Here is a 288,358-nt window from a genome sequence, read left to right on the forward strand (position 1 = left end):
GGATTATCTTCATCCTCTGCAAACTCCTCCTCCAGCTTCCTCTTGTTCCTCCTCCTGTTTACTCTTGCTTGTATTTCTAGACTCTTTACAGCCCTGTCTGCAGCCCGAAGGCGTTCCTTGTCTAAAGCAAGCATCGCTCGTACCATGTTAGAACCTATCTTCATTCCCATATTTCTAAATACCTTGCACCTTACAATGTTGCCATCATTGAAAGTCGCAACAGCATCATACACACCAAAGTGAAGTGTTTCTCTTCCAACAAATACAGTCTTGGGGATTCTCGACCATATAACACTATTTACACTTTCATTGGGGTTTTGAGTTTTTACGTGAATACACTTTTTCAACAGTTCAGGTGCTGCTAAGTCTCTGAAAATTGCAACATTCATAGTTTTCACTCATTGAACCAAGCTTCTTCTGTGAAGTATTTTCTTTCCCACTTTGACTGCTATGGGCAGGTGTACTTGTGAGGTTAGGTTCACTCACTTGGTTATCGTCTTTATTGTTTACAGTAATAACACATACCTTTGGCTTTCCAACATTTCTCCTTTTCTTAAAAGACTTCAGAGGATTTCTAATAACTTTACTTTTACTCATTATTATACTTCAACAAAACAGAGACTCAAGAAACAGAATTAATTACGAATATTTCCTAGATAACGACAGAGTAAATAAACATGAAACAATCGACAATCACACCAGCGATATATGTTGAACAATCACAGGTTAGCCACAACACATACTTTATCTCACATCACTAAAATGTACCTGATGAACACGGACGTTAATAATAACACCATTTGACAGCAGTTTAACAGCGCCACAGTGGGTCACGCCCATGTAGAACACATTTCAAAAAAAAATTAAAAATAGTTGTAGTCTTCGGAATTGAATAAATTATACATCTATTAAAAGGTAATAGTCTGCAGATTCAGAAAACACAAAAAAGTAAAAATTGAACTTTTCATGATTTTGAGCCTTTCCGGAGCCCCTTAATAATATACTGTATATATAAATAATAGTTTGTTCATAAATAAATAACCCAGCATTTTGCGCATGTGTGCTCACGTTAAATGACAGCAAAAAGTTGTTAAATATTTGTTAAACAATTATGTAGATCTGTTTGACACAAGCGACTTTTGGCACATTTTTCAATGGTGGTATCAGCTAACACATGCAACTGACCACTTTTAAATTACAATGGTTTTTAATGTCAACTGTAATCAACATTTAAATAAGTTTACTGGCAAAAATAGTAAAATATTCATTAAATTACTACACAAGTATAATAAGATACGAGACATTCACGCTGCATTCAGTTGTAGAGAATACGATGTTCTGACAGGTATTTTTCACACCAAAAAGGAATAAAAAGGTAATAAATCAATAATTAAAGTAGATACAGATGTGCAGCTTCCAGGGATGATAGCTATAGTGCTAGGCTGTCATCCGATATTTTGTTTATTGAAATCGGACTGAGCGTTGAAAACTTGTTATTTTCAATGTTTGTTGTGAAAATATTCAGTCACAGTAAATTATTAACTTTTGTAGTTTATAAGATCATGAAAATATTATTGTTTCACTGGATGAACCTTAGTTTTCTGAGACTGCTGATGTATTCACATTGAGCTGACTAAAGTTATGGAATAGCGATATGCACATACACAGATGGCGATAGTATCGCGTACACAAAGTATGTAAGTAGGCTGTTTAGGGTTTTATGCTGGTAACGCCACGTACCGCTCTGTATGAAAATCACTGACTGTGCTGTGTGCAGTCTGTGGCTGGTTTGCATTGTTGGAATTTTTGCTATTGTAGTGTTGGGCAATTGGATGTGAACAGCGCGTAGCGTTGCGCAGTTGGAGGTGAGCCGCCAGCAGTGGTGGATGTGGGGAGAGAGATGCCAGAGTTTTGAGAGGTTACTATGGGCGGACGATCTGGACGTGTTTAAGACTGGATGTCATGAACTGATATATACATTATGACTTTTGAACACTATTAAGGTAAATACATTGTTTGTTCTCTGTCAAAATCTTTCATTTGCTAAATATGCCTATCAGTAGTTAGTGCCTTCAGTAGTTAGAATCTTTTATTTAGCTGGCAGTATTGGCGCTCGCTGTAGTGCAGTAGTTCGAGTAACGAAGATTTTTGTGAGGTAAGTGATTCATGAAAGGTATAGGTTATTGTAAGTCAGGGCCATTCTTTTATAGGGATTATTGAAAGTCAGATTGCGTTGCGCTAAAAATATTGTGTGTCAGTTTAGTGATGATCACAATAAGTAAAGAGAGAACTGTCTGAGTACGTTCAGTTTCGCTCAGCTGTTTGAAAATCAAATAACTTAAAAGGTTTATCAGCACAGTAATACACTAATTTTTCTGAGGGGATGTTTCAAGTATAAAAGGACAGTGCATTGGCGGAGCTGTCATTATTCTACTGCTCTCGCTCGGTAAGGTGAATGTTTAACGTCCCGTCGACAACGAGGTCATTAGAGACGGAGCGCAAGCTCGGATCAGGGGAGGATGGGGAAGGAAACCGGCCGTAAGGGCTTGAACCGTCGTCCTCCCGAATGCGGGTCCAGTGTGCTAACCACTGCGCCACCTCGCTCGGTGTTCTATCTGTCACCTACAACACTTCGCCGACAATCCGGACGACGAAAGGGAGGCAAGCTAAAGTGCGCGTCATTTACGACGGCGGCCGAGTTTAGGTTCGTTCTGCGCATTTGATGTCATAAAACACAGTAATCCAATGAACAGAGAACGACGTTGCCAGAGCTCGACTGCAGTGCAGAGCACGGAGGAGTGTCTCCAGTTTTAGAAACGTTCAGTCATAAATAAAGTAATTGAACAAAAGCAATGTCTTGGTAGCAGACTTTCTTTTATAGAAAGTTTGGAAAAAGCATTCTTTATACCAATTGCTTCATATTCTATTTATTAATTAAACCAAACAAGCAATAAGCCTCCTAATTCAGGCGATAGCAAGGAAACGTGTTTGTATCATTCTCACGAACTTTTTCGCAATAAAGAACAGCGGTAATTGTTTCTTTCCTATTGTACTTCGACGAAACGTGAGTAATTCATAGTCATACCAACAGTGTTTGTTGGTATTTTGCGTGCTATATTAAAGTCCTATGGAATGTATATTGAATGATGAGCTGCGTTAGCATAATGGTTATAGTGTTTGGCCACTAAGCAAAAGGTTCTGAATTCAAACCTTGTTCAGTGCTTAATATTTTCTTCACTTAAAAACAATATCGAAGTGTCTTACTTCATGAATTTTATTCGTTTGAATGTAATTTTTTGAAATTTCTAGTGGCAACTAAAATCGACCATACGGAAAGTATACGCTATGGACTTTTATCTCTGCAAACTCTTCAAAATTTCGTACAATGGTTTACTACATCTAATGCTGCACAATAACTGCGTTGAACATCGAAACAAAATTAAGTCATTTGTGTGGGGAAGGTATCAGTAAAGAAGATGTGTAAAAATAAAATTATTGGGCCAAATAGTTTCTGTGAAATCAAATGATAAAGTGTGTCAAAGCAGTCGAAACACCATGTGTCTGCACAGGCGAGCAGTGCAGTGATGACAAAATCGCGCACAGCGCAGAATGCGGGGAGCACGTCTCTGTAGCAGCGAAAGGGGTAATGCGGCCGTGGTGGCTTTACTTCATAAACTGCGCGCTCCCCCCTAAACGTAACATTGCGAACTATACTATGGCGCTGCTTCTCTTGGCGCGTGCAACTGGCAACGCAGAAATCTCCCGCGTCTGTGAGGGCATGCGCGAACCGCCAAGATAAAAGAATTGAACTATAGTTGCCGCGGTCAAGTTCCTGCTGAAAGCTGTCGGAACTATCGCGACGGCAAGAAACAGACGAAGAACAAAGCGCAGCACTGCTTAAAGTGCCAGAAGGTGGGGCATGTAGCGAGGACCTGCAGAGGAACAGTTGCTTGTTTGAAATGCGTGAAAGCGCGCGGTACACGTGACTGTGATACGTTGGGAAGCGTTGATCCACATGCGTCAAATGCGGCGGCGCTCACGCTGCAAACTCTCGCAGCTGCAGTTACATAAAGCGCTGGAAGAAATAAAAAAAGGCCGCCACACATGAAGAGGCTGTCCCACCCCAACAATTCAAGAGGTGGAAACGGGCCGTGCTATCACAAGAAGACTACGTGACACGCCACTCAAGTACTGCCACAGATGACGCAGTGGCCGCCCTCAAAGCCCCGATCGCGGCAGAGAGGGCCGCCATGTAGATGAAGCTCGTCGGTGTCCACAGGCAGCTGCAGCAGCTGCGGGAAAAGCTACGGGCCGCCAAGAAGGAGATGTCCTTTCCCGCCACTCCCTCCCCTATTGCGCGTAAGGTGGGGATGTACGCAGACGGACGCTGTGGTGGTGCCCATAGAATTAGAAACGCCTGCTCATTCTCCCGAAGGGGAGATCGACCAGCAGGAGACGCAAGAAGAAGACGAAGACGCGCCTACCTCGACAGCCCCACAGAAAGAGGCTGTGACAACGGATGACCCTTGCTTGCCACACCAAGACGAGCTTAGCGTACAGATGGTCCTCAAGAAGTTCGCTGAGTCGCTTCGCAACGGCACCCCACCTTCATGATCCCTATCCCTTCACCTCTCCTGACTTTCATAAACCTTCCCTGCTTCACAAGCCATTCGACTTCGGTGGCTCCTAAGGAATCCTTTACAGTCTTTTCACCAAAAAGGAACTGATGCTTATAAATTAACTTCCTGTTTTTACCCCTTGTGAGTTAACGAGCATTTCGCTCTCATTTAATTATATGGCCGAAAGAGTCAGCCTACTGGAATTGTGAAACGAACCCTGTCGTCGAGGACCGGATACCACAAAGGGCGCAGATTCACCACGAGATGGGGAAACTCACAGGCTTCTATTTTCTATTGAGGCCTAAGCGCCGGAGTGAGACAGACGAGAACCTACGCCATAGGAAACCCACTAGAAGGCTTCTGTGGCCTAGGAGACGCAGCAGTGTTAAATATGGCGGACCTAAGATTGGCCATAAAGGGAAACATTTATGGAAAGTATTAAATTCTGTAGTAATGTAAGGAATGAAGCCACAGTAATTTTAATGTACCATCCTTCATAAATTTTCATGGTGATCCCAATAAAACTTGAATATTGGTCATATCTATAATAGTTTAGGATTTACTGTTAAACTGAAATTCACAAGTTTTGTAACAAAGGCCTGAATGCTAAAATTTGAACGCTTTAGTCGATCTTAATTTCATATAGAAGCGCATCATTAAAATTACAAATTTTGTAAATATCAACACTGTAACTTCATTTGTTTAAAAGATATGGCAAATTTAAATTATCAGTATTTTCAGTTAGGTATCAGATCATCAGTTCCTCCACACAAAACACATTGAACGACACCTTATTGAATCATTAGGTAATAGAATTTTGTTGTAAAGTTTAGTGCATAATACTTACTTTTGTTCTTTATTTATTTATCAGAAAGCGCATAGGTACAAGGCTACTGGCCGTGACTTTCAAAGCTAAGAAGGAAATTGTATTGGTTTTATGTAAAAGAATTTAGCGTTTATTATGTAATATATATTTTTGTTACTTTTTTAGAACTTGAAAGTTGTCAATCTTTGATTATATAAATACATTAAAATGTAAAATAATGTCGAATGAGCTGTAGCCAATCAGATGGACGGCTTCAGAAAAGGGAACTGCCCTAGTCAGTTGAGCGACGATATTCGGCGCGCGGGAAACGCTGCCGGAGACGTGCAGAGGGACAGTTCGGCTGGAGACACCAAAGTTCGGTTGAGACGCAAAAGCGGTCAGTCGGTCTTTAGGCAGCTAGGAAGTGATACGACTTAGAAAATTTCGCGCTGTGTAGTATCGTGGGACTTACGTCTCTGAGCGATGTGCAGCCGCGCGCCTGGTGTGAACTCTAGCTTTTCGCGTAGATAACTTGTATTTCGCGAGGAGATTGTGAATGATCGAACTGTGTCAAATGGATATGCGTGTAACAGTAACTCTAAATACGACCACTTTCGCTATTAGTTTGCTTTCTGAAAAAAATTATTCTAACCAAATAGCAACTGTGTGGCCTACATCATTAATGGGTCGTTAATTTAGTTCCCGTTATTATTAGTACTGTTATCATATGTTATGTTTGTATTTCGCAAACTTGCCATCAGTCAGACAATTTAACCAAAGGGTCACAAGTGTCTAATTTAGGGCGTGTAATGCGACATGTGCGGTTCAACCCCTAGACGAGTTGGAGCCAAGACATTTCGTTGAAAGGGAACCGCATGTGAGCCCGAACATCTTTGGGATGTTAGCTCGCATTTGGGGGATCGTCCGGGATAGGAACTTGAAAAATGTTAGTTGAGGGATAAGAATCTTGCAAAGTGTTGGAACAGGACTGGATTTTGGAAAGTGTTAGTTGCGGAATATGAACTCTGGAAATTTTAGAATTGGATTTGAATTCTGCAGTGTTTCCAAAAATATTATCTGAATTTCGATAGGCAGGAAATCTCGCAAAAGTTAAATGTGAGATCGGTTCAGGACTGAATATTAGGTTTCTTTAATAGTTGTCAAATTATAGTTGTAATTCTCACGGTTAACGACATTCTGTGACGAAGGTCCCAAGTCTGTGGCAGTTTAAGCAGTTTGCGTGGGGCCTCTGAGCTACGAATCTTGCAACAGTTGTGGGCATCGAGTTTTAGCAGTGGATAGGAATGATAAAAAAAATAACGCGGAAGAAGAGGCGACATCGAAAGCACGTGGTTCCAGCCAGCAGTGGCATCTTCAATGTCGATTCATCGCGCAGCGGCGTTTGCAGTACCACAGCAGAGGCTACGAGATCTTCAGCGTCGGCTTCACCTGCAACATCGGCAGCAATACCATGGCGGAAGGATCCAGCACGATAAAGTTAAGTACCTGCGCTGATAGCGAAATTATGTACGATTCTGTAGTTCAATCGCCAATAATAGACGTCACTAATATTAAGCAGTCGGCCAGTATGTGTGGGTCCGGAAATGATAGCGAGTCGCTTAGCCCGAAGTCGGAGCGGGAGAGCGTGATCGGCGGCGATTTTAGTAGAGCAAATAGTCCGAAATCAGGAAAGGGAGATGAATTTGGAGGAGACATGATGTCGCAATTAATGCAAATGATAAGAGGATTGGGATCCAAAATTGATTCTGTTAAAATCGATATGGTTGACGTAAATTTAAAAACTGATACGGTTGGCCGGCCGTGGTGGCCGAGCGGTTCGAGGCGCTACAGTCTGGAACCGCGTGACCGCTACGGTCGCAGGTTCGAATCCTGCCTCGGGCATGGATGTGTGTGATGTCCTTAGGTTAGTTAGGTTTAAGTAGTTCTAAGTTCTAGGGGACTGATGACCTTAGAAGTTAAGTCCCATAGTGCTCAGAGCCATTTGAACCATTTGAACTGATACGGTTCAGTCCGAAGTAGGGTCGGTTGTGAAAGACGAAGTAGGAAGAATAGCTAGTGGAATCGAGGAATTGATAGACGGAAAATTAAAAATCATTCGGTATGAAATGGGCAAAGTATCTGATGAAGATGGGATGCTTGACACTACGGTAGATCAAGCGGAGAAAAATTTCAGTGATAAGGTGGAGAAGTTGCAGGCAGATCTGGGAGGCAACGTAAGAAATTGGCAAGATGCTCTAATGGCTGAGACGACAGAGTCTATTAGCAGCTTATCCGTTCGAATAGGTAAAGAGGACAAAAAAGTAGATAAAATAAAGGAACAAGTAGAATTTTGCATTGAAATTGAAAATAGTGAAGTTAACAAACAAATCAATGAAATAACAAGCGAACTGGATTCTCTAGCTGCACATCAAACCTCTATAGTGATCAATGTTCCTCGGATGAATTCGGGATCGGTCAAATGTTTTGCAGACGACGGGAAATATAACCAAGTAATTTTCTAGCAGCATCATGGATGGTTTTATAAAGGGAATGTCCGGCGAGACGAAGATAAAATTCGTGAAAAGACATTTTGAAGGTGAGCCGCAATCGTGGGCAAATATACACTGTGATACATTCACTACCTATGAAATATCTGAAAGCAGTTTCCTGAAGAAGTTCTGGAGCGAAGCGAAGCAAACGCGACTCCAAAATGAGTTTCTGTGTGCCAACATTTAAATACGGGAACGAATCGATGCGAGAATTTTGTAAACGTGAACTTGCGAGATTAATGCATGTGAAACGTGCATTGGGAAAGCTTACTGAAATTACGACGTTGAAAAGGCGTCTACCGGAAAATTTCCAGTGGGATACACAGTCCTAGCAACTCAATAGACTAATTTTTGGACTTTGTAGAAAAATTAGAGCAGGCGTTGAAATTTAAACCGCAAAGTAAGCAGACAAACAGTTTTCAGAGTGGAAATCATAACTACAGTCCGAGTAACTACTATGAAAGACATCCGGGAAGTTATCAACGGAACGCAAACGACAGTTTTGGTAAAGGAAACGGTAACAGGAACACATCCAATGATAAACTTCAAAGGGGTAATGGGAACGGATACTTTCGTGACAGGGATCGACACCAATAACGTAGATTTGAGGGACCGGCACCTGGCGAAATGAGCCAGCGTAATGGGAGATCGGGAAACTAAGTTTCGCCGCCTCTCAGGTCCGGAGTTGGCAAAATAAACCGGCGATGAATAGGATGCGAGTAAACGGGAATGTGATACGTGTTAATAAATCAGCAGAAAGGCGTCAGAATATTGAAATGAAATTAGTAAGAGATGAAAATCAAATAGTTAAATTTTCAAATCAGACCGTACGTAAAAGGCGTAATCCTAAGATAATGAAACATAACGATAAAGGCGATGATGACGATTTAGGGCTAAATGATTCGTTTTATGAATGTGAGACGAAAGAGTGTGTGAATGTTAATACAATGAAAAATTCTTTTTACCAAAAGGAAGCTGAGGTGGAGCTGTATTTGGAAGAGTTAGATGGCATAGAAAATTCTAAAGAGGTACTAACCAGCGGTAACGATTATAGTGATGAAGGTGATGTTGTTTCAGGTGATATTGCGATGGCGAAGGTTGTTAAGGGGTTAATAAGGGCGGCTAGCATTAGTCTCGTCAGATCTTGATGAATCTGTGTGTGTATCGGCGGATATCGGTGAATTATTTTTGGAGGAAGGTAGTAATGATATTTTATGTGCAGAAGTTACGAATCTTGAAGCTGCTGGTACTGATACTTCAGAGGAAGAAATCTTTGCGTATCTTTCTACTAGTGGAGGTGAGCCCGAAAATCTGGATGGATCTGTGTTTGAGAATGAATGTGGATCTGAATTTCATGTGCGATCTCTAATTAATGTGGCGCAGGAGCGTGTAGGAGAGGAAAAGGTATTATGTTCAGGTTTAATCAAAACGCAGCGGAATTTAATGGTACTGTTGATTCTGAAATTGCACAATGCTGTAGCTATAATTTATGTGATGTAACGGCAGGAGATGGTGAAACTACGAATGGTTCTTATATTGGTGATTTGTCGGCAGAGGTAGATGAGGTCTGATGAAACAAGTCCTATGACGTATCAGTGGCTGTTGAAAGTGCTGTTTGTGAAGGTGTTTGTAATGATGTGGAAGTAAGAAGTAATGCTTTATTTCATGCTAATGATGTTCTAGCTACTAATGTCGATAATTTTAAGGGAGAATACAGTGAGTTTGATTCTAATATAGAAAGTAATATTTTGACAGAATGGTGATTTTACTGTAACTGATTGGCGACGATGGTACGTAAGAACATTACGATCGTTATTGCCTCATTTGTGGAATCGAGAGAAGTTTAAGACAGCGAGAGGTCTAGAAGGGAGAAAAATAGAAGTGGGGCGAAAGAAGCATTTAATGAACTGTATTGGAACGGATACGAGACTGAGGGGCGGATCGAACAGGATATGTGTACTCCAGACATGGAAGAGAAGGGACGAGGCATAGAGAATGATTTATTGACGGAACAGTGTATAGAGCGGAAAGAAATGATTAATGTTCAACCTATCATTGAAATTAAAGTAAATGACGAGAAAGTAGACGTACTGCTCGGTTCTGGAAGTAATGTGTCGGCAGTGTCAGAAGGTTTCGTACACAGGGTAAAGAATGAGAAATTAATATTACTACATGTAAATAGAGTAAAAATTAAAACAGCGGTTGTCGGTTCAAGTAAGCCGATAGGGCAAGAAGTGCTCTTGGAATTCAAGTAAGAGGAGAATCATTTTAGTATAGGATACTTTGTAGTGAATGGACTTGTAAAAGATGTGGTGCTGGGAACTGATTTCTTATTTAAATACACTACGGCCATTAAAATTGCTACACCACGAAGATGATGTGCTAGAGACGCGAAATTTAACCGACAGAAAGAAGATGCTGTGATATGCAAATGATTAGCTTTTCAAAGCATTCATACAAGGTTGGCGCCGGTGGCGACACCTACAACGTGCTGACATGGGGGAAGTTTCCAACCCATTTTTCATACACAAACAGCACTTCACCGGCGTTGCCTGGTGAAACATTGTTGTGATGCCTCGTGTAAGGAGGAGAAATGCGGTACCATCACGTTTCCGACTTTGATAAAGGTCGGATTATAGCCTATCGCGATTGTGGTTTATCGTATCGCGACATTGCTGCTCGCGTTGGTCGAGATCCAATGGCTGTTAACAGAATATGGAAACGGTGGGTTCAGGGAGGTAATACGGAACGCCGTGCTAGATCCCAACGTCCTCGTATCACTAGCAGTCGAGATGACAGGTATCTTATCCGCATGGCTGTAACGGATTGTGCAGCCACGTCTTGATACCTGAGTCAACAGATAGGGACGTTTGCAAGACGACAACCATCTGCACGAACAGTTCGACGACGTTTGCAGCAACATGGACTGTCAGCTCGGAGACCGTGACTGCGGTTACCCCTGACGCTGCATCACAGATAGGAGCGCCCGCGATGGTGTACTCAATGACGAACCTGGGTGCACAAATGGCAAAACGTCATTTTTTCGGATGAATCCAGGTTCTGTTTACAGCATCGTGATGATCGCATCCGTGTTTGGCGACATCGCGGTGAACGCACATTGGAAGCGTGTATTCGTCATCGGTATACTGGCGTATCACCCGTCGTGATGGTATGGGGTGCCATTGGTTACACGTCTCGGTCACCTCTTGTTCGCATTGACGGCACTCTGAACAGTGAACGTTACATTTAAGATGTGTTACGACCCGTGGCTCTACCCTTCATTCGATCCCTGCGAAACCCTACGTTTCAGCAGGATAATGCACGACCGCATGTTGCAGGTCCTGTACGGGCCTTTCTGGATACAGAAAATGTTCGACTGCTGCCCTGGCCAGCCCTCACCAATTGAAAACGTCTGGTCAATGGTGGCCGAGTAACTGGCTCGTCACAATACGCCAGTCTCTACTCTTTATGAACTGTGGTATGGTGTTGAAGCTGCGTGGGCAGCTGTACCTGTACACGCCATCAAGCTCTGTTTGACTCAATGCCCAGGTGTATCAAGGCCGTTATTACGGCCAGAGGTGGTTGTTCTGGGTACTGATTTCTCGGGATCTATGCACACAAATTGCGTGAAAATGTAATAACATGTCAGTTATAGTATAATATATTTGTTCAATGAATACCCGTTTATCATCTGCATTTCTTCTTGGTGTAGCAATTTTAATGGCCAGTAGTATATAAAACTATGCTTCACTGCGTGGGAAGGTGCATGGATTTTGAAATTGAGGGTGAAAAAAGGAAAGTAAGATTTAAGAATCTTATGATGGGGGACAACCAGATTGCGCACACCATAATTACACATGGTTGGGATGAAGAGGACAATATGTGTGACTAGTTTGGAGGGGTAATTTGACATGTTTTATTTCAGGATTTATTGTAGCTTGTTTGTTGTTTGTCACGTGTCCTTTTTTTTTCACAAGGTCTGCACAATTATAAAGAGTCAGTTTAGATGCACATTTCGGTGCAAGGAGGTCGGAAAACTCACTTATTTGGTGAACGGTACCAAGTCAAAAATCAGTGCACAATATGCATATAAATTAGGTTTTGGGGGGTATATAATGGATTTATTTATGAGTATGTATTAGGCTTACGTTTTTGGGTGGTTTTATGTTTGTTGTAATTTCCAAATTATAAGTTATGGTCGCGCCAATTTGGGTGCATGGAGATCGGAGAAAATTGGGAAAATGAAAATTAATAATGCATACTTAGGACGACAAGTGTATGTTCATCTACTTATCTAGGAATATTTTGGGGGAATAATTTATTGTTGTATGAAGTAACGGTTTGTGTACGCAGCTTCACTGCACAGAATTAAACGAGGGGTGAGATTTGTTCATATTTGTTGTTACTTTTGAGTCTAATGAGACTTATTTAAATTAAAAGAAAATATTAATTTGCCGATGAAGTCAATTGGAAATCTGTCACGAGATACATGTCTCTATTGGGACTTGAATAACGTGTCAGAATCATTGAAGAATTTACGAGCATCCTGCAAACACTGTAAATGAATTGTTTACTGTGTAGTTTAGATCTGTTTGTGTCGATTCCACTGGGGGAAGCGTTCAGTACAGATCCTGGGTGGCTTCAGAAAGTGTTTGTGTTCTAGTATCTACAATCAATTCGAATTTCAACGGATTTGTTCCCGAAAAACGTTGGTGATGGAATGCAGAGCCATACCGAATTTCGGCGGGGTACAAATGAGTGACTTGCTAGTAGTGGTTTGCGGTGACACGCAGGTGTGTTGTCCGAGTATGATTTGTCTCCATTCAGAGAAATGAGAGTTCACTTGGTGGCCTGCTCCACATGGCTAAGCGAGAGCGCACCGTTATTTGTATATCGAAGTGTTGTACCGTATTTATGCCGTTCAGAGAGATGGAAGAATTGTGTACATGGTGGCCAGTTCTGCGGAATACCATATGATTGCACCGAAATGTTGAGTGTTGTAGCGTCATGAAATGGACATGTAATAAGGGGACATCGACACGTAAAAATTAATAAAGGAAAATACGAAATGCTGTACATTCAAAGCACATGATATCGTGGGTAATACATAAGGGCAAGGCAGTCGTGTTGATGAGCAGTGGTTTTACATATTGTACTACAATCTTTATATTTGCAGGTACCACTAGTAAAGAGAAATGTAACTTTAGTAACATAAACGGAAGAGTTAAAGATAGACAAACGTAATAGCAGCAGCTCCGGAGAATGGACGGCGACAAAGAAGGTATTACTGAGTAAAAACATGAAAGAAGGTACGTGACAGAGTGATTACAGAAGCTATCAGTAATTTTGTACTTAACTTGCTATGAAGTTTATGATTATCCACAGGAAGCAAGCTGAAGCATGAAATGAAGAAGGGGCCTGCCTAATCGTTCATTTGTGTACGTTTGTGCAGACACGCACTTTCTTGTTCACAGATATTCACGATGACATCCACGACGAAACAAAGAACCATGAGATCGGACGATCTTGTGATACCCAACTACAGTGAAGTACTTTGAATAGGGTTGTAGTTAGACTAGTATAAACATCCTACTGGCCAGTAGTTTAACAAGTAGTATTTGCAGTTATTGACATTGGGATCTGGTGATGATCATAATTCTACTGTTATGTGTATTTTTTCATAGGTATACAGGTACTGGCAGAATTACATAGGTCGAGGAATATGTTCTTTTATAGTTAACATTAACTTCGTACTTGAAATTTTGATCAGAATAATAAGAGTAAATAAGTGAGTGTCTTGGATGATTGTACAACTAGAACAACAGTAAATGTAATAATAAATGACCCCACTGATGGGTATATATATATATATATATATATATATATATATATATATATATATATATATATATATATATATATATATATAGGGTGAGTCACCTAACATTACCGCTGAATATATTTCGTAAACCACATCAAATACTGACGAATCGATTCCGCAGACCGAACGTGAGGAGAGGGGCTAGTGTAATTGGTTATACAAACCATAAAAAAATGCACGGAAGTATGTTTTTTAACACAAACCTACGTTTTTTTAAATGGAACCCCGTTAGTTTTGTTAGCACATCTGAACATATAAACAAATACGTAATCAGTGCCGTTTGTTGCGTTGTAAAATGTTAATTACATCAGGAGATATTGTAACCTAAAGTTGACGCTTGAGTACCACTCCTCCGCTGTTCGATCGTGTGTATCGGAGAGCACCGAACTACGTAGGGATCCAAAGGGAACGGTGATGGACCTTAGATACAGAAGAGACTGGAACAGCACATTACGTCCACATGCTAACTCCTTTTTATTGGTCTTTTTCACTGACGCACATGTACATTACAATTAGGGGTGAGGTATACGTACACACGTGGTTTCCGTTTTCAATTACGGAGTGGAATAGAGTGTGTCCCGACATGTCAGGCCAATAGATGTTCAATGTGGTGGCCATCATTCGCTGCACACAATTGCAATCTCTGGCGTAATGAATGTCGTACACGCTGCAGTACATCTGGTGTAATGTCGCCGCATGCTGCCACAATACGTTGTTTCATATCCTCTGGGGTTGTAGGCACATCACGGTACACATTCTCCTTTAACGTACCCCACAGAAAGAAGTCCAGAGGTGCAAGATCAGGAGAACGGGCTGGCCAATTCATGCGGCCTCCACGTCCTATGAAACGCCCGTCGAACATCCTGTCAAGGGTCAGCCTAGTGTTAATTGCGGAATGTGCAGGTGCACCATCATGCTGATAGCACATACGTCGACGCGTTTCCAGTGGGACATTTTCGAGCAACGTTGGCAGATCATTCTGTAGAAACGCGATGTATGTTGCAGCTGTTACAACACGCAACTAAACGTCGGAGGTTTCAAGTGTCAACTTTAGGTTACAATATCTCCGGATGTAATTAACATTTTACAGTGCAACAAACGGCACTGATTACGTATTTGTTTATATGTTCAGATGTGCTAACAAAACTAAAGTGGTTCCATTTTAAAAAAAAACGTAGGTTTGTGTTAAAGAACATACTTCCGTGCATTTTTGTATGGTTTGTAGTAAACCATTACACTAGCCCCTCTCCTCACGTTCGGTCTGTGGAATCGATTCGTCAGTATTTGATGTGGTTTACGAAATATATCCAGCGGTAACGTTAGGTGACTCACCCTGTATATACACTCCTGGAAATTGAAATAAGAACACCGTGAATTCATTGTCCCAGGAAGGGGAAACTTTATTGACACATTCCTGGGGTCAGATACATCACATGATCACACTGACAGAACCACAGGCAAATAGACACAGGCAGCAGAGCATGCACAATGTCGGCACTAGTACAGTGTATATCAACCTTTCGCAGCAATGCAGGCTGCTATTCTCCCATGGACACGATCGTAGAGATGCTGGATGTAGTCCTGTGGAACGGCTTGCCATGCCATTTCCACCTGGCGCCTCAGTTGGACCAGCGTTCGTGCTGGACGTGCAGACCGCGTGAGACGACGCTTCATCCAGTCCCAAACATGCTCAATGGGGGACAGATCCGGAGATCTTGCTGGCCAGGGTAGTTGACTTACACCTTCTAGAGCACGTTGGGTGGCACGGGGATACATGCGGACGTGCATTGTCCTGTTGGAACAGCAAGTTCCCTTGCCGGTCTAGGAATGGTAGAACGATGGGTTCGATGACGGTTTGGATGTACCGTGCACTATTCAGTGTCCCCTCGACGATCACCAGTGGTGTACGGCCAGTGTAGGAGATCGCTCCCCACACCATGATGCCGGATGTTGGCCCTGTGTGCCTCGGTCGTATGCAGTCCTGATTGTGGCGCTCACCTGCACGGCGCCAAACACGCATACGACCATCATTGGCACCAAGGCAGAAGCGACTCTCATCGCTGAAGACGACACGTCTCCATTCGTCCCTCCATTCACGCCTGTCGCGACACCACTGGAGGCGGGCTGCACGATGTTGGGGCGTGAGCGGAAGACGGCCTAACGGTGTGCGGGACCGTAGCCCAGCTTCATGGAGACGGTTGCGAATGGTCCTCGCCGATACCCCAGGAGCAACAGTGTCCCTAATTTGCTGGGAAGTGGCGGTGCGGTCCCCTACGGCACTGCGTAGGATCCTACGGTCTTGGCGTGCATCCGTGCGTCGCTGCGGTCCGGTCCCAGGTCGACGGGCACGTGCACCTTCCGCCGACCACTGGCGACAACATCGATGTACTGTGGAGACCTCACGCCCCACGTGTTGAGCAATTCGGCGGTACGTCCACCCGGCCTCCCGCATGCCCACTATACGCCCTCGCTCAAAGTCCGTCAACTGCACATACGGTTCACGTCCACGCTGTCGCGGCATGCTACCAGTGTTAAAGACTGCGATGGAGCTCCGTATGCCACGGCAAACTGGCTGACACTGACGGCGGCGGTGCACAAATGCTTCGCAGCTAGCGCCATTCGACGGCCAACACCGCGGTTCCTGGTGTGTCCGCTGTGCCGTGCGTGTGATCATTGCTTGTACAGCCCTCTCGCAGTGTCCGGAGCAAGTATGGTGGGTCTGACACACCGGTGTCAATGTGTTCTTTTTTCCATTTCCAGGAGTATATATATATATATATATATATATATATATATATATATATATATATATATATATATATATAAGAAACGTGTCAATGATTTTGTGTTATGTATTTAATAGTATTTGTGTAAATCGAGAACTAATGTATTAGTGGGTACAGGATTGAAAAAAAAACTTTTACGAGGACACACTGGAAGCAACAATGTGATGTGCAGATGGAACTGGAGGCTAACAGCACAGTTGCAGAGAAAAGCGGAAGCAAGGGATGCCCTCCGTAAGCACTATGGGACTTAACTTCTGAGGTCATCAGTGCCCTAGAACTTAGAACAACTTAAACCTAACTAACCTAAGGACATCACACACATCCATTCCCGAGGCAGGATTCGAACCTGCGGCCGTAGAGGTCGCGTGGTTCCAGACTGTAGCGCCTAGAACCGCTCGGCCACTCTGGCCGGCCCTCCGTAAGTCAAAGCCATGTCGCGGACGTGGGCAAACAGCAGGCCTATTGAAATGCAGCTACTTGACGACCTCGGGCGGCACAGGCTGTGACTGAGCAGGTAGTGTGGCAATCCGCGGCAGACCTGCTGGGTCGGGTCAAGATGAGTGTTTAAACGTCACTAATGACTTGTCTCCACTGTTGTACTACACAATGGAGACGAGATAAACAAACTGCACACATGATACAGTCAGTTAATCCTACAGTGCAACTGCTAATAGCTGCATGGAACTGTGAACTCTATTTACTTTTCCTTCTGCTGTTCTCTGCCAGACGGAGACTGAAGAGCATCATAATCTGTAGCACTCAGTCACCTGGCACTGACTTCTGAGGAATCTGAGTCACACACAATGACTCAAGTTCCATGTATAATGTCACCAAACAGATGACCTACCTGTCCACAATTACTGATATCCTTATCCAAAATACAATATTTACATCAAGAGAAAGAAGCAACATGAAGAAGAGAAGAGCAGGAATACAAACATAGTAAAAATAAGAAACATGAAGAACTGAAGACTATATACCATTACACTGCAGTTAGCTGACAGAAGAATTTTAGATGACCTATACAGGGTGTTACAAAAAGGTACGGCCAAACTTTCAGGAAACATGCCTCACACAGAAATAAAGAAAAGATGTTATGTGGGCATGTGTCCGGATACGCTTAATTTCCATGTTAGAGCTCATTTTAGTTTCGTCAGTATGTACTGTACTTCCTCGATTCACCGCCAGTTGGCCCAATTGAAGGAAGGTAATGTTGACTTCGGTGCTTGTGTTGACATGCGACTCATTGCTCATCAGTACGTAGCATCAACAGGTTAGTGTTCATCACGAACGTGGTTTTGCAGTCAGTGCAATGTTTACAAGTGCGGAGTTGGTAGATGCCCATTTGATGTATGGATTAGCAGGGGCTATATACAATTTAACTTGGTACTAATTACATGGCATTCATTTTGAGCGACACAGAGTTGTTGATCAAATGAATGAAAACTACAGACTACAAGAAGTGCACAGAGATTTTTACTCAGAGACACGTAGATGTTTGGAATTTGGTTACGAGGCACTGACTGACTGAAGCATTGCCCAGCAAAACTATTTAGAGATGAGCATAAGGATAAAACTCAGAACTGGTTATTATGTTTCCAATATTAACGTAAAACAGAGCAAAATTAGTAGAGATGAAATTATAATAAGCAAAGGAACAAGTCTGTTTAAATATGGGCTGGACAATGGAAAAATTAACAAAATTCTAGACCTATGTTGTGGAAAGACCTTCTACTTCCACAGGAATACCCCTAGCCTGAAACAGTTCTATGCCAAATAATTGGCAACCTAAGATGTTTTCTTGGTGAAAATAGGCATCTTTGTGATCAGAAAAATCTGGGCTACAAAGTTATGGGACTCAATTTTATACATAATGATTGGCTATGAATGAAACATTCTTCAACCTGTAAACTTTAATTATGAACAAATTCTGAAGTACGACATTTTTGGAAAAAGTAAGATGTTTATAGAAAAAGAGGAGAATGAGAGCCTTAAAATATACTATACCAACTGAGCCAGAAAAGTCTATTAACTCATTGCAAATTTCATATCCACATGTTTTTGAAGCTTCTTAAATTATGAATATTTCCTTATGAAAATTATTTCAAAGTAAATTAACTACAGTACTATTGTTAGTGATTGAGCCACTGTATCTTTAACAATTAATTATGTTGAAAGAAGGCCTGGATATGAATTTAACTATTTTGTTTAACTGCCTTGTATGTGTTCTCTATAAAATGTGATCAGTTATGGAAAAAGATATATTATTAACGAATAGGGTCAATTTTATTAATTTGAATGGCTATATATGTTATGTCAGTGACTTGATTTGCAAAATTTGTAGTAGTCCAGGAAAATGTAAAATATCATGGAACCACTTGTGATGACAATGACATGCAGAGGTTGACATAGATAGTAAAACTGAGACCAAGGAACATATGTGTGTAATATATTTTGTTTTGTGGTATTCTTAGACCCGTTCACTCTATTGTAGAGGACAAAGGGTTATTTTTAGGAAATATGGTGCGAAATTGTGATTTAGTGTGTTTCAGTGCGCGATGCGCCAACCTCACAGCAAACGGCGGGCGAAGGCCGGCCAACGCGTTATGCAGGTGACACAGTTTGTATGTGTGTACATGCGTGGCAGCCATCAGAGTGCAGCATTAGCAGAATTACGCAGGCGGGGTCCGCGTGTGGCGCGGTTGCGTTAGCCAACTAATCGAGAACCTTCTAATAAACACGCCGCCGTGTAACCGGCGGATTCAGCAGCTGCCTGAACTATTTAAGGGCATCAGAGGTGGGCGTCAGCATTCGGTTCGACCAATTGGGCGTTCGGTCACTGTCACCTCGTGACGCTGTCCCCGAGGACCGGCCGGCGGTGGGCGTTGCCCGCTGCTGCACCGGCGTCTCCCGGCGTTATCATGAGTGCAGCGTCTGCAGGAGGCAGGCGAGCTGGGCTGGGCCTCGTGCCGCTAACCTACCGCCTGCGCAGCCACTGACCGAGCACGGCATCGCATTCCCCGGGACTGCGTGCATCAGCTCGTCTCCACCACGACACAAGCAGTGGGGCTGAGCTACCGGAAAATGTATTGGGAGAACCAACGATAAAGAGGAAGATTGCTAAAAACAGCCACCTACTTCTACCCAGCAATGCCCTACAACCCCGACCACGTCACCCACTACGGTCATCCTGTTACACTATACTGTCTGTGTTAATGCAACCACTTGGATGAATTTTAGGCACACAAGGAACAAAGTAAAAAATAACATAAGAGTAGAAACTGGGAAAAGTCTAATAGAACAAACTTCTTTTACAAAATTTTTAGGTGAATGGCTAGACAATAACTTAAGACGGGAAAAACATCTTGAACTACTGAATAAAAAACTTAGTGAAAACTGTTATATATCAAGAAAACTTGAAGAAAACTGCCATTTTGAAACAGTACTATGTGCCTACTACTCTTACATACATATCAATCCATGATATGGTATTATATTTTGGGGGAATACAGGTTTTACAAAAAGTTATTTTAAGCTTCAAAAGAGAGCTATTCGTATTCTGAAGAGTGTTGCTTACAGAGATCCATGTAGAGGACTCTTTAAGGAGTTGAAAATTTTGACCCTCCCTAGTTTATTCATCTATGAATCAGTATGTTTTCTGAAGTCAGATCAAGAATTCTCTTGTCTAAACAGTGAAGTACACAACTGTCAAAGCAGAAACAGGCATGATTTCCATAGAAACATACATTCAAAAGCCCTGTACTAAAATAGTGTCATGTATCAACCCAAAATAATGTTCAGTGCCTTCCCAAAAGAAATAAAAAGCATTCAGAACTTACATATATTTTAAAAATAATTAAAGAGGCTACTATTAGGTAAAAGTTTCTATAATTTTGATTAATTTCTTTGATATCTAAACAGATACCGTAGTGTTCATCTTTTGATTTTTCTGTATAAACCTTAATTTTTTTCCACTTGCATGAAAAATAAGACAAAATATGTAAAATGTAACTAAGAAAATGTTATTTCCCGTAATTGTTAAAATATAAATCTTGCTCTCTCTCTCTCTCTTTCTATATGACAATTCGTATATCATGTATATGATAATTTGGATGATAATAAATGTGTATCAAACTGTATTACCATACATATAACATAAACTGGATTAATTTTGGGGTAACCATACATGCATATTATTCCCCCCCAACTCACTGCCATGGAAATACCCACGCACTTCATACATATGCATTGGGGATAACACACGTATGGATACAGATGACAACTTTAGGCTTATAATCATTGATGCAAATTTATGCAGACTCTTAATTAATGGCTTAATTAATTAGTGAAAAGTGTCATTTGGTTCCTAAAAGTTCAACAATAAAAGTGTAGTGGTAAAAGCTGGAATTTAACAAGTGTGAATACCAATGGTGAAAATAATTTTGGCTGTATTCAGACTTTGACTACAACTATTCCTAAAGTTAATTAGTGTCACAGAAACTGAAATACCTTACTCCAAGGGCAGAATGCCAGCCTTCCTAATGAGTAGCGTCAACATTCCCAACTCAGTTGATTAGCTCAGTTGAAATTCCGTATCTTGCACTGTAGTAAAATTTTCAGTTGTTAAGAATGTGTAATTAACATGGTTTTCAGCAAAGTTAACTACACTAATGGAATCAGTATGTTGAACATAAAAGCCTGAATAAGGAATTTAAGTGAGGCAAAGCCTGATTAAAGTTTCGGTAGAGTCAGGTACATATTACACATGTGTTTTGTAGATACTTGAATAAAAAGATAAAATGAATAAAAAAAATAATTATTATTTGGGATGCAATAAGGCCAGATGGCAGGTTCCAGCTTGCTCTGTTTCATGTTCAATGTTACTTTATTGCATACTGACCAGTTGTAAACCTCATTGAGACTATCATTTGCTTTCTTGGCAAGGAGTTCTGTTGTTTTCTCTGTGACTATAACGGCGATATCATCTGCAAAGAGAATTTTTCCCTTGTATCTAACACTACTAGGAAAGTCATTGATGCTTATCAGGATTAGTATTTGTCCTAATCTGCTACTCTGAGGAACTCATATACAGGGTGGTCCATTGATAGTGACCGGGCCAAATATCTCACGGAATAAGCATCAAACAAAAAAACTACAAAGAACGAAACTCGTCTAGCTTGAAAGGGAAAACCAGATGGCGCTATGGTTGGCCCACTAGATGGCGCTGCTATAGGTCAAACAGATATCAACTGCGTTTTTTTTTTTTAAATAGGAACCCCATTTTTTCATTACATATTCGTGTAGTACGTAAAGAAATATGAATGTATTAGTTGGACCAATTTTTTCCCTTTGTGATAGATGGCGCTGTAATAGTCACAAATGTGTAAGTACGTGGTATTTCGTCAGTGCGGACGGTATTTGCTTCGTGATACATTACCCGTGTTAAAATCGACCATTTACAAATTGCGGAAGAGGTCGATATCAGGTTGATGTATGGCTATTGTGATCAAAATGCCCAACGGGCGTGTGCTATGTATGCTGCTCGGTATCCTGAATGACATCATCCAAGTGTCAGGACCGTTCGCCAGATAGTTACATTATTTAAGGAAACAGGAAGTGTTCAGCCACACGTAAAATGTCAACCAGGACATGCAACAAATGATGATGCCCAAGTAGGTGTTTTTCCTGCTGTCGCGTATAATCCGCCCATCAGTAGCTGACAAATTGCGTGATAATTGGGAATCTCAAAAAAGTCGGTGTTGAGAATGCTACATCAACATCGATTGCACCCGTACCATATTTCTATGCACCAGGAACTGCGTGGCGATGACTTTGAACATTGTGTACAGGTTTGCCACTGGGCACAAGAGAAATTACGAGACGATGACAGATTTTTTGCACGCATTCTATTTCGCGACGAAGCGTCATTCACCAACAGTGGTAACGTAAACCGCCATAATATGCACTATTGGGCAACGGAAAATACACAATGGCTACGACAAGTGGAACATCAGCGACCTTGGCAGGTTAACGTATGGTGCGGCATTATGGGAGGAAGGATAATTGGCCCCCATTTTATCGATGGCAATCTAAATGGTGCAATGTATGCTGATTTCCTACATAATGTTCAACCGATGTTACTACGAGGGCAGTTCAATAAGTAATGCAACACATTTTTTTTCTCGGCCAATTTTGGTTGAAAAAACCGGAAATTTCTTGTGGAATATTTTCAAACATTCCCGCTTCGTCTCGTATAGTTTCATTGACTTCCGACAGGTGGCAGCCCTGTACGGAGCTGTTAAAATGGCGTCTGTAACGGATGTGCGTTGCAAAGAACGGGCAGTGATCGAGTTTCTTTTGGCGGAAAACCAGGGCATCTCAGATATTCATAGGCGCTTGCAGAATGTCTACGGTGATCTGGCAGTGGACAAAAGCACGGTGAGTCGTTGGGCAAAGCGTGTGTCATCATCGCCGCAAGGTCAAGCAAGACTGTCTGATCTCCCGCGTGCGGGCCGGCCGTGCACAGCTGTGACTCCTGCAATCGCGGAGCGTGCGAACACACTCGTTCGAGATGATCGACGGATCACCATCAAACAACTCAGTGCTCAACTTGACATCTCTGTTGGTAGTGCTGTCACAATTGTTCACCAGTTGGGATATTCAAAGGTTTGTTCCCGCTGGGTCCCTCGTTGTCTAACCGAACACCATAAAGAGCAAAGGAGAACCATCTGTGCGGAATTGCTTGCTTGTCATGTGGCTGAGGGTGACAATTTCTTGTCAAAGATTGTTACAGGCGATGAAACATGGGTTCATCACTTCGAACCTGAAACAATACGGTAATCAATGGAGTGGCGCCACACCCACTCCCCTACCAAGAAAAAGTTTAAAGCCATACCCTCAGCCGGTAAAGTCATGGTTACAGTCTTCTGGGACGCTGAAGGGGTTATTCTGTTCGATGTCCTTCCCCATGGTCAAACGATCAACTCTGAAGTGTATTGTGCTACTCTTCAGAAATTGAAGAAACGACTTCAGCGTGTTTGTAGGCACAAAAATCTGAACGAACTTCTCCTTCTTCATGACAAGACCTCACAGAAGTCTTCGCACCCGAGAGGAGCTCACAAAACTTCAGTGGACTGTTCTTCCTCATGCACCCTACAGCCCCGATCTCGCACCGTCGGATTTCCATATGTTTGGCCCAATGAAGGACGCAATCCGTGGGAGGCACTACGCAGATGATGAAGAAGTTATTGATGCAGTACGACGTTGGCTCCGACATCGACCAGTGGAATGGTACCGTGCAGGCATACAGGCCCTCATTTCAAGGTGGCGTAAGGCCGTAGCACTGAATGGAGATTACGTTGAAAAATAGTGTTGTGTAGCTAAAAGATTGGGGAATAACCTGGTGTATTTCAATGCTGAATAAAACAACCCCTGTTTCAGAAAAAAAATGTGTTGCATTACTTATTGAACTGCCCTCGTATAAGATGTTTCACTGCATGACAGAATGGCAATGTACTTCCAACATGATGGATGTCCGGCACATAGCTCGCATGCAGTTGAAGCTGTATTGAATAGCGTATTTCATGACAGGTAGATTGGTCATCGAAGCACCATACCATGGCCCGCAAGTTCACCGGATCTGACATCTCCGGATTTCTTTCTGTGGGGAAAGTTGAAGGATATTTGCTATCGTGATCCACCGACAACGCCTGACAACATGCGTCAGTGCATTGTCAGTGCATGTGCGAACATTACGGAAGGCGAACTACTCGCTGTTGAGAGGAATGTTGTTACACGTATTGCCAAACGCATTGAGGTTGACGGACATTATTTTGAGCATTTATTGCATTAATGTAGTATTTACAGGTAATCACGCAGTAACAGCATGCATTCTCAGAAATGATAAGTTCCCAAAGGTACATGTATCACATTGGGATAACCGAAATAAAGTGTTCAAACGTACCTACGTTCCGTAATTTAATTTAAAAAACCTACCTGTTACCAACTGTTCGTCTAAAATTAAGAGCCATATGTTTGTGACTATTACAGCGCCATCTATCACAAAACGAAAAAAGATTCATATTTCTTTACGTACTACATGAATATGTAATAAAAAATGGGGGTTCCTATTTTGAAAAAACACAGTTGATATCCGTTTGACCTATGGCAGCGTCATCTAGCGGGTCAACCATAGTGCCATCTGGTTTCCCCCTTCAAGCTAGACAAGTTTCGTTTTTTGTAGTTTTTTCGTTTGACGCTTATTTCGTGAGATATTTGGCCCAGTCACTATCAATGGACTACCCTGTATTAACAGAAAGTTTAGCCTTAACTGATACTTCTGTTATCTATACTCTTTCTTCCTTATTTATTTTGTTTATTTATTTATTTATGTATCATCCAAATACTCTTTCCAGATTGTAAGAAACAGAACAAATACAAGACAAAACAGTAACACAACACAGTAAAAATACAGTATTATTTCAGCAGATACATAAAGCTTAGCTTTATTCACAAAAGAGCTTGCACTATTTGCAGTAGCTGCACTGTCTTCTTTCAATTCTTTTGCATCTCAAATGTTGTAAAACTTCTGCTACTGAATAAAATCAAAATGACTACTGTATTGTAAATTAACTAGGTTTACCACTGTCCTGTATCACACGTACAAACAATGTACTAAAATGATTCTTGGACAAATAAACTAAAGCACTGAACTAATAACAATGCCTTTAGGATTTTACTAGAGAGTTTGAATGATAGTATGATTTTTACCTCTTGTGAAGGACTATTGTAAATTTGTATACCACTGTTTATTGTGGAAGTTTTGTAGGCTAAGGTCCTTACTGATTGGGCAGGAAGCTTTTCCAGTTGTCTTGTATAATGCACATGGGTATTAAAATCTTCACTTATGTCTTTTAAATTCTTTTTAACATACTCACAGATTTCTAGTATGTATATACAGGGGAGTGGGAAGATTGAGAACCTTTAAAAGAGGGGTTTGCAAGAATCCATTTGTCGAAGATGCTGCATTGCTCTTACAATTCTTTTCTGGGCCAGGAAAATGAGTGAACTAGGTGGTGTATTACACCACAATAAAATTCCATACAGTAGGATGCTATGGAATTAAACAATGTAGGCAGTTTGGACAGTGCTACTAAAACTTGCTTTAACAGAGAGTAATCACAGACTATAATATATTTCATTTGGTGTTCCATTTATCCAAATATATATGTGTATGCCATTTGAAGTTATTTTGAAGCCAGATGTCTAATAACTTTGTTTCCAGGGATCATGAAATTTTGTTGGAGTTTATCATCAGTGGTGTTGCATGCATCACATTTTAAGCAGACTTAGGGTGTTTCCTATAATAATTATGCTTGTGTCACCTACAAAAAAAAGTATTTGTTTGTGACTCAATGTTTGGATCTGAATCATTTATATGCTGGAGGAAGAGTTCAGGCCCAAAAATAGATCCCCAGGGGACTCCTTTTTTTTTTTTTTTTTTTTTTTTTTTTTTTTTTTTTTTAGAATTCCTGCATTTCAGAAACATGTCCTAGTGTTTTCCTTTAGTTCATGTTTTATTTGTATTTTCTGTTTCCTGTTTGTCAAGCACAATGTGAACTATTTTAGTGCATTGCCGCAATTACCATATACTTGGAGCTTGTTCAGCAGTACCTTGTGGTTCAGTACGTCAAATGCATTACATGAGTCTAAGAAAATGCCAGTGGCAGTTTGCTTTCTATCCATGTTGCGTATAAAATCATAGATGGAACTAGGAGGTGATTTATTTTCCCAGAATCCATGCCGAGTACCAGAGAAAATTTTGTTTTCCTCTAAAATTTTCATTAACTTATTATACATTATTTTTTCTATAATTTTACTAAATTCTGATACAATGAGAATTGGTCTATAGTCTTCTCTATTTACTTCATCTCATTTCTTATGAATAGGGACACTTTAGCAATTTTTAAACAGTCTGGAATTGTGCCTGTCAGGAAAGGTTAATTGACTATACCTGCAAGAGGCAGTGAGATGTTTGTAATACACTGATTTATGATGCAATCAGGAATACCCTCAATTCCTGGTGATATTTTCTTAAAACATGATGCAACACAGATGATTTCATCTGGAGTTGTTCCACAAACACAGATTGAAGAGGAACATTACTGCACTTTGTTTTTCTGTTTCTTCATAGTATCTGTTTTGTCTTTGCCACTGAATATTAATTATTTGTGATATCTGCATTGTAACACCTGAAGAGATTTGCAATGTCTTGAGGATCAGTTACACTCTTGTTCTCATGGTTCAGAGTGATATTTTCAATTCTAGGGGACACTTTAGTTGCTTCCTTCTTTATTACTTTCCATACCACTTGGCTTTTATTTTCTGTTTCTGTTATGAACTTATAATTGCCCACTTTTTTGCCTGGTGTATCACTCTATTGTAGATCTGAATTTATTTCTGAATGTAGCTGTTCAGAAGTGGGGTATGTTATTGTTTTTCCTGTATCTGTGTAATTCTCTGTTCCTTGCACTTGAGATTGTTATACCTGTTGCTATCCATGTCTTTGGTTTTGGAACTATACCTCTTGTTGCTTGTGTCTTGAGAGGCAATGCAATTTCGAAGTAATCACTGAAGTTGCTAGAAAATTTCTTACATTTTTTGTGGTGTCATCTATTTGTAATACTTCTTCCATCTTTTCTCATGATAATAGGGAATTCAATGTTTGTGAATTTTTGTAATGAATGATACAGTGGCTGTAGGATTTGTGGTTCTTCTTGGGAATGTTATAGTTTGTTTTAAGTTGAAAGTATATGTGAGTTTGAGCAGGAGCTCTTTTCTTTTGCTAGTTCCAATATAATCGCTGTTGAAGTCCCCACATAGCACTATTGATTTCTTTTCTAGATTGAGCCTGTCTAGTATGTATTCAAGCTTATTTAGGAATTACTCAAAATTTCCATTTGGGGAGTGATAAATACATGCTACAACTCTATTTGCATCACTGACTTCAGTGAGTGCCAGCTCAAAGTCCTTTTCTGTGTTGAGGTGCTGAAACTTATTAATAGACTTAGATTTCAGACTTTGTTTGATCAAAATTACAGTACCTCCATCATTATAACAATTTTTACATAAATATTTTGCTACTATATACTCTGGTATAGAGAAAGAGACAATTTGGTCAATATTTGCCCAGTGCTCTGTAATGCACAGAACACCATTATGGTAGAGTTCTATACTTAGTAATATTTCTACATCTAAAATTTTATTTGTTGTTGATTGAATATCTTGATGGGAAACAGAAATACCTTTGTTTCTGTGATTTATTTGTTTACCAGTGCTGATTTTTACGTTAACATCTGAATTCTCAAAGGGCATTTTTATTACACCATTATCATGCTTGGTAAGGATTTTTACAACAAAGATCATCTGTGTTGGAGCCTGGAGTCTTCCCCTGAACTGTTGGAGTCTGAATCTTTTCTTCCAGTGAGCTATGGACCACTTATGCATAAGAGGGAGATGATCGATTTTTTGGTGAATGGTGAAAACATAAAGGTGTATCTGTTTTCTTTGATAACATACATCGTATCTCCAGTTTCATGATGACAAATCTGCTAATTTCTTCCACCACAAGCTGCTTCTCTTGCCCATTTAAGTGTGGTCCGTGTGTAGTGTGGAATATACATCCTATACCACTGAAATCAATAGCTTCTTGTATTCATACTGTGTGCATATTTTCTAGAACAGTACATTTACAGCACTTAACTCTTCCTTTGCACATGACCATGGAGGCAGGTCACATCATTGTGGAATAGTTATTGACAGGACTTGGTATGATTCCTGTGTCCCCAACGCTTTTTTAATTTGTCAGTGGCTTTTGAAGTTTCATTTTTAAATACACGATTTTCTCTAGCAAACAACACAATACAATCATTATGAGTTGAATTACTGACTTCAGGAAAGTGTATGAATTTTCCTGCTTAAGACATGGGAGCACCAGGATTAACAAATGCTGTTGCTTTTCCAACTATTGCGTCATTGATCTGAATGGCATTCCCATGACCACGAATGTCAGCAAGGACAGTAAACTCTCCATTACTTTTTTTTTTATTCTGCCTATCTGCTAAGTATGATGGACACCAGTAATTAAGTACACTCATTATTCCTGTTGGCTGTAGACTAATTAGTAGAAGCTTATGGTCAACAGTATCAAAAGACTTAGAAAGATCTAAGAAGGTGCCTGTGACACATCCTTGTCAAGAGCATCAAGTACCAAATTTGTGACATCTGCTGTGGATGGCTTCCAACTTTGATGAGTTAGGAGTCAAGTCACAGGATGAGATTTATGTCACAAGCATGTAATTTCCTTCATAAAACTCACACACTCATCTGCTTGCAATTTCAGATTGTGTGCTTGTAGGAATTCCATGCCTTCTGGAATCATGTCAGTGTGTTCACTTGGGAGTGCTCGGAACTTTACTATGCTATGAAGGTATTAGAGCTTTCCTCCCTGTAATCCTACCAGTGCTGAGTTAATAATTTTCTGATATGTGCTAGGTACTATCTTCAACTTAATTAAGTCACATTAAGTTTATGAAATCTGTGAAATACAAGGAATGTATCTTGCACTCATACTGTATATTGAACACCATTTTCCCTAGTCTTCAAACTCAAATGATACCATGGACAAATATCCTGCTTTTTCTGAGTCAGTATTTCATCTATTCACAGCAATGAGGAAATTAGATTTATACTGTACTCATTTCTGCACTCATATTAAATTTCTTAGACACGAAGTGTATGAAATCTGTGAAATACAAGGAATGTATCTTGCACTCATATTGTATATTGAACACCATTTTCCCTAGTCTTCAAACTCAAATGATACCATGGACAAATATCCTGCTTTTTCTGAGTCAGTATTTCATCTATTCACAGCAATGAGGAAATTAGATTTATGCTGTACTCATTTCTGCACTCATATTAAATTTCTTAGACATTACAAAAAGAAAAAAGAAAAAAAATTATGGGCTAGGAGTTGCAACATCCTCATACAACAATTTTTTTCTCCTGCTACAATGCTTCTTCCTGAGTGTGTGATATTCTGTGGAGTTGAACACAAAGTTATTTTCTTGACTTCCAATAAGAGTTTTATATCATTCCTGATGCTGTTCATGCAGGGTGTTAAAAGAAGAAAAGTGTTCCCTATTTTGAGAGTGGTAGTACAGACCAAAACAAGCTAAAGCTAAAATGAATACAAAAGAGCTATGAGGACACATTCCTCTGTTATTGTCCATTGATATAGCATTCAGCAAACATCTGTTAATGTTGTTACTGTAAACCATATTCACAATTCCAGCTAAGTGCAGTGCTCATATCGATGCTAATGGAACCATTTTGTGTTATGGCAAGTTTGTAATATGATTGTAATTTGCAGTTTTATCTTTGAGACATCATAATGAATCAATCAATCAACCTCTTTTATTCATCCGTTAACAATATACATTGTATGGATGTAGTCAATTAGAATAGAGTTTCTTATCTTTAATTTGTTTCAAAAACTTGGATAATAAATACAAATATTTTATATCAGTATATATAAATAATATTACTTTTCTGTATTCAGATATTCTTCAATACTATAAAAACTATGTGTCAGTAAAAATTGTTTAAGATCTACCTTGAATTTATGAAATTCTTTAATTTTCTTTATTGTAGAAGGCAATGCACTAAAAAGTATTTTGGGCTGGTAGTTTACACATTTTTGGTAGAGTGCTCCTTTGTGGGTGTCTCTATGAAAATCATCCCTGTTCCTCGTTTCATGGTTATGAACCTGATTATTTAATGTTGAAAATTCCTTGTGAGTTTTCAGAAAACATACACATTCATAGATGTATAAGCTAGGAACAGTCATTATTTTAAATTCTTTAAATATTCCCCTGCATGACACTCTGCAGGTAACCCCTTTTGTTATTCTAATAGCCCTTTTTTGAAGTTTGAAAGCTTGTTTCGCCATACCTGTATTTCCCCAGAAGATCACACCATATCTAAGCAAACTGTTCATGTAAGCATAATAGGCACACAGCAATGATTCAGTGTTGCAACATTCCTGAAGCATTCTTAGCACGTAGCAGCATTTGCACAATTTCTTACTCAAAACTTCTAGATGCTTTTCCCATCTCAAGTGCTCATCCACCCATATACCAAGGAATTTTGTGTATGTAGCTTGTGCAATAACATAGTTCCCTAACTCAGCTTTTACTCTTCTTCTAGCTTTACTTTTAATATTACTGAAATTCATCAATACCATTTTATCCTTATTTATGATCAAAGCATTATTGCTAAACCATTTTCCTGTCTCATTTATTGTCCTAGAGACACTCTGCTGTAGATTATCCTCAGTGTATCCTTTTATAAAAATGCTAGTGTCATTATCAAACATCGCCATTTCTGCAAATGTCAGATGGTTTGGCAAATCATTTGTGTACACCAAGAACAAAGAAAGCTTATCATTCCACATAGGAAATGGCAGACATGTTATTCTGTTATGGTCCAGCAAATGGAAAAAACTGTCAAGCCCATATGTAATACAGTAGCGAGGTTACATTAGAAGCTCTGTTGTTTCACAGTAACAGAATGATGTGTTCCCATCCATTTATTAATTTTTTTACTGCTTTTTATAGGTCGTTTGTAATAGCAAAGAGTGTGCAGTAGAAGACATGTGTTTCACAGTATTGAAGATGAACAGTGCCCATAGCTGTTATGGTATGCATTTTAGAGCCCATGTTTACTGGACATTTTATCTTGTTTTGGTCCACACTAACACCTCTCAAAATATGGAATACTGTTTCTGTAACACCCTCTATATGCGATCTATGTTAACTTATTTCCTGGAATCTGGATTATGTCTTGGTACTCTAAGCACAGTATTGTACAGTGGACTGATCTAGTATATTTGACGTACTTGAACAGTTTCCATCAGTTAAAAAATTTATAATTTTGGCACTACAAACCTGATAGAACTTCCATTTATCTGATGCACATTTTGTGTGTTTTGCCAGTTTGTACCTCATGAATCTGTATTATCATGATTTACAAAATGATTTCTTGTCTTCATGGGACATAAAATGCTTGTAATACATCACATAGATATGTTCCAGTGTTTGTGGCAATTCTTAAGATTATTTTTCCCTTGGACGCAGTACTATATCTGACATCTCTCTCTCTCTCTCTCTCTCTCTCTCTCTCTCTCTCACACACACTCATAGAACCCCATACATTAAAATTCATAACATGATTCACAGACACTGAAATTGCAAATTGTTTGTTTTCTATAATTTTGATGTAAGTGTGCACTGATGAAGCATGAAGCTGTTCCAGTATTAACTATTTCATGATAAATCTAATTATTTTTGTATTTTTAATGTTCATTTGTGAAGGTGAGACTACTTAGATCAATATTATAATCATACTTACTGTTTTCCATAATTTTTCAAAAAGATAAAATGAATACAAGGCTGTAGTCCATTTTGCTTTCATTAAATATTAATTAATTATAATGCTTTGGTCAAGGACGTTGATTATATCAATCTTGGAAACATATCTTTTTACTGAAATTGTTAAATTGCTGTTATTTTTGCTACATTTTGGCATCATGGAGTTGGAAATTAGCATTTCTTGTTAAGAAGTGTGTTATATTGAGGGAACAGCAAAATGTGGAATAAATTAACTATGAAGAGAAAATATATTCCTGATTCATGGTGTTATTGATTTGATGCACAGAAAACCAAACACAGCCATCTCTTTGCAGCTTTTGCATGAAAGAATCATTAACTTTTGCCAAGAAAGACAAGAACCAACAGTAAATAATGATAAATAAGGTACATGCAAAATACATTTTACTGATTCTGTCACTCTCTACTTCTTGCTTTAAAGAGCTGAAGACTTCTTTTATCCAATACACATGCAGTTATTTTGCAAAATTTGGAAAAATTAACACTGCTGCAATTAGACCTCAGTATTTTTAATGATAATAAAGATATAGAGGGGCCAGAATGTACCAGCCCACATAAAAATACAGGGTGATTCAAAAAGAATACCACAACTTTAGGAATTTAAAACTCTGCAACGACAAAAGGCAGAGCTAAGCACTATCTGTCGGCGAATTAAGGGAGCTATAAAGTTTCATTTAGTTGTACATTTGTTTGCTTGAGGCGCTGTTGACTAGGCGTCAGCGTCAGTTGATGCTAAGATGGCGACCGCTCAACAGAAAGCTTTTTGTGTTATTGAGTACGGCAGAAGTGAATCGACGACAGTTGTTCAGCGTGCATTTCGAACGAAGTATGGTGTTAAACCTCCTGATAGGTGGTGTATTAAACGTTGGTATAAACAGGTTACAGAGAATGGGTGTTTGTGCAAAGGGAAAAGTTCTGGACGGCCGAGAACGAGTGATGAAAATGTAGCACGCATCCAGCAAGCATTTGTTCGCAGCCCAGGAAAATCGACTCCCAGAGCTAGCAGAGAGCTGCAAATTCCACAATCAACTGTATGGAGAGTCCTACGAAAAAGGTTAGTTATGAAACCTGAACGTCAACTACCCGAGGCGATGGATCGGCCACCAGGCAGCCCGTGACAGAGCACTTCATCACTGGCCTCCAAGAAGCCCTGATCTTACCCCTTGCGATTTTTTCTTATGGGGGTATGTTAAGGATATGGTGTTTCAGCCACCTCTCCCAGCCACCATTGATGATTTGAAACGAGAAATAACAGCAGCTATCCAAACTGTTACGCCTGATAAGCTACAGAGAGTGTGGAACGAGTTGGAGTATCGGGTTGATATTGCTCGAGTGTCTGGAGGGGGCCATATTGAACATCTCTGAAGTTGTTTTTGAGTGAAAAAAAACCTTTTTAAATACTCTTTGTAATGATGTATAACAGAAGGTTATATTATGTTTCTTTCATTAAATACACATTTTTAAAGTTGTGGTATTCTTTTTGAATCACCCTGTATAATATAGGACACCAATAACAGAGGCTGTGAGTTTCACGTCCAATTTATATCAACAGTATTTCCATTCCACTGTGTGTCCAATTTAACATGGTCCAGCAGTATCACAGAGCAGCAGTTTCAGGTGTGTCACCACTGCTGTAACTTCACTGGACCTGCAATAATGCATACTCACACAGACGCAAGGTGAACATGCCGTGATTTCAGATCCAACCCTTAATGACGGATTGTGTTGTGTCAATAGAGGCATCTGTATGACAGAGTATGCTGTGGTTTCAGTGGTTTCCCGTGGAATGGATTATGCAGTGCATTAGTGGCCTCCGGTGCTATGGGATATGCAGTGGTCACCTGAGTGATGGATTGTTTACAGTGTTTTTCAGTGCTCACTCCTGTTACAGACAGTGTAGAATGACTTGGTTGCCCCAGTGATGGGTGTTTGTGACACTGATTATTTCTGTGACTAGTTTCTCATACTAATAGTGCTTTCAGTAATTTTTTACTTAGTGAGCAGTTGCGTCTTTTATGTATCAGGACATATCTGTTATACTTCCCATGTAAATTATCCCAAAGTAGTGACACCCAGCTGGCACAGACTGGCACAGCTGGCCTTCAGTGTGCTTGTACATGATGATATCCTACACAAATGAGACACTTCCAGCCGATTAAGCCACTGCTGCTGGCACTGCTGCCTCATCATAAACCAGTAAGCTGCAGCCCATGGTTTCCTGCATTGCCATTTGACTACCACCTTTCTGTTCAACACATCCAGCCCTTTGGCTCAAGCAGGTTGAGGTCAGGATCCATCGCAGTGGCATAACATTGAAGTGTACGGAGTATGCTTATGTTGACAACCAGCTTCACCAGCACTATGCCACTGAGGTCACCAACATCTTCACTGCACCACCACCCACTGAGTGATACCAACACCTCAAGAAGGAACTCATGTGCTGCATCTGTTTGTTCCCAGCTGAGTGTACATCAGCTTGTTATTGGTCATGATAGATGATGGACCTCTGTAACACACTATGTGCCACCTCCACAGCACAGTTGACATCAGGACAGTTCCATATGGGCTGCTCCATGTCCTGAGGCTGAATTGGCTACATAGCCAGGCACATGCCATTCTAGCAACTGAGCAGACACATCTGCTGCAACAATTATCGGCCCTCACTGACACCATGATTGAAGTCCTCACTGCAGCCCCGTGTTCTGCCCCATCTGACATTGCCACTACCAGCCTAACCAATGCTGCCTCTGACACAACAGCTACACTGCCTTCCTGCACAATGGGTCACAAAACTTCAGCACTCACCATTGCCAGTCAGAAATTTCCTCTGCTTTTAGCCCAGATTGAAGCGTTCACAGCTAAAACACTTCATGCCTAGTGAGCTGCTGTTCCTACAGCGCCACATCCTCACCAGTGCACTTATGAGCATCATCATGCTGAAGAGAAACCCATTAAGTCTTGGCATCACAACCCAAACACCAGTGACATCCATCAGTGAGCACACACAGAGCCCAAGCTGCTTCAAAGTGCTTGTTCTGGCCAGTGTTTCCTTATAGACACTGGGTCTGACCTGTGTGTCTATCCATACATTCTGCTCTATAGGCATCAATCAACACCACCATTATTGTCTGCAGCTCGTGGTCTCGCGGTCGCGTTCTCGCTTCCCAAGCACGGGGTCCCAGGTTCGATTCCCGGCGGGGTCAGGGATTTTCACCTGCCTCGAGATGACTGGGTGTTTGTGTTGTCCTCATCATTTCATCATCATTCCTGAAAGTGGCGAAATTGGACTGAGAAAAGGCTGGGAATTTGTACGGGCACTGATAACCGCGCAGTCGAGCGCCCCACAAACCAAACATCATCACAACAACTCCATTTCGCCTGTTGGCTGCCAACAACCATTTGCGCCCCAGAATAATATTCTGGATGGATATGAAGAAATTGTTAAAGTTCTTCCCTGATAATGTCAGAGGCCAAGTATAGTGTGTCAATGACCAGGCAGAATACCAGCAAGTGAGAAATGCTAATTGACTAGCTGCAATAATGGAAGCAATTGCAACACTGTGGATGGCTGTGTGCTCAGGCTAGCAAACATAGTAAACTGACACCATGGCGACAGAGGGATGATGCCATAATGTTGACTGCACCAAAAGTCACAAGAAAGCTCAGATGCAACACAAGAGTAACCATTTACAACATCAGAGCCTCTGCAGGCCTCACTGATGATCCTTGGCTATCTGATCAATCTCCATGATTCTGTGGGAGCACAGTAATTGCTGCCTCCACCCCAAACTTGATTTGCACCTAAAGGTCGACTTCATCATCCCAAGATGGTCTCTTGCATAGAGGCCATGACTTAACCCTCCATGACTATGGCCACCTCATGCCGAGTAGCTGGCTGCTTTTCCTGGGTGCAGTATATGACATCAACAAGAGTGTCCTGCGAATCCAGTGAGAAGAGTTGCACGCCACCAAGCAGTGCTGGCTGTTTTTGCAGTGCTACAGGGTTAGTGACTGTCCCTGATATAGGAGCCTCTATATGAGCTGCTCTACTGCTGCACCATGCCCACATTAGCAAATACAGACTGTTTACCAGCCAGTATTTGCTGGTGAGCACTCTGTTGGCTTGCCTCTCCCACAGCAGTCTGGGGAAGACAACACAGTACTTGTTGTTAATAAATGTAGAAACTGACATTAACGTTTCCTCAATGCATTCAGGTGTTCAACAGATCATTACTACCACATTTCACATGGTGGTGTCCTGATGACTGTAGAGGCCAAGCCCCCAGCTATCTTTATTTGGTGTTACCAAATGGCTGCCAGTGGTAGAAACATCTGCACCTGGTGCCACACCCACACATTTACAGCATCAGTAGCTCATGTTGTCTGTCTGGCTCTTCCTGAAGTCTGACTGCTACATTTGCAGTTCACCACCATGTGGTGTGTTGAGTCTTTTGTTGACCTGTTTGTGTTTCTTTTGTTTATAGTCATGTTGGGGCCATCATGATTATCACATGAACATGAGAGTGTCATTTGTTAAATCACATAATGCTGCAGACATGTCTCAGTTCAGTGGAAATTGTAGGGAAGCTTACCTGCTGCCAGTGAGGTGTCCCTATTATAATTTTTCTGGAGATATGTTGCTGTTTATTCATGCTGCATCAGCCATATCATATGTAGCACCTGTAGAAGGTTTGGCTACTGGGCACAGCAATATGCAGAATGCCACTGGGCCATGATGCTGTGCAAGTATTCACATATTTTGTGTCTTTTTTGTGCATTATGAGTACAGTGTCCCTATTGTTTCTTGTGTAATGGCAGATGGATATTACACAAATGCCACAAACACATATGGCAAGTTTGCATAATACACTGAAACCCTTAAAAGGGCAGACAGCTGTATTCATCGGAACTACAGCTGAAAAGAGAAAGTTGAATGATGTAATACTAATGAAAGTATCAGCATTGAAAGCCATTAGTGGACAACCACAATCTGATTAAGGAGAGATGAAAGCCTTGTTAAATATACCTGTTCCTTCCATTGATCCTGCAGCAGCCTAACCTGAAAACTCCTTCCTTGGGGAAAATGACTCAGGATGTATCTGTTTTTATTAGTGATATGAAGGCTGCTGCTAATCTGGGAAATTGGTCTGATGAAACTTCCTTAAATACGGGTAGGTTATAGTTAGTGGATGACACAAAGAAGTACCAAGTTGCCTTCCATTAGGAAGTTGGTGCACTCAGCGACTGAGATATTATTTATAAATTATAGAGTGCAGCAATCAGTCTTCGTTTTTTTTTTTTTTTTTTTTTTTTAGGTTTTATTTGGTAACTCCAGATTTTGGCTAGTGCCTAGCCATTATCCATGCACTATTTCCTAGTCTCGATACATGTCAGTTCCACGTTGTTCGGGCGTCAGTCACAGGTCTTTGAATATATAAAAATTTATAAATTTATAAACGCAGAAGTATGTTATGTACCACGAGGACCTGAGTGAGGCACAAACATTTTGTGAGCTGCCTAATGAACTCATCCAACACTGTCATAAACAACAGAGTGCCAGATTTCTCAGGGAGAAACCCTGTGGATTGTTGTAGAAACCCAGCAATTTAGTGGACTCCTTCTCAGACAGGATTAGGAAGATTAACGCACAAACCTACGAATTAAGACAGACTGCAGAGACAGACGGACTCATCTTGCGAGGAGGAGAATGGGGCTTTGGATGTATTTGTGAGAGGTACTTCTGCTGACATGTCAGAATGAGCCATAGTGGAGAACCCAGATGATTTGTCTGCAGCTATTAGTATCGCCACACAGTTGGAAGAAATCGACATTGCTACTTGGAGACAGTGATTGTAGTGTTTTCTCCTCTGAGGTAAAGTGTTATAGGTATGGCTGTACAGTCTACATCAGAAAGCAGTGCTGCCAGAAGGAATCTTATGAGTGCAGAGAGGTAGGGTATAACGTGCATGACTGCCAGAGAAAAAAAATGGAATTAGTAACATCCAAGTAATGTTCATTAAACAGGAACGGAGATACCTCATCCACTCAACACTATTCCCAGCATAACAAAGGACTGAAGAAATGTATGCAAAGATGAAGGCTGCTTGCTAGGCACAGTAAATGGTAAGTAACATAAATTGTGGTGGACACAGGTGCTCATGTGTCAGTCATCAGTCTGGATCTCTTGGGAACAAAGAGATTGAGGTCTCCACAACATAAATCACGTTGACTAGGTGACAAGCTTGACATCGTTCGGGACAGCACTGTTCAAGCATAGGAATTAAGAGTTTTTGGACCATATAGAAGTGTTGCCATATGTGGCATGTAAGTAAATACTGGGTCAAGTGCCAAAAATCTGATTTGGAGATAATCAAAGAAATATGTGTAGTAGGTATACAAAAGCAGCATAAAAGTTGAGGTCACAGCAGAAACACAAAAACTATACAGGTTTCTAGTCATAAATGTCTTTTCATTCTACGATGGTATGTTTTAGAACAAAACCTGAAGAAAAAGTAGCATTCTCCATGCAATGGTTTTAACATAAGTAATGATACAAGTGCCATCTTTCATTCATTTCACAAGGTTCTCATTAAACTATTTATCATTTTAGCTAAATCCCTTCTCTTTTCTTCAGAAACCTAGGTTCACAGTGTAGTGTTTTCAGCTGCACCTGTTGAAGATCAGAAGGCTTCACGTTCCTCTTCAAGATGTAATGCTCCTTGAACTCTTGAATTGCATTGAGAGTTGACCAACCTTGCAGTAAGGCGGCACTGGGTAAGTGTATAACTGAGGGAAGTGTAAACTAGCTTAATATTTGCCACATATTGTTGCAGTTGCCCTACTAGTAGGTTGATAACTTCCAGCAAAGATGATAGTGACTTCAACAGCCACAAAAGCCATGCTGAAAATAAATTAGTGGAAGCAGCCAAAAAGCTGTCATCATTCTAAAACTTCCACCTCATACTATTCATCTTCTTTAGCCACTAGATCTTTGTGTTTTTCATTCCTTGAAGAGCACTTGAGATGCAGAAGAGATGGGGGAAAGAAGGAGACATGTTGCTTCTGGTGTGGAAGTTATAACATCTGTGGAGGTTGCTATTCGAAATCAAATCCTGATTGAGAAGGGATGTAAAGCAAAGACAAACCAGAAGAGAAAACCAACAGCCAGGGAGGAAAGTGCTGTCAGTGTTCCCTGTACCAGAAGCCCCATTCTAGACGTCTCTATTTACAGAGTGAGATCATTGAAGATGAAGAAGAAGACAGGAGAGATATATTGAACTCTGTTCTTCCACTTTATAAGTAGGGAACTTGGTGCTAGTCAGTTTTACAAAGAAGAAGGCCTACAAACATTACATTAGGAGGGTTATCCTGAAGAACAGAGAGGACTGTTCAGTGGTTAAATTTGCAAGAAAAGTAGTATCTAGGCTTACTTTCATGTGACCACAGGTGGAAGATATCTGTGAGGTATCAGATAGTGACATACAGATGGTTTTTCCAGAACCAAGTGTAGGGAAGAGAGGAGAATTGTTTGGCATGTCATTTTTGAAGTTCAACATGAACTGAAATCACGTCATATTGCTCTCTACTTCGCCAAATATTTCATAACTTGGATTTCAGTTTTTGTATTTATATCAAATAAACATATTCTGAAGCAGAGAAACATTCTGTATGCACTTGGCCCACCCATAATCTGCTTTTCAGTGAGTGGTTGCCTTTAATAATAAAGTATTTACATTCTACAAGAACTTTCTTAGAACAGAGATAAAAGAGCATCCTCCCATGAAAAACTTATGTTCTGTCTCCATACAGTAAATCTCTGATTTTAGTTAAACCCACAGAAACATCATCAACTTATTTTTGTTCTACCCACAGCAATTGTCACTCCACCTTATCAGTTTCTTGTTACAAGTAAGTTTCAGTTTAAAGGCTTTGTGCACAGAGGAAGCAATTTCATTCCCATCTGGGGCAACAACACAAACTACCCCCTTATAATCGCTATCTTAATGACCGAATCTTTCGATTATTTGTATAGTTATGTTTGTCTAGTTTATTAAGGGGTATTATAAGCTTTTTGTGCTGTGTATCATAAGCTTTAGGGTTTTTTATATAAATTGTGTCAAGAGATAGAACAAATGTTACTTATGTTGTAAATTGGGGTTTTGTTGTTCATTACATGTAGCCTCACCTTTCGAAAGAGGGAGGGGAAGTGATGAAGGTTCCATTTTCTGAAGTGGCATAACAACATGTGTGTCCTGGAGAAATGTCATAATCCTGATGATCCTGCATCTCACCAGAAGGAGAATAGCAGCTGCACTGCAGACCCAGCCCCTCAAGTCTGGAGTGCTTTTCTCTGTGCAACCAGACATCTTACTAACTAGCCATCGGTGGCCATTTAGACTGACCTTAAATGCATGGGGAAAGAGAATAAGGTGTATAGATCATTGGTTGCATTTTTGGACCTGCATCATAAAGCACAGAAAGAAAGAGTCTTGACAAACGTGAAAGGGGAATACCATGCGTTACAGCTCTGATACAAAAAACTATGAGAAAAGCTTGAACAAATGATTGACCTAACACTACAAACTGCAATACATAAAAAGAGGGGATGATTGGATGCAGGTGGTAAACTGTTGGGAACAGTATTTGGTACAACCTACAACCAGGACATCCAGAACTTGAACAATGGAGTAGGATGAATACAAGCAGCTGCAGATGCTAGCAGAACCATGATGGAATGGAATACCATCCAGCTGTCAAACTTAGAGCAGCATGTGCTCAAAAGCACCAAAATACTACAGAAATTATCCATCGAGTTAACACAATATACACAACACACTGTGCGAGCCGTAAGTAACAGCTTCAGAATGGTAGAGAACTAGATGCACTAGATGAAAGAATGCTGTAACTAGATTAATGTGAGCATTAACAGATTGTCTGAACAATGTGAGGATGGGAATTAGTACATTACAAGAAGCAGTATATCATGCCGTACACAGGTAACTGAGTTCTACATAGTTGCCTCCACTGCTATTCCTAGATGAATTACACAGATCACAAAAGGGGTTCACATCCAAGTTACAACACACAATGAAACCAATCAAGGGAAGTTTGACACTATTCTACCATGTATCAACCATTGAAATCAGTACAGATTGAGCAATGTTCATGTGTTAATTCGATTCCCAGTAGCAGGCATGATCACCCAATATCAATATTTTACAGTACACGCCTATCTGATGAACTGGAAAACTGTACAGAAAGGGGTACAGGTACAAACCCAAAAAGTACTGATAATTTTGGAGCAAAGGGAAACCTGATGTAATTTGAAGACTTACGGGGATGTCAGAGGGAAGTATTATGAACTGCCCAAGTAAAATGATACAGACTGCTACACAGGCTTGTGAGGTGCAGTTGTTCTTGGAAAAAGCCAAAGCAGCTGATGTCAATGAGAAGTGTTAGCCCTGTGCCCCCATTTCCAGAGAGGTGAATTCAGTTCTTTCACCAGAAATTGTAATCATAAATTGTTATGGAAACAGGAAACTAAAGGGCATGAGCAGAATAGGACTGTGGGACAGTGGAATAATAATAACCAGTAAAACTTGTGATATAGTGGGCAAGATGTTTCATCTTCCAGCTAAGGTCACTGCTACTAGGTACACTCAAGTGGTCCCAACCTATATTGTATTGGCCAGAGAAGCCCCTAGACATGTTGCCAAGCCAAAACCCACCCTCCCTGGATAATGCTCTGAACCCAGACATCCTACACTTGCTATATGAACTTGTAGTGACAAAAAAAGAACAGATCACAGCAGAGCAAATGCTCCAGCACATGTAGAAATATTGTGATAAACAATGGCACAACATTACAACTGTAAGTGATACATCTTCCAGAGCTGTAGTGGTTCTCACTGCGATTTGTATAATTCAGATTTGTGTTAAATGAAAGTAAACAGCAAGAGTTACTTACACACCAGATATTTGTTGATTGGTTTGTTAACAGAGTCAAGGATTTGCAACTATGTGTTTACTAGTAGATAAATTTGTAAATTTATGGAAAAATATACCAGGGAGATAATGATGGCCTCAATAAAGCTTGAATGCAAGTTAAGTGGACTTAACATAGAATGTCATGTTATAGGATTAAGAGCCATCACATGAGCAAGTGGTTCAGCTCCATGAGAACAAAACAGAAAAACTGTGCAGTGTATAATTATTGATGTCAAATATGTATGATGAGATTGTTTCAGAGATACTCCAAGCAGAAATATTTGAGGCGATTTTTCTAAAGAAAAGTGGGCTTGTTGCACCCCAGAATAATATTCCAGGCAGAAATAAAAAAAAAAAATTGTTAAAGTTCTTCCCTGGCAATGCCAGGGATTAAGCAGAATGTATTGACAACCAGGCAGAATGCCAGTAAGTGAGAAACCCTGATGGAATGGCTACAGACACAGAAGTGACTGGAACACCCTGGGTGAGATGAGTGCTTAAACCAGCTAACTGGCATCATGGCAACAAAGGGCTAATGTCATACGACTGCTCAGAGTGTCACCAAAAAACCCAGATGTAATGCAATTGTAACTGTTCATTTACTGACACAACAGAAAAGAACATCTGAAAGGAAAGGTTTGGACATTGTAAAGTGACCAAGAGTGCTGACAAGCTGAGAAAACTGGGGCACATTCAGTCATCTCCATTGAAGGACAATGTCATTGGCATATCCCAACAAGTACTTACAAGTGCTTATGTCTTGGCTTCTGCAGTCATTCAAAGTTATGATTCAGAGTTGCTGCAACCAGTGTCAAGACACAATCTGTGATGCTCCGTCAGAGGCCTACTGAGATGACTAAAATCTACACTGCCATCACCAATTAGATCTGACAAGAGCTGCTGCTTTTGCCAATCCTGACCACCACTGAGGGAAAGATTTTAGCATCTTGTAACACCAGGCCTCACTGATGGCCACTGGTGAGTTGACAATCACCATTATTCTCAGGGAGTGCAGTGCCCTACAACTTGCAGCTATGGGCAGATTCCAGCATTGCAGGCTTCTCTCACACAGAGAGGCCATCACAAAAGTTTCCATGACTATGGTAACCTGATGCAGAGCTTCTGATTGCCTTTCTGGGTCACAGTTTATGGTATCAATGGAAGTGCCCTAAGAATCACATCAAAAGAGCTGCAGGCCACTGAGCAGCACTGGCCCTTTTTGTGGTTTCACAGGGTTGGCACCTATCCCCGATGTAGCAGTCACTATGTGAGCTGCTCCACTGCTGCACTGACAAAGGGGCACACCTGCATCAGCAAATAACGGCTGGTGAGTGTGCTCCTGGCTCGTCTGTCTGCCAGTCAACTGGAGAAGACAATGCTGTACTTGTTGTTAATAAATGTATAAACTAACAGTAATGTTCCCTTAACACTTTCGAGCATTTGGCAGATCCTCACTATGACATTCCACATGATGCTATCCTCATTACTGTAGAGGCCAAGGCCCCAGCCCACCTATGACCATCTCCAATTGGACCTAGGACTACATTGCATCATCACATGGGAAAACACCATTGCTCATGTTACAGAATCAATTGCTGGGCTGATTTAGTAGCACATTTTTGGCTCCTCCCTGAGGTTACCATCTCTTGTGTCATCAACAAGGATTCCAGTCACTCAACTGTTGGGTTGTGTCATGTTACACAAAACTTTGTGCTGAAGCTCATCCATGCTGTTTACACAGGGTAGTACCAGAACCTTCTCAACTGTTTCCCACCTGGGCCACCACGAGAGGTACGGCACAGTCTATGATATTCGTGCCACAAGTGGCCCACTGGTTTTCAGTAGACACCTCATACTGGACCGACTTGCTGCTGCTGAAGCTTAATTTGAGGTTACGTTTCAGAATGACGCAATTTGCCATTTTGACAGCCCTGATCCTCTTCTCTCCACCTTGCAGCAAATAAGGATGCATTATGGCAACACTGTGGTCACTATCATGCTCTTAATGCATGCACCACCCTGGACAAATATCCTGTCTCAAACCTTCATGACTTCAACTGAGTCCTCCATGGTGCTTTAGTATTCGGTGTCCTGGACTACACAAAGACATTCACACAGATACCAGTCACCACAGAAGACATCCTGAAGATGGCCATCACCGTGCCCTTTCGCCTCATCAATTCACGATGCACAACATTTAGTCTCCAAAATGCTGCATAAACATGGCAGTGATTCATTTACATTATGCTAAGTGACCTGCCCTTTTATTTCGCCTATCTCAGTGACATATTGGTGTCTTCCTTTCACTGCTGCAGCACCATGGACATCTGACAGTAGTGTTTCTATAGCTGATCGATTTGGGGCTGTCAATAATTCCTCCAAATGCACCTTTTGTGCCTCCCAGGTGACATTCTTGGGCCACCAGATTTGTGCAGATGGCATCAGATCCTTCCAGAAAGTTTCAGGCTATTCAGGAAATTCAGCACCCACTAATTTTTCAAGAACTTTGCTGGTTGCTCAGAATGCTGAACTACTGTCAGCTCCTCAGCACAGCCACCATTCACCAGCCATTGACAAACGCTCTTGCTGGCCCTAATTTTAAGGGCAACAATACTGTTTCTTGAATGGAACAAATGGACGCTGCCTTTACTGCTGCTAAGGACAGCCTTGCTGAAGTTCCACTTCTACCTCACCCAGCACTCGATGCTAAGTTGGCACTGGTGGTCAACACAAGCTGGCATAGCTTAGGGGCAGCCTTGCAACATTTCAGTGGTTCCTGGAAACTGCTGACCTTCTTTTCAAAGAAGCTCACATCTACACAACGCCGAAGGAGTGCCTATGACAGGGAGCTGCTTGCCACGAATGAGATGAACCATTACTTACGACCATCATTGGAGGCCAGGAACTCACAAACACGTCATGTATGGCTTCCAGCAGACCAACAATCATTATTCACCATGCCATTTCTGCCAACAGGAATATATCTCTCAGTTCAGCACAGCTCAAGGAATGGACAATAATGTGGCAGATTGTCTATTAGGAGTCATCAGGACCGCTGGTTGCAACAAAAGTGGTCAATACAGAGCTGGGCTCTATCAACAAGACCCGAGCACTGGGCCTCAGACCAGTGCATATCTCTATTCCTGGCCCAGATACATAACTATTGTAACACCTCCACTGGCAAGCCAAGACCTTGCCTACCAGCCACTTGCCACCACAAAGCCTTTGACAGCACTGAACACCTGTGCCACCCTGACATTAAGGCCCTATCAGGCTTATTACCCACTGTGGCCTGGCAACCACTCAGATTGCTACAGCTGGAACGACTGCTGTGGTGCTTGTCAGAATAGTAAGGTTGGACAGCACGTACATCCTCCTATTGATAATTTCCCCAAGGCTACAGGGAGGTTTACCCATGCACATACTGATAGTGTCAGTCCCATCCCCATCTCTGATGGCCAGCAGTATCTTGTAACTGTCTTTAAGCATTTCACACTGGCAAGAGGCGACACCAATTTGTGACATCTGGACTGGAGCTGTGGCACAAGCATTTGTGAGTACATGGATTGCTTGTTTTATTTCCCTCTATACATCACTAAGGATCACAGAAGGCAATTTGAATCACCACTGTTCAACGAGCTTGCCCAACTCTATGGCCTTCATGGGCACTGCACCAGCACATACCACCCAGCCAACAATAGTAGGGGTGAGTGATGGCATCCCACTTTGAACGCTGTTCTACTTTGCCACAGCACATCATTGATTGGTGCACTCCCCATTGCATTGTCCTTCTCAGCCTCCGCACAAGTTTCAAGAAGGACCTCAATGCCTCAGAGGCTGAGCTGGTCTACGGTGGAGGATTTGTTGAGTCCTCTGCTACCACTAATGCTTCTGAAATTCCACCCTTCTTGGATGTGCTCCACTCCCATATTGCATGCATCTGTCCTCAACCCAGCTCTTCACCACTTTTTTTTCATTCATACAGACTTGGCCACTTTCGCGCACATAATGATGTGGATTGATGGGGTCAGGCCTGATTCTCAAAAGTCAGTAATCTAGTCCTCATAAGATTGTTAGGTGACATCACCATACCCTGGAGGTTGCCATCAATGAGAACATCCAGACGGTGTCAACGGACTGCTTAAACCCACCTTCACCTTCCCATCTGATCCCACCTGTACGCACTGCCCTCAAACAACCTCATCAACACCACGGCCACTACCACCACGACCATTACCACCATCACTTCCCAAGTCAACACAACCACTGATTCAAGACTGACAGTCCCACTCTGGGTTACAAGTGATCTTGCCAGTGTAATTCACCTCCATGCCCCACTACTCCTGGCATGGGGAGCTGCATAATGACAGCAACCAGTTATCGCACAGTTCTAGTGCAGGCCGTAAAAAGGCATTGGCAGCACAGTTAATCAAGCTGTGAGCTTACAGCATCAAACACAGCATAATGCCACTAGTACATGGTCATGCCAGACCACATAAAGATATAATACATTACCCCATTGATAGACGCTGAAAGTTTGTCGTCCAATCTATATCAAAGTATTTTCATCCCTCTGCACCCCAAATTTAAGGGGGTTCTGCAGGATTATGGAGAAGAGGTTTCAGACGTGTACCCATTGCTGCAACTTCACTAGACTTCCATATAATGTGTACTCACACAGACACAGAGAGAATGTGCCGGTCCATTATGTGTTCTGTGACAGTGTCATGATTTCAGTGTTCACCAGAGCGAAGGATTGTATAATGTCAATAGTGATCACTTGTCAGATGGAATATGCTGTGGTTTCAGTGATTCTCCAAGCAACAGATTGTGTAGGGCATTTGTACAATGGGAAATATCAGAGAGTGCATCGGTCAACTGAGCGACATATTGTTTTGGGGTTTTTTCAGTGGTTGCTACTGAGAGAGACCCTGTAAAGTGACTATGTGGTCACTCTTGCAACTGGTATTTCATGATATTGTGAACATTTCTGTGACAAGTTTCTTGTACCAACAGTACTATCAAGAAAAGTTAATTAGTGTGAAACTGTATCTTTTATGTGTCAGAACATTCCTGTTATGTTACCTGTATAAATTATCCCAAAAATTCACAATTTTTTGCTTTTTTCCATCATACACCACAGTTACATAAAATGACTGAATTCTTATCCATGACATATTTCACAACAGTTTTATTATTCACTGTGTAATTTCCCAATTATAGATGACAACCATATAGTTTGCTCACCTAGAAATATTTTATTTAAAGAATTGTCCATAATTTATGTTACTGCCCATAGACCATGCACATGTCGAAATTCAAGGATGTAATTTATTTATTTATTTTTTAAAGATTGGCCTCGTTCTCCAATTTTTAATAAACATTTTACTTTTTTCCAAAAACTCAATTTTCAAAGTTATTTGTATTCAAAATTATTGTGTTCCAGAATGTTCCAGTCTTAGAGTGAAATTATTTCCAATATTTGAAACAGGTACCATAGTTTTGTAGCACTGACTTTTCTGTTTATGAAAATGTATACTTTCATTTAAATAATATGTTAGTTTATTAATTATTCAAATTAGAATACTTTACTTTCTTGAACCTTTTTGGAGAATTTCAGGAATTCTAGTTATGCAGTTTTTCATTAAAAAAATTATTTCTGTGCCTACTGTACCTTTCAGTCCTTTCATTTTGCTGTCTTATGTTAATCACCAAAATGGAATAGACTAATTTTTGACCAATTTATAATTGTTTGTAAATACACATCTACAAGTAGGTGCAGCACACAAAACCATTAGTAAGTGAGGGCTTAATGGTGAACTCACACACCATCTACATTCCATATTGTAATTTATCAGAGCATTGGTATTCAGCTATTATAATGTAAATAACTAAGTCAGTCAGTGGGAGGCAAACATTCAGTCAGCTCAGATCCTATGTTATAAGTTCACTCAATATTGGTAATTAAAGTGTAAAATTAATATGTTGCCAGTTTGAAAATTCTGATAAACCACTCTTAGATGATTTGAAGTGCTGACATGTGATACATTAACTGTCAGAATTCCTGAATATGAGCTGACCTTCAAAATGTTATGAAATGATAAAATACACTCTTAGAAAAAAATGAAATAAAATAAGTGCACAATGAAGGAATTATCTGAATGGGACAGAAGTCGGTAGATGTGATGTACATATACAGACAGACAAACAAACAAACAAACAAACAAATGATTACAACTTCAGAAAAGCTCGTCTATCTATTCAAGATAATGAGCTTCATGAACTGAGCAAGTCAATAACACATTGATCCAACTCTGGCCCTTATGCAAGTTGTTATTCAGGTTGGCATTCATTGACTGAGAGTTGTTGGGTGTCGTCCTGTGGGATATTGTGCCTAATTCTGTCCAGTTGGTGCGTTAGATCATTAAAATCTGAAGCTGGTATCAGGGCCCTGTCCATAATGCTTCAGACATTCTCAATTAGGGAGACATGTGATGAACTTGCTGGGCAAGATAGGGTCTGGCAAGCATGAAGACAAGCAATGGAAACTCTTGCTGTGTGCAGGAGGGCATTACCTTGCTAAAATGCAAGTCCAGGATGGCTTGCCAAGAAGTGCGACAAAATGGAGTATAGAATATTGTCAAAGTACCACAGTGCTGTAAGCGTGCGATAGATGACGACCAAAGTGGCCCTGCTATGAAATGAAATGGCACCCTACACCATCACTTGTGACTGTCAAGCAGTATGGCAGATGACAGTCACCCACTACTGTTCGGGGAGTCTCCAGACATGTCTTTGCTAGTCATAAGGGCTCAGTTTGAAGGACGACTCACCACTGAAGGCAATTCTATGCCAGTCACTGAGATTACAGGCTGAACATGTGTCTGGAGATGACCCAGACAGTGGTGCGATACCGATCTGTCGCCCACTATACAGCTTGACAACCAGGATTGGTAGTCTGGGGTGCCATTTCTTTTCATAGAGGGACCCCTTTGGATGTCATCTACAGCACCCTCACAGCACAGTATTATGTCAATGGTATTCTATGCCCCATTCGGTTGCCCTTGATGGCAAGCCATCCTGGGCTTACATTTCAGCAAGATAATGCCTGCCCACATACAGCAAGATTTTCTTCTACTAGCCCTCATGCTTGCCAAACCCTACCTTGGCTAGCAAGTTCATTGGATCTCTCCCTAACTGAGAACATCTGAAGTATTATGGACAGAGCCCTCCAACCAGCTCGGGATTTTGATGATCTAACGTACCAACTGGACAGAATTTGACACAATATCCGTAAGTAGAACCTCAGACTCCTCTATCAATCAATGCCAACCCAAATAACTGCTTGCATAGGGGCCAGAGATGGACCAATGTGTAACTGACTTGCTGAATTTGTGAAGCTCTTTCTCTAGAATAAATCCTGAATTTTTTCTGAAACTGTAATCATTTGTTTATCTGTACATATACTTCACATCTACCTATTTCCACCCAATTCAGGTAATTCCTTCATGATGTGTTGCTTTTCGGTCTTAGAGTGCATGCCACGCATGAAACTCTTGCGAAAAAGGTGAGAGAGATTAGGTCTGAATATGTGAATGGAATAAGACAGAAAAATGATAATATTAGTATCATGAGCATTCCATCATACAATGACAAGGTAAGTAAGGCTTTACTCATAGAGATGTTTATCAAAATGACAGCAACAGTGTTGCTGCTCTTTGCGAGTATTGATGCATTGAAGGAATACGGAGAGGTTCTTTTTCTGCACCAGGGTTGAAGGCCATGATTCAGAAGTTTCAATTACCTCGTGATTTGGGAGTTAATCCTGGGAGAGGCTGACAGCCAACTGCACCACAAATTGTTGAAGAAGTAACTGTTGCCAAGTCTGGGAATGATGGACACAATGTGAGCTCTTCAACCAATGCACAAGCTGTGTCACAACAGCTGAACATTTCATGGGCCACCATTCAAAAAGTGCTGAGAACAATTGTGAAAAGATATTCAGTCTGTCATGGATGCAAACGATCATCACACTGAGCAACATTTGTAATCTGGAATGTAAACATGGTACACAATTACCAAATGTTATTCTCCCATGTGAAAATTAAAATGTGTTTCTTTCAATAGTTTTTTTTTTAATTTTTCTTCCATGGTGTTATAAAGGTTTCATTGTCATCTGATCACTCATTTTTCACAGGGGTTCTCTCAAGGACTTTTGGTACAATGAGAATCTATTTGCATTTTCTGCCATGTATTCCATGGCTATGTAAAAGAAACACTAAATTTATACTGTGTACACAGCCATATGAGATTATGACAATGTTATATCTATAGCTGTTATGGACATTTTTTCTATTTGCAAAAATTCATACACTCAGTTTTCAAAAGATGATGGATACATGGTTGGAATATGAGCTATTTACCTGCCCTAAACTTTATTTCAAATCAGGTTAAATTGCCCTTATGAGACTTATTGTCTCCCTCTATATGCCACAAAACATCTGATGAACACTTCTGCACAGTGTTTGCTGTATTATTCAGTTGTAATAATAATAATAATAATAATAATAATAATAATAATAATAATGCTTGAATAAGTTATAAATAGAATTATGGCATCATTCCACTGTGTGTGTGTTAAAATTGTATTGTACTAAGCAGTATCATAGTTACGAGTCTTGAATAATGGCTGTCAAGGTTAGGCATATTCTGTATACCTGACATCAAGCATTATCTTACAGCTAACAAGCATTCAGTAGTTTTATGAGCATTCTGCTGTGAATATCAGTGAGCATTAAAAGTGGTCATAGAGAATTATTCAGTGAATTTTTATTCCATTTGTTGTGAATTGTCATAGTTGAAGGTGCAGGTAGTAACAAATTGTACATATGCAAGTAAGAGAGAATTTTCAGCATACAAGCATTGTTCAGGCACAAAACCCACTATACAAGTATCTTAACTGTCGCTTGGAACTGGCAACACTGCTATCCTGTGACCACAGTCATTCATGACTATGTTTGTTGTTGTATTCAGTCCAAAGTCTGGTTGAGGCAGCTCTGCATGCTATTTTATTCTGTGCAAGCCTCATCATCTCCGAATAATTACTGCAACATACATCTTTCTGAATCCACTTAGTATATTCATCTCGTCGTCTTCCTCTGCAATTTTTATCCCCCACATTTCCCTCCAATACTAATTGATGATCCCTTGATTTCTCAGAATTTGTCCTATCAACCAGTCCCTCCGTTTGGTCAGGTTATGTCACAAATTTCTTGTCTCCCAAATTCTGTACAGTACCTCGTCATCAGCTACATGATCTACCTACCTAATCATCGCCATTCCTCTGCAGCACCAAATTTCAAAAGCTTCTATTCTTTTCCTGTCTAAACTAGTTATCGTTCATGTTTCACTTCCATACATGGCTACACTCTAAACAAATGCCCTCAGGAAAGACTTCCTAACACGCAAGTCTATATTCAGTGTTAACAAATTTCTCTTCTGCAGAAACACTCTCCTTGCCATTGTCATTCTACATTTTATACCCTCTCCACTTCGACCATCATGTCACTTTGCAAAACTCGTCTACTACTTTGTTTTGTTTTCCAATCTAATTCCCTCAGCATCACCTGATTTAATTCGACTACATTCCATTATCCTCATTTTGCTTTTGTTGATGTTCATCGTATGTCCTCCTTTCAAGACACTGTCCACTCCATTCAACTGCTCTTCTAAGTCTGTTGCCATCTGATGGAATTATAATGTCGCCAGCAAACCTCAAAGTTTTTATTTCTTTTCCCTGGACTTTAATTCCTACTCCTTTTTTGTTTTGTTTCCTTTACTGCTTTCTAACTGTAAAGACTGAATGAGGACAGGCTACAACAACCCTGTCTCACCCCCTTCCCAACCACTGCTTCCCTCTCATACCCCCAAACCCTTATAACTGCTGTATGGTTTCTGTACAAGTTGTAAATAGCCTTTCGCTTCACGATTTTACCCCTGTTACCTTCAGAATTTCAAACAGAGTATTCCAGTCAACATTGTCAAAAGCTGTATTTAAGTCTACAAACACTATAAACGTAGTTCTGGCTTTCCTTAACCTCTCTCCTAAGATAAGTTATAGGGTCAGTATTGCCTTGCATGTTCCTACATTTCTCCAGAATCCAAACTTATCTTCCCTGAGGTCTGCTTCCATCAGTTTCTCCATTCTTCTGAAGATAAGCTGTATTAATATTTTGCAACCATGACTTATTAAGCTGATAGTCCAGTAATTTTCACACTTGTCTGCAAATGATTTCTTTGGAATGCAAATTATAATACTCTTATAGAAGGCAGACGGTATTTTGCCTTTCTCATAGACAAGATAGAAGAGTTTTATCATGACTAGCTCTCCCAAGACTATCAGCAGTTCTGATGGAATGTCATCCACTCACGGGGCCTTGCTTCAAGTTTGGCCTTTCAGTGCTCTGTCAAATTATTCTTGCAGCATCGTATCTCCCATCTCAGCTTCCTCTTGCATTTCTATAAAATTGCCTTTAAGTTCATCTCCCTCAAACAGACTCTCCGTACACTCCTTCCACCTTTCCCTTCTTTGTTTAGGGCTAGTTTTCCATTAGAGTTCATGATGTTCATACATTTCTCCAAAAGCCTCTTTAATTTTCATGTAGGTGATATCTATGTCCCCCAGTGAAGTAGGATTCTAAATCGTTACATTTGTCCTCTATCCATTCCCAGTTAGCCATTTTGCAATTCCTATCAATCTCATTTTTTTAGACATTTGTATTCCCTTTTGCCTGCTTCATTTTTGTATTTTGTCCTTTAATTGATTGAATTCAATGGCTCCTGTTACCCAAGGATTTCAACTAGGCCTTGTCTTTTTACCTGTAAGATCCTTTGCTGCCTTTCCTATTTCATCTCTTAAAGCTACCAATTCATCTTCCACTGTATTTCTTTCCCCTGTTCTAGTCAACTGTTGCCTAACGCTCCCCCTGAAACTCTCAACAACCTCTGGTTCTTTCAACTTATCCAGGTCCCATTTCCTTAATTTCCTACATTTCTTCAGTTTTAATCTACAGTTCACATCTGACCTCTGGGAAATGCTTTACAGTTTAAATTCTGGTTCCAAAATCATTGTCTTATTGTTATATAATCAATCCGAAACCCTCTGGTGTCTCCAGGTCTCTTCCACGTATATGATCATCTTTTACAAATCTTAAACCATGTGTTATTGATTATATTATGCTCCATGCAAAACTCTACCAGGTGGCTTCCTCTTTCATTCCTTTCCCCCAGTCCATATTCACCTACACTATTTATCTTCCTTTTTTTCCTCCTATCGAACTCCATTTCCCCATCACTATTAAATTTTCGTTTCCCTTGATTATCTGGATAATTTCTTATATTGCATCATACATTTCTTTAGTCTCTTCTCCATCTGTGATGCTAGTTGGCATATAAACTGGATGTGCGATTCGTGTCTACATTGGCTACGATGATGCGTTCATTATGTTGTCCATAGTAGCTTACCTGCATTCCTAAACTCACTCCTGCATTACCTGTTTTTGACTTTATACTTATAGCCCTGTATTCACCTCTCCAGAAGTCCCGTTCCTCCTGCCACCACACTTCCCTAATTCCCATTATATCCAACTTCAACCTATCCATTTCCCTTTTTAAATTTTCTAATCTACCTCCATGATTAAGGGATCTAACATTCCATACGCCAAACCAAATCTGATGACGATACCCTCCTGAGTAGTCCCCATCCAGACATCCAAAAGGGGGGATTGTTTTATCTCCAATACATTTTACTAAAGAGGATGCCATCATCATTTAACCATGCAGTAGAGCTGCATCCTCTCAGGAAAAATTATGGCTTGTTTCCCCCTTGCTATGGGCTATAGGAGTGCTTAATAAGGTACACTTTTAAAATACAGCCGGGTGTAACTATGTCATTCTACAAATTTATCAACGCTGATGCCCACCCAGAAGAAACTGTAAGCAGGAAATATTTCATGCTAAGTGGTATTGGCTAGGTACAGAACAATAACTTACTATTCTTTAAAGCATGCCTTAGTCATTTGAAAGCTAATTGCCCCTTTCATGACAATGTCGGACAAATTTCTGATTCACGCTGCTAAATAAGATTAATACAAGTAAGTCTTTTTCCTCACTGTTGTAATTTACTAATATGACCCATACATAAACAGTAGTACATGAGTAGTCCACCATTTTCACCTACCGCCCACTTTTGTATTAGGGTTCACAGTAAAATTTTCTAACCACCCTCTGGTTCCTCAGTAATGGTGATTTATAATATAGAAAAGTATGTTTAAAAATTTGCAAAGCAGTTACTGCAAAATAAAGCATATAATAATAATTACTTACCAAATACTTTACATCAAAATTTTATGAAAATCTAAAGAAAATGTTTTTAAGCCCCATATTTCCTACTGGCTGCAACGAAAGCTGGAACACCCATTAGTAAGCGGTAGGGACCAGGTTGACAAGTAACACACAGTACACTAGCTTATGAGTCATGGAGTGATCCTGACCTGAATTGAATCTGCATGTCAGATTAACAACCATGAGTGGATACACTGCCCAGACTGAGTGTGGTTTCTAGGTGGTGGCCCATTTGTTTAGGCAAATGCTAGACTGGTCCCCAAGCTGCACATCAGAGAATATGGTTGTTGTTGTGGTCTTCAGTCCTGAGACTGGTTTGATGCAGCTCTCCATGTTACTCTGTCCTGTGCAAGCTTCTTCATCTCCCAGTACCTACTGCAATCTACATCCTTCTGAATCTGCTTAGTGTATTCATCTCTTGGTCTCCCTCTACGATTTTTACCCTCCACGCTGCCCTCCAATGCTAAATTTGTGATCCCTTGATGCCTCAGGACATGTCCTACCAACCGATCCCTTCTTCTAGTCAAGTTGTGCCACAAACTTCTCTTCTCCCCAATCCTATTCAGTACCTCCTCATTAGTTACCTGGTCTACCCACCTTATCTTCAGCATTCTTCTGTAGCACCACATTTCGAAAGCTTCTATTCTCTTCTTGTCCATACTAGTTATCGTCCATGTTTCACTTCCATACATGGCTACACTCCATACAGTGGTAAACAGTCAATATATAACACACAAAACAAAGTTTAACTGATTTACATACTGACGGTACACTTCCCTCCATCAGGTTACCTTGATGACTGTGGTACCAAGAAGGGCATCTAGTCATAAAGTTAAACAATAAAATAAAATTTGCTACATCTTGAAAAAGCAGACCTCATACTAGGAGGTATAAACACCACGGAAAAGAAGAGAGAAGTGTCACATAGGTGACAAACTGTTATTGGAATATAGTTTGTTAAAAGTAGGGTACTTTCGTTTCACTTCACATCTACAGACATAGTTCTTTATGTGGGACCCAACTGTCATTTTAAGGTTATGCACATTTTTCAGTGTTGACACAAAAAAAATGTAATTTCAACACTTAATTAGTTACTAATATTAATAAACTGCCATCCTCAGGGTTATGACATTTCTACACGGCAAGTGTGGAAGTACCAAATTTTGCAAAACTGAAGCTAATGTACTGTAACATAAAAAACTGCACATTTTTCATTATCATTTACACAATATTTTCCTGTTCCAAACTATATGCAGTGAATCAATGGAAATAGGAACAACTGTACTATGTACGAGCAACCACCTGGAGTGACCTAAAGTGGAATAATAACAAAACTATTTGTAGGAGCAGCAGATTTCTGACAGATTCATTGGGAGAACTTTCAAGATATGTAATTTATTCACAAAATAAAAGCAGTTTGACTATTCTTTTGAGTATTGCTCATCAGTCTGGGACCCTTGCACAGATAGGAATAATAAGACAGAGAAAATCAAACTAATAACAGCATATTTTAACACACAGCAAGTGCAAGGGCATTATTAAGATGTTCAACAAACTCCAGTTGCAGACACTACAAGAGGGTTGTTGTACTTCATAGAGAGATTTCCTGCTGAATTCTGAGAGCATACAATCCAGTATGTCAGGCAACATATTGCTTCTATCCACATATATCTCGCAAACAGAGCACGGTGACAAAATCAGATAAATTCTAACGCACCTAAAGGTTTAGTGACAGTGGTGGTTCTAATGTCTTGTTAATGAATGGAACAGTGGAAGTGGGGGAAAAAATAGTGGTAGCATGATTGTCCTCTGCCACATACCACAAGGTGGCTTGTGGAGTGTCAGAAACTGCAGCTGACAGCATTTGGTTGAACTGTAAATTTTGATGTAATGCCTAACAGAAGTTTGTGGGAATGGATTACATTTACCACTTAAATAAACCAATTTGTAAACATTTTGCTAATCCTCTTGCTTCTTGTACTCTAGGAATGAGTTTAGTATGATTCTGGTGACATACTTTTTGGCAAACAGTAGCTATTCAAATCTTTAGAATTTAATATCTACTGCCATTAAAATCTATGCATCATGATCTGACAACACAGTACTGATTTTTTCAAAATACACTTGCAAGCCAATTAAACATAAATGAAAAGTCTGATGGACAGAAAAAATGTGAAAGTCAAGAAAATTTCCAGTAAAATAGTGACTGGACTTTCTGGACTATGGAATTAAATATTCACAAATATAAGGCAATACACCTAAACAAAAATTATACACCATTGAATTTCTTCATTGGAAAACTGAAAAATATGACGATCTTATCTCCAGATTACCCATTATGCCTAAAACCTGGGTTTAGGATCTAGGAAGTGTATTACTTGTGAGATGAAACCACAAAAAATTAAAGTATCAACAACCAGTTTACAAAATACAGCTATCAAAGAGGCAAAAAGACAGTTGAAAAGTATTGAAATAAAACTGGTACATTGTGTAATTATGAATGTGATACATCATAGACAGAAATAAATCAATTACACACAACACTGACAACATTTATTTGTGCAATCATTACAGTGACAATGTCATCTGTTTTTCATACAGGTACATACAAAGACACAGAAGTAGTACACTTTCATTTTGAGAAGTGAAACTATTTGAAATTATAATGCAAGCTGTACCTTATGGTGATCTATACACAAAAACAAATACTTTGGAGTAACAATTTATAGAATCTCACACAATTTATTACTGTACATACATATATACATTAAAAAACAAGCAACAAAATCCTATCAGTGCACGTCCCGGGGTCTACATTATTCTACATTGCTTAGGTTTATACCCACATCATTATCATAACAACAACATTTCGATAAAAACATTTCTACAACACTTATCAATGGAATACATATTTTATGTGTATTCATTGAAACACTTCTTTAAGACTTATTATTATCATCGTTGTGCCCTTAGTAATTTAGGCCAAGCCCTACAACAAAGGCAATAAATGACTACTCATTATTTGTCTGCAACTTCAGGTCAAATTGTCGGACAATTAGAGGACAAATTAAGAAACCAGGATTTAAAAAATTGAAATCACTGTGCTGACCACTGGATGCTTCATGTGATATGTTAGCATATATATGATGGCAGGTAGAAAACATTCACAATTCTGTAACCCAAAGCACTTAATTAAAAACAAAATGAGAAATACAATGCTAGAAATAATACTCCCAGATTTTAGGACGGTGTATACCTACATAATGACTATGAAAATTGATTTCAGTTTCATGCACTGCAAACAAATGTTTTTTTACACATCAAATACAGTTAAGAAAGTTAAATGTGCAATAAAGATCTATTGTTTACAATTAATCACAACAGTTCAATACATTTAAGAAAGTAAAAATTTGTAATCTGAAATTATCACCACCAATTCTCATCACAACCTATCATTTTAAGGCTGACCTACTGCAATACTTTTAATGTCTCCAGAAACTAAAAACGCACAGTTGTAGTTATTTTGACATGCAAAGCTCACACTTTACATAAATATAAACTTAAAGGAAGTTAAATTTAGATGTCTACAGAATACACCAACATTAAATACACAATTCCTTGATGCAGATAATGTTCAGAATTCAAATCTCTCACACGAATATGAAATTATAAATATACTAGTACACCTGGCAATGGTTCTCAATTGCTAAATATGAATGAAAATTGGATATACATCCTAATTTCTTTCTCTTGAAAATTGGATATACGTCCTAATTTCTTTCTCCCCCCCCTTCTACTCCTCTCCCCCTCCCCCCTTCCTCTGTCCATGTCCTCCTCTTCCCCCCTACCTCTGTCCATCACCTTCCCCGCTGCTCCCTATACCTCTGTTATCCCACATTCACTCTATTCATCTTCTCTTCCTCATCTCTCTGACCATATCCTCATTCCCCTTCTTTATATCCATTTTCTCCCCCACTCTCTGTCCATCTCCTCTTCCCCCTCCCTCTGATCCTATTTACTGTTATTTCAAACGGAGCCTTGATTGGAGATAAAAGTCAAAATGCATCGGTAAATCGGCTGGAATCATTAGTACAATGGGTATGAGAGAGACCTTTCCAGCTGCTGGATCTTTGAGGACAGTAGTTTTAATGGCACATGGTTTTAATCTACAAACAGATAGGATTATAAAATTTGCCATGAACACAACTTTCCTGTTTTCTGTTAAGTCAGTCAGTCAAGAAGGGCTTCAGCCAACCAAAACTTTACTTGAATTTGTGTGAATTGAAACAAAACAATTTCAATACAATCATGAATTTATTGAAATGAAATAAATTTTTGAGGCATAATTGGATTGCACTTAGAAATTCTTATTCGATTTGCCTCCAAATGCTGTCTACGTTCTTTGTCAGTCTCATTGTCTTTATGATCATGTTGCACGTACACCGACCTATATTTCAATGCTTCGCCTGTGACATTTTTTCCAAAGAAATAAACCACAAACTGAAATCAACTGAATATCTGTATTGTATATCAACTGAATCAATTTGCAACACACCAAATTACCATGAACTGATATCAATTCAATCTTTACGACACACCAAGGATATAGTCACCACTGACAACACACTGAAATATCACTTTCAACTGTATTCTTTTTTGCAAAATATCAATATTCACTATGGAATTTTTTTTGTTTTGAAAATGTGTGACAGTAGAACTGTCAAACTTAATGTCGCAAGTTTATTTTTGTTATGAAAACCTGTGATAGCAGAACTGTAAGACTGACTGTCACAAAAATACTGTCCAAATTTCCAACTATTCTGCTGTATTTTTTTTCCTAACTCTTATTGGGGTGAACACCTTGGCCACTTTTCCAGACATTTTTCCCAACTGGATGCCACATCGGCATTAGTGATCCACAGAAGAAACTGAAGTAAATAACAAGGAACTACATTCATAGGCCAAAAGACATTGCTTAAGAGCATTGATATGGTAAAAAAATTATTATATTCCATACAAGTAAGGTAACAGTGATAATACAGAGGACTTATTTTGCATCCGACAATTCAGAAACAAAAAAATTTTCACTAAAAAGAATAGATCAAGCTTCCTCTGTGAATCTGACCGACAACTATGGTGATTTATATCATAACTAGTTTGACCACTTGTTGGCAGGCAGCAGTGCTGTTCAGCAAAAAAAAAATGCGATGGCCAATTTTCCCGACCTGGCCACTTTACCACACCTTCCCCTACCAATTGTACTATTAACTGATAACCTCTACAGATTAGTATGTTATATTAATAACACTAATAGCAATTTATGACATGATCACAATTTTTTTTAATGAAATTTTTATTTTTCTTGTTGCACTGCATTACAACAGCCTTAATTTTATTGCATATTACTTGCTGCAAACATGTACCACGTCTGAAGATGACTGCCTCTATAACTCATATTCAAGAATCTGTTACTTCTATTTGACATTTGTACCATAACAGCGATTGGTGCCAGTTGCACGCACTTATGAGTTGTCGGCATTGGAAGACAAACACTAAAACATTTCCTTTCTCACTTCTATTAACCCTGCAGTGACTGTGCTATATACCACTCTGCCCCTGACGTATGTGGCAAACTTTACTTAGCTCCCAGCAGAAATCACCAGTGTCAATTGAAAGAAACACTTCTTAAAACATTACTGTCTCTGTAAGTACTTTTGTTTGCTACTGAGCACAGATAATACACTATTAAGAAGTTCTTAATGTCAGTTGACATTTTTGATTCAGTTGTTAGTTGCTTGATGCATATTATTACACAGTACAGCTGAGAAGCATGGGCCACACATTTACTTGATTTGGGCTGCAGGTGGCCCACAGGCTGTCTTTTGACTACCACTGATCTAGATGAACAGATACGTAATTTAAATTTATACTCCACAAGCAATGTCATGTTGTGTAACAGAGGGAGATATACAAAACAGTGTTTGAAAATAGAATAACTGAGAGATGGCATAAAAAAATATTCACATACAGGCATTGTTTTCAAGTTAAAATACTTATCAATGTTTCACCACAAAAAGTATTCATTCAGCCAGAGATGCTACGGGCATAGGACTTTCGGTGGAGAATCCAGGTAGAACCCATAAATTGTTTTAAGTTATAGCAAAAGGAACAGTAATCTAGGGCAAAAACAGAGAAAGTTGGCTCCAAGTACCTTAAAGAATATTGCCCACTTATACATGAACACAACCTACAAAACTGTTGATCCCATTTTATAATTTATGCCCACACAGCATATAGAAAACACTACACAAGTTTACACCTTATTTTGTAAAAGCAAGTAAGTTTAACGCTTCCACTTTTGAGTTGAAACACAGTTGTTCCAACACCTATTGCTTGAAGGAATGCAAAAGCAGTTTATTCATTTAGTGTGGATTGTTCTCATCCTGGAGTTTGTATACTTAGAATGGTTACAATCATGTCACAAGCAGTAAATATTATTTACATAACATATTTTAACTTGAAACCTGTAACTTCAGACAGAAGTAACTTTGCAACATGCCTGATATGCTGACAGCACATATTTTCATATTAAACTCTTTAGCTATTATTCGACAAGCAACTTTAAGTAATTTCTTCCATTAATTCAGAGCCCTCTGTGACAACTACACTAGAAGACTAAGGGACAGTGTGTGGCTGAAATGTTGTCAGAATTTATCAATGGCAACCACCTTAAGCAATGACAACTACTCAGATCTGTTATGACAAACCACAGAGAAGTTCGGTATTATACACCATTATATACCAACTGAACTACCCAAGCATGACTCACGACCCATCCTCACAGCTTTACTTCCACCACTACCTTGTCTCCTACCTTCCAAACTTCACAGAAGCTCTCCTGCTATTTCTGCTTTTATGCTTCAGGCATACGAATTATTACAAATTTCTGAGCAGTTTAAATTGTTATCACTAAATAAGCACTGAGTTATATAAAGTATTATTTTGTTGTCTCCCTATTAATTGACTCATACAGCAAGTGATGTGGGTTTACTTTTTACTATAGACTTTTCAGCACATGCTTTTAGTAGTCTCTACTGGAGCCTATGCTACTTGCATCATTTTCACAAATCTTCAGTAATCATTTATACTGTTTGAAGGTAGTGTGCTTCCCCCCTTACTCTATTTATGTGGTCACCATAATATTAATCATGGCTTATAGGGCTTTCAAAAATACTCTAACAGTTCAAGTATTCTGGCAGTTGTGCAAAACTCAATATACACCTGGCTGACAAAAGAGCCTAACTGTATCATTAATTTCCAAACTTGGGTACAGAAATTGACTGCAATGGAAATAATTACTTTTCTTTTATTTATACACATGAGAGACTTGAATACATTCTGCTTCAAGGAATTTGATAAATTACCCTACTGTAACAAACTACAACTATCCCACAGCATAAAAACTGTGTTTCCAAATATAAAAATGTTTGGATAGTCAGAGTCACAAAAATCCTCATTTGTGACAGTACTGCCCATTCCATCACTCTTAGTAGTTTCATTTTTTGTACTAGCAAATTTTCTGCGAATAAGTAACATTAAATTCTCTTCGAACAGCACAATTACTGCATGTCACACTTAATGTATAGTATCCACATGCTGATCTGTATATATTAAAAGTACATTGCAAAACTTTGCAAAAGTCATACCTTGGCAGCAGCATCTGCAAGAGCAGCAGTCTCAGGTAACCCAACACCACAATTTTTTCGGAACAAATAGGAAGAAAGTTTCCCTTTTGCACATAGCTCTTAAATTTGCAGTTGCAGATGGCTGCTGATGGTTAAATTCTGCCAAAATCCAGTATGTGTGAAAATAATACATGGTGTGGTGTTGCACTCAATACTATATAATTTGTAATTTTCCTTTCAAAATGCAGCAAATAAAATATGTAAATTCTAACACTTAATGAGTTGTGGAAACTGATAAAATCATGTAAACAAACTTTATAGTGACAAGGTGCCTGTAAAGTAACACTCAAAACAAAAATACACTCACCAGTGAGACATTTAACTGGCAACCCATACATTCAAAAAATTCTACAAGAACATGCCATTAATTAACTCAATTGCACTTTAAGTCAAGGCCCTCACAAATTTACAGGAAAATTATCATTTTTCATTAAAAGATAAGGAGTCACATCTGTTGAACAGTGTTAACTTATGTAAGTGGTGAGATCATCCATTACCAGGCACTGTCTCTCTGTCGCACGAATTCCTCTGGATACTGGTTTTTTTAAATAATTACTAATTATCTATATAACATATTAACACTATCTTTATCCTCCTCAACAATCATCTTATTGCACAAAATGGAAACACACAAAAAACACAAAGTTACAGTTTTATACAAGGTGTGACTACATTTATAACACTAAATCTTGGTGTAAAAATTTAAAGTAAATTAAGTACATATATAATTTTCATCCAGAAAGAAAAGACGTAGATGTAACAAATCACATCTTTTATATTGTGAAGCAATATCAATCTGGAAATCATTCACATAATTTAACATTGTATGGAAAACAATCTGCACTGCTGAATGGTTTAGTATTCTCTTTTGCTCAACTATTTTACTTATATGACTATTTTTCTACCTTACACTCATGAAAACTGTTATCCAGATTACACATATCGAGATATGATGAAAACTGAAATAATTTTCTCATGAAATTTATCTAGACTTCCTCTACCAGCACCAAAATACGAATAAGGGAATATACAACTTTCAGAATGAAATTTTTGGCCTTCAGCAGTTTTTGTACTCCAGCAAAACTGTGTGTGTTTTGGACTTAAACCTGGAACTTTGCCTTTTGCCAAAAATGCTTAACCAAACGTCTCACTGTAGCTCACCTTACAGACTGACTCCAAAGCTTTAATGTGAAGCTCACTACAGGGGTTCACAAAGATGACAACAGTTTGGGCATCAGTTCCATTTCTTTCCATAAATGTTGCAGCTTCATCTTCTGAATATCTTACACTTGTCTGACAAACAGTAACATTACAGAAATTTCTTACAGGCAAGGTTCCTATCTGCTGATGCTAACATGTTCCAAATAGTTACAAACAATTTTTCCTTGAGGATTAAGATCTTCTAAGCCAAGCTACTATCAATCTTCTATGTTCAGTTCTAAATATAAACATCAATAATCAATTTTTCTGGTTCAATTTTTGACAACAAAATACAGGCACAAAATACCTCACCATTATTTTATTATGCTGCTAACACTTCTTTCCACTCAGTACAAAAGTAAGTCAGCATATGAAATTATGATACTCTGAACTCTTTATAGCATTTAATTGTCTGTATCTTTGAAACACAGACCATTTGCCCAATACAACATTCTGTAACATGATAAAAACTAACAACATTTTGCCCAAGGTACTTGTGACAATTACACTCTCAAATTTCACAACAACTGTGGACGGAAATGAAACAGAAGTATTCATATCTGCTCTGACAGTATGGAAACATAATGTTCAAAGTAAAAAGAAATCAAAACACTGAAACAGAGATGAGTAATAAGCCATCTTCCAGTATAAGGTGAGAAAAGGCCGTAGGATATGATCATTATACTTATGACTAGCCATTGGGTTTTGTATTTTTCAGCATAAGGGCATATTATGGATTAGTTGGTGCACCCACATTTAAAAGGTAGGGACACAAGAGCAGTAACTGCACTAGTAGTAGTTGGCAACTCCATGGTCACAGAAAGCTCAAACTGAGAAACAAGTTGCATCTGAATATAGGTTCTTTAAAACACATTCATCTGATTTCACAAGACTACATCTTTTCCACTAATGTAGATAGAAACTGGGATGAATTTTAACTTACTTTAACTTGAATACAGTTTGGATATTTGTTGTGTGTCCAGAGGAGAGCACATTGATCATTTGTGAAAATTAAATGAAGACTGTGATTCTAAATGTAACTATGTGCATGCTCTTAACAGACATACTCCCATAAATCAGATGTCTGTTTTGAAAATAAAAACTTTGCATTTCTACGTGGAAGTAAAAATACACCCCATGTCCCTATCTGCATTGATGTAGAGGGTATAGTTTTGTGAAACCAAATGACGCGGCTTGAAACTTCCTATGTAAAGGAGCTAGTATCTCAAGAAATTTGACTACTCACATTATTGGATGATTTTTCTGCATTAATTTCATTGAAAATCAAAGTACTGATTAATGGCTGCAAAAAATTTAACCAACAAGTTTAGTTCATAGGAACCATTGGTTGTGCTCAATAGCCTGGTTGTAATTGTACTAGGCACCATGGCCATCTGTATGCAAACAACCCTAGCAATGAGCAGGATTCAATTTATAACAAAACTGCTTTCCTTGTCTCACGTTACCTACATATTCAACAAAAATCTCAACGTTTCTCCCTTCCTCGGCAATCCCTGTCCATCCATCCTACCCATTTTTTATATTAAACATACTGCTGCTGTAATAAGAGATGATGATATTCTCCTAATGCAGGAGCACATCCAACTTTTAATTAATTACCCTACCTATTTAGAATGTAACAATTCCTTGTTACCATTCTACAACTTTATTACTGAAAGATGGCAAACTACTATATATAATATTTTATGTTTGTTTATTTTATTTATTTATTTTTTTTAATTCCTGCAAGACTCTGTGTAATATATAAGTTGAAAACTTCTTTTCTCTCCGTCTCTCATTATAAAAACAATTTCACGTAAAATAAGTAAAAAATAAATTAGGCAAGATCATAACAATAACTATTAAACAAGTTTCTGAAATTATATATCACAGAAATTACTTAAAAGCACGGAACACACACAGAACGTCATAGTGATAAAATAATGAAATTTAACAAATTAACAAAATAACATTGCAACAATTAAGGGGCTATAAACACAGTTTAAAACTGCAGCTAGTTCATTAACTGGTTAAGTATCTTACAACTGCATGTAATACACGAAATATGAGGACAATCTTTCTCCCCTCACAAGCATTTTTAATAAAATATTTTCTGTAAAGCTACAGAAATGTACAAAATTTGCAAAAAAATAGTGTAATCATTTCCTGCTTATTAGAATTTTCATATGAAAATACATTATGATAACTCTTCTTCACTATCTTCCACTTTGAACAGCCTTCTTCCAAATTCACCAACATTCATATCATTTCCTGAAACAAAAAAAAAATAGAATATGCATAGAAATATGTATGTGACTAGTTACATTTCAATAAATTTAAAACAGTACAGTAGCAGACGATATAAGATTAAAATTCATCATACTATAGCAAAAGTGCCACACCAAAAAGTATTTCATTATAGCAGATTATTATTATTATTATTATTTACTTCCATCTGCAGAAGAGAAATGAGAAGGGTGCCAAAGGGAATGAGTTCACGAGTGGAGGTGGAGACAATAGAAAGAAATATAAAACAGCAAATCACGGAGAAAAATTAATGTTTCTGATAAAGCAGAATTCAATTTTTGTTACAGGCTAACAGAATCAACAAATCTGTTTTATTATATTCGTACTGACTAACGTATACAGGATGTCCCTGGCCTACTGTACCTGCCCTTTTTCTAGAAAACAGTATGTCTGATAATCCTGGTAAATTATGTTTTATTAATGGAATTAAATTTACTGAAATGAAAAGAATGAAATCAGTCAGAATGATAACAATGAAATGCAATGACACAATCTGATAACATTGAAATTCGCTCCCAAAAACCCTGTGGGAGAAAAACTTCTGGTTGTAGAAATTGGAAATAATAGAAAGGCAACATCAGTGACACAGGAAACAAACTGCTTCTGGAGGACTATGTATTTTTCTGATAAGCAAGAGATGAAGTTGTGGATCGTAGCTTGTCAAACATTCTCATCTGTCATGACTAATTAATTATGGTTTGGGCAAAACATTACAGAGAAAATGAATGGTGTGCCTTCCAAGTGCCCATAATCTATTGGAAACTGGAAGAAATGAGATCCTCTTTAAAATTTGAAATGAAGAAAAAGGTACAAAAGTACAGGGTGATTCAAAACGAATACCATAACTTTAGGAATTTAAAACTCTGCAACGACAAAAGGCAGAGCTAAGCACTATCTGTCGGCGAATTAAGGGAGCTATAAAGTTTCATTTAGTTGTACATTTGTTCGCTTGAGGCGCTGTTGACTAGGCGTCAGCGTCAGTTGATGCTAAGATGGCGACCGCTCAACAGAAAGCTTTTTGTGTTATTGAGTACGGCAGAAGTGAATCGACGACAGTTGTTCAGCGTGCATTTCGAACGAAGTATGGTGTTAAACCTCCTGATAGGTGGTGTATTAAACGTTGGTATAAACAGTTTACAGAGAATGGGTGTTTGTGCAAAGGGAAAAGTTCTGGACAGCCGAGAACGAGTGATGAAAATGCAGCACGCATCCAGCAAGCATTTGTTCGCAGCCCAGGAAAATCGACTCGCAGAGCTAGCAGAGAGCTGCAAATTCCACAATCAACTGTATGGAGAGTCCTACGAAAAAGGTTAGTTATGAAACCTGAACGTCAACTACCCGAGGCGATGGATCGGCCGCCAGGCAGCCCGTGACAGAGCACTTCATCACTGGCCTCCAAGAAGCCCTGATCTCACCCCCTGCGATTTTTTCTTATGGGGGTATGTTAAGGATATGGTGTTTCGGCCACCTCTCGCAGCCACCACTGATGATTTGAAACGAGAAATAACAGCAGCTATCCAAACTGTTACGCCTGATATGCTACAGAGAGTGTGGAACGAGTTGGAGTATCGGGTTGATATTGCTCGTGTGTCTGGAGGGGGCCATATTGAACATCTCTGAACTTGTTTTTGAGTGAAAAATAAAACCTTTTTAAATACTCTTTGTAATGATGTATAACAGAAGTTTATATTATGTTTCTTTCATTAAATACACATTTTTAAAGTTGTGGTATTCTTTTTGAATCACCCTGTATATTAGCATTGTTGAATAGAGGAGGAGGGGCATTTTTGTCAGATTAGTTTTGAAGTACGATGTACTGATTCAATAGTATTATTAACAAATCCACCTAGTCCTGATATGCTGAGCAATGATTAAAGAAATAAACACAGATTCTACAGGTAAGAAAAGTATAAAACTGCTTCTTTACAGTGGGATGAGGAAGCACATTTTGTTAGATACCAATGTCAACAGATGTACCTTCTTTCCAATAGGCCAGTTAAATAATTATGAGTGTTAAACTGAGTACAATCTTTTGTTTGTAAAATATTACAAATCAAGTAATTAGCTAGTTTGGCTATGGTTTCCATTATCATTTTACTTGGTGGCCAGACATACTTCAAACAAAACTTTTCTGGTTCATGCCAAGAGACATATCACCACATCTAACTCATCTTTATTAATTGTTGTGCAGCTGCAACGAAGACACCATGTACTAACAGTGGCCTACATAGATAGACCTAATTCAGAAAGTATGTCAAATGCCGCTAGCTATAGAGATCAAAAGTACACTGTTCACATCTGCAACAAAATGCATCTCTTACAGTAAACTGCAGACAGGTAAATGTGTTCTTTTGCAATAATTTCTGCAGAAGAGGGTTATTGCTCACTTAAAAAAAAAAAGTTCTTGACTTTTCTAGAATACCAAAAAATGATTTTTTTTAAGTAAGTGGAAGAAAATTTTTACTGTCAGTAAAACAATAAAATTCAATTTTTAATTCTATTCCTTATCCCAAAAAAATCACATATCTCTGTTTCAGCATTGTTAATAACCCATCAGTAATAGGAAGACTGCTTTGATGACATCAGTGATTCAGCACACTATACAACAACACTTTTCTGACAAAGAATGTTGTTTTGAGAGGTTTATTGAACAATACTATTTATGTACCTTCACATAAGCAATTTCACAGTTAACCTCACTTCCTGCAGTCTCCAGTAAATTCCACACAATATGAGCTATGCCATTTAATTCATCCTTAATGGTTCATCTAAGATAGGTAGATAGGTAGGTAGGTGTGTGTGTGTGTGTGTGTGTGTGTGTGTGTGAAGCAGGATTTTTGACAAGCGGTGTAAAACAAAGGGGAGAGTATACTTCAATGTGGTCAATAATCATAGTTTTTTTATTTATTTACTTATTTTCATTTACGGAGCTACTGAAGCAACTATTCTATTAATGGAGCTAAGCAATTAAAAACAAATCCACAGACTGTGGAAAGAAGCGTATAGTGATATGACACTTGCAACGGTTGCTTAGTAAGTTTTTCACAACAACAAATGGGGGAATGTACTAAATATCAAGTCTAAGACCACTAGCATAATGCAAGTTGTGCTCCAGTACCAGTACCTATCATTTATGCCGTAAAGTGGGTAATGACCCACTGTAATATCAGTTTTATCTTCTATTTACCAAATAGTTTAGGTGAGTTACATTTCGCTGCCTGCCCAGTTAGCCGAGCGGTGTAACGCGCTACTTTCCAGGTGGGAAGGCATGCCGGTCCCTGGCACGAATCCGCCTGGCAGATTAGTGTTGAAGTCCGCTGCACCAGCCAGTCTATGGATGGTTTTTAAGGCGGTTTTCCATCTGCCTCGGTGGATCCAGGCTGGTTCCCCTTATTCCGCCTCGGTTACACTATGTCGGTGATTACTGCACAAACACTATCTCCACGTACGCATACACCATAATTACTCTCTACCATGCAAACATTGGGGTTACACTTATCTGGTGTGTGACATTCCCAGGGGGAGGGAGAGGAGGGGCAGGGTGTCCACTGGAGTTCGAACAGCACAATAACCCTGAGTTTGGTGTAGGGTGGCGGAGGGTGAGTGGACTGCTGTAGCCTGTTGTGGGGTTGTGAACCACTGAGGGCTATGGTGGGGATGAAGCCTCTCTGAAGCCTCTCCGTCGTTTCTAGGTCCTGCGTTCCATACAATACAATGCAATACATTTTACTAATCAATCCAAGTTACTCCCAACTTATAAGAAACAGATTTTGAAAAATTATGTTAGGCTTATATCACTGATATAAATTTATTGTAGATTTATGTAACATGCTCACACATTATGATTTTTTTGGAGAACAAAAATTTTTCCTATAAAAACCAACATAGATTTAATAAATGGAGCTCTTGTGAAATGCTTCTGACTCTCTTTGTACAAGAGATCCAGGGCACCATAAACAACTGCACCCAGATTAATACAGTGTTCACTGACTTTCAGAAAGCATCTGATAAAGTTCCACACTGTTGTTTAGTGAAAAAATTACAAGCTGTCATGTATCGGAACATACTGTGGCTACATTATGGATTTCTTAGCAGATACAACTCGGTCCGTTATACTAATAAATGTAACGTTTTGCACATAAAATGACCAAGCGATCTACTAACGTTTGATTGAATTATTGGCGACAAACAACTGGAAAGACACCACCTGACAAAAAATGTTAAGCATCCAGAACGCATGGTTAGGTGTCAATGTAACTTCGTACACTTACATACTGTCAGCAGGCATGGAAGTAATTTGAGCTGCAATTCTCTGTGACAGCTAAAATGGCCACCAGAGTCCATTAGTACTGTTCACGTTCAGTGCTGTTACCAGATCTGGTGGGATATACAAGGGGCATGAACAGTGTTACATGTGATTACTGTGAAGGACTTAGCGACACCATGTGCTTTTGTGAAACTGTGTTTAAAAGCACCTCATAGGATTTGAAAAGGGCCTCATTGTGGATCTCCATTTTTCTGTCTGGTCAAATTGTGCAATACCAAGATTTGTGAGGAATTTGGATATGATGGTTGCCCAATGTTTGACTGCATGGGAATGTGAAGGCAAGGATACTCTTCGCCAATGTTCTAGTAAACAATATCTGAACACCAAAAGGGAGGGTAGTGGTATTGTGCACCAAGCCTATCATAACCCTACACATCTGCACCTGTCATTCAGGAAATAGTAATCGACTACCTGCAACCTTCTGTGTCATCCTGCACCACTGAGAGACTAGAGATCACAAATGGAGCAAGTACGAGTTTAACATTGATGATTGCGAACTTCAGAAATCAAGGCTCCACTGCTACATCGGTGCGATACTGGCTTCCTTCCTTCCCACTACAGTTTTGTATGATGAGTCTGAGAAAGGTGTCACTGCAATTGCTTCCTATTCATTGTCTCATTCTCTCTTACTGAAATGTGCAGGACAGTAAGGCTAGTCACGATTTAGTACGGAACCTTACTGCAGGATTGCAATATTTGCATATTCTTTCAGTCATCGCAATTTGTGTCCATGGACCAATAGTGAGTTATGTAGCTTATCCAGGGTGTATACATGGACAAGGAAAAAAAATTCCCAGATTTTTCACGGATTTCCCGGTTGAAAATACACTTTCTCCCAGGTGAAAATACACTTTTTCTATCTTAAGTGACAATATACTTTTCCTCGGCGCTGTAAAAATTATAAATCCTTAGAATGTTTATGGTTTTCTACACAGATGTAGAATTTGCTGGCACTTTAGAAAATGAAACCCAGGGGGGGAAAAAAACACGTTTTTGAAATATCTTTGATGTGCAGCAACATGTATGCTGCATTTTTTTCATGTTACGGAGGTATAAATTCAATTTCCACCAAACACTGCATGTTACTTTCCAAAGCAATGAAATCGAGATTGCGACGCGCTTTTGTAAGCTAGTCATAGCTCATGTCATGTGATCTCGCCAGCTGATGACACCATAGGACACGTGATGCAGTCCACCAATAGCAAGATTACTTGTAAGCAGCGGGAACGCACAAAAAAGAAAAGTTAATGGTTTAAATTAATATACACAGTGTTGCTACTACAAATAATATTGTGTCTCTAAGATTAATAAGCTGAAAGAGAAGCTAAGCTTCCACATACAATGCTGATCTTTTTGCGCCTCTTACACTTTAAGATGCATCACACAAATGTGCCAGTAAAATTTTTAATAATGACGTAATGTCTGATCTTCTAGGCTCGAAATTCTTCTAGATGGTCGTTCTCAGAGTGTCGATTTTTAAATGAGAGTCAAACGCTCTGCGATTTAAGAAATTCATCGTACATTCTCGCACATATGGTAGTTCATCTTGTGTAAAAGGAAATTTACTTTGAAAGTAACACTTTTCAAACCACCATTCACAATATTTTCCCGTGACCTGTAAGAAATGGTTCGTTTCAGCAGTTGCCAGAGAGCGCCAGATAACAGGCGTCACTGCGCCTGCGCAGCTACGATGACGCAGGAAGCCCGCATGTTCGTATGTGTAAAACATAAAAAGATCTTGTATTATGTCATAACAGAAACAAGACATCAAAGGACACTTCAAGAGCATCGGAATTTCATGAACCATACTAAAATGCATAATTCAGCTTAAAGTGCACAATCCTGTGTCCAGATTCGGATGTAAATTTTCTTGAGTACCAGTATTGTATTTCATGTTTGGTTCTTTATAATGGCATAATCCCATACGAACTAGAAGATGGAAAACGTGCACTTGAAATGCAGCGAACAATGTGCAGCCAACACTGTGGAATGAAACACTTCATTTCAAATAAATTGACTGCCTCAGCACAAAAGATTAATAAAAGCCAAATCTCTTTAGCAAACCGTCAAAAATAACTTCATTGTTCTGCAAGGCGATTAATGCTTGACTGTCAGAAAGGTGGAAAAAAAACCTGAAACTAACAATATTTTAAACATAGCTGCACAACAGCAACGGTTCCACGTAATAAAATTATAAACAGCCGACCAGTTGCAATGGATAAAGAATTCTTTACCTAGGTTTCAACAAATTTAAATTTGTCTTCTTCAGAAGGTGGCCCGAGGACAATGAACATCATAGCTTACATTAGAAAGGTATGAAACTTAAGTCAAGAATAGATTTTAACACAAATTAAAGAGCTCTTGCATTACAAAAATATGAGAACGACGACTGGTACTTACAATTTTACATTAGTATGGACTAATGTACCATGGCCGTTTTTACAAATGTCGGCATAGATCCATTTGTCAAAATTAAAATATAGCCCTAGAAATAGGGTTTGTCACGTAAATATAAATTAGTACATGGATGTTGCAGAGCTCACAACCGACTGAGTGTAATCGACCAGCGTAGTTACTCTGCGGCCAGGGCAGGTGGCGCTCATTGCGCGAACCATGTGCCAATTGGCGTACAACAGCAACATGTAAATTATCAGTATTAATAACGTCCTTAAAGTAACAATAAAAAGAAGGAAAGCGTTTAACATTCCCGTTATAACAGTATGGGAGCCTTGGTACAATTAATGTAGTTATACATCAAAAAGGCAGGTGGCGCTTACGCCACGAGAGTTACGCACAGTGGCATATACAGCCAAAATATAAAAATTACATTACTATATTAGTGAAGCTCACAAACGGTATATATGTCAGAACTTTAAAATTGACAATAATGGCTCTCAAGACAGAATTACGAACCCTGGTCCACAATCCAGTTAATACACATTCGCAGGGAACCAACGTTTTAGAGCCAGACAAAATCACATAAGGGCCGATGTAGTGGCAGCCATACATCATGAGAAAACCACATTACATAAAGGGTAGTGAGCTTAAAGATTTGAAAGTGCATCATAGCTTCCTGAGAAAATAGACCACTGAGGTTACCAGCATTAATGTTATACCATAAACAGTACAGGTTTAAAGCCTTCGAAAAATTGTCTACAAGCAAGGTTCTACTGGTCCTTCAGTATATTACCGTCTTTGAGCTCTAGATGTTTAAAAATTTGTAACTCTTCCCACAGATCTAGTCTACGCCCTTTGACTTGTCTGTGTAGGATAACAGTGTCTTCTAACTGTTTAGCCGTATGGTCGGCTATCAAGAGGTGTTCAGCAAAAGTAGAGCTGTGTATATTCGCTCGTTTTTTACCTAATAGGTGTTCTTTATATCTTGTTTTCACAGCTCTGCCTGTTTGACCAATATAATATGAAGGACAGTTATTACAGGTTAGTTTGTAAACACCTGAATTGGAAAACCAATCGCTGGCAATCTCTACTGAATGTACAAGATTTATTTTTAAACTGTTATCTGTAGAGAAGGCGGCGTTACATTTATATTTTATCTTTAGAAGACGTTTAATCCTATACGATATATTACCCAAGAAAGGAATGGAAATATATTTTTTAGCTTCTTTGCTATCAGTGGGGAGGTTGTTGCTCAAAGTCGAACAGTTTTGGGAAGTTTTCTTACTGAACAAGTAATCGATCATATTCTGATTGTACCCATTATTAGCCGCAATCGCTTTGATGACATTCAATTCCTTTTGTTGATCGGCAGGTGATAAAGGAGTAGTTACCATTCAGTGAATGGCAGAATGAAAAAACGCCAGTTTATGAGCTTTTGGATGAGTTGAGTCAGCAGGGATGACATTAACTGAATACGTTTCCTTACGGAAGATATTGAAATTGAAGGAACTATCCTGTATAGAAATTGTTAAATCGAGGAAGTTAAGTTCACCTTTTTCATTCTGAAGTTCTTTTGTGAAGGAAATCTTTTCATGTAAACCATTGAAAGTATTGAAGAGAAGCTCTAACTCATGATCAGTACCATCAAAAGCAATGATAATGTCGTCAACATAACGCGCATAATAGCGGATTTTGTGGCGTAATTCTGAACTTGAACTGAAGAACGTTATTTCCAGGGTGTTGATAAAAACATCTGCTAAAATACCGGCGAGGGGGCTACCCATTGCTAGACCATCTGGTTGCACATACATTTTCGCATTAAACGTGAAATAATTGTATTTTAAAACGACCTTAAGCAAACCAATCAGTTCCGCAATCTCAATTTCACTTAGTTTTTTTATGTTTGAGAAGATTCTTTTTTACAAGGGCTATGGTTTCATCAACCGGGACATTTGTATAAAGACTGACGATGTCAAAGGAAACCAGCCTAGTGTCAGGTGTACATCTTACAGTTTGAATATTGTTAATTAATTCCTTACTATTTTTAACAGAAAAATTATTTTCAAATGTGAAAGCATCTTTAATTTTAAAATGGAGGTGCCTAGCAAGTGTGTGATGTGGACTACCTATTCCATTCACTACAGGGGGAATCGGGTGATTTTGTTTGTACAGTTGAAACTGACTTCTGAGCACGGGTGGTTTCGGGTTCATACTTATAAGCCCTTTCTTTTGGAAGTTATTGAACAGGCTGACAGAACTAGCTAAAGTACGCCGGATTTCATTTTGCAATTCCGTGGTTGGATCTACGGTAACCTCAGTGATGTCATTTTCCTCAAAAAACTTTACAGTCTTTTCTATATATTCATTTTTATAAGCCACAACAGCGGTGTTCCCTTTGTCACTCTTAGTGACTAAGCCGTCGTGTTCTCTAAGCTTACGATTAATGCTTTTTACTATACTATATTCGCCCAACTGCCCATTAGGAAGTAATTTAATTTCTTTTTCTATTATGTTATTACATTCATAGGCACATTTGACTTGCTCAGGTTTCTCTAATTTCAGGGATTCTAAACCGATTTTAAGATCTACAATATGATTACAGATAACTGGATATTTATCGAGTTGAGCAGGCAAATTATATTTATGGCCTTTACATAACAAGTCATTCTCAGCCTGCGTAAAAGTAATATTAGTTTTATTCAGTATTCTTTCGTAAAATTGATGTTTGACACTATTGACTGCTATATTAACATTTTTACTTGTGGTCCTATTACTAAACTTCAACAACTTTCTTTCATGTCTGGCCTTGATTTCTTCTTTACGATTAAAGAGCCATTCATTAATACTATTCCACAGGTGGTCAATTTGGAAATTACAAAGATCTTTAAAGGCTTTAGTAAAAAATAGGTGTATACAGTAGGCTTCACTATTAAGAACATCTTTTTTCTTGTACAAATTCATTGTGCTATCCGAAATGACTGACTGTAGACAATTTTTCGAAGGCTTTAAACCTGTACTGTTTATGGTATAACATTAATGCTGGTAACCTCATTGGTCTATTTTCTCAGGAAGCTATGATGCACTTTCAAATCTTTAAGCTCACTACCCTATATGTAATGTGGTTTTCTCACGATGTATGGCTGCCACTATATCGGTCCTTACGTGATTTTGTCTGGCTCTAAAACGTTGGTTCCCTGCGAATGTGTATTAACTGGATTGTGGACCAGGGTTCGTAATTCTGTCTTAAGAGCCATTATTGTCAATTTTAAAGTTCTGACATATATACCGTTTGTGAGCTTCACTAATATAGTAATGTAATTTTTATATTTTGGCTGTATATGCCACTGTGCGTAACTCTCGTGGCGTAAGCGCCACCTGCCTTTTTGATGTATAACTACATTAATTGTACCAAGGCTCCCATACTGTTATAACGGGAATGTTAAACGCTTTCCTTCTTTTTATTGTTACTTTAAGGACATTATTAATACTGATAATTTACACGTTGCTGTTGTACGCCAATTGGCACATGGTTCGCGCCATGAGCGCCACCTGCCCTGGCCGCAGAGTAACTACGCTGGCCGATTACACTCAGTCGGTTGTGAGCTCTGCAACATCCATGTACTAATTTATATTTACATGACAAACCCTATTTCTAGGGCTATATTTTAATTTTGACAAATGGATCTATGCCGACATTTGTAAAAACGGCGATGGTACATTAGTCCATACTAATGTAAAATTGTAAGTACCAGTCGTCGTTCTCAAATTTTTGTAATGCAAGAGTTCTTTAATTTGTGTTAAAATCTATTCTTGACTTAAGTTTCATACCTTTCCAATGTAAGCTATGATGTTCATTGTCCTTAGGCCACCTTCTGAAGAAGACAAATTTAAATTTGTTGAAACCTAGGTAAAGAATTCTTTATCCATTGCAACTGGTCGGCTGTTTATAATTTTATTATATGAAACTAACAACATATTTTAGCTTTCCGTAATTATGCGAACGTATTTTAATTCATTTGGTAGCTCCCGGCCACAGAAATCCGTTTTGTTTTCATTTAATGTGTGAGCAATAAACGAAGAGGAAACAGCAAAATCACTGGAGACTACCCAGCTCCCCACTACAACTAAGACTGATCTGTGCATCAGGTCCGGATCTACGATATTTCTGAACCAGAGCAATTTAGATAGTGGCGCCCAGCCACACATCTGTAACCAGAAGCGGGAGAATGTACTACTCATACGCGACGCAACTTCGCACGCGCAAGAGCCCACCCACAACTGCTCAAATGAATCTAATGTAAAGAAGCTGTCACGTCACGCTCATCACAGCCAATTTGTTGTTACGAAGCACTGCATATTCTTCCTAAAGCCTTTGATACAATTTGGTTGGCAGACGCTTGTATGAGCACTGTGTTTTGTTGTTGTGTATGGCGCATTTCATTTGTGACTTAAGTTTTATTTTCGTTTTTTTTTTCTCTCGTTCATATTTTGTTGCTGCAGTATTATTCTGCAGAAGCGGGATACAGTAATATCCTTCGTTAGAGTATTGGTTCTTACCAGTCAAAATCATAAAAATTTAACTGGTAACTAAAACAATGAAAAATTCCCGGGTTTTTCCCGGATCTCCCGGGTCGTATACACCCTGTTATCATTCATTTCTGTGACTTTTTCGAAAACTGGTGTAAATTCATTTTAATAACTGATCACGATTTAGATAATACACTTCATCCTCATGTCCTGCTTTCTTGTACTGTCATCACAGAATCGGTGATGTGTGAGTCTACATGTAACTGTTAGGCATGCACGCTCGCACTCGCGCGCGCTCACATGCGGGGCATCATCTTCAAACTCCAGGGGTAGCGAGTCAGGGAGATTACAAGTCCAGCGCAGGGCGCCTAGGTTTGAACAGTCCAGCAAAATGTGGACCACTGTCAAACACGAGCCACACCGACAGTGGGGTGGGTCCTTGTGATGGATATGACCATGGGTCAAGCCATGTATGGCTGATGCAGAGCCGGCAAAGGACGGTAGAGTCCTGCATGGAGGACCCCCACAGATTATTAGTCTCCATTATCACCTATAATTAGTATAGTGAAGACAGAGTGAGCCATTCTGTATTTCAGGCACCTAAAACTTGACAGAGTAATACCAACCAGAGGTCTGTTTTCGGAATACCAATCTTAAGAGTCAGTTTACTGGTAGCCAGTTTGGCGATGCTGTCAGCGAGTTCATTCCCTGTGATCTCAACATGGCCTGGGGTCCAGACGAAGGTCACTGAGCATCCACACTGTTCAACGGCACACAGGGAATCCTGGATAGCAATGACCAAGGGATGGCAAGGGTAGCACTGGTCAAGAACTTGCAAACTGCTCAAGGAGTCACTGTAGATTGGAAACGACCCACCAGTACAGGAACGGATATGCTCAAGAGCACGGGAGCTGGCTACTAACTCCGCAGTGAAAAAATTAACAGCCATCCCCACAATGAGAGCAGTTCAGTATGCCCCACACGAGTATAAGCAAAGCCCACATGACCACAACCATCAAGCCATCAGTGTAGACGACTCATGGACCTGGGGATGTGCGAAGGATCAAGAAAAATTAGTGGTGGAGGGCCTCGGGATGAACAAGTCTTTTGGACCTTGTGATAGATCAAGACAAAGCTGCAGTTGAGGGATGCACCACAGATGTGTACAGGAGTGGGTCCACAGGAGAGGTGGAAGAGGAAACAACTGAAGTTCAGAGAGTATAAACAAGATGTGGATTGCAATCGTAATTCCTGATTAGGGTCGCCGTTGCAGGTGATGAATTACCATGTTTGGAAAGAGGTGATGGTAATTCGGATGCTTAGGGAAGCTGCAAACATGGCTAGCATAATTGCATGGTATCTGATACGCAATGGAGGGACCCCAGCCTCCATGAGTAAGCTGTTCACAGGGCCAATTCAAAAGGCTCCTGTCACAAGTTGAACCCCAGAGTGATGTATAAGACCCAGTATCCACAATGCTGAGAGTGATGCCGAACCCTATGCCAGACTCCCATAATAAAGGCGTGATTGTATCAGGATTCTGTAAAGCAGCAGAAGGGTAGTGCGATCTGCACCCCAGCTAGTGTTACTCTGTCAGAGAAGTGTATTAAGGTGTAGCCATCACTTCCACTTAAGCTGGCAAAGATGGAAAATCCATGTCAACTGGAAATCAATGACCAGTCGTACAAACTGATAAGTCTCCACCACACTGCGTAGTTGGTCATCAAGGCAAAACTTTGGTTGTGTGTGAATGTTACAACATTGACGGAAGTGCATGATATGAGTCTTGGCGACAGAAAATCGAGGGCTATGGGTGAGGGGCCATGCCTGGGCGTTTTGTATGGCGCCTTGCAGTTGACATTCAGTGACACCAACTAGATGAGGAATAGCAGAGGCAAAAGTCATCAACATGATACTAAGGAACCCACAGCTGCTGCCGGACCATCGATGGCAACTAGAAAGAGAGGGGCATTCAGTACAGAGCCCTGCAGGACCCCATTCTCCTGGATATGGGGTGTAATGTAGGAAACACCAAGTTGAACCTGTATCGTACGACATGGTAGGATGTTCTGGATGAAAACCAGGAGCGGACCCTGGAGACTCCACTCATGTAAGGTACCAAGGATGTCATGTTATAAGCCGTTTGCAAATCAAACATGACAACTATAATGTGTTGATGTCAGGCAAAAGCTGTTCAGATGGCAGACTCCAGGTAAACGCAAGTTATCAGTAGTGGAATGGTCTTGGCAAAAACTGCCCTGGGACAGAGACAGAAGACACCAACACTCAAGGAGCCAACACAGCTGCTGGCTCACCATGCATTCAAGAAACTTACAGGGAACACTGGTGAGACTTACTGGGCAATAACTGTCCATCTCTAGAGGATTCGTACCCCGTTTCAGTACTGGGGCAATGATGCTTTCTCGCCACTGCGATGGGAACTCAACCTCGTGCCTGATGTGGTTAAAGATGGCAAGGATATGATGATGACAATCCACCAGTAGGTGCTTGATCATTTGGTTGTGGATGCAGTCTGGACCTGGGGCTGTATCAGGGCAGTGTGCGAGGACACTGATGAATTCTCACTTACTGTATGGAGCATTGTACAGCTCCAGGTGGTGTGTAGTACAAGATAATTGCTTTCATTTCAACCGTTGTTTTAGGATACAAAAGGCAGGTTAATTCTCAGATGCTGATGCTTGAGAGTAGTGCAGAACAAAACGTTCCGCAACAGTGTCTGGTCAGTGTAGACAGTGCCATTCAAGGTAATACCAGGTACACCTGCAGGTATCTGGTATCTATAGACATGTCTGATCTTAGCCCAAACCTGTGAAGGAGGTACATGCTCCAATGGTTGAAACATACTGTTCCCAACATTCTCACTTCAGTCTCTTTATAAGGTGGCAGACCTGGGCACAGAGCTGCTTAAAGGCAATGAGATGCTACATCGGTAAGTGCCACTTATGAAGTTGGAGAGCCTGCCTATGATCTTGAACGTCCTCTGTGTTTCAAGGACCACCAAGGAACTGTCTTCCATCACGGCGGGCACAAGGAAGAGGGGATCCCTAAATCATTTGCCAAAAGAATTGCTGTAGTTATATTCTGGACTACATCATTGATATCTCCGAGTGGCAGGGAGCCAAGGCAGACAGCAGAGGTGAAAGCATCCCTGTCAGTACTGTTGAGAGCCCTTCTGGGCAGGCGTCCAGGGGAGTAACACTGAAGGAGGTACAGGAACATTGAGAAGTGGTCACTACAACACACGTCACCATTGACCCTCTAGGGATGGATGGGAGAAGACAAAGACTGCAAATGGAAATGTCTATGGCCAAGAAGGTTCTGTGTGCCACACTAAAGTGTGTTGGGGGTACCAGTATTCAAGAGGCAAAAGTCAAGTTGTGCCAATATAGTTTCGAGGTCTTTACCATGGCCAATGACCATTGTTCCACCCCACAAAGGGTTACTGATGTTGAAATCACCCAATTTAGGAAAGGTGGAGGAGCTGAGAAACCAGTGAAAATAGTATGTTCTGAGACACTTCACCACTGACATGGAGGTAAATATTGCAGATGGTAATATCCTGAAATGCTCTTATCCAAACAGCCACAGTCTCCAAAGGTGTATTAATAAGCACGAGTTTGCTATACAGACTGTCTAGAACACATTTGCAAACTCCTGACAACCTGTCATACGCAGCATGATTCTTATAATATCCCCAGTATCCACAAAGGCATTGCGTCTGCCTTACTGGAAACCAAGTCTCCTGGACGGCAATGCAGAAGCCAGGTTGTGTGTTAACAGATGTCATAACTCAGCCAAGTGGTGGAAAAACTGCCACAATTCCACTGGAGAAAAATGTCAACGTACAGTGAGGCCATGAAGAGACCAAGGGGGCAGGTTATTCCTTAGGGTCACCTGCTGCCACTGGTTGAGGGGTTATGGCATCAATATATATAGGTTTCGGGTTCCGTTGTGTCTCAGGGGCCACTAGAATCTCTACCTCGGCCTCAGGAGTGGAACAGGTGGGATTTGGTGGCATGGGGGTCACCAGAATGGGCTTCTTCTTGGAGGACTTTTTCTTGCCTTTACTCTCCTAAGAGGATTTTGATGATTGTGTGAGCTTCTCTGAATGAGTTTCGGGTAAAGAGCAAGATCACGAAGCCCTGTGACCAGCAGCCTGGTTTTAGGGCACAAAACTGCTACGGTCATAAGCACCCATTCTGTGGCTTAGTGAAGGGTAAAAAACCAAAATTTAAATCAGCAGGAATGGGAGCGAAACTCAAGGAGGGACTCTAAAAATTGAAGGAAATTTTAGGAAATTGCTATTGAAGGGGGGTGGTTTTCCCTGAAAAGGGTGTCAAATGAATGATGTCATCTCACTTAACACTGATAAACTCAAGGACGCAACCTGTTGGGCATGTGTCATCTGCTAAAAGGGAAGACATCTCAGGCGACAGCTGTAAACAGGTGCATAGCGGATTAAAACAGGGGCACTGAAGTAGAAAGTGTCTAACCGTCCACAGTTGAGAGCAGAGGGACAAAGCGGGGGAGGATTGCCACTTACAAGATGTCGATGGCCAAAAAGACAGAGCCCAATTCAGAGTCTAGTTAAAATTACCCCCTTCTCTGACAAGGCAGGAAGGAAGAAGTCCAAGCACAGGGAAGAGGTTTTATGTTAAGTATTTATTATCAGAAAGTGATGACCGATGTGTGTGCCATAAAAGAGCAACACTACGACATAAAATGCTCTGTAGTTCGGCAAAGGGAAACATGCAAGCCGCGGGCCAAGGAAGAGAGACTGCAGCCTTTGCCGCTACATCGGTTGCTTTGTTTCCGCAGATACCAACATGTCCTAGGACCCAGAGGAATGCCACAGAGATGCCCCCCAAGATGAGCATGTGGATACAGTCCTGAATCCGATGGACCAGATGGTGGACAGGATAAAGTGTTTGGAGGTTGAGAAGAGAGATTAGCGAATCCGTGCATATAATATACTGAATCTGTTTATGGCAATGGATGTATTGGACAGCCTGGAGAACAGTGTAAAGCTCCACAGTAAGAACCGAACTCTGGTCGGGAATCTGAAATCTAATTGGGGGGTCGCCAACAATATAGGCACTCCCAACACCAAAGGCGGTCTTTGAGTCGTCGGTGTAAATAAATGTGGCATCCTCCATTTGTGCGCATAGAACGGCAAATGCCTTGGGAAGCTGACAAAGGTCACAGAGAAGGCACGTCTGGGGGCAAAGCCAAGGTGGCGCCGTACCCCCATTTGTCAAGAAAGTTTTAGGAAATTGGAAGGGAACGTAGCAGTTGATGGTAGTGGACTCCCAGTGGCAGTAGAGAGGAAGGGTGTCCTGCATACCCTAAATCCAAGGAGGTGTCAGAAAAAAGGGCATGGGTCGGATAAGCAGGCAGGGAAGACAGATGACTAGCATAATGACTCAGAAGGACAGTTCGCCGATTGGACAGTGGAGGTTCAGCAGTCTCAGTGTAAAGGCTCTCCACGGGCCTGGTGTAAAAAGCTCCAGATGCTAAACGCAGTCCACAGTGGTGGACAAAGTCTAGATGCCAAAGAACAGATGGCTGTGCAGAGGAGTAAACTATGCTTTCATAGGACAATTTTGAGTGCATGAAGGTGCGAGATAGGCAGAGGAGGACCACTCGGTCCGCTCCCCAGGAGGTACTATGCAGAACATGGGGGGGGACGTTGAGGAATTGCAGACAGTGAGGCGAAAGATATGAAATGTGGGAAGACCAGCACAGTTTTCTGTCAAACTTAAGTCCCAAGACTTTGGTGACATCCGCAAACGGAAGGTCAACAGGGGCCTAGATGTACGGAAGGCAGATAAAACTTCGTATGACACCAAAAATTTACATAAACGGACTTACTGGGAGAAAACTGGAAGTTGGGGGGGGGGGGGGAGGGGGGGGTACATGGTATTGAAAGTGAAAGTGCCACAGCTGTAAGAATAACTTCCGTAACATATGAGTGGCCTGATGGTCAATGCTAGTAAATTGACGGTCATCAAACGTTGCTAGAGAGGAGGAAGTGTCCAATCAGCTTGGGAAAACTGCCATCATCCTGGGCAAATAGATGGCAGTTGTGGCTGTAATCGATGGACACAGGGAAAATGGTCAATCGAGTGTGTATCAGCAAACCATTCAAAAGTGCTGAGCTAGCTGAACAGTACCGCTGGAAAGGTCCAAATGAGAGTAGAATGACGTCGAGCCAGACAAAAATGTAGGTTCCCAAGTGTTGAGGCGAACCAGATCCGCTTGGTGGAATAGGTCAATCAATAGGGAGCCTCTCGGACAAGGACACCGAGATCCCCAAAGCGGGTGATGGGCGTTGAAGTCCCCAACTAGCAAAAAGGGGTCTGGGAGCTGACCAAGGAGATGAAGGAGATCGGTTCTTGCCATTGGTGTGGATGATGGAATGTATATGGTACAAAGACAAGGTGTATCCAGAAAGGGAAAGACATACAATGACAGCTTGGAAGGAACTGTGTAAGGGGATTGGGTGATAATGGATAGTATAATGAAAAAGAATATTAAGTGCCCCGTGTGCCGGAGCACCATCAACAGTTGGGAGATCAAACCGGACTCATTGGGAATGAGGGAAGACAAAGTTATCATGGGGACATAGCTTTGCTTTCTGAAGACAGAAGATGACTGGAGGGTAGGATCATAAGAGGATTGACAATTCATCCTGACTGGAGCGAATTCCGCGGGTATTCCAATGGATAACTGACATAGGTTGGACAGAAAAGGGAAAAATCTCACCACAGTTGCCGTCAGCTCAACGACCGCTGATAGCCAGCGGCCGACAGCGTGGAATGTCATTCAGCCAGAGGCAGAATATCCTGACCCATAGGTTGTTCAGGGGAGGGGGGGGGGGGAAGGGGAGGGGGGCGAGGGGGGTTAGCTCCTGTTGCCAGCGATCGGCTAGTTCATTGGCTGCCAGTGGTGCATCTTGGTGACATGGAAGGTGGCCGAGGGCGTCTACTGCTGGGTGGTGCTGTAGAATGGACACACCGTGGTGGAGAAGGAGAGGAACTTTGTTTCTTATGAGTCTCCTTGGAAGCAGGATGTTGAGATGAGGGAGGAGTTGATGGTTGTGAGGTCTGGGTAGGTAAAAAATCTTCACGGGTAGGCTCTTTTTTGGAAGTCTGGGTGTCTGATTTTGGGGCCCGTGACGTAGCAGGAGCCGATGAAGGTTGAGCCTTAGAAAGGGCGGGTGATAGTGGGGAAGTTGAACGATCTTTGGGCTGGCTGATTTGACGACCGTGGCGCTAAAGGTGAGATCGTAAGTCTGCGTGGCTACCTCCTTAGTAGGTCGAGGACAATGCTATATTTATTTACCTGCTGGTAGCACAGTGGGCTACCTACTGGTGAATAACTTATGAGCAGCAAAAGTAGATGCCATTTTCTTCATTCGGATTTCCTCAATAACTCTATCATCTTTAAAAATAGGGTAATCTCTAGAGCAAGCAGCGTGGTCACCCATACAGTTGATGGACAATCACCCTCAAGGGCATCCCTGCCACACGTAATGCATTTGGCCATATTGGAACACAGCTGGCTGGTACGATTAAACTGTTGACACTGATAGCAACGCGTAGGGTTGGGGATGTAAGGGCAAACTGAAATCATCCCATATTCCGCTTTAATGTTCGATGGAAGTTGAACTCTGTCAAACGTCAAGAAGAGAGTGCCAGTCGGTACCACTTCCTTCCTTTTCAGCCCTTTTCATGAATCAATGTTCAGCCATTACAACTTGATCAGACAGGTAATTTTGAATGTCCTCATTGGATAATCCATCGAGTGATCTTGCGTAAACCAGCCTGTGCAATCAATTTAAAGTAAGGTGTGCTTCCACCTAGGCAGGGAAGGTGTGTAGCAGTAAGCAATTTATGTACCTGGAGGGCACTGTCTGTTTCTAACAACAAGGTGCCATTTTGTAACTGGGAACAAGACTTTACAGGATCTGCAATTGCGTCGACACCTTTCTGAATAATGAAAGGGCTGACTGTAGAGATGTCTTGGCCTTTGTCAGACCAAGAGACAACTAGGAACTTTGGCACTGACAGAAGAATTGTCCGTGGCTGAAACTCATCTAGATTCCTCTTGTGGGCAGAAGTTGTAGAAGTAGAAGAAACCACTGCAAAAGGATCCCCCATGATTACTGGCATCTCCGATGGCACACTCCTTGCTAGTGGGGTTCCTCTCTGAGGGCACTCACATCTTAGGTGTTTGTCCACACCTCAGGTCACACCTCCTGAGAAATGGGCGGAGGGGCCAATCGGCACGTTCCAAAGATACCAGCTCAGGTAATCATCCCTCCCTGGGCCTGGCCTTTACCAGGGGGTACGTATGTGTCCTACTTGTCTACCTGGGGCAGGGAATTACATGTTACCCTATCACCGGTAACACACGGGTTGGCCTTCAGACACGCACAGGGAGGAAAGAAAGAGAAAGGAAGAAACAAAGAAAAGGAAAGAAGAGAAAAATTCTCAAACGCTGCAATGGAGAAGAAAGTAAAGAGAAGGACAAATTAAGGGCAGAGACTTTCCATTAGAGAGATAAAAGAAGAGAAACCATGTCTTACATTGACAAGCGCCCGTCTCCGGACCTAAGCACACAACATACACCCAAAGAGAAGGGGAAGGGGAGGTGTGGGGTGAGGAGAGGAGGGGGGAGGGGCAAAGGATACAGGACAGGGAGGGACGTGAAAAGGTAAGGTATGCACCCTGGAAAAGAAAAGGGAGCTGCACTAGCTCGGGATCCCGTGCTCACCATGCACATATCCACGAAAGAGTTGTGGACCCCATGGGGGTGCACAGGGAGTGTTCGCATGCAGCGTTTGTTCACAATCCCTACAGATGGGGCTAGCGTTGCGACGAGAAGACGTGCCCCAATTTCAAGCACTTGAAGCCCTGGATAAGGGGGAAGGGGGGTAGCCCAACATGCAGTTTCACATCACATTGGTATGCCATTACTACCAAGTTGCATACCGGCCTTAAAAGCCAAGACGAAGGCACCAGTAGCAACCCTTTTGTCCTTGATGACAATGAAGTCCCATACTCCTTGACAGAGCATAGGGGAGCGATGCGGGAGACCCTCACTGCCGTACTAGGCAAGGTCCTAGTGGAGGTGGTTTGCCATTGCCTTCCTCCGACCATAATGGGGATGGATGATGATGATGATGATGATGATGATGAAGACAACACAACACCCAGTCATCTCGAGGCAGGTGAAAACCCCTGACCCTGCCAGGAATTTAACCCGGGACCTGTGCTTGGGAATTGAGAACTCTACCGCGGGACCATGAGCTAGACCTCCTATGTACACAATGGACAATGTGTACAGTCCATCACTCCAGGCTGCAAGTTGGTGCATAGCTCATCACCAGATTGTAAGAGCAGGTCTCTGTGGAAAATGATGTCCTGAACCAAATTCAGACTGTTATGGAGAGTGACAGTCACTGTTATGTTACCCAGAATGTTACAAGTGAGCAGCGCCCATCACTGGGCAGAGGATGCTATTTTTATCAGAACTGATCCATTTTTAATTTTAGAGATGGCAGTCACTTTGCAAAACTTTTCATCTAAGTTCTCTACAAAGAACAAGGGCTTTGTGGCCGAGAAGGAATCACCATCAATCCTTGTATGAACCAAGTATTGTGGTGAGTACTGATCTGCTTGCCGTCTCGCCATACGTTTCTCTCATGGTGTAGCCAGAACGGAACATTTTAAGGTTGTATCTCTTTGTGTTGAAAGACGACTGTTCTTTCATAGAGACTGCTGGAGCTGTGTGGCCACCAGCAGGAGATAACTTCATCCGCTTCATTTGCGGCTGATCCACCATGGTGCCACCAACTCCGAATAGGGACTCCCTCCATGTGTGCCACCCAGCCTCAGCAACAGCTACCTTGCCACCAATCCACTGCTCGGAGTCCCTTTGCCCCAGTCAAAATGAGCACATACTCCTTGGCATGCATGGGGAGTTTTCAGCTCAGGTACAAATAGTGCAATCCCTCCGTGGTCGGGAGGCTACTACCATGCAGGTACTTGACAACCCAACCCACTATGTGGTGGCTACTGTGCTAGGTTTTGGGGGTGTTACAGTATTAAAGGAGGGTGCACTGATGGAAACACACAAAGGTGGAACACACATCGCATTGGGCAATGTTCCTTGCACGATCCACACCTCTGGAGAGTTTTGAAAACTGGTGGCAGGTCAAACCCAACAGTTGGGATCATGTATCTTATTTGATGAAAACTTGTGGAATATGCCACAAGTGGAAACTCAAGGCCCAATCATAAACCAGGTCCAAGCAGGGACGGCACCAAGAAAACCATCCGGTGGAGAGGCAGAAGGAGAAAGGGATAGTGGAAATACAAGCATGCAGCAGGGAAAAGAGGTGATGCTGCAAAGGCTATGATCCCGTTGTAGCCAAGTATATACTCACAAAAGAGTTGCGAGACCCGGGGAAGGGTGGCAGTAGCAGCAATGCCCCAAGTTCTCTGTTGTACTTGTAAACTTGTTCTCCTATCTGTACAGGTAGAGTCCAATTGTATCTTACAATATTCAAATGATGAGCTAATGATTAAATGGCCAGTGGCAGAGACAAGTTTCTGAGGATATGGAGACCGAGTTCAGAGATGACATCACTGGACTCGTTGGCAAGTTTAAGGAGAGTATAAGGAGCTCTATTGGAGACTAGCAGCAGGCGGACTAGGGAATTACTGTGTCACTTGTAGGCTGTCACCAACACCATAACACAAATGTTGTATTGTGTTCAGTGATGAACTGCAGTTCTGCACCATCCCAGACGACTATCATCAGCAAGTATGGTGGCAACCTTTGAGAGGTACAATTTTTCCAATGTTTTGGAGAGAGACAGCAATGTTACTTCTGACATCATGGTGGGGTGAGCCATCGAGTATGACTTAAGATCATGGCTGTTAGTGATCGACGGAACTGTGAAGGTACAGTGGTATGTCACGCACATTCTACATCCTTGTGTGTTACTTCTCATGCAACAGTACTGTAGTACCATTTTTCACAAGGCATGTGTGTCTACAGACTGTGTGATATGGAGGTACTTCTGTTGCCAACAAAATCCCTGATCCACCCCCAGTAGCTCGGACAACAACTCCAACCCAGTGCCAATATACACGATATCAAGGACCAGTTACAATGGCTGAGAGTCGGCTTGCCTAAGGAGAGGGTACAATGGTTTTGTGACACTCTTCTCAACAGTGTCTGTGCATTCATCCAGGCCAGAGAGGGCGAAACATTGTACTGGTAAGTGGGCTCATTCTGCTAAGTTTCTTGGATATTTGACTATGTTATAATCACTACAATGACTTTACATACCATCTCTACGTCGTAGATGTGCCATACTGCTATTGCACACCTTGAAAATGAGTTTCTCCTATCAGTGTTTGTAATGGCACGTGTAAATTGACAGTTGTTGGCAATGTGCCACGAGCAAGTGTCAGTTCCACTACGAGTCTTTCACTCTGCAGTTGACTGTGCACAGGTTCGAAACTTTCTGGTTGGCAAACTATGACTATAAACCAAAACCTTGACTTGGGGATAATGTTTGTATTGACTGAGCTATCTCGGTGTGACTCCCCATCCACTCACAGTTTCACTTTTGGCAATACCTCATTCCTACCTTCCACACACTACAGATGTATAATTGCATTCCTTGTATGACAAACACTCCTGCAAGAAGAGACGTTTTGGAGAACAGTTAGCCACAACCTCTGGGATTATTCCCAGGACGAATCTTTCACTCTGCAGTGGAGTATGCACTCCTTTGAAGCTTCATGGTGTGCACACTGCTGCAGAATGAATGACTCAATCTGGAAATTTCTGTCTTGTTCCAGCTTTGGAGAATTGTCTTCTTCCATAGACATTCTGTAAATATTGTTTCCTCCACTGTTAATCACATCTGCTGAAACATCGTCCCCAGGTGCTTTCCTTCATATCTCAAATGCCAACAAATGAAATGTGTTTTCCACCAAACACTTTGTCTCCTTCATTCCTGTTTCTCTAACCATATTTCCATAATACATATTTTCAGCTTGAACACATTTACAAACTACTTTATTTAATTAAGCACATTCTGTCTGCCTGAAAGTTGCATTCTCTTTCACAGCCACCTCTCAGTCCACTTGAGATATCCCTCTTTTCCCAATCCAATAAAGTTGTTCACACCAGCAGCATCTTTTGTTATCTGTTTAAGCATCTTCCTTAAGTACTTGCCTCTCTCACCGATGTCTAAACAATTATCATTTTTTAATATGCTGAACATGGTGTTTAATTTGAGTTAATGTATCTCCATATTCTTAAATTACCCCTCATGACATATATTTCCTGATGAGTATCCATTTTTACTCTACGTCGTAAAAGTCCACAGTCAGTAGAAACTCGAAATATTTCAACTAGTCCAGCAATTCAGACACAAAAGAAATATTTAACACAACCTGGCTAGAAACAGAGCTGATCCTTCGAAGCACGTCACAACTGATAGAGGGGGATTAGTGAAGCTATTAAATGAAACATTAGGGGAGTATTTTCGTTTGGTCAAACTAACAGACTGCCAGTACCTACTTACTTCAAGGTCAAACTGCGAAACATTTAGTTCAGATGTGGAAAATGCCAAATACTTTATGAATCACAATCTACATATGTGTTACACGTAATAAGAGGAAGCAAAGATTAATTTTGGTCTAATGGTACACCCTCAAAGGAGGTTGCAAAAACATGGAAACTGATACAGAAAACTTGACAGCAACTTGTGCATCCACATGAAAGAGTATGCATGGAGCCTACAAAAATGTTCAATCAGATCTTTTGACAGATGTATCATGACACACTCATAAGTTTTGATCATATGTAATTTCAATGGAGGGATCAAAGCCTTCCATTCAGCATCTCACAGATTCATCTATTCTCGAAACTGAAGACAGTAGACAGAAATATTAAGTTCTGTTTTTAAAAATTTATTCACACATGATGATAATACCATATAAATGATTGACCACCATAAAGACTCACAAATGAGCATTATCAATATAAGCAAGCCTGATATTTAAAAGCAATTAAGACTATTTAAAACAAATAAGGCACCACACCCTGACACTGACAATATTCCAGTACAGAATTAACCCCTTTTCTAGCTCATATTTATAGAGAATCTCTTTTGTGGCAATGGGAAAAAAAGTGCAAATGACTCCTGGTTATGAAAAGGGTAAAATATCAGATGCACATAATTACATACCATGTATCTGTTGCAAGGCCCTAGGGCATATACTAAGCTTATGAAATTCTTTATTCATACATGATATCTTGCAAACAGAAAATGCAGTGAATAGGTAAATCCCTTCTTCTCAGATTTCCGAAAGGTGTTAAGAAAATGTACTGTATCACGGAATACTAACCGAGATACACTCATATAGAGTAGCTTTGCAGATATAATTGTTCTTCTCATGGCATAACAACTTTATGTGGGTCTTAGTCTATTCAACTAAGTTCCACCATTCTGCCCTCTCCAGTGCATTTCTCAACTGTTCTCTGACTCAGAAATTTTGTATCTTCTTCCACATTGTCTACCCACTACTTTTCTGGTTTAAACCTGTCTTCTCCCAGTTGGCCTCTATTCAAAGACCTTTCTAGTCATTCTTCCAGTATCAATCCTAAGCACTGAAGGAGTGACTCCTGGTTTGTGCCAGGCTAATCTTATGATGTTAGCTTCTTGTATGAGGTGGCCCAACTCAACATTCTTTCTAGATTCCCAGGAACCATTGATATGCTGAACTACCCCACTGATCTTGCAGAATTCTCTATTCAAATATCCTGAGCTGCTGCTTATCAGTATTCTTTATCATCAATGTTTAACATCCATTAGGTTACAACTGGTCTGTTCAGGACCCTACATATTTGCAATTTAAACTGTTTATTTAATAACCTGCATTTCGACAGCTGACATCCCTTTCACAACAAAAAAATCCCTACCATACTGCATGGCCACCTGTGGATGGTGTGCCTCAGTAACAAGAACTCCCTCACATAGTACGTTGTGGGTCTCATTCAGCCCTTAACAGACCTAGTCTGCAAACACATCTCCTGTGCCATTTCCCCTTGCAACCCCAATCTTAGCACCACCCCCAAGAACCAGCTACAAAGGAATGCCCCCTTCATTACCCAGTACCACTCTGCACAGGAACAACTTGACCACATCTTTCGCCAGGGCTTTGAATACCTATCATCATGCCCTGGAATGATGGACATACTATCTGAGATCCTTCCCACTGAAGTGGTGTTCCACCATCCAACCTCCCCAACATCCTAGTCCATCCCTACACCACTCCCAACCCCAAACCCTTGCCACACCCTGTGGAAGACCCAGGTGCAAGACCTGCCCAATCCACCCACCCAACATTTCTTATTCCAACTCTGTCACAGGTTTATCCTACCCCATTAGGGGCAATGCCATCTGTGAAAGCAGCCATGTCATTTACGAGCTCTGGTGCAATCATTGCACAGCTTTTTATATTGGTGGACTACCAAACAGCTGTCCACCAGGATGAATGGCCCCCGCCAAACTGTGGCCAAGAGCAAAGTGAACCACCCTTTGGCACAACATGCTTCTGAACATAACTTCTACATCTACATCAATACTCTGCAACTTGCATTTAAGTGCCTGGCAGAGGGTTCATCGAACCACCTTCACAATTCTCTATGATCCTAATCTCGTATAGTGTGTGGAAAGAACAAACACCTATGTTTTTCTGTATGAGCTCTGATTTCCCTTATTTCATCACGGTGATCATTTCTCCCTATGTAGACCGCTGTCAACAAAATATTTTTGCATTTTTCCAAGTTGGTGATTGGAATTTCGTGAGAAGATTCCGCTGCAACGAAAAACACCTTTGTTTTAATGATGTCCATCCCAAATCCTGTATCGTTTCAGTAGTTGCAGAAATGTACATAATAATAATAATATTAATAATAACAATAATAATAATAATAATAATATCAGAGCGATGAATATTATACTAACAGAATTCAGTATGTTATACCTATGCAGAATTTTGAAAAAATGAAAGTAATGATGAGTGTGCCCCAAAGAAACATAACAGAGCCTCTAATGTTCTCAATATGTGTAAACAATTTACCAGGCAGGGCCAGCAACACAGCACAATTGTTCATTAATGGATGCTGTAATCTACAGGAAAGTATTGTTGATGGGCGATAGGGAAATGCAAAATGATTTAGACAAAATTTCCACTACATGTAATGAACTGTAGCTTTTAAATGTGGAGAATACAACTTAATGCCTATGAGAAAGAGAAATAATCCAATTAGAAGGTTAGTGTTAAACATCTTGAGCATTTCACATCGTCCAAGTATTTAGAGGTAATATTAAGAATTAATGTAAACTGGGACAATAACACAAAATCATTTTCAGGAAAGGCAAATGGAAGAAATTAAATATGTTGGAAAGGTACTAGGAATGTACAGTCCATCTACAAAGGAAATTGCGTACAATATGACGGCATTCGGAGTCTTTACCAGCAGGCATTATCATATACATGGAGTAAATTCAGAAAAATGTCACTAGGAATGTAACAGGACAGTATAGCCCTCACTCTGGAAAATTAGATGTGAATACTTGGAAAGAAGGTGACTCAGTTCTCGTGCAGTGTCTTGCGGAATACATATGTAGACGTAAATTTGTTTAAAGTAGTTATATCCTGTATATCTTTATGGTTCAACAACACAAAATCAATTTCATTTTTATTCCATTTGGCCCTTGTCAAGTTTGTTTTCTTCTGGGTGAATATGTTAAGTGTTAATATGCTGCTGTTCTTCGCAAATTCTACGAACATTTAACATGTGTCTTTTCTGCAGTTTTACCCAAAGTTTCAAACTGACAAATTTTTATTTTTTTATCCTACTTCCATGTTTAAGTCCTACATTATTGTTTTGTAGCGAGATTTACCGTAATCTATGTTTCTATAACCCAGAAGTCTTTCACTTTTTCATCAGAATGTGACCACACTGGATGATTTCCTAACAATATATTCCACTTATTTATAAAACAGACCTTGCTAAAATTTATGATTCCTTCATAACTGTCACCTACCAACACTCCACTAAATCCAGAGCAAATCCTTTCCACCAAAATCCTGAGCACCAGTCCTAACCAAATGCCTTACCTTTAGCGCTAAACCCAAATTTAATCACGTTGCACTTGTCCAAGGCCTACTCTCGTTCTCCTGACACCTGCAATGCAAACACTTCTTTGCCATTCTCTCCAGCAAAAGCCAACCTAATATCAACATTGAACCCTGTCTATCCCAGTTTATACTACCATCCAACTGCATGCCTCCACACCCCCCCCCCTTCCCAAAAAAAAAGAAGAAGAAGAAGAAGAAGAAGAAGAAGAAGAAGAACACTCACACCTAACCACCACCTTCAGGTATTCTTCAATTTCACCATTCTACCCCTGATCCCTTCCTCAGAATGTCAACCTTTCAGCAGAAGACAGGACAGTAAAACATAGCCTGAAAACAGATACTGCCCTAATCAACCGACCTGCAGACAAAGGTTTCACCACTGTTGTTATGAATCAAATGGCTACATGGCAGAAAGTCTCTGTCAATTGTCTGACTCTTCTATTTATAAACTCTGCCAGAGTGAACCCATTCCAGAAGTCCAACATATACTCCAATCTCTGCTTAAGGCCTTAGGCCCTTTTCAGATCCTCTCCCCTGAATAATTTCCCGCTTCAGCCCTATTACACCCTGCACACCCACCATCTACATGCTCCACAAAATCCACAAACTCAACAACCCTTGCCACTCCATTGCAATTTGTTATTATGCGCCCACTGAAAAAAATGTTGATCCTCATTAACCAACACCTCCAACTAACTGCCCGAAATACAGCCTCCCATGTCAAACATACCAAACACTTCCTTCACTGACTTTCCACCATTGCCAACCCCTTACCTCCTGGATCCCTGCCAGACACTGTTGACACCACTTCCCAACATCCCTCATACCTACAGTTTTGCTGTTATTGAACACTACCACTCCCAACATCCTTCAGACTCTAAACCACCTAGCTTATTCCTCATACACCTTAATAACTTTATCCCAACACACAAGGAATCCTTCCCTAGCCTCCCAACACCCCTAACCCCTGGTCTGGTTCCGGTTCATTGATGATATCTCTATGATCTGTACTCAGGGCCAAGACAGCCTCTCCTCATTACAACTTCAACACCTTCTGTCCCATCTGCTTTACCTGGTCCTAAGCCCATTGTGTCACCTTCCTGGACATTGACCTTATCCTCTCTAATGGCTCCATCTGCACCTCTGTCCACATTAAAGTCACCAACCCCCAACAATGTCTGCATTTTGACAGCTGCAATACCTTCCATATAAAAAATTCTCCAATGCATCCAGGCCACCTGGGAATGACGTATCTACAGTTACAAGAACCCCCCACCCGCCAGGCCCCCAATCACCCAGTATGCTGAAGGTCTCACCAAAGCCTTCACAGACAGGTCTATCCCCAGACCGAGTTTGCAAACTGGTTTCCTGTGTCGTATACAACCCCCCCCCCCCTCCCCCAAGAAACAGATATAGAGAAATGCCCCTTTTGTCACCCAATACCATCTGAGGCTGGAACAACTGAACCTTTGTCAGGGTTTTGATTATCTCTCATAATACCCTACCAAAGATCCTTCCCACTCAACCTCCACAACATCCTAGTTCATCCCCATGCCACTCCCAATCGCAACCCATAGCCACAGGGATCATATCCCAGTGAAACATCCAGCTGCAGGACCTGCCCAATCCATTCACCCACCACTGCCTATCCTAGTCCTGTCACAGGACTATCCAACCCCATAAGAGGATTGGCCACCTTTGAAAGCAGCCACGTCATATACTAGCTATGCTGCAGTCACTACACAGATTTCTATATTGGTATGACTACCAACCAGCTGTCAAGCAGAATGAATGTCCACCACCAAACTGTGGCCAAATGGACCACCATGTGGTACAACATGCAGCAGAACATAATATTCTTGATTTCAATAGCTACTTCACTACCCAGGCTGTTTGGATCCTGTCTACCACTAGCTTTTCTGAACTGCACAGATGGGAGTTACCCTCACAACACATTCTCTGCACCCAAAATTATCCAGGTCTCAACCTAGATTAACATACTATTCCTACACCATCACCCAACAGTTTCTGCCACCTCTGTCCTACCACCTCCTCCCAATTTACAATCACTCTCTCTCACTGTGTGATGTACTCGACCAATGCACCAACCAGTCTTTTCCCCTTCTCTGCTGCTCTCCTTTTCCCCTCCCTTCTCCTCACAACCCCCCAACCACTGTCCTGCCACCATGTAGACCCTGCATGCACCCCTAGACGGTGTTTATTTCTCTCCCCTCTACTATCCCTTCCCCTTCCCAACCCCTTTGGATGGCTGCTTTTGGTGAATGTGGCACTTGCATTCTGGCTGGAGATAGCAGTCATGTGTGTGATGTGTGCTTGCTTGTATGAATGTGAACTCTCTCTCTCTCTCTCTCTCTCTCTCTCTCTCTCTCTCTCTCTGTGTGTGTGTGTGTGTGTGTGTGTGTGTGTGTGATTTTCTGGAGAAGGTTCTGGCCGGCCGAAAGTTCAATATGTAATAGTCTTTTCATTGTGCCTGTCTGCATCTCAATGTATCATTTTTACGGTGTGTTGCAATCTATCCTTTTCATAACACTGTTTTTAATTTTATTATTTACAAAAAAACCTACACCTGAATTTCCTTCCTGTTCTCTTCCTCTACAATAAAACATAATGCTATTTAGTCTTCCTTTTTTACCATACACCTGATAACTATCTTATATCCTTCTTAACAATATCCTGGATTTTCCATTACATTCCTTTCAAAGTCATTTAACTTATCTTCCAACAGCACTAACTTGTACTGGTATCCTAATGGCCAGCAAATTACTGATCAAAATGAGAAGTTGCAGAAACAGTTCTATTTGTAACATTCATGTTATAGTTTTTCAGACAAAATTTGAGCAGCCCATTCAATCCACCAAGTTCAACGTTCTTCCACAGAGGCTGGATACCAACATTCTTGGAATTTTACTGTGATAGTAGGGTCTTAGACAATCTTACTCATTGAACACTATATTTCAGGGCATGAGTTCAGCAACAATCATGTACAGTGCTAAAACTCAATAGAGGTATGGTCATAGAGGTTTCATTTCAGGGCTGAGTGCTTCTGAATCACAGAATTTTGGAGCAACACAAACTGTACTGTTCATAATTCCAATTTTACAACAAAGTATAATAAAAGTATTTCAGATGATTAAACTGTACAAAATTTCACTATTTAAGAAAGAAAAATGTAAGGCTACTTTAACAGTACGAATTTTACACAATTTGCCTAATCTATTTCAGTCACACATCCTCATGTTCCTGAATGTTAATCTGTTGCACTCTTGTTTGAAGTCAAAGACATAGTACCTGCATGTAACTTAAAGTGTGCATACATTATTGGTTTTCTTGAAACCTGAAATCTGGATAAAAGCTCTGGCTTTTGGCTGTCAATATGATCATCTACACCAGGAGCAACTGACTGTAGTGGCTGCCGTTATGGTAGTTGTGATAGTATGTTGCTCTTAACAAAGATGATGGCAGTGACTGTCAAAAACTTTTACCCACATTTGATGCGTCAAGAACATAATATTTTGGCACACTGCCATTAAACCTATTCCATTTTTGCACATATGAGAAGAAACCCACGATTTTCCAATACACTGGCATCAGAAGGGGACATTCATTATATCCAATTTACTGATCTGCAATTTTAACATTTCATCAGCAATAAAAAAAATTCAGTTGTATTGATAGTACAATATTTAAAATTGAATGTAGGGTAAATTAGCGAAAAAGATTGAAAAAATAATAAAGATAATCAATAACAGGTTTCACCCACACATTGCTTTCATGTGACAATAATGAGGTAGTAACTGTGAGACCAGATGTAATTAGAACTGACTGCTGAAACCTCTAGAGTGAAGATTCTGTCGACTTCATAAAGTAAACATGGGTCAGTCAGATTATGTTTCAAATATGCTTGTTGGAAATAGCTGTCTTGTTATTTATAGCAAATCTGAATATCACTGTGAAAGCAACTTTCCATTTCCAGGAACCGCATGTTCCAGCTATTTCTTCATTTTCTTTGTGAAAATGACAGACATTAAAAACAACCCCAATTTGCCTAACTTTCAAACAGAACATGTTCGATTCCTGTATTGTTTGTAGTAAATCACTGCAAATTCAAGTGGGGCATACCCTTCTACAGTTTAGTAAAGCAGTGGTGCAGTTCTTATGGAGGAGGAAACAATACAGCAGAATACACCAGGATGAGGGAAAGGGTACAGGAAACTTACCATGGTAAATTCTGAAATATCATTCTGAACAACCACATTATCTCTGTGAGAAAAATCACATGAAATGCACTTTATCTGAATAGAACGCAGAGTACCATAACTTGAGGAACAAAAACATTTTATTCTTACCGATTTGGTCATTGCAGTCACCACCATCCATTCTTAATATGTATGGTATCACACTATCAATTTGAACACTACCTATTAAACCAGCGAAAAATAGTTCTTCCACAACTTTAGGCTGTAGAGCTCGAAGAGGCGGAAGTCTGAGTAATAACCGTGGGAACCTATCACTATCTTCTGGAAATGTTTGCGTTACATATGTACGGAGTTCTCTAAAAGCTTTTTCTTGAAATTTTTCTACCTGACGTCGAGTGTGAAGACCAGGCTGATCTGAAAACAAAGCAATACAATGATTTAAACCAATGTGCCCAATGAAGGCTATGTATACTCTAAACTTCCATTACACAGTATTTCCATAATATTTCGTTACGATTAATATCGCATAAACAATACACACACACACACACACTGCAACAATTAAAGTTTATTAACACAAACACTCTCTCTCTCTCTCTCTCTCTCTCTCTCTCTCTCTCTCTCTCTCTCTGTGTGTGTGTGTGTGTGTGTGGGGGGGGGGGGGGGGGGGGGGGAGGCCTAATGACAAACATCTCGTCTTAAGTGCCTCTATTTGGCTGAAAACAACAATGAGGACAAATTAAGATGATTAGTGAAGAGTACGAAGTCAAAAGTAATGATAAATAACAAAATGACTAAAGGCTTTAACTTTATAGCTGGCGTGAAACGAGATGGTGTGCACTCTCCAGTTCTGTTTAACTTAATACTGCACAGCACAATACACGAGAGAGAGAGAGAGAGAGAGAGAGAGAGAGAGAGAGAGAGAGCAGGGGTACAATACTGATGAAAACCAGTCATCTGTCCATACGTAGACAATACTGCAACTGTCGCAAGAGACAAACTCTCTTGGAGAAATACATGAAGCAATGGAAGCAAAAGGGGGCAAAACCTGGACTTCCTGTAAATTAAAATAGGTCACAACAAATGATAATGTCCAATTCAAAGGCCATAAGACTACCACATGACCTGAAAACCTCTAACAAATGTTTCAAAGCTATGAGTTGCTTCATTTATCTAGGTATCCTTTCAACAAGGAATAATAATATGAAATAACATATTAGAAAAAGGCTAAAAAAAGAAAAACCAGCCTATTCTGAGAATGTATAGATATTTAAGCACTATCTAATTGCAAGATCAAAACATATGAAAATATACTATTACACTGTGTGGCCAGTTGTGCAATCTCAACACAGTCACTACAGTGCCGGCATGCAACGATACCTTTAAGCAACAGATGTCGACCCATCAGTTGTGAGCAGGCATTGTTAAGCAGTGGACATGTGACTGTAGTATGTCACTGTTGTTATGTTACACACTGCAATGGAGCAACCTCTCTCAATCAAGAACACACTCCAGAATGTTTTAAAGGCGAGAAGACTATGTGAAAAGTTTGTCTCGCATAGACTGACTCCCAAACAAAAACAACAATGCGTGGACACCTGCCACGATTGATCGAAGTGAAAGATGCGGACATTATCAACTACAAACCTATTACGAAATGACAAAGTGCAGAAATTCATACGAAGGGTCAACGCTTTGACAACATAACCTACATTTGTTTCACTATGACAGTGAGTGGAACAACATCCTGAAGGACTTTTCTGACTGTTTCACATGATTGTATGAACGTTCTGTGCACTGTCCTTAAGTGGGGAGAGGCTATGTAGGACACCTTAAAGCATTAAAAACTCCATTTCAACCTTTCTCTCTTCTCATTCATCTGGTCTCTAAGTTTTATGGACTCACAGGGTACAACATAACCACAAATTACAGCAACTTATACAAGGAAAAGATATAGTCAATTTCTCCAATATCAGACAATCCACTGTTCATTACATAATTAGAGGATGGCAGATGGCAGGATGCCCAACAGAAAAATGAAAGAAAGATTGTTTTCTACCAGAAGAAAGAGCCAATTAAGAGCAAGATAGATGGACAATGTGTCGGAAGGCCTAGCAAAATGGAGATCTGAGGATGAAGGATAAAATTGGTGAACAGAACAGTGTGGATGCAGACTTTGGACGAGACCAAGGGCCATCAAAGGTTGTAATGCAAGAAGAAGAAGAAGAATAAGAAGACCATGTTATGGTAAAATGATAAACATTTTGGCCAGTATGGCAAGTGGCTTTTATCACACTACATAATACTCCATAGCAGCATAAACACTGGTTCATCATTTTACAACATGATGCAGTTACAAATCAGAAGAATTTTATGGAATCCTTGATACTGTTCTCTTACTCTTTTAACAGTTCACAATTCTACACAGATGCAAACTGCTCAGAAACTTTCCTATGTTCTCAATTAATTGTTCTGGATGGATAGCTGACCCAGTACTTCAATAAGGCTACAACATAATTTTCAAATGAGTTATCTAAGCACAACTCACAGCCCAAATTATAGTTTAAATCTGCTGACACTTCTCTCCTGTCAATTTAAGTTCAAAGATGCTCTTCTGTTGCACTAACAACCTTAAGATTAAGTGCTGCCCAAGAAAAGCAGGGTTGGAGTGAATCCCACTCTCGAACATAATTTTATGGTTTAAGAAATTAGTTTATCATGCACATTCAGCTGCAGAGGAAAGTTTTATTCTAGAAATAATCATTAAGCTCCAAATAAAACATTTTCCATCAACAAATTTCTCTAAAGTGTGTTAATTCATCAAATTAGCAAGACAGCATCTGAAAGGTAGGGGAGATGTATTTGCAGGGTTAAGGAAGAAATGAAAGATTAAGATTACAACACACGAGGCCATTACAGACAGGATATAAGCTCACAAGGGGACCATCAGACCTATTGATCATGGATTTTGATGAGTCTTAGGTACGTTGTAGAAGGAGCTATCCTGAGTACCTGAGCCGCTTGTGCCCAAGAAAATCGAAGTTGTAGTTTTATGCATACCACCTCCTACATCCATACGGTTACTCATGTTTTGACCAACCAAACAGAGCTCAGCGGCTAAGGTTCATGGCTACCATGCTGCCAGTACTGGTTCAAATGTTGCCTGTGTACTTACTTTTTTCTCAGTTTCGTAAAGAGTATCATTAAACTGCGTATTTCACACAAAATTATTCAAAAATAGTCATTTCTGCCATAGCAATTTCATTAATGAACCAGTCATTACACCAAACTTTCTACAAATATGTATTCGGTTTGTGTTTAGTAGTCAAAATTCCAAATATTTTGACAGTTGCCTAGAGTTTGCAACAAGTAACAAAGTGTTAATAGCTACCGAAGAATTCCAGATACATACAAAAGTACTTATCCCTGAGTTTGAACTGATTATGCAATTAATACCAATCACATTAGCTGCCAGATCAACCAATGTACAACAGATCTCTTGCGAACCAAGCAGCAAAAACCATCACTGCGCAGAAAAAAAGCTTTGAACAGGACTAGTCAGTTCTGTGTTGCCCACAGGGAGCCATTGAACCAGTACTGCCAGTGTGCTAGGCATGAACCTCAGGCTATGCACTATGCTCGCTTGGTCAAAACAAGAGTAAGATTACGGGTATAGGAGGTCCACATAAAACTTCAAGATCAATTTTCTCAGCAACTAGGGCCTGTCACATGAAAAACCACTAGCCCAGTACTCTAGACAGGTCCCATTACAACATACCGAAGACTCATTAAAATCGGTTATTAACAGTTCTGATGGTCCCCTTGTGAGATAGAGCAAAGATGAGGAAGGGAGCTGTTCCAAACAGCTCTCTTAACAAATTTAAGAAAAAACCACAGAACAAGTATATCTGAGTAAGTGGATGAGGGATGAATCTCTGCTCCTTCCATATGTCCATAATGAAATTTTGAGCTGAACTGTGTTGAATACTGTGACAAATTAATTAGTCAAGTGTTGCCCATAAAAGGCATATATCTGAATCAGAGTTCCACACAGTTTTAATCTGCTGAACTGTTTATCTTCCCTGCACTATATCTGCTGTTTTACTGTGTGGGGTATAGAGTAGGGGGAGAGTGGCAATGTGTACAGAACAAAACCTCAACCTCGTAAATAGCGACATTTCACCTAGTAAATAATGACAACATTTCGGAAATTTACAAATAATAACCACTTTATAAGTTTTAAACTGGATAGAGTTTTCACCTAACCACCTGTCTTGATGTAATCTAGCCTGACAGCTCACAGTACTACTACTCTCTATTGTGTGTCAAGAGCAAAGGGAAATGTCCTCAGCCCAAGCAACAGTTGCACTGATATGAATGAAGTTTTGCTTTTGTCACGTGAGTACATGCTGTGCAATAATGTAAAAGTCAGGGGTCAACTTCATCCAAGCAAGAGATTGTTGCTTCTTTTTTTTTATGGTTTTTACAAGTGGTATTTTGTACAAGTTTCATTTGAACGGTTAAAGTGTAATACTGGGCTATCACAAAATTATTTTGTTTTTTATAGTTATTAGCCAAAGGTAATTGATCCTAAGCTGTTGGGGATTATGTAAGAAGTCTACTCCGTCATGTCTGAAACAAAAAAAGGGGTAGATGAATTTTCATGTGGCTACAGTGAAGGATGCTACAAAACTGTAACCACAGCCAAAAACGTAAAGAAGGTGCAACATATGGAACTGGTCGATTGGTGATGGAATGATTATCTTGAAAATGGTACAACAATAGCTGCAAAACAGTTTCCAAGTGTTCTACACACATTAAAAAAAAGTTTTGCATCACCCGGTTCCCAGAACTCCTGAAGATAGATGCTGACTATGGATATTGTATCACAGACACAGCCCCTTTGACTGTTATGTCACTAAATCCACCCAAATATGTAAACAACCATACATGAGCAGCACCTATTAGACGGAGGTGGTCTGACAGCCGATCAGTTCCAGTCATTCCACCAGGGAGGAGGTACACGGCTCATGTTGTCTATAGTTCAACCATGCCTAAATGGTCAATACCACAGTTCGATTGCATCCACATCGTTATTTTGTGCCAGGAAGGGCTCTCAACAAGGGAAGTGTCCAGGCGTCTCAGAGTGAACCAAAGCGATGTTGTTCGGACATGCAGGAGATACAGAGAGACAGGAACTGTCGATGACATGCTTCCCTCAGGCCTCCTAAGGGCTACTGCTGCAGTGGATGTTCGCTACCTACAGATTATGGCTTGGAGGAACCCTGACAACAATGCCATTATGTTGAATAATGTTTTTTGTGCAGCCACAGGACATCGTGTTACGACTCAAACTGTGTGCAATACGTTGCATGATGTGCAACTTCACTCCCGACGTCCATGGCAAGATCAATCTTTGCAACCATGACACCATGCAGTGCGGTACAGGTGGGCCCAACAACATGCCGAATGGAATGCTCAGGATTGGTATCATGTTCTCTTTGCCGATGAGTATTGCATATGCCTTCAACCAGACAATCATCGGAGACGTGTTGGGAGGCAACCCGGTCAGGCTGAATGCCTTGGACACCCTGCAACAAGGTGGAGGTTCCTTGCTGTTTTGGGGTGACATTATGTGGTGCCGACGTATGCTGCTGGTGGTCATGGGAAAGTGCCATAATGGCTGTACAATACGTGAATGACATCCTCCGACTGATAGTGCAACCACATCGGCAGCATATTGGTGAGGCGTTCGTCTTTATGGACGACATGTGAGACCTGAGTTTCTCCTGGCATATACAACTTTCAAATAACTTCCGGGAATTCAGCCAGGTAACACTTTCAGCGACCGCCGTTAAGGATGATCTTGGATTGCGTAAGGCAGGTGTGTATCGTATTCCCTGTAGCTGCGGTATGGCATATATTGGTCAAACTATCAGGACCGTGGAGGACAGATGTACTGAGCATAAACGGCACACACGATTACAGCAGCCAAATAGATCTGCTATTGCCGAACATTGCTTGGATACTGGTCACCCCATGTTATATAATAACACCGAGATATTGGCATGCACGTCCAGCTATTGGGACAGTGTCATTAAGGAGGCAGTTGAGATTAAACTAGCGAGCAACCTCGTTAACAGGGATGGAGGTTTCTGTTTAAACTCTGTTTGGAATCCGGCTCTCTCCCTTGTCAAAAAACAGAGGAACACAGTCAATGCTGCCTCACCTGTGAATTCATAGTCTCACTATCGATAGCTCTGACTCTGGTCATCTTTGGTGGCACTAGTGTTCAGTGTGTGTGTTATCTTTCCTGCTTCTGTCGCAGAACCGAGGTATTAAATTTGCATGCACGCCGCCTGTCCGTTGCAGTTTGCCTTGAAAATGGCGGGGTGTTCTCCCGCCGAAATATCGGCGGTCGCTGAAAGTGTTACCTGGCTGAATTCCCGGAAGTTATTTGAAAGTTTATGGACGACAATTCGCAAGCCCATTGTGCATATCTTGTGAATGACTTCCTTCAGGATGACGGCATCGCTCTACTAGAGTGACCAGCATGTCCTCCAGACACTACCCCTACTGAGCATGCCTGAGACAGATTGAAAAGGGCTGTTTATGGACGACGCGACCCACCAACAACTCTGAGGGATGTATGCCGAATTGTCGTTGAGGAGTGGGACAATCTGGACCAACAGTGCCTCGATTAACTTGTTGATAGTATGTTACGATGAATACAGGCCAGCATCAATGCAAGAGGACATGCTACTGGGTATTAGAGGTACCGGTGTGTATAGCAAACTGGACCACCACCTCTGAAGGTCTCGCTGTATGGTGGTACAAAATGCAATGTGTGGTTTTCATGAGCTATAAAAAGGGCAGAAATGATGTTTATGTTGATCTCTATTCCAATTTTCTGTACAGGTTCTAGAACTCTCGGAACCAAGGTGATGCAAAACTTTTTTGGATGTGTGTGTATCAACTAGATTAAAAAATACAAATATATGAAAAGATAAAAAATGCTTATGCGTGGGCATCGCATCTGCCTACATACACTCCTGGAAATGGAAAAAAGAACACATTGACACCGGTGTGTCAGACCCACCATACTCGCTCCGGACACTGCGAGAGGGCTGTACAAGCAATGATCACACGCACGGCACAGCGGACACACCAGGAACCGCGGTGTTGGCCGTCGAATGGCGCTAGCTGCGCAGCATTTGTGCACCGCCGCCGTCAGTGTCTGCCAGTTTGCCGTGGCATACGGAGTTCCATCGCAGTCTTTAACACTGGTAGCATGCCGCGACAGCGTGGACGTGAACCGTATGTGCAGTTGACGGACTTGGAGCGAGGGCGTATAGTGGGCATGCGGGAGGCCGGGTGGACGTACCGCCGAATTGCTCAACACGTGGGGCGTGAGGTCTCCACAGTACATCGATGTTGTCGCCAGTGGTCGGCGGAAGGTGCACGTGGTCGGCGGAAGGTGCACGTGCCCGTCGACCTGGGACCGGACCGCAGCGACGCACGGATGCACGCCAAGACCGTAGGATCCTACGCAGTGCCGTAGGGGACCGCACCGCCACTTCCCAGCAAATTAGGGACACTGTTGCTCCTGGGGTATCGGCGAGGACCATTCGCAACCGTCTCCATGAAGCTGGGCTACGGTCCCGCACACCGTTAGGCCGTCTTCCGCTCACGCCCCAACATCGTGCAGTCCGCCTCCAGTGGTGTCGCGACAGGCGTGAATGGAGGGACGAATGGAAATGTGTCATCTTCAGCGATGAGAGTCGCTTCTGCCTTGGTGCCAATGATGGTCGTATGCGTGTTTGGCGCCGTGCAGGTGAGCGCCACAATCAGGACTGCATACGACCGAGGCACACAGGGCCAACACCCGGCATCATGGTGTGGGGAGCGATCTCCTACACTGGCCGTACACCACTGGTGATCGTCGAGGGGACACTGAATAGTGCACGGTACATCCAAACCGTCATCGAACCCATCGTTCTACCATTCTTAGACCGGCAAGGGAACTTGCTGTTCCAACAGGACAATGCACGTCCGCATGTATCCCGTGCCACCCAACGTGCTCTAGAAGGTGTAAGTCAACTACCCTGGCCAGCAAGATCTCCGGATCTGTCCCCCATTGAGCATGTTTGGGACTGGATGAAGCGTCGTCTCACGCGGTCTGCACGTCCAGCACGAACGCTGGTCCAACTGAGGCGCCAGGTGGAAATGGCATGGCAAGCCGTTCCACAGGACTACATCCAGCATCTCTACGGTCGTCTCCATGGGAGAATAGCAGCCTGCATTGCTGCGAAAGGTGGATATACACTGTACTAGTGCCGACATTGTGCATGCTCTGTTGCCTGTGTCTATGTGCCTGTGGTTCTGTCAGTGTGATCATGTGATGTATCTGACCCCAGGAATGTGTCAATAAAGTTTCCCCTTCCTGGGACAATGAATTCACGGTGTTCTTATTTCAATTTCCAGGAGTGTATATGCTATGGAAATGAGAAAACCAAAGGATCTTAAGTATTTTTGGATTATCAACCCTATCAGGTGGTAACTGATTGCCACCAGTTTCCATGTTTGAAGTTATAAGTGTAACGTAGAGGTTATGGGAACTGCACATGGGGTGCAGTTTGTAGACAAGTGTGAACTCACTTCGGAGATGGAATCTACTGACTGAAAGAAGTTGAATCACAACAGGGAGCAGGCCACACTGAAAATAATAAATAACACCACATGACCCCCCCCCCCCATGCGCGTGCACAGAGGGGGGACAGAGGGGGGGGCAGAGGGGGGACAGAGGGGGGGGCTTAGGGGGGGGCTTAGGGGGGGGCTTAGGGGGGGGCTTAGGGGGGGGCTTAGGGGGGGGCAGAGGGGGGGGCAGAGGGGGGGCAGAGGGGGGGCAGAGGGGGGGCAGAGGGGGGGCAGAGGGGGGGCAGAGGGGGGGGCAGAGGGTGGGGCAGAGGGGGGGCAGAGGTGGGAGGGGGGAGAGGGGGGATGAATGATGCTATAATTACGAAGGTCAGTCAAATGGAAATGAGAAGTGTGGAAAGACAGTAAACTGTTTATCATTGCAAAAGTAATCACCATAACTGAGACAAGACAGTCAATGCTTTCCTGTAAAACTGTTTGTGGTTGTCTATGGAACCCCAATTCTACCCCAGCATGCACCTCTTTAACTGAAGCAGATTGGCCACAAAGGTCTGTCTTCGTGGCTTCAGAAATACGGAAATCAGATGGGGAGAGATTGGGACTGTGTGGAGATTGTGTAAGGGCTTCCCAGAGGAACTTCTGCAGCATAATCTAAACAACCTTTGCAACATGTGGGCTGGCCCAGAGCAAACTTTTCTCCATGAAGGTACCAACCGTCTTGTCTCACAGTGGGATAAATGTATTAACAGTTATGGTAATTACTTTTGAACTAATAAACAGATTACTTACTCTTTTTCCATCTGCCTTGTTTTCATTTGACACCACCTTAAATTTATACAAATGGGCCATCTAAGAGTGGTACTGAGTCTACATCAATTTGTGTGCAAGTACACAATGCCAAGTGTCAACATTTTCTTTGTGAAGAATCTTGAGCTACTATTCAGATTTGATTTCATATTGCATTCACACAAATACCCCATCTGATAGTGTGTAATCAATAAGAATTTTAAAAAATTACAACTAATGATAATAAAATCCTCAACAAACACTGTCACTTCGTCAACCAGGAACTTTCAATTACAGTATTAAGGAGTGATTCCACTATCAAATTAAAAAAAAAATAATAATAATAGAAAGAAATGGTAACTATTCCACAGACCTAGTGAGAGACAGAAAAAGCTCTGTGATGTCTGCAAAAGTCTACGACTTTATTTGGTGGTTCAGTTAAGCAAATATCAACATTCTACATGCAATAATGGAAATAAAATAGTCAGAGCAAAAATAAACTTCTCTTATGAGAATTAAATAAATCTACTATAAAAACTGCATTTTCATCTTAAATTATTGAAAGTTGAACTGTATAAATCATACTTACCAGCACTGAAAAGTGTAATCGCTTTCAAGTAAGCATATTCATGCTCATCAATCTGGAGCCTATTCATAGAATTCACATATTCCTGCAACTTACATATGTGATCCGTCACCTGTAAGACACCATACTTATGAAAACACCACATACTTCTATGTTTTAATTTCATATGCTCTCATATGAAGGAATGTAAGACGCCAACCTTAGTAAACATTATAACTTCCAAATTTCAACTTACTTGTTTCACATGTCGTGCAGATATGCTTTCTTGTGTTACAGAAGTTTGAAGATGACCAATAATTGATGAAAGGATGGAAGAAAGTGAGAGCACCTCAGAGCACTGAGCAAGTCCAAGAGTAAAAAGCTCAGCCCAACATGCACGTAGTAAAGCAACATGTGTATCTGAACTGAAAAATGCACAGACACATTTAGGGTGATGCTCTGTGTACGTCTTGATGCATAGAAACTAATTTCCTTACAACAATGCGCAAAAAAAATATTGCTAAAAGCAAGATGAAAATAAGCACAATAATATTTGTACAGCAAGCATATGTAGTGTTAACTGCAGCTCATGCACAATAAAAAGTTTTATATGCGTGCACAAGCTATTGGCATCACATTTTTATAGTTGCATATAACCATACAAAATTAACTAATGGTAAGGGTCCCTCTGAATCATTTGGAACAGTAAGAGACGTACAGAGCAACAGCTAAACTGGAGGTGTAAATATAGAAAGTAAACTACCCCTTCCTCAATACACCTTTCCTACTTGCTTCCTGCAACTCCTTTTCATGCCCTACACTCCAACAGTCAGAAGTTTGAAACCTTTGGCCACACGGCCTATGCATGTCTAGCCGAAACAGGCAAACTAAAGCCATCAAACAACACAGTCTTGAAATGTATGTATAGCGCATTACAAGATGCTCACATGAGCATGACACTATTAACAAAATCAGCAGACAGTACATTGCGATAGAGACTTTCAGCCACACACAAACAATGGGTTCTTTTAACTTTTTTAAGGCTGAAAAATCATACATCATGAAAATGTTTCAAAATACTGGAGTGAAAGAGCAGCCATAGCTCCATTCTGGAGGCCTTCCATGTTGATGGATTCTTGTGTGAATTAGGAGGTATACTGTAGCAAAAGACACAACTACCACTCACCAGTTAAATTATAATTATTGCAGTTTTGATTACATGAAAATTTAAGCAATCATTAGGTCTGCAAGTGGATTCTATCTTTGAGTTGGTTTGAGAAGCACACACGGATGGCTTAGGCTGTATTCTGTTGACCATCAAATTGGAATATATCTGTTTGAATTCCACTCTTGTATGCATTTTTAATACGTTAGGAATGTTCAAAATATTCAATAGTTCAAATGGGTGTGTATCATGATTACCTGTGTATTCTGACTAAGTCTGAAATTAGTAAGTAAGCATTACAAATCCCCACCCCCACCTGCCACTGTGGCAAAGTATTTTTGATACAATGACACCAACCTTTGGAGCTAGGATCTTTAGTGTGTTTGGAGAAGGGCTTCAGAATTTCCACCCAAAACCATATTGTGTCCATTAAAGATGTCATCTTCACGTATTTCAATTTCTTGCTTTGGCATAGTCATAAGACAGGGATGTCTCTCTCAACACTTGCATTACATTGCAGATCACTGAACACACTCTCAGATTGTTAACTTTGTCAGTTGTCACACGTTATTTGTAAGGTGTATGTCCCATTGTGTATACAACATACCCGAAGCACACAAATCCCATAGTTTTGGGAAAGAAACAGGTACACAGTTTTCACTGTTGCATCGAAAATAGCATGGGTTGCAGTGTAATTATTTTTGTCCTCAAAGTTAGTTTTCATTAAGGTCCAACACTATCACCTTCAATCAGCATTTGAATGCCCATCCACTCAAATTATGAAAATGCATGAATATTTCGATATGAGGGGGTGATGAAAAGTAACGCCTCATAAGTTTTTATGGGAAAACTATTAAACCTTTTAAAATAAAACAAATGTGATTAAGATTCTACACCTTGTCTACATGTTTATGTCTCAACATAGACACCCTGGCAATGAATGCATTTCCTCCAACGAGAGACCAGTTTGTTGATACCCGCAACTGTAGAATGCCTGACTTTGCTGACAGTGTCACAACCTCACCTCCACTTGTTCTACTTCACCACTATCAAAATGAAGTCCTGAAGGTGTTCTTTAAGTTTTCGAAACATATGGAAATCGGATGAGGCCAAGTCAAGACTGTGGATGATCGATGACAGTCAAACAAAGACATCAGATTGTTGAAGACATCACTGTGCTCGTGTGTAGTCTGGCATTTCATGCTGAAAGAGATGGTGCTCCACATGTGGAAGAACTCTTTGAATTCGTGCTTTAAGTTTTCTGAAGGTCTCACAGTACCTTGCAGAATTTATGGTGGTACCTTCAGCAAGGTGTACACGTGGACAAGAAAAAAAAATTCCCACATTTTTCCCGGATTTCCCAGTTAAAAACACACTTTTTTCCACATGAAAATACACTTCTTCCTAGGTGAAAAATGCACTTTTCCAAGATAAGTGACAGTATATTTTCCATTGGAGCTGTAAAAATATCAATCCTTTGAAGGGTAAAGGTTTTATACACCAGCGTGGAACTTCAAAAAAAGGGAAGATCTGTTAAGTGCAGCAACATTCACACTGTATATTTTCATATTACAATACGCTGCATATTTTTGTATTTGTATTACAAAAGTATAGATTCCAAACAGCACATTACCTTCTGAAGCATTGAAATCAAGATTGCAATGTGCTACTGTAAGCCAATCATAGCTCATGTCACGTGATCGTGCCAGCCAATGACAGCAGATATTCAGAGCATAGGACATGTGACGTTGTCAGCCAATAGCAACATCGCTGTTAAGTAATGTGAACACACAAATAGGAAAAGTTATTGGTTTAAATTAATGTACATAGTGTGGCTACAAGAAAAGTTAAGCTTTCACATGTAATATTTGCCTTTTTTGTGTGTGTTACACTTTAAGATACATCACACAAATGTGCCTGTAAAATTTTAAATAATTAATGTCTGGTCTTCTGAGCTCAAAATTCTTCTACGTGGCTAGTCCTCAGTGTGTCAAGTTTTAAATGAGAGTCAAACACACTTGTCATTTAAGAAATCCACTGCACATTTGCAACGTAATATAATTAATCTTGCGTAAAAGGGAATTTAGTTGGAAACTAATGGTTTTGAAAGCACCTTTTGCAATATTTTCCCACGATCTATTAGAAATAGCTTCGTTTCAGCAGTTGCCAGAGAGCGCCAGAAAACAGGTGTTAACTACGTGTGGGCCGCTATGAGGACATACGAAGCCCATAGGTTCGTACATATATAGTATTAAGAGATCTTACATGATGTCATAGAAGAAATAGGATACTCCAAGAGAATCGGAATTTTGTAAACCATACTAAAATGCATAATTCTGCTTAAAGTGCACATTCATATGTCAAGATTCACAATGAAGTAGGCCCCAACCTGATATTAAGCTTTTCAGTGCGATTTTTGGGATGCAAATTTTCTTCAGGTACTAGTACTGCATTATCTCATGTTTGATTCTTTACTATGGCATAATGCCATATGTGCCTGAAGATGAAAATGTGCACTTAAAATTCAGTGAATAGTTGAAACCAGCCGTAACTCAGAATGAAACACTTTATTTCTATTAGACTGACTACCTCTGGGGAAAAGATTAATAAAAGCCACATTTATTTAGCAAACTGACAAAAATAACTTCATTGATCTGCAAGGCAACCGACTGCCAAAAACATGGAAATAAAATAAAATCAGAAAACTGAAACTAATAACATATGTTAGCCTTCCGGAATTATGTGAATGTATTTTAATTCACTTGATTGCTTCCAACGACAGAAATCCATTGTTTTCATTTGATGTGGTAAGTGTAAATGAAGAGGGAACAGCAGAATCATTAAACGTAAATATGGCTTATGTGGAGACTAACCCCCTCCCTACAACAACCCAGACCGCTATGCACATGCACAAACCCGACTACTTGGGCGTGCCAGAACAATTTTTGCAGATAGTATCTGGCTGCTGATACAGCTAACAGCCACACTTCAAGTAGCCGGAAGCGGGAGAAGGTAATGCCCATAAGCAACTCATCTATGCATACGTGTTAGCCTCTGGGCACCTGCTCAATGAACTTAATGTAAACAGTTGTGACGTCACACTCATCGGCACCAGTTTGTTGCTATTAAGTATTCCATAGTCTTTGTTCTAAAACCTTTGACATGTTTTGGTGTTTATCAGTTCTTATCAGTCAAATTACAAAAATTTAACTGAAGACTAATACAATGAAAAATTCCCATAATTAACAATGTGGGCATGACTTTGCCTGCTGATGGCATGGTTTGGAACCTTTTTTGGCACTGGTGATCCTTTGTTGCACAATTCCATTGATGCTCTCTTTGTTTTGATGTCAAAATAGTGAATCTAGCTTTCAACACCTGTCACAATGTTTTTAAGGAAGTCATCACCCTCGTGCTCAAAACGCAGAAGAAATTTTTGATAGATATTCACAACCTACCCTGTTTCACGTCAGAAGTGAACATCTGAGGCACCCACCATGCACGCAGTTTTCTGTACCGCAGCTCTGGCCTGTAAACACTCTCATGATATTCTACACTTACATGAGAGCTGTGTCCATGTTCTCCAATGTTTTTTTTTTCTTTTCTTTTTTTTTTTTTTTTTCTGATGAGTTCATCAACCTAATTTCAATAAGTGTCATCGTTTGCTGGGTGCGGTCGTCCACTCTGAGCTGTGTTGTACACACTGAGGTTAGCACCCCCATTTCCTTCATTACGAGCATCAACAAAACAATGTTGCACATTACTGATGTCATTTCAATCATCACCGTACACAGCTTGCATTCATCTATGAATTTCAATTGGAGACACGCTTTCTGCAGTTAGAAACTCAATTACAGCGCATTGTTTCTCACACACTGACTTAGATTACACACCACTGTATTACACACTACAATTAGGAGCTATCTAGCAGCAGAGGGTTCCAACTTGCATCAATGAATTGGGATAGTCAACCAAATAATATGAATGGTATGTAATGCCTCAACCAATATCGAGAACAGAATAAAAATTAAGAGGCATTACTTTTCAGTATGCCCTTGTACAATGACAGCATGTGAGTGAAAGCTTCCACTATGAATTAACCTTTCCTCCCCATTTGGTGAGATTTTCTTACACCCGAATATGATGTAACCAAACAAATAAATTCCACAGAGCCAAGAAAAATATTAAGTTCCCACATTCTGGATGCCCAGATAGATGAAAAACTAATATCTGAAGCCTAGAAGATGAGTATTTGCTACTGATAGGGCAGCAGCATAGTTCTGTTACGTAGTCATGGCTTGGAGCCAGCCAATGGCTAATAGAACTTATGCAGATAGCAACAACTGTGTTGTCAGATGAATTAATCTTAGCAATACAGGATGCTGATGTTTCAGTTTGCTGTACTTGATATCAAATTAAAAATTTGCTCGACTTTTAGTGTTTGTTTAATTTCATTTCATATTGAACCATGTACCGTGCAGCGAGTAGTGCAAGCAAAACATATTAAGTGAAATAATGAAAGGAAAGTATGCCATGTGGTCAAGCTCATGAATTGGTGTGTTCAATGACGGAGTACTATAAAGTAGGGAGGAAATATGGTGAACCTTTATTTCCTAGTGCTCCAGTTGTAAAAAGAACCGCAACAACTTTTCAAATAATGAAAAATATCATTGTAGCAATAGGGTAAAGGTAAATATGAAGTACATTATGATGAGACTGGCATAACACAGCTTCAAACACCGAGAAAAACGTGGTTCAGGTAGGAACAGGTGACAGCTTTGGACTACTTCTAGGAAGACATGATTTACTTTAACACTATGCCGTCCAGTGACACCACAGTGGTGTTATGCATGAAATAGTGGTCAATGGGCGGCAATACCACAGTGGTGTCGTGTGGAGAGTATCACTCAGTGGCCAGCGACAGCACTTTGTATCTTTTCAATTCTGTTGGTGTTTTGTTCAGGTAAAAGTAAGTTACATATGTCTACAAGCTTTTTTTTTTTTTAAGTTCTTGTGCCCTTTCTTCATGGCAGAGGAAAGAGACGATATGATTATTTACGATGAATGTGCGGACATCTTGGCCGATTGGGAAGTAGACATTGAATATAAAAAAATGAAAGTGAAGCGGAATTGTCGGAAGATAGTGAAATACTTCCACAAAGAATTCAGCAAATGCTGTGGTTGCCAGCTGATTTGGATGAATCAGAAGAAGAAGCGAGTGAACAGTGGTCAGACTTTGATTTACCGAGGACCAATAATAAATAATAAATTTGAACGATCTCCGGGTCCAAACATATTTCCCAAAGATACACAGAGCGTCGAGGATATAGTAGAATTATATATTGTGAACGATCTATTTGAATATACACTCCTGGAAATTGAAATAAGAACACCGTGAATTCATTGTCCCAGGAAGGGGTAACTTTATTGACACATTCCTGGGGTCAGATACATCACATGATCACACTGACAGAACCACAGGCACATAGACACAGGCAACAGAGCATGCACAATGTCGGCACTAGTACAGTGTATATCCACCTTTCGCAGCAATGCAGGCTGCTATTCTCCCATGGAGACGATCGTAGAGATGCTGGATGTAGTCCTGTGGAACGGCTTGCCATGCCATTTCCACCTGGCGCCTCAGTTGGACCAGCGTTCGTGCTGGACGTGCAGACCGCGTGAGACGACGCTTCATCCAGTCCCAAACATGCTCAATGGGGGACAGATCCGGAGATCTTGCTGGCCAGGGTAGTTGACTTACACCTTCTAGAGCACGTTGGGTGGCACGGGATACATGCGGACGTGCATTGTCCTGTTGGAACAGCAAGTTCCCTTGCCGGTCTAGGAATGGTAGAACGATGGGTTCGATGACGGTTTGGATGTACCGTGCACTATTCAGTGTCCCCTCGACGATCACCAGTGGTGTACAGCCAGTGTAGGAGATCGCTCCCCACACCATGATGCCGGGTGTTGGCCCTGTGTGCCTCGGTCGTATGCAGTCCTAATTGTGGCGCTCACCTGCACGGCGCCAAACACGCATACGACCATCATTGGCACCAAGGCAGAAGCGACTCTCATCGCTGAAGACGACACGTCTCCATTCGTCCCTCCATTCACGCCTGTCGCGACACCACTGGAGGCGGGCTGCACGATGTTGGGGCGTGAGCGGAAGACGGCCTAACGGTGTGCGGGACCGTAGCCCAGCTTCATGGAGACGGTTGCGAATGGTCCTCGCCGATACCCCAGGATCAACAGTGTCCCTAATTTGCTGGGAAGTGGCGGTGCGGTCCCCTACGGCACTGCGTAGGATCCTACGGTCTTGGCGTGCATCCGTGCGTCGCTGCGGTCCGGTCCCAGGTCGACGGGCACGTGCACCTTCCGCCGACCACTGGCGACAACATCGATGTACTGTGGAGACCTCACGCCCCACGTGTTGAGCAATTCGGCGGTACGTCCACCCGGCCTCCCGCATGCCCACTATACGCCCTCGCTCAAAGTCCGTCAACTGCACATACGGTTCACGTCCACGCTGTCGCGGCATGCTACCAGTGTTAAAGACTGCGATGGAGCTCCGTATGCCACGGCAAACTGGCTGACACTGACGGCGGCGGTGCACAAATGCTGCGCAGCTAGCGCCATTCGACGGCCAACACCGCGGTTCCTGGTGTGTCCGTTGTGCCGTGCGTGTGATCATTGCTTGTACAGCCCTCTCGCAGTGTCCGGAGCAAGTATGGTGGGTCTGACACACCGGTGTCAATGTGTTCTTTTTTCCATTTCCAGGAGTGTATTAGCAATGAAACCAACAAGTACTACAGTCAAAATTGCAATAGAAGGAAACTGGATTAAAAAGCCAAGTTCGTTGACATTAGGTGACCCGAACTTAGAAAATGCAAGGATCGATGATTATTGGTCAACAAATCTGTTGATAGACAAACCGATATTTTGCAAAATGATATCCCGCAACCAATTCAGACAAATATTACAATTTTTACAACAATAAACCAGATAATGCCGACCAGATTTTCAAAGTGCAATTCATAATTGGTTATTTTTCCAAAAAGTTTAAATAAACCTTTAATCCAAGTCAAAACATCTCAATTGGTGAAGGAATGATACCGTGGCATGAAAGGTTAAATTTTAAAGTTTACAATCCATCAAAAATTACAAAATATGGCATATTTATTCTGATGCCGTGTAATTCAAGTATCTAATACATTACTTCATTCAAGATATATTCCGGCGCTGGAAATCCTTTAGCAAAAACAGTGATGGAACTATTGATACCTTCTTATGGAAAGTGGCATCACCTCTACATGGATTATTATTATAAACGTGTAGAAGTTACTTGAACAGAAAATTCGAGTTTGTGGAACGATATGGCAAAATAGAGGATTTCTGGAAAAATTACAATGTGCAAAAGTCAATGTGTGTGAAGCTTGTCATCAACGGAAAGGTGAAGTACTCGCATAGGTATGGAGAGCTTCGAACACTAAAACGCTACAAATGATCTCTAGAATACATAATGCCACTTTGACTGACACTCAAAGAAAATGTAGAAAAACCAATTACACAACAAAAAAGCTGAAAGTGTATTAGACTACAACAAATACATGAAAGGAGGGTATCGGGCAGATCAATATTAGAGTTATTACCCTATATACAGAAAAACTATAAAATGGTCAAAAGGTTTGCATGTACCTCTCTAATTGCGCATTATTTAATGTGTTCCGTACATGGCAATATTTCAATCCAGATCACAAGAGTCTCCGATTTCACAATTTTTTATTGAAAGTGTCTGATTCGTGGATAAAAGACAATGTACCTGCTTCTGAGCAAAACCTGGGGGTTGCCACTATGTCGCGCACGTCTCATTATGATCAGATTGACAGACTTTCCAGTCACATAAAGCAACACCAGCTAATACTTATTTCCGAAATGAATAAACGAAAATGAAAGAACTGCCATGTATGTTCCAAAAACAAAAAAGAACAACAAACTTAATGTGCGAGTCTTGTGGAGTTGTGTCACATCTTGGAGACTGTTTTGCTGCATATCATACAAAGGAGAACTACTAAGTACCAAAGACAATGCAAATAAACAAATATATGAAACAAACAAATTTTGTATTTATTTATGTATGTAAACCTTCAAAATTTTACGAAAGTAGGGGAACAGGGTTGGGAACTTATGAGAACTAAAGATGAGATTAGTAAAACTTAACAATTTCTAATCTCCCGATAATGTCAAGAACGGCCGGCGACAAGGCAAGTAATCCGAATCAGCGCTGCTAGCACCAAGCGAATACATTTGTATGAGATGTGCGGACGGCAAAGTGTTAATAAACATAAGCAACTCAGAGAACCAATGCTTTTCAAAATACTTTTGTTGCATCAAAAAGACCATCGTTTTAAAGGCAGCAAATTTTCGTTTAATGCAGTTCTGTTGGCCATTTATCAATGGATGGAAAATATTAATGGAAAGAAAAGATAATAACTCATGGCAACACAGATTTCTAGAGAGGTTGTGTGTGAACATGTGTAATATAGTATCAATCATTAATTACGAGGGCAGTTCAATAAGTAATGCAACACATTTTTTTTCTCGGTCAATTTTGGTTGAAAAAACCGGAAATTTCTTGTGGAATATTTTCAAACATTCCCGCTTCGTCTCGTATAGTTTCATTGACTTCCGACAGGTGGCAGCGCTGTACAGAGCTGTTAAAATGGCGTCTGTAACGGATGTGCGTTGCAAACAACGGGCAGTGATCGAGTTTCTTTTGGCGGAAAACCAGGGCATCTCAGATATTCATAGGCGCTTGCAGAATGTCTACGGTGATCTGGCAGTGGACAAAAGTACGGTGAGTTGTTGGGCAAAGCGTGTGTCATCATCGCCGCAAGGTCAAGCAAAACTGTCTGATCTCCCGCGTGCGGGCCGGCCGTGCACAGCTGTGACTCCTGCAATGGTGGAGCGTGCGAACACACTCGTTTAAGATGATCGACGGATCACCATCAAACAACTCAGTGCTCAACTTGACATCTCTGTTGGTAGTGCTGTCACAATTGTTCACCAGTTGGGATATTCAAAGGTTTGTTCCCGCTGGGTCCCTCGTTGTCTAACCGAACACCATAAAGACCAAAGGAGAACCATCTGTGCGGAATTGCTTGCTCGTCATGTGGCTGAGGGTGACAATTTCTTGTCAAAGATTGTTACAGGCGATGAAACATGGGTTCATCACTTCGAACCTGAAACAAAACGGCAATCAATGGAGTGGCGCCACACCCACTCCCCTACCAAGAAAAAGTTTAAAGCCATACCCTCAGCCGGTAAAGTCATGGTTACAGTCTTCTGGGACGCTGAAGGGGTTATTCTGTTCGATGTCCTTCCACATGGTCAAACGATCAACTCTGAAGTGTATTGTGCTACTCTTCAGAAATTGAAGAAACGACTTCAGCGTGTTCGTAGGCACCAAAATCTGAACGAACTTCTCCTTCTTCATGACAACGCAAGACTTCACACAAGTCTTCGCACCCGAGAGGAGCTCACAAAACTTCAGTGGACTGTTCTTCCTCATGCACCCTACAGCCCCGATCTCGCACCGTCGGATTTCCATATGTTTGGCCCAATGAAGGACGCAATCCGTTGGAGGCACTACGTGGATGATGAAGAAGTTATTGATGCAGTACGACGTTGGCTCCGACATCGACCAGTGGAATGGTACCGTGCAGGCATACAGGCCCTCATTTCAAGGTGGCGTAAGGCCGTAGCATTGAATGGTGATTACGTTGAAAAATAGTGTTGTGTAGCTAAAAGATTGGGGAATAACCTGGTGTATTTCAATGCTGAATAAAACAACCCCTGTTTCAGAAAAAAAATGTGTTGCATTACTTATTGAACTGCCCTCGTACATAGAAGGTGTACAACAGAAGCAGTGTCACTTGATATAGGAAAAATCAACGCAGCACACGCAAATACATTGGAGAGTTCTGTGCCAAACTGCTTGTTAATGTTTTGTTCAAGAAACACAAGTGACTATAATACAAACATATAGTTTTAGAGAAGTTCCCAGAATGAATTATCACTCTGCAGTGGAGCATGTACTGATCTGAAACTTCCCGGTTGATTAAAACTGTGTGGCAGTAAAGGCAAAGGTCCCAGCTTCAAGTCTTTGTCTGGCACACAGTTTTAATCTGCCAGACAGTTTCTTTCGAGAATTGCTGAAAACATCCCTAGTGATAATCTTGCATGGCCTCCAAATGTTGCTACAAATACTCCACATTATTCAGCTGTTCTTGGTAAGATGCCAACTTTGGCAATATGGAAAGACAAAATTATCAAGAGATCGAAAAGATGGGATGAGGATCTCAGAGAAAGTAAGAATACTGAATTGTTCAAATTGTGGTGTAACATGCCACAATTTCCTAGATTCACAATACTGAGGAAATTGCAAAATGATAAGGGCAGCCGGTAAATTTATTTACAAATTTATGTACAAATTTATGACCTGCATGTCGTTGCATTTTTGTTCTTACTGCATGGTTATTTGAGTGAAACTCATCATAATGCTGTGTGCCAGCTGTGTAAGGAGTCAGTACCAATGATTAGTTTCATCGACTATATTGGAAGCTGGGCTACACATACAATTACTTAAAAATTTGCAGTTGCTACCACTCCTTATGCAATAGAAGAATATCAAATAGCATACTTCAACTGTCCCTGGTTATCTGCAACCACAATAGTTTATTAAATAAACTTGCACACTTAAAATGAGAGTATAATGGTCACACTGAATGACAAAAAAACTAAACAATGCTCTTCATCATCTATGCCCACTATGCTCCGAGAGAAACAGGAAAGCAACCACAAAAATTTAGAAATGTAAGCCAAGAGTTGATATGGTTGGTTGGTTTGTGGGATTAAAGGGACCAGACTGCAACGGTCATCGGTCCCTTTTTCCAAAAAATTAAAACCACCGAAAGAGAATAAAAATGAACAGCAGGAAAGACGTCAGACGACACGGGACAAGAAATACGCCGACAGAGATCAGACAAAACAAATTAAAATCACACAGAGTGTGACGGTGGTTGGCCGACCATAGAGAAAAAAAGGAAAAGCCAACCACCGAGAACACATTAAAAAACTCAGTTTAAAATCGGAGGCCAAAAGCCAGAATCAACACTAAAAAACAGAAACACTCAGATTAAATGATAAAAAACCCCTGCCCGAATAAAACGTAAAACTAAGCCAGCCATAGCAGGGTCATCAGTTAGAAGGGCAGGGAGCGTGTCAGGCAGTGTGAACGTCTGCCTGAGCACAGCTAAAAGCGGACACTCCAAGAAAATGTGGACCACAGATAAAATGGAGCCGCAGCGACATAGAGGTGGGTCATCCGTGTGTGCCCAATGTGCAGTCGGCATAGGACGACAGACTCCTTGCGAGAGACGCGCAAGGAGGAGTGTCACACAGTAGTCATCTCCTTGACGGCACAGAGTTTGTTACGGGTGGTCAGACCGCGCCCTTCAGCGTCCCAGAGCGAGATAACTTTGCGGCGTAAGACCGCCCTCAAATCAGTCTCCGGAAGGCCAATGTCTAGAGTGGGTTCACTGGTGGCCTGTTTGGGCAGGCGGTCAACACGTTCATTGCCCGGGATACCGACATGACCAGGGGTCCACACAAAGACCACAGAGCGGCCGCAACGGGCAAGAGTACGCAGGGACTCATGGATAGCCATCACCAGACGAGAACGAGGGAAACACTGGTTGAGAGCTCGGAAACCGCTCAGGGAATCGCTACAGATAACGAAGGACTCACCTGAGCAGGAGCGGATATACTCTAGGGCACGAAAGATGGCAACCAGCTCAGCAGTGTAAACGCTGCAGCCATCCTGCAAGAAACGTTGTTCGGAATGGTCCCCTAGAGTTAGCGCATACCCGACACGACCAGCAACCATCGAACTGTCAGTGTGAACAATGCCAGAGCCCTGATATGTGGCCAGGATGGAATAAAAGCGGCGGCGGAAGGCCTCTGGAGGGACTGAGTCCTTCGGGCTCTGTGCCAAGTCGAGCTGAAGGCAAGGGCGAGGAACACAGCATGGGGGTGTACGCAAAGTGGCCCGGAAAGGAGGTGGAACAGTGAAAACCCTAATCCCGGAGAGAAGCTCTTTGACGCGGACCGCGATCGTACAACCAGACCCGGGCCGACGTTCTGGCAGCTGGACGACCGATTGCGGGAACAGGAGACGATAGTTTCGATGCCCGGGTAAGCTAAAAACATGGGCAGCATAAGCGGCCAGGAAACATTGGCGCCGTAACCGCAGGGGAGGGACACCTGCCTCCACTAGTACGCTGTCCACAGGGCTGCTGCGGAAGGCACCAGGGGCAAGTCGTGTCCCGCTGTGTAGTATTGGGTCCAGTACCCGCAACGCAGATGGGGAAGCGGAGCCATAAGCCAGGCTCCCATAATCCAGACGGGACTGGATTAACGCCTGGTAGAGCCGTAACAAGGTAGATCGGTCGGCGCCTCAGCTGGTGTGGCTCAAGCATCGCAGAGCATTGAGATGCCGCCAACACGCCTGTTTAAGCTGCCGAATATGAGGCAGCCAAGTCAACCGGGCATCAAAAAGTACACCCAAAAACCTGTGGGTCTCCACCACAGCAAGAAGTTCGCCGTCAAGATAAAGCCGCGGTGCAGGATGGACCGTTCGGCGCTGGCAGAAATGCATAACGCAGGTCTTGGCAGCCGAAAACTTAACACCACGCGCTACAGCCCAAGACTGCGCCTTGCGCCCTGTAGCTGACGTTCAGCAGCTGCAATGCCAATAGAGCTATAGTAAAGGCAGAAGTAGTCAGCATACAGGGAAGTGGAGACAGAATTTCCCACGGCCACAGCGAGCCCGTTAATGGCTATTAAAAACAGGCAGACACTTAAAACAGAACCCCGTGGCACACCATTCTCCTGGACGTGGGAGGAACTACATGAGGCCGCGACTTGCACGCGGAAGGTACGATACGACAGAAAATTGCGGATAAAAATCGGCAGAGGACCCCGAAGACCCCATCCATGAAGCGTAGAAAGGATGTGAGGACACCATGTCGTATCGTACGCCTTCTGCATGTCGAAAAAGACAGTGACCAGGTGCTGACGGCGGGCAAAGGCAGTAGGGATGGCCGAATCCAGGCTCACCAGATTGTCGGTGGCGGAGCGGCCTTTACGGAACCCACCCTGAGACGGAGCCAGAAGGCCCCGAGACTCCAGTACCCAATTCAAGCGCCGGCTCACCATCCGTTCAAGCAACTTGCAAAGAACGTTGGTGAGGCTAATGGGACGGTAGCTGTCCACCTCCAGAGGGTTCTTTCCAGGTTTCAAAATGGGGATGACAATGCTTTCCCGCCATTGCGACGGAAACTCCCCCTCAACCCAAAGACGGTTGTAAAGGTCGAGGAGGCGTCGCTGGCAGTCCACTGAAAGGTGTTTCAGCATCTCACAGTGGATGCCATCTGGCCCAGGAGCGGTATCAGGGCAAGCGGCTAGGGCACTGCGAAATTCCCACTCACTGAATGGAGCATTGTAAGATTCTGGGTGGTGGGTGCGAAACGAAAGGCTCCGACGTTCCATCCGCTCTTTAATGGAGTGGAAAGCCAGTGTGTAATTGGAAGAAGCGGAACTAAGAGCAAAATGCTCTGCCAAGTTGTTGGCAATTTCGTCGGAGTCTGTACAAACTGCTCCTTTCAGTGAGAGCGCAGGGACGCTGACAGGGGTCCGATAGCCATAGAGGCGTCTGATCTTGGCCCAGACCTGCGATGGAGAGACATGGAGGCCAATGGTGGACACATACCGCTCCCAGCACTCCTGCTTGCTTTGGCGGATAAGGCGGCGGGCCCGCGCACGCAGCCGTTTGAAGGTGATGAGGTGTTCAATGCAGGGATGTCACTTGTGACGCTGTAGCACCCGCCGGCGATCTTTAATCGCTGCAGCGATCTCAGGCGACCACCAAGGCACAGTCTGCCACCGAGGGGACCCAGAAGAATGGGGAATGGCAGATTCGGCGGCAGTAACGATGCCGGTGGTGACCAATTGAACCACCGCATCAATGTCATCACTAGAGAGAAGCTCAATAGCGGCAGTGGAGGAAAACAAGTCCCAGGCAGCCTTATTCATAGCCCACCTGCAAGGGCGCAGAGAAGACTGACGCTGTGGCACCCACAGGTCGTCATGCACTCTCCATTGGACAGATGGTAAGAGGCTAGGGCTGCAGATCGAGAGGTCGATGGCAGAGTACATGCCATGCGCCACGCTGAAGTGTGTGGAGGAACCATCATTTAAAAGCGAAAGATCGAGCTTTGCTAATAAATGCTCAATGGCGGAGCCTCGACCAGTCGCCACTGACCCACCCCACAGAGGGTTATGGGCATTGAAGTCGCCCAGTAACAAGAAAGGTGGCGGCAATTGGGCTATCAGAGCCGCCAGGACATGCTGCGCGACAGCACCATCCGGTGGAAGGTAAAGACTGCAGACGGTAACAGCCTGTGGCGTCCACAACCGAACAGCGACAGCCTCTAAAGCTGTTTGTAGAGGTACAGACTCGCTGTGAAGAGAGTTAAGGATATATATGCAGACACCACCAGACACCCTTTCATAAGCTGCCCGGTTCTTATAATAACCCCGATAGCCATGGAGGGTGGGGGTTCGCATTGCTGGAAACCAAGTTTCCTGAACAGCAATGCAGAAAAAAGGGTGAAGGCTGATAAGTTGTCGGAGCTCAGCTAGATGGTGGAAGAAACCACCGCAGTTCCACTGGAGGATGGTATTGGCCATGTCTGAGAAAGGCGTGACGGGACTTGGAAGGCAGATTACGCCGCTGGGCCACCTGCTGCCTCCAATTGAGCACCGGTGCTAGCGCTATCCATGGCGTCTGAGGAACCGGCGTGATCGAGGTCCTCAGCGGACGCCAGAATCTCCACCTCATCCTCAGACGCAGAGCTTGTAGGAAGCGGTGGGACGGGTGCCACCACAATCTCGGTATTCTTGGGGACTTTCTTCTGCTTCTGTTTCTGTTTCTCTCGTTGGGCCTTCGGTGGTTCAGGCTTGGAGGGCTTCACAGGGTCAGCCTCATGGATGGACGACAACCGTGAGGCCCTACGACCAGGGACTGGTGGTTGTTTGAGCCACTTGCGGGTGTCTGCTGTGCCGCTCGTCGGAACTTGCGAAGGGAGGTCCCCAAGGGACCCCTTCCTTGCGAGAGTAACCAAAGAAGTCTTACGCTTCTCCGGCTGGGAAGGGGGAACTGATGTCCCCGAGTGTTGGGGGGGGGGGGGGGGGGTGTTGCTCCTGAAGTAGATGGAGCAGGAGCAACAGGTTGTGAAGTGCCCCCCACAAGCAAAGGGGCTGGTGGATTCTGACCGATCTTAGGGCCAATTCGTGACGACGGGAGAACCGTCGTGGCAGCAGCGGCGTAGGTTGACGTCATTGCCACAGGATGGAGCCGCTCATATTTCCGCCTAGCCTCGGGGTAGGTCAGGCGGTCCAGGGTCTTATATTCCATTATCTTCCTTTCTTTCTGGAATATCCTACAGTCCGGCAAGCAGGGGGAATGGTGTTCTCTGCAGTTAACACAGATAGGAGGTGGGGCACATGGAGTATCGGGATGGGAAGGACGGCCACAATCTCGACAGGTGACGCCGGAAGTACAGCGAGATGACATGTGCCCGAACTTCCAGCACTTAAAACACTGCACTGGCTTCACATCACAACGGTAAACCAACACCTTAACCTTTTCGGGTAAGATATCACCCTCGAAGGCCAAGATGAAGGCACCGGTGGCTACCTGATTATCCCTCGGACCCCGATAGACGCGCCGGACGAAGTGAACACCTCGTCGTTCGAGGTTGGCGCGTAATTCATCGTCGGACTGCAGAAGAAGATCCCTGTGGAATATAATACCCTGGACCATGTTGAGACTCTTATGCGGCGTGATGCTAACTGAAACATCCCCCAACTTGTCACAATTGAGCAACATCCGTGACTGGGTAGAGGATTCCGTTTTGATGAGCACAGAACCAGAGCGCATTTTGGACAAGCCCTCCACCTCCCCGAACTTGTCCTCTAAATGCTCCACAAAAAACTGGGGCTTGGTCGACATAAACGATTCCCCATCAACCCACGTACACACGAGGTACCGGGGTGAATAATCTCCACTGCCTTCTTTGGACAAACGTTCCTCCCATGGAGTGGCCAGGGAGGGAAACGATCTCTGATCAAATTTCTTCCCGTTGAGGTTAGACCTCGATCGCTTAGAGACTGCTGGTGGAGGCCCACCAGCGAGAGATGATGTACCACGCTTCATTGCGGGTCATCTGCCCTGATGCCACCCACTCCGACCAGGGGCTCTCCCCACAGGCGCCACCCAGCCGCAGCAAAGACCACCTGGCAGGATGGCCTTTGCCGGGAGTCCCGATGCCCCAGAGGGATAGCCATCTACTCCTCGGCATGCGTGGGGAGGTAGCAGCTCAGGCATAAGCAGTGCAATTCCTGTGTACTCAGGGGGCTACCACCAAGAGGGTACATGACGACCCCACCACAACGGACTGGCTACCGTGCTGGATGTCGGGTGTCGAAATATCCATGTATATCATGAGGGCAAAGATGGAAGTGCACAATGGAGGGAATGTATGCAACCCGGAACACATTGCAGTGGATGTGGCCGGAAGCTCGATGTAAGTCCAACTCCATGAAAAATCAGGTGTGCCAGATCTTAGGGCAAGATGGATGTAAGGTGCACCACGTAAGGTGTCCTTCCCCAAATGGTATGCACTAACGGAAAAATTTAGAAGTGGAGTGGTCAAACCCCTTAGGGGACCATCACATTAAAGGCCGAAACAGTTGAGACTCCTTTTAGTCGCCTCTTACGACAGGCAGGAATACCGCGGGCCTATTCTTACCCCCGAACCCACAGGGGAGAAGAGTTGATATGAATGGATGTGTTGCAGTCAACAATGTGGCTTAAAAAAAGCAGGTCAAAATCCTCTTACACAGTTATTATGAAGCACACAGGCTGGACATGCAGTCAGTGAAGGTGTGCAGAAGGGAGCACAGAGTTCCATCGAAATTGCCAAAAACGACTATTCCACAATAATTCTTGGTCACAGAACACAAAATTATATGCAATAAAATAACATCCATACATATCTCCTAACAATCCTCATACATCTGACCTTGAAGCAGTATTTAATATCTACATAAATGAAAAGTTCATTGTCAGACAGAACGAATTTAAACTTAATGAAAGCTGAGAAGCTTCCTATGAAATTGTTACAGGCATATTGTGATTTACGACAGTTAAGTATACTGGCAACTCTTAACTTTACTAATTGGCGACTCCCAATCCTGTATACAACTGACGAAAATGTCACAAGGAGGGAGTGCACGATACCTTGTTGCAGAAGTGGATACTACACTCCTGGATACACCTGAAAATGACTACATTGTGTGTACTGTTGAAACATCCTACTTTCCAGATGATCATATCACCTTTCTTGTCTGAGAGATGTCCAAGTTACGTGAGGGGACAACAATTATCAGTTTTCCATTAATATAATTTATCCAAAATAGGCAGTGGCTTATGTATGAAATTTGAATAGCAACTGTAACAATACAGAGCTACCATCGATTTATGTTTAAGCATTCAGCCTCTACAATAGAAGTAATACTAATCAAAATGACATTTTCGGCTTACCCAATTCAAAGCAATGGTATATATCCTGACTAGTTTTTGGAAATCAAATTAACATTAAGACCACAGCGGTGCTAACATGATTGATGGATGGAAGCAAGTACATCAGTAACTAGGTAGGTTAAATGTCAGTAAGTAAGGAAGGAAGGCAGGTAGGTTAGATTCTAAGAGCTCACTGACAGCAAAGTCACTATAGGCACCTACAATACTATGAGTGGGCTACCAGTATAAATGTAAACATTATACAGGTTCCATTGTTTTACTCTTCTTGGACTGATATCACCATGAATTTTATGTTATTTATATAGAAACATTTATATCAAAAATAGCACAATAAACAATAATCAGCAGTTTTCTATGGAGTAGTAATTGGGGTTACAAGGAGAACATGAATGAGAAAATTGATGATCTAATTGGTACTTACAACAGAAGCACAAAATTTTTGTTATCCAAGAACACTTATTAGTTGCATACAAAGTTCTTACAACGGTAAAACAAAAGTGGTTAACATTTAGTACCCATTTAAATGACACTAAACATGTGTTTCAGCAATCAGGATTTATCATTCATGTTTCTAGTTCTTAGCTATCAGAGCACACATTAAGTTCATAGTCAAGAAAAAACTATTGGCAAATTTAGCTTTGCATCACTGCACAATATTTTTTATGCTTATTACTGTAGTACTGCCACTGATAGTGTCACTATAAAATAATTTGAATATTTATAGGGAATGCATAGCAAAATGCAAGAAGAGGCCAAACACTGCTGGTGGCTTCCCCTTAATTAGAACACTGCACATACGTCACTTTCAACAAATGACATAAATCCCAAGCAATACAGTACTGAATAATAATGCAAAGCAAACACTGAAAAAGGTAAATGGAAAAATTCAACAGCTTGTCAACACAGGATACAACACAAAAAAATAATTTTCTTGGCTGTAGCTAAAAGTTCAGCTCAAACATAAGGTGTCACAAGTTATCCAGGATGTCTCCAGTGAAGCTCAGTATAACAACATATAAGGAGGATGGTGGTATATGACCTACTAACTTAATTTTTTAATATTATAATAGTAGAAACAAATCATCTTTATTGTTTGGCTGAGAAAACACTATCAAGAGCAGATTAAGACTACTGATCACTACACTACAGACAAACCTAGTGGGTTGTAAACATCGATCTTATAGAATGAAGGAGTAACACTTCTTTATTGAAATGGCGATAATCTATGTTCCCTTGATATAAATTAACAAGATTGAACTATATGTTGGCTTTTCATCCTACCCATCAGTTCCACATGCAGCTGTCAGAGTGCTTAAGCATACTCAGCCAATCTTCTACAGTGTATAGCTGTAAGTGAAATATACTAGACTAAGATTGGATAACTCTATATTACTAAGTGACTCTACCAGAACCCAGTACCAGTTACAGATCACGTTTCGCATAAATATTGATCAAATTTAAAAATTTAATGTGTTATGATAATCTACTCATTAAGAGGTATAACCTTATGTTACAAGTTTAATGCAACAAGACAAGTATTAGAGTTAGAAACTGTGTGTTTCTCTTTTGGCAACACAACTGATGGCGTGCAAATACCTGGACATTATTTATCCAGTATTTAAGAACGAGAGCACATAGCGACTCCCAAAAAACTTGGCACGATTTAAAACCTTTAAGGAACTTTTTCTCGCTGACATGCACTACAAAATGATGAAAGGAAAAATTTCATCGCTTACTACATTTTCGGTGTTCATGAAGTGAAACATCAGCAGCAGACATGACATTTTAATTCAATACTTCTTTACTACCAACTCTATACACAACACAGTTTGTCTACAGTATCCAAATATACCACTGAATGTACCTGAAAAATTATATCATTGTATGACACACAGTTCAGGAGATACAATGTCATACACATTGAGATGCGTAAAAAACTAGCTTTTGCTTGAAGCAGAACACAAATTACCCAAACTATTTTCATTCAGTGTTTCATAATGAGAGCATTTGTTGACTTCCAATGAGCTTTAAGCATAATTTCAATCCTTTTCTGAACTTGTTCTCATTTAAATGCTTAACATCAAATGTTTAACACATTAATTCATTTGTAAAGTAATCCAAAGTCTGATGCTGTTTTATGCATAAGAGTTTGATTCTTTAAGGAATCTGGTAAAATACTAAACAATAAATGAGGAGGTATGTGTGGGATTGCGCCACAGTTCAACACTTTAAGACCAAATATTGATACATATTTTTACTTGCTTAATGTTCTCCACCTTTATGAAGATGTACTGGTGTACTCCCCCTCCCCAAACACAAAGATACCAATACACTCAAAAGAAACAAACATGGAAGTACACAGGGTGGTCAGAAATAGAATGCAAAGCATCAAAGCATGTACACGTGTTGCAGAATAGTTTGTGCTGAGCGGAAAAAAAAAGCATCAATATGTTGTGCCATTTCTGAGTTAATTAGCATTGAAGATAGTTAATCAGGCTGTTGTGTGTACAAATTCCAGTGGTCCTCCAAATACAACTACTGTCTGTCGTTCTTGTAGCACAGATTATAGTGCGTCAGGCTTCTCAGCGTTTGGCTTGCTTTCAGACCTTACTGCTGCCCCATGTCCAATTTTTTGATCACTCTCTTGTTCGATTTTTAGGAAACTGAACGAAGAACACGTATGGCAGCACCGTCTGTGGCAGGCCGTTTGAATCTGCGCACTCAATGGCCTGATTGGCTAACTTCAATGCTAATTAACTCAGAAATGGTGCAACGTATAAAATTTTTTCCTTAACAATTCTCAGCACAATTTATGCTACAACTCCTTTACAGATTTTCAGACTGTTTCTGACCACCCTGTGTAGGCTTAGAAATGCACCTATTTAAGAAGCACTTAGAATCTAAACTTTTAAACGCCTTTCATATTTGTGAACTAAACTGATATGCTCATAGGTAAAAATCCACGTTTTTGTAAATAACCAAGGACCAAGACTTACATCTAATATCACAAACAGGCTTGACTATTTTCTCACGGTTTCCTGATAAAGCAAAATATGGTCATACCCCACAAAAATTTCAAACTACAGAATAAGAAATTTAGTTACCTGAAGAAACAAAAGAACCAAACAAATCATCCATCCTCTTTCAAGTTACTTTTGGAAGTACTTCATTCACAAATCTGCACAAAATTTCACAAAATTTCTACATTTTATTGCCAAGATTATTTTCATTTTGAAGATCTAACATTCTTAATTCAGCATCCTATATCCCTCAAGTCCATCCACTTATGTTATTCTCTTATGAAACACTATCTTCACCACATTATAATGTTACTTGCAACAGCATTACGAAAATCAAACTAAATTCAAAAGATGAAAGTTACAGTCAACATGACTGAATAAAATCAGAAAAGATATAACATGAATTGCAAAGAGATTACACTACATTTGACCAATGCATGATATCCTTCACATTGCATATTAATAGTAAGAACAATTACATGCAAAACTAAAAAGCATTTTATTTAAAACAATGCAGTCCAAAGACTCTCAGTTGATGCGACTGCGATGTATTGCACTTAAAGAGCTTCACATGGCAGGCTAAAGTAAAAAAATGAACATAAGCTGAAATATATTTCATTTATAATGAAAAACCTGTTGAGTATTTGACACAGTGCTGGAGTCCAACAAAGTGGCCACACTTACAGGCACAGCACTTCACGAACTACACATGCCAATTAAGAATCACGTTCCTCTCAACATATAGATTGCTGCTTCATGTAGAAGTGAAAATTTTTGCAGGATGAGAAGACAACGTTCACTACAGAGAATGGAAAGAACAAGCTCCTCCCCTCTTCACTCAAAATACATTGTTGTAAACTGCAATAAAAGAAAACTATGTTCAGCACATTACTTCAAGGATCATTTTTAAGTGACAGCATGCAGTTGCAAGTAAGTTGCACATTTAAGTTCCAGTTTATTGAGTGGTTTCTAGGCTCCATGAATGCTCAACACAATATTTACAGAATTTAAATGATACTCAACAATAAACAACTGTCACCAGAAGAACGACAAACAAGGAACATCTGACGAGATTTATTTCAATTGTGTCAGTACTTATGTATCCCATAAAAGAAAGTATCTCATCTGGCAAACACTACCATTTAAGACCCGATTTCCTGGGATAATGCAGAAGAAGACCAGCACAACAATAAGTAAGGATAATGGCTCATTGTATAGTGAAAGTAACGAGCAATGGAGAGGCCCAAGAACAAGAACAAGCGTAGCTCAGTTTGTAAAATAGCCGTCTTCGTCAGTACATGCATTTATTGACCACTTTAAGTCTCAACTAGACAGAGAGTGACTATCATTACCCATTCCACTGTTTTTGCTCCTCCTATATCTAGCCTGTCTTTGACCCAACCAACAAAGGGTTGGAATTCTTATTAATGGATTTGGCACGATTGGTAGGAGTGGCCAGATCCCCTTTCTACTGCCACCCCATTTCCTTGCTACGATGCAACATGTGTACCGCAACTGTCTATGTGTAGTACGATTTGTGTGACAGTGAGCAAAACTTTTCCAGAAGTCTGTAAATTGCATAACTGAGGTCGGAATTTGGTACCAGCCCGTATTTACCTAGGGAGCTATGGGAAACAGCCTAAAAACCACATCCAGGCTGGCCAGCACACTGACCCTCATTGTCAATCTGCCAGGCTGATTTGATCTGGGGCCAGTGCACCTCCCTGTCCCAAAAATGGTGCTTTAACATTCACGGCTATTGTGAGGGTACTCCACCACCAATAACAATACTTTTTCAAATTACTTCAGTATTTTTAATTCTGGTGTCCCCTGTGCTCAAGGTCTCTCTCTCTCTCTCGAAACACATTTCTTTAATATTCTAAGTAGCTACTTCTGTCTTGATTGCAAAGTGGAACGCTTAGTGTGTCGGCTTGGAAACCAATGCATTAGGTCGGAGTCAGACCACATGCATCATTATACGTTTGAAAGTTGGACCAGTAAACCACCCAGCCTGAATGTGAATTTTAGAAGATAAATTTATTAAAATACAAAAATTTTCAGGACAGAGGCCACACACACACACACACACACACACACACACACACACACACACACACACATAAACTCAAGAAAACCAAAGTATACCGCAAATCTGGAATAAAGTAAGGTAGCAAAAAATGAAGGAATGTAAGATCTTATGAAGAAACATTTCCTCAGCATATCTTCAAGTTGTTTAGCATAAAGAAAGCAGTTAGTAGTGTAATCACATTTTCTTTTGACAACAAATGGATAAACAGATTTTGTTGTACAGTGGAATCTCATTAGTACGTCATTCATTACATTTTCCTGCATAGTACGCACGTATTTGGAAGTGCTAGTCAAAACTGCACTAAACACACATTAAACTGACTTGTTTGTGCATTCTACCTTCCTGCTTAGCACATTCAAATTTAGCAGTATAGGCACTGTCTGGCAACTGCAACTTTTGCCCCTGAGAGTTGTCAGAGTCGTGGGACTAGGAAGTTTGCGGTTTTGTGATGTGGAAATGCGCATAAAGAGACTGCTATTCAGTGTTGGCAACTTTGCAAGTCATACAGATCATTTGCTATAGTACAGATAACATGTTGGAGTAGTTCATATAGGCTGGCAGCAGCTCTGACAACTTCCTGTCTCTATAGCAGCCAAACAAACTGAACAGTGTTTAATTCAGTCAGTGGTCCCCTCTGTTCATGTTTAGTGTTTGAGTGATCCTCAGTTTGTGATAATTTTTTTGTGTTAAATGGTATTCTGGTACATCATGAATAAAAAAACAGTGAGACAGATAGAAAGAAAGTGGAATCTTATTCAGGAAGTGGACAGAAATTCACACATGAAGCATGTTGATTCTGCACAAAAACTGAGTGTTTCTCCATCAACATTACATACAATAGTGAACAAATAAAAAATAATTGAAGCAGCAAGTTTGGAAGAAGGAAACCACAAATGAAAATGAGAGGATGACATTCAGTTTCCAGAACTGGAAAACATACTGTTGAAGTGGATAAACCAAGCTTATGGTTCGATTATTCTGGTTGATGGTACTGTGGTTCATGCTAAAGTAATATGTATTTCGCACAAAAATTGGGTCTCGCAGATTTCGAAACATCCAATGGTTGTATCAAAAAGGTTCAAGAACAAACATAATTTAGTGTATAAATTTGTTTGAGGTGATTCTGAATGCGTTAATATTGAGACTGTTTAGTCGTGGAAAAATACTCTTCCATCAATCATAGAAAAGTACAGCCCCAATGATGTTTCTAATGTAGATGGAACGGGCTTATTTTTTCACCTTCTGCCTGACAAAACTCTCGAGTTCAGAGGTTGGTGGCAAATTTGATGAAGAGAGGCTAACTGTTTTATTATGTTGCAATGAAAGTGGAACAAGAAAGTTGGTGCAACTAATAACTGAAAAGGCAGAGAGTCCACAAAGCTGCAAAAATGTGCAGACATATCCATGTAAATATACTCCCAATGTGAATACATGGGTAACAACAGTTATGTCTGAACAGTTCTTGCATGCCTGGGTTGCAATGTTGGGGGTAGAAATAGGAAAATCATCCTGTTTATTGACCAGTGTGCGGTGCATCATAAAGATACATTGTATCTGCGCAATATAAATGTAGTGGTTTTTTTTTTTTTTTTTTCCTCCCAATTGTAAAAGACACCTTCAGCCACTTGACCAAGGTGTTATAAAATGCCTGAAACAGAAACATTCTTGTACAGAAGAGGCCGTCCTGTCTTCATTCTATGATGAGAAAGGTTATGCTCCTGGATGCTATGCATTTTGTAAGAACTGCCTGGGATTCCATGCAAGAAAGCAGAATCAAACTGTCTCAAGAAGGCTGGCTTTCATTGCATACTTATAGAAGACATCATTCTAGAAAACAAAGTAACTGTACCTGAACAATGGTAGCAAATAACAGGGCATAAGAAAACAATGACTACCTTAGCTTCAATCAACATTTTAAAAGTGACAAAGGTCTTGTCTGTTGGTCCATGACAACTGATTAAGTGTTGCATGGGCAGATGGCAGAGAAACTAGAAGAAAGTGAAGAGGAGGATGGAGCGGAACCTTCACCGCTTTCTACAATGTCAGAAGCTATTGACGCAATGGGCAGAGTTAAGCATTATGTTTTGAGTTTTATAAGCAATGAACAATTGATGAACACGTTAACTAATATGGACAATATAATAATAAAATTAAGACAAAAGAAAGTCATCTATTGGTGCATTTGCCAAACCTTTGTGAAGCCAGGACTACACACTCTCTGTTATGTCATAGTGAAGTTAGGCTATCAAGATGTGCAATATACCAATAGTTTGTTAAAACAACCCCTATTTAGTTACGTGTAGGGATTCACTAAAGGAGAAATGCTAAATGAATGATGTTAATTTTTTATGAGAAGTATAACAAAAATTGCAGTTTTAGCATCTTTTTATTTTTTCTACATCAAAAGCCCGGCACATATTTTGGACATTAGAGGTTACAGTCTCACATCACATGATTTTCCTGCATTACAATTGGCTGAGAGAAAATATGTATATGTCTGCTATATTGGATGTGGCCAATGTCACACCGTATTTAACACATTTTTGCTTCTTGCACAGTAACACTTAGTTTACCAAGTTCCTGGGTGTGATAATCTGAACTTAATCTTGATAAGGTGCATTTTGAGTCAAAATTTATTGACACAGCATGCCAGGAAGTGTGGCATTATGAGATCACATATTACCCCAAATTCGATACCCTTAATTTCACATTTTCACTGAAGAAAAAATTGAATCATTACCAAATAAAGTAATTTTTGGTAGTACATTTTCCTGCTTATGACGCTCAAAATCTGCAGGCCTTTCAAACACCAGCTAATGAAATTCCACTGTAGTCTATCTTTTGTTACCCATTCTAACATTTCCTATTTTAAGATGTGTCCAAGTGCCTGAAGATGAAACTGTAAAATGCTTGAAAATCTGTTGCAAATAATGTAAACAACGAACACCTGAGTGAAAAATTTGTAAATGCAGTCTTTTCAGAGAGAGAGAGAGAGAGAGAGAGAGAGAGAGAGAGAGAGAGCTGATGTGCGCCAATTTTATCAGCTTGCAATAACAAACTGAGTCACATACGCTTGTTCGCCCACAGCTTGAATACTGCTCAGCAGTGTGGAATCTGTACCAGATAGGGTTGATATAAGAGATAGAGAAGATCCAACGGAGAGCAGTGCGCTTCGTTACAGGATCATTTAATAATCGCGAAAGCGTTACGGAGATGATAGATAAACTGCAGTGGAAGACTCTGCAGGAGAGACGCTCAGTAGCTCGGTACGGGCTTTTGTTGAAGTTTCAAGAACATACCTTCACCGAAGAGTCAAGCAGTATATTGCTCCCTCCTACGTATATCTCGTGAAGAGACCATGAGGATAAAATCAGAGAGATTAGAGCCCACACAGAAGCATACCGACAATCCTTCTTTCCACGAACAATACGAGACTGGAATAGAAGGGAGAACCAACAGAGGTACTAAAGGTACCCTCCGTCACACACTGTCAGGTGGCTTGCGGAGTATGGATGTAGATGTAGATATGGATAATTCAAAGTACTGCTATGAGTTGAAATAGGCACTTCCCAGTAACGGTTTCTCAACAATGGATTTAAATAATTCCCTCGCAGTATAGAAGACAATCACCATTCTCTTCTTCGCAGTCTTTTCAACATGTGAATTATAATCTTCAAACATCTACTTTTGTTTCTACAATTTTGAAATTTCATTATAATAAAGGCATGTATTAAAACCTGTAACTCAACAAGAAAAAAAACTTCCTCACATCACTGTGGTCTTGCAAATGCTGTGAATTTCTGACACAGATAGGCTCAATGATTTCTCTGTCGCAGTGTCCACCATTAGCTTCCACACAGTAGTGAAATTCCCTTGACCAACAAAACTGATCACATTGAGTAGGAATCGTTTACACAGCTTTTCTGCTAATTATGTAGGATGATAATCTGTAGCCTTTTAAAAGTGTGAATGCAGCTATGGTGAGCATCTTAGTAAAAAACAAATTTCAAAATAGCTTTAAAGTAAGTGTACTAAGGTAAGGTATTTTGTCTCTTTTTTTCATGTACTGTGGCAGAGGAGAACCACCTCAAAGGGAACTGATAGCAGTGCATTTCCTTACTAATTGCCACTTGGACCTGTTGATGGCATGGACAACTTGGTGAGAAAATGTGTAAAAGCTCACTGAAAAAGTGAAAGTGCTTGTGAAAATTACTAAACATTGAGCAAATGAAATTTTTTGTCTAAACATGAACTGCAATGCCCAGAGTAATAGTGTAATTCAACTTCTTTGCTGCCCATAAGGATTAATGTTTTGTTAAGCAAGGCAGGACTTGTATAAAGTGACATGTATGTTTAAATGTAATCTTTGCTTAAAAAAAAAAAATAAAAAAGGGGGGTGACATCACTTATGATGATGCATAATTTTTGTTAAAAGTATAACTTGTAGGTATTTTGTGATATTGTACAATAATACACCGTGTGTAATTATTTTGTATGGGGATTTTCGTATGGCCAGTTCACGTAAGTATAAATTTGAAAAACCATGCTTACTGTAGTTTTGATATTCCTTATGTAATATTTTGTGTGTAGGTCTTAAACAAAATTTCTGGGGTCACTTGTGGTCACTGAATTGCCCAGTTAGCCATTTCCAATATCTATCTGGTCAATCCAATGAGGGGGTGATGTGACGAAGCAAGCTGGGCTATTTTTGCTTCCCCTCGTTTTGCCATCTGCCTGCTTAAAATTCATTTTTTCACTGTTAACTAATTACCATTAACGTAAGTGAATATTATCTGCATTTCCATAAAAGAGAAAGGTTGGCCCTCAGTTTTAAAGAATATAACACAAGACCTAATTTTGTGCTTAGTTTTACATACGTAATTGATTTTCTAATTTATTTGGACTATTACTAGTTAGTATCTTCTGTTATAGGGTGAAATCAGTAATTGTTTCGTAACTTAAATTCTACTGTTGACATACAGGGTGTTTCAAAAATGACCGGTATATTTGAAACGGCAATAAAAACTAAACGAGCAGCGATAGAAATACACCGTTTGTTGCAATATGCTTGGGACAACAGTACATTTTCAGGCAGACAAACTTTCGAAATTACAGTAGTTACAATTTGCAACAACAGATGGCGCTGCGGTCTGGGAAACTCTATAGTACGATATTTTCCACATATCCACCATGCATAGCAATAATATGGCGTAGTCTCTGAATGAAATTACCCGAAACCTTTGACAACGTGTCTGGCGGAATGGCTTCACATGCAGATGAGATGTACTGCTTCAGCTGTTCAATTGTTTCAGGATTCTGGCGGTACACCTGGTCTTTCAAGTGTCCCCACAGAAAGAAGTCACAGGGGTTCATGTCTGGCGAATAGGGAGGCCAATCCACGCCGCCTCCTGTATGTTTCGGATAGCCCAAAGCAATCACACGATCATCGAAATATTCATTCAAGAAATTAAAGACGTCGGCCTCGCGATGTGGCCGGGCACCATCTTGCATAAACCACGAGGTGTTCGCAGTGTCGTCTAAGGCAGTTTGTACCGCCACAAATTCACGAAGAATGTCCAGATAGCGTGATGCAGTAATCGTTTCGGATCTGACAAATGGGCCAATGATTCCTTTGGAAGACATGGCGGCCCAGACCAGTACTTTTTGAGGATGCAGGGACAATGGGACTGCAACATGGGGCTTTTCGGTTCCCCATATGCGCCAGTTCTGTTTATTGACGAAGCCGTCCAGGTAAAAATAAGCTTCGTCAGTAAACCAAATGCTGCTCACATGCATATCGCCGTCATCAATCCTGTGCACTATATCGTTAGCGAATGTCTCTCGTGCAGCAATGGTAGCAGCGCTGAGGGGTTGCCGCGTTTGAATTTTGTATGGATAGAGGTGTAAACTCTGGCGCATGAGACGATACGTGGACGTTGGCGTCATTTGGACTGCAGCTGCAACACGGCGAATGGAAACCCGAGGCCGCTGTTGGATCACCTGCTGCACTAGCTGCGCGTTGCCCTCTGTGGTTACCGTACGCGGTCGCCCTACCTTTCCAGCACGTTCATCCGTCACGTTCCCAGTCCGTTGAAATTTTTCAAACAGATCCTTTATTGTATCGCCTTTCGGTCCTTTGGTTACATTAAACCTCCGTTGAAAACTTCGTCTTGTTGCAACAACACTGTGTTCTAGGCGGTGGAATTCCAACACCAGAAAAATCCTCTGTTCTAAGGAATAAACCATGTTGTCTACAGCACACTTGCACGTTGTGAACAGCACACGCTTACAGCAGAAAGACGACGTACAGAATGGCGCACCCACAGACTGCGTTGTCTTCTATATCTTTCACATCACTTGCAGCGCCATCTGTTGTTGAAAATTGTAACTACTGTAATTTCGAAAGTTTGTCCGCCTGAAAATGTACTGTTGTCCCAAGCATATTGCAACAAACGGTGTATTTCTATCGCTGCTCGTTTAGTTTTTATTGCCGTTTCAAATATACCGGTCATTTTTGAAGCACCCTGTATAAACAAATATAAATTCTGTAATAATTGTAAACATTTGGAAGACAAAATGCTACTATTCTTAAAGTATTTATTTGGCTCTATTCGAAAGATGTTAACAAAGCCAGCACTTAATTAATTCCAACGTAATTTACAGTTTCATCGAAAGTATTGTTCATGTAATGATATCTGTTAATTTCATCAGTAAAAAAATAATTCGGCCTAAACCTTGTAGCAGAAGAACCTGTTAAAAGGAACGAATTTTTTGATGTACGCAGTTAATTGAACGAGTTAAGTTTTAATTGTAATTTCTGCAAATTTAATTTCAAACACTATGTCGTTTCAGTACCTATTATATGAGGATATATAAGGGCCCCAATTTTGGCATGAGGCAGTCAGTCCACGGCCGAGTTTCAGATGAGGAACCTGTGTTGGTTAGAATGACAACAATGCATCAACTTAACAGTGAAATAAGTGTTACACCAATAGGCCATGTGTTAATGCACTGGCTGTGTCTGTTCAATTTATTTGAAAGACTGAACAGTTTGGTTAGGCTTTTACTGCTCATAGATGTTCAACAGTAAACTATTGTAGCAGTATGTGGATGTTAGTCTGTGAACTATTAATGAGGCTTATGGGAAGTTAAAACAATAGTGCACTGCCCATATAACTGCGTAATATTAGGGGGGTTGTGAACAGTGAAACGCAACTGTGAATCTGTCTGCTACATCATTTATAGTAGACAGTACCGTATTTACTCGAATCTAAGCCGCACTTTTTTTTCAGTTTTTGTAATCCAAAAAACCGCCAGCGGCTTAGAATCGAGTGCAAAATAAGCGGAAGTTCTGAAAAATGTTGGTAGGTGCCACCACGACTAACTTCTGCCGTCGAATATATGTAGCGCTACACAGGCATGCTTTGCAGGCACAAAGATAAATACTGGCACCAAAACCTCTGCGTCAGTAAAAAAAAGGTGGAAGACGAGCTTTTTCTCCGCCCCGAGTTTCGACCACTGCATTTTCATACATTATCCAACGAAGTAAATACAAATTCCGTATTGTTCATCTTCGAATGTAGCAGTATGAACTGTGAATCACATGCAGTATTCTCTTCACCATAAGAATAATACAAATATAAACATTTTGCCATGTATTCTTTCGTGTTTGCTGCATTTAAATCCTGTCTTCCTAATAAACTACGAAACTGGAGTGAAACAACAGCAAACGCTGTTTATTTTCATCTTATTCTTATGCCTAATAGTGATACAGTCAGAAATGAAGCACGACAATTGACTAGATTTTTAAATCTAAGATGACTAATTTCTGTGCAGAATGTAATGTACTAAAGAGGCGTCTGCAAAGATTTTCAAATGGAGAAAAATTTTCACTAAACTCTCGTTTTGAACATCATCTATCATACGCAGTCTATTATTTGGTTCTTGTTGATCATTATCAAAGAAATCAGCAGTGTAAGTAACAACAAATAGCAGTCTCTTGCCATTGTTTCGCTAATGAGATGATTCCTGCGGTAGCGTGCACAAAAGCAAGCTATGTCGCGAGCGGTGACAGGCCGGAAACACTCATTATCAGAATGCGACAAACAATGCATGACACAGTACAGTAATGCACTGTCAGCTTAGAGTGACGTAAACACCTATAACAAAGAGAACGGCACTTATCAGATCAAAGAAAAATAAACAATCAATTCTAACTAGACAAAGCACGTGAAAAAGGAAGAGTACCCGTATAAATACAGACAGAGCGCCTGACGCATAGCAATGGCTACCTGGTAAAGCTTAACTGCTGAGCTTACGACTCGAACCAAACTACTATAGATGTATCATCATTCATTCAACCTAAATTGTGTCTCATATTACAATGGACCAACTTTGTTTCCATTTGGAGTTGCGGGCTATAACTTCTCTCTCTCCTTGAATTTCGAGTCTCAAATTTCAGGTGCGGCTTAGATTCGGGAATTTTTTTTTCCCTTGATTTCCAGTCTCATTTTTCAGATGTGGCTTAGATTCGAGTAAATACAGTAGTTGCACATCCAATCCCAATTTTTTCAGCCAGAATGTCAACACCGAGGACAACAAATGAAGAGAGAAACTAAGCAGGCGAGCACCACCACAAACTGTCCACCCAAATGAATGGCTGTGGCTAAACTGTGATGGAGAGCAGAGGTGACCACACAGTGGTAGAATATGACTCTGAACACAACACTGCTGCATTAGCTCCATTAGGTGTGGAAGATATTTAAGTCTATATGACTGGATAAAATTAACCAAAATGTCAAAGTTGTACTACACCAACAATTTTTGCCTTAAATGAAGGATAACAATGAACAATTTCGGCTTTGAAAAGCCACTCTCTGTGAAAGAAACTTTGCATTTGTTTATTTCTGTGAAGAGTTTAACTATAAAGTGATTAGTACAGAATCTGTTTCAAGAGTATTAGTGTTTTGTATTAACATCATGATTTACTTTGTATTTATATTCTGTTTTTATTTTTTATCTGGGAATATTTTTATCTATTCTATTAACTTTTGTGTTATCTTCATATTCTGCCTTTCACCTTACTTTTTATGATACCCTAGTTTTCACCACTATGTGGTTATTTTCATCTTCCACAATTTTACATGTTACTGTTTTAATTTCTTACTGACAATTTTTGTAACTGTTAACTCACACAACATCTGGCATTGTATTGGTAACTTTACTGTTTGGCTTACATGCCAAGCTGTTGGTTTGCCGTGTACCTTCAAATAGGCCACTACCAACACAGGCTTGCTTGTACACTGCACAGACTTTTATCTTACATTCCTATGTATTTTCATAAAGTATGGCACATTTGCTTTTATAATTATCCAAACTATTTTGGATAATATAGACTATATATTATATTTCTATTTCTCTGGGTCACTTTATTTTTGTTTCCATATTTTTGTAGATTTAGAAGCAGTTTACTGCTCTACTGATGATAAGTCTATTTTTCATGACCATACATTGTTCAAGGGACTCTGCTGTGGTAGAAAAACACTCATTTTCTATATTTTTCATTGGAATGTTTCCTATTATTAAGATGCTATGTTTTATCCGCTTCACAAACAATTACACTAATTTTTTATCAAACTGGGCAGATCCTACCTCTTTAGTTAAATATTGTGATAAATTTTCTTTTCTGTAATACCATCAACATAAAAAAAAAAAACTTATCACTTAGAGCCATTTTGTGTTTGCTTATTCTTTTCAGATTTGCAGATGAATGATTTTTTCAACTGAAACTAGTTATCTTATTATTGTTGTTGTTGTTTTTGTTGATGTCTTCAGTCCAGAGACTGGTTCGATGTAACTTTCCATGCTACTCTATCCTGAGCAAGCATCTTCATCTCCCAGTACCTACTGCAACATACATCCTTCTGAATCTGCTTAGTGTATTCATATCTTGGTCTCCCTCTACGAATTTTACCCTCCACGCTGCCCTCCAATACTAAATTGGTGATCCCTTGATGCCTCAGAACATGTCCTGACAACCGATCCTTTCTTCTAGTCAAGTTGTTCCACAAATTTCTCTTCTCCCCAATTCTATTCAATACCTCCTCATCAGTTATGTGGTCTACCCATCTAATCTTAAGCATTCTTCTGTAGCACCACATTTCGAAAGCTTCTATTCTCTTCTTGTCTAAACTATTTATCGTCCATATTTCACTTCCGTACATGGCACAACTCCACACAAATACTTTCCGAAATGACTTACTGACATTTAAATCTATACTCAATGTTAACAAATTTATTTTCTTCAGAAACACTTTCCTTGCCATTGCCAGTCTACATTTTATATCCTCTCTACTTCAACCATCGTCAGTTATTTTGCTCCACAAATATCAACACACATTTACTACTTTAATTATCTCATTTCCTAATCTAATTTCCTCAGCATCACCCGATTTAATTCAACTACATTCCATTATCCTTGTTTTGCTTTTGTTGGTGTTCATCTTATATCCTACTTTCAAGACATTGTCCATTCTGTTCAACTGATCTTCCAGGTCCTTTACTGTCTCCGACAGAATTGCAGTGTCATCGGCAAACCTCAGCATTTTTATTTATTCTCCATGGATTTTAATTCCTACTCCAAATTTTTCTTTTGTTTCCTTTACTGCTTGCTCAATACACAGATTGAATAACATCGGGGAGAGGCTACAACCCTGTCTCACTCCCTTCCCAATCACTACTTCCTTTTCATGCCCCTTGACTCATAACTACCATCTGGTTTCTGTACAAATTGTAAATAGCCTTTCGCTCCCTGTATTTTACCCCTGCCACCTTCAGAATTTGAAATAGAGTATTCCAGCCAACATTGTCAAAAGCTTTCTCTAAGTCTACAAATGCTAGAAACGGTAAATTTGCCTTTCCTTAATCTATCTTCTAAGATAAGTTGTAGAGTTGGTATTGCTTCACGTGTTCCAACATTTCTACGGAATCCAAACTAATCTTCCCCAAGGTCGGCTTCTACCAATTTTTCCATTTGTCTGTACAGAATTCTTGTTAGTATTTTGCAGCCTTGACTTATTAAACTGATAGCTCAGTAATTTTCACATCTGTCAACACGTGCTTTCTTTGGGATTGGAATTTATTATGAAACTTACTGGCAGATTAAAACTGTGTGACTACTGAGACTCGAACTCAGGACCTTTGCCTTTCGCGGGCAAGTGCTCTACCAACTGAGCTACCCAAGCACAACTCACGCCTCGTCCTCACAGCTTCACTTCTGCCAGTACCTCATCTCCTACCTTCCAAACTTAACAGAAGCTCTCCTGCGAACCTAGCAGAACTAGCACTCCTGAAAGAAAGGATATTGCGGAGACAAGGCTTAGCCACAGCCTGGGGGATGTTTCCAGAATGAGATTTTCACTCTGCAGTGGAGTGTGCACTGATATGAAACTTCGTGGCAGATTAAAACTGTGCCGCGATAGGCAAAGGTTCAGAGTTCGAGTCTCGGCCCGGCACACAGTTTTAATCTGCCAGGAAGTTTCATATCAGCGCACACTCTGCTGCAGAGTGAAAATCTCATTCTGGAATTTATTATTATTATTATTATTATTATTATTATTATTGTTATTATTATTGTTATCTAATTATGACCAAGACAATTAAAACTTTTTAATAATTTCTAAATTTTTGATATATAAAAATATATTTATGATTGCTTCTCTCCAGCCTAACAATTTCAGGTGTAAATGGTGAACTCTAAATTACACAAAATAATTTTCTTTTACTGCATCATTCATATAACAGCTGTCTGCTGTTCTGACAGGAAGATGAAGTTTCATAGTTGGCACATAATGTATCTGTGGATCTATGAAATATCTACATTTCAGAACTAAAAAAGAAACAAAAATGAATTTGATTCATATTAATTACAATACTTTATTACTCTCACCTAGTGCTGTTTAATTATTCATATGCACATTGACAACTATGCTAACTACGCATTTCACCAAACTATTCAACTGAACTAACCAACCACAACCACAATTCGTAAATTATGAAATATCAATTTGTAGTTAAACGAAGATTTTGTGAGTAAATAACTATGAGGAAAAAAGTCAAAAAAAGCAGTTTCTAGTGGCATAGTGAGAAATTGGAGATTTTAAGTGAGGGCAGCTGTTTAACAATATTTGAACCAATATATAATGTTGAAATCGGAGCTAGACATTTTTCTTAAAGCTGATGTTTGTGGATAACCTGAACATGACTGATCATTTCCTGTATAAACAACTGATCTCCTTGATGCGACACCAGACAAAAACATCCCACTTCAAAGGAACTAATTCCATAACAGTTTTATCTGTCAACATCACATTTCCTGAAATTTTTTCACAATGAAAAGTACCAAAAAATTATGAGTTTTGGAGAACTCTTTAGTGTGTAATGCAGTTAAACTGCATATTTTTAAGTATACAATTAGATATAAAAATTGTCATGAACACTTTGATCAATGTAATGCCTGCTTGGTTTACTTCTAGAAGCCAGTCATAGTAAAGACTATGTGATATCATGCAAATGTCACTGTAATTGAATGACAGATGGAAGAATTTAAATTATGCGGCATGAATTGTATGATAGCTTGTTACAGAATCATGTTTCAAACGTGTCAGTGAAAAAATGATAGGAAAATTTTACTCGTTTTCACAATGAGCGAGTGTGTCCAAAACATATTAGAAGCTTAGCTGAATCTTCACCAACTATTCCAGGCTGTAACACAGCTAAAGCTTTTTCTGTAGTTTTTCTTAGTTTAATTCTTCAGTTCCTTGTGTGTTGTATTTAACAGGTGTGATCTCGTGTTTTAGTACCTGCAAAGTGTAGATTTGCACAGCCTGTAGAACAACAGTCATTTGTTTTGAATGGCTGCCTAAACAGCTCAGTAAGATGTCAGACTCTGGTGGAGACACATTAGCAGGTTAGCAAATTACATAATAGCTTTCTCTGTGTGCTTTTGTAGTTAATTCTTAAGTTAGAAGTACAAGGATGTGTGCATGATGTGTGCAGATGCAGGAGGAACAGGCAACATTTCGCAGAGGAACTGGCCACTGTTCACAAACAGCCAAAGACACTTTTGCCACAGTCAGCCATCTTCTGTCCACTGCCTTAGGGTGTAGCGGTGGTGGGAATCTGGCACCTTGCATGGGACACTTATGATGTCACTTGTTTGCTCACGGGTTCTGCTACCAACACACCTTGCAGTGTTCCTGAAGCTGAGGATCCACCCCCACCGCAGGGTGAGTGGCAGGTGGTAACATGTTCATGTCGCTCAACGCGGACAGTTAATGTGGAGGCTGGCTTTCTGGGCTCACCTATTCACCCTGTTGAGTTGACAGCCAGTCACTTCTTCAGCAGGATTTGAGCAGGTACACAGGAGGGACAGGGGGAGGAGATGTTTAGTCAGTTATCGGGAGCTCCAATATTAGTCGTGTTATGGAATCCTTTACGGAAATACTGTCCAGAGCTGGAAAGAAATCCAAAATGCGCTCGGTATGTCTACCAGGGGACCTCATCCGAGATGTGTAGGAGACCCTGCCTGCTGCTATCGAGCTTGCAAGGTGCAGTCACCTACAAGTTGCGGCTCACGTCAGCATCAGTGATGTTTGTCATTTGGATTCTGAGGCAATCCTCAGTTCACACAGGCAGTTGGCAGAAGTGGTGAAGATTGCTGGCCTTGGTCGCGGGATGCATGTAGAACTCAAAATTTGCAGCACAGTTTCCAGTATTTATCAGTGACCTTTGGTTTGGAGCCGAGTGGAGGACCTCAACCAAAGGCTCAGTTGATTCTGTGAAGGTCTTGGCTGTAGATTTCTGGACCTCCATTATAGGATGGAGAATTGTAGGACCCACTTTCATAGGTCAGGGATGCACTACACAAGGAAACAACTATTTCAGTAGCAGAGCACATGTGGAGTGCATTTTTAAGGCTAGGCAGTAATATGAGGTCCTCCGATTAACGCTCAGCACTCGATATGGAGTGAGCGAAATCAGACTGTGACCAAAGTAAGGAAACTTTGACTGCCAAAAATTTCAAGGGTAAATTGTCAAAGTATTCGTAATGAAGGTTCTGAATTTATTGCTCTCCAGGAAAGTTGTCACATTCAGGTTATTCTCGGAACTGACAGCTGGCCAAAATCCGAAGTAGAAAGTTCCGAAATACTTAGTGAGGCATGGAATGTACCTCATGAAAACAGATTAGGCACCACAGTAGTAGCAGTATTCATGGCAGTAGACAAAAATATTACATCTATCAAGGTCGAAATAGAGTTCGATTGTGAAGTTGCCTGGAAGTACGTAAAAGGTATAAGTGAACTCTTGTTAATTATCGGATGTTTTGGATACTGCCATGACAGTTTCAGAATCGTTCAAAGATAGTCTATGCTCAGTAGTATGGATATGCCCAGATCACGCAATATTTATTGAAGGCAACTTTAACCTACTGAGTGTAGATTGGGACATCTACAGATTAACTGCAGGTGTTGCATACAGACAGTCTTGTGAAGTACTAACTAACACGTTTTTCGAAATCTGTCCTGAGTAGCTAGCCTACACACAGTTGAAGTAGTTTAGGCCTTGTAGCTAAACACAGGCCTGACCTTATCAGCAGTGTTAGTGGAGTGATAGGGATTAGTGATCACGATACCACAGTGATAATGGAAACTGAAGTTAAATTCATCAAGGAGGCTATGAGAGCATTTTTACTAGAAAGAGCAGATAAGCACTCGTTAGCATCCAACTTACACAATGAATGTACACCATTTAGTTCCAATATGATGTACATAGAGCAATTATGGGCAAAGCTTCAATGGATTATGAATCACACTCTGGAGAAGTCTGTGCCAAGTGGATTAAGGACACAAAATACTCACCAAGGTTTAATGAAAATTCGGAAAATGCTTAGGAAGCAGAGACTGTTGCATTCTTTGTTCAAAAAAGGATGCATAAATGACAACAGGTAAAAGGCAGTAGAAATTTGTCCATGTGTAAACAGACTGATGCGCAGAGCATACAGCTACCACTGCCATGCCTTTGGAGATTTTGCCGGTGACCCAAAAAAATTTTAGTCCTGCGTAAAATTGCTAAGTGGGACAAAGGCTTCCATCAAGTCACACACTGGCTATTCTGATGGGGCAATAGAAGACAGCAAAAGGGAAGCTGAAGTTTTAAAATTTGCATTTAAGAAATCATTCACAAAGGAGGATTGTACAAGAACACCAGTGTTTGATTGTCACACAGATTATCGTATGGAGCACATAGTAATAGGGATCCCTGGTGTGGAGAAGCAATGGAAAGAGTTGGAAAGTCGACAGGTCTGGATTGAATCCCAATTCGGTTTTAAGGAGGGTACTTTCTGGCAATGGTCTCTTACTTAGCTTGCATTTATGGTCAAACTCTAGCCCAGTGCAAACGTCCAAATGGCTCCAGTATATAAGAAAGGTAAATGAATGGACCCGCAAAATTACAGACCAATATTCTTAACATTGGTTTGCTGCAGAATTCTTTAACATATTCACTGTTTGGATACAATATACTTTCTGGAGATGGGGAAAAACTTGTGTCCCCACACCAGCACAGATTTAGGAAGCATCACGTGTTTTCAGTCAGATAGCTCTTTTCTAGCATATCATCCTGCGAACCACGGACAAAGGACAAATATTTCATATTTCTAGATTTCTGGAAAGTATTTGATATGTTGCCCCACTGCAGACTGTTAATGAAGGTACGAGTGTACAGAGTAGGTTGCCAGATATGTGAGTGGCCTGAAGACTTTTATGTAACAGAACCAAGTACATTTTCCACGATGATGAGTGTTAATCAGAGACAAGGGTATCATTCCAAATGCCCCAGTGTAATGTGATAGAGCTACTCTTATTCTCTATATTCATACATGATCTGATCGACAGGGTGAGCAGCAATCTGCAGCTGTTTGCTGTTGATGCTGTGGTATATGGAAAGGTTGTCAACGTTGAATGACTGTGATAGGTTAATAGATGAGTTGGACAAAATTTTCAGTGTTTAATGAATGGCAGCTTACTCTAAATGTAGTGATATCCAAGTTAACGCAGATAAGTAGGAAAAACAATCCCATAATGATCAAATACAGCATTAGTAATGTGCTGCTTGACACAGCCATGTTGATCAAATATCTAGACTTAGCATTGCAAGGCAATAGGAAATGGAACGATCATGTAATGACAGAAGTAGACAAGACAAACTGTTTACTTTAGTTTATTGGGAGAATTTTAGGAACGTGTGGGTTATCTGTAAAGGACACTGGGCACAGAACACTAACGCAACCCATTACTGAGTAGTGCTGGAGTGTCTGGGATCCTCATGGGATCAGGTTAAAGGAAGTCATCAATGTAATCCAGAGGTGGACTGCTAGATTTGTTGCCAGAAGGTTCTATCAACACACGAGTATTACAGAGATGCTTCATGAACTGAAATGGGGACCCCTAGAGGGAAGACTAAGTTTTTTTCAAGAAACACTTTTGAGAAAATTTAGAGAACATACATTTGAAATTGATTGCAGAACGATTCTACTGCCACCACATACATTTCATGTGAGGACCATGACGACAGGATAAGAGAAATAGGGCTTGGTTCAGAGCCATATAGGAAGTCATTTTTTCCTCACTCTATTTGCAAGAGAAATAGGACAGGAAATAATTAGTATGGCACAAGGTGTACCCCCCCCCCCCCCCAATGCACTATACGGTGGCTTGCAGAGTATGTATGTAGATTTAGATTTTCAACGCAAAATGTGTGAATTTTGCGTTTAAATATATTTCCTAACTCTATATGCAATATTACTGTTAATCTCTCATTAGTTGAATGACAGATCATGTAAAAATAAATTATTATTAAGCACATGTTGATGGTAACTCCAGCGGCCGTGAGTTTTACTCCTTCTCCTGACGTTTTGTAAATTATTTTCAAAATGTCCTGAATTCGGTTAAAAATGATATGGGAACCTCACACTGACACACTGTGGAGAGGTAAGTGATGTACTTCCCCACCCCACAAAGATTCACACTGGCTACATCCAAGTCAAGCGTCATTACATTAGACACGTATGTTATGATCTGGACGTGGAAACCACAGCATAATCACACAACTTAGAAACTTTGTTTATTAACATCATAATCAATATACTGCAGCCTTTCCCACAAGATATTCCTACATGCCTTCCATCCCATGAAAATGAAATGAAATTAGCATTTGGTGTCATTGGTCGGGAGGCCCCTTACAGGGCAGGTCCGGCCGCCTTGGTGCAGATAACACCTGAGGAATACATATTATCCCTTCATGTTTCATCATGACATTTCTAAAAAAATTAATACAATACCATAAGGTCACTAATCAGGTGCTAATCATGACTATTGTTGGAACTTCACTTTTAAAGGGTACTACTGTGAATTTATTTATCTTCATTCATGATTTTTTTCCAACATCTTCTTCACTAAGTATTCATTCGATGCTTTTCTTGCAAGACTGAAACCACAAATAATAAAACAGCCACCTTCTATGATTCTCCTCCTAAAATAGAAGATATGTTGCTGAAGATAATATCATTTTGAGTGATGAAAGAATTTGTTTTCACCCTTGAATTTTCCACAATGTGCATTACCAACAGGGTGGGGTGGGAGCAATTTATGCCCACAAAAAAAGCAGATTTCTTTAATTGCTGTTGACTTTTCCTCACAACATATTATTTAAAAAGATACTGATGTGTAAGTGAGGTCCTGAACCTGAAAATATGGCATTCATCATGGAAGTGACACCTACTCCTAAGAATTAAATTTTTGGGTTAACTTTAACTGAAAAATTTTAAAAAAATATGGTATCTGGTAGAAGAATTCATTAAAAGCAAAAAATATTTTTTTTTTCAAAATTTTAAAATATAAAATAATTGACTAGATTACAGAATATTTAAAATGGTGGGCATAAAGTATTGACTAGATTACAGAATATTTAAAATGGTGGGCATAAAGTAAACCCCCTAGTCCCTTCCCAGTATTGTGGGCGTTAACGGTTAATAGAAAAATTATCAAACAAGAAAAAATGTGTGTGTATTCTACAGCAATTTCATACAAGCAGAAAAAACAAACAAGTCATTTCCTCAGGAACTTCCCCTCTCCTTCAGTCTCACGAATGTCCTGTCCACCTAAAAACATTTATCTTTCAAAAAACATGCTCAATGAGGTGAAACGCACACACATGCATCCTGCCGCACCCCCCCGCCACCGCACCTCCCCCCCCCCCCCCCCCACACACACACACACACATTTTCTCAGCAGAGGAAAATACATCACAATTTAAGGTACAGTACCTTACCTCAACAGTTGGAATGCTGGTAAGCTACGAGCCCAATGAACAGACAGGAACAGTAGTCTAGAAGCACTTTCACAAATATAGTGCACATTTAGGTAGGCTGGCATTGGACTTGGTGTCTGCAAGTTAAAAGAAATGTGGTGATCTTGAACTAGTAGGCCTTCCAGCTCGAAAACACTTTCATCACCATAGTCTGCCAATGCAAATGAGTCACTTTCATTTAAATTCTGAAAAGGAATATTTACAGGTTTTATATACACAGCACTGGGTAACACAACCATATATTGAAAATAATGACATCAAAATGATCTTAAATCACTAATTATCATAGTATATTTATGAGAAACATAAGTGTTTATATATACGTATTTTCAAATAAAACACATTCAAGGAGTGAATCTTCAATCTTCCTTAAGGATACATGAAACAGTTGACAGAGGTAGTTACAATAAATGTTGTTACAGTGTTGCCAGATTGTCACTCTTTAACGTCTTTTTTCTGCCGGATGTACTCGCTGGACAAAATTTTGGGACAGACTTTTTTTTCCGCTGTCACATGAGGAGTCACACTGGGAAGCCCAAGTGCGCAAATTTCGCTTCATCTTGTGTGTGTGTGTGTGTGTGTGTCAAAACACGCACAAAATCACAATCTGATGAGGTCCACACTGGCACATTTGAAACTTCCTCCAAGAGCTAGAGTTATGAAGTGTTTTTCAGAGACAGCAAAATTTCTATAGTGAAATTTTCATATAATATGTGGTGCTAATGTACAACGAACATCTTGTTAAACACATCCAATAACCACCATTTGGCAATAACTGTGTGATGAGTTTCACACACAAATAGCACACTATGGCTTTCGGTTATAGGGCTACTAAAGGTAACAGGAGTATGGAGGTTGGGTAGAATCATTATTAATACTAAATGCAGCTACTCACTGTCATGTGCCAAGAATAACAACAAAGTTCTCTTCAAAACCACAGAGACTTTTGAGCTTTGTCTGACAACCATTATGATGATGATCATAGTTAACACTTACCTTATTAATTATAATTACATTGGACAAAATAATAGCCACCCCTTAAAAGAGCATACAGGTTGCTTTTGAGTGGCATAGATGGTGTAGAACTGGTAGCACATGGTCACATCACCCTCCACCACTGATGTTATATCATTGCAGTGAAGTTACGTATATGTGCCAGTTAGCTGTGTGGAATCTGAGTTGTAAAATTGGTCGACGTGGAGACGTAACAAAATGGCAAAAAGGAGCTATCGAGTTAAGAGAAGCCCAAGGCCACAACTGGCTGGTAGGTAAATAGGGTTAAGGGACTAAACAGCAAGGTCATCAGTCCCTTGATCCGGAGGTAGTTCACCCATAGTTAGTGACATCTGCGGAGGACATGTTCTGATGATGAAAGGCTGCAGGAGTGATAAAACCGAGATCGTGATGGCAAGACTGGTGCTACAGCTGAGAAAGAGTTTACGCAGAAGTGTACCAAGTGGGCTGGTACACATGTCAGAGCAGATGAGGGGTCTCCTAGGGTTCATCCAATGGTGGGAAAAGCCCCACACTGCATCTGACCCTCTGCTACCTCAATGAAGGAGAAAGACAGTCACAGGGCAAAGAATGTCTTCAAGTTGGTGGACTTAGAAAACTGAAAGTGAAATGGCTAAACCTGTAGTGGACATCAGTTAGACTGTCAATAAAAACACAGAGGAGAGAAATATATAAGACAGCAGTGGCTGTCCACAGGGCTCTGCATGCAACGTGAGTCACCCCATCCACAGCCATCCCATCCTTGCTCCAGTGGAGTCAAAGCATTTAAGAGCACCCACTATTTACCACAGCACTATGTCTATAATAGAAAATATGGTGCAGGAGGAAAGGAGACAAACCACATTGAAAAGCAATTAAAATGAGTAAGAGAGAGATGAAAGAGTGAACTGGTCAAGGACATACAGTTGGGAGTTCCCCCTGCCCTAATCCCAATGCTCCTGCACCACAGGTAGCTTAAAACCTTATAAAAACAAACTTTCACAGAGAAAAATGGAGAAGCAGATCCTGTCTATGAATCATCTGCAAAAATTTGAAGCAAAGAATTTGGATAGTCATTCTTAGCATGTACAGCCAGAAGTACAGGGTATTCCACCAGGACAGGAGATACTGTCTGTAAGGCTCCACAGGTACAATGTGGCAGTGGCTTGTTACATAACACAAAACTGGGTTAGCATGGTGTGACTAATGCAGGGGCAACATAGGATGAAGGATTTCTTCAGGGAGGAACGCAAGGAAAATCACCATGCAGCAGTAGTCTCCTTGATAGTGCAGAGATTATTAAAGGGGGCAGTAGCCAACCAGATTTCATTCCATCTCTGAATAAACAGAGGTCTTATTTGCACCAAAAAGTCTGCACCTGGGACCAGCAATGCAAATGGGAGCAAATAATCACTCCTCTAGCTGAAGAGTCAGCCAGTTCATTCCCTTGGATACCCACATGACTTGGGACCAAGAGAAACACAACTGAGCAGCCAGTATGACTACGTTCAGCGAGAAGGTCGTGAATAGCAGACACCATAGGGTGATAAAAGTAACAATGGTTAACGGCCTGAAGAATGCTCACTAAATCACTACATATTAAAATGTGGTCAATGGAGACCTGTTTAACGAAGTGTAGGGCTCTGCTGTAAAAACACTACAAGTCCCTCGCAATGAATGGTATTCCTGACCAGCTGGGGATGTAAAAGCCTATCTCACCTTATCCACAGTTTTCGAGCCACCAGTGTAAAAGAACTGAAGAACTGAACATAAGAAACAGCGAAAGGTTATGGGTGCAACTGAGACTTTAGGATCTGGAGGGGGGGGGAGGGGGGGGGCACAAGAAAGAAACAGTGAGCACATTCCAGGGAGGAGAGGCAGAGATCCTAGCACAGAGCCGTGAAGTGCATTCCAACTGGTAATACCACCCGACAGCTGGTATGAGGTGGTCAATGCCCCTCACATGCAAAAAGAATGGGATTGTTGGATGATCAGGGTACTGTAGATTGGAGCAGCTTTTTATCAAAAAGAAGGTCCAGAAATGAGACTGTGCAACAACTTCCAACTGCTGGGCAGCCAAGTAAAGTTCTGCATCAAATTGGACCATGGTATAACGACAGAAATCCGTGACCTGCATTTCTGCACGAGAGGCTTGGAAACCATAGAAAAGGATCCACATAGAGGCCCATCAGATGGCCCCTTGAAGCTATGTTCTATCAGATGGATGGAGAGCTAAGTGAAGTACTAACTTGAACCTGGAACAACAGGTGGGATAAAAACTGATGAGTAAAAATGAGTAGGGAGCCTTGAAAGCCCCAGTCATGGAGGTCAAGTAATATGTGATGGCACGAAGCAGTGACATATCACTTAAGCAGATAAAATAAGATTGCAATTAGGTGTTTGTGTCTAGAAAAAGCCTTTCAGACTGCTGTTTCCAACCAGATCAGATGGATGACTGGATCGTGCCTCCTGGAAATCACACTGATGGGGTGACAAAAGGCCCTGAGAATTACGAACCCAGCATAAACTGCAGGCAATCGTCCTTTCAAGCAATTTAATTGCTAGAGCAAGTTGGTGAGGCTAATTGGTCAGTAGTGGTCATGAGACACTGAGTTAGCCAAGAGCCTGTATTGGATTGACTTGGGGGGGGGGGGGCATTGTAGGACTAAACTGAGAGGTCACCAGTCCCGCAATTCAACGTTACTTGCATAAGATAGATGGTCCATTAAAAGTGGGTGGATCCAGTCAGACTATAAAGTGGAGAAGTTAAAACACACAACAGAAGGTATAAAAAGGTAGGTAAAATCTAAAATCTGGTTGGTTGGTTGGTTGGTTGTTTCGGGGAAGGAGACCAGACAGCGAGGTCATCGGTCTCATCGGATTAGGGAAGGACGGGGAAGGAAGTCGGCCGTGCCCTTTGAAAGGAACCATCCCGGCATTTGCCTGGAGCGATTTAGGGAAATCACGGAAAACCTAAATCAGGATGGCCGGACGCGGGATTGAACCGTCGTCCTCCCGAATGCGAGTCCAGTGTCTAACCACTGCGCCACGTCGCTTGGTTTAAAATCTGGAAAAACGGAAGGATGAAAGAGTGGTCTTTGCAGGGGGGAGTGGTCATTGGTCCCAGTCCTAGAAAACACGTAGAGGGGCCCCAACCATAACCACCCTGCCCCTGCTCCAGGAGGAAAGCAAAACCTCATAACTGAAAATAAAAACCACTTTGATGGTGAGAGGCCCCAACCATAACCACCCTGTCCCTGCTCCAGGAGTGAAGGAAAACCTTATAACAGAAAATAAAACCACTTTCATCGAGGAAACTGAGGACCAGTTCAATCATCAATGAATTGTCTGCTAATATTAAAAACAAAGAATCTAGAAGGCTATATTCAGCATAAAGAGCCAACAGTAGGGGACATTCCACCACTGTATGGGACACCATCAGTCTGGCTCCACAGCCACATTGTGGGGGTGGCTTGTTATGCAAAAGAAAATGATGGGTGAGACTAGTGTGACCAATGCACAGACGGCATAAGACAGTTGACTGTTTCCGAGAGGAGTGGGAAGGGAAAGCGGCAAACTGCCGTAGTCTCCTTGATAAAGATGGAGGAGAGTACCACAGTCTGCACCCCAAGATGTGTGGGCCAGGAGGTTGAGAGCATTAAGCTTCCGCATACAGATAGTCTTCAGGTGGAGAATATGGGGCAGCCACGTCAAGAGCCTGAAGCAGTTGCAGTTAGTAAAAGGGTCATTATAAGATTCAGTTTGGTGGGGAATGGTGGGAAGTGAAACAGAGATAAGAACAGGATGCCAATGTTGTCAAAAAGTGGGTGACATGTCCATCAAAAACCTAACGCATCGATACAAAAACCACCCTATAGGATAAGACCTGGAACAGTTGTTTATCACTTGCGGCTCAGATGACTTCTTACTGCCTTTAGTGAAACCACATCAATGTCAGAATCTGACAGTGTGGCAGCACCTGTGGTCACCTGAGTAGCCTTGTCCCAATTTTTCTCCTTCTCCTATCCTCAATGAGCATGGGGGTGGATTAAGAACGGGTAGCCCTGGGACCCTGTGGTTCCTTCAGCCACTGGCTGGCATCAGGCTTCTGATCTGTTGGTTTCTGGGGAAAGGCAACTCAAGAGAGAAGCCTGCCACCAGTAGATGCCAGAGGGGGAAGCTGCCATTCCACACATGTGAACTGTTTTTGAAAAAACTGACGTAGTGGGAGTCAGCCATGTGACTTTTGCATAACTGAACATCATACCAACAGGATGTAGTCATTCATATTTTTTATGTGCCTCAGTATACAACAGGCAGTCAATAAATTTATATTCCTGTGTTTTCCTTTCTTTTTTTCTTTAATATTGTGCAAACCAGAGAACATTGAGGTCGGTGTTCCATGCAGCTGACACAAAAAAGTAATCACAAGGAACACATTTGTGGAGTGATCACTCGCAGTTACCATACTCTGAGCCCGCAGCTGAATGACATAAGACCGAAGCGGAAGCATCGAAAGCAGCTCTGTGGGCAGTGGGATGTAACGCTTCACGTCACAGCTGTATACCATGACAAACTTTTTCTGGGAGGGCATTATTCCCTTTGATGGCTGAGATAAAGGCACCTGTATCTATTTCACAATCCCTGGGACCTTTTTGGACATGCCAAACAAAATGTACGCCATGCTGCTCCCTGTCTATTTGGAGAGTAAGGTCTTGGTGGAAGGTGGTTCCTTGGACCATATTCAAAGTTTTGGGTGAGGGCAATGATCACTGGTATGTCACCCAGATGTTCACATGACTGAAGAGCTGTAGACTGTGTAGCAGAAGAGGCTTTAACCAATAGTGATCCATTGTGCAGTTTTCCTTATGACTCAACTTCTTCAATTTTATCTTCAATATGCTCCAAAAAAATAATGGCTTTGTCACAGCAAAAGTATCCCAATCAGTTCCAGTTAATACTACATACTGAATAATTTGTCTCACTCCCAGATGCCTTGCTTGTCCCTCTTGCAACGAGACAGCCAAGGTAGGAAAACCAACAGGATTATAGCTGTCCACAGTGAAATTTCTATACCTATATGATGAGATGGCCAGATCAGAAAAACCATCGGTTTGATAAATTTCTTCTGCAAAATGTCTGGCCCCAACATGTCGGATTGGCTACTGCGTTGGATTTGAAGCGCAAATAAGAGCCTAAGCATGTATTGTGAGCACATGATCTTTAATGTTGCATGCAGTAGGTGCTATGTAAGACGTTCTTCATCAGTCTGTTCTAACTAAATGAAAATTTGGAAAATGAAGGTCAAAACCACAATGGAGCCACAAATTACTTCAGCCAAAAGGCGGTGAATGAAAGAATACTTCAAAAAAGACAGGCTGAACCGGACTGACATTAAAAGCTGTCACCATGAGAAAGAGAGCAAAATAAAGGAAAGATAGTCAGAAATGAGAAATTGCAGCAGAGGAAAGGGAGTAGGTGCTACAACAGCTCTGAGTCCTGTGCTTGCCACACACATACACACAAAAAGAGCCGTGAGTGCTCCGAGGGGGTGAATGAAGTTGCTCGATTTGTTTGTGTATCAACACTGACTGTACAACTCTTCTATAATGAATTGTATAGCACTAATGGCAATGTAGCACACTGTAAGAACAGTGGTTGTCAAAAGAACCCAACCAACAGTGACTGGACATGAGTGTCACACTTTGTCAATGAGAATCGGTTTTGAGAATGAACAGGAATTACAGCCATCATCAGAAAATGTAGGTCCATTTTATCCACTTTCTGAGCAAAGAGTGTGTAGAGAACTGTATGCAATGAGTACACAATTGGTACCTCCCAAAATGCCACTCTACACAATGGCACATAAAGCTGCACATATTCAGTGGGCTAAACAGCATAGGAATGGACAGCAGCTGACCACAGGCATGTACTATGGTCCAACAAGTCGCGATTTTGCCTCTTTTCATGATGAAAGGCATCTTGTGCACTATTGGTCCAATGAGGCATTCAACTCACAGTGTGCAGAGTGTGTAATACAGGTCAGAGGTGGTTCTGTGATGTTTTGAGGGAGTTTCACACATCATGAATTCTTCCTACTCAATCAGGTTACTGCGAACATGAACTATGATGTTTTGTTCAACATTCTTTGTATCAAATTTTGACCTTTCTTCTACATCTTCACGATCGTGTATGCTGTGGACACTCCTACCTTCTAAGATCACAACAGCAATTTTCACAAGGTTGCATGCATTCACTTGTTCAAAGAAGGGCAGCTCATTTCATAATACCATGAAACAGGGGGGAGATTGTTACAGATATGATATGCAAGTTGGGGTTGGGGTGGCAATTATTAAAACAATGGTGTTTCTTTTTATGGTGAGAACTTTTCATGAAATTTTGATCACCAATTTCGTCCTCTGAGTGTCAAAATATTTTGTGGACACCTATCTGCATAGGGAAAAATGATCAAATAAGAAAATAAGAGAAATCTGAGCTCACACAGAAAGATTCAGGTTTTCATTTTTTTCCACATGCTATTTGAGAGTGGAACAGTTGAGAATACAAGGGGTTCAATAAAACCTCAAACCTCTCCCAAACAAGTGTGTGAATTGCAGAGTATTCACATAGATGTAGATTATAAAGGTTACAAATGAAGTTACACAATATTAGAGTGATGTCTCCTGGGAGTGAATAATTTTTTTTCCAGGTGTGCTTATTGTGTGTCTGTTCAAACTGCTTGTTAAATGAAGGTAACAGCTCAACCGCATGGGTGAACCATGCAGCGGCATCACCTGTGCGAAAGCAGCCTTATGCTACTGACATGCGTGCACCACTCGGTGCTGAATACTTCGGCTAAATGTGTGATTGGCACCAAGGACCCTACAATATTTCCACAAGTTTGTGATTTTTTCATTGATGGAACATATTAATGTTTGTTTCCATATGAACTACATTTCCTTTAAATTTTCGTCTATTATCTAAAAAATTTAACTTTGCATGAAACATTTTGCTATAATGACGAACACAAAATGCACAACTAAAACCAGGACACATCTCAATTTGTGGCAACGCTTTTTAAGCACACACAACCAACTTTCATTTGGCTAAATTCCTTACTGGCATTGACTGTAGGACATCTACATACTAGTTCCATTTCCAAACGTCACTGTATTCCCTACAATATGTTACGAATATGGTTAAATTGTGAATCATGTAATTTCTCTATACAATGTTTTATGCACCTCTTTATGTACTTGCCAGCAATAATACACTGACAGTAAGCTGTCCAAAATTGTAACTAGCGCTGTCTTACATCGAGATCTTAAGGTGAACCTCCACCTACGCTGTCACTTATGGATAGGATGAGTGGGTACGAATTATGACCACAGCAGTGAACATAATATGCAGGAAAGTTATTTTAGTTGTAGCACCCAGAGAACATATTGTTTCAGAAGAAACATCATCCCCACAGCAGCTAAAAGTTAAAGAAGGTAATCTACATTATATCCATAATCACTAATGTTAAGAGACTTTAATCTCATGTGGCGGATGTTTTTAAAAATATTACTGCAACTGGCTTTTTAAAAACCATTTCTGTGTGTTTTGGTATGTATCTCAGGAAAAGTAAAATGATTTCACTGTACTTAACAACAATCTTCTATTCAAGATACATTTATATGAGGCTCCTTGTCTGCATCAAAATATTAATAAAATCAATATCGATTATTGACGGCAAAATAGAAAAGACTATGGACAAATCTTCACTGTTACCTTTGCAGCTGTATCCAGTGCATGTGAGATAATAGTCTTGTCTCGTGCAGCACTTAACGAATCATTCAAATCTCCATTCCCTAAAAAGCTGTCCACTGAACCTTCTTCATCTGCACTCCCTTGGCTTGGAGACAATTGTCTGCAGTCCACTGAGTAACAAAAGGGCAGGAAACCAATAAAACAAACAATAGATTTCCCACTTTCAGAAAATTATTGTAATTTACTTCACAGCTTACAAAACACTTACAGAAAAAGTAACTGAAAACTGTTAGTATTAGACAAATCTGTTGTCAAGATATACTAACCTGCAGATTTTCCAAAATTTGAGTTTATCTGTCCTAAATCCGAAATTGAGAAGTTGGTTGGTAGACCAGAAGAATCCAAATTCAAATCTTTCCTAATGTATATCTTGTTTAAAGGATTCTGGGGAAAGGGTGAACTAACACCTGTGACAGAGTAATCCCGTTTGTCGGAAATTGGTTTCCGCTCGTGCTGGACGGCTAAAACATGGGGAGCTTTGAATGTTTCTCATGTCTGTTTCACAGAGCAATTGTAGCACAAAAATGATGCAAAGAAATAAGGATCACTTAAGTTAAAAAATTTAAGCAACTCAACAATTTCATATATCAGATAAGAAAACATCTACAAGGTGATATCTGTTTATGGCTAAAATGTTTGGAGATAAGTGTGGCACTATAAAGTATGATGATTTTGTCAATTTTTTACTGAAATATTAATTCACATAATAATAATTTGCCTCTTTATACCACACAAGAAGCACATATGCATAGAATTCACATTAGGTATCTATGTAAAGATGCCACACTTCATCTTCAATGCATTTAATGTTAGCTTATGAAGCAGATGAAAATTTTATTAACAAGGGCAACCAATCATCACTTGTAGAAATGTGTGTTTATAGAATAACCACCTGACATAATAGTTACAATATGTGTAAGAGGATAGATAACTCCTTATCAAACAGAGACACACTGAGCAACAGAAAATCAGTACAAAGTAATGTTGTATCAACCAGTCACATAAATGAACAACTGTTGATACTGTGGAAGAATCAACCAAATTAAACACCTCTTTTAACCTTTCAACATTTATTCATACAGTTCCCCTGAAAGAAACCACCTCTCTCCAAGTGGAACTTTCGCAGTACAGAATTTACAGTTTAGAGAATAATCATCAGCAGCACTACATCTAGAAACTGCATGCACATGTTTACAATAGCTTACTTTCTTCTGTTGGCTACACTTCATACCACAACATGTTTGCCATTTCAATAAATGAGTCGTACCATAAAAGTTCCTGATGTCTTTCTTTCCAGAATAAATATATAAATTCTAAATGGGGAGTTCATAAACAGAGACAGTAGCTGATTAAATTATATTAATAAAAGAAGAGAGAGAGAGAGAGAGAGAGAGAGAGAGAGAGAGAGAGAGAGAGAGAGAGAGATAGAGATGATTACCAAAATGTAAAAAAAGAAGAAACTTTCCTGCTAGGAAGAAAGGAAAAAAATATCACGGATATTAGTGAGGGTTTTCTGCAATGACATGTGGGAGGCACTGCAGAAGACACCACCTCCCTCTCAGCAATAGCAGAGACCTCGCGCTGAGGTCAATATAGTGTCGAGCATGCAAGCACTCTGCCCAGTACGAGACCTCAGGTGCAGCACTCAAAATCATCGAGTAAGACAGTGAGAGTTAAAGTTTCAGATGAAATGTAACTTTGTTAGTGTATAACACTGTACCTCAAGAGAACAGTTTGTTAATTAGAGCATTAAGTGACACTTTGCTAGTCCACGATACACTATGTGATCTAAAGTATCCAGCCCCCCAAAAACATACATTTTTCATATTAGGTGCATTGTACTGCTACCTACTGCCAGGTACTCCACATCAGCGAACTCAGTAGACATTAGACATCGTGAGAGAGAAGAATGGGGCACTCTGTGGAACTCACGGACTTAGAATGTGATCAGGTGTCACTTGTGTCGTACATCTGTATGTGAGATTTCCACACTCCTAAACATCCTTAGGTCCACTGTTTCCAATGTGATAGTGAAATGCAAACGTGAAGGGACTCATACAGCACAAAGGCCTACAGGCTGACCTCGTCTGTTGACTAACAGAGAACGCCAACAGTTGAAGAGGGTTGTAGTGTGTAATAGGTAGACATCTATCCAGACCATCACACAGGGATTCCAAATTACATCAGGATCCACTGCAAGTACTAATGACAAATTAGGTGGGAGGTGAAAAAACTTTGATTTCATTGTCGAGCGATTGCTCATAAGCCACACATCATACCGGTAAATGCCAAACGACGCCTCACTTGGTGTAAGGAGCATAAACATTGGACAACTGAATAGTGGCAAAACATTTTGTGGAGTGACGAATCACGGTACACAATGTGGCGATCCGATGGCAGGTTGTGGGTATGGCGAATGCCCGGTGAACATCTGTCAGCATGTGTAGTGCTAACAGTAAAATTAGGAGGCAGTGGTGTTATGGTGTGGTCATGTTTTTCATGGATGGGGCTTGCACCCATTGTTGTTTTGCGTGGCACTATCACAGCACTGATGTTTTAAGCACCTTCTTGCTTCCCACTGTTTAAGAGCAATTAGAGGATGGCGATTGCATCTTTAACATGATTGAGCACCTGTTCATAACGCACGGCCTGTGGTTACACGACAATAACATCCCTGTAATGGACTGGCCTGCACAGACTCCTGACCTGAATCCTATAGAACATCTTTGGCATGTTTTGGAACGCTGACTTCATGCCAGGCCTCACTGATCGACATCGGTGCCCCTCCTCAATGCAGCACTTCATGAAGAATGGGCTGCCATTCCCCAAGAAACCTTCCAGCATCTGATTGAATGTGTGCCTGCGAGAGTGGAAGCTGTCATCAAGGCTAAGGGTGAGCCAGCACCATAATGAATTCCAGCATTACCAATGGACGGTGCCATGAACTTTTAAGTCATTTTCAGCCAGGTGTCCATATACTTTTGATCACACAGTGTCGTTTTAAATTATCCAGTACTCCTACAACAAAAATGCAAGACTTAATGGTTTCTGAACTAAACACCCTGTTAGGTTTTGTAAGTTAATCAGTTGTGCATCATGGTCTGACAATTTATCACAGGGAAAGCATGTGTTTGTTTTACATCCTCTTTCTGTACAAATACATTATCTATTAGAATGCTACTGTCTTGAGCTATATGTACAGGGAAATTGACCACTGATTCTAAGTTATATGTTGTTAATAACAGTTCTAGTTCACTTTTCCTATCAGAATTACTTAGAAAATTTACACTGAAATCACCACAGATTAATAACAGACAGCATAATAGGGAATCAAACTTTTTTATGAATAGCTCCCATTCTGGAGGTTTGGGGCGCCAATCCAATAAACGAGAGAATTTATTGGGCCTTGACCACATATAGGTAGTCCAGGAAACTGGGTGGAGGGGAGACAGACAGACAGAAAGAAAAAAAAAGAGAGAGAGAGACAGATGTTAATTTTGACGAAACACTTACAATCACTTCTCATTCCCATTGTAAGGCACTTCTGAAGACGGCAATACTGACACCTATTCCTGTGATGTTTGGTAACTTCACAATTCTTGTTTCCTCGGCACTGATAACCTAACTGTTTGCGTATAGAACGTTTGAAAAACCCTTTACATCCTTCACAGCTTATTGCTCCATAATGCCGACCTGTAACACCAAACAAAACAGTTGTCAAAATTTCGTTATTTCCATTACTTTTACCAGAGGAACTTGTGAAGAAATGTTAGTTACCTGATGCCCTGTCTCCACAAACTACACATAATTCAACTGAAAGGCACAAGGAACGGACTTTATCATGTGCAGTATGCACTGCATTCATTTCTACTTTCAATGGTTGATCCATGTGACTGATACAGCATTTCTTCAGACAACAACGTAGAATCTGAAACAATGACAAGAACTGTTAAGAAAAGCAGGCAGTTGTAAAATTTACCTTCACGAAAACATGACTCATACTACAGGAAGATGATATGTAAATGTACTGTGCAAAACTTATCATACCAGATTGATTGCAAACGACACACCCAAAGGTTTTTCACAGGTTATTAAGACAATGGATAAATGCGAGAATGAATTATTCTCAATACTAGCTTTTTTTAAATGACAGTGCATGCAAACATGAAGTTAGCTGCTGCTATTTGTTTTTTCTGTCTTGCGTAGTGTATGTTTTCCTTCAAATGAATTAGATGGATTTGTTTATCCTTCATCTCAACACTTTGCATTTACTGCTTCAGTTACACTGGAGAACAGACCCTGTTATCTGAAAAGTAAGGATCTACTCTTTATTTTTTTGGACTATCATCTCTCAACAGCCTCATTTTATTTTAGCACTTTCCACATTTAGTTTTTCATTTTAGCAAAACAATACAGTTAAAATTTTGGAAATAAACTAGCAATCTGTGGCATGTAAAGAACAAATAAATTAAATTACAATATCGTAAGTAACAGAACATTTCTTTCCATTTTAATACTGAATATTTCTCCTGAACATTTTTAACAAGTTCATAATTTTACAGTTTTTCATTGTGGTCAGGATTCTTTCAGGCTGCCGTTTTGAAGGGCAGCAGTAACAGAGTACATTTTTTCAAAGCTTTGAAAGTTGAGATATATCGTGCGATGACTGGGGCTTTGACACTGCTTTAGTATGATAACATCTGCAGAAGATCTCAATGCAGAAAGTGAACAGTGTTATCAGACATGTAGCTGCCCCTATAGGCATTAGCAACAAAGACAATACACAGCATGTTGTTCATAAGCTGTCTGAGTTCCTTTGAAGGCCTGGGCACAGTCAGAGGTAGGAAGACCATTAGTTATTCCTCTGTGATGCAATAACTAGTAATATTTGCTGGCCACAACTCAGAAGAGAGACAAAAAAGACAATGGAAACCATTAAGCAACAATACCGGAAATTTAAAAAAATAGTAGTGTTAAAAGATTGGACTGAATTCTACACCTAAAAGCACAAAAATTGTCCATCAACAATCATGGCATGAGTTTCAGTCCTGCATAGCATTAACACATATGAAATGAAACATGCCATAATCTACTGGAATATCCCTGGGAACTTCAAGACACTTCACTTCTCGATGAGAGGAGGAATAAAGCACAGAACTGAAGATCTGGCTGAAGTGCCAGCGACACAAAATGAAATACTGGATATTATGATTTGCAAAAGTAACTGAAGCAAATAAAAATATCTGTATTTTATGGAATTATTATTCCAAAATATACACGGCTGGCTAGGAGCAATTCACTCAATGTGTGTGTTGTGTTAACCCTGACACGCTTGACTTTCACTAGAAACTGAGTTTCTATAAGCCCACTGCTTCAATGGTACAGCTAATATCTCTGAGCACACCAAGTTTGTGAAGGAAATTCTTCTTCAAGATCAGTCAAGAATCTGTTACGTTCACTGCAGTAACCAGTGTTTTGATCTTCCACGCACTTACATCCACTGCAGTAACCAGTGATTGGATCTTCAAGAAGTTGTGATCTATTGTGTGATGTATTGGTAATGTGGAAGCATTTGATATGCTGTTTAAGAAAGCCATGAATTATTCAAAGAACCTCAATCTGAAAGACCCAAATATCTCATAGCCAAGAAAAATACTACTGAAATTGAAGCACACATAAACATCATCTGTTCCTGAAGAATTGTCTCACAAATGAAGATTTAAGAAAGATGCGTTTGAAATTCTTGAGCTCTTTCTCAATGAGATTAATCTAAAATGACTTGCTACACCTCACCCCTTCCAGCAATCAGTGACTAGGTTCGCTTGCATCCTGACAAAAAATAGTTAGTACACCACTGCATGCAACTATCTCCATTTACACTAAGACCCCGTGAAAGAGAAATTGTTATCTCAAGAACTAGATGATGCAGGGCCTGTCAGTAGTCCAGACACATTTCAAGGAACTACAAATGTTTTTCTTCAAATTGAATACACTATAATAATAATGACGTGTGACGAGGGCCTCCCGTCGGGTAGACCACTCGCCTGGTGCAAGTCTTTCGTTTTGACGCCACTTCGGCGACTTGTGCGTCGATGGGGAGGAACTGATGATGATTAGGACAACACAACACCCAGTCCCTGAGCGGAGAAAATCTCTGACCCAGCTGGGAATCGAACCCGGGCCCTTAGGATTTACAGTCTGTCGCGCTGACCACTCAGCTACCGGGGGCGGACTTTGAATACACTGTTGTTATTATTATTATTATTATTATTATTAGGTATACTGAATTGTAACTAAAATGTACCATTGGCGGTCTTCGTGGCTAAATGGTCAATATTTATAATTTCCTTGAGGGGGATACCACATTCAACTCTGAGTTAGAGTGCTATTTGGTACAACAGATACATTCTTCTGACTTTACACCTGGATATCTATAATGCTACTTACTATATGACATGGACAACATCCTTCCTTTAAAATGATATGTATGGTGAAACCCCGCGTTTACACATTTCAAGGGACTTCAAAAATATGGTGTTAACGCAGGAAAATGTAAAATGTGGTAAACAATTTTTTAATGTGTAAAAGTTATGTATAAGATACCCCCTTGCACTTTATGTATGATAAATGTACATAACAGGCATCAAAAGACTTGTCTGGGACTTTTTACTATTTAATGAAGGTTTATTATCTAAAAAAACGCTGATGTAACTGGAACTGATAACTGTCTGGGAAGTAGGAATGTTTGATTCAATTTCATATGTCATAATCCACGTTCTTGAGTGCCTGCAGCTGTCATTCATTATCTAAAAAATAAAATACTGCACTAGTTACGTATTTTTTCATGCTTAGCATGACGTGTTTCGAGAATTTTTTCTCGTTGTCAAGTGCAAATAGTATGTAAATAAGTATTTTGTATGGAGTCTGAATGTGTGTTATTCTGAATCTCTTTCACTGTAGTTGTCTTTTTGAGGTTATCAGGTACTGTGCCTCATCAGTTAAGTAGAAAACCACACACACACACACACACACACACACACACACACACACACGCGCGCGCGCGAGCTATCATTCACATTGTTTGTTTGTGTAACATCACAAAAAATACAAACACAAATAATGCACTTGACAACAAGAATAAATTCTCGACACATGTTTTACTCAGTATGAATAAAATTAAGTAACAGGCACTGTGTTTAAACTAAAAACATTTGAGCAACGCAAAGGAAATGACAGTGTCAACTTGCACTCCAAGTGGCCACACGCCGAAACACACCAAATATGCCCAGAATGAGATTTTCACTCTGCAGCGGAGTGTGCGCTGATATGAAACTTCCTGGCAGATTAAAACTGTGTGCCGGACAAGACTCGAACTCGGGACCTTTGCCTTTCGCGGGCAAGTGCTCTACCAACTGAGCTACCCAAGCACGACTCACGTCCCATCCTCACAGCTCCACTTCTGCCAGTACCTCGTCTCCTACCCTCCAAACTTTACATAAGCTCTCCTGCGAACCTTGCAGAACTAGCACTCCTTTCTTTCATCTCTATTTGGCATTAAAAAACAGTCATCATTTCTGTATTCCACCTTGTCTGCTATCTCTTTTCCACCTCCTTTATGTCCTGGTGGAATCTTCCTACTTGTCCTTCTCTTACATTGCCGAGGTTCAGAGGGGAGGGGGGGGGGGGGGGGGGGAACTGCATCTTAATTTCACAAAACTCTGCAACACTGTTTCGAAAGTACTGATGACCCTGCCGTTTAGTCCCTTTACTCCCCAAACCAACCAACCAACCAACATTGTTTCAACTATGGTTTTATAATTTGGATGCTTGCTGTTGCCTAAAAAGTTGTCCAGTACTTCTTAAACAAAATCCAAGCCCATTTTTCCACTGCGTACTTTCAAAAATTTGTCTAACTTCAAATTTTTTATCTGCAGCCCCCACAAAGATCCCTTCTTTTTCTCTTGTAACACACTTTTTATTATATTCTGAGAACTAGGTTACAGGGTTCTTCTTTCACACCCGTTAATTACCTTCCAAAGCTTATCTTTGGCTCTGCCGTCCCACACTCAAATGAAACAAGTCATTTTTGTGTAGCTAGATTGTTGATGAAATAATATGCCAACTACTTTCATATCCCCACATATTGGCCAAGAATGTTAATAAACCCTCAGTATAACAACATACTATCTTTTTCTTTAAAGACTTTTCTTTATTCCTTTACTTTGTTCCTGTACCAGGGTGTATACGTGGACAAGGAAGAAAAATTCCCGGATTTCCTGGTTAAAAACACACTTTCTCCCGGGTGAAAACACACTTTTTATCATGTTAAGTAACAGTATATTTTCCATCGGAACGGCAAAACTTATCAATCCTTTGAAGGGTCATGGTTTTATACACGGGCATAGAATTTCCTGGCACATTAGAAAACAAAACTCACTGAAAAAGACATGTTTTGGAAATATCTTTGATGTGCAGCAACATGTACACTGCATATTTTGGTATTATCAAAGTATACATTGGAATTCCAACAAACACCGAACGTTACTTTCCGAATCATTGAAATAAAGATTGCGATGCGCTTTTGTAAGCCAATCATAGCTCATGTCACGTGATCTCGCCAGCCGACAATAGCGGATATTCAGAGCATTGGACACATGATGTAGTCAGCTAACAGCAACATCACTGTTAAGTAGCACGAACACACAAACAGGGTAAGTTAATAGTTTAAATTAACATACATAGTGTTGCTACAAGAAAAGAAAAGCTTTCACACATAATATTGCTCTTTAAGGTTAATAAGCTGCAAGAGCAGCTGAGCTTTTGCATATAATGTTGATCTTTTTTGCGCGTGTTACACTATAAGATATATGTAAGTAAAATTTTTAATGTTGGCATAAATGTCTGATCTTCAGGGTTTGAAATTCTTCTAAATGGCTCGTCATCAAAGAGTTGATTTTTAAATGAGAGTCAAACACTCTGTGAGTTAAGAAATTCATGGTACATTCTCGCACATAGTTCAACTTAAGTAAAAGGATATTTACTTTGAAAGTAATGCTTTTCAAACCACCATTCGCAATATTTTCCCGCAACCTGTTAGAAATACGTTCGTTTCAGCAATTGCCATCGAGCGCAGGTAACAGACAACACCGCGCTTGCGCAGCTACCATGACGTAAGAAGCCCGTATGTACGTATGTGTACAATATTAAAAGATCACACATCAGAGGGTACTCCAACAGAATCGCAATTTTGTGAACCATACTAAAATGTGCGCATTTAAAGTGCATATTCATATGTCCAGATTCCCAATGAAGTAGACCTCGACCTGATATTGAGCTTTTCAGTGTGATTTTCAGGATGTAATTTTTCTTGGAGCTCCAGTACTGTATTATATCATATCTGGTTCTTTATTATGGCATAATGCCATACGTGCTAGAAGAAGAAAACGTGCACTTGACATGCAGCAAACAGTTGAAAGTAGCCAGTACTGTGGAATTAAACATTTCGTTTCAAATACATTGACTGCCTCGGAGGAAAAGGTTAATAAGAGTCAAATTTCTTTAGCAAACAGACAAAAATAACTTCATTGTTCTGCAAGGCGATTAATGCTTGAATGTCAGAAAGGTGGAAATAAAATAAAATCTGAAACTAATAACATATTTTAGCATTCCATAATTATGTGAATGTATTTTAATTCATTTGATAATTCCCAGCCACAGATATCCGTTTTGTTTTGTTTTGACATGAGAGTAAACAAAGGGGAAACAGCAAAATCACTAAATGTAAACACGGGTCACGCGGAGACTACCCACTACAACTCAGACTGTTCTGTGCATGAGCCTCGGATCTATATTTTTCGCTAGTAGTTACAACAACGCTGATCACTCGCAAACCCAATCAACGACATAATCAGACAGCAATTAGCATTCATCCGTTCGGCTTTACTCTGCTCAGCTCGTATAGCCCCATCCCTTTTAGTTTGCGGAAAGTTTATTTCTAGATGTGACGAGGATTCTTATGACAGAGACAACACGTACACTATGCATGCATTCAAAAATCAACTTAAAATGTGTACAAAAATGTTCAGAAACAAACAGGGATGCATTTCAAAATCATATGAATGATCGATAGACCAAAGTGCGCTTGTTGCTAGGCGCTTTGTGAACAAATTCTTTTGCTCAAGAACATGAATTTGGCGCCCCCTTTTCCCGGTAGCATCTAGCTGCTTGTTGCGACTGCTTGCACAGCCAACAGCCACATTCCTGTAGCCAGAAGCGGGAGAATCTACAGCTCAAAAGCGACTCAACAGCGCATGTGCATGAGCCCACTTGTAACTGCTAAAATGAATCTAATGTGAACAGATGTGACTTCACGTTCATCGGAGGCAATTTGTTGTTATGAAGCATGCATAGTCTTCCTAAAGCTTTGGCACATTTTACTGCTGGCAGACACTTGCATGAGCACAGTGTGTCATCATGGTATATGGTGCATTTCCTTTGCAATTTAAGTTATTTTCGTTTTTTTCTCTCATTTATGTTTCATTGTTGAAGTATTATTCTGCAGTAGCGGGATATAGTAATATCCTTTGTAAGAGTATCGGTTCTTACCAGTCAAAATTACAAAAATTTAACTCAAAACTAAAACAATGAAAAATTCCTGGAATTCTAAAAAATTCCCGGGTTTCTCCCGGATGAAAAAATTTCCAGGTTTTTCCCAGATCTCCCGGGTCATATACACCCTGTGTATCAAGAGAACAATACACTGGGTAGCAGAAGACTTTTGCTTTCACTCTTGATCAAAGCAATTTAGCGACATCTTTTGCCAGATTCAAGTCACAAATTAGATCACTTAGTTTGTTTTGACTAAATGATTCTGCTCCAGGATCTTCCTCCAGGTTGAAATCATCACCATCATCACGTTCATTTTCTGAACTACTCTCCAGTAACAGCACAGGAAAAGGGAGAGACACTGTGTGTAACTTCTTGTAAGGCTCAAGAAATATTAGGATGTTTTATATCCTTATTTTCTGCATTATGGCATTCAATGTTGACCATATAACAATAACAATCATATAAACGATTTTGTGGCTCCCTCCAAATCATGGGCATTGCAAAAGGCATTCATTTCCTCATCCCATTTTTTCATAGCTTCAGTTCCTCAACACATGTACAGCATACCATGTTGCGGTGTCCAGCTTTGGACTTTTAACACCAAGCCTTATATCAAAGTATGTGCAACAGACTTTTTCATGAAACTATTATTGTCCTGCCTTTACTCAGCAATTATGTGGCTACAACAAACATGACACTGTGACACTATCTCCCCTATTTCGCGATAATACAAAACAAGCTGCCCTTCTTTGTATGAGGGAGATGGTAGGTGACTGGAGAGAGAAAGCACAACAGGAGATCCATTTCTGTACAAGATTGGGTGGGTAATTTCGGTCTGTGAAGTCCTCAGCAAGACCCTGAGTATATTCGGGGAGGAACTGCTCATCACTCCAGATGCGACGGCCATGAGTGGCTAGGCTGTATAGAAGGGGCTTCTTGGTATGGAATGGGTGGCAGCAGTCTGAGGGTATGCTGGTGGTTGGTAGGTTTGATATGGATGGAGGTACTGATGTAGCCATCCTTGAGGTTGAGGTCAACATTGAAGAATGTGGTTTGTTAGATTGACAAGGACCGAGTGAAGCAAATGGAGGTGGTTTTGAGGTTCTGGAGGAATGTGGGTAGGGTATCCTCAGTCCAGATCATGAAGATGTCATCACTAAATCTGAACCAGGCGAGGGGGTTTGGGATTCTGGGTGGTTAGGATGGATTCCTCTAGGTTGCCTATAGATAGGTTAGCATAGGATGGTATCATACAGGTGCCCATTGCTATACCACAGTTTTGTTTGTAGACATTGCCTTCAAAGGAGAAGTAATTGTGGATAAGGAGTTTGTCACGGTAACCAGAAAGGAGGCTGTAGATCTGGAGTCAGTCGGGCATTGGGAAAGGTAGTGTTCTGTAGTAACAAGGCCTTCGGCACTGGGGATGTTAGTGTAGAGGGAGGTGGCATCAACAATCACGAGCAGGGTACCACATGGCCGAAGAACAGGAACTGTGTAAAGTCAGTGGAGGAAATGGTATATGTTATAGAGGAGGGCAGGTTCTGGGTACAGGATGTATATGTGGATAAGGGAAAAAAAAAAGACTGCCAGATTATCCGGTTAAAATACGCTTTCTCCCAGACGAAAATACACTTTTTCCATGTTAAGTGACAGTATACTTTATCTTGAAACTGTAAAACTTATCAATCCTTTGAAGAAAGGTTAAGGTTTTAGGCATCGGCTTGAACTTCCTGACACATTAATAAACAACCGCAAGTGGGGGGTTAATTTGATGTGCAGCAACAAGTACGCAGCACGCTTTCATATTACAAAAGTATAAATTCTAATTCCACCAAACACAGCATGTTAGTTTCTGAAGCATTGAAATCTAGACTGCAAAGCGCTTTTGTACGTCAATCATAGCTGATGTGACATGATCTCGCCTGCCAATGAAAGCAGATATTCAGAGCATAGAACATGTGATGTAGTCAGTCGACATAAAGATCACTATTAAGCAGTGCAAACACACGAGTACGAAAAGTTATTAGTTTAAATTAAAGTACAAGTGTGGCTACACTTTCACATACAATACTGGTCTCTAAGATCAATTAGCCCCACAAAAGCTAAGCACACTTTAAGACACATCACACAAATATGCTAGTAAAATTTTAAATAATGACATAAATGCCTGGTCTTCTGGGCTCAAAACTCTTCTAAGTGGCTGATCTTCAAAGTGTTAAGTTTTAAAAGAGAGTCACATACTATGTGATTTAAGAATAAGAAATTCATCGTACATTCTCATACGCAACATCATTCATCTTGCGTAAAATGAAATTTACATTGAAAGTGACACTTTTCAAATGACCATTCGCAATATTTTCCCGCGAGCTATTATTAGAAACAGGTTAGTTTCAGCTGTTGCCACTGAAAGCCGATTCACAATGAAGTAGGGACCCAACTTGATATTAATGTTCTCAGTGTGGTTTTGGTGATGTAAATTTTCTTGGGGTACCAGTACTGACTGCATTAGCTCATGTTTAGTTCTTTATTATGGCATAATGCCATAGTGCCAGAAGATGAAAAAATGTGCTTGAAGTCCAGTAAATAGTTGAAACTAGTCAACATTCTGGAATGAAACATTTCATTTCAAATAAATTGACTGCCTAAGTGGAAAAGATTACTAACAGTCTAGTTTCTTTAACAAACAGACAAAAATAACTTCATCGTTCTGCAAGGTGATTAGTGGCTGCCTGTTAAAAACCTGGAAATAAAATAAAACCAAAAAACTGAAACTAATAACATATTTTAGCCTTCCATACTTATGTGAATGTATTTTAATTCAACCGATGGCTCCCAGCCACAGAAATCCGTTTTGATTTCATTTGATGTGAGATATGTAAAACAAAGAGGAAATAGCAAAATCACTAAATGTAAAGACAGTGTGCCAGAAAATTTTTTCCGGGTAGCATCTGCCTGCCTGCTTGCTACCGAGGCTACAGCCAACAGCCGCACCTCACGTACCAAGTGGGAGACTGCACTGTTCATACGTGTCTTAACTGCGCACACGCATGAGCCCACTGGCAACTGCTCTAATGAAGCTAATGTAAACAAACGTGACATCAATCTCATCACAAGCAATTTGCTGTTATGAAGTATTGCATAGTTTTTCTCCTAATGCCTTTAGCACATTTTGCTGTTGGCAGACACTTGTGTGTGCAGTGTGTTATGTTGTAAATGGCACATTCGCTTTGAAACTTAAGTTTTACTTTTTTTTCTCTCGTTTATGTTTTATTGCTACAGTGTAATTCTGCGGTAGTGGGATACAATAATATTCTTTGTTAGCAGTCAAAATTACAAACATTTAATTGAAAACTATAACACTGAAAAACTCTTAGAATTCTAAAAAATTCCCATGTTTTTCCCACTTTCTCCCGTACGAAAAAATTCCTCAGTTTTTCCAGATTTCCAGGATGTTCCAGGGTGTGTGTGTGTGTGTGTGTGTGTGTGTGTGTGTGTGTGTGTGTGTGTGTGTGTGTTCTCCTTCAGAAGAAGGCCTTTTGGCTGCAAGCTAAAATGTGTAGCAACCTTTTTATTGTGCGTTTCTGTGACTCATGGTCGTCTCTATACGGTGAGTAGCAGCTGGTCCTTTGAATGATACTGTCATTCCCTCCTGGTCTTTCCACTGTCTGGGCAGAGAACTATTCATTCTGTTTTTTTTAGTGTTTACTAAAGATCAACAGAGTAAGACAAATAAATTTCCCATAAGTGGGATTCAAACCAAATCATCTCAGCTTGTCAACTATGCCACCATGCTACCAAAACATTACAGTAACTATTGCAACATATAGGTATTTCTTACCAATGTAATGACCTTGATCCACCAGTGACATCAAGCACATTGCACATATCTGTAATCCCATGAATGACAATGCATAATTTTTAGGAGGCACTTCCTTATGTTGAGTGTCACGAAAATGTTAATCCTTCAATTACAGACACAATTACAAGTGTTCTTCACTTTCACAGGCACGTACACTAATATGATTAATTTCTGTGAAATATGGCAAGTAGTTACAATTTCAGCTCTGGCCATTTTTGTGTTGTCAAGTGCACCCAGAAATATTAATGCAAACTGTATAAATCTAAAACAAATTGGCAAGACTTACCACAGTGATTTTGGGAAGGAGAAGACAGCTGCAGAAAAGAAATTTGCTTCTGTAAGTAGTTGGTTGATCAGCATTTTGTAACTTTCATAATTTCCAGTATTTTCATTTCAGGTCCTGCTAAAAACAAATTCAAACCAATTACACAATATGCACACACAGCAAACAAACTAATTTTGCCCAATTGTACTTGGTGATTGGCTACTAATAATATCAGAACATAGTTTACTTATTTTAAATATTAGATACAGCACAATTTCTAATGACAATGCATTATATTTTGTGATCACCATTTGCTGCTTTCATTTTATGGGTGCGAAACAAGTAACATATCATTTACTTATTGCTTTATATGTAGATGTGGCAAAATTTACTAGAATCAATCTCTCTCTCTCTCTCTCTCTCTCTCTCTCTCTCTCTCTCTCTCTCTCCCCCCACCCCCCTGTTCTTTTAGTTCTGATGGTGGCCAGTAGAGGCCGATACCTGTTAATGTCTTATGATTGTGTCAAACAAAGCTGAAGTGTTAATTTAATCAAAGGTGGCTCCCCAGTAATTAAACTGCTCAAACCTTTCCTTTACACTACACTGGGAAACCACAAACATTATTTTTATTCCTTCCTTGCTTCCTTCCTCACACACGACAGTTAGGAGAAAAAGATTCCTTGGTGTTTCCCAAAACTTATCAATCTTAATACTTGTGCAGCATGCGTGAGCAAGAAACTAATAAATTCAGAGCCTTCTGAGCCCAGGCATATCCTCAAATTCAGAAGCAGTTCTTCATGTGAGATATTAACTTTTATGTAAGGACTTCAGAAAGTAACACAGTCCATCCCACACTATGACTGTTGTGTAGTAAGAGTAGTGCAGTGTTGGAAGAGGGTGAAGGTTGTGGGTTTCTTGCAAAAACAATTCTATGGCAATATGGGTAACTGGTGCAAGAACATGTGCAACTGAAATGGCACGGCAACTGGAACTTACTCCAAAGCTGGAGTACACGGGACAGTACGATTCTTGTGGGCAAACTGTCCAGAAAGATTCATCTTGAAATTCTGGCAATATACAGACCAAATGTAATGTCACACCCAGCCACAGTTAAATGGTGTTAATTTGCATAAGGCTGCACAGAGGTTGTTGATGCTGATCATGAAGTTCAGATCTTGCACCATGTAATCTCCCTCTTTTCGGCATGTAGAAAGAACATTTGGAGGAAACAGATTCTCCAATGATTATTAAGTTCACTCATCATTTCTCGATGAGCTCCAAGACCGAGGAGCGAATCTCCAGCATCAAGAAATTTGAACTATTGGTAGAATGTTCTGGCTGTTATTGACAGATATTTGGTGACCACACTGAAAGACAGTGTCATGCATCTGCATCACTTTGAAGTGCATTGCAGCAGTCAATAAAAGTTACTTGGCCTGTCATAAAAGTAGGTCCCCCTCAAAACAACTTTCACAAGAATTTCTTGAACGTCATTTTTATGTGCACTAAATACATGGGTTGGACAAAATAATACAGGCATCTACTAATATGTTATAAGACTACCTTTGACCCTACAGCAGCTTTAATCCTGTGGATTGATGCATCTAAACCTTGAAATGTGACCAAAGGCTGTGTGTTGAATCTATATTTGCCTCCAGTAAATTAAGTATTTCTCTATCAGCAGCTACAGACTGAATGCAAAACACTAAATAAATCTGTGATGCATGTTACTGTTCACACAGGCCATTGCTCTATCCTTAGACATGTCAGGAAAATTTTTCCATTCCAAGTTGCTATACAGAGATTCATCACGAGACCTTTGGCTGCTCTATTAGCTTGCTCATTTTCTTGATTTCTCAAAAATTATGGTTAAAGCATCACAGACAACATCTGTCTTTCAAGAGATGCGGGCTTTGTGTATGGAAAGAAGAATTTTCTTGCTGGATGCATATGTTCAATAGGCAGATAGGCATCAAGAGAATCATATCAGATGGTAAAATTCTGATGCTTACACTACCTGATCACAATTACCTGGACATCCCAATGTAATGTGGAACTGACCACTAAATGTCATGACAGGCAGACCTGCCAGTACAAAAGGAGCCAAGAAGTATTGTGTAGTCAGCAGAGAAGGGGTAACAATAGAATCAGTCAGTCAGGGGACATAAGTGACTTCGAATATGGACGAGTTGTTGGATGTCACCTAAGTAACAAATGCAGCCTTTTGTACTGCACACAGTAGAGGAACAGTTCAAGAACAACAGTTTGCAGCAGCACAACAATGCACCCTGTCATAAAGCAGCATCTGTGTAGCAATGGTTTGTGGACAATAGCATTCCTGAAATGTCCTCGAGTCCCAACTCAAACCCAATGGCAAACCTTTGGGATGAGTTAGAATGTCGACTTCACTCCAGACACCCGTGTCAAACATCAATACCTCCTTTCGTGTCAGCTCTTGAGAAATAATGGGCTGCAATTCCACCACAGTCATTAAAGAACCTCACTCAAAGTGTTCCAAGCAGAATTAAAGCCATCATAGAGGAAAATGGTGGGCACACCGCATATTAAAATGTCCACTGATGTGTGTCTGAATACTTTGGATTAGATAGCATATAAGCCGTCTCTGCCCCCACACCTTCAGGCCTGCACAGATCTTAGCATCACACACAGAAAATTCATTAGGAAGTCTCATCCATGAAAAGGTGCATACAAAGACCACTTGACAGCTAACAAGAGTCCGCCGCCTTGACCCATCAGCATAGAGGAATGTCTTACAATAATTATCCAGTCAAATAAGAAATCTAGATTTAAAAATGTGTTTTGGTATACAGACTTTCCTGTACTCAGTCAAATGCAAAACTAATTGGGCTCCTTCAGTAGCTACAAAAGTGCCCAAGATGATCCAAACGCAGGTCATCCTAAAAGTGCACCCACACCAGAAATCACCAAAAAAATGCATTATCTTGGAAGGTCAGTAGATGACAGTGCACAAAATAATCAATATTATAAAGATTTCAAAAGAACATGTTGGCAACATATTGCATAGAGAATTGAACATTAGAAAGTTTTGTACAAGTTGAGAGCCATGCCTGCTTAGAAACAAATTCACATGATAATATTCTAATAGTGTCTGGTGTGTTTTTGTAAAAGCTAAAGTGATATTCTCCATCAGCATGTGACAGCTGATGAAATATGGATTCACCACTACAAATCACAATCAAAACAATTATCTAAATTGATGAATGGAAATCAGTTCTTTAACTCCAATAAAGGCAAAGGCAATGACATTAGTGGGTAAGGTCATGGCACCAGTGTTCATGGATATGAAAGTAATTCTGTTAATTGACTGCCTTCAACATTATGAATTAACAATTGGGGAGTATTATTCTAGACTTCTAATGGATCCTGATGAAAAAAATAAATCAAGAAAAGAGACCTGGTTTGCACCAAAATGTAAACCTTTATCAAATGCACCTATCAAAAAGTGAGTATTACTGACAATGGGAAATTGAGGGCTCTACACTATGATGTGTTTGAACAGCTGCCCAATTTCCTACATTTTGCCCTCATAACACTTTTGGGAATTGGTCTGACACTTCAATAAATCCTTAAATACGTTGTTTTTTTGCATTATTTTCTAAAACAGGAGGAGGAGGAGTCCTAGAGTTGACCTCTTGTCACCAAACAGAAAACATTCAGTTGAAGTATGTTATAGTGATATGCGTACTCCACAACTTCCATAAAATAGTTGATCATCTCGAATGGTGGTGGTGGAGGGGGGGGGGGAGGGGGGGGGAGCTGTGTGTCAATGGGCAATGATTTATATCTTAATAACTGGTTAGTGTGGTTGGCAAGAGGTTTGCCATAGTCAGGTTGTTGATCTGATTATGCACAGCTTGTTGATTTATCCACAGCTTGTTGATTTATCCACAGCTTGATGTTTGCTACTCCCAATGGCACATGATATTTCTACTTAACAGTGAGATGATAACTTGCTTGGGGATGGCACCCCTCATCACACATACATTTTGGGTATTTAACTGACTGTGTTAGTTCCCTGTATTCAACATGCCCTTGTAGCAAGGTGCCATCTATTTCCCTTATTTTTGTATCTACTGTATGGCATCTTGGATGTTCCAAATCATTTTATTCTGCTCAATATTTGTGTCAGACTGTTTTTAGTGCACAAAGTCAAAAGCAGAGGAGAAATTTTATGCTGTGATGGCTTTTCACCCATTGCAGTGATTAAAGAACTGCAAATACACCTGCATCATAATTCATCAAATGTTGACGAAGACATCAACATTGAAAACAACAGAGCAGTTAAGGGCACCCCTCTGCTTATACCCACTGATATACACAACAATAAAAATAATGAAAATACTTTAAAAATCATAGAAAATTACCTTTTAAAACATTAGCCTGGAATATAAAAAATGTCATACTAAATTAGGCTTAAAAACTATTTGGGAGATGGAAGTAACAAACATGACAGTTTTATTCCATCCCTGGTTTATTATCATGAGCTCTGAAACATCTAACTGCACAAGATATTCTTTAGCATGGACTAGAAAGTCTTCATTGCATGTGGCCAGTTTGAAAATCTACTCAAAATATGAATACTTGAACACACCAAATCACAGTTACTGTGGCAATGCAAGTACTTTCATGATCTGGTACACCATTAGACAGTCTTGCTGTGTCTGAAGATGAAAATGTCAAGAAGTTGACTTACTGTTCCTATTTTTGTTCACTAAAGTCTTATGGCACTGAGGAAAGAACTGCTTGGTTGCACAGAAACGTAAAGAGGATATGATGTGGTGCTCACTCTAGAACCTCCCGTAGACAGCTCTTTAAACAGATTGCCATTCTGACAATGGCTTCACTTTACATTCCCTCCTTTACAATGTTCATTGTTAACAATCAATCACAGTTTGCAAGCCACAATCACACTCACATAAATTTGTAGGCTCCCACAGCCAGAGTAATTACAAATAAAATAATTTTGGGTATTATGCAACAACATTATAAAACACAAAAGCAACTAAACTGCCAACATCTCAACTGACTCGCTGCAGTCCTAAAGAGTACCACAGAAAAACTGTCTAAATGTTCGCAATTTAGTTGCTTTAGTGTTTTATACTGAAATAGCCTAATACCCAAACTTAATTTATTCAAAACAGTAAAATTTATCAATACACAGCTAGAAGAAGAAATTATTTATATTAACAATCACTTGGCCTTAGTGCAGTACAGAAAGGGACGAAATATTCATGAATTAAATCTAGAACCACCTACCTAGTGTTGTACTAAATAATTTAATAGACAGTCAAATTAACCTTAAACACAACTTGCTTAACAATTCCCACTCCACAGAAGAATTTATGAATATGTAGTAATAATAATGATAACACTGTGTGTGTGTGTGTGTGTGTGTGTGTGTGTGTGTGTGTGTGTGTGTGTGTGTGTGTGTGTGTGTGTGACTAAACCTCCTTCATTCCTGAGGCTGATTTGAATACTGCAATGCTTTCCTACGTATGACCCTATAGAAACTGATATGCACTCGCATCCCTCCAACCTTTGAACAGATTTATCCAGTCAGTTACATGGATAACCTATAATTTACGATGGAATCTTCAAAACAGAGTAACTTAGTATTTTTCACATTAACAAATAATTGCCAGAAGCACAAGAAGCATTAAGTGACAGAAAAAAAAATCCTATGATTATCTGCGGGTCTAATACCTGACCTTAAGATTTATAGTCTGGCACTTTCCTTCCAAGCCACCGAACCTCGAAACTGTAACACAGCAAAACATAATATATTTTCCAGTTCCAAACACAACAGTATCTTCAGAGTCAATGTTTCTCTATTTGGCACATACAGTACACCATAACACAGTGAGTGAAAGTCTGTACACATCTTTGGTGGAATGAGCACCTACCACATTTTTTCGTAGCATCCTAAAATACACATTTGGAGCACACTAGGTGGCATAGCTGCATCCACTGGCTGGCTCTATGTCAATGAAATGAGTATCACTTCTGATTTCTCCAATTGTCCTCTGATTTGCTCATAGCCTCATATGCTGGTACTGGATATAATCTAAACATATGCATCAATATGCAGGCCAACCTACTCGCTAGTTAACTGGATTCACTGAGCACCTCTAATTCATGAGCAGCAAACATTCAACAGGTTGCCTTACTGTAGATGAAATGAAAGTGTGTCAGGGGTTTCTGCATTAAAGATTTGTTGACTATCTGTTCAAGACTTTCCTATGTAGCTGGTAACAGCAAAGTTTCTGTAACTTTTAAGACTGGTAAAATCCTTTCCAAGGTTCAATAGCAGAATCATTACTGTATGCCTTCAAGTGTCAGGACATTTATTTAATCGGAAAAATAAAACAAGGAGTACATCTTCTGTACCCAAAAACAGATGACATAATTTGGTGTGGAGCTGTTTCTCAACCCACACATACAACAGATTCCAGCTTCCACATAGAGAATAAAACTGTATTTCCATTGGGCATTGCTGTTTCAGAAAGGAGGATCCATTCGGGCAGTGGTCATAAGAAAATAAATCACTATCAACTTTGCACTGTGTGATGTCCACAGCACTGGATGAGCAGAAGGAGATGTCAGTTGCTAATATTGACTCTGCTGTAGTGTCTTGCCCCCTTTTCAACAGAAAGCTAACATGTCTGAGGATGAGGAGGCAGGTGCCAGCAGAACACCACAATATGTTGTGTGTACTGAGATATCCAAGGATGAGGAATGGACGTGGAAGTTGTCTAAGGAGGTCAGTGAGGGCTTAAACTGTCAGAAGAGCCATGTAATAACATGCATTATTTTCAGAAACATATGCATTCTGACGACAATGTCTTGAAATTTGGTGGTAAATGGGATTGGCGAGGAGTGGTATTTGACATTACTGTCACCATACAGCTCACAACATTTGTGCAGATGCTGATCACAGCCCCCTTCATATGACAGTGTAGCTGTCTACAAAATGTGTTTCGTGGGGACAAAAATATTAGAGTTTTACCTGTAAAAGGCACTTTGATTCTGCATTGCTCTAATCCAGTTTCATATTCCACCACCCCTCAGCTCAAAATCCCCATGTTCGCCATGTCTTTAACCAACCATTTGTGGCATAGGTCCTGGACTGTGGCCAATGTGCAAATTTTCAAGAAGCCTGTGTACTTGCCTCGAAACTGGCTGCAGCATCATAAAATAATTAAATACCCAACAACATGAACAAGGATGATCACTACAAATTAGCAATTGTCTGGGTGCCAGCAATCCCCATTGTAGAGAGCATGGAAGCCTCTGCTCTCAGCTTTTGTCATAGCAGCTCAGAATTTGAAAGAATGTGGCTCCTTTCTTGACTGAGCCACTTACGGAAAGTATTCAAAGAATATTGCTACAACAACCAATAAATTTCACAAGCCATTTAACAGGAGACTGACTTGTAAGCAGAAGCCCTTCCCCTGCCCAACAACCCAAGAAACCACAAAGTGGCATGCATTTTTGCCATACTGTGGTTCAGTAACAAAATCTGACAATTAATGAGTCCTATGAAAGATGATGTAGGCCACAAATGCTACTGATACACAAAATACAATGTAGGTGTGGACAGTTTTACACTGGAGAGGCTGTGCACACTATTTAACAGTGCCATACAGAACACGAAAGGTGTTTCCCCCTATGATATGCTGAAAACTAAGTGCAAGCAAAACATGCTTCGGGAAACAGAGACACACTGAATCAGCGAGACATCTATTACTAGACAGACGTATGGTTTCTGGGAGAGAGTTATAAACAACGTGATCAAGATAAAAATTTCTGAAAGCATACTAAATAAATATGGCAGTCAGCAGCTGAGCATAGCCTAGGATCCAGCCACTAGAAGGTTGACGCAGGTGTGGTGACCTAACAACAAGAACATTACTTCATATAGTCATAGACTAGGCACTAGTGACGTCACATGCATTAGCACAGCTATCTACGACAGCAGCAGCAGCAATCATACAACAGTCACCCTTTGACATCAACTGAGGGATACTCAGCCAAAATCTTGTGGTCTTTTAAGCACTTGACACGGCCGGTAGATTGAGAAAATTTTATTGGAAAAGATTATGTTCACAACATTAAAATTGCCCATTACCCTCATCTTCACTTGATGGAAGTCACTGCTTTCAACCATAATTCTCATAAAGACGTATATGTTCTGTGCTATAGATGCTAGAAAGTCAGATTTTAAAATGGAAGGTGATATGAGACTCACTTTTGAGCAAAACTATACTCTTCCTGTACGAACTGAGTTGCACCAAAATATTACTACACATGACAGAAGGAATAAAATTACGCGCAATAAATCACCTTATTTGCCTCTTGAGTACTGACAGTGGCAGTATTCTGATCATAATGGTAGCTACTTTCAACTGACTGGAGTCATGATGTGAGAAATTCAACTACAGCTTCTCAGTCATGCTCGGTGATCAATACCTGATGTCTCTCACTTCTATTATTGTTTAAAGATTCGAAGGGAATACAATGTTAATGTAACAGAATTAAATGCATTAAGTTTTACAGCAACTGGGAATCACCATATTAGCATTAAGCCATGATTTCCTTTATTATTCAGTTTGTGACATGATGCTGACAACAGATATGACTGTATCAGCAAATAGAGCACCTTTACACTGAAAATATACTGACATACAGTACTACTTAAAAAGACAGTCTTAGTATGGAACTCTGAGGAATACCTAACGCATCTGATAGTGCAAAGTAAACTTTTACTAGGGTACCTACCGCTCACTTAAGGCAGAAACCAACCGAGTCTCTTACCCATAATTCCACAATGTTTAGCTGCTAAATAAATTAACAGTGTACACATTCTTGGAAGTTTATTATTATTATTATTATTATTATCATCATCGTTCATAAGGTGTCAACACTTCCTTCACCACAAAATTAAGCTTATAGGAAGCGATTTCAGCACCTTTTACTATCCTACTTCAAAATATGTGATGAACTTGCTCAAATCTACTGAGGACACTTATTATACAGATGAATATACTTATAAATACTGATGATATGTAACATTTTTTATGAAGTACCAATAATAATAATAATGAAAACAACAATAGCATTCACAAAGGAATAAAAATGACTTCGACTGTTAATGACAACATTTTTCGTCTCACAAAATGGAGTACATTATTGAAATATCATGCATTACTTTCATACAACTACATTATACACACATGAAATCCCGCAAGAAGCCAAAATAATGCATTCTATTTTTGTGATCCAACTGACAAATTGCATGTCTCAATTAATTCACACCACTATGGAGAACAATGTGACACGTTTCTAAAATTTCTGGCAACCTCTTATTCACCTGCATCGTTTTTCCTTCTATGCTCATCTCCCTTTAATACAGAAGTCTCATAACACACAACAATAAGTAATAGAGGAATTAATATTCTTAATGTTTATTCCAAATACCCCACTTAATTTTTTAGCACTTATTACCTGAATAAAAAGCTTGAACACAAACCGCATAAAAGCAGAAACAATTCATTATGCCACCGTGTCTCTACTGGTACTTCGTTAAACACATACATCAAGCAAGCTGACAACTATGCCTCCCCTCCCCCCCCAAAAAAAGGTGACATGACTTATGTGAGAGGGCATTAAAGTTTAATTAGTCTTAATTAGTCAACTACGTTATTTTAAAGCAGATTACTCTCTTCTCACAAAGAAAGATTTCAGCAACAGGGCTAGAGCAGTGAACGTTTTGCACTCTTCCTGTGTAGATTTCTTACTGTGGTAATGAAAATATAACAGGAATGAACAGGCAAGACATCAGTGAGTCTATTCATTCCTAGCAAACAAGAAACAACTTATGTTGTAGAAAGTCTCAAAATAAACAATTAACCCTGACGGTTGCATACATTAACCTTTGTTTGCAGTTTGTTCATTAATGGCATGGGCACTCAAAATTACATAGAACAAAATAAAATTCATTTACAAGTACACTACTGTGAACATAAAATTTTATTTTGAGACATGAAGTCCTTCCTCGAGGACTAAATAGCAGCATATGCTGTACTTTTGTCTCTCAGACTCAAAGTTATTATCACAATTTCTGTGTGGAAAAAATATGTTTGTATTCAACTTGATCACAAATTAATAATTTTGTCGAAAGAAATGTTACGCCAAAGCAAACATGAGAATTAGAAATTGATATGCCAGGTATCTTTCTTTTTCTTCATATAACAATCATTATTTGCGATCTGGTACAAACCTTCTCATGCCATAGTATAACAGCTACCCTTTTCAAAAATATTTTTTTTCTAAAACAAAAAAGTGCAAGACTGAAAATAATAACAATAATAATAATAATAAAATTGGAAAGTAACTTTTAGACTGAAAATGTACGTCATTTTCATGCTGTAAATGGTGACAATTATACTAACTTTTACAGTTCTTCATTATTTTACTCCACTAAACACTGGGGAGAAAAAAATTTAAGGCAAAGCTTTACTAAAAGAATGGACTGGTTGATAGGGCAAATTCTGAGACATCAAGAGTTCACTAATGTAGTACTGGAGGGAAACGTGAGGCAGGGATTCACAAGGCCATACTTTGCCCTACTTATTCGGAGATGAAAAGTTTTGCACAGGATAGAGAACCATGGCTAGCAGCAACAAACCAGCCTTCAGCATAACTAATCTTTAAAAAAGAAAGTCTTCATTGCTCAAAAATGTACTGCAAAAGTAATATGTGGTGCTCACCCACAATCATCTTTTAGATATCTGTTTAAGGTGTTGGCCATTCTGACTACTGCTTCACTGCAGCCTATATGTATTATCTCATTAAGTTTGTTGTAAATAATCCACTACAGTTCAAAAGGAACAATGTTGTACATAAGTAAAATACCAGAAAGAAAAACTACATTCATTACTCCATGTTACAGTTGTCATTAGCACACAAAGAGGTGCACAATGCTACAGCTAAAATTTTTGATAACCTACCCAGTGATATAAAATGTCTGACAGACGGCACAGTAAAATTTGAAACTGAACTGAAAAATTTTCTCTTTGACAACTCCTCCTATTCTGTAGAAGATTTCTATTAGTGTAATGTCTACAAGGCGACTGGTAGGTATCACCAACTCACATCTGTATACTTTTTCTTAAAAACCTTATAGGACCCTAAATGTTCAACATGTAGCCATATTTACAAATTATTTTGCGAAGGGAATGTAAAATGACTTGTTCTAAATCATTACAATTTATATAGGAAAATTATCCTTGGAACATGAAACTGATTAACCAAATAGCTTTATCAGTGGTGAAATGAAGAAGTTTATGTCATATTTAGAATGAAGACTATGATGATACCCTCAGGTCGAAGTTAGATTGGAATGTGATATGAGTTAGCAAAGCCAGTGGATATGATATTAGAGGAAACTTGGCTACTGTTACTAAACAGCAGTATTAGTGGTTCAGGAAACAGTCAGCATTTAGAGGTTATTTAATCTTGCAGACAGTCATTAAGTTGATGACATCACTACTACGAGCACATACCTCATTTGAAGCAAAGATGTAAGGGAGCTTAAATGGAGATGGTTGGAGAAAGTTTTTCTGTAATTTATAAGTTTTTGTGCTCACCATTTGGTAATACAGATGCAAATTTAAGAAATTTATACTACTTGCTCTCTCACACAAACAAATTTGGCTGTTTTACAATCCTTATGCACTCTGTTTTTCCTTAATATATTTTAATTTCACTATTACAGATTTAAGCTGCACTTGCATACACTTACCACAGATATGCAAGAGGCATACTTGCAATATATACTTCAAGTGATTAGAACAAAATTTTAGTACCCCACTGCCCATCTCCTTGGAGCTGAGTGGTCAAGTGCGGCTAAGTTCCACATGGAGGACTTAGATTCAACTCCTGGTACTGTCAGGTATTTTCCTTGGTGGAAGGACAGGTACAGGGTGTATTAAGCCTTGCGCAGCCAACCGAGAAGTTACTTGATTTCTTGGCAGCATTTCAAATGTCAAGAAACCTGACAATGAATGGGAGAGCGGAGTGCTGTCCATATGCTCCTCCATACCACTTTCGTTGACACCATGGACAGAGGATGGCACAGCAGTCAGTCACGTCTGCCAGAATGTGGAACTTCAACTTTCAACTTAATTGCCCATCTCCTCTTTTGCTACTCTGTCCACATATTCAAGTTGCGACTAGTACTCTACATTTGAGAAACTGACCGACAGGTACAAAAATTATAGCAATGCAGTGTAGTTATTGCCATTCATAAATGTACTAAGTTCAGGCACTCTTTGTCAATATTCGTTTTTCAATGCATAAAAACAATGTTTAACTTAAATTTAATAACACTAGGTACAGCATTTTCAGAGTTAACATGTGATGACTCTACATGACACTAAGGAAATTAACATCTGTCTTTTGCTATATAACTTAAATGCTCTCTCATGAAATTTCATGTCATTAATGTGTGCAAGCGAAAGATAATCTCTTCATTTTTTCTGTACACATAAAAGTGAAAAAAAAGGACAACTGCACAAGAGGTGGTTTCCAATAGCACTTAACAGATGTGTGCTGTTTGATACTGCTTGGTGTAGTAACTTCCTGCATTGCACATGCAACGAAATGTATAGAAACAGACCTACCTCACAATATTTTTTTTTACAGTTATATTGTAACTTAGCCTGTTGTGTTCAATATATGATGTTGGGCTAGGAGAATTACATGTCCCACATAACTAAAAGCCAGATAGAGTGTCAAAAACAGCCAAGACATTTCACATTATACAGTATCTGAGCCACACCTAGACTGAACTGCATGCCCGCAACCTAATTTAGTTACACAGTTTTCTTACAAAATATTTGTGTACACTAACAAATTCCATGACCATGATTGCAATGACTGTGGGTGCCATCCAATTGTAACTCTGAGATTACTTTACCTTTATTCAACGAATATAGTGTGAGTATGAGTAGATTAAGGCACTCAAGGAGCAACATTACCATGATTACAAGACAGCAGCATTATATATACCCATAACCGTGAGGTATCATCCGAGTGGATGTGTGAACAACACACCCTATCAAGTGAATGAACCTCCCATAAAGTATTCAATAATAGACAATTTGTGTGCTGCACAGAAACAAAGTTCATTTACAAAACAATTGCATGGACAGTTCACACTGCTGTTTCAATTTAATAATGAGGTAGAGTCTATCACAATCAAATGTCCTGCTGCAATGGAAAACAGAGTTATTTAAATGAAACTTTTTTGGTTTCTAAATGTGAAGGTGTAATCACTTGGCAGCAACAAAAATGCACAGCACATTTTCTTCTGCTGTTACTAACTGAAGTAGATATGTGTGATTTGTCTTATAGAGTGTAAACAGAAAATAAACAAACCAACAATAAGAACAATCGTCGTATGGGCGATGCGAAGTGATTACAATTACAAAAGATCAACTTCCTACTGGTTAATAACAGTTTACGAGCCACTGATTAGACGCAAAATGGCAATTTACATCATAATATAACAATGTTCAACAACGAAAAATGTACTTTTCTACCTCGTAAACATATTTCATTACCGTCACTCTAGCCAGAATGTTAGCTCTTTGAGCTATGTACCATTTCTCAGTGCAGCAGTTTAATATACGTTCTACTAATAGGAGTTTAAGCACTTATCACGTCTGTCATCTTACATTAAGAAGTGAAATAACGTTATCTATATACTTCCAATTTAAAACAGGAAATATCGTAATTATACCACACGAAACTGAACTTTTATTTATGAAAGTGTTTAACAGAGCAGTACGGTTGCATGTTTCCAAACAACCCGTAAACGAAACCTAATATCATATTCGTGAAAATATTACAAAGCACTTACCGGCCCATGCTATTCTCGAAATTTACCCCAGTTTACTGTCCATCGTACTTTTTCCAAAACAATGCCTTTTAACTCTTATGTTAGTGCCTGTCCTTGACTACCAACAATTTACATTAATGAAACATAAACAACAGTGTGCACACGCACTGCATATTGTCACAGACCGGATAAACACGTCAACACCATTTGTTTCCCATTTTGTAAACAACATCTACACCGTTCCTACATGGAGCAAAAACTTACTGATATTTTAGCTACTGTAAGGTGAAAGTTCACGACCTTCGCCGCAACATCACAGAAAGTAATTATTCAATATGTATTTGCCAATATACGCTGCTATCGATTTATCGAATGTTTCGTATATATTGAACATCTGTTTCTTTCGACTTTGCAGAGAATCATAAAGACACAGAAAAAAAGGATTAAGCAAAATGTACTGACGGAATCACTAAATTACCTTGAATTTTTCCTCGTAAGTACAAACTGTGCAGGAAACAACAGAAAAGAATAATACTGTTTGTACCCAGGGCCACTGAAAAAATATATTTTGAATTTATTTGTTTGCTACAGCTCTGCACGAGTACAAGAGAAATAACAGGCATATTTGCGAAATTAGCTAGTCTCGGAAACGTCTGTGAAGCATTTTGGCTGTTGTCTGTCACGATTATGTTTTGGCTAAAGTGTGGTTCTACACATCTGTGTATCTGATGGTTTATAATATACAGGGTGAAATAGTTTAAGATTTCATAATTCCATTTCCTCCCAGATGAAATGACTGAAGTCATCAAGAAACAGCATGCAATCTCTCTTCAAAGCTTCATTAACTACAGAGATATCAGTATCAAATGCGCTTTTTGAAACGGAAGTATACTAACTTCTACTAACATCATAGATAACAGAGAGACAAATTCGACGATTTTGCACTCTCCAAAATGCGACAATTAGCTTCGGAGAAATTACAATATTTGGAACTTAGGCTTTATCTGTTTTTAACACAAACCAGTTGCTGTCTTATGCGGAAGATCGTGTTATCATATGGAACCGTCGCATTCGATTTTTGGAGTGTTCCAGCTTGACCCTATCTCTTTGAGCTTGACACTATTAGAGAGTTTAATAACAAATTCGCGGTGAATGAGACCAGTCTAATTTGAAGCTGATACTAATCACACTTGGCTGCATGTGGTTGGATTGACACATCAAATAGAGACAGAAGCACCTAACATATAAGAATGATTCACCATCGATAACTACATCCATACACAGCAGAGGGTGTGCCCCACTGTACCAGTTATTGGCGTTTTTTTCCCGTTCCATTCACGTATGAAGCCCAGGAAAATGATTATTTACATGCCTCTGTGTCTGCTGTAATTAATCTATGTTACCCTCACTATCCCTATGGGAGCATAGGAGGTTGTAGCATATTATAGTCATCATTTAAATCCAATTCTTGAAACTCAGTGAATATACATTCTTGGGGTAGTTTCCATCTATCTTTAAGAGACTGCCATTTCAGTTTCTTCAATATCTTAGAACATTCTCCTGCAGATCAAACAAATATGTGACTTCATGCTGCCCTTCTTTGTACACATTCAATATGCCCTGCCAGCTCTATTTGGTATGGCTCCCACACACATGAGCTACTTTCTAGAGTATGTCGCACAAGTATTTGTAAAGAAACTCACTGGTATTTCCCTAGTATTCTAATACACTAATGAACTACTGAAGTTAGTTTGTTATTGTAAGTTACAGAATATCTTCTGTGGGATTTGTTAACTTTTTTCTGTTATTGAAATTCAGAAAACTGTTTCTCTACGAAAGTGCGGAAAAACAGGCTTTCTGATTACAGAAATGACACACAAAGCCAGCTGGAGTGGCCCAGTGGTTCTAAGCGCTACAGTGTGGAACGGCGTGACCGCTACGGTCGCAGGTTCGAATCCTACCTCGTGCATGGATGTGTGTGATGCCCTTAGGTTAGTTAGGTTTAAGTAGTTATAAGTTCTAGGGGGCTGATGACCTCAGAAGTTAAGTCCCATACTGCTCAGAGCCATTTGATTTTTACACACAAACTTAAATTTCGTGCCTCCACTTCTTAATTTTTTTCCCAATCACATTTTCTACATTCACATTTCTGAATTTCCCCCTTTTTCAATAAGAATTAAAATAAGCTGCTGTAGATACAAATTTAAATAATATTTATAATGTATTTGTAATTTTAATGTAATTACAATAATTTTTTTGAAACAAATAATATATGACGTGCTTGTGTGATGTGCCATTGCTAAAATCATGCTCTAATTTCATACTCATTTTGGTAGCAAGTCCTTCCAGCACTTTTATTACAATATACAGTTTCCTTCATCTCTGTACGAGTTAAAGTGATATAATACTGAATATTGCGTTAATAATAAAAATGTTTAATTTCATACACTCCATTATTTCAGAAAATCAGAAATAGTTATTATGATACACCTTGTATTATGTTACATGACAATCAAAATCATTTGGAATAAAGTGAAACAAAAAAACAGTCATAGACAATGTATCCGATTTCCCACTGCAGTTTTGAAAGAACACATCACTCAGATGAATCAATGAGTGTGCAAAAGTTAAATATGAGTACACTGAAAAAAAATACGAGGGCCATGAGGCTTTTATGGCTTAGGAGACTGAAAGGATAGGAATAAATATATGTTTGAAAAGTAGTGATCAAGAAAGTTATTAGGAACCCAAGACTACCACAGCTAAGGAACTGCTACTGCTTCAGCTACAACCATGGGTGAGTGTAAAACATGCTCATAGTTCATATACCTTCGGAAACAAGCTTGAAATTTTAAGCTTGTGAATCTTATTCAAGAAGTCTAATTGTTCCCATGCAATGTATTCCATATTTGAAGTATGAATAATTTTCAAATATTTAATTTCTTCATCTAAATCTGTTGTAATATTGTTATGGTATTAATTGATAAATAACATGCATGCCTCAGCAACCTAATCATCACTCATCTTCGCTTTCCATAAAAACCCAAATGTTCCATCTGTAAGCCTCACTGTTCCACATCAGATTTTTCAAGTTAGACACTTGATTGTCAATGATGAAATGAAAACGTTTATCTTGTATAAATCATCTCAATTTACACATGCCACTACGTATCCAGTTTCATCATGAAATGATTACATTTTATTAGCGTGAATATTCCAGAAATTCAGGATAGTTTTTAACAGCACTATCACTAATTTTAGATTCACTTAAATGTTGTCCCAGTTTTTGTGAAGATATTTTAAGTTATTTAATAAGCTCTAAAGGTGTCTTACCTCAACACCGACAGTAACATTTCAAACTTGTATTAATTTGGTTCTGTAGCCAGTTGGTACCAACTTTAGCTAAATTAATGCTACTATTAAACACTTGAAAGCTGTGTTATAGTTCAGAAGAACTCACACTGCAGAAAGTGTTTTAGCTGACAAATTTAAGTTACTGAGAGTTTCAACAGCAGAGGCAATTTTATCCGAGTGAGCTGCAATTGGTTTTATAATGTCAATCTGAGTACTCAACAGGTATCAGACGTGGAATATAAAGAATTTCCAAAACACTGTTTCAGATTTTTCCGTCATTGTGGGCTGCTACTGAACAGATTGTAAAGAAATTGAATCATTCTGAAAAAAATATCTGCTTCATGATAACTCTCTGTTGCACGTACACCACATGAAAAGCACATAGAGAGAATTTTGCGAGAGAATTCCATTGAAGAAAATGTGTGTGAGCTCCTTTCCAACACCATCCACTCTACTTACGTTATGATAACCTTGTCTGCAGTATTCACTGATAGAAAATGTCTGTTTCACGAGTATTGATCGAAATGTAATGCAGGATGATTGTTGCCTTTTCAACATGATTCGAACCAGGAGTTGCCTCAACAAGAACTGAGTAATCCTTCTCATTTTCTCTCTGTTCAAAGATGGCAAATGGGCACAACTAGAAATAAATTCATTCTGAGTATCGCTTGACAGATAATTCACTTGTAAACACTTTCCAGATTCTTGTCCGTCTCTGACCTAGCTGATGCGTTTTGCAAGAATTGGACCATAGTGACTCAAGAGCTCTATTTATGTGAGGAAATTTCCGTTATATGGATCTCCAGTTTTCTGAGATGAGACTCTTAAGCCCAAGCATTTTTGACCAAGAAACATTGTCACATCATGTTACATGAGGGTTCCCATTTAAGTTAGCTACTCTATGAATGAACAAAAGAATATTACCTCTTTATTTCCCAGCAGTAGTATGGCTAATTTACTCTTTTGTGATATTTAATGTCTTCACCCTTACGATTTTTCCAGAACAGCTATAAATATATATATTTTATTTTGCGTTTACACCTGAGTGCCAATAATTTTCTGTATATTTCGTATAAAATGACTTTATCATGGAATCAGAAGTGCCTTATCTCTGATTAATTATTGCTGACAGTCCCACTGAATTATAACGAAATTTTACAGCTGTTACTGTGTACATTTGTTTGGGGAATGTTTTGGTAGGTCTTCGAACAATTTTTAAGGTAAGCACAGATTAGACTCCATTGCATGATGGTTTACGTGCACAATGGCTAAAGAGAAAAATGTGCATTCACGATTAAGCTCGAAGTAGAATTGTATGCATTTGGCCTATAAGAATAATAAAAATAAGGAAATGGAGTTGAAAACACGAGCTAGAATGGCTTGGCTGGTGCTGGGGTAATGTTTTTCTATTTATTATAGTAATTTCTCGAATTTCAGAGTGTGAAATGTGACTGAATTTCTCTCTTCGAAATATATGATACCAGCAAAGGAAACTACTATAGTTCCATTTGAGAAATGAAAACATGTCATTATCTCTGTAATTAATACATCTATGACAAGAGCTCATATGCCGTTTAGTGACAAATTTCTTAAAGTGTATCTCACTTAAAACATAATCATGATAGTTAAGTTAAATGGCTCCAGAAACATTTGGCGTGAGCAGCATAGCTCAAGGATGCCCAACCCTCAGCCCAAAGTAAGTATTAATGTGGCACAAGAAGTGGGCATCTGTCACACAATCGGTAAATTCCATAAAATTCTGTTTATGTAAAGTAATGACAAATTGAATAATTTGAATCGGAAACCCTTGCTACATGACGTTATTCTCTCTTTAGTCCATACCACTTACCTTTCTTTCCTTTCTTCTCAGCAGTTACTGTTAGTTTTAAGTATGTTGCGTGTGCAGCCCAAAAATTCTTATCTTCTTCCAATGTGACCCAGCTAAACAAAAATGATGGACACCCCTGGCTTATCTGAACCTCCTTGTTTGGTTGACTGATGAATTTGTGCTCAACTAGAAACCACTGGGTTTTCGATTAGCAACCAGTGTCATTTCACACAGCACTGGGACAATGGAGATATTTATACTTCGTAATAAGTCAGGATATTACAGAATGTCTCTTAATTACGGAAATCTACGATATGACTTGTTTTTCCAAGTTTACGCATATTTTAAATAGTAAAGCAACTGATTCATATTTATGGAATATCACTAAAAACTTGTAAAACACGATCTCATTTTTATTTCTGTTTTCCAATTATCTCAACGTCATCCATGAGAAATGGCAACAATTTTTTATTAACTTAGAAATCAATATTATGTTACATTAATGTTGTGGCATAAGGTCTGTAATTTTGAAAATTTGGTATTTATTTTGTTATTTTCATAAATATCTTTCACTTTAATAATAACTGCAAAGGTTTTCTATATGTAATAAACAATGAATATTTTGGAGATATAGCAAATCTTAAAATTTGGTGTTCATAAACTTCTATTTAGGCTCATAATATGTTCTGAATGCTTCAGAAACAAAGATAATCGATATACATTGTAATTTCAGCCCCACAGGCGTCACTACCGTTGTGACCTTGCTTACAAATTGTTCGAGACTCTCTGCTATGATGATAGTGAACAAACAGATACTGCACATAAACTTTTTGTTATGAAAACTGTAACTTTAATTCTTGTGGAAAGCGTTTGTGAGGTGTCTACTCAATTCAAAGAACTGCAAATAAAGATAGATGTATGGAATGTAACCACAGAATCTTCAGTAATTCTTGTAGAAATACCTGGAACCTATTGATTTTTAATAAGGTTATGCAGACATCGCAACTCTTGATTGTTTAGTCAGCTACAATTTAAATAAAAACTTTCAAATCACTGTGAAGTATCCTCTCAACTATTTACTAGAATTATTGCTGTACCAGTGGTAGACACTAATAGGAAATAAATATAGAATAATAACTGTGTCATAGTGTTAAAGGGTATTTAGTAACTTCTACATTTATTGTTCAACAATGATGTTTATGAACAGTTATGCAATTGATTTGAAACTTGCTAAAAAATGAGCTGCAATTTTTAGAGCATTGCCTGTTTTCCAGTTCACATCATAACTATTAGTGGTTGGTTGTAGTTGCCATCCACACAGTAGATAACCGTTATGAGTTATAGAAGAAGGCAATTATTATGCTACTGGATGTAGTTTGACAAATTAGAGCTTGACATTCAACTTATCAATACAGCCATGCAGACTTTATAGACGTTTCTGTTTCATATCACAAATCCATAGTGACTCCCCTGCAGAACTTCAGTAATGCCAGTGCTTTGCTGACCACCTGCAAGATGATATTTACCTACTACGCAGCATACCTTCCCAGGAATAAATTACATCCTACCATCCTTTACCCACTTGTGAGCATTGCCTCCAAAAATCCTGGCAAGCGTATTCAAGACGACTCCCACACAAGCAGGAATCCATAAATACCTAAGTAAGAAGCCATCCCCTAACAATTAAGTATTTCAGTGATGTTATTTGTGCCACTCCCTTTATCCTGCAAATATTACCAGATGTGTTTTTCACCCACATCCCATGAAAACTCATCTGTCCTTCCTTCATGAATTTTGGGCCATCTGTGTGAGTCTTATAACTTCTGCTGCTCCTTGCTGCAGACTTGCAACCAAGCCAGAGTTAATTTCACTGGCCAATAAAAACACTCATCAGAATCCTTCTAAACACAGAGATTGTCTCACTGGGAGTAACCTCGCTCATGAGTATCCATCTATGTACAATAATCGTCTTTTGCCTAGTAAGCTAAGCAAAGCTAATTACTTGTATTCGAGCTTTTCAGCATCACAGTTTCTGATGGACCACATTTCGAGTGGGTACTCCATATTTCCTACATTCTGTGAATACAAAGACGACTCTACACCACGTCTTTTCCCAATCATCCAATGCCTAAACAACATACAACAGAAATAATTAGTGTGGCCTATAATGCTGTGAGCAGCAATTGGATTTTGTAATATTTGTCTTTGGTTTTCATTGGTAATATGGCAGACACGAATGTCTGTGCATCCGTATGGGACTTTAACTTTTGCTCATCTTCTTGGGACAGTAACGTTTGAATCATGGCATGCTTAGTGCATGGACAATGGATTTTGGAACTTTCAATTTACTGTGACATTTTCAGAGCATGGGCCTTAAGGTATTATTATTGTTCTTTCAATATTCAGGAAGTGATGTGTTTTCAGTTATTGTGTTCCTAACTAAATCTTCTCAGAAAAGATTGTTTAAGTGTTACGATAAATTTCATATTGATTTTCTACATTGATATTTTCCTGCGGCGACTTTAGTTGACACAACAGTTGGTGACGAGGCATTTCTTTTCAAGTCAGTGTCTCATTCATGTGCTCTGACAAAGGTAAGCAGTGTTTTGGCGTGTGTTGTTCCACTTTCGAGTATACTTACTGTCATGTGACTTTCAGTGTGACTTAACTGGTGGATGTCTTTTCCCAGGCATTGTTACTGCTCCAGCAGATGCAGCGCACCTACTAACCGACTGTCAGCCATATGCATGTTACTCTGGAGCTGTCCAATCGCTTTTCCCAGATCAATACAACAGTCAAGGGGTTCCAAACAGCACCCACACTGTTCGAGCAGTTCGAAAAGACGGTGGTGCTATGAGCAAATTACATTGCAAGCATGGAACAGCATTTCTTAGCCCATGGCATCACAGGTGATACTCAGCAGTGTGCTTCCTTTCTGGCATGTGCGAGGACTGCCAGGTGCATGTGGCGGCAGTCCACTGTAAGTTTTTCATCTGGCATAAACTTAACAGAGAGTCTTACCACAAACAGATTGCCCATCTCCAGGGTTTATCCTGCGACTGCTATTTCTAGTAGAGTAATCCTCAGTGTGAGCAATCATATGTGGCTTCCTTGGTCCAGGACATGATTGTTGTCCACACCACCAATGAACGTCTACAACAAACCTCCTTAAATTGAAAAATCCTTCCTTAGAAACACGTCTCACCATTATAAGAGCTTTTGAACAGTCTCTCACATGATCATCATCCACCCTGCAGAGCCCATCACAAGTGTCTGGCGACATAAGCAATGAATCATATGTGGAACCAGTCAAACTCCCCACACATGTTGGATCCAAGCAGTGCAGGCAACGTCTCAGGAACCAGATACCTCCTTCGACAACTACATTCCTGCAGCCAGTGTTTTATTAGTCATCACAGACGCCAGTGCCACTACCAGCGCACTAAGTGCACCTCTTTTGCGAAATCTGGAAATAGGGCTGAAGTGCGCCAAGAAAACACAACATGAATGCTGACTGTACATATATTGACCCCTTGGACACAGGGATTGATGACAGTGCATGCAGGTCGTTAGCCAAGTCCCGTGTGTCCTTGCCTGTGATACGAGCATCAGCTAAATAGTTTCACCTGTTCCAGAAGTATCCTACATGCAGTCTGTGCTTCCCCACTCAGAGGAATCTCTATCACTCACAGTACCCACCAAAAACATGCCTGTAGAACTGTAAATACACTTGTGGTCCTCCATGACCATCATAGTTTCACAATCTCATTATCACATGGGGTCCCCTTCTCTTCAAGCTTTTCACACTTACACTTTACTGCATAGTTACAGCAATAATATCATTAAAGTCAATGGCCAATTTACAGTCAAAGTTCATTACTGTTCGACCTCCCTCACAGCAGGATTTTGATCGTCGACGCTCCTGAATCCATCAGTCTCTGGGACCTGGATCTGTTCAGTGCTTTTGGCTTAGACGTCCACAACTCTGCCCCCACTGTCAAGTCACAGGGTGCCAACCCCATCTAAAAGATATGGTCTCCAAGATTAGCTCAGGGTTCAAGCAGCGCTTCTTGGGTGTCAAAGATTTTGAGGCACATGTGGCTTTTCTTCCATCATTGACACTGAAGTTCTTCAAATTCATAAACGTCTCCTATGCACTCAGAGACAAGTTTTGGCTGGAGACGGAGCAGCTGCAAGATGAGGATATTCTCAGTCCCATTTCCAGCAACCAATGCCCCCCCCCCCCCAATTGTCATCACAGGAAAACCAAATGGTGTTTGGCCATTTGTGAGGACTTCAAGACAATCATTATGTCCAATATGTCATATACACACGCTACTGCCAAGGTGGAGGATATAATGACCCAGCTTGAGGGCAGTAATGTGTTTCCCAAGATTGACCTCTGTGATGTGTATCTCCAGCTTCCATTTTCTGATCATTCCCTATGCTTCATAGTGATCAATACTATTTTCAAAGTGTTTCGTTATAATAGACTTCTGTTTGGCATTGTCAGTACTCTGGCAATTTTTAGCACTGCATTGAGCACCTCAACAGCAATGTGCCAGGTGAACTATTTAGATGACGTTCTCATTTCAGGCAAGGACACCCAGAACTTGGTTAACACCACCCATGCACTATTCACAGTCTTCCAACAGGCCAACTTCAAATGTAATAAAGACGACTACTGTTTTTCTGTTCATCAAGCGGAATACTTGGGCCACGTTTTTAGTGCTTTTTGCATCCACCCTACCTCACAGTATGTTGAGGCGGAGCAAAATCTTATGGCCCCCACCAGCACCAGCCTGCTGAAAACACTGGTGAGGTAGCTCAATTATTACTGTAAACTTATTCCGCATGCACCAGCCAGTGCAGAACCATTTAACCACTCTTACACAAAAACGTTCGCTGGCAATGGATCCTGGTATGTGATATAGCCTTCTGACCCTTGAAACAGGCCCTCCTCCACCTCAAGTGCTTCATGGCATATCACCCCACCAAGCTCCCAACCTTATCAGCTGATGCCTCAGACTATTGGTTGGGGATGGTCCTTTCACATTTGATTGATGGAATGGAGCAGCCAATTGCATTTGCATCTAAGACTCTCTCTGCTGCAAAGTGTAGTTACATTCAAACTGAAAAAGAAGCCATAGCAATCATATTTGGCCTGAAAAAGTTTCACGACTATGACTGATGCTACCATTTCACTCTGTTCACAGACCACAAGACTTTTCTACCTCTTTTCAAAGTGTTGAGAAATGTTCAGACAAAAACGCCATGCAGCCTTCAACAGTAGGCTGTTCCTTTCAAGTTATAATTACGACATTCAATGCTGTTCAGCAACCTGAAATACAAATGCTGACTTCCTCTTGCATCTGCCACTGGGGTAGGACTCTGACTTCGATTCAGATCACGAAGTCTGTTTCCACCTGGATATCACCACTGAGGCATCCGTGGCAAACTTTCTGCTGGACACCAAGCTCATCACATTCCATTCCACCAAGGACCCAGTGCTCCATGAGGTACTCCATCTGGTGTAATTTGTTTGGCTGCCAGATGGCTATCAGCAGTGACACCTGAAGGTCCAGGCCTACTAGTAGTGCTGGAGTGAGCTCTCCACCCTCAACAATGAGCTCCTGCTCGTGGGGTCCATGACTACACCAGGGTTTTGATCCCAGGGGCAATCTCGCAGTGCATATTGCCTTTCTTGCCTGATGGGCACTGGGCCCTTGTGCTCACCAAGTGGCTAGTCTGCCAACATGTCTACTGGCTGGGCATGTGCATGGTGGTCATCCACATAGTTGTCTCCTGCCCTACCTACCAGAGCAAACAGGTCACTGCTCAATATCGTTTTCTTCCTTGGCCATACACTTCAGTCCTCTGGATTTTGCAGCTCACTTCCTCGGTACTCCTGTTTAATCGCCTCAGATGCTGCCAGTGGCTTCCCCTATGTCCCACGCATGTCTATCATGTCTGAAAGGCATTCCATTCAAACCCTGCACTGCATTATTTCCATTGAAGGGCTCCCAGAAACTATTGCCATAGATTACGGCCCTCAGTTTGCTTCCATGTAATTCTCCACTTTCTGTGAAGTAAATGCCATAGCGCTGATACATACTACGCCATTCTATTCTGCTTCTAATGGTCTAGCCAAAGCTTCAATTGTATGTTTAAATCATAGCTGTCCAAGATGCACCACCATACCTTTTGGATGTAGCCTTGCACTCTTCCTGGCTTTTTATCGTTACACTCCCCTGGATAGGTCAACTGCTGCAGGAAAACTCCATGGCCATCAATATTGGTCGCAAGTCCCTCCTCTCAGCAGTCTAGCTGTTACTGTTTCTGTCTACAAGATCATGGTGGGCCATTGTCTTCATGAAAGGCCACCAGAATTGGTTTCTCTGGTATCAGGGCTCGCAAAAGTTGAATGCCCACCACAACAAATGTATCCTGATGACCGACAGAGGGAAGTGTCCCTGCAGCACTACACTCACCTCGTGAGTGCACCACTGTCTCTCCCTGTGAATACACCGGCCAATAATGGCCTCGCGACCAACATAAATACCGCCGCATCTCGCCACCCACTCCGTCATGGGAGTTGTTCCTTGCTTTCTTCTAGACCATACTACTGAGTACCCACCAACAACTTGGCTTTCATTTTGGTTCTCTCTCTGGTCGTGTTTTTGACTGTGATTGTACTTGATCTGTTGACAGCGTTGTGTCCAAGGTTCATAGCGTTTGAGTAGCAGGGTAAGGGGGCTATCGCCCCACATTGTGGGTTGTCCACATCAGGGTCAAGCATAGATTTGGAGGTAAACCCATTGTTCTCGTTTGATTGGCAGTTCCTTAACCTATTGTTCTTCTAAGTGAATTATGGCCCCCTGGCGTATCTGACCTTTTGATTGACAGGACCTTAACGTATTTTTCTGCTAAGTGGATTATGACCCCTGGGGATAATCTGTCCTTCAGAGAAACCCCCACCCCCTTGCCCTTCCTATCCCCCTTCTCCCCCATAACTCTGGTAACTCCCCTCATCAATACAAGCACCTTTTGATATTAATTTGATTGACTAATTAATTAAATCGATCAATTAATTAACCCCTCCACCTCTGAGAAATCCTCCAGCCCTCCCCTCCCCCCACACCTGAAAATTGGAGGTTCAAATGGCTCTGAGCACTATGGGACTTAACATCTGTGGTCATCAGTCCCCTAGAACTTAGAACTACTTAAACCTAACTAACCTAAGGACATCACACACATCCATGCCCGAGGCAGGATTCGAACCTGTGACTGTAGCAGTCACGCGGTTCCAGACTGAAGCGCCTAGAACCACGCGGCGAAAATTGGAGGGCGAAAGACTCAGTTGATTGGCCGTTTGGCGGGAAATCGATTGCAGTGTATGGAATACCGTTTAAACAATTTAGACAATATGTGGAATATTGTTTATTTAAATAATTTATGGGATACAAGGTGGTGTATGGAACATAATTTATTTATTTATTTGTTTATTTAAAGGATTTGGTGGGAAATCGATTGCAATATATGGAATATTGTTCTAACAGTTTCTGGCAGGCCAGATAATGTGTGGAATGTTGTTCATTTAAACAATTTATGGAAAGCAAGGTGGCGTTTTCGGTATAATTTATTTATTTAGTTGAAGAATTTTACAGGAAATTAACAGCAGTGTATGGAATACCGTTTATTTAAACAATTTGTGGGAGACAAGACAGTATGGAATATTTAAACAATAGTTGCGCTTTTTTATTCTGATTCCATATAAAAACGCTAAGTGGTCTTAGTTGATATTTGCTGCTGGTGTCAGGGATGCTAAGATTTTCATTTTTAATTTTCATCACTTTTCGAAGCACACTGGTGTCCAAGCACAGACGGAGAAATCGGAACTATTACATATCTAAAAGTTCATGACATATTTCGAAACTCACCGCCACTTTCTGCAGATGGACAAATTAATAGAATCTCAGCGTTAATCTATTTTGTGCAGATCGAGAAACATGCAGCAGTCATATTGCACTGGCAGTTAAATGCTGCAACAGTGGTCTACAGTTCACAAATGGAATGAAATGTAGTATGGCATCCAGCATTTGGGGTCTTCTGCTCTCGTGTCTGTCATCATGCTGTCACAACGGAGGTCCAAACTGCCCAGTGTCCTAATCATAGATCACATTACTAAATACCACCAATCACAGACCACATATCAGCCTCCTTTGATTCTCGCAGCCACCAAACAATGCATCAAGTGGCGACATTCTGTTGACTGATAAACTCCAGACTCGCTTCCTGTTTCATTCTTTCTCAAGAGGCCACTCCCTGTTTGGCTGTGGAACGAACGTCTCGAAACATTCAGATGGAGGTTTTCATCTCTCCTCAGAATATTGGGATCCTACTGGCTAATGCTGGAGACAAAGGAAGAGCTGACGTAATTTCGGTATCAAATATAGAGTGAAATAATCCATTTGCTCTACCCTATCAAATTAATTGTTTAACGGTTTACAGGAGTCAAATAGATCACTTAAAACACTCACATCCGACTTATGATGATCCTTCTTCGTAATAAAACATATTTTCAACGTTTGAGTATTACATGCATACATTACGCAAACCAAGTAATGAAATTTCCAACACAAATAGATCATAGCGCTAAATACAGGGTGTCCCGAAAAGAATGACCCGATTTTAAATAGAATTATTTGTCAGGAAGAAGGGCTTAACACCAACAAATTGCATACTAAATTAATCAGAAAAGACAGAAGTTTATAAAAATCCATCAGAAATGTTCGATATTTCCTCCATTGGCTGCATGGACGACATCTAGCCGATAGCCGAATTCATCCCAAACTGAGCATAAGGTGTCTTCTGTCACTGAAGCAATAGCAATGTCACGAGGTAAGGGAAGAACGTAAACACATTGTTTAACATATCCCCACACGAAGAAATCACATGGTGTTAAGTCAGGGGTCCTAGGAGGCAAGGAGTGTAAAGCCTGATCTCGCGGTCATGTACGCTCTATTCAATGTTGAGGCACGTTGGTATTGAGGAGACTGTGCATGTATTTGTGCCAGTGTGGTGGTGCTCCATCTTGCTGATAGGTGAAATTGTCAGAGACAAGTTATGGGAATAACCAGTTCCGTAGCACTGCAAATATGATTGTCCTGTTACGGTTACTTCCACAAAAAAGTAGGGTCCATAAACTCTGCTTTGCGAAACAGCACAAAAACATTAACTTTTGCTGAATCAATTTCGTGTTCAATTGTTTCATGAGGATTTTCGAGGCACCATATACACACATTATAATGGTGAACCTTACTGCTAATATAGAAAGTTGCCTCATCGCTGAATATCAACTGTGACATAAAAGTGTCATCTTCCATGTCCTCTAGAATAGCATTGCTACAGTCCAATCGCTTCACTTTGTCAGTATCTCGAAGAGCTTGTACCAGTTGTCATACTGGGATGCGCGGTAACCCAAGTTCTCGGCTAGCACGACGCATAGACTTGCAGGGGCTCCACAGGTGGCCGGTCAGGACTTCTGCCTCTACAGAGGCACCCTGTTTCTTCAAACTGCTTACATCACCGTCGAATGTTCTTTGCTGACGGTGGTTTAGCACGAAATCGAATATGAAACGCCCACTGAATTGCGATCACTGATTGAGTACGACTAAATTCAATAACTCAATATGCCTTCTGTTGTGTGGACGCCATATTGCGCGAGACTGGCTGCACGCTCCATGTCAGCGCTCGTAACGACGTCTAGTGGATTTTTTCTGAAACTCTAGACCATGCCGATTACATTTAGCGCTGTTTCAGTTACCTTGTAACATTTTGTTGTGTCGATTCCCTAAGGTCTCGACACAAGGAGTGGCTAGGTGCACGCGAAACTAACGCAGACGGGCGTAAATTCTGAAACAGGAGACTGGATGAAAACTATAAAGAAAAGAAGAGAGATTTTAATATACTTAACTTTAATGTAGTCTTGTTCTTGTTGAAATACATCTCTTGCATAGTAGTAAGCAATTAGCAATGATACACATGGCGCCTTGCTAGGTAGTAGCGATGGACTAGCTGAAGGCTATTTAATCTGTCTCTCGGCAAATGAGAGGAAGACGTGATACGTCTTGTCGCAAGCTATGTCGTCCGTACAACTGGGGCGAGGTCATGTCCGTGTCTTGTGACCTGCCATGTGGTGGCGCTAGGTTTGCGAATACACAGTGGCGACACGCGGGTCCGACATGTACTACAGGACCGCGGCCGATTTAAGTTACCACCCAGCAAGTGTGGTGTCTAGCGGTGACACCACACATTTGTCTCAATATTTTTGTAAGTTAAAATCGGGTCAATCTTTTTGGGACACCCTGCATATCCAAGGTCCTGTACATGCCAATGTTTGAGAGCGCAAACCCCCTCCCTAACAACATTTCCACTAAACAAACCTGGTGAAAAAAAATCCTACCGATCACACAAAGTTCCGACCACAAGGCTTGTGCCATCCTCTGACTACAGGGTAGCCCCATCTGCTCCTGCCAGGAGAGAGACCCAGACCCATGGAGGCCATGCCTGCCTGTGCTCGCAATACAGCCATGGGAAACAATAAATTAATCAATCGGGAATTTGACGTTGCGATTGGGTTTTTACAGCACTACAGAATTCTTAATTGATCCTCCCTGTTACATTGAGAAGGAGGGGGAAGCGTCTATCACATGATGGGATAGTAACAATAACAAATATCTCTGCAAGACAGAGTCCAATGCAGTGTATTGAGAAGCAGTAAACAAGACACACTTAAATACTATTAAGTCCGTAGCAATAGTTATCATTGCTAGATGTCAAAGATCGCTGAAACAATCGCACATTATATGTGCTCATGTCTCGACATCCACAAGCAGTGCCCCAACCCTGTCTTATGCCACCACCACCAACAGTCAGATGTCAGTGAAAACTAACACCGGGGCCACAGCCGCAGTAATGGACATGCGTGTACGCCAGACTGCACCACTCCTGGCCATGAAGGGCATCCGGGGATGATTGGAATTGTGGAATTCGGATGTTATTAACACATTATGTGAAAAAATATGTGATTTTGAATCTTCTCTCACATAACACAAACTTCCGCTTCTGTCGTCACTCACCCAGCACACTGGTCACTTCAGCAGTCCCTACTAATGTGGGCAAGATCAGACACTTTGGCGCATTCTTTGTAACTATTCATCCATCACAGGTTATTTAATTGTTTAATATATACTACTACACATTGATTTTGCCAAAAGCCGAGAAGCGATTCTTCTTGGTGTTTTAGTTCACTGGGGCACTCTGGTATGCTCTCTGGGGACTCTGGGATGCTCTCTGTGTCATTGTTTATTTTGTTGTTCAGGTTAAAGTTGCGAACCATCCTTATCTATCTCGAGAGATTTTTTTTAAAAAAAGTATATCTCTACTTTTATTTAAAAAGTTGCGAACCATCCTTATCTATGCCGTGTATACACAGCTGCAGCGGCTAAGTGAAGACAGCCATGCATCAACACCCACCCACCTCCCCAGGGGTCGGAACCCCTGCGACCCACAATTATAATCAATAATCAATTAATTAATAGATCTAAAAGATAAGCTTTTTTAGTGAACCAATAAGTAAGCACAGAGAGCATCCCAGAGTGCCCCAGAGGACATCCCAGAGTGCCCCAGAGGACATCCCAGAGTCCACCAGAGAGCATCGCAGAGTACCCCACAGAGCATCCCAGAGTGCCCCAGTGAGCTAAAACACTAAGAAGAATCGCTTCTCGGCTTTTGGCAAGATCAATGTGAAGCCTACAGACCACTTCTGCCGACAGCCACAGAGCCCAGCGAAAAAAAAAGCCGCCAGCCATGGTGCACTGCAAAAACAAACAGCTGCGGCTTGGAGGTATACACTACTTCTAAACAATTCCATTCCGACACAGACCACCCAGCCAGGTTAAAAAATCTGCTTTACTCAATCCGAGACGTCTATTTTGTTTACACACACCTCAGATTTCTCACGTGAAATATAGATATCTCTCTATTATACAAATCATTTTCGAAGACAGAAGAAATGACCATATACAAATGGAAAACTATTGAAAAATTCGCAAAATGACATAAAATCGGTAAAATTCCAGAAAAACCTGATATAATCACGAAAAAGTGATGTGGGAAAGGTAAAAAATGAGGGAAATACACTCCTGGAAATTGAAATAAGAACACCGTGAATTCATTGTCCCAGGAAGGGGAAACTTTATTGACACATTCCTGGGGTCAGATACATCACATGATCACACTGACAGAACCACAGGCACATAGACACAGGCAACAGAGCATGCACAATGTCGGCACTAGTACAGTGTATATCCACCTTTCGCAGCAATGCAGGCTGCTATTCTCCCATGGAGACGGTCGTAGAGATGCTGGATGTAGTCCTGTGGAACGGCTTGCCATGCCATTTTCACCTGGCGCCTCAGTTGGACCAGCGTTCGTGCTGGACGTGCAGACCGCGTGAGACGACGCTTCATCCAGTCCCAAACATGCTCAATGGGGGACAGATCCGGAGATCTTGCTGGCCAGGGTAGTTGACTTACACCTTCTAGAGCACGTTGGGTGGCACGGGATACATGCGGACGTGCATTGTCCTGTTGGAACAGCAAGTTCCCTTGCCGGTCTAGGAATGGTAGAACGATGGGTTCGATGACGGTTTGGATGTACCGTGCACTATTCAGTGTCCCCTCGACGATCACCAGTGGTGTACGGCCAGTGTAGGAGATCGCTCCCCACACCATGATGCCGGGTGTTGGCCCTGTGTGCCTCGGTCGTATGCAGTCCTGATTGTGGCGCTCACCTGCACGGCGCCAAACACGCATACGACCATCATTGGCACCAAGGCAGAAGCGACTCTCATCGCTGAAGACGACACGTCTCCATTCGTCCCTCCATTCACGCCTGTCGCGACACCACTGGAGGCGGGCTGCACGATGTTGGGGCGTGAGCGGAAGACGGCCTAACGGTGTGCGGGACCGTAGCCCAGCTTCATGGAGACGGTTGCGAATGGTCCTCGCCGATACCCCAGGAGCAACAGTGTCCCTAATTTGCTGGGAAGTGGTGGTGCGGTCCCCTACGGCACTGCGTAGGATCCTACGGTCTTGGCGTGCATCCGTGCGTCGCTGCGGTCCGGTCCCAGGTCGACGGGCACGTGCACCTTCCGCCGACCACTGGCGACAACATCGATGTACTGTGGAGACCTCACGCCCCACGTGTTGAGCAATTCGGCGGTACGTCCACCCGGCCTCCCGCATGCCCACTATACGCCCTCGCTCAAAGTCCGTCAACTGTACATACGGTTCACGTCCACGCTGTCGCGGCATGCTACCAGTGTTAAAGACTGCGATGGAGCTCCGTATGCCACGGCAAACTGGCTGACACTGACGGCGGCGGTGCACAAATGCTGCGCAGCTAGCGCCATTCGACGGCCAACACCGCGGTTCCTGGTGTGTCCGCTGTGCCGTGCGTGTGATCATTGCTTGTACAGCCCTCTCGCAGTGTCCGGAGCAAGTATGGTGGGTCTGACACACCGGTGTCAATGTGTTCTTTTTTCCATTTCCAGGAGTGTACAATGAAATGTGCAAAATCGCGAAAACCTAGTAAAATTAGAGAAACTGACTGAGAATACATAAAATCAATAAAATTGCGTTTTCTGGAGGAGGAGAGTAGACTGATACTACATATACACACCTTAATAGTGGAGAGAGGAGGCATTCTAGAGACGTGTTGTAAAGGCGAAACGGCAATATTGACCTGCACATGAGCAATACAATCTAACAGTGGACCATGACTTCTGTATGCAAGAGGAAGTTTACCAGAGGCGGTGGCAAAACGAGATAAGACTATTACATCTCCTCTGGTTACTGATTGTGGCGTTTATTTCCTCGTAAGATGTTACTGTTTCTTTGTATGCATTTTCGGCTGCCGACGATCATTTTATAGTACTATTGTGAACGTATCACAATTTCTGAACAGTAATCGGTCTTGAACTTTGGAAACAGCAGGTGTCATACACCTCTGGAAAGCTATGTAGTATTTGTGTCAAAAGAATCGCTATTTTCTTTGGTGTGCAAAGTAGTACTTTTATCACTTTACAGTTTGTCATCATGGAGAAACTTGCATTGAGAAGGTGTGTCAAGTGCTGGAATTTCTTACTTTGGAATATTAGCAGCTTTGCGTTCCACATGACTCATAGGTCGGAAACAACACCACTCTAGCATTATAGCGTGCTTTAAGTGTAGAACCGTGTAGCCGTAGGACTGCATGTGTTTATGTTCCATAGTCATTTCTCTCTTACCAATACCTTCTTGGTACTGGCCCCAGACGCTACAACAATACTTTAGAATTAATAGCCCAGTTGATTTACGTAAAATGTTTCAAACTACGTTCGTCTGGTGCTCCATCGTTGATAAACCACACGTTTCTTCTTCGTAACTGTCTGTTATACAACCACAATACTCTCATATCTACTATACACCGATAAGGGGTGCTAACCTCCTCGACATGCGCGCATCTGGAGGTATATTGTGTACTTGGATGGGCGCTCTGAGTAAGACTGGTACGGATATAGTACCCTCCCACTTCTGATCAGTGCAAATTAAATCGAGGACAGTGGTGTAGGGAGTGTTGGTCAAAGACAATGATGGAGGATCTTTCAATCTCTAACTTTATCTAAAGAATGCGAGAATGCTCTGTGACGCCCATCTGCCTAAGGAAAGATGGGAACTCATAATCGTAAATTACCCACTGTGGTCGAAGTGCTAGAAATATGTAGCTCGGTATAGGACGCTGTCAATATACTGTGGTGTATATATTAGAGAATTAAACATGAATGGATGTACTTCACAGTCATATATCTACATCCGCAATCTGGTATATGGTGCTCTCAGAGTAGTGGAAGGGTGGTTTAGAGACTATACAGTAAATAGGAAGCATGCTGTCTTGTCATTGGTTGTCACTGAAATTACAGAAGAACTGGTGAAATTGCTAAAATTGATCGCAATATCACCTGTGGTACTTATTACAGAACATAGCCCCATATCGATGGTGACTTTTCCATCCCATCCATCCACTGGTATGCTGTTAATTATCACAAAATGACTGACTGACATCACTTGTTTAAGATGGAGAGAGAGTCTTGGTGGCAGCAGGACCTTGCAGGGATTGCCTGCACCAAAACAGTGACCGCGCACATGACTGCAATATGAGGAATCAATCAAACGGAACACCTAGACATCTGCTAGCACGTCAATGTGCAGGATGAGTTTAAATGTAGAGGTCATCAGTCACCTTCGGGCAGCTGTCTTCTATCGCCACACAACGCCGCAAAATCTTCCAGTTTCAATATGTTGCGATTTCTTCCACGTTTTTGTGAATATGAAATACCGCCTCCATCTTTTATTCAACCATTCCATGTGTTGTGGGAGCAGTAGGATAGTTTACACAATGTGATGTATGGTTTTCTGTGAGAGCCAATGGATCAAAACGTGGTAATGTAGGTTTAGCACCTGACACAGACCTCAGAGTCATGCTGGAAAAAGAAAATGTATGGCAGTGTACAAAGCTGTTGTCATACATTACTTGCATGTGTTACAGCAGAAAAAAACAATGCATCATTGATGGTCTGTAAGGTTATGGTACTCATATAGTACAGGTGATGAAACTTTACACTGGTCTGTGCAGGCAACTTCGATCACTGGCCATCTGCTCCAGTGGATAAATACTTGTATATTTAATGGGATCGCCACATTCGCTCGATGTCAGCACACGGACGGCATTTGTTTCCCCGCATATTGGTAGAGAGGGACATGGTAGTATCGAGTTCTCTACTGGGTGACATTAGCGGAGTTTTTATAGTTCGCAGTTTGTCTCTGATGGTATAAAACAGTGAGTATAGAGAGAATGTTTGGGTGATGGACATGAACGCACTCTGAGAGATGCAGATCTACTTTGGACTGCAGTATCTGTCTGTAGTTTGGAGATGCACCACAATGGAGCAGCAGTTCTTCCAGTTCTTGCATGATGTGGAATCTTCAGCATTTTCTTGATAAGAAACACTCCCGTAACTGCTCATACTGTCTTTCCTACTACCTCGTGTTGCAGGAGGAAGCTTCTTTTGGCGCTGGCTTTACGCATTTTTCACAGTTGGTGGAACACGCCAGCGGCTGTGGGCGAGCGGTTCTAGGCGCTTCAGTCTGGAACTGCGCCACCGCTACAGTCGCAGGTTCAAATCCTGCCTCAGGCATGGATGGATGTTTGTGGTGTCCTTAGGTTAGTTAGGTTTAAGTAGTTCTACGTTCTAGGGGACTGAAGACCTCAGATGTTAAGTTCCCTAGTGCTCAGAGCCATTTAAACCACTTGGTGGAGCAATGACAACATGTTCCCATTTTTACTGAGTGGTAAAAAAATGGTCCTGTCACATTAACTCAGCTCATCCTGTGTCTCCACAGGATGCGGAAGTTCTGAGATATAGCAGCCTCCGACTTTCATTCAGTTCCATCTTCAACTGGAACAATCACATCGATAAAGCAGTAGGGAGGGCGGGTCAGAGACTGAGGAGCTATTACAAGATGCAAAGGGACTGTCTAAAAGCGGCGTTGAAGTTTTTCTGCATGGGATCCTTAGCAGACAGGTTAAAAAAAAAAGAAGTGACTCGTTTCGAGATATGAGAGTATCATGAATATGATTCACCAGTGTCTGTAATCATTAAAAGTCATCTCCATAGGATCTGATGGAAGTATGTGGTTGAACAGAGAGACTTGATTCCAGATCGCAGACAGCATTTCTACCAGACAGCGTAACACTAACAGCGACTCTCGTGTGTGCCTGTAGAAGCAAGACCACTTTTTATGCAGGGTGACATTAACATAGTAGTTGTGATCATGTTCTTAACAGCACAGCCCTTACACAAAATGTATGTTGCTGATGGTAGAATCCCTGTGGTCGGCTTCAATGTCGGTTCTCAATAGTGTTCCTCAAAAAGAACATCATCTTCCCTACAGGGATTCCCATTTGAGCTACGTGGTGAGTGTAATCCGACTGCTGGAAAAAATTTACTCGCCATGCAAAATGATCTCATGGTCAATTTAATTAATTACCTTATCAATCTGATATCAATGAATTATCGCCTGTTGGGTGGAAGCAATGGATAGGGTAGAAAGGATATGATTCTTGAGCTGAAGAAGTAATCAGACTTTTTTTTCATTGTGGCGATATCTTTTAACGAAATTTCAATCTCCCACCTACACATGGAGGGATGGCCATCATTATAAAATCAGATGTATTACCGAATTTATAAAGTGTTAGCTAGTTTAAATCTGATATTTATAACTCATCTCTGCTGTTACCTTAAGAGACTTCATATGTGGCGAGGCATTTGGTTACTTTACAGGAGTTCGAAAGTGAGGAGGCATCCTCTGATAGAGGTAGATCTTAGCGCTCCGTCATGAGCCAAAAATGAGTTTAATATTCAACTCCTGTGATGCATGACTTAACAGACATTAAGCTAATTAGAACAGACTTTTTTCTACCTGATGAGAAAATGCTTAGAAGAAATGTAGCCTATGCCATACTGTTACAGGATTTTCACAAGTACCGATACTTTAGCGATGTGTATGTCCTGATTTCTTCAGTCTTCGAAGGTAACTGGTATAAAAGGGAGAAATCTAAATTTCACGTGAGAAATCTGAGGTGTGTGATAAACAACATCGTTTTGGATTGTGTAAATTGGATTTTTTAAACTGGGGGGGGGGGGGGGGTTATGATGGGTGGAACTGTTTGCAACTACTGTATACATCCAAGCCACAGCTGTTTGTTTTACCATGCATCATGGCTGGAGGTCTTTGTTTCGCTGTGCACTGTGGCTGTCGGCAGAAGTGGTCCGTAGGGTTCGGGAACCAGAAGTTGCGGATTAACTCAGCCTGTGACGGGTGGTTAAGTACAAAGAATGCGCTGACCTGTCTGGTCTTCCTCACGACAGCGGAGGCTGGTGAAGCGACCAGTGCGCTAGATGAACAGTGACAAAAGTGGACGTTTGTGTTGCGTGAGACAAGATTCAAAATGACAGGTATTTGGAGAGGACGTATTGATAACATCCAGATTCCACCACTCCAGTCATCTCTGGATGCCCTCCATGGCCGGGTGTGGTACAGTCTGGCATACATGCGCTTCCACGACTGCAGCTGCGCTGCAGTAGTAGCTTTCAACGACATTTTGGCGGTAGCGCTGGCAGCATATCACGGAGTTGGTGCACTGCGTGTGGCCATTGGGGCATGAGCGCATGGGATGTGCGAATGCTTCAGTGATCTACGACATTTAGCCATGAAGACTGGATGGTAATGAAGTGTGTCGTGTTTACTGCTACTCATTACATCACAGTGGATTCTGTCCTGTGGACGTATGTATGCTGTTGTTACTATCTCATCATGTGGTATATCCTTCTTCTTCCTTCTGAATATAGTGGAGAGGAACAATTTAGGAATTCTATAGTGCTTTAAAAACCCAGTCGCAACGTCAAATTCCCAACTGATCCATTTATTGTCTCCAGTAGTTGTATTGCGGGCACATGTGTGTTTGGTATGGGTAGGCATGGCCTGCACGGCTGTGGTTCTCGGGCTACCCTGTAGTTGGCAGATGGAGTGCACCATCCGAACATGAGTTAGCGAGACCGGTAGGATTTTTTTTACCACCAGATATGTTTAATGGAAACATAGTGGTGGAGGAGGGTGTTTGTGCTCTCAAACGTTGGTGTGTACAAGAACTCGGATATATTTAGTGCTTTGATCTATCTGTGGTGGAAATTTCATTACCTGATTTGCATAATGTATGCATGTAATACTCAAATGTTGAAAATCCCGTGTGTCTCACCTAACTCTGCCACCTTAAATATCTCTGGAACAACAATACATATTCAAAGCCGGTTTGCACCAGCATGAACGTACGGCAGGGGATTGTTGTTGTTGTTGTGGTCTTCAGTCCTGAGACTGGTTTGATGCAGCTCTCCATGCTACTCTATCCTGTGCAAGCTTTTTCATCTCCCAGTACCTACTGCAACCTACATCCTTCTGAATCTGCTTAGTGTATTCATCTCTTGGTCTCCCTCTACGATTTTTACCCTCCACGCTGCCCTCCAATACGAAATTGGTGATCCCTTGATGCCTCAGAACATGTCCTACCAACCGATCCCTTCTTCTGGTCAAGTTGTGCCACAAACTTCTCTTCTCCCCAATCCTATTCAATACTTCCTCATTAGTTATGTGATCTACCCATCTAATCTTCAGCATTCTTCTGTAGCACCACATTTCGAAAGCTTCTATTCTCTTCTTGTCCAAACTATTTATCGTCCATATTTCACTTCCATACATGGCTACACTCGATACAAATACTTTCAGAAATGACTTCCTGACACTTAAATCTATACTCGATGTTAACAAATTTCTCTTCTTCAGAAACGCTTTCCTTGCCATTGCCAGTCTACATTTTATATCCTCTCTACTTCGACCATCATCAGTTATTTTGCTCCCCAAATAGCAAAACTCCTTTACTACTTTAAGTGTCTCATTTCCTAATCTAATTCCCTCAGCATCACCCGACTTAATTAGACTACATTCCAGGGGATTAGAAAACCAAATACTATGCGAAATTTTAAAACGTAAACAAATACTATTTTCAATACAAACTTGTGTATTTTTAAGTGGATACCCCCTATTATTTCGTATGCATCAATAGCATGAAAAATCACAAAAATAATGGCGTTGGTTGAATCTCAATACTTCAGTTACATCCCGAGAAATTGCGAAGCGAAGTTGATGCTTGAAATGAATAAAGCGCACAGCTAGCACACGTGCTGAAACTCAGATGTGCACCTCACGCTGCTGGTAACCGTGATGTGTGATTGACGTACTACGTCAGTGGAGTGTTAATGTATGATGTGGTATTGTATGACAACACATCATTGGCCCATATTTCATTGATGGCACTCCTAAAGGGGGATAGTTTAGCTCCTTCTTGAGCTGTACCTTACTTGAACCGGTCTGCCTCTAATCATGTGGATGGCCTGCACATAATGTTTATTGTTGCGAAATGACAACTATAGGTACAATTAGTGGTAACACACTTGGTCTCACGTTTCTAAACATCATAAGTTCTGAAATATGGGGATTGTAAAGGATAGCAACGGCTTCACAGTTTTTGACGTAATGCATCGCTTGTAGTACTGAGCTCAGAGAAAGGGTTGCCTGCACTGGCGCCTGTATCCTGCCGTAAACATACCAGTATCACCACGACACGCTATACCTTCAGTGTACAAGTGTCTCCTAATCTGGTCTGCTGAACTGCTCTCATACTGTAACGTAATTCACATACGTTGCCACATTAAAACCTGTTTTCTTGTAGCTTGTTACATTTGCCGTCATCTAGTCGATATGTCGGGCTTCAGTAATGGCGAATGTCACAGAAATGCAACCGCAGCTGTGACACTGTATGCTGAACACTAGACGGATAGGCAGTATCCGTCACGCCGAACCATTGGCACTCACGGAAACAGGAAGCTGGGCTCCCACAAAACGTCGACGTACAACGCCAGCGAATGGCAATGGGAACGAAATTGCTGTTCTGGCTACTGTAGCGCACAATCTTCAGGTGGGTGTACGAGAAATTGCACGAGGTGTAGGAATAAGCGACAGTAGTGTGTGCAGAATCTTGCATCGGCATCGGTTTCATCCGTTCCATATCTCACTGCACCAAGAACTGTACGGGAATGACTTTAAATCCCGCATTGCATTCTGTCGTTTTGCACTTTAGCAGTTGAAAGGTAATCCAGTATTCCTAAGCAATACGTTGTTTACGGACGAGGCTTCATTTCTAAATCATGGTAATGTGAATCTGCGGAACATGCACTACTGGTCCGTGCAAAAATCCTCACTGGATTCGCCACGTTTTTCATCAATGACGGTGGAGTGTCAATTTTTGGTGCGGTATCGCCTTGTACACTTAAAGTAGTAAAGGAGTTTTGCTATTTAGGGAGTAAAATAACTGATGATGGTCGAAGTAGAGAGGATATAAAATGTAGACTGGCAATGGCAAGGAAATCGTTTCTGAAGAAGAGAAATTTGTTAACATCGAGTATAGATTTAAGTGTCAGGAAGTCGTTTCTGAAAGTATTTGTATCGAGTGTAGCCATGTATGGAAGTGAAACATGGACGATAACTAGTTTGGACAAGAAGAGAATAGAAGCTTTCGAAATGTGGTGCTACAGAAGAATGCTGAAGATAAGGTGGGTAGACCAGGTAACTAATGAGGAGGTACTGAATAGGATTGGGGAGAAGAGAAGTTTGTGGCACAACTTGACTAGAAGAAGGGATCGGTTGGTAGGACATGTCCTGAGGCATCAAGGGATCACAAATTTAGCATTGGAGGGCAGCGTGGAGGGTAAAAATCGTAGAGGGAGACCAAGAGATGAATACACTAAGCAGATTCAGAAGGATGTAGGTTGCAGTAGGTACTGGGAGATGAAGAAGCTTGCACAGGATAGAGTAGCATGGAGAGCTGCATCAAACCAGTCTCAGGACTGAAGACCACAACAACAACATATCGTTGCAAACTGTATTGTAGGTCACTATTTTTACCGCGGAACATTGAATGGACAGCGACATGTATCACTTCTTCAACATACACTAGCGCTCCCCATGGAGGATCTAGGATGGGAAACTCATCTATTAATGTGGTTCCAACATGATGGATGACCCGCACAAAATGCAAAAGTTGTCACATTTCCAAATAGGGGGATGGGGCGGGGAGGTATTGTGCGATGGCCAGCACAGTCCCCCGACTTCACGCCATCAGACTTCGTTCTCTGTGGCGCAGTGAGAGACAGAGTGTATCCAGAACCCCCAACGACGGTAGAGGATGTGCAACATCGTATTACTGAGGCGCGTGAGGCAATTTCTGTAGAAACTCTACAATCTGCGCAACACTCTCTCGTTACCTGTCTGCAAACGTGTATTGATGTAAACGGAGGGCACTTCGAACATATGTTGACGTGACACAGTTTCATTGGTCAAGATGTGGGTGTATTTTCTATGCTGGATGTAACGCACAACAATACAGTTTCTGTGGGCGACAGTGCACTAGTAAATGTGTTTAGAAAAGTGAATTCAAGTGTGTTATCTCTAATTGTAGTTCTAGTTGCCATTTCGCTGGAATAAACATACATTTACAATTTGAAAAACGTAACTTTGCGTTGGACGTGTTACTTGTTTATTTTTGTGGATTGTGCATACCTTCCATTGTGTGAGCCCCTGGCACAGGCAGCGTGAGGTGCACACTTGAGTCTCAGGACGTGCGCTAGCTGTGCGCTTCATTTATTTCAAGCGTCAACTTCGCTTCGCAATTTCTCAGGATGTAATTGACGTTTTGTGATTCAACCAACGTCATTATTTTTGTGATTTTTCACACTATTGATTGCATATGAAATAATAGGGGGTGTCCACTTAAAAATATACAAGATTGTGTTGAAAATAGTATTTGTTTACGTTTTAAAATTTCGCATAGTATTTGGTTTCCTAAGCCCCTGCCGTACGTTCATGCTGATGCAAACCGTTTTTAAATATGTATTGTTGTTCCAGAGAGATCTGAGGTGGCAGAGTTAGGTGAGACACCCTGTATATTTCATTACGAAGAAGGATCATCGTTAAGGTGGATGCGAGTGTTTTAAGTGATCTATTTGTCTTCTGTAAATTTTTAAACAGTTAAAGTGATAACGTAGTGTGAATCGATTATTTCACTCTATTTTTCGTCAGCTCTCCCTTTGTCTCCAGTATTAGCCAATAGAAACCCAGTATTCCGAGGAGAGATGAAAACCTCCATCTGCATGTTTCGAGACGTTCTTTCACACAGCCAAAGAACAGGGGATGGCCTCTTGAGAAAGACAGAAACAGGAAGCGCGTCTGCAATTTCTCAATCAACAGAATTCCTCCAGTTGATGTGTTGTTTGGTGGCTGCAAGAATCAAAGGAGGCCGATATGCGGTTCGTGATGGGTGGTATTTAGTAATGTGATCTGTAATTAGGACATTGGGCGGTTTTCACCTTCGTGCCGGCGGCCTGACGATAGACAAGCGTGGAAGACCCCAAATTTTGGCTACTATACTGCACTTCATTCCATTCGTGATCTGTAGACCACTTTTGCAGGGTTCATCTGTCAGTGCAGTATGCCTGCTGTATGTTTCTCGATCTGTACGAAACAGTTTGCCGCTGTGATTTTAGTAATTTGTCCATCTGCAGAAAGTGGCGATGAGTTTCGAAATATGCCATGAACAATTAGATATGTAATCGTCCCGATTTCTCCGTCTGTGCTTGCACTCCAGCGTGCTTCGAATAGTGATGAAAATGACAAATAAAAATATGAACATCCCTGACACCAGCAGCAAATATCAACTAAGCCCACTCAGCGTTGCCATGCATGGTCGGAATAAAAATCACCGCAAATGTTTAAATATTCCATACTTCCTTGTCACCCAGAAATTGTTTAAATAAGATGTATTCCATACACTACAGTTAATTTCCCCACAATTTCTTAAATTAAATAAATGAACTGCACTCTAAACACCGCCTTGCACCCCATAAATAGTTTAAATTAACAATATTCCACACATTGTCTTGTCTACCAGAAATTACTTAAACTCTATTCCATACACTGCAATCGATTTCCGTCCAAGTTCTTTAAATAAATAAATAAGTAAACTATATTCCATATATAGCCTTTTATCCCATACATTGTTTAAATAAACAATGTTCCACACATTGTCTACATTGTTTAAACAATATTCCATACACTGCAATCGATTTCCCGCCAAACGGCCAGTCAACTGAATCTTTTATCCGCCAATTTCCAGATGGGGAATGGTGAGGGAGAGCTGACAGGTTTCCCAGAGGGAGAGGTTGATTAACTGCTCAAATTAAATAATTAGTCAATCAAATTGATATCAAAAGTGTGCTTGTGTCAGTGAGGGGAGTTACCACAGTGATACGGGAGGGGGAGGGGGGAAGGAGGAGGAGGAGGAGGAGGAGGAGGAGGAGGAGGAGGAGAGTTTGGGGTTTCTCTGATCCAGATTATCCCCAGGGGCTCGACGTTGGCTACGAGGCCAATCCCTTCGTGCTCACAGTGTTTTTCCTCTCACTCCTGGGCAGACTGTCCATCGTTGGGGTTGCTGTACATACTGTGGCATGGAGGGGTTCCTCTGCTCAGTACGTCACAGTTGTACGGCCCAGCTCCATCTGGCGCTGCGACCACGCCGGGACATGGTATACTCGCTGCAGACAGTAGTTCCCTAGGGCTTCCCCTTCACTCAGAATATGTTTCTCATACTTCACATGTCCCATCAGGACATTTGTTTTCAGGTGAACACTGGGGCCACCATCTATTTCATCAATCAGGCGACTTATGTCTGACTGGGTTCACCTGACTTGTACGTTACCCAGCTGTCGACACTCTTTGTCGTCGACCATTAGACAGCTACCAACATTTTTGACCTCCACTCCTTCAGAGCGTATGGATTTTCTATCTTGGATGAAGTCAAAGTGGATTCCACTGCAGTACCTTTCCCAGAACTCGACGACCTCTTCACGGAGTTTTCGTCTCTCTTTCAACCGGATTTTGGGTACGCTTCGGAATTTCTGGTGCAAATTACCCTTTGGCCAGCCGCCTTCGTTTTTACCGCGCCAGACCGATTTCAGGGACCTTGCAGGTTATCATGAAGCAGGAACTCGATCGTCTGCAGAAATTGGGATTGTCGAACCTGTCAACCCAGCAACGACCTACTCATCATCTGGAAGCCAAATGTGTCTCTTCGCTTGTGTGGGGATTTCAAGGGGACCATCAATGCTCTGTGGCGGGTGGAAACCTGTCCTATTCCCTGGGAAGAAGTTCTCCTCACCAAACTGGCTGGAGGTGGGGAATATTTTTTGAAGATCAATCCCGCTGTGGCATCTGAGAACACTGTCATTCTTAACACACTGTTTGGATTACATAAGTACAAGCGACTCCCATTTGGCGTTTCCTCAGCCCCTGCAATATTCCAGAAATTTCTGGAACAGTTGATATGGAATATTCTGGCTTGTGTCAATTACTTGGATGATGTTTTCTCCCGCACAGAGCTTTTGGAAAACCTCTGTACCCTGTTCATGTGCCTGTGGGATGCCGGCCTGCAGTGTCATTTGAAGAAATGCAGATTTTTTTTCAGCTAGGAGTGGAGTACTTGGGGCATTGGCTCTCCAAAGAGGATATCCAGCCCACCAATTGGAACATTGCCACCATCACTTCTTTACCTCACCGTAGAAACTTAGCTGAATTACAAGGTTTTTTGGACAAGCTCTACTATTACGCTAAATTCTTATCCCAGGTGGCCCACATTGCACAACCTCTCAATCAGTTGCGTAAATAGGTGGTCACTTATACCTGGACCTCTGCCTGGTACCAGACTTTTGTTAAATTGAAAATTATACTGACATCTGCACCCTACTTCATGCCATTGTCGGTCTACAGTATCGGAGCAGTCTTGGCACACAGGAATTGGGATGGTCCTGAACAGCCTATTGCATATTCATCGAAGACCCTGACCCCGACACAGTGCAATATTCATAGATCGAAAAGGAGGCCTTGACAAGAGTGTTCACAGTCGAGATATTTCATGTCATCCTTTTTGTGACACAATTCTCTCTAATTACGGCCCACAAGCCATTGGTGGCCTTATTGGGGCTGCGTTCCAACCTCCCAGAATGAGCAGCACAGTGCCTCCAGCCCTGGGCGTTGTTCCTCGGTATCTGCAATTGTACTACTTGGCACAAGCCAATAGCCCAGCATTCTAATGCTGATGCCTTGTCCCATCTACTGGCTGGCCCAGACCCAGATTTCAACCAACAGGAGGTTTTCTGCTTCCACATCGATCTGAACATCAACATATGTTGAACGGTTTTCCCCTTACAGCCAAGTGTGTTGCCACTGCAAAATGCTGAGACCCCACAATGTGACAGGTCCTTTGCTATGTACTCCATGGCTGGCCCCATTATCTGATTCATCGTTTGATGACAGTGCTCTGCCCTTGGAAACAGCTTTCTCACTGCCTCTTGGATGAGGATTATGTCATCCTTTTGGATGGATGCACATCGAGTGATTGTTCCAGCAGCATTGTATTGTTGGATATTGAGTTTACTCCACTGCAGTCATGGGGGCATGACCCGCATGAAGAAACTGGCATGCCGCCATGTGTATTGGCCCGGGATCAATGGCAACATCGAAAACATGATCTGTAGTTGCACAGCATGTCCCACCACCAGGCAGCGCTCCCTCAGTCCTTTGCCCCCCTGGCCTATTCCTTGCCTCTCTTGGGACCGCATTCATCTCGATTTTGCAGTCCCATTCTTGGGTCCTATGTGGTGCTCATTGTGAATGCTTATTCGAAGTACCCCTATGTCATATGCATAGCATCCACCTCAACCAAGGCCACCCTTAGTTCCTACCCCAAATTTTGGCCATCGAAGGGTTGCCTCTCACATTGATCTCTGACAGTGGCCCATGATTCACAGCCTCTGCCTTCGAGAACTTCTGTGCCACCAATGGCATCAAACACAGCTGTGACCCTCCATTCCAACCTTCCTCCAGTAGTGAAGCTGAACGTCTGGTCCAGACTTTTAAGCAGCAGATGGATAAGGCTGTCGAATCCTCTGCCACTATGGCGCCCTTACTTTGTTTTTGAGCACTTATTGCACCACACTGATAAGCAAACATAGCCCGGTGGAGCTCCTCCATGGTCACCAGCCTCGGACCTTGCTTCATCTGCTGCCACCGCCGCTGTCGGATTCTCACTTGCAACCCTCTGGGTATTTCACCACTGGAACGACAGTGTGGGCACACTCCTGTGGGACAGTTGAGGCTTGGACACCAGCAACGGTAGTGTCCACCCACGATCAATGAGTTACTTTGGTCCAGACACAGAAGGGGCTCGAGCGTCATCACCACAACCAGCTTAGGCCATGGACACAAGGTTCCCATATGGTCACTTTTTGGCCTGACTGCACCTTTGTATGTACCTTCGTTTCACTTTCCACAGCACTGTCTGGGGCAGTTCCGCCCGTATGCACCAGTTTTGGGGAGGAGGGATCTAGTATCAGGCCATGTGGAAGTTGAATGCCCACAGGAACAAATTAGTCTAGATGATCGACAGAGGGCAGTGTCGCTGCAACGTTGCACTCGCCTAGTGAATGTGCCCACCATCTCACCCCATGAATACACTGGTCCTTAGTGTCCCCCACAGCCAGCATAAATACCACCACATCTCGACCGTTCAGTCAGTCATGTACTTGGTCTGACAGTGTTTACTTTGTATCTCCAGCGTACTACTGACTAACTGCCGACGACCTCGCTTTGATTTTCTCTCTGGTGGATTGTGTTTTTACTTGTACTTTTACTTGACAGTGTTGTGTCGAAGGTCCATAGCGCTTTGTTGTACCCTAGATTTCCTTGCTCCTGATGTGTCAGCTTCACAATTCATCTACCCTGTTGCTCGACTCTGGCACGAGTTTGAGTCCTTATCACTGGTAGTCTTCCCAACCTACATCGTCATCGTTTCTCTCCTGTTCACCGACATGTGCACCAGTATCCAGCAACTCGCAGGTATAGCAGTTTCCTGCACTCGCTTCTAATCTTCTGGGCTGAGCCATGGACAAGGTGACGCTTCAAGGCAGTACAATGTGCTTTTGGGATGCAGTAGTCTACCATCATCTTTTGTTCCAGAGACAGAGTCCAGAGATGGTACCCATCTCGAACACCACTGGCCTGTCTCATCTCTAGCTTACAGTCAGCTCCCTGAAACAACCGCCAACTGCTCCACATGCCACACCAGTGACAATGCCGCTGGAGGTGGATACCAGCTCCCGCCTGCCTCAGATGCCAGCAGGAGTCCAGTCCCTTCCAAGGACTTAGAGATGTGCTACCACATCTCCTCCCCTTTATGGGAGGGGAGGAATGCTTTGTTGAGGCCCTGCGCCTACTCAATCAACAACCAACAATATGAATGGGTTAGGTGGACATGGACCTCACAGGGGACAGCTCTTCAGATGACACACGAGGGATACACACACTCCACTCTGCGACCAGGAGCAACCCATGATCTACCAGAATTCATTGGCCCCATGGACCTTTTTCTCCTCTGCTGGCCACGTGACTGAAAGAAGTACATACAGTAGTCTGGTGTCTGGTCAATATTTAGGCTTGTGCCCAGGCTACACTCGACAGTTCACTCCAAGTGGGTTTCTTGGCCCAGGCTCCGACTGAAAAAAGCTCTCACAGTGAGGATCTCACTCTGGAGGTACAACTATGATGATGATGCTGTCATTGTTGTCCTTCGCCTCCAGAAGCTACCAGCTATAGACCTACTTCATTCGTGACCTCCACACTGAACAGATGTGGCCTCCATCACTGTGACTGGTAAATGCACTTTGTAATATTTGTTTTTATTTTTCATTGGCAATACACTGTACTTAAACTTTTGTGCATCCACTCGGTACTTTAACTTCTGCACGTGCCTTCTGGACTGTAGCATGCTTAGTGTCTGGACATTGGATTTTGGGACTTTCAGTTTACTGTGACATTTTTGGACATTCAGCCTTCAGATATTCCTATAGTTCTTTCAATTATAGTGTTCCACAGTAATATCCATCAGAGAATGTTCTTTATGTGTTACGATAAACCCCATATTCATTTTCTACCTGGGTATTTTTCCTGTGTTGCCTTTGGCAGACACATCAAATGTACTATTTACACATGAAGGGATATCCTCACACCTTCCTAGTGTTTCTTTTCAGATTCTATAACATGATCCTTCATGTGGATTATTATCGTGAGATATCTAGCATCTGCTATTGTTTAAAATTATGCAGTCACACATCATCTAAGCCACCTCTCAGACTTACTTTGGTGTCTGACAAAGTGTTCCAATGCATCCTTTTCCAACATATCCATGAACTCCCAAACCAGCAAACCAGCGTGACTTTAGCCACCATTTCTTCTCAAATCGGTTCAAATGGCTCTGAGCACTACGGGATTTAACATCTGAGGTCATCAGTCCCCTAGTACTCAGAACTACTTAAACCTAACTAACCTAAGGACATCACACACATCCGTGCCCGAGGCAGAATACGAACCTACGACCGTAGCGGTCGCGCTGTTCCAGACTGAAGCGCCTAGAACCGCTCGGCCACAACGGCCGGCCATTTATTCCCCAGAGAGCAACTTTTATTTCCGCCTCCCACCAGGTTAATAGAAAAAACCACAATTTCCGAGGACCTTGAACTTGAAAGAGCTGACAACCATGTATGGCCTTAGGTCTCCTTTTTAAACTCTGGACCGAAACACTTCCAGTTAATTATATTTATCTCACAGCTTCTTTCTCATCCAGTTGATCATTTTATACATCAATTAACAACATCTATTTCTACATCTTCCAGCCCACTGGGGGTTTATGCCAACAATTTATCCTCCATGCACTACTATATATCGTTTACACTACTGATATGCCGAAACAAAATCCTCCTGTTTCAGTTGTCGAGTTTGTCGATGGCATCACTTTCCTATATAGCACTGAACTCCATCCTCCAGAAAACTCAGTGCTTTCACCGCTCCATCTCAATTAGTTAAACATTAGTCGCAACAAGAGGCTGTGTAAGGTAACTCATTCTAAGACCCAGAAAATAGTCAACATTTTCTGCTATTTTACATCTATCTCGATATTTATAACTACTTATCCAATCAATACGTCACAGATTAAACCAAAATCGTTATTTAAAATGGAAACTGCACGTACTAAGCATCTGTTAGAATGCCAACAGGATAAAATGCTACTTTGCCATACATGTGGATTACAATTCCCATCCTCCCCCGCTGCCCTTACAACTCATACAAAGCACTGATCTGACCTACTATGCATGCATATGTTGCTTGAAATTCTGTTACTCATATTCCAAATTCACTTACCTTTCCATATATGAATACATTAACAATTCATTAAATTTCTTTCTCACCTCATCCCGACGGAAAAATTCAACGTCAACGCGGTCCCAATTTGGAAACATGAATTCGGTCCAAATATGTCCTAGCAAATGTAACCCAGCCCTCTCGCTATCTACCCAAAAAAGCTCTTCTCTTCTTTTTCCTTTGCTACCCTTGGTGTAGATAGGACCTTCCTTTCCTTCGTATACATCCCAACTCTCATTTTCTACAACACAACCTAGACCATTAAATTAACACCACATCCTAACCCACTTGATAAAATACAGTGTATTACCCCACATATTACACCTACATAATTAGTCCAGTTTTCTTTTTCCAACTTACTCTTTCCTAGTATAAAGCCTCCACTTTCAATGAACTGTAGTAGCTGTTTTAAGATTTTCACAGTAATCACTAAAAACTAAGACAATTTGAAGCATGAATGTCATGCCTGCAAACAACCTCCTAATAGTTTTAAAACACGTAAATATATAAACGGCTTTAGATACTTTATATCACTCTTTGTATTTTATATGTTTGGTGTCTGAAGTGCAGAAAACTAGAGTTGCTGTACCGCATCCTTGCCTATGAGGGGCAAAAGATTGATACTACGGAAAAATAAACATAAAACTTAGTTGTTGAGTAAATGCAAAGGCTTCTGCAACCAGTGTTTATTTCACTACAATCCTCCTTAGTGTATTGTATGTACAGTCATGAACCCATCTCCAGCAAAATAAGTCGACAACCTGAGGCAGACTGTGGCAACATTGCAAAAAACATTTATAATTTTAGCATTATAATATCTGATGTGGCTTACCTAATAAACTCGTTATAAGTCCAGAAAGATTTTAATGAAATTAATGCTCGTAATTTTACTGATGATTGTGTATCAAAACTGTGATGGAATTATTGTTCATTTACTAATTATTGTATATGTTTTTTGTCTAGTCTACTGAATATCCATCTTTCACTGCTGTTTGTCCTCTCAAAGGAGCATTAGTATAGCAAATTGTTCTCTTGACAGTATACGTAGATTTAAGAGCATTATATTTCATTCTATAAATATTACTTGCTAATTATGAGGACCATTCGGAAAATAAGGTCCAATAGGTCGCGAAATGGAAAGCACAATGAAAATCCGATGAAGCTTTCCACAGATGTGTTGGGTGGTGTCGGTCGTGTCATGTTCCTCTTTTCAGTTCTGGGTGCACAGTGAGCATGTAAAGATGCCTAGAACAATAGCGTCTTCCGCCAAGTATGGGTGCCTGCTCAGAGATTTCATACAACCCCACATAACATACATGTCATGCATTTCTTTCTTCATGACAGTTCTTGGCTACACACCCAACCTGCAATCACCACACTTCTGAAGCGTTTTCGATAGGAAGTATCTGGTCATCCACCATACAACCCAGACTTGGCTCCCTCTGATGTTCATCTCTGCTCACATTAACAGCTGGTTATGAAGACAACTTTTGGCACAGACAGCGAGATGCAGACCAATGTAGAGAAGCGGTAGAAAGCACAGGCAACTACTGTCTATGACGAGGGTATTTGAAAGTTTGCACAACACTGTGAGAAATTTGTAATTCGGAGTGGCAACTATGTGGAGAAGTACCGTAGCTGGAAGGTGGAGCAAACTGTTGCAAATAAAACATTTTTAATTTTCACTGTGGTTTCCAATTCGCGACAGAACAGACTACACTTTCCACATAGCCCTCACACTACTTTTTTGAGGTATTGTATGCACAACGTGATAGAATCGCTCAATCACTTTCCCTGTGTGAAAAAGACGACATGTGTCTAATTTAACTGAAAAACTGTAAAACAGTTCAGGTGGAAAATGGAGGAACTAATCCATTTGTCCTGTGTAAAACTGACAGAGAATGAACCTATAGTTTCAGAACTGCTTTCAGTGTGGGCAGATTTGCTCCACCTCTCCTATCATATCTCAATCAGTTTAACTACGGCAACAGCAAACGTTTTGTAGTGGGCATGTTTTCATGATGTTAGTTCACAACACTAGCAATTTTTGAAAATTGATGTGACTATTTGACAATTTTATGGGATAAGTGTCAATCACAAACGTCATTGTTACTTAGTCAAACAACGTGATACTTGTTCTTGCAATATGCTGGCCATAGATCTCTGTAACCGCGGAAATATACATTTTAAGTACACGTACCACACAGTTACACAAATTTAAGAACCTGATCTATGTAAATTATGCCACTCAGTGTGAGTTTGGTGAAAGAGCTGAGTGACATGCTCATGTGTGCACGATCTATGGCAACATTTGATTAGATATACTTAACATGGATTTTTAAGCAACTTTCCAATCAACTTTAGCGTTCATAGCACTATGTCTTGAAATGTGTTGCAAATATACTGTATGTGTAACATACCTCTAAGCTCGGGAACTGTACAAGTGGTTGTCATAGAACTATGATCATGTTAATCTTGCTTTTGTATCTTACAATATTGAATTAAAGTAAAGGGTTATTAAAAACAGTGCCTAATGTTGGTACAGAACAATTATTGCACACAAGCGTAATAAATCTTTAAGCATAATAAGTATTTTTCTAAAATAATAATCCATTCATTAATGTTTTTGTTTTATTCCTATAAGACTGCAAATTTTTTAATTATGCATGCAGACAGTGTCAAGGGAAAGTGTGTGAAACATCGTTGAGACAGAGAGTTTGTGGTAACTATCTCATCATGTAATGATGATGTGCAGTGTAGAAAGAAGTGTGGAATGGGGATATAGTTCCCAGTTCTATATGAACTATTATTGTTAATTCCTCAAATTGTGGTGAAAGAAATGTGGTTATGAAAGGACACACTAGCAAAGTTCCCCACAGTTCCCTCACTCACAGAAAAGAGCATGTCAGGATCGGTCAATAATTCGATGCTGCGCTTTGTTTTCTCGAACATTGTTTCCCCAAGACAACTGATGTGCCGTGTAATAAAAGATGGGATCCAGGGAATATGTGGTCATGCATAGACACTGGAATTTCTCAAAAACATCCGCAAGACAGCGCATACCTGTGTTCACGTAAATCTGTGAATACTCTCTTGAAGTGGAGATACTAAATTCACGCTTGTGAGACATCTACAGCATGCTCATATTCTGCATCTGTTTTGACATCGCCTGTGAGGTTGCTGGAGACAGTCATGTCCAGTAGTTTTGTTTCGTTAATTTTTGTCATACTATCCAGATACTCATACGGGAAAACCCCTTACCTAGTCACAATCTGAAACTTTTCCCCGTCGGAAATTGCAGCTCCAGTGATGTTCAGGCGGTATTTGGGACCGAGCGGTTCTAGGCGCTTCAGTCCGGAACCGAGCTGCTGCTACGGTCGCAGGTTCGAATCCTGCCTCGGGCATGGAGGTGTGTCATGTCCTTATGTTGTGTCTAGACCATACAGCCCAGACACAATGCTGTAGCCGATAGGGCACGCAAGGCTAACGCAGACGGGCGTGAAGTCTGGAACATGAGACTTATAAATGCACTAAAGAAAAATACGTAGCTTTTTTAATACTTAACTTTATTCTCTTGTTGGAATACATCTCTCCTGCATACTCGTAAGCTATTGGCACTGATACAAATGGCACCTTGCTAGGTGGTCGCCATTTAACTTAGCAGAGGGCTATTCTACTGTCTATCTCTCGGCAAATGAGAGCAAGGCTTAGCACGTCCATTCGCTAGCTATGTTGTCCGTACAACTGGGGACGAGGTCTCCTCAGTCTCTCGAGACCTGCCTTGTGGTGGCGCTAGGTTTGCGATCCCACAGTGGCGACACGCGGGTCCGACATGTACTACAGGACCGCGGCCGATTTAAGTTACCACCTAGCAAGTGTGGTGTCTAGCGGTGACACCACACCTTAGGTTAGTTAGATTTAAGTAGTTCTAAGTCTATGGGACTGATGACCTCAGATGTTAAGTCCCATAGTGTTCAGAGCCATTTGAACCATTTAGTGATGCTCATATCGACCCAAGTTAAAGTTTCAACGAGTTTCAGGAGGGGTGCATGCATAAAACGTAGCGAGTCAAGGAAGCAGAGCGTAATTCTTACTGTCATTCATTTGGAAAATGAAATACATTTCTCGACACTCTCAGGCACGACACTGAGATGGTTTTTCTTCTAGCCTAAATTAGCAAGGTACTCAGAAAGAAAGTGAGCGTCACACCCGCTTAAATTTTGGAAGAAAACAGGTATGTGCTTTGGTAATTGGTTCTTCAAGTTGCGTGTATTGTGAGCTGCGTCACGGAACTTCCCCATAAGATGAGGGTGATCCCTACGAGGCGCTTCCTTTTTCCAATCTAATGGCAACCCATAAATATGGCAGTCAACCGCTTTTCTGTACAAATCTTCATTACCCTTCGATTTGGTCGTGGGAATGTTGGTGCTGTAAAGCTTATCAACTTGCCATGAAACTTTTTCGAGATGAGTGAGCAGGCAAACTGTAGGATTATACTCGACATAAGATTTGTAGTGGTTAAGGCTTGAATCATAGGGAGATGCAACTTGGAATGTAGCTTCACATGGTATGTGTTTGTCTGTAAAGGTAGTATGTGAGGCTGTGGCGTCACCTTCACAGCAGGTCACAGGAGCGAGGAGGGATTCAAAGTCGGCATACACTACAAACGAGCACCGCTCCTGATGGTGAGCATTTTGAAACTTTATGAATTTCCTGTCCTCAGTAGGCATAGTAACACGTACTGGGTCCTTGGAAGCACAGTCTCCTAGATTCTTTGCTAAATACTCTCTTCTCGAAAAGGCACTGAGATACCTTAAGCAAATATACTGTTTATGCCCGTGTTTAGTCGGTTGGGATGAAAGGAGTGAGGACATGTCTTTGATCCAAACATAATGATAACTGTATTTCTTCTCATTTTTCTCATAGTTGAGTAGCAGCATGTTTCAAAAATGGTTCAAATGGCTCTGAGCACTATGGGACTTAACATCCATGGTCATCAGTCCCCTAGAACTTAGAACTTCTTAAACCTAACTAACCTAAGGACATCACACAACACCCAGCCATCACGAGGCAGAGAAAATCCCTGACCCCGCCGGGAATCGAACCCGGGAACCCGGGCGTGGGAAGCGAGAACGCTACCGCACGACCACGGGATGCGGGCAGCAGCATGTTTACAGGCACCTTACGCTCACTGGCAAATTTTGAGAAGAGGGGTTGACGACTATATGTTTATCCTGTTCGTTTTGTTTATCTGACTTTTGTTTCTCCAGGTCATAGGCACGAACCGATATTCCAGCGTTCTGTGCCTCAAATGAAGGTATATCCCAGAGTATAAAGGGCAGCTCAATACCATCGAAGCTCTACCCTCCGGGAATAGTACCTTTAGGCATATGATATCTACCTCTACACTGAGGATTTGTTGTGTAATTTCTCTCGCAAGCTAAGACTGACCATGCAAAACAAGCCTGATCCTTTTTGACAGTAATGTATACCTGCTTGGCAGCTATATCCTTAGGAAGCTCGATATAGCTTGACCCTCCATTTATTGGATCATAGACATGCGTACTGATGTCCAGGTGTAGTATTTGGTTGAGTGCTTTAGCTGAGCCTCTAACTTCCACCCTGGAAAACTGGTCCATTACAGCGCTCAAGGTGGACTCATGAAACCACTCGGCGATTGATGTGCTCCGTAATATCACCCCAGTATTCTGCCAAAGATAGTAAAGACTTGTCTCTTCAGCACCAGAGGCATCTTTGGAGGATGGGTGGGGGGAAGAGGGGTGCAACAGTTCAGTGCACAGCACAGCACTACATTGCATTTAATGGCAGGATACTACGGATCCTTAACAACCTTGAGGAGCTCTGTTTCCACAACAGTGAGGCACACTTTGAGAAACCTGGTTCTCTAAACTGGTTTCTCAATTCTAGTGAACAATATTCTCTCTTTAAAGGCATCCACAATTCTAACTGTTGTATGGCATCACTGACCTGATGTCCTTCACTAAATGGTTAGGAGAGGGAATTGCCACTAGCCAGAGTATCATCACTGTTACTTACACTATAACTAGATGATGATTGCGTCCCCCATTGGCTGAGGCCATGTCAGTGGGTAGCTGGGGGTATACATTGAAGTGGACATACTTTGCAAGGTGGTTGGTTCAGGCGAGGATGAGATTATGGAGGAGGAGGAGGTAATGCTACTGGATCAGGCCTGTGAGAACAACTTGGCTGTGGTGACAGCCTTGGATGTTGGTGTTATTGTAGTCCTGAGCCTCTAGCTTGAGAGGTGGGAGACTGTTGATATTCCTGATGCCCGATTCATGGACGCCAGAGTGGTGCTGAGGAGGTGGTGGGAGAGCTGGCTGAGTGGTGGCAGCTATGATAGGGACCCTACAAGGTGAGGCATACCTCGTCGGGCCACACTTCATCGCCATTGGTTTTACTGGCCCCAGCACGCACGCCACGGAATGCTCTGGCTATGGAGATAGCACAACTGAGGAAGAATAAATAACGAAAAATTAAGTACAACTTTCCAGAGAAGAATACATACAGTCACATGGTTATAAGCTGAGTGAGTGAGTAAAACAAAATTACCTTTTCTGCTCTAGGTTAATGTCATAATCATTTCATCCACATCATCGAGTAACTCCACCATCCCTTCAGGAAAGTCATCCACCTCTAAAAGGGTCAGGTTACGGCGCCTCTGTGTCTCTTCTTCTGCAATCATTTCCCTGACCTATTCAGGCATCTCATCCTCACCAGACTTGGCATGGGCCACCGATCCATCTCACCTACAATAACAAAAGATATGTACCAATTTGTTAGTGAAAAGTCTCCTACACTACAGAAGTAAACGCAATATGTAGCATCATTGCAGAATTTTTTATTATTTACGCAGCTGCTCTGGTGTCGCAATGTGTGCTGGAGGTTATTTTAGCATGTGTTGCTGCTGGTGAACAGTCTCCAGTTGCATGTCAGCCAGATCAAGTGCTTCTAGAGTTGTTGAAGTAACAAGACAAGAACAAGAAAAAATTAATTTTTTTAAATGTTGAAACACACACACACACACACACACACATAGTAAGATTACACAAATACACTACTGGCCATTAAAAATGCTACACCAAGAAGAAATGTAGATGATAAACGGGTATTCATTGGACAAATATATTATACTAGAACTGACATGTGATTACATTTTCACGCAATTTGGGTGCATAGATCCTGAGAAAACAGTACCCAGAACAACCACCTCTGGCCGTAATAACGGCCTTGATACGCCTGGGCATTGAGTCAAACAGAGCTTGGATGGCGTGAACAGGTACAGTTGCCCATGCAGCTTCAACAAGATACCACAGTTCATCAAGAGTAGTGACTGGCGTATTGTGACGAGCCAGTTGCTCGGCCACCATTGACCAGACGTTTTCAGTTGGTGAGAGATCTGGAGAATGTGCTGGCCAGGGCAGCAGTCGAACGTTTTCTGTATGCAGAAAGGCCCGTACAGGACTTGCAACATGCGCTCATGCATTATCCTGCTGAAATGTAGGGTTTTGCAGGGATCGAATGAAGGGTAGAGCCACGGGTCGTAACACATCTGAAATGTAACGTCCACTGTTCAAAGTGCCGTCAATGCGAACAAGAGGTAACCGAGACGTGTAACCAATGGCACCCCATACCATCACGCCGGGTGATACGCCAGTATGGCGATGACGAATACACGCTTCCAATGTGCGTTCACCGCGATGTCACCAAACACGGATGCGACCATCATGATGCTGTAAATAGAACCTGGATTCATCAGAAAAAATGACGTTTGCCCATTCGTGCACCCAGGTTCGTCGTTGAGTACACCATCGCAGGCGCTCCTGTCTGTGATGCACCATCAAGGGTAACCGCAGCCATGGTCTCCGAGCTGATAGTCCATGCTGCTGCAAACGTCGTCGAACTGTTCGTGCAGGTGGTTGTTGTCTTGCAAACGTCCCCATCTGTTGACTCAGGGATCGAGACGTGCCTGCACGATCCATTACAGCCATGCAGATAAGATGCCTGTCATCTCGACTGCTAGTGATACGAGGCCGTTGGGATGCAGCACGGCGTTCCGTATTACGCTCTTGAACCCACCGATTCCAATTCTGCTAACAGTCATTGGATCTCGACCAACGCGAGCAGCAATGTCGCGGTACCATAACCCGAAATCGCGATAGGCTACAATCCGACCTTTATGAAAGTCAGAAACGCCATGGTACGTATTTCTCCTCCTTACACGAGGCATCACAACAACGTTTCACCAGGCAACGCCGGTCAACTGCTGTTTGTGTATGAAAAATCGGTTGGAAACATTCGTCATGTCAGCACGTTGTAGGTGATGCCACCAGGGCCATCTTGTGTGAATGCTTTGAACAGCTACTCATTTGCATATCGCAGCATCTTCTTCCTGTCAGTTAAATTTCGCGTCTGTAGCACGTCATCTACGTTGTGTGGCAATTTTAATGGCCAGTAGAGTACTAGAGATATTTTTTTTCTATACTTATGTGACTACTGCTGCTAAGTATTCTGTGTCAGGGGCTGTTCCACAGCGTGTTGCTGCTGTGATTGGTGTTTTTATCCGCCTCCAGCATTGCCACCAGATCAGCCTGCATTTCTGCCATGTTAACTACACACATCAAAAAAAGTTTTGCATCACCTCGGTTACTAGAGTTTCGGAACCTGCACAGAAAATTGGAATAGGGATCAACATAAACATCATTGCAGCTCTTTTTATTGCTCATGGAAACCACACATTGCATGTTGTACCACCATACAGCGAGACCTTCAGAGCTGCTGGTCCAGATTGCTGTACACATCAGTACCTCTAATAACCAGTAGCATGTCGTTTTTCATTGATGTATGCACATATTCGTCGTGGCATACTACCCACAAGTTCATCAAGGCACTGTTGGTCCAGATTGTCCCACTCCTCAACGGCGATTCGGCGTAGATCCCTTAGAGTGGTTGGTGGATCACGTCGTCCATAAACAGCCCTTTTCAATCTATCCCAGGCATGAAACATCTGGCAGATTAAAACTGTGTGCCCGACCGAGACTCGAACTCGGGACCTTTGCCTTTCGCGGGCAAGTGCTCTACAATCTGAGCTACTGAAGCACGACTCACTCCCGGTCCTCACAGCTTTACTTCTGCCAGTATCTCGTCCCCTACCTTCCAAACTTCACAGAAGCTCTCCTGCGAACCTTGCAGAACTAGTACTCCTGAAAGAAAGGATACTGCGGAGACATGGCTTAGCCACAGCCTGGGGGATGTTTCCAGAATGAGATTTTCACTCTGCAGCGGAGTGTGCGCTGATATGAAACTTCCTGGCAGATTAAAACTGTGTGCCCGATCGAGACTCGAACTCGGGACCTTTGTCATTCGCGGGCAAGTGCTCTACCATCTAAGCTACCGAAGCACGATTCACACCCGGTCCTCACAGCTTTACTTCTGCCAGTATCTCGTCTCCTACCTTCCAAACTTTACAGAAGCTCTCCTGCGAACCTTGCAGAACTAGCGCTCCTGAAAGAAAGGATACTGCGGAGACATGGCTTAGCCACAGCCTGGGGGATGTTTCCAATTTTAATCTGCCAGGAAGTTACATATCATCGCACACTCCGCTGCAGAGTGAAAATCTCATTCTGGATACATCCCCCAGGCTGTGGCTAACCCATGTCTCCGCAGTATCCTTTCTTTCAGGAGTGCTAGTTCTGCAAGGTTCGCAGGAGAGCTTCTGTAAAGTTTGGAAGGTAGGAGACGAGATACTGGCAGAAGTAAAGCTGTGAGGACCGGGCGTGAATCGTCCTTCGGTAACTCAGATGGTAGAGCACTTGCCCACAAAAGGCAAAGATCCCGAGTTCGACTCTCGGACGGGCACACAGTTTTAATCTGGCAGGAAGTTTCATATCAGCGCACACTCCGCTGCAGAGTGAAAATCTCATTCTGGAAACATCCCTCAGGCTGTGGCTAAGCCATGTCTCCGCAGTATCCTTTATTTCAGGAGTGCTAGTTCTGCAAGGTTCGCAGGAGAGCTTCTGTAAAGTTTGGAAGGTAGGAGACGAGATACTGGCAGAAGTAAAGCTGTGAAGACCGGGCGTGAGTCGTGCTTCGGTAGCTCAGATGGTTGGGGCGCAAACGCAGGGTCTGCTACGCGAGCTTGTAACCGTGAAATGTCTCGGCATAGATTTTAAAAGAAATATCAAGTACACTATTGATGCGAATTATCGAAAATTACTTAACAGCATACGCGCCTCTGTACAAGCCTATAGTATTAGGAAACTCGATGAACTTCAGAAAGTAATAGTGGCAAATGTATACATCACATCCAAAGTCAATTACGTAGCACAAGTTCTGCCACCACCTGCGCCCTTGTCGAAAAGTATCGCATCTGCACTAGGACATTTTGTCAGCCGCGGTCATATTTTCAAAGTCAAATATGACATTCTGATGCTCCCTACGAAATGCGGTGGGTTAAATCTCACTGATATCAGCAAGAAAGTGCAAGCAACCACATACAAACAATGGAAGGAACCACGTGGCACCCTTGCTGCACATTTGTTAAATGAAATAGCTCCTGATGACATCAGTGCACCTATAAATGTCCAACACAAACCCAACGGACTATACCACTTGAAATACTTTTTAGTGGAATACAGCTACATACAGGCAAGGATCCCTGAAAAAGACATAATGAAAGTGAAAGAACTTTACAATAACTTGGTGAAAGACAAACCCAGAAACGACGTAGAACAGAAGTATCCTTGTTATAACTGGGAAACAATATGGCAAAATATTCACTGCCGGAACCTGCCAACGTATGTTAGATCGACCTTGTACTATGCTGTAAACAGGAAAATTACGACGAACTCTAAACTGCACTCTATTCGATAGGCCGAGTCACCGCTGTGTACATGATGTAATATACCAGATACCGAAGAGCATAGATTGTTGTGTGACAAGGTAAAAGACATATGGCTCTACATAAGACAAAAGATAGCGAGCGTCGGCAGGACTACGCCCAACGCCGTTACGCCTGCTGAATTTTTAAACCCTGACAGTATACCTTACCCTAAAACAAAACAAAACGCAACCAACTGGTTGAAAGGCCAAACGATGCACTACATCCTAACAAAAGAATCAAGCAATAGGGAGGACTTCTGGGTATACCTTACAACTGAGCACCAAAAGTTGATGTGTACTAAAAAATACAAAGAAAACTACGCAAACTTTTAACGAAAACAATACTGTAACCAATAGAAGTGCGTAATTTTTCGTTTATTAGACGAATGCTTTGTGGTACAAGGTTGCACTTCACGTAGCAAGAGGAGGATATCCAACAGCAAGTAATCAGAGAAGATCATCAATACAGACCAGTTAAGCCTATATGTATATATTACTTTGTTGTGAGGGAAGCATACGACACAGTGATGAAACTGGTATCTACCCTTTATTTAGTTTCTTTCTTTCATTCCTTCTTTTCACAGGAATACATATTTATGTTATTTATGTGTAAAATCAAGCAGCAGAAGCCTACTTTAACTCATTACCTTCTGAAGAAGAGAATTTTACTTATCAGCAATAATGAGTTTGCTTCTTTCCGTTTTACCACGCACGGAGAAAGAAAGTTATAGATGCAGCTATGTTTCCATAACAATTATGTGAATGCCTTCTCCATGGAATTTACATTTATTTTAATTCAAGCCATGTTGCAAACAAAGGCAGCAGAAGGGGCATACTTAGTTTGTCGGTCAGAAGAAGCGCGTTTCCACATCATCAAGTTACATTCTCTCTTAAAGGCGGAGAAGCCGGGCCGAGAAGGCAAAAATTGGCGAGCGTAAAGGACGGGTTGAAGGGGAGGAAGGAGACCCGAAGAACAGAAAAAAAAAGATGGTAGAGCACTTGCCCGCGAAAGGCAAAGGTCCCGAGTTGGAGTCTCGGACGGGCACACAGTTTTAATCTGCCAGGAAGTTTCATATCAGCGCACACTCCGCTGCAGAGTGAAAATCTCATTCTACCGCAGGCATGTTCGATAGGGTTCATGTCTGGAGAACATGCTGGCCACTCTGCTCGATGTCGTTTTCCTGAAGGAAGTCATTCACAAGATGTGCACGATGGGGGCGCGAATTGTCGTCCATGAAGAGGAATACCTCGCCAATATGCTGGTTGCACTATCGGTCGGAGGATGGCATTCACGTATCGTACAGCCATTACAGCGCCTTCCATGACCACGAGCGGCGTACGTCGACCCCACATAATGCCACCCCAAAACAGCAGGCCCTCGTTCCACTCGCTGGACAGCCTGACCGGGTTGCCTCCAAACACGTCTCCGACGATTGTCTGGTTGAAGGCATATGCGACACTCATCGGTGAAGAGAGCGTGATGCAAATCCTGAGCGGCCCATTCGGCAAGTTTTTGGGCCCATCTGTATCACGCTGCATGGTGTCGTGATTGCAAAGGCGGACCTCGCCATGGACGTCGAGAGTGAAGTTGCACATCATGCAACCGATTGTGCACAGTTTGAGACGTAACGAAAAGCATTATTCAACATGGTGGTGATGCTGTCGGGGTTTCTCCGAGCCGTAATCCGTAGGTAGCGGACATTCACTGCAGTAGTAGCCCTTAGGCGGCCTGAGCGAGGCATGTCATCGACAGTTCCTTTCTCTCTGTATCTCCTCCATGTCCGAAATACATTGCTTTGGTTCACTCCGAGACGTCTGGACACTTCCCTTGTTGAGAGCACATTCTGGCACAAAGTAACAATATCCAACGCGATCGAACCGTGGTATTGACCGCCTAGGCATGGTTGAACTACAGACAACACGAGCCGTGTACCTCCTTCCTGGTGGATTGACTGAATCTGATCGGCTATCGGAGCCCCTTCGTCTAATAGGCGCTACTCATGCATGGTTGTTTACATTTTTGGGCTCGTTTAGTGACATCTCTGAACAGTCAAAGGGATTGTGTCTGTGATACAATATCCACAATCAACATCTACCTTCAGGAATTCTGGGAACCGGGGTGATGCAAAACTTTTTTGATGTGTGTACAATAAAGTCATCACACCATAACCATGAGAAACACTCCCCATACTGCAACACTACCTCCTTCATATTACTTCGCTGTTGGCACTACAAATGACAACAGATAACGTTGTCCAGGCATTCGCCAAACTCAAACACTTCTATCGGACTGCCACTCCGAATCATTCGTTGTCATTCATTCACTGCCCAGTGACGTCGCTCTTTACACCTCCTCAGGCATCGCTTAGTATTGACTAAGGATTTGTGTGGCTTATGAGGGGCTTCTCGGTTATTATACCCCATTCTTTTTAACGCCTTAAGAAACAACCATTGTGCTAGCTTTACTGTAGGTAGCACTTTGGAAGCCACAAGCGACTCATTCCTCTGATTTCATGCGATTTTTTACACCTTGGCAATGCTCAGCGGTCCCTTCACATTTCCATTTCATAATCACATCACCTACAGTCGACAAGTGCAGCTTTAGAAGCGTTGATAAATCCCTGATGAATTTATTCGTAAGGTGATATGAAATGACTAGTCCACATTTAAAGTCACTAGTTCTCCTGACTATAGGAGCATCAGCTCGAGCCTGAATTGTGAAAAATGCACAAAGTGAAAAGATACAATAGGGTGAAGGTATTACAGGGTGATTGAAAATGGCACTATCGAGAAAGAAACTATATTTAAAACCACAGGGTAAAGGCCTTGCATTTTTCATAAAAAAAGGGCTCCTAGCCACCTGAAAGACAATTTGCAAATATCGATCTGCTTAAATTCATCAAAAAAATTCACGTTTCAAGATTTCTCGGAGTGATTATGCAGAATATGACGCCTCCGGCAATGTGGGGAACCTAGAGAACGCATGATTGTAACTCTAGAGGTTGCAGGAGGACCTGGTTGCTTATGTTTAAAAAACAGAATAGCATCTACTACTTTGATTCATTTGGAGACTTACGCCAGCTAGATGAATTGCAGTTTTACTTTACCATCAAGCATGTATTGCACAATTTTCGGCGCTTCCAAAACTTCAGTATACATCTGTGTGGACACTTCTGCCTCATATTCCTATTAACGAGTGAGTGAAAAGAAGCACCGTGCACATCGTTGCGTCAGTTGAGGTTTAACTGTGATGTTGTACACTTTGACTTTAAAAGATCGATAGTCAGTTCTACTTGTGAGTTACTTTCTACTAATTGATCTAAGTAAGGGTGAATACTGCGTTGCAAAAAGTATGATGTAACAGAATTCCTAATGTCAATTAGATAAACAATAAATTACTTATAGGAATTGGTAGACAATTTGTGGAAGTACTCCCTGGCTCATACGACATTGACGATTTGAATACAATTATAAAACAGACTGCAGAAGTGTGAGTTATGCACAGACGCTAATATGTTTGGAACGGTAATAAAAACAACAGAAAAGAATTTAGCTAGGGAGGTTCAATAGGATCACAACTAGGTTTCTCAGTGAATCAAATTTTGAAGATGAATTGTGGTAAGTCTTACTAATCAGCGCATCCGATGGATTTACTACCAGTTTGTATAATTTGTTTCGAGTGTAACATTGCGACAGATTTGTATCAAAGTATCAAACAGATTCATTCAATCAACAGGTCCTTCCCTAAATTGGGCCCAGCATATAAAACTGTTGAGCCTGCCAACGCCTCCGAAGGACTGTCATCTAGAGTTAAATATGATGCTCAAGAACATGCATCTAATTGACTTTAGAGATGAAGAATTCGTAATATGTGTGCATGTAAAATAGGAGCAGCAGTGTGTGTTACGGTATAATACCAATGTACAAACCTCGCATTGAACGTACAATTTGATAACGTGAGAGAACTACAGGTTCCTTAAATAAACAGACTTGGCACCATGTAACAGCTATAGTTCAACATGATAAGAGAATTATACACCAGGAACATTTCTCCCACAAATCTTTTGCTTCAAAAATGTTTAGTAGTAATGATGATGAGATTAGAATTCTCAGTCAACATCAGGATGTTTTGACAGTCCCAAGCAACAGTTTCCTACATTTAGAAAGAAAATTTGTGAAAAAGAGTGGAGGCCCTACAGCAACACCGCAACTTAACACACAATGCTTTTACCTTCCTGAATGAACTGAATGGTGTCACGGCTGTCCATTACCAGAAATGCTGGGATCGCATCAACCTTTAGGATGGTTCTTAGTTAAGTCGGTAAGTGAATACAGTAGATGTAGTGTGTGTGTTCTGATCAAGATACTAACGGGATACTTCGAAGGCGATTGTGAAACAAGAACTAATTCTGATATGAAGCAGAATGGATAATAACTCTCACATTCAGGGAGAGACTAATGACAAAGAGAATAAAATTGTGCTGGAGAAATTAGCTCGGAAAATGACTCACATTTGAGCACTTGAAATTGTTAAAGCTACAGATTTGCAGTAGTCAGCTGCCATTAACTTTATGTTCAGGGGAATTGTTTGAATATCCACTTCTACCGACTACATCCATGCAGCAATGGGCCATTAAAATAGTTATTCAATTAGAAATGCCTTGACACGTCATATTGACTCTCAAAACTGGGAGTAAAGGAAGTCTGAAGAAGGGATTGAGTGTATTCAACGACTGTAAACTAATGCTAGAGTTTAGCTTAATTCAGAGTGTTACCCACATTATAATTTACTGCTGGACTGACCTAACATAATTTACATCCTATCTTATGACATGTATGCAAGGTTTCACCCTCTTTACTCTGAGGGTGATGATGAATTCAGGTACATGCTCTGCCTATAGAAATTTAAGGAAGTAGTACACATAGTCATGGTAGATGCTAAAATTAGAATTAAACTGTGAAATCAGATGTCTAGAATTTGAACCACTGAAAAATTTTCTCATAGAACCTTTAGAGTCCGCATTATTATTTCATCACTGGGTGATTAAGTATTCACTGCATATAGGACTTGTGCAACGAGTTGTACAAATTAAGAGGGGCTGCGCCATACCTCGAAGTATATCACACCTCAAAGTGTGAACATAATTGCGTGCCTCTAATACTTTTACAATAAATGTATTAAGGATATTGCCTTTGTTGGACTGAAAAATGTTGGATGTGTTTTCACAACATTCTCCACTAACATCACGTCACTGAAACCATTCACACATGTGAAGTCTGCCAAGACTAAAGAAACTGTATTATGATTTTTGATGGTGTTGAGCGACAGTCAGGCAGTAATTTTTAGAGAATAAGCGCCATTTGACTGTATTACTGTTTTTCTCTTCTGAACTATATAGATTTCGGCATTTATGCCATTATCAAGTACAATTCTAAAAGCTAGAACATAGAAGTAGTAAGACACATAGTAAAAAGTTGTAATTTTATAAAACATGTTAGAAGCACACTGATATAAAAATACGAGATATTCAGTAACTTCTAACGTCAGTAACATTTTAAGGCAGTCCAAAGCTGGCAGACAAGACTAACACATGGCTTGAAGATGTAGAAGTTTATTACGGAATGTGCAGGTAAAAAGAAGAGAATATTGGTTCTCAGTAAGTTCGTATTTTTTACCTCACATTGTCTATGCTGCTCATCCAGTTCAGAAGATATAATTTTACCCACATCTTCCCTACGTCTATGGCACCTGCAGTGATAACGTGCCTCTTGCTCACATAGACAAATATTCACAGCATGATACGTAAACTTCTATGTAATTAATAGACGAACTGAGTTACACTATTTGCAGACTGATCTTTCTTCTTCTTTTTTGTACTCATTTATATTCTTTCTTTCGTACAGACTGGTTTCAACTCAGAACACACACACACACACACACACACACACACACACACACACACACACACACACACAAGTTGTATGATTGGACTTGCAAGCTTCAAGATAACGTATTTTTGTAAATAAGAACAAGAGGGATATGGGGTAAGAGGTTTTCTTTATTTATTCACTGTATATGTGCAGTATAGTAGAGAATGAATTTTTTTGGTTTCTTCATAACCTTTTTTTGAAAAAAATTTCTGGTACAATGTGTTCAGTGATACTTTATTAATAATAATGACTACAAACTTCTGTATACACATGTGTTCATAAATACATTTCTTACACTAATAATAATAATGACCAGAATGTCGCAAAAAGCGCTGAGTACCAGAATCACCGTGGTGTAGTGGTTATGATACACTTCGACATCCTCTTCCTTCTCCGCCCCCTCTTATTACAATCATGGTAACCGCTGCTTGGGAATGATATATATTGTTATAGAACTCGTGATAAATAGAAGGGAAGTAGTTATTTATTTCCTCAACATTTTCTACACTTGTCAGCTTTTATTTCACATTCACCTCGATGCAAAGGCTGCAGGAGAGGTTTTGGACGGGCGACCAATATCGTGCCTCCTAAAATCCACTTCAATAAACTGAAGATCACTTTTCAGTGAATACATCAACTGGACTGTTAGAGGATTTTCTTCGTGACTCTGATTCTACGAAAGAAAGTTACCTGTTTTCATTTCCACTATGGAAAACTTTGGGCTGAGCTTCTTCACTGCTTCCTTCCTGTCTTTCAAGTGTCCTGGGGCTGGGAAATGTGCCCACAATAGTCTGGTCGAACGAACTATCACAAGTGCAATGCGTAGGTTCAGGCATTTACTTTTAAGAGGCACAAACAGATTTACTTTACCTCTGGTAACCCCAAGAGAAAGACGTTATAATCCAGAATTCGCATTAAACATCACGTTCCTACATTCCCAACTGGGAAGAGCCGGTTTACGTTGAGAAATGACATTGGTGGAGGTCAGGTAAACAGAAATACTGTCGCCAGTAAACTTACTTACATTAGAAAATTTTATTTTGTTTGATGAACCGATAGCCATTTAAAGGAACAGGGCTCTTATTTTACTTGTAGTTGATTGAACTAGAGACGTTGTAATATTTGTTCCTGGACTGTGATTCGAATTCGTATCTCCTCTTTCGAGGCTCTGAATCTATCGGAACTGTATAGTTCAGTGATTTCGTTCCTTTTCCAAAGATTGCGATCTTCTCTAGGTCACCTCCAAAGGTAAGTATGTGGGTCCGAATACTGATCCAGTACAAAAATATTCATTATTTCATTTCAAGCCCTATCACGTGCACCCCGGCCTGCTAGTGAAAATTAACGTGTATTTTTAATGTCTGTTCATGTGTTGCCAACAATTTCTGGTCAAACACGCACACATCTTACTGTTGGTGAGTAAGCAATTGATACTTAAGCTATATTCGTGGACGATAAAGAACGATAGGAGTACGGTTCGATTGTCACTCAGGCACAAAAATTTGTTACCTTATTTTAGAGTCAAGCACCTAACAGCTGGTAATAAAAACCGTTAGGTAACATTTGATTTTACTTACTTAACAATCCGATTACGTGTTGGGTTCGTATCTCCATGCATACACAGTTTGTTACTTCTGAATAGAGGTATATCAGACCTTTCGTGGTTAGTTAACAGGGACGAAAGGGTCTTTTATTTTCAAGTTTAAATTTGATTACTGATATTGGCGAAAATTTCGGTAATTCATGACTCTTCACGGCTAGTCAGTAATATGATATGATTAATTAGGTTAGATTAAGGCTTGATCCATAGATCATGAATAGGACATTATGTAATGATGTGGAACGTGTCATTTTAATGAAAGATTTCTCTGCATACCGGTATTCATTTTCTTTACATCAATTTCTTACCCTCTCTCTCATTCTTTTTTTATTTTTATCTCTCTCTCTCTCTCTCTCCCACTATTCTCTCTCTCTCTCTCTCTCTGTCACACACACACACACACACACACACACACACACATTCTTTTTTATATTTATTTGTTTGGTGTGCTCGACTATCGGCGAGGCACGAAAACATCCGTGAATGAGTTTCTTACTTTTGAGTACAGTTACGAACGAAGTATAAAAACAACTATGTGAGTTACTGATTTATGTTGATGATGCTTAGTGTGCAGTCAGTTCTCAGTATTATTAGTAACTATGCTCCAGTCCCTAAACCTAGTTACAGAAATGCGAATCAGACGCATTACGTATTTCAGGTCGTAGCAGCCGTGGCTTTGGTCACTTCCCAGCCCGCTGTAGGATCACATCGGTTCGTCTATTTCCAGCTGGTGCTGTAACTGAGATTTGGCAACAATGCAAGGTATGTTTGGCAACTCTGTGATCGACGACTTACTACCTGTTGTGCATGGAATTAAGCCTCAAAGTTCAGTTGATTTTTCTGTCATTTCGATTGAATAATCTGAGTTATTATCGCTTGAGGTGTAACAATAGATTGTAAATTTGCGGTTTTCAGCCCAGGAAAGTCGTTACACGTGGAAATCGCAACTAATCTTGTCCTCTAATAGCGGTTTACGAGTTCTAGCAGCTATTGGCCTCGTAAGAGGAAAACACAACATGTACCTCTTGGCTAGCTCTGTGGGGACGTTCTGACCTGTGAAAATCGTCTGTTATGTTTCGCAGTTCCAGTCTCGCAGACTGTAACGTATTTATTCCTTCTGTGAAAGAGCTACAAGCAGTCAGATCAAACATCGATAAGGAAATCCCAAGAAAATACTTTCAGCTCATGGTGCAATGGTGAAAAACTTACGATGCTACACAACAGGTAACGCCTCTTTCTGCTGCTGACAAGCAAATTTTGGATTTCTAGGAATACATAACTTTATTTATGAAGTGCCACATTTGCATACCTATTGAGTATGACACATTATACAAATTAAACACAGACCCAATCGAAATCTAAGTGAGTAGTATTTTACTAATTCATGCTGATAGAGGCATGCTTGTGTACAGATACTCAGTTTTATTGAAACAGACTTTCGTCAAAAGGTTATCGTGGGTAGTTTTATTTCAGTTCTTATAATACAGTACACAATTTTCGTAAGGTTTCTTTTAGTGTTGTTAAAACAATAATAAACATGGGAGAGAAATTAATCATCAACGATTTATGCGAATTCTCTGATGTTATCTATAACAGTCTGACAATGCACATGCCGTTTATTGATTACATGCATTTAGAAAACTTGTTCTGAGTTAAAGCTGTCAAACAAGGTTTGAAGAAGAATAAAATGCCACTACCAGACGACATCTAATGTAGAAAATACTTTTCTGACTATTTGGGCACGATGCTCTCTCCCCATTCATAGTACAAAAGCTTCGAGATGCATCGGCTGGCTGGCCGTCTCTTAAACCTGAAAAGAACAAAACGTCGCAAAAGTTATCTCTATTGCCACATGCGGCTATTTTGGGTTGAGAAGCGAAGGGAATTACGTTCAAAGTTCCATTAAATTGATAACTTCAGCACACAGCAGAATCGCGTTTTAAAAAATAAAGCAGCGAATATAATAGAACTCGCGACGTCTTAGCTACAGGGCGCGACGCTTACCGTTACGCTACTAGTTGTCATGCAGCTACAACAGCTCCAGAAGTCAATAACAATTTCTCCAGAACTTCCGCATTCCACAGTGCTGTGAGATAATTCGTATGGTTGGCTCTGAGCACTATGGGACTCAACTGCTGAGGTCATTAGTCCCCTAGAACTTAGAACTAGTTAAACCTAACTAACCTAAGGACATCACAAACATCCATGCCCGAGGCAGGATTCGAACCTGCGACCGTAGCGGTCTTTCGGTTCAAGACTGCACGACATTTTCAACAAACAGATAGCGCAATAGAGTAGCTCAAATGGAAAGGAACACTTCCTATTTAAATTTCTGCATCCTACACTGTTGGAAGTTCTGTGTAGGGGGCAGTTACGTGATTTTATTTCGGAGATTACAAAATAGAGTCGAATGTATTCACTGGGTAGCCGAGGCAACTACTTCATGGCGATTCGGTCAACCAAGTAAATGAATGTACTGAACATTCTGCAAACCACTACAGGGAGCCTGTCTGTCGATAGAAAAATGAGTGTGAGAGAAAGATTTCGTGGTCTGTTGGATTGATGATAGATTCCTGTGATAATGGTCTGCGTCCGATTCCGAGTTCTGCCGATGAGTTTTAATGGGGAGAGACATATTCTATTCTGTTCTGGCTACGCCAAGTGAAGAAGGTATAATGGCATTGTGGTCTGAAATTCAATTTAAGATGCTATTCCTTCTCTACCAAGTAGACGTTAGGTGGAACCACAATAAAGTCAGGAGTGGTGACATGTAGAAACTCTATCACCAGTAACCTTTCTTATACTAGTTATTTATTTCTAATGACGAAACAAACGCTATGTAGGGTCACAGGACACTTATTCCATCTTTTATTTGAGCTTTTGCATTTAAAAAATTGGTTCTGAACTGGGAATGCAACTGAGACCGCCCTTAGCGCGGAATTTGATCCCTTCGTGACAATACAGCTCGACTACAATTTGTTGTTTGTTCAAAACTGCAGATTCCTCAACATCTCCACATATTGCGCGTGAATGGGTTCGAATCCTGGCCTGGCAGTAATGTTTTCATTATGTATTATCAAGCTCTAGCATGAGAACACCTATCTGCTAGTGGATAATAATTTTGATTATTAATGCATTTTCATTCGTTGTCAACACTAACGATATCTGACGTTTTGTACTCCCAGTGAGACACAGAACTATTTGAGAGATCACTGTAAGTTCAAGGATGTTATTCCGAGTTGCTGGTGAAGAAAAATTCTGTAGCTGACATCTCTTTGTGTGTAGTCAACAACGATATGTGTGGGGTTCTATTCCCAGTCAGCACTGAACTCTTCGTCATATTATTTCTAGTTCAAAAATACTCACATGTCGCTGCTGGTGTAACATACCCATATTTAGCGTTCGTTTACTCTAGAATATAACAGCGATAGGTGCCGGTTTGGGGTCCTGGGAAGGAAAAAAGTTATGTTTCGTCTCGTCATTTCAGTTAAAACATCTAGCTACTGTCGAGAAAATTCGATATGTCACAGTTGATTGTGCTTCGATAACAATCCGATTAGGTTCTGGGTTCGAATCCCTGTCCAACACAAAGCTTTACCTCACAGCATTTCAAGTAAGTTTCTTTTGAAGAAGCAATATTTAACATCTCTCGTAATTCGGTAACAGGGATAATAGATGCTGGATAGGAATTAGCGTCCATTAAAAATGTTTACGTTATGTAATTTAAAGTTGATATTTGCTAACTGATACTGTCTAAAATCGAGGTATATCGCTGTCTGTATGCCTAGTCAGGAATGACTGTTAGTTTCCGTCAGTCACCAAATCTTAGTCTGCATGACCTGGGTTTGAATCCATATGCAGAACGAGGCGGTTCGTCGTGTCATTTGAAGTTCATACATATTCTCAAATAGTTGCTAGTGAATGAAGTAAATTTTTAATGTCATTTTGTGTTAAATAACAAGTATGGTATGTTACTTTGACGAGGAAATCATGAATACGAAGAACTTACTACGTGCATTACCTATCTGACGTAATAATGAGAGTGGTAACATTTCAGGTATGTCATTTATTTCAATAAATGTGAGCTTACAAGCCTTAAGGACAGTCTTATCTGTGATAAGGCGTTCCCTGATATTTGTAGTATCGTGGTATTAATTTACATCTTCATTTATTGCGATGCAGAGCAGTGTTTTCTAGTTGTGACTTGTTGGAACCATTTCCAATAGTCAAACGACTGAACCGAAGAGCGATTAGAGGATCTGCTAGACAGCGTTATGTGGGTTGCATGCGAATCAGGCGAAATGCAATTCAGGTCGTTCGGATACTTTTGTGCATGACTGTACATCTAGTGGGCACATCATCGGGAATCCGGCTCGCTCCAATATAACGCCCCATGACAAAACGCCGACCCTCTGTGCTAGGCGATGTGAGGAACTGGCTCTATATTTAAAAAAAAAAAAAAAAAAAAAAAGATCGACGCTGGCGCTTGAGTATCAGGGGTAGAACATGTATAGATGGAGAAAGAGAATCATTTTACTTACTTTGATATGCAGCTGGCGGACTGGTCTCATTTGGGGCAGTCGATGGAATGGGCTGATCCATCCCCATATAGGCGGCGCTGTTCAACTATCGTGTGGCAAAAACAAGCATTGCACGAGATAATCATTGTAAAAAGAAGTTAGTCATGCAGCGATATAGATATGTTCTTAGGATCGCAGTCTACATTTGTTAGCGATACTGGTTCAGTCTCTCCAAAGCAACCACCTCCTTTAGAGACGCATATTGTCTCCATTAGAAGGTACACTCCATCATCGTTCACCATTGGCGCCGGAGTGCCCCCATCTGTAACAGTAGATCGTGATTGTACTCAAATACAGGCACAAACTCATGAAGTTTTTCAGATACATACCTGCAGTTTAATGAGCACCCACATGGGGGCACTTGCTCCCTTCATCAACAAATCTATCACATTGGTGCTCCACAGCTAGCGCTGATGTTGCTGATGGACAGAGTAACGCTGAAGTGAACTCAAGATGTGGAGTGTGCGGTGTTTGTAGCTACAGCTGTGGAGTGGGTGTAGGGTGGGAAAGGGGGGGGGGTGGCAGGATCAGGATGTTCGAGCAACCAGCCAATCACATAATTCCCAATAATTTTTTTTTCAGCCAGTAGGAAGAGAAAGAGGATGCTGACACAACAGTACAGAGAGATAATTTACTCAGGTAGAGGGTGTAAGATGCTCACACATTAGGATTACTTCCCACAATTTTTTCAACCAATAGGAGAGAGAGAGGATACTGACGCTACTGTTTACCCACTGTCTGGAACCAATATTTCATCAGATGCTGCTAACTTGTGTGTGAAGATGCATTGTCCTACTGAATGTGGCTTGCAGGAAATTTTAAATTTTACTATGACGTGTAGGAGGCACCCTTTCTGTGTATAGAATGAACCTACAGTGTGGTGGCAGCATATAATGAACAAATACCCATATGGGAAGTTGTAAATGAGGTATGACACCTCTGTCATGGGCGATGTATGCATGAGGAATGGATGAACCTACCGTCTAATGACAATATACAAATGAATGAATACCTCTGGCAGTAGTTAACAAATTTGCTATCATGTTTTTGTGAATACATAATGCCAGCGTTATATGTACTGTATTTTTATAGACGTGTAGAACCAAACTGGCTAGAGCTACTGCTATGTCAACATACTGAAACATAGATGGGCCACTTAAGAAAAAAATTTGAAATTTGTGGTAAGGTCTTACGGGACAAAACTGCTGAGGTCATCGGTCCATAAGCCTACACACTACTTAATCTAACTTAAATTTACACTAAGGACAACACAAACACCCATGCCTGAGGGAGCCACTCAAGAATTCAGTTGAATCGTTTAGAGATACATGTAGTGGCCTGCTGTACAGTGAATTCTCATTATGTGGCTCAAGGCCTGTGCTGCTGCTGGCCAACGTTTTTCTATGAAGGCATTGATTGTCTTGTCTCACAATGGGAGAAATGTATTAACAGTTACGATTATGTACACTCTAAGACAAAAAGAAGAAGAGAAAAAAAAAACGACGCACCACGAAGGAGTTATCTGAATGGAATGGTAACTGGTATGTGTGATGTATATGTACAGGCAAACAAATTATTACAGTTTCAGAAAAATTGATGCACAAATTGAGGTAGTCAATAACGCATTGGTCCGCATCTAGCTCTTATGCAATCAGTTATTCTGCTTGACATTGCTTCATAAAGTTGTTGTATATCCTCCTGATGGATATCATGCCAAATTCTGCTCAATTGGCACGTTAGATCGTCAAACTCTCAAGCTGGTTGGAGGGCCCTAGCCATAATGCTCCAAACGTTCTCAGTTGGGAAAAGACCCGGCGATCTTGCTGACCAACGGTAGAAGCTCTCGCCGTGTGCGAGCAGGCATTATCTTGCTGAAATGTAAGTCCAGTATGGCTTGCCATGAAAGGAAAGAAAATGGGGCATCGAATATCGTCGATGCACCGCTGTACTGTAACGGTGCCGCGGATGACAAACAAAGGGGTCCTGCTAGAAGAGAAATGGTACCCCAGATCATCATTCCTGATTGTCAGGCCGTATTGATGGCGACAGCCAGGTTGGTATCCCACCGCTGTCTGGGGCATCTCCAAACACGTCTTCGTCCTGGTAGCTCATTGAATGGAGTAGGATTGTCTTCAGTGATGAGCCCTGCTTCGAACTGAGGCTTGGTGACCAGTTAAGACGTATCTGGAGACGCCCCAGACGGCGGTGGGGTACCAACCGGACCGTCACCCGCTACATGGCCCGACAATCAGCAGTGATGGTCAGGAATGCCATTCCTTTTCATAGCAGCACCCCTTTGGTTGTCATCCACGGCACCCTTACCGTACAGCAGTACGTCGACGTTTCGCTGTCCTTCATGGCAAGCCATCCTGGATTTAATTTCATCAAGATAATGCCGACCTGCGCATGGCGAGAGTTTCTACTGCTTGTCTTTGTTCTTGCCAAACCCTACCTTCGTCAGTAAGGTCATCAGATATCTCCTCAACCGAGAACGTTTAGAGAATTACGAGAGGGTCCTCCAACAAGCTCGGGATTTTGACAATCTAGAACAGTGGTTCGCAACAGGTGGTCCACGGACCCCCAGGGGTCCGCGAGCTATGCCAGAGGGGTCCGCAAGATGCTATTAGAATAAAAAATATATTAAATATATTTCGTATGACAACAGATTTTTTGTTTTGGCCGCTTCCTGCATGTGCAGAGCTTTAGCGAACGCTAATTTCTGCGTCTAGTGTCCTCCCAGAGCTATGGTCAAAAAGTGTCAGATCTGGGCGTCAAGGATAGAAAATGAGTCACTAACTTACTTTTCTATTTTAAAACAATTCTTCGAGTCATCAGAGGGGAGTTTGCCTGACCAGATCAAGATCAATGTAGCCGAGCATCTACGAATCCTAGCCACCACTTTCAGAGAGTATTTCCCTGAACCTGACCCTGTTGACAGATGGATTCGAAATCCCTTCAGCTGTGAAGATATAGACAAAATTCAGGGCCTCACTCAAGAAGAGCAAGATCAACTTCTGGATCTGTCCAGCTGTGGTACGATGATAAACATTTTCATCGGTGATAAAATTACAGACTTCTGGGCATCAGCACGCAAGGACAACAGGAAACTTGGAGATAGAACAATGAAAAAGCTCCTTCCATTTGCAACCACATATCGGTGTGAGCAAGCATTTTCTTCCATGTGTTTCATGAAAAACAAATATAGAAATCGGCTCGACATGCAGTCGGATTTCAGTGTGAAAGTTTCAAGTTTGGAACTTAATAATTCAGAAATAATGGACTCAAACGTCAGACTGAACTCATCTCATTAAGAATTGAAAATTAAAACTAACTGTATACTGATGGAGTACTCTGTTGTAACTGTATTTTTTCAAATAAATAATACCTTGTATGAAATTTGTGTTTTCTTATTTTTCACACATGCCTGCTCAATGCAATCTCACGTGTAGTACACTTGAAAGACCAATACACTCAGTTTTAATTTTTTCCTGTATTTTCAGTTCATACTAAATTTTTATTTTTTTTAATGAGTTTGTTATACTAAACACCCAGCAATAATCAAAAATTTAACGATAACAATGATGGCTAAATTGAAAAAGTTTTAAGCTCAATATTTTTTCAATAATGAATATGTCAATGTTTTTTCTAAGTACCAAAAATAGAAAACTTATAAAAAGACTCTTAATTTCGCGTTTTTAGGTACTTGATACTGTGATATGACAAGGTGCCAATCATGCTCGACGAGGGGGTCCTCGAAAAAAGTTTCTTGGGAACCCCTGATCTAGAACGTCAATTGGAAAGAATTTGGCACGATATTCCTCAGGAGGACGGTCAACAATCAATGTCAAAATAACTGCTTTCATAAGGGTCGAAGTGGTCCAATACGTTATTATCTTGCTCAGTTTGTGAAGGTCTTTCTCTTGAATAAATCATCCAATTTTTCTGAAATTGTAATTATTTACTTGTCTGCACAAATACATCAAATGTACTTATTTCCATCCCATTCCGATAATTCTTTCGTGGTACGTCGTTTTTTATGTCTTATAGTATATTGGAAATAGTAAACCATTTACTTAATTCTTTTCCACCTATCTCGTTTCCATTTGACGTATTAAAGTTAAGCCTGCCGGGGTGGCCGAGCAGTTCTAGGCGCTACAGTCTGGAACCTCGCGACGTCTACGATCGCTGGTTCGAATCCTGACTCGGACATGGATGTGTATGATGTCCTTAGGTTAGTTAGGTTTAAATAGTTCTAAGTTCTAGGGGACTGATGACCTCAGATGTTAAGTCCCATAGTGCTCAGAGCCATTTGAACCATATTAAAGGTAAGACGTCTTACAACAATGTGTCCTAATGAATGTATTGCTTAGATGAAATATCACGTCAAGGTAGGCAAATAAATAAAGATAAATACAACATGAATCATTGACATCAGTTCGTTCAGCTTTGCTTCCCACGAAATATTTGGGCTTCGAAGTGCTCATTAAGCATTTCTCTTTGATACAGATTTCTATTCAGTTTCTTTGATTATTTTCCTCTTTGTCAAATTTATCGTTTATATTAAATATTTTATACTACTAAGAATGTGACGTACCACACCAAAACATTAAACAAGGAAAGAAACAGAATTCAGTGACCGAAAATAATTAACAATTTGGCTGAAAGACTTCAGCACTTGATGGAAAGTATGTAGTCTTCTAGCCTTCCTTTCGGGGTACTGTTTCATAATGCTGGCTATTGCCTTTTCTTTCACTCATGTAGCATTCCCGTAGTTATATTGCCACTTTTCTCCAGCAATGACCTGCACATATGTGACTTAGCCCACGTCATACTTGGAGCTAAGAAATGAGAGTATTTTTGTGTTGAGTACTCGTGGTTCCTGGGATTCTTATTCTTCCAGTTTTTCTTCACTCCTCATCCGAGTATGTCAAAAGATACAGCTGCCGCCGCTACGATTACTAAGAAAGCTTTCTCTTGTTTGTTGTTCAAAACATTAATTTCCCGATATCACTATACCTCACAAAGTCCGAATTGCCTTGTTACCTTTCTTGTTGCCCAGTTTAGGGAGGTACTGATAAGGTAAAGGTAGGTAGAACTCGGCTTTAAGGCCCTAACGGGACAATCGGGCCGGACCGATCTCCGTATCACCCTCTGTCAATGTCTACATCGCATGCGGTATTGAGGAGCATGTCGACAGCACACTGCTCTCCCTATCGTTGGCGGGTTTCTTGGAACCGCTACTGATCTGTGGAGTAGCTCCTCAGTTGGCGTCACGAGGCTGAATGCACCCCGTTCCAGTTCTACTGCTGAGGAAAAATCCCTGGCAGTACGAGGAATCGAAAAAAATGGTTCAAATGGCTCTGAGCACTATGCGACTTAACATCTGAGGTCATCAGTCCCCTAGACATAGAATTACTTAAACCTAACTAACCTAAGGACATCACACACATCCATGCCCGAGGCAGGATTCGAACCTGCGACCGTAACAGCCGCATGGTTCTGGACTGCGCGCCTAGAACCGCTAGACCACCGCGGCCGGCTATAACTAGTTCTTTAATGTTTGGGCCACATTCTGAAAATTTTAAGAGGAAGTAGTACAGATTGTGATATCTCAGAAGAAATGGCGCTTGTATTACTAGCTCACAATGAGCGCGACGCGGACAGAAGAGCCGTTAGTCAACTAGTATCCTGGCATTGATATTGTAAGAGTAATTTCCGAGACAAGCAGTTGCACGCAGCATAACAATTGTTCAAAATCAGAAGAAATAAGTACATTTATATCTTTCTTACTGAAGTGTTTATATAACAACCTGAATTAGTGAATGACTTAAGTAAAAATTATTCTTGAATCTACAATCGAGTTCGAAACTGCTTGTGACAAAACGAAGAGGTATTCAAGATTTCTAGTATGGAACTGTGCACTTTCCCTACATTTGTGTCCATCTCCGGCAGGCTCCGGACAGTAGTTTCCCATTGATAAATGAATAACGTCGTAATTCTACCGAAAAACTTTCATCAGATACGCCACGCGCTTATCCAAACTCAACGTGCTCGTGGCTTTCACTTAGAGTATTATTATCGTTCGTTTTGCCTTTATTTCCGACATGTTATTTCACTTTATATGATATGTTAATGAAATATTGTTCCCCTATTCTTCCCAGTCCCGTCACTTAAATGACAGTGTACACTATGTCAAGTCCATTGTTACTGCACAAAATTAGCGCCACGCTTCTTCAGGTAGAGAATAGGAAGCGTACATTGCCTCGATGAACGGAAGGTCTCAACAGTTTAAATAGACTGTGCGGGCTAAATTCCGTACGAGTCATTCTCCGCCGTTATCCGTTAGGTATCTTGCCTCAGTCCGCGCCCAACTTTCACTCTGCACGACTGAACTGTGACACTTGGTCTTCATTGAAGTGGACGCCTCTGAGTGATCTCTGTAAACGCGCCACATGTTGCAACAGATGGCCTAATAATAAAAGAAGAATGGAGTGTACGTTGTGCAAATGGAAAATCTGAATTTGTTCTGTAGGATTATCACAGTACATATGAACTTCTGCCAGTTACCGACAAAAATGGGCGACACTGCGAATGACGCAGTTCCTAATACAAAAGAACCGCAGCTGTGAATTTGCAGTCAGATGACGATAGTGGAGACGGCAACCAAATGAGTGTGATGGGTTGCCGAAGGGGCAACATCCTGTTGCGAATATCGTTTTACCAAGCAGATGCTGAGACTGAGAACAAAGCACCGAAATTTTAAAAAGAGAATAAGAAATCCCTGTTCTAATGCTCATAGAGTCAGTGACCAAAGGCAATTTATTCGGGAAAATTTTCGCGGTGGTTGATGAAAGTAAAAGAATTTTCACCAGAAATGTGTCAGCGCGTTTTGGGAGTTAAGCAGATATACGAAGAATGGCATGTTATGACCCATCATAACACCAAGCTATTTGGGGTTGATGTTGACTGTAGGATCACCTTCACATGAACTGGAAGGAAGCAGTATGAATCTGTCGCAGACAGATATGGTTTCAGGTACTATTTTCTGTCGTTCTAATAAAAGTGAAAGAAACTCTCCGTTAGAACACAACTATTTCGAAAAGAACGGAATTTATGGCTCAACATCTTGTCGATATCCTTACAAGCAAAGCATTAGATCTGTTGCACAAAGATGAGGAAGAAAATAGTCTGAAACCGTTTTGAAGGAATCATTCTGTACATGGCCTGAATCTACTTAGGAAATGTGCGGAAAAATTAAATCAAAGGGAGTAGACTGCAATTCGAGAACTACATTCTTATTATTTTGTATATTGTACTAATCTGTGACTGGTGGACGTACTGGTAAAGAATTTTTCTGTCCTGCAAAGAATGGCTTCGAAAACTCAATCAGCAAACGGTTCAGAAATATTGTGTCTTGGATGACTGATAAAACCAAGAAAACAGCCACAGTGTTGTTCCATCTTAACACACTGCGAGAGAGAGATATATACAACTCTTGTTTATTACATGCTGTCTGTAGACTTTTTCGAGTTAGGTGTTTATCCACGCAGGCATCGTAGGAAACATGATTGCCTTCATGTATCTTTCGCTTATTTAGAACTGCAAGTGTATTTTGGTATTTCAAATAGTTACCGTTTCCATGTTGAAGTTCCTCCTGCTTTTAGGAATGGCCTTATTCAGGAAACGGAAGGAAATTAACGACTCTGAAATACTTTTGGAGGCTTTGGCCGATGCGTATTCAGATTTTCTAACTAAGAACTGAATGACTGTGTAGAGAAATGAATTTATGATTTTGAGAACGATTCCAGTGACAATGTCACTTTTAGACCTCTAAAGTAGCGTCGGGAGGCTATGTTGTCAAGTGCAACCGTTTGAAGCTCATCTTGGGGTCAGTAAATTTCCAATGCAATATGTCTCTCTAACCCTTGTATTAGCCTGAGGTTTGATAACGACTTGCCTGAATTGTTTTGCAAGGAGTTATGCTCTCTTATCAAGTTCAGACTTTAGTCAAACGTAAAACATCGCCTAAAGCACTCACGTGGTCTCCTGTTACACAAAGACATGAAGAAATTCCTTAGCCTAATTCTTCTGATGGGACAAACAAGAAAAGACAGATGGGAACATTAGTGACCAACAGACGCTCTAATAGCTTCCCCAATATTTTCACAGACCATGAGTGGCAATAGATTTGAGCAGATTTTGACAGTCTGGCACTTTAATGACAACACGAAATTAAACAATAGCTCTCGGAGAGTCTTCAGAGTTCAAGCTGTACTGGATTATTTCCTCGATAAATTCAGAATACTTTACAAACCAAAGAAACCGTTTTCTTTATATTACGGGGAATATTCTATGGAGAGAATGCCTGAGGTTTCGACGTACAACACGGCTAAGACTACAAAATGTGGGTTACTAGTTAGGATGGTGTGCGAGCGTGACGCAGGATGTTTCTGCGATATGGAGATTTACGCTGGTGAAGAAACTGGAATGATCTGTTTTCCCAGTTCTTGGCGATTACCTTGAGGCGTGGCCCCATATCTACCAGTATAATTATCGTAGGAGTACTTCTATTGCAGAGTTAATACTGAAAAACAAAACCAGAATCTGTGGTACTATTACGGTGAACAAAAAAAAAAAAAAAAAATGGTTCAAATGGCTCTGAGCACTATGGGACTTAACATCTGTGGTCATCAGTCCCCTAGAACTTAGAACTACTTAAACCTAACTAACCTAAGGACATCACACACATCCATGCCCGAGGCAGGATACGAACCTGCGACCGTAGCAGTCACGCGGTTCCAGACTGAAGCGCTTAGAACCCACGGTCACACGGGCCGGCTATGGTGAACAAAGATTTACAGCAATCTCTGAAAGCCGAAGCATCTTGAATGAAGACGTGTGACATAGTTTTCTGTAGAAAAGGTAACATCATTTTCCTTGTATGGAAAAATAAGTGGGAGATCAGCATGATATCAACAATCATGAAGCTTCTGTCTCAAATATAGGGACGAAAAATAGAAAAACTGGAGAAGATATGCTGAAACCGGTATGGGTAAATCAGTACAATGCTCAACTGAAAGGAGTTGATCGTATGGATCAGAACCTTCGTATTATCCTATTCTAAGGAACTCAATGAAATGGACAAAGAGAGTCGTCCTTTATCTACCACACCGTGGAATATTCAATTAGTTTATAATTTACAGTTACCTGAATCCAGAGAAAAAAAAGTGTAAGCAGTTTCTCCATTCGGTAGCGAAATACTGGATCACCGACGATATTAATGAAGGATTTACAATTCTTGAGTGAGATATGCCCAAATCATGCTCTAGTGGAACGGATAAAGCATCACATAAAAACATGAAGCAGCATGAAACTATGTTCACTTCAAACAATGGAAAGAAGAAATTTGCTACCACAGCCTGTAGAGTTTGTGCTCCCAGTGGTGAAAGAAATGAAACAAAGTATATTTGCAAATTTTGTACTATTGCGCTTCATAGAGACAAATGTTTCATGTAGTACCATATATTACATCTACATCTACATCTATACTCCGCGAGCCACCTTACGGTGTGTGGCGGAGGGTACTTATTGTACCACCATCTGATCCCCCCTTCCCTGTTCCATTCACGAATTGTGCGTGGGAAGAACGACTGCTTGTAAGTCTCCGTATTTGCTCTAATTTCTCGGATCTTTTCGTTGTGATCATTACGCGAGATATATGTGGGCGGTAGTAATATGTTGCCCATCTCTTCCCGGAATGTGCTCTCTCGTAATTTCGATAATAAACCTCTCCGTATTGCGTAACGCCTTTCTTGAAGTGTCCGCCACTGGAGCTTGTTCAGCATCTCCGTAACGCTCTCGCGCTGACTAAATGTCCCCATGACGAATCGCGCTGCTTTTCGCTGGATCATGTCTATCTCTTCTATTAATCCAACCTGGTAAGGGTCCCATACTGATGAGCAATACTCAAGAATCGGACGAACAAGCGTTTTGTAAGCTACTTCTTTCGTCGATGAGTCACATTTTCTTAGAATTCTTCCTATGAATCTCAACCTGGCGCCTGCTTTTCCCACTATTTGTTTTATGTGATCATTCCACTTCAGATCGCTCCGGATAGTAACTCCTAAGTATTTTACGGTCGTTACCGCTTCCAATGATTTACCACCTATGGCATAATCGTACTGGAATGGATTTCTGCCCCTATGTATGCGCATTATATAACATTTATCTACGTTTAGGGAAAGCTGCCAGCTGTCGCACCATTCATTAATCCTCTGCAGGTCTTCCTGGAGTACGTACGAGTCTTCTGATGTTGCTACTTTCTTGTAGACAACCGTGTCATCTGCAAATAGCCTCACGGAGCTACCGATGTTGTCAACTAAGTCATTTATGTATATTGTAAACAGTAAAGGTCCTATCACGCTTCCTTGCGGTACTCCCGAAATTACCTGTACATCTGCAGATTTTGAACCGTTAAGAATGACATGTTGTGTTCTTTCTTCTAGGAAATCCTGAATCCAATCACAAACCTGGTCCGATATTCCGTAAGCTCGTATTTTTTTCACTAAACGTAAGTGCGGAACCGTATCAAATGCCTTCCTGAAGTCCAGGAATACGGCATCAATCTGCTCGCCAGTGTCTACGGCACTGTGAATTTCTTGGGCAAATAGGGCGAGCTGAGTTTCACATGATCTCTGTTTGCGGAATCCATGTTGGTTATGATGAAGGAGATTTGTATTATCTAAGAACGTCATAATACGAGAACACAAAACATGTTCCATTATTCTACAACAGATTGACGTAAGCGAAATAGGCCTATAATTATTCGCATCTGATTTATGACCCTTCTTGAAAATGGGAACGACCTGCGCTTTCTTCCAGTCGCTAGGTACTTTACGTTCTTCCAGAGATCTACGATAAATTGCTGATAGAAAGGGGGCAAGTTCTTTAGCATAATCACTGTAGAATCTTAAGGGTATCTCGTCTGGTCCGGATGCTTTTCCGCTACTAAGTGATAGCAGTTGTTTTTCAATTCCGATATCGTTTATTTCAATATTTTCCATTTTGGCGTCCGTGCGACGGCTGAAGTCAGGGACCGTGTTACGATTTTCCGCAGTGAAACAGTTTCGGAACACTGAATTAAGTATTTCTGCCTTTCTTCGGTCGTCCTCTGTTTCGGTGCCATCGTGGTCAACGAGTGACTGAATAGGGGATTTAGATCCGCTTACCGATTTTACATATGACCAAAACTTTTTAGGGTTCTTGTTTAGATTGTTTGCCAATGTTTTATGTTCGAATTCGTTGAATGCTTCTCTCATTGCTCTCTTTACGCTCTTTTTCGCTTCGTTCAGCTTTTCCTTATCAGCTATGATTCGACTACTCTTAAACCTATGATGAAGCTTTCTTTGTTTCCGTAGTACCTTTCGTACATGATTGTTATACCACGGTGGATCTTTCCCCTCGCTTTGGACCTTAGTCGGTACGAACTTATCTAAGGCGTACTGGACGATGTTTCTGAATTTTTTCCATTTTTGTTCCACATCCTCTTCCTCAGAAATGAACGTTTGATGGTGGTCACTCAGATATTCTGCGATTTGTGCCCTATCACTCTTGTTAAGCAAATATATTTTCCTTCCTTTCTTGGCATTTCTTATTACACTTGTAGTCATTGATGCAACCACTGACTTATGATCACTGATACCCTCTTCTACATTCACGGAGTCGAAAAGTTCCGGTCTATTTGTTGCTATGAGGTCTAAAACGTTAGCTTCACGAGTTGGTTCTCTAACTATCTGCTCGAAGTAATTCTCGGACAAGGCAGTCAGGATAATGTCACAAGAGTCTCTGTCCCTGGCTCCAGTTCTGATTGTGTGACTATCCCATTCTATACCTGGTAGATTGAAGTCTCCCCCTATTACAATAGTATGATCACGAAACTTCTTCACGACGTTCTGCAGGTTCTCTCTGAGGCGCTCAACTACTACGGTTGCTGATGCAGGTGGTCTATAGAAGCATCCGACTATCATATCTGACCCACCTTTGATACTTAACTTAACCCAGATTATTTCACATTCGCATTCGCTAATAACTTCACTGGATATTATTGAATTCTTTACTGCTATAAATACTCCTCCACCATTGGCGTTTATCCTATCCTTGCGGTATATATTCCATTCTGTGTCTAGGATTTCGTTACTGTTCACTTCCGGTTTTAACCAACTTTCCGTTCCTAATACTATATGCGCACTATTTCCTTTAATAAGAGATACTAATTCAGGAACCTTGCCCTGGATACTCCTGCAGTTTACCAATATTACGTTAACTTTTCCTGTTTTTGGTCTCTGAGGACGGACGTTCCTTATCAACGATGATAATGTTCTCTCTGGTAAGCCGTCAGGTATTTTATCGTTTCGCCCAAGGGGGGGTCCCTCTAACCTAAAAAACCCCCGTGTGCACGCCACACGTACTCTGCTACCCTAGTAGCTGCTTCCGGTGTGTAGTGCACGCCTGACCTGTCTAGGGGGGCCCTACAGTTCTCCACCCAATAACGGAGGTCGATGAATTTGCAACCATTATAGTCGCAGAGTCGTCTGAGCCTCTGGTTTAGACCCTCCACACGGCTCCAAACCAGAGGACCGCGATCGACTCTGGGCACTATGCTGCAGATATTAAGCTCAGCTTGCACTCCGCGTGCGATGCTGGTTGTCTTCACCAAATCAGCCAGCCGCCGGAAGGAACCAAGGATGGCCTCAGAACCCAAGCGGCAGGCGTCATTCGTTCCGACATGTGCTACTATCTGCAGCCGGTCACACCCAGTGCGTTCAATAGCTGCCGGAAGGGCCTCCTCCACATTACGGACGAGACCCCCCGGCAAGCACACCGAGTGCACACTGGCATTCTTCCCCGACCTACCCGCTATTTTCCTGAGGGGCTCCATAACCCGCCTAACGTTGGAGCTCCCTATAACTAATAGGCCCGCCCTCTGTGACTGTCGGGACCTTGCCGGAGAATCGGCCACTGGCCCAACAGGCGAGGCATCCTGTGGTGGCTCGGAAACGATGTCATCACCACTAGGAAGCACCCCGTACCTGTTGGAAAGGGGTAAGGCAGCTGCCACGCGGCCAGATCCCACCTTCGCCTTTCGGCCAGGCACGCGCGAGCCCACCACTGTCCGCCATTCACCCTGGAGTGATGGCTGACCGGTAAGATGCTCACTGCCGGAAGACGCAGCGACATCAGGGGTTCCATGTGATTCCAAGGCCACCGAAGTAGGCATAGGTCTCACCACAGTTGCCCCAACGCCACTACGAGCCGACGCCTGCACCTCGAGCTCGATGAGCCTGACAGACAAAGCCTCCACCTGCCCCCGAAGAGTGGCCAATTCTCCTTGCGTCCGCTCACAACAACCACAGTCCCTACACATGACTATGTTTACCCTACTCTATACGGTGACAAATTCCCAAGATAATCTTCTGATGAGCTACTCTGATAATCAAGAAACACTCACTGAAATACGAGACGCGGAAACTACGCTAGGTTTTCCCAGAAAAACTATTTAAAGGCTAACGCAGCAAATAAGTACAAAAACGCTTTATACAAACAGTACTCGCTGCTGCTGGTGCTCTCGCTCTGGCTGTCACAAGACAGTACTACAAAAAAGTACTAGGAATCTTAGTTAATATATAGACTCTAAGCTAAATACAATACATGGAATAATAGCAGCTGTAAAGGATAAGGTCTCCTCGATAAATCAATCCAAAGGGCTCAGTGATAATATCTGCCATTTGTGTGTCTCAGTGCAGTGGCTCATTTATAGTACCAACGATAAATATTAAAACAAAGGAACAGATCAACAAATGGACGCTGCAGAAATAGGTGTATTTGTATGATATAACGCAGTTATTGTTGTGCACACAAATATGGTGGATTATGATGATTACATTTAAATTTAGTTTACAATTACAGCGCTATCATAGTTAAAAAAGTGGTACTTTTCCGCTGGCGTTAAAAATTATTGTTTCATAGTGTGGAAAAACTTTTTATATTCGAACACTGAAAGTTTGAAATAAAAACGTTGCAAAGTTCATGATATGTATCTTTGTTTATGGTTACATGTAAACACAAACTGGTAGCCGAAAAATATCGTTTTGTATAGCCACAGGACTGTACTGAAATTTGATTAGAAGACTTGCACGATAGTTACGTTATGTGGGCTGCATGCTAATCAGGTAGCATGCAATACTCGGCCACTGCAGGAAGTTTGAACTAAAATATCAGGTCCTTAATGTGGTAAAGCTACCGTAGATATGGAATAGTAAGGTTAAATACTCGTTCGTACTGTCACGTAGGATCCAGAATAAGTACCAATAACGAGAGCATTGTCGACAGCAAGAACTAAAATTAACACGGAATGCGTGTTTATTGAGCATATACGAAAACACACTCGAACCTGAAGTATTTATATTGAAAGAGAGTGCTCCTATTTATACGTACGTACACAAATGTTCTAGCAAATTACGATATTCCATAAACAAGTCATTCTCAGAACTTTCCAGAACTCGTTAAATGTTTAATGACGAAAACAGCATAAGGAGTGAATGGAACCAGCGGGCCGCGACTATAAGCATTACACTAGCGCAGACGTTGCACAGCACACTGCATTCATTCCTCCCTAGTGACCTGCTGTTTCGGAATGAACTACGGCCTCCTTGGACTGGATCTAGTCAAGTCCTCTTCATTGATCTACGCCTCAGGACTGCAACAGGTTCCACGACTTCGTCCGTGGCATATTACAAGCAATGGAGAATATTGTGCAAGCCAAGGTATCATTCATAATTTTTCCGATAGCCTGACCTTCCTCAAAGGTGTGAAATTTCTATTAGATCGCCTGAGCTGCAGCTTACAAATCCTTTGAGGTCACAATGTTCACGGTTCTTATCCTGTGCGTAAAGTGTTCGTATGCGAGACAGCCCTCTAGCTGGTGATGAACTGTTTGGTGTGATTATTCTGACGAGCGGTGCATTTAAAGTGAAACAAAGTATCCAGTGTTGTTTCCGCCTTTGGGCCGCCGATCTGGAAAAAATACTTGTAACATGTAGTGTCCTGCTTATCTGTGTTGTAAGCAAACGCTGTAGCAGGCAGTGTCGTATCACAGTCTCTCTGTCTCATGTTAACATACACCGCAGAGATCACTATATACGATGCTTCATGCTTTAAAATGGTGTCTTCTACAAGAAACATGCCTGTTTCTGGAACTTCAGCAGTTGTTACAGTCTTGGTGAGAGCATAGGTAGTGAGGTACTCGGGACACACTACTATTCTTTTATTCTCATTTGTCGACTTCGGAAAGCTTCCCAAGGAATCACTTCGAAAGTGGTGGAATGGGCTATTGAAGGAGGAACTGAGATAAGATGTGCTGTGGGTAACTGGGGCACATGTTTCGGTCATTGAAATAGAGTGGCTTTCCTAATGTATGACAGATCGATAGAGACCCGGCCATCAATACCTGTCTCTGATTTCAGCAAGGATACTCTGTGGACTGCCATGAACGTACTTCAGAATGGCTGGCCATAAATGAGCTGAGATGACGAGAAACTATTTCCATCCCAACCGATCATGATTACTTTTGGTAATTTTCAAGAAACAGTGCACATCGAAGTTGCGGCCTCACTGCGGGCGATATATATCGAACGCTCGACTCTCGAAGTGGGAAAGATGGAATTGTTTTCTGCTGCGACAACGGAACGTCGCATGAGAGCAGAAGAACGTCACATGAGAGTAAATATTTCGGTTTTTATATTTTCTCACCTTACGACTACCTGGTTAATCTCTTTCCTGTAAGACCCTCCCATTTCCCTAAAAGATGTGTGAAAAGTGTATCCTGGGTACATGGTAAAAGGACTGGTACCTACATCAGACCAGGTATTTTGCACGACGACGATATACCTACGTTTAATGTCTGTCATATTATTCATTTCTTTAATAAAGTATAGTGAGTAAAAAGAGCTGTTGCCCTCCACTTTTTATTAACATTCTGTTTCCGATACGTTCCTCTTTTGTTGTCTTTCTTGCCAAAACCTCGACAGTCGGGCGTTCGCTGCATATCGCTCGTAGTGAGGCCGCGGTTACGATGTGTTACGTTTCTTGAAAATTATCTCACTTTTATGCTCTGTTCCACAAATTAAACTTAATACTTCCTTCTCTGAGGCGTCTGTGCCCTCCAGTAATGCTGAATCTTCCGTTTGTTCCTTTTTCACTGTTCATTAATACGGAGATGGCGGGAATCTCACCAGCACTGTAAAGTTCCTCAAACGGATTCCGAGAAAGACTGTAGGTTGTTGTTGTTGTTGTGGTCTTCAGTCCTGAGACTGGTTTGATGCAGCTCTCCATGCTACTCTATCCTGTGCAAGCTTCTTCATCTCCCAGTACCTACTGCAACCTACATCCTTCTGAATCTGCTTAGTGTATTCATCTCTTGGTCTCCCCCTACGATTTTTACCCTCCACGCTGCCCTCCAATACTAAATTGGTGATCCCTTGATGCCTCAGAACATGTCCTACCAACCGATCCCTTCTTCTGGTCAAGTTGTGCCACAAACTCCTCTTCTCCCCAATCCTATTCAGTACCTCCTCATTAGTTATGTGATCTACCCATCTAATCTTCAGCATTCTTCTGTAGCACCACATTTCGAAAGCTTCTATTCTCTTCTTGTCCAAACTATTTACCGTCCATGTTTCACTTCCATACATGGCTACACTCCATACAAATACTTTCAGAAATGACTTCCTGACACTTAAATCTATACTCGATGTTAACAAATTTCTCTTCTTCAGAAACGCTTTCCTTGCCATTGCCAGTCTACATTTTATATCCTCTCTACCTCGACCATCATCAGTTATTTTGCTCCCCAAATAGCAAAACTCCTTTACTACTTTAAGTGTCTCATTTCCTAATCTAATACCCTCAACATCACCCGACTTAATTCGACTACATTCCATTATCCTCGTTTTGCTTTTGTTGATGTTCATCTTATATCCTCCCTTCAAGACACCATCCATTCCGTTCAACTGCTCTTCCAAGTCCTTTGCTGTCTCTGACAGAATTACAATGTCATCGGCGAACCTCAAAGTTTTTATTTCTTCTCCATGGATTTTAATACCTACTCCGAATTTTTCTTTTGTTTCCTTTACTGCTTGCTCAATATACAGATTGAATAACATCGGGGAGAGGCTACAACCCTGTCTTACTCCCTTCCCAACCACTGCTTTTCTTTCATGTCCCTCGACTCTTATAACTGCCATCTGGTTTCTGTACAAATTGTAAATAGCCTTTCGCTCCCTGTATTTTACCCCTGCCACCCTCAGAATTTGAAAGAGAGTATTCCAGTTAACATTGTCAAAAGCTTTCTCTAAGTCTACAAATGCTAGAAACGTAGGTTTGCCTTTCCTTAATCTTTCTTCTAAGATAAGTCGTAAGGTCAGTATTGCCTCACGTGTTCCAGTATTTCTACGGAATCCAAACTGATCTTCCCCGAGGTCGGCTTCTACTAGTTTTTCCATTCGTCTGTAAAGAATTCGTGTTAGTATTTTGCAGCTGTGGCTTATTAAACTGATTGTTCTGTAATTCTCACATCTGTCAACACCTGCTTTCTTTGGGATTGGAATTATTATATTCTTCTTGAAGTCTGAGGGTATTTCGCCTGTTTCATACATCTTGCTCACCAGATGGTAGAGTTTTGTCAGGACTGGCTCTCCCAAGGCCGCCAGTAGTTCCAATGGAATGTTGTCTACTCCGGGGGCCTTGTTTCGACTCAGGTCTTTCAGTGCTCTGTCAAACTCTTCACGTAGTACCGTATCTCCCATTTCATCTTCATCTACATCCTCTTCCATTTCCATAATATTGTCCTCAAGTACATCGCCCTTGTATAGACCCTCTATATACTCCTTCCACCTTTCTGCTTTCCCTTCTTTGCTTAGAACTGGGTTTCCATCTGAGCTCTTGATGTTCATACAAGTGGTTCTCTTATCTCCAAAGGTCTCTTTAATTTTCCTGTAGGCAGTATCTATCTTACCCCTAATAAGGTAAGCCTCTACATCCTTACATTTGTCCTCTAGCCATCCCTGCTTAGCCATTTTGCACTTCCTGTCGATCTCATTTTTGAGACGTTTGTATTCCTTTTTGCCTGCTTCATTTACTGCATTTTTATATTTTCTCCTTTCATCAATTAAATTCAATATTTCTTCTGTTACCCAAGGATTTCTACTAGCCCTCGTCTTTTTACCTACTTGATCGTCTGCTGCCTTCACTACTTCATCCCTAAAAGCTACCCATTCTTCTTCTACTGTATTTCTTTCCCCCATTCCTGTCAATTGTTCCCTTATGCTCTCCCTGAAACTCTGTACAACCTCTGGTTCTTTCAGTTTATCCAGGTCCCATCTCCTTAAATTCCCACCTTTTTGCAGTTTCTTCAGTTTTAATCTACAGGTCATAACCAATAGATTGTGGTCAGAGTCCACATCTGCCCCTGGAAATGTCTTACAATTTAAAACCTGGTTCCTAAATCTCTGTCTTACCATTATATAATCTATCTGATACCTTTTAGTATCTCCAGGGTTCTTCCATGTATACAACCTTCTATCATGATTCTTAAACCAAGTGTTAGCTATGATTAAGTTGTACTCTGTGCAAAATTCTACCAGACGGCTTCCTCTTTCATTTCTTAGCCCCAATCCATATTCACCTACTACGTTTCCTTCTCTCCCTTTTCCTACACTCGAATTCCAGTCACCCATGACTATTAAATTTTCGTCTCCCTTCACTATCTGAATAATTTCTTTTATTTCATCATACATTTCTTCAATTTCTTCGTCATCTGCAGAGCTAGTTGGCATATAAACTTGTACTACTGTAGTAGGTGTGGGCTTTGTATCTATCTTGGCCACAATAATGCGTTCACTGAGCTGTTTGTAGTAGCTTACCCGCGTTCCTATTTTCCTATTCATTATTAAACCTACTCCTGCATTACCCCTATTTGACTTTGTGTTTATAACCCTGTAGTCACCTGACCAGAAGTCTTGTTCCTCCTGCCACCGAACTTCACTAATTCCTAGGTACCCTATTGTTTATGTCTATTTTTGTATACCACTTTGACGTTGTATTCTTGTAGTTCAGTGCCCATCTTGCCGATCATCTGCCTGGTTCTTCTGTCTTCTCAGCCAACATAAAGAATGTTGATCAGTCAGAATATGAATTTTTTGCCGCATAAACAGGGTCATAAATTTTTTCGAGGATAAATTTTCACTCTGCAGCGGAATGTGCGCTGATCTGAAAGTTCCTGGCCGATTAAAACCGTGTGCCAGCCCAGGACTCAAGCATGGGACCTTTGCCTTTCACAGACGAGAACTCTTCTGTGAAGTTTGGAAGGTAGGAGATGAAGTACAAGCGAAAGTAAATCTGTGAGGGCGGGTCCTGAGTCTTGCTTGGATAGCTCATTAGGTAGCACTTGTCCACGAAAAGCAAACCTCCCAGGTTCGAGTCCCGATCCACCACGCAATTCTAATCTGCCCAGAAGTTTCAGGTACAGACTTGATAATTGAATAATTGCTCAGACAACTGCAAAGCACTCATTCTCTATCTTTAAGTAATTCTTCTCAGACTTGGAGGGTTCGCTATTGGAGTAAGCAATCACATAATTAATGCCTTCCTGGGTCTTCTTTTAAACTGTGCCAATCCTATGTCACAGAACTAATGAAAATATCAGCATCCCCTTAATGATACAGGGGGTCTTCCACAACTCTTAGTGTTGTGTCTAGACAAGACAGCCTAGACACAATGAGAGGAAGCCGAAAGGCACGCGCTTAAACTCACGCAGGCTGGCGTGAGGTCTGAAACAGGATACGTAATGAATGCTATAAAGAAAAGTACGTAGCTTCTGGAATACTTAACTTTAATCCATAATTGTAGAACATCGGTCTGTCGGTACAGGCATGGCAAAATAAATAACCAATGTTAATGGCGCCTTGCTAGGTCGTAGCAAATGACGTAGCTGAAGGCTATGCTAATTATCGTCTCGGCAATTGAGATCGTTATTGTCAGTGAACCATTCCTATGAACGTCGGCTGTACAACTGGGGCGAGTGCCAGGACGTCTCTCTAGACCTGCCGTGTGGTGGCGCTCGGTCTGCTATCACTGACAGTGGCGACACGCGGGTCCGACGTATACCAATGGACCGCGGCCGATTTAAAGGCTACCACCTAGCAAGTGTGGTGTCTGGCGGTGACACCACACTTATCATGTGTGAACAGGATTTAAGCCATCAGCACCAGCCCATCAGGAAGGTGTCACAGGTGGGCCATCCGATACACACAGCCTGTGCCAGTCGTCACTGCATCTAAAACACTGCCTCCAGCAGGCCACAAACCAATAACTGCTCTCTGCGTGCCCGACCCGGGCAGAGGAACACCATCTCGCTGCTGCACCATCAACCCACAGCCGTCAGCCGCCATTTGCCGGCACGTTGTGGTAGCTGGGTAATTGCTGCCATTCACAGGAGACGCCTGCACCATCAAGTCCGTACCATTGCGTTGCGGTTCAAGGATCACCTCCCACTGCCTGCAGTCTGTCCGTTTCAAATGTGCTGAACCATGTCTGTTTTTGTATTCATCAATAAAGGGTTCTATCAACTGAGTGGACCTCTTCTTCGCCCGCTCCATCGCCAACCTCTTGCAGAGAACCACTTGCCCACTCCTACGCTGCAGTAAACTATGCTACAGCTTGTTAAATAGGAACAGGATACCTCATACCGTGGATGGCATTCCCAGTAGAACATGAGAGTGCAAAAACATGTGGGGAGATTGAATGCTGCTTGCCTGACAAAGTGACACTGAGGGAGATAAATTTCTAGTGGACACAGGGGCTCATGTGTTGGTCGTCAGTCTGGATGTCATGGACAGAAAGAGATTGAAGTCTCCATGTCACAGGTAGTATGGAGTGGCTGATAATGGATGTGAGCGTTTGGCGTCATTGGCCGGGAGGCCCCTTGTGGGGCAGGTCCGGCCGCCTTGGTGCAGGTCGACGCCACATTGGGCGTCCCGCGCGCCGGATGGAGATGAAATGATGATGAAGACAACACAGCACCCAGTCTCTGAAAGGGGAAAATCCCCGACCCAGCTGGGAATCGAATCCGGGCCCGTAGGGCGGTAATCCGTCACGCTAACCACTCAGCTATCGGGGCGGACAGGGTGATAATGATGTGGTGTCACTGGAGACAACACTTCTCAGTTATAGCGTCGGAACTAAGCGTTTTTGGAATACTCGTATACAGAAGTGTTGCCACATGTTGGGAAAAGGTACTGTGTGATCCTGGGACTCAACTTTCTTTTAAAACATCACACAAAAATTGACCTATTGCAGCATACAATTGAACTTTGAGGGGCATTGTTTGCTCTGGGTACAACAGCTGCAAGTGTTACAATGTCACAGGGTGCACCAGCCATGAAGGTGGCACCAAATAAACTGTGGTCACAGGCATTAAAGACCAATTCGCGTGATACAGTACTGCAAGATACAGGGAAGTTGATCTGGCTTTGCATTGGTATGGACTTACCCAAGGGTTTATTGTGCGCTACAGAGAAGTCACACTGTTTTGTATGCAGAAGTATAGTAGTGTGAATGATGTGGATGGCGATTTTATGGTTTCTGCCAGTCTTGATAATTTTTGCATAGCTGAAGGGATGCTGCAAAAGGGTTTGTTGATAGCTAATTTTGCTATTTTAGGGAAATACGACGTGGATAGGTCAAATGAGAACCTCTCTTACAAGCAGACCGTCAAAATACTTGCACTTGCACTAAAATTAAAACGGAGCAACACGAAAGCGGCAGAAACCTTGTTACTAAAGTTCACGGAATTATTTATTCCGAGTGGTCCCTTACCAGCAACGCCAAGTCATGTAGCAAGGGAGACCACAAGGGAATAATGCTCCAATGTAGTATACGAAACCATAGAGAATTCCAAAATGTATGCAACCAAAAATGGAAGAATTTATCGATCGACATCTATCAGACGGTATTACTGAATATCCTGGGAAGCACCTGTCAGTCTGATCCCAAAGAAATCACCAAATTGCACTAGAAAATACAGTTTCTGCTGTGACTACCAATACCTTAATGCTTGAACCTTCACTGCCACATATTCTGTACCAAACATAATGGAAAATCTGGACAACTTGGGTCAGCGTAAATCTTTTTCCATCAAAGATTTGAAGAGTGAGTATCATGAACTGGAGGTATCCCCAGAAGATTGGCCCAAGACAGCTTTCACTATCCCCTGAAGCCATTTTTAGTACAGTTGAATCTCATTCATGCTTAAGAATGCACCCGCCACTTTTCAGAGGTTATTGATGTTAGATGGGATACTTTGAAGACTGAAGTTAAGATAATGTATGGTTTATCTGCATGACATAATAGTGCTTTCTGAGGACATGGAAGAGCATGTACGACAGCTGGAGGAAGGGTTCAAAAGAATGAGAACAGCATGATTAATGCTAAGTGTTGATAAATGTCATTTTGTCAAAATGGAGGTAGATTGCCTTGGGCATGTGATTAACCAGGAAGATGTGAGAACAGATCCACACCTAATCTCAGCGGTTTGGAACTTCTTGCCACCATTGACAGCTAAACGATTGCAATTTTTCTGGTCTCTGTAATTATTATCTTAAATTTGTAAAGAACTGTGCTGAAATTGCCTAACCTTTGAACCATTTGTTATGTAAAGGAGTAAAACTCGACTAGGCTACTGAATGTCAAACAGTGTTCAACATTTTCAAACAAGCATAGACATCAGGTCCAGTTCTGATATGTCTGGACTTTGAAAAAGGATTCATTCAGTCTTGAAATACAAGTAATATGATGATGGTTGGTTGTGTCCTTAGAGTATGGATAATAAAGAACATCTTGTAGCATACACGTTCCAACAGCTGAACAAACCGGAGTGAATTTATTCCATGATTGAGAAGGAAATATATGGTATTTCTTACTTCTGTTGTTATTTATGTGGCAAAAGTTTAAAGCAGTGATGGCTCATGCTACATTAAAATGGTTACTAGGATAGAAGGACTTTCCATCAAATTATCAAGATGGGCCCTACGACTGAGCAAATTTGATTACGAAGTAATGCACAAGCCAGGAAAGAGGCATACCAATGCAGATTGTTTGAGTAGGAACATTGCAATTCCGCATGCACTAGACAGAAGCACTGCCGAGTGGTAAAAGGCTATAGCGAGTCATGCACAATGGCTTATTGTGCAGAACGAGCAAGTGCAAACTATTATCGGTCGTACCCACAGCGTTCTGTGATGAAGTTTTGAAACAAACACACAACTATCTGTTAGAAGACCGGCAACTGATAGAAGGATCACCAAGGGATTTTTGGTGCAAGACCAGGAAACGAGATGTTGAACAATATGTCAGGAACTGTGTACCATGTGCGCACTGGACCGATGTTAACCATAGACTGATTCCACTAAAAAGGCTAGTGAAAGCATCTCAAACGTTTCAAATGCTAGGGATGGATATTTTAGGCCAATTTAATAGAACACAGCAGGGTATAGGTCATATTGATCACAATGTGCCATTTCTTGCCATTATCAAGATGATTGCGATGATCACGATTACGAAGAAGTGCGTACAGTTACCCATGCAATGGTGAGCTACTTGTTGCTCATACATGTCATTCAGGATACTATAACCACAGATCATAGCATTAATTTTATGTTGGATCCGATGAAGTAGTGGTGTCGACTACTCCATATTTGCAAGCTGTGGACAAGCCACTTTCACCCTCTAGCCAGTGGAACAAAAGAGCGAGTTCATTGCATGATTTAAAAGAAGTTGAGCTATTATGTCAATGGTAATCATGACAACTGGGATGTATACCTAAATTATGTGACAACTGCATACAATTCCTAAATACACATGGTCTTTCACCATACGAGGTAATATATGGGAGAAAAATACCTTCACTTTTCCACGTGGTATAACCGAAACTTGGGCGCGCGAGGTAACCGCGGGGTCTTAGGCGTCCTGCCACGGTTCGTGCGGCTCCCTCGTCGGAGGTTCGAGTCATCCCTCGTGCATGGGTGTGTGTGTTGTCCTTAGCGTAAGTTAGTTTAAGTTAGATTAAGTAGTGTATAAGACTAGGGACCGATGACCTCAGCAGTTTGGACCCACAGGAATTTAACACAAATTTCCAAACAAAAAATTTTCCGAAATTTGGAACTGACGCTGAAATGACGAAAAAATTCGTGAAAAGGTGGAGAAACGTTTGGTAACAAGTTTGACATGCAAATACGAAAGCTTTAGAACGCCAGGAGCGGATAAGACAACGCATAGGGTAGTTGACACAATACAGGGTTGGCCAGTGGGTACTGGAAACAAATCTGTACACACCCAGGGGCAAAATAAAGAAATTCCTGATACCACACACCATACCAAGTTGTGGAAATGACGTCAGCTGTCAATGGTGAGATACAGATGCCAAAAAAACTTTGATTATTGAAGTGGGGCTGTTTAAGCCACTTAAGGGAGTTGTGGATGCCTTGCCGCAAGTGCTATTACCATCTACAGTGAGAAATACAAAATCTAGGAAAAGGCAGAAGGAACAGACAACTTTTTAACGAAATACGTTCGACATGTCTTATGCACATCAGCCACATTGACAGATAGGATTTGAGATTACTGTTTGTTTTTGTCTGCATTGTTGGGGAATACTGGCAATGTTTGTGCTATTTATTCTTTGAGATGTTTGTTTACTTTTATCCTTTGTTCGTAACATATGTTAAGGGACAGATTCAATATTATTTTTATACGCGACAGTTCTATTGTTTTTCTGAGTGCCCCCGCCCTCTAGTGGGAGGGACGGATGTGGCAGAGGTTCCTTTCTCTCAGGTGGCATAATGAAATGGGGGCCCTGGAGGAATGTCGTAATCCTGCTGATCCTGCACCGCTCCATAAGGAAATTTAGCACTATTCTATCATGTGTACGTCATTTAAATGAGTACTGACAGTGCAAGGTTTCATGTGTTAGTTCGAGTCCTAGTAGCAGCCTCAAACGTAAGGAATCAATGCTTCACGGTACATCCCTATCCAGTGAAGCGGGATACTGCTGGGAAATGGGTACAGGTACACACCAAGGAAGTGATGATGGTTGGTTTGTGGAGCGCTCAACACAGCGGTCATCAACGCCCGTACGAAGTCCCAAACTTTACACACTTCAATCTAGCCACTTTCACAAATGATTAGGACAACACAATCACCCAGTCCACAGGCTGAGATAATCCCCAACCCGACCGGGAATCGAACCCTGGACCCCGCGATCCAGAGCCAGCAATACTATCCAAGGACGTACTGATAATTTGGCAGCAATAGCCATGACTGATAAAGCATAGAAGAGTGTTACCCTGACGAAATACGGGTTCATCGAAGAGCCATAGGATAAACTGCTGCCGGCCGCGGTGGTCTAGCGGTTCTAGGCGCTCAGTCCGGAACCGCGCGACTGCTACGGTCGCAGGTTCGAATCCTGCCCCGGGCATGGATGTGTGTGATGTCCTTAGGCTAGTTAGGTTTAAGTAGTTCTAAGTTCTAGGGGACTGATGACCACAGATGTTAAGTCCCATAGTGCTCAGAGCCATTTGAACCATTTTTAGGATAAACAGCAATAAGAGGAGAGTGGAGAAATGGATGACAAGAACGAAGACGATGACAAAGCACAATGGGAAATAGAGTCGTTTCCATCTGTAACTCCAAAATAGGCAAATTTATGAGTGGAAACGTAGTGCATGTAGCCCATATACTTAGAAAAGAAGTAGACGATTATGTATTTTAGCCTTCGGTTGCAATAGAAAAATCAGTTGAACAAGTTCACTGGATGTCATTCAAGCAGAAAAAGTTCACTGTTTTCTTTGCAAAATAAAACTGAAATTCCATTGTGTATGTTCGGAAATTTGTATGTCAAAATACAGGTCAATTTAAAACGATTATCGCAATTACAGACGGCTATAGCTGTTTAACATATGGCGCTACATCGATAAAAATTACAGAGTATGTGAGAGAGAGTTCAGAATTTATATCGTTGCCCAGTCATAGAACCAACAAAATCTCCGATTTACAATCCAACAATAGCCATCCAATAGCCATCCATTGTGATAAGAAGTAAGAAACATACAAGGTACCAAATTCCAATCCCTGACCCCAAGAAAACACATATTGATTCTCTCATAGTTAAATCCACAGAAAGCACTTCCGTACAAACCTCTCCCACTCCCTTACACACATAAAGCTTCAATTATCACAGCGAAAAAATAATGCTACATGATTATTTTTTGTTTGTTTACAGATACATACCTCCAGTATTAGCACATGCTGGATACCCCAAGCCGCAGTGCTGTAGCACACTGCCAGAGGAGCCACAACAAAACGGCACAGGCTATTGATAAAGTAGAGATGTGGGGCGCCATTTTGTACTGGCTCTTCTGTTGGTGTGATATGGTACTGTGGCATGGCGATTTCAGTTTGTAGGCTACCAGCAATTCAGCCTTGTATCTGCAAACAACCAAAAGTTTAACTGGGTAATTTTTTTATTTTATCGAGGTGATAATTAAAATTTTGAATATCCGTCATACATACAGTGTCCTTGTCTCCCACCCAGATCCTGACAATGTCCACTCCACTAGCCTACGTTATGAAATCAAGAGTTACTTACCCAAACTTAACACCACACAATTTGTACCTCATAAAGAATCTGTTATAATCAGGTCTACAGCCAACAGATGTGAACTTAGTACTACAATTTTCTAAAAGTTTCCTTCAAATGCCTTTGGCCTATTATGTACTTCTACGCTCCCCTAAGGTTTCCCATACAAAAGCATCTCCACCACCTCGCAATCCACCTGCATTACACAGCCATTGTTAGAGGAACCGACCAAGCGCAGTGGCGCAGTATATAGCACATTGGACTCGCATTTGGGAGAGCGAAGGTTCAAATCCGCGTTCGACCATCCTGATTTAGGGTTTCGGAGATTTTCCTAAATCACTCCAGGTAAATGCTGGGATGTTTCCTTTCAAAGGACACAGCTTGTTTCCTTCTTCACTCTTGAAACAATCCGAGCTTTTGCTGTATATGTCACGGTCTCGATGCCAACAGGATGTTAAACCCTAGTCTTCCTTCCTTAAGAGGAATTGTTCTCATCATCACCAATGATGAATTACTAACAGAAATAAATTCCCATTTTAACGAAACAAAAATAACCGTGGCCCAACCTACTCATCTGTATACTCTCAGCATTCATGCACAGCTGTTCATCTCCTACTCAATACTGCTCTAATATACCAAAAAGGTATGAAGTTCCTCCATCTAAAGCTGTCCTCGAAACGTACCATTTCCCTAAGTGTTTCATATACTGTTATCACCTTTCTCAAAACTAATACAATCTTCCCAGCTGCACTCACTGTAAGGAGTCCAGCTATCTCAAACATAATGGTAATCTTCAGTCTTTTACCGTATGCAACACCTGTAATCAATCCCACATCAGGTATTCACGCAAATGCAACACCAAATCGTATCTTCTTAAACTAAAACGTACAGTCCTAGTACGTCCTGGTGCCACTACCACTGTCCTGCCACTTCCAACACAGCTTTCTCAAAACATCATCCGTTTCAAAACAATAACAACCTCAAAAGCACTGGGAATTAAGCATAATCTACAATCCATGTAACTAATTCCCTCTCTCCGCCAACAACAACTGAAGATACAATCTACTTGCTCACAATCTATCTCGCAAATATCTACACACTCCAGCGGTCCAGATACCAAGCCTTAGTTCTCTTACTGCCAGTTCCACATTTGATCTTGTCGTCCATACTGCATATGCAACAAATAAAGATCAATTGTTGTTCAAATGCACAAAAATGCTGGGATAACCTCATCTCTCCTTAAGAACTTACCACCACTCTACGTATATCCGCAGTCTCACTACCAGATATACGCGTTTTGTCTTGGGTTCTTCCTTCCCACTTCTCTCTCCTACTACTAGCACATCATTTAATATATGTCTACTCATAGGCCTCGTCATCTCACTATATTGGGAGCAGCTGGTGCTCCTGCCACTGTCCAGCTAATTCCAACACAGATATCTCAAACCTCATCTACACTGAGGTGACAGAAGTCATGAGATACCCCCGAATATGGTGCCAGACCTTCTTTTGCCTGGCGTATTGCATCAACTCGACGTGACATGGACTCAACAAGTCGTTGGAAGTTCCCTGCACAAATATTGAGCCATGCTGTCTCTATAGCTGTTCCTAAATTCGAAAGTGTTGCCGGTACAGGATACTGTGCACGATCTGACCTCTTGATTATGTCCCATAAATGTTCGACGGGACTCACGTCAGGCGGTCTGGACGGCTAAAACATTCACTCGAATTATCCTGATTATTCTTCAAACCAGTCGTGAACAACTGGGATAACCCCAGCAGCACCCACAGTACCACAAGCATTGACAGTATCATCATCTTCAAAGCAACACAGAACCACATCATCAACATCCGCAGATTGAAAAATTGATGATTATATTATAAATTTACGTAAAAATTCACATATTGTATCCATCATACTTCTGAACAATCAGCATTTGGAAATTCCGAAATACTGCATTGTCTTCTCAGCAAATTCTATACTTGAGGCTGAAACGTAGAAGTTGTTGCAGTCGTTGAAAAATGAAGAGAAGAAATGGAGCTGCTCTCACTTGTGATCAGTTCATACAGAACCACTTCAGCAGTTCTACTGCCAGTGTCAGTTACAATGACTTCAGCTTTCTTTGAACTAAGTTTATGGGTCTTCTTTGAATTTCTGCTGTGTGCTCTGACTCAGGACTATGACTACAGTCTGTCTCTTGACATCACTTGTTAATTCAGGCTACTAATGGCGCCACCTACACAGAGTGCAATACATCAAGAAATCAAATTCTATAGTCTTAAATTTGTTTTTGCAGTGTAACGTGCAGTCAGTCGGTTCTTTGCATCCTCCTTATGCGCACGTTCTCTGCACATGTGCTCTGTGAATTACGCAATAAAGTACCGTAATTTCGCCCTTCTACACACAAGTGCTATTTGGTTATCTCTTCATTGGGATTTCCTATTGTAGCGATCTGGGACAAGCACATAGATTTCGTAACAACCTCTAACATACGCAGCGGTGTAGAGGGTCGTTGTTATTAAACCTTCGCTGCTTGAGCAGCTGTAGACGGAAAATTATTTATCTTATGGGTACCTAACTTTATAGGAATGATGTTCAGACTGTGTGCTGCAGGATTTGCGTTGTTAGTAGTGTTAGTATCATGACTTGCCATTACGCGCCGGTACTGGTATGTAAAGTCGAAACACAAGCATCAGACTGCATTGCAGTTGCAGACAGGCAACATGGGTCTGGACAAGTTGAGAAAAACTTTAATCGTAAAGGCTTTTTTTTTTTTTTTTTTTTTTTTTTTATCAAAGCAACAGCAACATCTTTGCTGCTCATCGCGAGCCGGCCGTGTGGCCGAGCTGTTCTAGGCCCTTCTGTCTGGAGCCGCGCGACAGCTACGGTCGCAGGTTCGAATCCTGCCTTGGGCATGGATGTGTGTGATGTCCTTAGGTTAGTTAGGTTTAAGTAGTTCTAAGTTCTAGGGGACTGACGATCTGAGATGTTAAGTCCCACAGTGCTCAGAGCCATTTGAACAATTTGAGCTCTTCCCGAGTATGGACAAATGGCTCTGAGCACTATGGGACTCAACTGCTGTGGTCATCAGTCCCCTAGAACTTAGAACTACTTAAACCTAACTAACCTAAGGACATCACACAAAGCCATGCCCGAGGCAGGATTCGAACCTGCGACCGTAGCAGTCGCACGGTTCCGGACTGCGCGCCTAGAACCGCGAGACCACCGCGGCCGGCCGAGTATGGACACATTAAAGGAACACGGAGATGTCCTACTTCCGCACCAGGATTGAATCACGTGATTCGGAAGTTCTAATTAATTGGTGATTTGGGAACTGCTTATGAGAGAAGCCGACGGCAAATTGTGCCAAACATTATTGTTGCCATGGCTGAGAATGCTAGATGCAATGTGTAACCTTCAAGTAGCGCACAAGCTGCGTCATGACAGCTAACATTCGTACATCATTCAAAAAGAGCTGCGAACAATTGTGAAATGGTATCTCTAGTAGGGTTCCAGGTTGTCCTGGATGCAGATGGTCGTCACATTGACCAATGTTTGTCACTTGGAACGTAAACGTGATACGCAGTTAACAAATGTTACCCTTTCATGTGGAAATTAAAGTGTGTTTCGTTGACTGGTTTATTCATTGTTTCTCTTCTACATGTCCTTAAAAATGTTTCCACAATCTTTCATTGCTCTCCGATCACTCGTTTTCATGGGGGCTCTTTCAAGTAGCGAAAGTTTAATGTTAACCACCCTGTACATAGCAGCAACAATGGCTTGTTCCAGTGAACAATTGTTACCTGGGCATTCTACAAGCCCAGTGATACTGTTAGTGGCTCTTAACGTGTAGTGAGCGATGCTGAACAGATAGTGTACACAATGAAATCAGAAAGTGACTATTTTTCACCTCCTGCACGCGATAATGGTCACGTGGAGCACTACATTATCATCGTGTGGCACAACCTGTTCCTCTCATTGACTTTACAAACTATACTGCTCAGGTTACCTGGGTGAAGAACAGTGTTCATATGAATTATTCGGGTTTTCCTACGATTTCACAGAATCACAACAATAACCCCACATGTTTCTTTGTGATTCTGTGCCCAGAGCAATGCAGTTGAATCTGTTTCTCAAGCCACGTGAAGCCCTGCCGGCTGGGTTACATGAGATTTCCAGGTTTCCATTTAAACCACGCAGGAACGATGGGGTTTTGTACGCCAAAGCCCTTGGTTCACAAGACTTAGTGCTATATGGGCACATGTTCCATGAAGTTTCTGTAAATCGGAGTTCACCACCTGAACTGTCACCATTTCAACAGAATCATCCACACACATGGTTTGCTACTGCAGAGACTATACTGGCTAGTCATGACATCATAGATGATGCTTCGAAGTTTTCCAGTTTAATATGCTGTGTTGGTGACTACGCATGTCTCTCTAGTGATGTGGCTTACTCACCTCTTGCCACTGACAAATCTGATGCAGAAAAGGCTGTTTGCTTCAACAGTTATCCAAAAAGTCTGAACAACAGACACAGATGATGGTTTTCACAGAGGAACAGGATGTCTGTACAACTTCCTAGGCTTGGGGGCATTTACATGAATTAATAGATCCAGCACTCTTGCCAGATGGCACGCTTTGGACTGTATGGTTAAGTAAACTATCTTCACAAATATGGGCTTCAATGATTTCTGGTGAATGCAATACATGACAAGGCAGATCGCACATGGCTGATAGAATTTTTGTGCTACCACAATAGCGGCATTACTTACAATGGCTTATACAGACAGCATCCCTTAATCTCTCCAAAATAGTAACGAACTGCTGAAGAGCACCGAACACATATGGAGAGACATGACAGCAACACCATATGTAATCAACAGACTGCAGCAGCTAAAGGGAATTCGAGTCAATAGCTGTTCATGGCAGGTAAGCCCACAACCAACGAGGGCAGGAAATCAAACTACAACCAAGAATGGGCACAGTGGTGTTGATTCCATACATGTTTTTGCAGCCATGCTCGCAAGTTTTCAGCGCCTTGGTATCAGCCAAACTTCAGATGCAACCTCCAATAGGCGCCATGGTTTGCGGCATGTTTCAAGAGCAACTGCGTTCCAGATGAGTCAGATACACAAGTTCAGCTCAAACTTCTCAGGCCAGCAGGTTATATACCCTAGACAACAAGACGAACCAGTCATTGACACAGGCTCGCAGGTGGGCACCATTCCGAAAACAACACCTCATACAGAAGTTTTGGAGTTTATCCTGCTGCCGTGAGCCAGAAATGCCACACCCATCAAAGTATGTGGCACGACCATTCGCACAGTGGATCTTGGTCTAAATGCATCTTTCACATCGATCGTCACAACTGGCTAAGTCAAAAAACCATTAACGGATGCATACTTTTTGCGTCAGCTTCACCTTTCTTCTGATTTGACATATGGCAAAGTTTACCACACTAGCAGCGAAGAGTCAGTGCCAGGCATACTAGGCAGACCGCACACACATTCACATGTGAGCACAGCAGTTTGCAGCACTACAACATGCCGGCCCGGGGTGGCCGATCGGTTCTAGACGCTACAGTCTGGTACCGCGCGACCGCTACGGTCGCAGGTTCGATGTGTGTGATGTCCTTAGGTTATTTAGGTTTAAATAGTTCTAAGTTCTAGGGGACTGATAGTTCAAATGGTTCAAATGGCTCTGAGCACTATGCGACTTCTGAGGCCATCAGTCGCCTAGAACTTAGAACTAACTAAACCTAACTAACCTAAGGATATCACACACATGCATGCCCGAGGCAGGATTCGAACCTGGGACCGTAGCGGTCGCTCGGCTCCAGACTGTAGCGCCTAGAACCGCACGGCCACTCCGGCCGGCCGGGACTGATGACCTCAGACGTTAAGTCCCATAGTGCTCAAAGCCATTTTAACCATTTGAGCACTACAACAGCCAAATAGATAATGGGGGAAGCTGGCTGTTATGAACAAGATGTGAAAGTGGCATGTGCGAGAATATATGTAGGAAACTAAGTTTTCCAGTCAACATTGACCAACAAGAGAAGAGATTCGGAAGATACTAACAACCATCTGGTTCAAATGAGGGAAAGCAAGACATGTTGTGAAGAATGACCACCTGTTCTGACCCCCCACGTCCAGGCAATTTTAAGGGATGTGGAAAATCTCCAGTGTTTGATGAACAACTTCAATGCTTTCTGCAGAGGTGAAAAACAGTTTACTGATCTGTTTGAGGCGTTGACTAGGACTTTGTTGAGGTTAGATGTAGTCGTCATAGAGGTCGATCAGAACATGAAATAAGCACGTAAGGTTGCAGTTCGACGTATTCAAGGATATATCAGTCAGCTGGAGTCAACAGTTGTCACCAAGGGGGTGGAGAAGCTTTGAGAGGAACCTTTCAGGTCACCACGGGTCAGTACCGCCGGTGTTAGTGCACAACCCCATACCCAGTGTTATCAGTTCTCCGTCCTTCACCGTCTCTCTTTGAGCAAATAGAGGCGTCAAAGACAACACAGTTCATAAAATCAACACTGTGCCGGGACTTGCTGTTTTTCACAAGGCTCGCCAACTATCTCCAGAGAGGTTATAAGCCGCTGACGCAGCCATTCACGATTTACTGCTCTCAGGAATTGTGATATCTTCTTGGAGATTCCTCCACTCATCTGTTGCCGAAAAAAGATTATTCCTACAGGTTACGTGGGGATTATTAGGCACTGAATTCTTGTACGAAACTAGATAGATATCCAATACCCAACATTCAGGAGACCGCCCAGCCATTATCCAGTGCATCAGCTTTCAGTGTTCTCGAGTGTCACAAGGCATACTCACAAATTCCGATTACCCCTGAGGACACAAATAAAACAGCCATTATTATGCTATTAGGGCTGTATGAATTTCTGTTCATGTTTTTTGGGTTGAAGATCGCTACCCACATGAGGCAATGTTTCATTGACAGAGTTCCCCATACGTTTCCTTTCTGCTTTCCCTATTTGGATGACATCCTTACATTCTTGTCTTCTTCTGAAGAGTACGAGGATCATCTCAAGCAAACTTTGAAACTCTGGAGCGCTTTGGAGTAGTCGTCCATGAAGAAAAGCGCCAACTATGCAGACCTTAGGTAACCTTTCTAGATCACCCAGTGACATGGACAGGTATTAGTTCAACACAAGAACACATTAACTTCATCAGGCAGACACCCAGATTTACTACTTTCCACCGGCTATGTAGTTTTCTGGGCATAATAAACTCCTATCGTCAGCATATGCCACAGGTAGCCAAAATCCAAGCATCATTAACAGATACTTTAGCTGTAAAAATGCTTTCGGGAAGCAAAAACTACAATGCGCTAATCAGACGCAACACACATTTGATAAAATAAAAGACTGGCTACATCAAGCCATGACTTTGGCATACCCTGTACCTGGGTACCTTTATTACAAAAGATACCAGAAAAACAGCCATTGGCGTGGTTTTACAGCAGATGATCTCATAGTCCGTCAGCAAAACCTGATTCTTCTCACAGAAACTCACAGTGTCATGACACAGATGGTCCGCCTAGGACAGGGAATTGTTGGCACTCTATGAAGAGTCAAACACTTCCATGGGAACATAAAACAAAGGCCCCCTCACGATTTCCCAACAGATGTGTGACATCTCGATGGAGCCAAAGTGGCCAACTTTCTCTCAGTATAGAATAAGGTGAACTGACTGAGGCACAGATCATAGCACTTTTACAAGACAACATCAGCAGACTGATGTTGGAATGGACAATGATCCCTGGTATGAATAAGCAGTTATTGTGTGATATCTCCCAGCACACTGTTGTTCCACAAAGCAATTTCTGACGGTCTGTATAATGTATCACACCCTGGAGTCCGACCACCCTCCAAGGTGATCACAGAACTTTTTGTATGGCCTAATGTGAAAGCAGACTGCAGAACATGGACACAAATATGTATCAGCTCCTAGCACAGCAAGGTCGGATGCTATACATTTCCCAAACATGGCAGATATATGATACTGAAAGGACATTCACAACATGTGTATTTCGACCTCGTGAAACCCCTACCCGAGTCTTAACAGCTATCGTTACATCGTCTAAGCAAGAAACCGTGTCACCCATTGGGTAGAGGCAGTTCAACTGATGGATATGGCATGAACAAGTAAAGCTAAGGCATTTCTACAAATATGCATAGTGCAGTTTGGTTGCCCTACATCCGTTATTGCAGACCAAGGGCACCAATTCGGATCACAACTGTTTTCTGAATTCTGCAAACTATGCAGTGTCCAACACAGTGGCTTACTATCCACAGAGCAATGGGCGCATATAGTGCTGTCACTGTACCCTAACAGCAGCACACATGTACCACCATGACTAGTAGACAGCTACAGTGTCTTGGATGTTTTGAGGGGTTCAGTCAGCCCACAAGGAAGACTTAAGCATCCTGAGCAGACGCTTCATATGGTGAAAGTCTCATTCTACTGGTGGAATTAATGGCCCCTGTTCTGTTTCCTGATGACACAGAATTGCCGGATTTGGTTGGCAGGTCAAAGGACAAGACCCAGTCCATTCCATGAAAACAGGGAACGCATCATTAGATCTCAGCTATGATACGAGCGGTAAGAGGTGAGTGACGGGCGAAAAGCGGCAAAGCTGCACCGCTCACGTACGAGAGGCGTTTGAAAAGTCCGTGCAAAAATAAAAACTACTTACGTGTTTATGGTAAACCTTTTTTATTTTTCGACATAGTCTCCTTTTAGACTTATACACTTCGTCCAATGCTGTTCTAATTTGTTGATCCATTCCGAATAATAGGAACTGTCCAAGTCTGCAAAATAGCTATTAGTTGCTGCAATCATCTCCTTGTTTGAATGAAATCTTTGTCCCGCCAGCCATTTCTTCAAATTGGGGAACAAATAGTAGTCCGAGGGAGCCAAGTCTGGAGAATAGGGGGGATGTGAAACGAGCTGGAATCCTATTTCCATTAATTTTTCGGCCACAACTGCTGAGGTGTGTGCTGGTGCATTGTCGTGGTGGAAAAAGACTTTTTTGCGGTCCAATCGCCGGCGTTACTCTATCAGCTCGGTTTTCAAACGGTCAAATAATGATGAATAATATGCACCTGTAATAGTTTTACCCTTTTCCAGATAGTCGATGAGGATTATCCCTTGCGAATCCCAAAAGACAGTCACCATAAACTTTCTGGCCAATTAATGGTCTTCTCCTTTTTTGGTGCAAATTCTCCCTTGGTAGCCCATTGTTGAGATTGTTGTTTCGTCTCAGGAGTATAGTAATGTATCCATGTTTCATCCACAGTGACAAAACTACGCTTAAAGTCCTGCGGATTCTTTCTGAACAGCTGCAGACAATCCTTGAAACACTTCACACGATTCCGTTTTTGGTCAAGCATGAGCAATCGCGGAACCCATCTTGCAGATAGCTTTCTCATGTCCAAATGTTTATGTAAAATATTATGTACCCATTCATTCAAGGCACTAGCAATCTCACGCACCTTAACTCTTCTGTCATCCATCACTATATCATGGATTTTATCAATGATTTCTGGAATCGTAACCTCCACAGGGCGTCCAGAACGTTCAGCATAACTTGTTCCCATATGGTCAATCCGAAATTGAAGTAGACGCCTCTGAGTGATCTCTGTAAATGCGCCACATCTTGCAACAGATGGCCTAATAATAAAAGAAGAATGGAGTGTACGTTGTGCAAATGGAAAATCAGAATTTGTTCTGTAGGATTATCACAGTACATATGAACTTCTGCCAGTTCAATTATCCAATAAAGTATTGGAGTTTTGCTCTTCTATGTGTTAGTTTTATTTGGATACCTATTCATCAGGATTTCCTACAAGGTCTTGAGTAGTAAATAATTTTTAATATACTCGCTGTAAAAGTATAGTGTGTCACAGACACTGACCAATACAATAAAAACATCCCTCATTGAGAAGATGTAAATATGTTGTGGGCAGTTGGTGTATCATACTCTTGGTACAATTTCAACTTTAGAAGGACTAAGTAACGTCAAAATATCATATGTGATGTCATGGATAATATCCAGTCTCCATCTACAAAATATTCTGGTGGAAGCAAGGAGATAAATCATTTATATATTTAAGAATTATGCTAGAAAAATGAATGAAGAAAAGCTGGAGATTAATAAGATGTTGAGGGTGTTGGAAGGAAGAAAACATTAGCTAAAATATTAACTGTGGGGAAGAATTGGGCATAACCTTATTACAGAAGCCACCCACTCTTTAATATCAAGTAATTTACAGAATAACCAGAAAACCTAAATCAGAATAAGTGATTCACCCTTGCTTGTTCCAAACATGAACCCAGTCATATTCTGTAAGAAAGTTTTGGGAGAGAAGGGAGCCATGATAATCAATCCTGTCTTTTATTCAGCTTCTAAGAACACCTGTGCTATACCAGTTTTTACATTCTGTAATGATATATCCGTTGGTTATATACTTCAAATACCCAGTTTAGGTTTTCTGTAGATGAGGAAACAGTAAATATTTTTGACCTTTCTATATAAAAGGTTTCCCACATTTGTGTTCCTTACCCTTGTAGCTCTCAGCAAACCACAGGTTTATATTTTTAAATTCTTCTTGTACAGTGTGTTTCTTGCATCAAAACAGGATACGTGACAGAGTAGTCCAAACTGAGTACTTAGAGAGTTATTCTAAAACCTGGCTCATATGATTGGAGCACAGTTTGTTCAGGAGTTGGCAACAGAGTAAAAGGACAATTGTACCTCTTGCATTGATGGTTTGTGCACTGTCTTTTATTACAAACAAGCAGGGTATTATCCTTTGCATAACTAAGAAAAGTAACCTTTTGTTATCATTACAAACACTGACACCAAAACTTCATATTTGTATGTCTCATCAGCAAAAGCAATGCTGCATGTCATTACAAACAAAGAGGTTATTATCCTTTCCATAACTATGAAAAGTAACCTTTTGTTATCGTCACAAACAAGAACACCGAAACTTCATATATGCATGTCTCATCAGCAAAAGTAATGCTGCATGTCTTAATAACAGCATATGATGTATAATGATGACCTTGATTAGATTTATTAATGTAGCAGAATGATAAAAAATCAAGGTAAGTGAAGAAAGCTACTAACAAAATTTTCAACAATTGACTGAATATGTGTTTGCTTAGATTAGGTGTATTTTTGTTCCAATAGATCATAGTGAACATATTCTCCAGGCTGTAGAACATGTCAAAAAGAAAGTATACATAATAAATATTTACAAAGAAAAACAAATATGATAACGTACCTTTTAAAAGGTAAAAAAATAACTTGTCACAAAACACATAAATGTTCAATATACTCATTTGAAAAAGGTAATTCTTAGGCTATTGTAGCCATGTATCATCAAAATTCTACACTTATTGTGTTACTCCACTTAAGTTATACAGAACTCAGATGGTACTAACACTCATTTTATTTGGGATTACACTGTCCAGTTATAATAATGTGACCATTTGTCAAATAACCATCTTTTGCAGTGCAAGACATGCAAGAAGAGAGTCAGAGTGGTATTGGAAGGTACCAATAGGTATGTGGAGCCATGCAAACTCCAGTGCTGTGGCCAACTGCACTAAGTTTCTCAGTTGAGGATCCATGGTGTGAACAGCCTGATCGTGGTGGTCCGACAGATTCTTAATAGAGTTTAAATCTGTGAAGTTTGGTAGCCAGGGGAGTAAATTCATCCTGGTGCTCTTCGAACCATACTCATTTAAAGAAAGCTGTGTGACGCATTGCATTTTTGCATTTTTCTTCTGGTAGTTGCAATCATACAGAAGGAAGACAAACTTCATATTGGGATGGGTGTGATCCCAAAGGATAGATGCATAATTGTGCTGATCCATTGTGCCTTCCAGAATGATGAGACTACTCACAGAATGCTATTAACATTCCACAGTCTATAATGGTCCCTCCTGGTTGCAGGGTGTCTGCTTTCAGATGTTTCATGCTGTACACACCAGCAACCATCTGTCCAATGGAGCCTAAAACATACTTCATCTGGAAAGGCCACCTGCCACTTAGTGGATGTCCAGTTGCACTACTGACGTGCAAATTACAGCCTTTGACACTGATGAACCGCAGTCAACATGGGTGCATGAACCAGGTGCCAGCAGTGGAGGCCCATATGCAGCAATGTTCGCCAAATGGTTATTGAGGAAACACTATTGGTTCATCTGAGGTGTCAGTTGCTCAACAATTGCACGTCTTTTTGCCTGTACAGATTTTTGCAGCCATCTTTCACCCCTGTCATCTATGGCCCTTGGTGCACCACAGTTGCCTTGGTGCTTGTTTTGGTAGCACCATTTTGCCATGCACCATATATTTTAACCACAGTGACACACAACCAGTTTACTGACTTAGCCATTTCAGAAATGCTTCCACCCTTTGCCTGAAAGCTAATGGGCATCAGATAAATCACTCCATTTCCATATTATGTGAACTGCTGTAGTGTTTTCTGCATCCCTGACATGCTTCGTATACTCTCTACTGCTACTGCTGCCACCTATCCTCTGTGAGTGGTTATTGCATATTGGTTTCAAACATAGGTGGTGGTCACATTAATGTGACTGGACCGTGTATTAATAACACACACACACACACACACACACACACACACACCAGATGGTTCTGTTAAGAAATTCATCAATGAAATAAAAGGAGCTGGCCATCAAAAAATGTTTTTAATGACAGATTTAATTAATGAATAAATATATTGGGAAGCAGTAGTCAGTATTTTAGTTCCTAAACAGTCATCTGCAGGATGTTCTTGAGTTCACCCCACAAGTACCGTAATTCTTATCACATGTAACTAGACCTGAAAAACTTTCTCTGGCTTGATGAGCTACCCCAAAAAATAGTGGCATTTAACAATGTCAACTTGTTCTATCTGTTTATCACCATATTTTAGACATATACCAGTGTGAAACCACTTATGATTTCTGAGCTGCAAGTAGTGTTTTTTTTTTTTTTTTTTTTTTTTTTCTCCAAAGTTTAGTGATATGAGAAATTCATTAACTGATCTTTCTAAGACAATACTTGATCTGGTATTTAATGCAATGTTTCTATCATCCACAAATAAAACATACTTGGCTCTGGTAGTGTTACAGACAAAAGACCATTGATATACAAAAGAAAAAGTAGTGGCCCTATGATGGAACCTTGTCGGGCTCCACATGTAGTTAGTTCCCCAGTGGATGATGACCAATTGCTTAATAAAATGTCTTTTTCCACATGACAGCCTTTGTTTCCTGTAAGAGATATAGGATTTGAACCATTTTGCCATGTTTACTCTTACACCATAATATTCTAATTTACTTAAAATAATATTGTGATTTACACAGTCAAATGCCATTGACAGATCACAAAATATACTAGTAGCTTATAGTATGTTGTAATTTCAACACTTCAAATTTTTCTGTGTGCTCCCTTTTGGGCATGATTTTAATACAACAGGCATACTCTTGAAGCTGATATAAGGCAATTTTAATAGATGATGCCGTGCTGATTTAGGAAAGTATCGTAGGTGGCAAACAGAGCAGTAATTTATGAAATGTGAAAAAAAAAATTACTACGTCTTTAAGCTTGGTGATAAATTGATTAAGGAAATGGTAAGAATAAGGCTTTAATAATTGAGTGGTGATGTGTAGATATGTGTATGGTATGAATATAATAGAGGGAAACATTCCACGTGGGAAAAATATATCTAAAAACACAGATAATGTGACTTACCGAACGAAAGTGCTGGCAGGTCGATAGACACACAAACAAACACAAACATACACACAAAATTCAAGCTTTCGCAACAAACTGTTGCCTCATCAGGAAAGAGGGAAGGAGAGGGAAAGACACTTGTGTCTGTGTATGTGCGGATGGATATGTGTGTGTGTGTGTGTGTGTGTGTGTGTGTGTGTGTGTGTGTGCGAGTGTATACCTGTCCTTTTTTCCTTTTTTCCCTCTAAGGTAAGTCTTTCCGCTCCCGGGATTGGAATGACTCCTTACCCTCTCCCTTAAAACCCACATCCTTTCGTCTTTCCCTCTCCTTCCCTCTTTCCTGATGAGGCAACAGTTTGTTGTGAAAGCTTGAATTTTGTGTGTATGTTTGTGTTTGTTTGTGTGTCTATCGACCTGCCAGCACTTTTGTTCGGTAAGTCACATCATCTGTGTTTTTAGATATATGTGTATGGTATTTTATTTACGATATCTTCTGCTGAAAACTCAGCATCCAACAAGCCAACAGATAATATGCTACTTCAGAATAAAGTTCATTAGCTTTAATGAAAGAAAAGACTGTTAATTAATACTCTCTGAAGCAGCAGTGTATAAGATAATGATGACAATGAGACTATATAGTTGCAGTTAGTTTGTAATAATACATATGTGAATAAAATAAATTACAAGATAATAAAAAGACATTAAAAATAGTAGTGTTGGCTGTAGATCATGCATAAGCTGCTATGATATATCTAAACCAGGAATATGAAACAATAATCATGAAGTATGAATGTAAATAATGGCAGGAATAGCATGAACTGAATATATAAGTGGTGACAATGAACTTAATGAGATAAGCATACATTGGGTTATAAAGTACACTTGAACACTGCAACAAAGTATATTAGTTTATATTTATTGCCTATTGTGCCTGCTGCTACTATGACAATAATTATAGGAAATACTTCACAACAGTTTTGTAAGTTGTAGTTGACTTGAGTATCCAGGCATTGTGATGTCTGCATAAACATACTAAAAAAGAAATGGGTCACTGGTATTTCTCCAAGAATGACTGAATTTTTGTGGTACTTTTCATATGTCCACTTTTATTGGCAGTTCTTTGAATTCAGTAGACACCTCACAAGAATTTTCCACAACAATTTAACATACAGTTTTCATAATAAAGATTTCATGTGTAATATCTCTTTATTCACTGTATTCATAGCAAAGACTGTCAAACAGTTAGTAAGTAAGGTCGGAATACTGATGATGCCTTTCTTACAGGAATTATAATGTAACTTCCTGGCAGATTAAAACTGTGTGCCGGACCGAGGCTCGAACTCGGGAACTTTGCCTTTCATGGGCAAGTGCTCTACCATCTGAGCTACACAAGCACAACTCAGACCCTGTTCTCACAGCTTTACTTCTGCCAGTACCTCGTCTCTTACCTTCCAAACTTTACAGAAGCTCTCCTGTGAACCTTGCAGAACTAGCACTTCTGAAAGAAAGGATATTTCATATCAGCACACACTCCACTGCAGAGTGAAAATCTCATTCTGGAAACATCCCCCAGACTGTGGCTAAGCCACGTCTCCACAGTATCCTTTCTTTCAGAAGTGCTAGTTCTGCAAGGTTCACAGGAGAGCTTCTGTAAAGTTTGGAAGGTCGGAGATGAGGTACTGGCAGAAGTAAAGCTGTGAGGACGGCGCATGAGTCATGCTTGGGTAGTTCAGATGGTAGAGCACTTGCCTGCGAAAGGCAAAGTTTCCGAGTTTGAGTCTTGGTCCGGCACACAGTTTTAATCTGATAGGAAGTTTCATATCGGCACACACTCCACTGCAGAGTGAAAATCTCATTCTAGAAATTGCAATGTATATCAATAAATTATACCTTGTTCTGGAAGCATCCAGAAAATTCTATGTCAAAATAAAAGTTTATGAACTTTCATTTTTAAGATTTTTGACACAATGCCAAAATATTCACTGTTTATTTCAAACAGAAAATCTTTCCAGTTGTTATCAAAGTAAAATTTATTTGTGAAAGTAAAAAAAATAAATTATATATTTTTCAAAGTTAAGATGTAAACAAA

General features: G+C 41.1%; 1 protein-coding gene across 3 annotated transcripts; it reads right to left on the minus strand.

The window, feature by feature from the left end:
• Nucleotides 1-57,068: 57,068 nt before the first annotated feature.
• On the minus strand, nt 57,069-187,733 carry LOC126248953 (orphan steroid hormone receptor 2-like). 3 transcript variants are annotated; one of them, XM_049950489.1, is made up of 11 exons: nt 187,461-187,733; nt 173,516-173,629; nt 162,540-162,690; nt 162,276-162,455; nt 159,029-159,223; nt 158,724-158,872; nt 149,919-150,142; nt 107,783-107,951; nt 107,551-107,659; nt 97,671-97,934; nt 57,069-65,754 (listed from the first exon to the last, which is right to left on the minus strand). In XM_049950489.1, the coding sequence occupies exons 3-11, from the start codon at nt 162,649-162,651 to the stop codon at nt 65,681-65,683; spliced, it is 1,476 nt and encodes a 491-aa protein (XP_049806446.1). In that variant the 5' UTR covers nt 162,652-162,690; nt 173,516-173,629; nt 187,461-187,733; the 3' UTR covers nt 57,069-65,680. The 3 variants fall into 3 exon arrangements, with proteins under 3 accessions (XP_049806446.1, XP_049806444.1, XP_049806445.1); XM_049950487.1 differs by having other exon boundaries at nt 159,029-159,238; XM_049950488.1 differs by having other exon boundaries at nt 159,029-159,238; nt 173,516-173,632.
• Nucleotides 187,734-288,358: the final 100,625 nt, after the last annotated feature.

This window comes from Schistocerca nitens, chromosome 3, assembly GCF_023898315.1.
Source record: "Schistocerca nitens isolate TAMUIC-IGC-003100 chromosome 3, iqSchNite1.1, whole genome shotgun sequence".
Taxonomy (NCBI): domain Eukaryota; kingdom Metazoa; phylum Arthropoda; class Insecta; order Orthoptera; family Acrididae; genus Schistocerca; species Schistocerca nitens.

What these genes read in the sequence shown, in the direction of transcription:
- LOC126248953 (XM_049950487.1), bottom strand. Translation starts at nt 162,651, where the DNA reads ATGGATCAACCATTGAAAGTAGAAATGAATGCAGTGCATACTGCACAT. An exon ending in CCAGCATTCCAACTGTTGAG is followed by an intron (nt 107,952 to 149,918) that starts GTAAGGTACTGT and finishes TGCATTTTTCAG; the next exon opens with TTCAGATACACATGTTGCTT. An exon ending in TGACTGCAATGACCAAATCG is followed by an intron (nt 65,755 to 97,670) that starts GTAAGAATAAAA and finishes TTTTTGTTTCAG; the next exon opens with GAAATGATATGAATGTTGGT.